Here is a 288,358-nt window from a genome sequence, read left to right on the forward strand (position 1 = left end):
TTTAAAGAGGAAAGTAGTGTCCTTTGAATCTACAGCAAAGCACTTGCACCATTTCAGCTTGTGTTGAACCTCCTCTGCAGGTGACATGGCCAGTCTGACCACATGGCTGCCACACACCATCATGCATCTCCAGCCTATGCACATGGCTTGGGTCCTCTGCATCCTCTCCATCACCTTGTAACAGAGCATCAGCAGCCTCATGGAGCAAAGGACTTTTCATGTCTCTTCACAACAGAAAAGGAATGGAGACCTCTATGCAAGTTGTTGAGATTAGATGTAAATTTTCATTCTGTTTCTATTCTGAGAAACAACAGCTGCATCACAGAGAAGCAAAGTTTTTGGAAGTTCATTTCATTGCCAAAGAGAAAAGGTGCTTGTCTTTACTTCCAGATACATATTCAGTGCAGAGTCAGAAAGTTAAGCTGCAGACCAAAATTCAAAGTGAAGATAATACTTTTATCTTTAACAGGCTTGCAGAGGAATTATTTCAGGAAGAACTGAAAATATATATGCCAACAAGAATAAATTTCAAGTTACTCACATAGCTGTGACTTCTGTGACTTGTAGGAGGAAATCATAAAAGCTCCTTTTCACTACCAAATTAACAGTGGACTACTTTTTTTTTATCAGTATGGTATCACAATTTCTCAAACTCCACTTTACAATGCATTTTCTTCCTTCAGAAAAATCCTCCAAAGGTTTTTTACAGGCAGTGTATTACTACCAGGCTTCAAAGCCTGATCTGTACTGATTCATGGGACTGTTTAATCTATGATCCACAACACCCTTTGGCAAGGAGTCCCACAACTCAACCACACATAATGCAGAGAGTCAAGTCCTTTAATTTATTTTACGCCTCAATTTTACCAGCTTAATTTGACCCTCATCTAAAAGGTTTTTACATTGCAAAACACTGTATGATGATTACCATATGGATGTTCTTAATACATTACTTCAGCCTTTGGTTATTCAAAATTCAGAATTATTATGTTTTCTTTATTACATTGTTAATATATTTATTAATAAAATACATAATAATATATTTGATGATTTATATATACGTACATATACACACATGTATTAAAACTTAATATGGTATGTGAAACACTATACGATGCTGCATACTAGGAGTGTGCAACACCAAGTTACAGAAACAGTCAAGAAACATTTGATTTGTCATGATTTCTTTGATCCAGTTTGGTGGATTGTGTGAGTTTTACCTTTTATTTTCATTAGGTTCACAGAAAAAAGCTCTTGAGAATCTAAAATTAGAATGATTGTAGCTTATCAGTTTCATTCATTAAATAACTGAAAGCATATGCTTTTAGAAGATTAAGTGAAAAAACGGAAACAATTCTTATCTACAGTTTAAAGCAATCTACTTCGAAGAAATGAATGATCTGCAGGTGACTACTAAGGCCGTGTGATATATTGATTTATTTTATCGACTTAGCAAGCAGCAGAGCAGACATGATACTTGTGACCAGATGAGAAGAAACTGAGTCTGCATAAGTGGGTCCGAGGTACCTCGCACCTCCGTCTTGCAGAAGGGGAGAGGAACAACCTGTCCCAGCTATTTACTGGGGAAGATTTTCATACCTGCGATTCTGTGTAAATCATTGAGGTGGTAAATGACGCCACGCAGCTAAATTCACGCGCTTTCAGGGGGGATGATGGAGACAAGCCCAGGCACAAGCCGGGGGATGTCCAGGCAGCCTGGCAGCTGCGCGCAGCCCCACGGCAGTCCGGGGCCAGCCCGGGCTCCCAGCCGGCGCAGCGGCGCTTCCCGGCACCGCGCCCGGACGCCGAGTGTCCGTGGCGTGCACATCCCCTGCCCGGGACAGCCCACGGGACAGCGGAGGGGAAGGAGGGTGAAGGGATGCCGGGGACAGGTGGAAGCGCAGCCAGAGGCGGGCGGGGACGGGAAAGTTGGGCGAAGAGAAGGAGGGCGGTCAGAGCACTCCGCTGCCTTTCCCCCTTTCCCGGCCGCTCCGCCCGGGGTTGCCGGCGGTGTTCCCCTCCCCGAGGCGGCGAGGGGCAATGTCCTTCCACCCGCCGCCGCCCCCGCCCCGGCCCTACCCCTCCTCCGCCCCCCTCGCACCGCCCCCCCCCCCCCCCCCCCCCCCGCCGGCGGAGGTGAGGCGAGGCGCAGCGCCGACTGCGGCGGCCGTACGGGAGGAGTGGGGTGGCGGGGACTGTGCGCTGCGGCCGGCTGCATCCACCGCCCAGCCCGGCGCTGGGGACAGCCATGGGGAGCAGCCGCCGCTCCAGCTGCCGCGGAGAAACTCCCCTCCGGATGTCGGCTGCGGGTGGCCTGGTCTGAGGAGGAGGAGGAGGGAGAGGAGGAAGGGCCGTAGCACCGGTGGACTGTGCAAGTTGCGCTCTGCCCTTCTTCTCCCCGGCCCGTCTCCCACCCGCGGAGCAGCATGCGGACTGGCCTCCGCGCTCCCTCAGATGTGCTCTGGCTGCCGCCGCCTTCAGTGCATCCTGCTGCTGGCAGCGCTCACCCGGGCGCTGGATGAGACGGGAGCAGGGAGATCGCTGCTGCGGTTCCGCCCGCTCCTTCATGCGGGCTTCTGCTCCGGCGGAGCTCGCACCGCCGCCGCGGAGGAGCCGGGCTGCCCTCCCACCCCGCGCCCGCCCGCCCGGGGGGCCCGCATGGCGTGCTACCTGGTCATCAGCTCCCGGCACCTCAGCAACGGGCACTACCGCGGCATCAAAGGCGTCTTCAGGGGACCGCTCTGCAAGAAGGGCGCTCGCTCGCCGGTAACTGCCACCTCCTCGCCCCCTCCCTCACTTGCCCCCCGCACGGTAGGAGCGGTGCGGGCGGATGCCCACGCTGGGGGCGGCCGGCGCGGCGCGGCTGCGGGGGGCGTGAGGCGTGGGGCGTGGGCTCCGGCTCGGTCCCGCTCTGCGGGGCCCCGGCGTGGGCGCTGCCTCGCCGGGCGGCTCAGAAAAGTTTCTCCGTCGGCGGCTGCCTGCGAGTGGCCGCGGGGACGGGGCTGGGGGCGGTGCTGGCGCTCGGTAGTGGGGCGGGGGGGCTACGGCTTCGGCTGGGGTTATCCGTGGACCGCGGCTCGGGCTCGTGCCCAGGGAGAGGTTAATTTCTGAAGCTTTGGTGAGAAGTTGGAGGCTAGTAGAGGGGAAGGCGCCGTATCGGCTCCAGGTGTCGCGTTTAGTACCTTGTCCGAGGTTTTTACGCGGAGGAGGAGGGAAGCGGTCGTCCTTGTGGACTCGTCTGCCAAAAAATGCACTTGCGAGTTTGTCTGAGGCGCGTTGTGAACTACCTGTCGAGACCGACATCTAGGTAGAACACGCGTGAAGTTTGGGGCGGTCCTGCGGAGACTGCAGACCCGTCGAGCTACCCTAGACCGTGTCCGTGAGTCGCTAAAGGCGTTTCGTAGGGGCGAACGGGAGTCCTGTGCTGCCGGGGGCAGCGGGGGCCGGGGAGGCCGCCGAGCGCGGGTGCCCAGGAGGCGACGATGCCCCGCCGCCTCTCCTCCGCCTCCCCGCCGTGGTTGTGTCATCGTAACCTCCTCCGTAATCGCCACCGAACTTTCCCTGTCACCGTGCCGGGTGTCAGTGTGTGACATACGGAGGGGTACGGACCTGCCACCCGCCGAGCCGGCCTTGCACGCGTACCAGGGACACCTTGAGCACACTGGTGGGATTCCCTGGGCTTCGGCAATGCCAGGTTGTGCCCTGCAACACGCCTGCACCCTAAATCCCTTACGGGAACTAAAGTCTGCTTTCCTCTTTCTTGACTTCCAGTGACGAAAAATGACAAATATTTCACTATGCTGCCAAAATCCCTTCTGTGTTGTTCACTAGCACTGTGATAGAGCACCTGCAAGTCCTTCCCTTGTACTGCTGTGTCTGTCGTGTGCAATATAACACAACTGCGCCACAGGTATCATCGATCGGTCATTGGCTGAGCTGCGCTTGTGTTCTTTGACCCATGGAGCTGATCCACTTTGCACTTTCATGTGTGGAATGCCTTGAAATGCAGGCAACATTTACTGAGATCTTTGTTCAAAATTAGGTCAAAAGGAAAAAAGTGGGAACAAGCTTGATTGTAAATATTTCTGATTTAATAGAACTTTAACAACTGATGTTCAAGTAGTATCAGAAGCCTGGGAAAATACTACTCTCTGAATATTATGTTCCAAATCCTTCACTCTCCAATTTCTTTCCCTTTTTAACTGCCTAGTGAGTTTGCACACCACTCCTTTCCATCTAAATACTTAATGAAATAAATTTGTCTGACTCCATTAACAAATCATCATTTTAAACACAGTTCCACTAACAAATAGTCATAGTTGTGCTACCAGGTGGGAGTAATTTTTGTTAATATGTAAGTAACAGAGAAGAAGACCAATGAAAATTGATATTCCTTATTCTTTAAAGGTGTATTTTTTTTAAAGGATTTTGTTTTAAATTGAACCATCTTAGTCTTAAGCCAACCATCTAGGGTTTAGTGGAAAAGGGAAAAAGCTATGAAGTTGAAAATTAATCTCAAGTCTCTTTCACTGTATAGAAATGCTCTTTCATGTGAGATTTCCAGAGTTTGAAAAAAGTAGCAAGGGCACTTCGTATTGCTTTTCACTAAGACAGAACATCTTGTTTCCTAAATCTGTATTACCAGGAGTTGCTGTTTTATATGTTTTGGGGCCATTTCTACAGAAAGAATTAAATTTTAGCAATCCTTAGCTTTCATTCTGAATTCTTAAGGGAATTTTTTTATTTCTCTACATATATTTATTTAAAAAAAAATCTTTGTTTTCTTTTGCCTTTTTTAGTGGCAACTCTTTGAAGCTAGTGAGGCTTTTGAGGTCATAGGCTAAGCCCTTTGGAGAGGGAGTGTTGGACAGCTCATGGGGGTAAAGGTGCATGATTAAGTTTTATTAATGCTGGGTAATTGCAGCTCTGTAATTTTTCATGTGTTTGATATTTTGAATTTACTATTGGTTTATAATAGGCTATTTTCATATTTTAATGCATAAGTTCAGATTTTAGGAGATCAATAAAGGATACTCAGTTGGCACAGAGGGTAATAGTTTGCAATTAAACACTGAAAGCAGTGAGTAATTTGTATGTGCCTACAATTTTTTAACTTTCCAGACTATATCCTTCTTCCTTATCAATGTGCATAAAGTTGGTAACAGGGAACAGCAAAAAACACCACTGGATACATTTTGCATTATGGATGTGGGAGTCATGCATATTGAGATTTAGTATTGACTGAGGTAGTAAAATTGGTTTTTTACTATGTTTTTTACATGAAAAATGCCCCACACAATGCAAACAAACTCTCCAACTATTGAGTTAAACTTGGGACCTCTTCTTATACTTATGAAGGAAGTCTTAGGCAAGTGGCATTTATTTGTATTCCCTGTGGTGTGCTTTTATTTAATCCCTCCTGATAATAACTTTGAAAGATACAAGTTAGGTCTTGCAGTCATTTTTAAAACGTTGAATTGGAAGCAGCCTTGAAGATTTGATTTCTCATTTGTACCATTAAACAATCTTCTGTTTGTACACTATGAGTGATCTTATGCATGAGACTACCTAGCCTTTAATGGATAACACGTACCTTTCTATATTTAAAGTGTTCTATATTAACAGACCATGAAATGTCAGTAGACTTAAGGCTATGCTTTAAGAAATGAGAACAGTGGTGAATATTTTAAATACCTTCATCAAATTTCATGGTTTTATGAACAAGGATTTTTTCAGTCTGGGTGTTTATGTAGTATTTATTTAGCATACTTTGCTATTATTGTACCAGAAACAATGTGGTCCTTCTTCCTGGTATGCAGAGAGACCTTTAGCTGTAGCAGTTTGTACAAGAACAAGATACGTAGAACTACAAGGATAACACACTTTGGGTATGTAATGAATTTGTCGTGATGTTGTCATAAAATCCTTTACAATTTTTACCTTACCTTTGCCCACTTTTACATACTGGAGAAGGGACTAGCCATGACTGTTGTGAAGTTAGTGGTGATGAATTCAGAAAGAGTGGAATTAGAAGCAGTCACCAGTGAATCCTTTATCAGTGGAGTCTGATGGAGTTACATGGGGAAGGAAATGCTGAGTTTGAACATGATGCCAACATTACTAAGGATAATGGACAGTAAGCCAATGAAGGAAGCTGCTTATTTTAAAGCACAGCTGATTCTGTGCTTTAAACTTTTATATTTTATCTGAAAAGTTATATTCAGGAGCATATTATGAGCAATTTTCTGTCTCTGAAAATTGCTGTTTAAGGAAATTCAGTATGATACAGAGATATTACTTACACTTCAGAGTGATGATATTGCCTACAGGATTTTTGAGTCATGAATAGATTACATTGATCAGTGTACTGATTTTACTTTTTGAAGTCATGATAGATAATGCTGTCATACTGGCCTACAGCCCAACCTGCTCAGAGGTTTTCTGCCATGCTTCACAAGCCTGGCAAAGCTGGCACTGAAAAGGACTTGCCTGCAAAACTTCTAATGAAACTTCCAGGATGCAGCAGAAAATGGTACTGGGAATTCAGCAGATGGCCCCCTTGCTTCTGAATCATTTCTAAGCCAAGGATGTTATTAGGGTACACTGTTCTTCCTGTGGCTTTTTAAGATAAGCTATAAACAAAGTCTAGTTTACTACTCAGTATTTAAAGATCCCTTTGAATTTTGAAGGAAATAGAAGGCTCAGAAGACCCAGTGCCTTAGCCAATTTCTGACTTGGCTAATTATTTTTCTTCCGTTGTTCCCTGCAGCTTCAGCTGAATGCAGTATTTTTCATGTACTTCTCTAAGCTGTTTTCAAATAAAGCTGTCAAGCAGCTGCTCCATTGCACTCTGTGCTTGCCTGAGTTCTTTGGGTTGTTGGGGGCAGGAAAGGCTTTTTTGTTACCCAGAGTTACCTTTAAAAAGCACAGCTCTCACCCCATGTCCAGAGGCTGCTCCAGCAGTTCTAATTAAGTACATTGCAGATACTTGAAAATAATGATGGTTTAGTTGATACTGAGCCATAAGCAAGCTGTTTTAGCACTAAAGCAAATATAACCAGGACTGAGTAGCACCTTGGCACTCTCTGAAGCAGACAACAACACAAGGCACTTGGAAACTTTGAAAACTTAAGTGAGCCTGAGGACTGAGTGACTGTAAATAAAAAACAGGAGGGACACGGCATGGGCAGCAGTTTCCGTCTGCCTGAGAGCAATGCTAGAAACACTGGCATAACCAAGTCTGCCACAAAGTGACAGTGTTGTGTTTGCCACCAACCAGTGGCAAACCTGTGCCAAGCACAGTTGTCAGAAAGCAATTTAAAGGCTAGACATGGTGCATGCGTACCGTGTGAAATATGGTTTAGGTGACAGCAGGTTAAAGGAGGAGCCACCATATACCTGGGTGATTACTGGAAAACCAAAAAGCTTGTGCATTTCTGACTGCAAGCAAGTCATCCTTTAGCACTGTGACTGCACTCTCAACAGCACTGAAAGCAGAGAGGAAGGGTATGCTGGAGTGTTACAAGGAAAATACATGAAAAGTAAAATTTAAGTTAGGAAATAGAGTATAAAGGGGGTGATAATAAACCAGCAAGTCTAATAAATAGTCCTACAGAAGGAAAGGGGAGAAAAACCCCAACTGCACTAAAAAAATTTTGTGGAAAGGAAAAAGGGGAGAAATCGTAAAGAAGATGGAAAATTGTACTTTCACTTTTCTGTGCCAAAAGTCTCTGGCAGCTGCCTCCAGCAAAATAGGCTGCCTGCCAGGGGGGATTCTGTGCACTCTTCTGAAGGCTTGGAGCTGGCTTACAGAGGTATCTGCCTTTCACAAACCAAGGGCAGGCACTCCTGCTAACTGTTTCTGATCTCATTGATTCCTGGCACTTTGTCTCTTAGAGTGGGCTGAGTGTGTTTCCTACCAGCCCTCCTGCCTCCACTGTGCTGGAGGATATGAGCATTCCTGCAGCCCACACTCCACCTTACAGTGACCTTATTTCCTGATTTCATGGTTCCTATTATGGTGCTTTTTGTGTAGTTCTGCAACATGTGAGAGGCAGAAAGAACTTTCAAAAAAGGGAATGTGCTTTTTGCCACATGTAGCCTTGCTGCTCATGCCTTGTATTAAACCTGGTTTTGTGGAATCTTATCACTTCTGAGCAATTTTAATTCTAATTCAGTGAGTGGGTAGCAATTTGTATATAGCATTGCAATTAAATTTAATAATCTTCAACCAATTTCTTCTGGGGCCATTTCCTTCATCCACAATTAGCAATAATGTTAAACAGGTGCTTTATGTCTGACAGCACCTCTCCAGTAGTCTAATATTTTTATTGGTCCCTCAATTGAGTTCGTAAACCCAGATCAATTTCTCTGTTATTTTGCATTTGACAATGCTTGTTTGTCCATTAGTTCCAGAATTATTGCCACTACATTCATTTACGTACTCACTTTCAGTTCACATGTATTTTACTCACCCAGAGTATAGCAGTTTAGTGGGTTTTCTTTTTTTTTTTTTTTTTTTTAATTCCGAGCTGTGTACAAATTTGAAAATGAATGTAGAGACCTGGTGATTGTGAAACAGGTGCTCCCTTGGATGGTGGTTTGAGCTGTTACCCAGGCTCTAAGCTTTAAAGGCTGTTTCTCTGCCTGTTCAGCCCCGTTTTCTGGACTCTTGCCCATGTGTGCTGTCCATGGTATGCACTTGCTTGGGTTTGCTGGGGAGGATGCTCCCATTCCTTCCTCTGTCTAAATGAATGCTTTGTTTTGACCACTTTACAATGTGGTCAATAATAAACTGAGCAACTTCATTTATGCAAATGCTTGCATGTGAGATTAGATTCCTTGAAAAGAAAACTGTGTTCCAAAAAAAAAAAAAAAAATTCATCATCTGAATCTACTTATTCCCTACCAACGCTTTGCAAAAGTCCCCTGTAAAAAGTACCTAAATGGAGAAGGAAAAGAAAGCTTTTAAAGGCTCGCCAGAATGTAGGTGTTTTTCCCTACTTCAGTTTTTCTAGTGGACTGTATAGCCTTTGGCTGCAAGGCTTGGGGCTTTTTAGTTTGGAGTTTTTTTTTTTTGGTTTGTTTTTTTTTTCTTGGTGGGTTTTTTTTGCACTTTTTTTGTTGTTGGTTTTTGTTTGTTTTGTTTGTTTGATTTGGTTGTGTGCGTTTGTTTGGTTTGGGTTGGGTTGGGGTTTTTTGTTGTTTGGTTTGGTTTGGTTTTGGGTTTGTTTTTTTTTTCCATTTAGCATGAAGAACCTTTTATAAGTCTTTCTGTTATGACACAACTGATCCCTTTAGAAGACTCAATCATTACCTGCAAATGTAATTTTACTCATTTGTCCTAGGGAAAATGTTGACTTTTCTGTGGAAAAATATAGACATTCAAAATGTTTTCATCTGCCTGCTGCAGTACTTTTATTTTAAAATGTCAATGTTCTACACTGTGAGAAGTCTAGTTTTACTGCTTTATGTGTCTATCCATGAAAAACAGTGTATTGCATTTGTTACAAAACAGAGCAGAAGCTGTAGACCCTCTTTTAGAGCTCAAGAGTTAGGATCTTACTATCTAAGTTTTGTACACCTACCATGGTAAAAAAATGGATTAGGAACAACTTACATAAAATATCAAATTAAATTTATTATAATATCAAGTTAATGTTAAAAAGAAGTACAGATGCATGCATGCACCTGAAGGAACCAGAGTTCCCAATGTAACATCCTGTACCATTAAAATCCAGTTTGACCCTCCCAAGAATTAAGCAGTGTTCACTGGAGAATTAGCCATTTTGTAATCTATGTGCATTCAGCAGTCTATGCCTATAAACATATCTGAATAGCAATAAGAAGATTCTTTAAAACTTTTCAGCATCCACACTGACAGTTTTGAGCACTGTATTTTGAAGATTTCAACCTGCTTTGCTCTTAGCCTTTGAACCTTCCAAACTCTGAATGAAGAGTACTAAAATGATTTGATTTATGTTGATAATCTGCACAGGTGATATGGCAATATTAGAGCCAGATATCTAAAGTTCAGTCCTGGATTTCTGTATTTTGTGTGGGCACACATCACTGCTTGTCTTGTACAATCAACTGCAGGGCTCAAGTATCAAGATTAGTCATGGGGTAGGTACACATACCTGAAGATGCTCTTCACTGTGCAGAATGTATTGTTCTGTGCCCAGTTAAAAGGCACTTTAAGGACATTTTTTTCTTTATGCTTTTTTTTTTTAATACTAGACTAAATTTATGTGCATACTAGATAAAATGTAAACATCATCAAAATTTTGTCCCAGTTTCATAGTTATGCATAATGATAATTGGCAAGCTGGTTCAAGTAAAGAAATAAAACTATTACTGGGAGATTGCATGCAGTTCTGAAACAATTCATACATTAATCAATTCTAGTTGATATCAATTTTTCAATTGATGTTTTCCTTGGAAAACATTCTAAAAAAGATTTAGTGCTTTTGTGTCAACAGATATATTCTATCAATATTCTGCTCAGACTGAACTGGAGAGCTGTATTTGGTGTCTTTGAGAACATTCTCAGTTGTAATCAGCTGTAAATCTGCAGCCCTCATTTCCAGCTTAGACTGCGACATGTGAGGAAGGCTTGGGAAACTAGATTAGAAAGTGTAAGAAGAGAGTTCCCTAAAATACACCCTTTGATAGCAAAATATTTGCTAGATTATATTTTTGGGGTTAAAATTATAAATGAAATCTGTATGAATACTATGATCAGAGGGTCTGCTAGAAATGCAAATTCTTATCATTATTAAGGTGTTCTGAATATTTTTTTCAAAGAAAAGTTTTCATATTCAGATATTGATAGCTCTAATTTTATTAGCTTTTGTGGGTTCCAGAAATAACCAATTCATCTAAACCAATCTTCATTTTTATGTGCTAATCATTACATTTTTAACTTTAAGTATGACTTCTGTGACGCGTGTAAGCTCTGACCACGGATTTTATTGGGAGATCTAAGAAGAAGCAGAATGTGTGTATTTATGCCACCCTTTGTTAGACACTGAAAAACTGAGTTATGATCTTGATGTATTGAGCCTGCCCTTGGGCCCTTGTCTTTGCAAGAAGCTTATGGTGATGCACTGCAGGTAGACTCTGCAGGATTGCTTGGTGAATGTTGTGGTCTAAATGCTGGCTAAAGTGAGTGGTCGGGAAAGGCTCTGCTTACTTCCAGCTGCTGCTCTGATGGCTCCTCTGTGCTGGGAGGGATTACGGTGTAGGAACATGATATCCAGGATTCCCACAACCCACATGGCCACAGGTCTGTGGCAAACAGCAGCTGAGGCATAGAGGTATCTCGATACGGGGAGTGGCTGCCTAATCTGATGGACACAGATCAGAAACTGTCACACAGCTATTGAGGACTAGTTCAGGAAAAGAAACTAAAAAACGTAATCGTGTAGGTCCTGGTAGGAAACAATCTCACAAGGTGATGTGCATGCAAGTAGTTTGTGTGTACCAAATAATAAATAAACATCCCATAAATGTCACTGAATACATACGCAGCTTCTCCAAGCTGCCTGAATGCTTAACTGCTGTCCTTACAAAGCCATGCTACTGCTCTTCCTGTATAGAAGTCCAAGGCTGCTTTGTTGCATACATCTACAGGATGGACACTGGCATTTTTTCCCTTCTGTAATGTTTCAATATACACTTACTTCACTTTAAAGAGAAGATAGCAAAACCCGTATGAAAAAATAGTTTAGTCAGACAAATGAAGAAAAATCAGGTTGGTACTACATAAAAATATTTCAATTTTCATTTGAATGATAAATACATCCTTGGCTATTAAATACAGAAAAGAGGCAATATAAGGAACAATGTTGGAGACACTGTTTATTCACAAATAAACATCACTTTTAAAAAGTTCTTTTTCTGGGAGTGAGTGATAAATTTTTGTGATGACTAATAACAGAAAAATCACAGATTTGTGTTCTTTGATGCAGATGTATTCATATCCTATAAACCAAAAATTACATTGAAATAAGTATTGAATATGTAAACTTACTGATTTTACACTTTGTTCATCTTCTGCTGAAGACCTATTTATAACCAGTGTATTCTATACCATGTGCAACAGGAGATTCTTATTGTGTATATATACTGCACAATAGACATGTTTTATTGCTTAGCATTATAATAAGCATCTTTTATAAGTTAAACTTAAAAAATACAGACCCAATATTGTGGTTATTTATCTCAAAAGTAAACTCTTCCTGAAAAATAAACAAAAAATGGCCTTCAAATTTATTCCCTAGAGGACATGTCTTATTTGAAAATGATAACACTTGGTGGATAAAGGTACGCCTTTCACTTTGGCTGCATTAATAAATCTGTGCACCGGGCTTTTTATTATATAAAGAAGATATGATGACCTGAAATAGAGGGTTGTATCCATATGCCATGTTATTGCTTTTAATGGGGACAGGATAATAGAGAAAATAAATTCATTGGGTTCTTTTTTTCTCTTGACAGCTATCTGCTGTTTATATTGTTATTTCTTCACCTTACAGAATCACTGAAGTTGCAGGTGATTGAATTTGATATCTATGGGTTGCGGAATCAGCCTTTAAATATTTATGTTGATTTGCATATATGACAGCTTTCATCAGTAAAGACCATTATTAATAGCAAGTTGGAAGAGGTTAGAAAATTCCTTTCCTTGAAAGGGATTTAAAGAAGTTTACAGAATGACTTAACAGAGCTTGCATAATCTTCATAGTCAAAACCAAAGGCAGAAAAATGTGCTTAAAATCTACAGCAAAAATGTTTGTCTCCATCGTGTATTCTTGAAGACTTGCTCTTTAAGCTATAGCAAATGAGGATTACTGATTATGTACACTTAGAAATATTCCAGTAGAAAACAGTTTTCAAGGCCTTTCCTTTTAAATCTGGAGTTCATCTATAAACTTCAGTAATAAGGAAAACTTCAGTTTTCCTCCACTGAAATACTGTTCCTTATCCCAAACATTTCCAAAACACGTCTTCTAGTAATATTTTTTCCTAATGTTCTGACTAGCACTGTTTGAAGAACAAAATTATGATTTAAAAAGTTCTTGAAATATGAAATTTAAAAAATATTTTAACTACTGTGATTTATTATTTTACCAGGCAGTACAATAACCTTCATTAAAAAAATAAAAAAAATAAAAAAAATCCCAAACTCAGCAACCCCAAACTATCCCAAACCATTCTACCAAGCATAGCAAAATAATCAGCATGTGAGATCACCATGAATTGATGAATCACTGACAGCCTTTCTTCCTATGTCTGCTCAAGTAAAGTTCAGATCTTGACCTTCTGCTTGCCTGGGAGCCATTATAGAAATCCTAATGAGCTTCCTGATGGTCTTTTAAGAGTAATAACTGATTAAGTAATTGTAGCACCTTATGCTGAAGTGTTTTAAATACTCAAAGACTTCTGAGCCTCTTCCTACAGAAAAAGGCATGCCTGCTCAAGTTCTATGATTCAAAAGAAATTGTTCCTTTTTATCATTGTAAGGTACTTCTCTATGTTTATTCTTCTAACCTCTGGCTAATAAGGATGGTGACTGCAGGCATTAGGCATTAGAAAGCCTTAAAAAGATTGATGCTTCTGATTACAGCATACTGTAGGATAAATTGTAGAGTTCAAGTCTCTCACAGAGTTAAAAAAGGTATGTGGTATCTGAAGAAACATAAAGGTGTCAATTTTCTACTTGATGGTACTAATATATTTTGATAAGATCTGCATATTAAGAACGAGCCCTCAAATACAGTGATTTAGTACTGCAATTGTACACTACTTCACAGTGAGGAGAACTAACAACAAAAATGTGAATCCTTGCCTCTGCTCTGAAGGACAGTGGACAAAGACTTGTAGGCATTACAGCTGGCAGGCATGGAGAGAATTTGGTTTTCAGAAGTGACTGGTGAGAGGAGCGGAAGGGGGACAGTAAATGTGAACAGGGAGGTTAATTGCAAAGTAAATGAGTTTGCTACAGAAAGCACTGAGGCTCAGATCCTCAAAGGCAGTGTGTATGCATTAGTAAACAAGACCAGGGACTGTGCCAGGCATTGGAGCTTAATCAGCTAAACAATGAAATTGTGAGTGTTGTTTCCAGTATGTTTGTGCTCTTCAACAAGTAGCACCGCCCCAAACATTTCTTGGAGAGAGTTTGGGAATGAGGATAGGACAGAAACATTAACATCTCTGCAGTTTCAGTTCCAGGAGAGTTTAACAGCACTGATGAGCTGCTCGGTGACAAGTAAAAGCCTCCTTTTTTTATCTGGCTTTGAAATCCTACCCATGTATGGAACTGCAAACCACCTGCAGGGCAAACCTCTCGGACATTGTTGTTCCCAAAACTGTAACTGCATTGAGAGAATGGTGGGTGTCATAAGTCAAAATTGTATTGGGAAGCATTTTGGAAAAAAACAGAATTGATGGCACCACTAGTGCTTGAGCCTATGTCTGGGCCCTGTTCAGTTACCAGAATAAGTGCAGCTTGGGTTCCAGCTCCATCAAGCTCTGCCAAAAATAGGACAGTATTGGTGTTGGGACTTCTGAAGATTGAAGGGTAGTGGCTGGATCTCCTGACAGCAGTCTGGTGGTTGGATCAGATGAAGTGGGTGGATTTCCTCACAAATCCCATTACAAATCTGTGTCGTGCTCCTGACAGGAGGATTACCAATAAATGTGATAACGCATATGCTGACTGGAGGAGCGAAAGTTCAGCTTTACCATTCAAACAGCAAACTTCAAAGACAAAGAGCAGATGAGAAACTATTGGTGAATCATAATGAGCTTCTTGGAGTACCTTCTGTAGTTTCTGCAAGAATTTTTAAAATTTGCAGGAAGCAGACATGCACAGCGGCTGTTCAGGGTAGAATTTTAGCTTGCGTAAATCAATCTGTTAAATTGATTGCATTTTCTAAGGCTGTTTTATGCCAGAAGGATTTGGTCCTCAGATTTTATTTAGATTTTGTTTAGCAAGTAATGTGGCTAAAGTTAGTGAATACTAGTTGCTAGGACCTCCAGGGTGGAAGTATCACTGTGATTCAGTCACAGAATTTCAATTAGAAGGAAAATTCAACTGTGCTCCAAATATAAAACCTTGTATATTTTTGCTGGACTCTATAAAATGGCTCTCTTTTCTGTATTACTGAAACACAAATGCTGGTTAAATACAAACCATACTGCTATAGCAAAGATATTCAAGCAGTTAACATATTTTTCTTTAGGGAGCACATCTTTGATTTGCACACCTCCCTGAGATAACACACACAGTTTGACTCAGAACTTGCTGCCACATTCCTTAGCCTCATAGCAGGTAGGTGTTCATTAAGAAGGACAATTATGAGTTATTCACTGTGGGATAGTGTTATACTAGATATTTTAGAGGCTCATCATAGTAACATTGGGGCCACTTAATTTTAGGATCCAGATTTCTGGTTGAAATAAACCAGATCTTAGTAAAATACACACAAAAAAATCACTTTTTATCTTTCCAGAAGAAAAAAAGCTCCTCAGAAATCAGTTGCAACTTTTGCTGGATTACAAATGTACAGCAGTGTATCTGTGATACGTGAATTAGTGATCAGACTTTATATCTCAATATTAGCTAATATTAATCCTAATCTAGTATTATCTTAATACCTTAATATTAAACTAATATCCAGTTCTCTGCTGTTACAATTTTTGTGTCTGAGTAAGTGACTAGGCTAGTTAACCAGTTAAGCTCAGCTGTTGGCCTAGTGAAGTGATTAGTTTCTTATGAATGACAAGTGTCATTTTCAGGTTTCATTTGAAATCTACTGCATTATCCTTTATTAATATAAAATGGATTTTCTGAATTTGTATGTTTAGCTGCCCTGTTAGGGGTTGCTGTTTGTTTATTTTCCTTTAATTACAGTGTTGCAATGCTGTTAATTTCCTCTAAGATAATATGTACCAGAAGCTTGCCAACAGTCATTACCTGTAAGGCTGTTTGAGGAGGAATCCTGACCTTTAATGGCTTCAGAGGGATCCTGTCCTCTGATAAAACAGGAGGGCTGGCATTTATTTCCACATAAGATGTGTTTCTTCACAGCACTAGAGAGTCACTGTGCTGATTCAGTCCTGCAGGTGAGTGCACAGGAGGGAATCTTTGGGAATCTGTGTGATTGCAGGTCACTGGGTGCTGGGAAGCTTTTGAGGTTGATGCTTTACTGGACAAAAGGGATTCACCTCTGGGAGGTCTTATTGCTGTCATGTTATTGATGGCACCAATCAGCCAGTGAGAGATCTAGTTGCCTTGGTCTACTACCTGAAGGTGGTAAATATTTCCATTGTGATTCTAAGTCCAGGAAAAATGACATCTGTGGGTATGCCAAAGGGCTTTGAAGACTGTTTCAGTTTCTCCAACTGGGTAGATTTATATGATGATTTTCTGCTGGCCCATCTCTTGGTACATCTTCTAGCAGAGTTACACATGAGCACTGTGGTACCAACAAGGCAGTGCTCTTTGTCCAAAAGTTCAGGAGGAAACCAGTGTGAGAATAATGAGGATGGAATGGTGAAGGGCTCGGTTGCTCCTCCTGCCAGAGATACACTTGGAGTTCATCATGGTTCAGCAGCCAGGGGTGATATGAAGAACTGCCTTGGACAGGTGAAAGGCAAAAAAAAAAAAAAGGGAAGCAAAATAAGAGGTAACATACTTTTTTTTCCCCATTGGTTTAGTTTTCATAATACTAGCAAGCTGGAGAAAAGGTATTCATCCATGGCCAAAGGTCTGCAACATGATAGCAGATCTAAAATAATTGACACAAAGAAGTAAAAGCTTCCAAAAGCAGAATTTTAGCAATTTTGAATGAGGATATTTTTGCTCTCCCTGTAGCTGGTTAATGAGTTAGTCCACAACTGCAGCTGGAAATCAAGTCAGCTCTTTCACTGTGAAATTTAGCCTTCTGGCACTGGTTTAATCCCACTCCTAAAGCAACTGAAACACAGATATAGATTATATAGGATTTTAGTTAATTTATGTGTACTTTGTGTGTATGTATATGTTACAGGCAATGTGATGGAAGTAGGGCTGGTTTTAGTATCCAGATGGGTGAACTGCCTTCCCTGCATGACTGTATTTCCAGTGTTTTTATTAGTGTGTGTAAACTATAAACTGTTGCTTTTTTTGTCACTGTGAGTGTGTTTATCACAAACTACATGTTGAAAAAATGCAGCTTTTGTCAGGGGAAAAAGAAGAGTTCGCCTCTTCAGGTATGGTGCTGAGAATGGTTTTGACTAAAGGAGGGAATGAATCAATATCTTTTCTAGTTGCGGGACCACACCTTTTCATGGCAGGTATGTCCCTAGGAAGTGTGGTTTTTAGGCAGGCATGTGCAATAATTTATGTCTGAGCCATTTGTTAATATTGGCAAAGTGTCACGGGTGCTCAAGTGCTGACAGCAGGCTGGGGACAAGACACAGCAGCAGGTCGCTGCTTCATCCCTGCACTGAGGGCTGGCATTTTACACAGCAAGGGGTCAGAAAGGTACATTATTTACCCTGTAACCTCTACAGGAGTGAATCTGTGCTTCTCTGAGCTCTTTCAAGGAGTTTTACTGAGTTTGACTTTCACGATTTTCAGCAAAAATCTCTTGAAAAAAATGTTTATAGAGAATCCTGGCTCCCATGCAATTACTCTGCCATATGCAATGGCACATCTTACTCATTCTGTGAACATTTTATGTTCCCAAGGGGATTTAAGAGTAAATACAATCACAAGTAAAAACTTAAAAATATCAAATTAATTTTGTGTTATATACACAGAGTGATGGATATTGTCAGATCAGGGCTTGATCCTGCATATGTTGAAGTTGAGAAGATTTCTTGGTGTTTTTTTTGGTTTATGATTGGCACATAAAGGTCTTGATTTTTTTTCTAGTTGTATAAAACCCCATGTTATTAAATAAATATAGGCATAGCATATTAACAAAAAAACAATGGCAAATGAGGAATGCTTCAAGTTCCTCCATAAAGAACACAATACAAAATTTGTCACAGCGTTTTTTATTTTCATGGAGAAAAAATACATTTGCAATCCTATAATTATGTTCTGAAACAAATTCAGTCAGATTACTTTCGGGTCATTATATTATCTGTGTTAGAAAGTGGTAATTGGGGATTACTGAGTTTCTATCAGGTTTGGCTTAACAGCAAACAAGGTTAACATAAGTGGTTGTATAGCTGAGTTAATTTTAAATGATCTTTTGGGCTGAGATATTAAGGCTGAAATGCCTTTAAAGGAAGCTAAATGGGGCTTGTGTTTTGAATGTGATCTGATGTATAATTAGATTTCTCCTACAGAAAGGTTAGAAGCTGTAATCCAATGTTCAGAATCAACAGCAGAACTGTGTCTTTTTAAATTTAGAAATGTATAAAACTTAATACAAGTTGATTTCACAGATTTGCATGCATGTAAATGTGAGGTTATTGGAAGGTACTGGATTTAAAACATGGAAAAGTTGGGAATATGCAAGATATTGTCAGTGATGTGAGTTTTTACTCTGGATAGTTGGGCTATTAAAGAGTGTGTGTTTTGGCAGTTGGCATTGTTAGCACACCAAACATTATCCATAGCAGTGCTTTTAAAGACTGCTGTGCCTTTGCTAATATTTTGTCATTTTTGAAAACTGAACAAGCTTAACACACTGCAGAGGTTGGTTAATTAATTTATTGAGAGTTTTTGGGACCAATAACTATTTATCTCTATCCTTAATAAAGAGATTTTTGTTACTACTTTTTTTTTTTTTTTTTTTCCTTTTTGTTCTCTCAAAAGAAGGAAATGATGGCAGTTTTAGCTCAAAATTTAGGCCATCTTCTTTTGGCCGATTGTTGAAATAGGGTTGCTATGTTTTCTCATGAAGAGAGAACAATGTCTTTTTCACATGTACTCTTCCCATGCTAAGTCAGCTTGAATTAAAGTTGCTGTTCTATGTTCTATGGCAGAAAGAGCTTTGAACCTAAATTTCATTTTAGCTTTTCTTACTGCAGTGTGAGGATAGGAGTAGGACATGTAGTGTTTACACAGAATACGAGAAATCTTGTGGACATTTGGCCACCTTCCTTTCCCTCTGTATTTATGCAGTAATATGGTAAAAATACATTCAGCAAGCATGGAAAAGGGAAAGTCAGAAGAAGGGGAAGGTTCCAGTGAATGCTGTATGAAGGAATTGTGTCCATATGTCTCCCTGGTTGGTCTTGGGAAGCTCCAATGTGCTTTGGTCTTCGTGCTTGCTGTGGGCTGGGTCAGTGCAGAGTGTATACCCACAGCCAGCGACTGACAGAGAAGGGCCAAGAGCAGAAGGTGAGGAAAGGAAGGCACAAGGAGGCAAAGATGACCGTGTCCCCTTCCCAAGAGCACCTGTGCAGACAGGACTGCACGATGCAGCAGCAGCAGTAGTTGGGAAGCTCTTCCATTAATCTTGAAGGGATGTAAGAAGCAAATGGAGGCAGCTGTTTGCTTCCTGTTAATGAACTGCTTGCAGAAAGTAAAGGGACATTGTGCGTGTAGGCACTTAACATGATCCAGTTTCTAAGACACAATATCTAAATACTTCTGATGTCTTTACAAGATATAAAAATAAAGTACATTTTCACTAAAGCTACAGAAGACGTGATCTAGTATTCTCCTGATAAAATACGATACTGTTACTGGAGAGGGAAGGAATGTGTGTGGGAAAATTAATGTTTAAATTAAAAATGTATATTACATTTCTATACATTCATTTAATGTTAATATTAACAAGACTAAAAATTTATCATATTAATATTATGAGAACAGTGTCAGTAATTTTTGCCTGTGTCCAGTGGTAGCTTATCTGTGCTTCACTTGACACATCTTGGCTCTGAAAATTTTAATGAGATTTCTTCCTTTTCCAGTCAGTGAAACACCTTGACTGGCTAAATGTCTAGCTGGTACTTCACTTCTGAAAAAAATAATAATACATCAACCTTAATGAAGGAGGAAATTCTGGCAGAACTTGGGTGTTAGTCACCTGTATTAAATTCAGGATAATCTAAAAATGGCAGGCCACTGATACTGTCATTTATTATTTGAAATAACTATATTGTGAGCAGTCAATCTTAAACCAACTGTTTTGAGTTTACAAGGTGAGGTGCAGTTCCAGGCTGGAACCTTTCAGGTCCCTCAGCCTGGGGCTGTCCTTGATCTCAGAAGTTGCAGTTGCAGGTGGGATTCACTTGTGCAGGTGCATTTAACAGGGAGTGTCTTTGAGCAGCTTGCTGGGTGAGATCATATGGAGGGGTAGCATGTGGTTGTTCCTGACCATATAGGAATCATTTTATGTTATTTAAAAAAAATCTGCTCCCTCTTAATCAGTGGACAAAAGATAAAGTAGTTAGATTACGTAGTGTTTGCATGAGAATAAGTGAATGGATTTATAAAATGTACCTTTTTTTTTTTTTTTTTTTTTTTTGTGATAGGCTATACTTTATTTCTTCACCAAAACAGTAAAAAAAGGGAGTAAGTATTAATGGGCATTACTACATGTAAATGGATTGTTCATATAATGCTACATGACACCTACTCTGGAAATGAAAGGACGGGGGTATATTTTCTAGCCTTATATCCTTAATTCTGTCATTTATAATGATAGGAAAGGTAATGAAAACTACTTCTTGTAGACAGCTCACAAAAATGATAAGTGAGAACAAATAGGTGACACATTGGAAAGAAGAATTCCTGGTAGTTAGAGATGACAGAGGAGGTCTTATGTGCACTATCTATTGTGGTTCTATGCCTGCCTCCTGGATAACTTTAGCAATTCAATTAACCAGTATGAGTCTGTGTTTCATCATCTATAAAAGGTAGATATACTTACCCACCTCACAGCATCTTTATAATTGATTTTTATAAAGTGCTTTGTGATTCTCAGATGAAAGGCTCTATACTAGTGTCAAGTATTATTATTGCTACTAGTAGTAGTAACAGTACTTGTCATTTATACTGCTCTTGCCTGTTCATGATGCTTTAAGTAATGCATTCCTGCAGTGCCTCTGTGAATTAGGTACATGTGTGCTTCTAGAGGTGAAGAAATTCAGCAATCATTATCTAGCTTTCCCATTTTCATAGTGTTCCTAAGATTTTGAAAAAAAAAAAAAAAAGGTGAAAAAATCCTAAAGTATAAACATCTGTGTGATGCTTAGTGCACTTGTGGGAAGCTGTAGATTAGGTTTGGGATTTGGTCAGTTAGAAGGACACAAAACACACTGCTCACAATTTCTGGCAAGTTTTTTAACCACTGAAGTCCATAAAAGCTTTCCTTCTCTTCCTGTGTTTCTGAATTCCAAAGCATAGTCATGTTTCAAAGGCAGGCTCGATGGAACTCTGAGCAACCTGGTCTGCTGAAAGGTGACCCTGTCCAAGGCAGAGGCATTGGGACTAGATGATCTTTAATGTTCCATCTGACCCAGACTGATCTGATTCTATGAGTCTATGTTTCTGTGTGTTTATCATGCTCCCACCAAGCCTGTGCTTCCAGACACTTTCAAGAAATGGTGCCTGGTTTGGCAAATGTGGGGAGCTCAGCCAAAGGGTCAGTGTTGGTTGACAGGGAGTCCCGGGCGTGTTCAGAACTCTTGGCAATGCTCTTAGATAATCCTGAAATTCAAACACATTTTTGCTATCTCCAGGCTTAAGATTGATCAGGAGATTTTGGACTGTCTTCTGATTGAAAGGCTTAAAATCCATTGAATTCTGTTTTAGATACCCAATACTTTGGGTGGAGGTTAGGATTTTTGTTTTGTTTTGTTTTAACTTCACTAAATCTGTCTTTTAGTAATCTTCTGAGATTTTAGATTTTTTTTTTCTAAATGTACACTTTTCTTTAATCTGTGATAACTTGGAAAACTGGATCAAATACCACAGTAAAAAAATACTTGCCCTTGGTTCCATTGCTGCCTTTGCTGTGGGCTCAACAGCTACAGATGTCATTGCATCTGGACGTGCTGTCTTCAAAAGCAGCTAATTTCTGAGATGGTAAATGGTCTTTGATTCACAGCAGCAATGGGCTTTGAGGCTCAGGCATTCTTCCCATGTTCAGCAGGTGTCTAAATGTCACTTACTGGAATTAAGATATATCTATTGCTGCACACAGGCAGAGATGATATGAATGTATGGTGTGGACTCAGGCAGCAAGCCACAGTTTTAATGCATTTCAGATATAACAGGTATAATCAAACATAAACTCTGTTCAATTTATGTGGATATAGCATGATTATACTGACACACCACACAGGGTGTGAGGTATTATGGTCTGTGCAGAGACTCTTTTAAGCAAAGAATCAGGATATGTGATCTGCTCTTGAAAAGCCTTTTCCTAAGGCTTCACAGGAGGAGAGCTGCAGTGTGATCATGGGCTACAGCTTATGGCTTTATCCCATGGTTGCCTCTGAGGACTGCACTGAACTGTCCCTTGCTATGGATGTCCTCCAGTGAGTTTCTACTTGAAACAGAATGAGGTATAAATAGTTTTCAATGCAAATAACTTTCAAGGTTTTGGGTTTTTTTGCAATCAAAAACTGAAATCAGATTTATCAAGAGAACTTGTTGGCTGCTGTGATCCAGGAGACCAGTTGCAGCTCAGGATCATGTATTTAGGATATACGTGATTTGGGGAGTGGGGAAAACTTGGCTTTGAAAACAAAAGTTCAATAGTTATTTATATGCAGACAGTCTCAATGAATCATTTATGTAGCACATTTGTAAATGAGAGCTAAATGGGACTCAGTGGTTTGTAATGAAAAGTAGATACCCAGAAACATCTCATTTTTTAAGTATTGCATTCCCAGGTCGTCTCTAATTAGAGCTTTGGAAATCTGGAAGTAAATATTTCTTCTTTGTGTCCTAAACAATAAAGGTTATCAATAGCAGCAGGCTGCTGAAGTCAGCGCATATGGCAAGAATGCTTTTCATGGAAACAGTAATGGGTAAAAACAGACTAAGTTTGAAATTCAGTGCAGGCACTGAATCTCACTGCCTGAGAGGTGAGCTGTTTAGAGACCTCTGTGTTGCTCATGATGGTGAAAAACTGGAAAATGACTAATCACGGAGCAGATTAAATGCACAATACTCAGGCTTGGGTTCTGTGTGTCTCTGAGACAGTCTTCTTGCTTTCTGCAGACTGGCAGGTACAGGGTTCTGCTACCTCACACAGCAGAAGCAAGGGTGCAAGAATTAATGAAGTATTACACATAGAAATCATCATATAGACAAAACCAGCAAGACTGACTTGTGCGCCACGTGGGCTCTGCATCTTCTTGCTTCCTTACTTCTGCTCACCAGTGGAGCAGCTCCATCCACTTCCACTGCCACAGGATTTCACTTTCTGCTTCAGAAAAGGGTGTTTCTGTAACAGGTGGTTGTCACCTACTCCCTATGCCTAGTTTTCAGGATGCTATCTTACTGTAGATTTTGAAAATAAGATTAGCCTTGAAAGCATTACCTGAATCAATAGCTTTACTGGCACAAATAAAAGTTAAATTATTACTTAGAAGCACATAGTCAATGCACCGAATCATTAGTTTTGATATAATCCTCATTTCTACTTACAGCATTTTCCATAATTTCTTTTTAAGGACTAATTATCTCCTACTTTTAAATCAGATATATGCAAATATGTTTTAAAACAAAGTCTGAAACATTTCTTTTGCAGATAGCTTAAAATTAACCAAGTTATAAACTTGCATACAAGTGTTATAATTTAAATGCAATTCCCCTTTCAAGCTTGTACAGTAAAGGATTTAAAATTCTCCCATATATATGGACATACAGTGTCAAAGTGTATCATTAAACTGCAGAAAATTGTATTTGATGCTTTCTTGATGCCACAAAATATGTTTTAAAACTTGTTTAATTGTCTTCAACCTCCTTTCAAGTTTAAACTTCTGAGGACAATTTGGTGCATTAGATCCCATTTGATGAAGTTAGGTGAAATGGAGCTGCATCAGGAGGTATTTCTATGGCTATATTCTATTGTGGGTTTTATATTTTTATTTTTTAATATGATTTCTCCTCCATATTACTTAAGGAAATTAAATTAAGACACATATATTTCTGAATAATTACTTTTTAAATGTACGCCATGAAGGAAATCTCATGCAGGCCATACTTTAATATACGTCAGTAGTCATCTGAATGTTGAATTTTACATTTTCTTTTTTAACTTGCATATGGTTTTAGGGCAGCCTTTCATTTGCTATATAATAAAAATAATTTGGCTTTTGCTTGTAATACAATTCCTCAGATCATCATTTTTCTATAGCCTAAGCAGCAGTGTATGTGCCTTAATATTGATGAAGTCTGAGTGATTCAGATGTGGTTGTGATGTTTTATATCTTTTCCCTTTCCATCAAGACTTGAAACAGGGACTCGCTCATCACTTAAAAGCATAATTGCTGAATATACAGAATGTTTAATGGTATGAATATGGAAAGTTTTTTGTGACAAATGGTCTAGATACCTAAACATGTAATATTTGGTAGTCATTGGGTTCTTAGAAATGAACTTACGGCTAGATAGAAAATACATGCCCATAATCTCATCTTGATTCTTCCACTTTTATAACCTTGTAGCTCAGTGGATGTCACAGCTGTTTTTCAATAATATTATGACTGTCTCTTAAGTTTGGAGAGTGTGGCTTGCACCCTTCTGGTATAATTTACATTACCTGCCCTTCAATCTGGTGTACTGGCACCTGTGTAGTATGTGAAAGAATATGGGGTGCTGCTGCTGTGCCATCGTAGTGGGCAGTTCTGCATTTTCATGCAGCTACTCTGTATATCCAAAACATTCTGACTGTGCTGGTTTGCCTAGGGTAGAGTTTGTTTTCTTCACAGTGGCTAATATGGGTTTGTGCCGAGAACAGTTGATAATTCAACTGTTTTAGTTATTGCTAAGTGGAGCTTGCACAGAGCCAAGGCCTTGTCTGTCTCTCACCCCACCCCACCAGTGAGTGGGCTGGGGGTTCATGGGAAGCTGGGAGGGGACAAAGCCAGGACAGCTGACCTCAACTGACCAAAGGGATATCCCATACCATATGGTGTCATGGTCAGCATATAAAGCTGGGGGAGGAAGAAGAAAGAGGACAACATTTGGAGTTAGAGCATTTGTCTTCCCAAGTCACCATTACATGTGATGGAGCCTTGTTTTCCTGGAGATGGCTGAGCACCTGCCTGCCCATGGGAAGAGTGAATTAATTCCTCATTTTGTTTTGCTTGTGTGTGTGGTTTTTGTTTTCCCTACTAACCTGATTTTATTTAAACCAAAGAGTTTTTTCCCTGTTACCCTTATAAGTCTCTCCCCTGTCCTGACATGGGGGAATGAACGAGTGGCTGTGTGGGGCTGAGCTGCTGGTTGGGGTTAAACCACGGCACTGTGAATAAACTTCTGAATGTGTGTGTGTCTCCTGTACACAGTCTGCAGCTCTTAGCCAGTACCAGGCAGGACAAGAGCAGTAGGGAGATTCTCTAAGGGATTCAGATTACTCTGGAGTTGGGAAAGGAGCCTCCTTCTGCCTGAGGACTGTACAAGCTGGGCACTGTACAATGTCCTTTTATGGATTCTTTGTAAGGTGTGATATAGCCGAAGAATATCCAAACTTTTAAGACAGAGTAACATACCAGGAATCTTTTCAAGTGATTCAGACAGAGAATTTTGCAGGGTAAAGGTAAGAGCTGCTTCTCACACCATTTACTGTTGGATTTACAACAGATACAACATAACCTTTTCATGTTTTCTAGATGCAAGCTTCCACTATTTACAAAAAAAAAAAAACAAACACTAGAAGCAATAAAGTCATGCTCATAATTAAAATCTGCTGTGTGTATTAAATATGTTTTGCAATTGAAAGAAACAGTTTCAGTTAAGTTTGTCATCATCTCATAGATGCTGGTAGCCTACATAAAATGGTATAGTAATTGCAGGTTTGTTCTTGTGGACAAATGCTTAGAACTCTAGATCATTGTGCATCACTAATTGGTCCCCTGATTAGAATACTGTTGGGAAGAAAATAAATGGTAATAAGGAGTAAAATAATCTTTCATCTATTAGGTAGTTCCTAATATTCACATATTTATTGCTATCTTTTATGTGATGGGGTAGAAAAATTTCCAAGCTGTTCTCTTGAATAATTTACATCTGCTTTAAATGTTTACATAGAGGAAATAAAAATGTTGAAGTTAGTTATTAGAATCCATATGCATAATACAAAAGAAATTTAATAGTAAAATGCACATAGATCTTTTTTTTCTTTTTTTCTTTTAATTCAACTCAAGGGATGCTTGTCTGACTTATTGAATATTGACTGATATGAAAAGCTGCTCCAATTTTAGGTCAGTATGACTTTTCTTTTAATTCTGTGACTCATGTCTAGTTGTAGAAAATCTGTCTCCAGTTACAGCTTGAGAACAGAGTTACTAATCAGTGCTTTGGAAGAACCTACTCTAAGACATGCTGGGAGTCATTAGCCATCAAACTGAGCTCCTGTCCTTCCTCTCCCCCAAGTTCAGTCTAAGCCAGACACCCAATCTGCCCCTTCCTAGTCTCCAATTCCTTTATGCCCACTGTAGGTCACTACACTCAATCCAGTCTAATTTGTCCAGACAGGCAATGGGTGGTGCCTGAGAAAGGTTGTGTTCCACCCTGGCTTGCTGAGGGAAGCAATTGTTTATTGTGAGTAGGATAGTGCCTAGAGAAAGAGGAGAACAGATGCAGACACTACTGAGTGGAGTGGGAGATGCTGTTTGCTTTAAACCCAAAGGGTAGGGGTTTTAGGGATGTGCAATCTCATAAGACAGAGCCATAAATTCTTCTAGGAGTCTTTTTAAGAAATGTGTTTTACAATGGAACAAACAAATAATCATGTTTTGCAGCACTGAAAAAAAAAAAAAGTGAGATAATTTTTCTGTGTCTTTGTGTTTTTCATGTCTGGTAAATCCCATGATCATTATGAAATGAAATACTTTTCCAGTTAGGTATGTTGTGATTTTTTCTTTTTGTATTTCTTTCAAGTGATTCTATTATGTACTTGTAGGCAGAGTTAAGCTTTTTGTTATTTTCCATCAAACCAAGAAATTGAAGTGGGATGAAACCAGAATAACATGAGTTTAGTTTATGTATTAAAATAAATAGGAAACATTTTTTGTCTATTAGGCTGATGGCAGGAGTAAAATTAAATTCAGCCATAGAGTGCAGAAGAGCAAGATTAAATCTGTGATGCAGTGTGGTTTGTGAGTGGAAAAGAATGATTCCTGCATATGTTTTACAACATCTGAGTGGAAACACTGCAGCTTGGGATAGGAAATACAATCAATGTGTAGCTGAAGCCAGGCATCTATTTACCTTAAATTAATCATTTTCCAAGTAGGCAGTTGATATCCTAGTGCTATGTGCCATCCTTTTTACACTCATGCAGCACACATTAAACCAAAGAGCTGTTACTGTAGGAGCTGAAATATATTGCAGAACACAGATTGTAAATGTTTAAAAATACACTAACACTTCTTTATGTTCAGTGGGCAATTAAACTGTATTAATATTTTTTCTTTTAATACTTACACTTATTAGACACTTGGAAACAGATATACTTACAAATTCTAACAGTTTTCACAAGAATAAAAATTAGTTTTATGATCTTTAAATAGAGAAGAAAAGCTATGGGTACATTTCAAGCTAGAATATTTTTTGGTTTGTGCTGTTTAGTTCAATGAAATTTAGTTTCGATTTTCTCTAACATGTAAACAAACAAAAATCTGAGTGTTATTTCTAGTGTTTGAATTTATCAGGAATGGATTGAATAAGAGGAGGACAATATTTTTTTCTGTTTCAGTTTGGATACATATAGTTTAATTTAAGAACAAAATAATTCAGTCAAAAGCAATCCTAAAAACAGAACTGCCTTTGAGGCACAGTTTCTCCAAAGCATTTAAATTTTAATTTCATTCTAGGACAGAGCCTGAGGTTTTGTTGGATTTGACCTCAAATGTCATAAGAGCAAATGAAATAAAATTATAATTTACTGTGTCCTACTGCAGATGTAGTAATTAGAAGAAACAAAAGGGAAGAGGAGACTCATTAAGCAAAAAGCAGGAAATTAAGGAGACATTTTCTCTTAAAGCATAATTTTCTTTCTCTTAAATACTGATGATATCTGACAGTAATTGCCTGCCAAGAAAAGTATTGTAAGTGGAATCTTATTTTTGTTGATTCTGAAATCATCACACCTTTTTTTAATCTTCCTCTTACAAGTTTTCTTTATTTCTGGTTTTGAATCAAAGCTACTTAGAAAAAAACTTATATTAGGATTTAGAAATCCTAAATGGCAATTTTTAGACATTGTTTTATCTTTTAATATTTTCAGCAGCTTTTTATCTGTGCCATGCAGTATGTATGCAGACAAATTCCCATTTTACAGGGAATTTTGCATTTGAACTATATAAGCTCTCAGAGGTATTCACTCTCTTCCTATCCTGACCAGTCTTCCGATATGCCACAGTGTAACAATTTTGAACGACTTGCCACCTCCAGATTTTTAACTTTCCATGGGAGATTTTGACTGGACATTTGCAAGCGCCTCTTTACTGAGAGGGTTTGTTAAACACTGGGACAGTCATCCTAGAAATCTGGTCCATGCCCCCAGCCTGTCAGTGTTTAAGGGGCATTTGGACAATACCCTTAGCAACATGCTTCAACTTGGTCAGCCCTTAAGTAGATGGTTGTTGCAGTTCTTTCCAAGTGAAGAATGTTCTATTCTATTCTATTCTATTCTATTCTATTCTATTCTCCAGAGTTTGGAAGTGAGTGGAGCTATAAGTGTAACTACTCTATCTGCAAAGGATTTGAAAATACAGGTTGTTTAGAGTTTGATGAAAAATCCAATTAAGTGAGGGGGTGAGTGTCTTTATTTTGACTTCTGGATTTTTACATATACAAGGATGTTGTTAAAAAAATGAATATGGATTAAAGGAGTAGACATTTCCATTTGTTAGAAGCATGTGCCAAGGAAACCACCCTTTGGAAGTGGAAAAATCCACAATGGAATTGTGTCATCCAGGTAACAAGGCAGGTCAGTTGTGACTGAATGTGCAAAGCCGCTTAAAATTCTGTCATTCTGTAGCTGGTCATTGTGGTATTTCATTTGCTTATGCTGGAGGCTGCTATCAGAGAAGGTAGCAAACTTGCAAAATGCAAGTTTTGCTCTCAGAAAAGGATCAAAATACACCCCTCATTGGGCTAGTCTGCTCTGGTTCTGGTGTCTATACAGAGACACCATATAGTTGACTGAGGCAGAGCAGAAAATGATGATGTACTCAAATTAGTATTACAATGGCCAAGTACACTTAAAAGGAGATTAAGACACAAGAGGTCTGATTTATGAAGATCTACTTGCTTAAAAGACAGCAATAATGAGAACCTGTTAACCAGACTTGAGACTTTTGAAAAGAGAGACTTAAATGGAAATGCTGACAGATTTAACTATAGCAGTCTTGAATGGACCTACCAAGACATACAGGGTGTCAGAAGTCTGCAAAGCATTATTACTCACAGTGATGCAAAGAAAAAAACTTTTAATATACAGCTCAAGGAAACTCCTTATCCATTTGTAGAAAGAAATTGCTTAGCTTTTCATGTGCTTAGAAGCAAACTTTGTTTTTGTGATGAAAACATGATTGAATGTGTTTTGCCTACCAATGATACTTTGAAAGAAAAGGTAGATATGTAGACATATTTTTTAGTAGTAAGAATACCCTTGGCTGTGAGTCTGTTTGCACTGTATATAATGAAAGATTTATACCTGTGTGTTCTTTGGTGCATACAAGACATAATACAGGACATAGAAGACTGCTGTATGTCAAAGCAAGACAAGGGTCTCCCAGACTGGGGAGCTTAGATAGTTCAGGTTAGAGTAACTGCATAGCCACAGTCAAGTCTTACATTTCCAGGGCAATTGCTTATAAAGTTTAGAATTCTTACACTAATTTAAGAATTTTTCCTTATGTCTGAAGTATAAGTGAAGGCCTGTTCTGTGAACAGGTGGAAATGAAAAGAAAGCTTAGACAAATTTACTTCACAAATTTTCATTTCAGCTGTAACATCCATTTGTAATTTTACACTCCAAGAGGAAGCAAGAAATGGTTTATTTTGAAAACACTGTATTTACTTTTTGTCCTCTGCTATGTACCTTTCAGACAAGCACAAGGCAAATACATCCACAGCCCAATTTTCAGAATCAGTGAGTACCGTAGATTTCTATGACAACATCTGGAGCTGTATGTCTTAAAATCTCTGAAAAATCAAGCCTTCAGACATTATTGCTTCATTTCCTCAGGCAAATCGTCTCAGAGTACCTCACAAAATGAATCAGAAGCGCAGAGTGCTGCAGTTCAATTTGTACTAACATTTATGTCTTTTGAATATCAGGATGGCTTTTTAAATGTTTCCTCATAAAACTAAGTCCACTGTCAACAGTATTCCTCACTCTGATTAGAGGAAGTACTTTACAGCTTAATAAAATCCTAAACTAAGCAGAGCTGCCAAAGTTTCAGAAGAAAATATGTGAAACCAGCCTTGCTTTTCTCAGAGCTATAGAAAAGTCATCGTGTGGCTAAATGTGTCTACTGAGTTTGTGAGGCAAGGTTTTGGTAGTCAGGGGGCTACTGGGGTGGCTTCTATGATATGCTGCCAGAAGCTTCCCCCATGTCCAACAAAGCCAATGCCAGCTGGCTCCAGACCAGGCCCACTGTTGGTCAGGTCCAAACCCATTGCGGTGGTGGAGGTGCCTTTGGTATAGCACTTGTAAAAAGTGGGGGGGAAATTGCTGCACAACAGAAACTGCAGCCAGATGAGAGAGGAGTGAGAATATGTGAGAAAAAAAATAACTCTTCAGACACCAAAGTCAGTGCAGAAGGAGGGGCAGAACATGTTCCAGGCTCCAGAGTAGGGATGCAGGCTGTGGTGCAGACCGTGGGGAGTCAGGCTGTGCCCTGCAGCCCTTGGAGGTCCATGGTGGAGCCAAGATCCACTTGCAGCCCATAATGGACTCCATGCCAGAGCAGGTGAAAGTCTGAAGGAGTTTGCCACCCCACAGGAAGCCCATGCTACAGCAGGTTTGCTGGCAGGGCTTGTGACTCTTTGGAAGGGACCCACGCTGGAGAAGTTAAAGAATAAGTGCAGCCTGTGGGAAGCACTCACAGAAGTTCAAGGAGGACTGCCTCTGATGGGAGAGACCCCACTTTGGAGGAGGGGAAGACTGGGGGGGGTCCTCCCCCTGAGGAGGAAGGAGCAGCTAAGATGCTTGTGGTGAACTGACCACAACCCCCATTTCCTGTCCTCCAGTGCCAATGGAGTGGAGGAGGTAGAGAATACTGGGAGTGAAATTGAGCCTGTGAAGAAAGGAGAGGTGGGGAAAGTTGTTTTTTAGATTTAGTTTTATTTCTCATTACCCTAGTCTGATTTCATTGTTAATAAATTCAGTTAATTTCTCCAAGTCAAGTCTGTTTTGCCTTTGACAGTAATTGGTGATCATCTCACCTTGTCCTTACCTTGACCCAGGAGGCTTTCATTATATTTTTTTCCCCTGTCCAATTAAGGAGAGGGAGTGTTAGAGTGGACTTGGTGGACACCAGCTGTCCAGCCACAGTTCACCCACCCAGCATGCAGGTGAACAGTATTCTGTCTTTTACGTTGATGTGCAAAACAGCATTTCATGGTAGGCATGCATGTTTTCATCTTTCACTGTCTGTGGACAAGAAAGGGTAGGTGAAGCTTCCTTTCATAAATTTTTGCAAGGCATTAGTGGAACACTTTACAGTATTAGAATTTCTGTTACTCCTTCTCATAATTTGATCCCTATGATATGCCATGGTGGGGTATTTTTTTGGTTGTTTTTTTTTTTTTTTTTGGTGGAGTGTTGCTCGTTTGTTTTGAAAAAAGAGTAAAGGGATTCTTAATAATAATAATAATAATAATAATAATAATAATAATAATAATAATAATAATAATAATTCTACCTGTGAAGTCTTCCTAAGCCACTGTTTTTTCAGGAGAACAAACGGTTTCGTCAGACAGTGTAAAATGCATCAGAAGGTGACAGGCTCTTCAATTGTCCTGAAGAATGAGAAGTTCGACTTTTGCATCCTGCTCAAGTCAGTGCCATCCATGCAGTGATACATATATAAGCCCTCTCTGCTTTTCCCCTCTGTTGAGGGGAAAAGTAGCAGAAGTCCCAAGATGTGTGTAATATATATTTTTCTGATATAGATTAGGGTGTGCTTATGCTCACTTTGTCCGTGACTGTACTGCACAGAAAACCTCTTCTAGAGTAGCACTGACATTCCCCTGTCTGATGGCTCAGATTTACTCAGAACAATATGTTAAATAATGGCTTTGGTGTGATTACTCCAAGTGTGGCTTTCATCCCAAGTATGTCAAAGCCTTTGGTACATAAACTTGAATGTCATGATGTAAAAATGCCCCTGTTCTGGAATGTTCCACAGGAATATTGTATTGTGTAGGTTAAAGCCAGTCTGCTGTTGTCTGAATGTCATCTGGAAAACAACTTTCTTCATTAGATGATCAGTGTAATAGCTGTTTGCATTCTCTCCCGTTCTTTTAAGTGAGCACTTTCTGCCATTGAAACTCTTTCACTTCTCATTCTCCAAATTCCCTTTTCTTCCATATGCTCCTGTCCAGAGCCCCTTTTGAGAATATTTCTAGTGCTGGTATGAGCACTGGCAGTGCTTCTGGTATGGTTTCTGTGCAGAATTTCAGGGTATCGAAGGCATTAGACCTAAAAGGTCTACAAGGAATCAGGGACAGTTTGGTGCTGTACAAATAATAATTTCAATGGTAACAGTCACTTCCTTCTGCTAAGTGTCTCTGTTGAACTATATATGATATAGTTGCTTGAGCCCATAACAAAACTCTTGTGATTTCACACCTTCAGTTTCTAATATACTTATTGTCAGCTTGAATCCAGAAATATATGAATGTGTTTTTGTATGTGATACCCGTATTGTTGTATATATAAACTTAGACTATGTATTTGCTAAGGGTAGAGAGGGCAGTGCTCTAGAGAAATAGAGTGGAGATGAATATGCAGCTCTTGTTTATATCACTGAGCATCATGCACCTGAAGATATGAGGCTGTGATGCTCTGTTTGTGGTGGAGAATGTGTAATGAATATAATGCAAATGTTGTGTGAAGGAAAAATTGTACAACAGCACAATGGTAAAACTTCTGTCCAACAGTAAGGAGCCACTGTACAGCAACTGAATAAACCAGACAGAATTGTTTACTGGTACATCAGTGCCTGAGCAATTACAAAACTAGCAGGGTTAGGAAAAGGAGGAGAAACACACATCTTTTGTGAGCGTCTCTGGCAAGATAAATACTGTACTACTATGATTTCTCTTGTCAAAAACGACAAAGATTCAGTCTAATTTACCAAAAATATCATGAAAGATCACATAAATTTAGGAGAATTAGAGTTGCTAAAGGTACTATTAATCAGTTTATTATGTTGGAAAAAAAACAGATAATATTTCTGGCTAGGGTCTTGGGGGGAGATCTGTCTGGAATGTCTGCTGCTGACAAACCTAAGACATAAAGATTTAGCCGGTGGGACAACTAGAAAAAACATCGTCTGGTCAATCAACTGAAGTCACCAGAGAATTACTTCTTGTATTAGGTCTCCAACAGATGGCAAGTGCTCCTTTCTTGTGACCTGTGGTTACATAGGTGAGTACGTGTATGACACTGAGTCCTTTAGGAGGCTCCAAGACTCTAGATACACATAAAAGAACATTTATTTGTTCATGCAAAGTCTAACATGACTGTGGCAAGCACATTTCTATGTCTCTTAGGATTTTTCGTAGAGGTGCACAGAGAGAAAGAAAGAGAAAACAATTCCTATTTCTGCTCCTTGTTTTTCTCATGTGGAATGTGTTTGGAGAATTGTTTACCTGGGGTGATTGCTTGATTGGATTCTGGTGGAGGATTGTTTGAGCCTGATGGCCAATCAAATCCACCTCTGTCTAGACTCTTGCGAGAAGGTCACAAGTTGGGAGTCAGTTAGATATGGTAGTTAGAACAAGTAGGTATGTAGTTTTAGTATCTTCTTTTTATATAGTATATTAATGTATTATAGCATAGTTATAATAAATAAATCATTCAGCCTTCTGAACTGGAGTTGGACATCATCATTTCTTCCCACTGGGTTTGTCTGCATTTTACACTACATGACAGGTTAAAAGAGGTGGATGCAGCTGTTTTTCCAGATGCAAACTGTGTTCTGTTATGAGTAATGAATTGTGGACTCTGTTTAGATTGCCTATCTATGGTAACACTGAATTATAAAGAAAAAATAATGAAGACTTGTTGCATTCCGGGTTGGGTCAGTTAGGGGTTCTGATAAATGTTAGTTAGCCGGTTCTGTGTACCCCTATTCCCCACCCCCCGCAATGGTTTGCTCCGGGTCACTTACCATTGGAGCATTCCCATGTCAGTCTTGTAGCCACCCTCTGTTCATTCCTGAAACTTCTGTGTCTGTTACCCCATCCCTGTATTCCTATTTGTCCCGGAACCCTGTATCCACCCCTGTTGTGTTCCCGTTGGCTGCCGTGGTCCACGTCACCCCCCTGTTGCCTGTCCCCATTGGGCGAGGGGGGCTTCCACCCCTGTCTGCCCACCCCCACGCTTCCTTTGTCTCGCCGCCATCTTGTCCACGCGGGCGCTAGGAGCGGACGCCGCCCTCCACCGCAGCGGCCACGCGGGAATAAAAGTTCTCCAGCCACGCAGGACAAGGTGTGCCTTCCTTTGTCCCTTTATCTCCTCTCAGCGTCCGCTACAGAGCGCGGCATCCCACGTGGAGGCTCAACCCCAGAGCTCCGCACACACGCGGCAGCCTCGGACTCCCAGACAAACCACCGAGCCTAGCCGAGCTCCCGAGCCGTTCAGACCGGGGCAAGAAGAACGCAATGCCACAAAGACTCATCCTACCTTTTGAAACTATGATTTTAAAATATAATTGCTTGTACTACTGGAGAGCCCCATTTGAGGCAAAAATATTAGCTTAGGGGATAGAGTCATAAAACTGAGATACCCACCTGTCAAGTCTCATGAGGTATAATGGTTAATGATAGTGCACATCAATGTGATTGTGATACCTTCAGGATCAATGGCTGCACAGGAAAATTTGGTCCTATAAAGTGGGCCTATGTCTGGATGAACCAATGATATTCCTCTGCCCAGATGGTCAAAAGCATTCCCTGATTTTTTTTTTTTTTTTCTTCCCTAAATTCTATTAATGGACTTGAAATGTATTCTACAAAATGACAGAATGGGGAAGATAGAAAGAGTGGCAGCATTCAAAGAAGAATATAGAAAGATTCTCTGGATATGCAGGAGGATTTTAGGAAGAGCAGCACTCAGCAGTGATTGAAGCTTGTCAAAGTATCAAGCAGAGCTTCTATCACTATATTAGTAATACTAATGAGGTCTAAATGAGGAAAATGTGAGCCTGTTGCTAAAAGGGTGGGAAAATTAGTGACAGCAGACAGAGATACAGCTGAGGTGCTCACTTCTGTGTTTGCCTCAGTGTTCACTGACTTGGCTCTAATGAAATCTAACCATTCCAGCTTTGATGACTGAAAGTTCAGGATGCAGCTGATGTGGAAGTTTTTGCTAATGTGAGGAAGCTCTTGCTTTCAGAAGATGGTATCTCACACTCTTTAATAGTGGTATGTTTGGTGGATTTTTGTTAAAAAGATGTTGGCAGATTATGGGAATATCTTAATGCTTCAGAGCTGGTGCAGCTGTCAAGGAAGTACTTGAAGAAAAAAGCTTTGATTGTTGAAATATACTGTGATGCACTAAACAGAGTATTGAACATTCAAAATACATTTAATTTGAATGTTTATTCTAATGCTGGCACAATGAAAGGGTCACAGCAACAGAGACAGCTGGGAGTTATCTCACTGCTGTGCGGTGTATGTCCAACCAGCCTGCAAAATACACTTCTTTCTGAAAACATTACCATTTTTCCAATTAACACTATTCTACTTCTTGCTCAGTCTAATGCCCTACCCTGTATTCATACATGTCTGCAGCAGACACGTATTTCTGTTACTCTTTATGCAGTATGCTAAGCCATGCAGTTGATGTTTAAGTTGAAGAAGTACTTCACTTATGCCATGTGGAGTGTCTTCCAGATGCCTAACTGAATCTAGCCTAAGGACCAAGAGTGTGGATTTCTCACAGGAACAGTTAACTCAGTTTAGAGACTTGTTACTCTCTTTCTTTATTGAGGGTGGCTGATTCAGCCCCAAGTTTTCCAATCACAATGACTGCCTTTGCAAATACACAGCAGAATAGACCCACGGGACCTGTGGGAATCAAATACAAATGAATCAGCTTCAACAAATGTGGCATTTAAAGAGAGGACTAAAATCTACTTCGTGCAAGTAGAGTGCTCTCAGAAAAGGTTGGGTTGAAAAGAGATCATTTACAGGAGAAAAAAACCCCAACATTTTCAAGTATAAGCAAAATACTGGAAAATAGTAATTAAAGTCAAAGCGTAAGGAAGAAACAGGAAAAAATGTTAAGAATATGTGGGAATCTAGAAGAAAGAACCTAGAAGAAAAAAAGATTTTGGAAGGTACAGGGCTGCTGTAGGAAGTCAAGACGTTCACCTCATACACATATGCACACCTTTTTCTCATTTGAACAGCTTGGTGAGCTTGGTGTTAAAAGTAATAACAGCAGCAAAGGAAAGTTTAATCTGTTCATATGGATAAGACTTTGAGGATCAATAGCTCAAAAAAATCCTCTGAAAGGTGAATGCAAATCTTTTACAAGATGGATCAAAATCTGGTTTAGAACTTGAAATCCTGAAATCTACTGTAAGACCCAAACAAACATGGCAAAACACAGGAAAAAAATACAGTATCTTTTTTTCTTTCTTTTTTTTTTTTTTTTTTTTCTGTAGTACGCTTTAAAATTTCCAATGTATTTTTTTTTTTTTTTTTTTTTTTAAATAAAGGGAGCCTACTTTTGTGATAGTTTTGTAGTTTGCATAAGAGTCATTAATAACTTATGCACCTTCCAGCCTAGCTTCTTTGTCTGACACCTATTCAGCTGTAACTATGAAAAATTACATGCACACAAAGGCTTTTCAGTCCCTGGAAGTACAGACTGAAGTTGAAACCATTAATTTTTCAGGAAATTTAAACTGACTACTTGGCCATTGCCAGATGTATTTTGTAAGGAAGGCTATTCTCATGAAACGTCTAGTCTTGTTTTTTCTGCTTTTAGAGTGCTTTTTAACACCTACATTTGTGGGCCTATGCTAAAAAAGAAAAAAATGATTTTTTTCCTCTCCAGAAAGCATTTAAACAAAATATCTTTTTCTGAATATGTCTCATTCTTTCTCTTGGTACTAACTGGCAGCAGAAGTTCCAAGGTCTGAACATTATTCTGAATCCATCTTGTCTTTAGGGTTGATCTAAACTATTACAGAAGATGAAATGGTAAAAAACCAACACTATCAGCACCAATAAAATCATTTGTGCCATTCCTTTTTTCTCTGGCAAAGAATTGAATGACAGCACAACCCAGTTGTTAAGGTCTTGAAAAGATCTGAAGCCTTGTTTTTGGTTTTAAAATAATTTTCCTTGAAATTAATTTTGGCTTTATATTGCTGGTCAAGAAAGCCTTAAATTTAGAATTCGAGGCTGCAAAGCAAAAATGTCTCTGAAAGGGCAAACACAGGGTCATTTCAAAACTTATTGATCATGAATAAGAAATACCTTAAGAAATAAACAAGGATATCCTTTCTCCTTACTTTAATATGATTTACAAAGGTCTCCAGAAAACCTTTTTATTGCTCTCTCAGTATATTAAAGAAATGCTTTTTCAAGTAACAAAGTTTTTGTCATTTGATTTCACTTTTTATCCAGTTTTTAAAGTTACTTTCTAGTTCATAGGTTTTTCCATTATGCAGTTAGTATTAGAATTAAAAAGATTATGACAAATATTAATTTTTCAGAATTACTTTTTGAAAATTTTTCCTATATTAACTGTTTTGTCAAAACCTTAGAAAAGGGATTAGTAAAAAGGGATTTAATGAACTTTGCACTGACTGTCTGTAAGACTTGCTTAGCAAATTACTTTGTGTGGCATAATTTTACTTATGTATTGATTTCAAAGTCTGTGAAGTTGAATGGACTTAAAATGAGTGCTGATCTTTTGTAGTACCCTGTTGAATAACATCATGCCATGTGGTCAGGCAGTTTGGTGTGGTAAGTACAGTTTGGTTCATAAGAGCCTATAAATAAAATACTGCAGTAATCTCAAAAATTAAGTAAGTGCTGAATAACAGAGATTGAATTAATGTGGGTTGAGAAAGTGTTGAAAAGCAATGCTCAAAAGTTTCTTCTTACTGTTGATCCTCATCATGTTCTTATGAAAGGGATATCACTTCTGTTTTTTATTTTAGGCGACCCCCTTCCATTCTGAGTTTTTGCTGACTGGATGAAATGTTACAACCATGTGTAAATAGTCAGAAGGAAAATAGTCCATTTAATGTTATAAATGGTAGCTTATATAGTCAAGACACTTCTGTTGTGGAAGTGTCTTTTCTTTTCCCCCCCTTTTTTTTGATAAAATATTCTGAATTTTATGGAGAACACATAAAATCTTTTAATTTAACCATAGGGTTTGACTTACAATCTTTCTCTAGTCTGTTGACCTTTCCCCCCAACCTTCATAACCGAGTCCTGTACTTTTTGTGTCAAGCTCTGCACATATTGGGTGGTGGCAGAGTCAGAGAGATGTGCCAGCTGAAGACAGCATAGCTGTGCTTTCCTTACTGTCCCTTGGAAAGGCTTCTCTCACAAGTTAAACCAGAAGAGCGGGCTGTGGGACTAATTGTGTTAAGCCAGCTCAACTACCATCTCAACTTCATCAGGAATAAAGCTACTGAAATGGTACAATGGTACTGCTCACTGTGTGCTGCTGAGATCTGAAAATGTGTGAGGAAAAACCTGTGGTCAAGGTTTCAAAAGTCAGGGAGAATTCTGATAAATGGCCTGCATTAGTTCACTGCAAAAATGAGCCACTGACCAAAGGAATCAGAATGGTCTTTGAACCAGAGAGAGTTTTAAATCAGATCAGCTTGGGATCAGTGAAATCTCAAAATTGTAACTTTCTCTGTGGTCCTCCCTCTAGAAGAGGAAGCAGAAAATCAGAAGTCCAGCCTCAGAAATATTTCTAAATTGCTAGCAAAGTTGGTGCTTTAGTCTTTCTACCCACAGCTGGGCCTCATCCTCACTGGGCTAGCCATGGCTGGAAACCACATCATCACCAGCTCTGCTGCCTTACTGGTTGGCAGGACCACAGCTTAAGAGAGTAAGAGAGGATGGCTTGCTCTTCAGTGCTTTCTGAAGACACAATATTTATATTTAATATTTGCTGACACAAATCTCTAAATATTACATAAGTACTTTAGATAGGGATCTTTAATATAGAAAGAAATCAAACTCCATTTCTAGAGGGGAACACTAAGACTGAAAAGGAAATGAACTCAAGTGTTTAGAATTAAGTATTTTGTCTGAGAGTTGTGGTTCTTCTTAGCATGAAGGAAGAAGAAATAGAATACCTGTTTAAACTTTTAGAATGTAAAGCTTAAACAGAAACCTGAATTAGTTGGAATAAACTTCATTTTAAAAATTATGAATAAATGTAAATACAGTGGAAGCTATAGTTCATGTAAAAAGTACTTGAAGTCTGCTGCATGCATAAAACCAATTTGTCAAAACATTCAATTTGTGAAAAATGTAATGTTTATGATTTTACTTGTCTGATGCCATTGTAATGTAATGAAATTACTTGAGAAATTTCAAAGCTGACATTTTGTTTCATATTTTCAGTGATGAAACAAAAATTTTCAGTAAGAATTTGTTTATATAAAAGGGCCTATGTTTATAAATTTGAATTGTATGAATTTCAAGAAGTCTGAGTGACAATTGTAGTAGTGTGATAGAGGAACTAGCATAACTTGATTTACTGCTTTTATGTTTTCTGCCTGTAGGAATACCTGCCCTGTCTGTGTAGTTCTCAATGTGGCTTTTAGTGACAAAATAAGTACTAAAATGAATGTGCCCCCCAGGACAGTGTTGTTCCCTGTGTTGTGTTGAAGGGCATTTCAAGGCACATCCACCTTTACATTTCAACTCTCTTTCGTGCACCTTTGAACATGACATCTCTGGCAGCATGTTAATTCCATTTGTAGCTTCTAAACTGCTTTCCCAAAGCCTTTTCCATGTGTGAGGCAGCATGCACGATGATCCTGTTAATAATTCTGTAAGTAGCATGGCATGTAGAGGCAGTACCAGTATGACCTTATCATGGGTTCTGTCTACTGGATATTATACAGACTTCACTGATTTAGCCACTAATTTGATTCCATTGCTAATGCTCATAGAAGAGTATCTATAGAAAGTAGGAATTGGGTGAAAGATAAGAATATCATGCATTTCTTGGCAGATTTAGGAAATATAGATGAATGGATTTTTAGGTACATCCTTTATTTTTTTTCCTTTAAGAGGCAAGAGTAAAAATGCATGTCCTTTGTCCTTTTTGTGCCAGTTATGCAAATGTACTTCAATTAGAAGTTTTTCTAGTAATCTAAAGAGTAAATAGAAACTTATATTTTTGACTTAGCTCTGTCAGCAAGGTTGTCCATGCTGTTATGTAAATTCAACACAGTTCACTAAGTGATTTTCCTGGTTTAATAACGTGAACTTATGCCATATTTTTACAGAAGCAAAAGGGAAGAATTGATATAAGAGGTCCAATATTAAGGGCTAAAATGAATGAGCTAAAAATATGCTTCTGGCAATGTGGAATAGTTTAGCTTATTTTGTTGCATAACAAGGGCTCTAATTTTTGGTGTTGCCAAAATATGCAAAATCTTAAGTTCTTAGTAGTGACTCAGAGTCATTGTACTAGCCAAAATCATTCATGTAAAACAAAACCCCTGTGAGTTCAAGGTACATTAGAAACTGGGAAAAGCATCTTAAAATACTGAAGTAGATTTTAAATAAACTGTTTTGTGTAGGAAAATTTTGTCAAAATTAAGTGCTTTCAGTGGAATCTCAAATGGTTATTGTTACGGGCTACTTTAGGGATGGTATTTGATATATCCAGTATGTTTTGCTTACTGTGATATATCTTTCTGCTCAGTTGTTTTTTTAAGAATCAATGGGTGTGGCATATCCTGTTACTCATACCTATGTTGAATTAAATTTAAATTTTTTGCATAATTTTTTGTATTTTTATATTATAAAATATTTATTTAAATTTATTTCTTTAACTTGCTCAGCACTTTCTGTCAGTACAATTTTTTGACAATTTTTAAACATACAGAAAGAAAAATATCTTTCACAGCTTTGGAAGTTAGTACTAAATAATGACAAAAATGCCCCCCAAACCTATAAATATTTCAGATATGTGTAGGTATTTTTTATAATTTTGTTAAACATTTAAGCTTCACATCTAATGCTGTTTACTGGCTGGGTGCATTTTCAGCTTGCATCAAGAAACACGGTCATATTGTGTGTATTATACCAGTTGTGCTACAGTTTTTGCCAAAACTAGGGGAACTGAATTTCTCATATAATGAAATGATCAGGTAATTTTATATTGAGATACTGACCCCAGTTGTATATAACAGGTATCATATATAGTCTATTTATGCTGAAAGAAGTCTCTGCCAGAATATTTTCCTTCAAATTATTAGTAAACGTTATTATGTTTGGGTTTCGTTTTCTTGTTTGTTTTTTTCATATCTGCTCTTATCCACCAAACTCATGATATGCAGATGCTATTCTTTTTAGAAGTACCAGCCTAAAATCTGATCTCTTGCTAACTTGAGTCAGCAGAACTGCAATAGTCATATGTTGCCATTCCTCAGAAGCAGATAGCAGGGTGTCATCATGTGTAGTTTATTACCTTGATAATAGGTGATAATAGGTAATAGGTTTTGAGTGCATGATAACACTGTATCATGCACTCAAAACTTGCATTAAAGCAAGGTTTTAAAAATATAGTGAGAGCATAATACTAAAGGATTTTCCTCTTCTAGCTTATTAATTATGCCACCAAGGCCATTTGGACTTCACATTTTAGCATGGACATAAAAGTAGTTTTCTCTGCAAAGCTTCTTAGATTTTTAACTGTGGTAACTCTTCTTCACATTAAAAAATCAAAATTTGTTGTTCAAATTCTGGATGATGCTTTCGTTGCTCCTTCCTCCCTGTTTCTTAGATATTATTCCTGACTTTGTTCCATTGCATTCTGAAGTTCACAGTGATATGATAAACAAAGCTGACAATAATTTAAAATATATGCGAGCATTAAACTGCTTTAGATTTGTTCTCAGTTTAGATCAGGTAAAACCTTTCTGTACCTTCTGCACAATTAGCCCTCATCCTTGGATACTGTGCTCATTGACATTGCTGATATTGAAACCTAATTGTTGTATTAATTTAGATCTGGAATTATTCTTTCTTCATAGAATCACAGAATTGACTAGGTTGGAAAAGACCTTTGAGATCATCCATCAGCCTATGACCTTGTCAGCTAGACCACAGCACCAAGGATGGTGTCGCCACTATCTTCCTGAGTAGCACATTCCAGTCACCCTTCCTATGAAGAAATTCCTCTTATTGTCCAACCTAAACCTCCCTGGCACAGCTTAAGGTTGTGTCCTCTTGTCCTATTGCAAGTTGCCTGGGAGAAAAGACCTACCCTCAGCTGGCTACAACTTTTTTTAAGGTTATTGTAGTCGTGGTAAGTTCTCCCCTGAGCCTTCTCTGCTCCAGGTTAAACATCCCCAGCTGCCTCAGCCGCTCCTCGTAGGACTTGTGTTCCAGACCCTTCACTTGTTGCCTTTCTCTGGACATGCTCCAGCACTCAAGGTGTGACACAGCACTCAAGGTGTGACCTCACCTGTGCTGAGTGCAGGGGAAGAATGACCTCCCTGCTCCTGCTGGCCACATTGTTGCTGATACAGGCTAGGATGCCCTTGGCCTTCTTGGCCATGTGGGCACACGGTGGCTCAGGTTCAGCCATCTGTCAGTCAGCACCCCCCAGGTCCCCTTCTGCCTGGCCACTCTGTCCCCAGACTGCAGTGCTGCAGGGGGTTGTTGCGGCCAAGTGCGGACTGCGGCTAATGGCAGGCTCCATCCCCCCATCCAGACCATCAATAGAGATATTAAACAGGACTGAGCCCAACACTGATCCTGGGGGGACATCACTGGCAACTAGCTGCCAACTGGATGTTGTACTGTCATGTCAATAAGCTACAATGCTATCTTACAGCATAATATTTCTCTCTTTCATAGGAAAAATATGTCTTTCATCAATGGCACCTTTCCAAAATGCTTTTTGTCCTTGACAGGATTACCCTAATATTTTTATTATGCTTACACTAGCTGCCTTGAGGTCTGTATCAGTAATTTGAACACTTCCATTTTGTTGCTTTTGCCTTTCAGCAGTTCACTCCCTTTAGGAACTAGCAAATCTACCTACTTTCCGACTGTGCTGGCTAGGCCAGCTCATTCCTTTCATTATCTATGTTGATTGCATATTTACTGTTCTCATCTACATTAATAGTTTCCTTCTCCTTATTGCACTTTCAAATTTTCCCTGGTAATCATTCTTCTACTGTCATATTCTTACATACTCATTTTCCTCTTTCTGTAAACTACAGCCGTGCACAGACCTTCATCTGCTTTTAGAGCTTCACATGTTTTCTTTTCTTCCCTCCACACTGAAAAACCAAGCTAATGCAAATAAGGCAGATCTCTTTCTAATTTTCCCCCTGTACTCCTTAATTTAAAACTCATCTCATTAACCCTACTATCATACATTTCATCTTGATTCAACCTTCTCTGTGGATTCACATCCATGGAGCAGATACCCATTCAATCAATATTTATTCTAATGTTTTCTGATCTATTACTATCATTTTTCTACATCACTAAATCTTGATCTTCATTATTTTGCTGTGCTTCTTCCTTCATTTGACAAAAATCACAAGAATTTAAATTAAAATTGCCCAGGATTCTCGATGAGAGGCATCATCTGTAGCCCCTTTAACAAGAGTTTTATGTTGTCAGCTTTGCTGATATGGTGGATAGTCAGTGGGTTCTTTTGACTCTCATGAGAATGTTTTTCAAATTCCCATCCTCCTCTCATGGCCTTGTTTGCTTAGACAACATTTCCTTCTTTCTTTCATGTACATTAGAATGAGAAAACCACTTCTTCCTCCTCATAAGAGCAGCACTAATCAAATTAGGCAGCCAGAAAACTGATTATTTTACTATATTTTTTAATCCAACGTCCCCATCTTTTCATAATACCATTCTTAACTTCCTGCAGCTCAGGGGCTCATTCTTGTTCCCACACACAGACCTTGACCTTTCCAGTCCTATTTCCAAGGCAGGGATTTGTGCAGGAGTCTGTAATAATATCTGTTGGGTAAAACTTAGAAGTTAATGTTTTCAGTTGTTCTTCAAGACAAGAAAAGGAAAGGAAGGCATTTTTATGAAGTTAATTCATTCTGCAAACCCAGCATGCTCCTGAAACCCCATGCTATGTTTATGTTATAGTCTTTACTAGGAGCCTCAGAAATCCTTTGTAGGGAATGGGTTATTTTCCAAAGAAAAAACTGAAGAGTTAAAAGGGATGTAAAATCCTCATCTTGATTAACTTTATGAAAAGCTTCATATGTCACTGCAACTGCAGTAGCAGCTGCTTGTTTAAGATATTTGAACTTAAATATTTTTCTATTTTATAGACCTTTTTTTTTATTAGATAAGTATTTGATTTATTGTTATTTTTATTTCTTGCATACTCAATAACTGAACAAACAGTAAACATGACTTTTGTACCTAAAAATCCAGTATGGTAAATTGCAGCGAGCCAAGACATTTTCTTTGGCATTTACCAAATATACAAATCATATTAGGTTTAGTGGGAGGCTTATATAGTTGTAAGAATCGTGGTAAAAACATGCTCATAGGAAATCTGGGATTGTTGTGTGAAATATTTTTAAACAAAATACAAACCCAAAGTTGTTTCCTTTATCAACCAAAAAAATAAAAAAATTAAAACAGAAAATTGTTTTGTGGTGAGGCAGACAGTGCAACAATGCAGAGAGGTTTGTATTTATACTCCAGCATTGGCATCAGTGAAATTCCCTCTCTGATGCTTTTTGTTACAGATGATGTTTAAGTGTATGATTGCATAAAAATTGTTCAGTTATTGTTGTTTTTTTCAGTTTTGACATAAAAGGAGTCATATCTTTTTATTTTTTACATTCTTTTAACTTGTTACATGTATTTGCATAAAACTTGTAGCTACAGCACCTAACAATTTCAAGACCCAGAAGGTGCCACATAGCATGTGCAGTATATGCCATTATTCATTATATTGGTGGTTGCAGAGTTTTCAGACTTTATATCTAGAAAAAAATCTAGCAATTGATGTCCCTTTTGAGGAACTGATTTAGAGGGGGAACCACAGCTAACGTAGTATGAGTGTGATGAAGAAAGATTTCAAAGTGGCTGGCCAAGTTAAGTGAAACAAACTACAGGAATAGGGTCCCCTGATTCCCAGTTGTCAGAAAAACTTTATTCCTCTAAGGTACAGAGAATTTCTGCCATTTCATGCTTGGAATATTGCTTTGGGCTTGTTCTTCTGAAGTGTAATCTTTTCTTTTTTCATTTTTATCTGGTTGACTAGGCAGAAAGCGCAAAAATCCAATTTTCAATGTATGAAAGTAATTCTGTGCAAGTTGGGAGTTATACCTGCTTCACTGGAGGAGTAAGGACAAAGTTTTTTATTTGTATCCTTGGGGAGAGTCAGTCACATAGAGGGTGTTTCTAGTCCTTGGTTAGGGTCCTGTTCCTATTCAGGCTCCACCGGTAATCCATGGAGAGGTTTGTCATTTGGGATGGAGGGAATGGCTGCCTCTGCCAGTGAGGCTGTGTCTCCCTTCAGTAATGCTTACACTTCTGAGCAGCCACATGCTGTGATGATGATTCTCAGATTTGGTGTCTGACTTAGTGACTGTCCCTAAGACACCCATATCTACTCTGGGGTGTGACAGGCTTGTGTTTTCTGCTGTATGCTTCAAAATTACTTTTGGGGTTAAGATAATTCTGCAAATGTGTCAGGATCCTGAGCTTAGGCTGTATTTAACTTAATATAAGGAAAGCAAGGAGAAGGAGCCAAAGAATGTCATTATATATACATAGAGGGCTTTTTTTTTTTTGATATGAACACCAAACAAACATACAGTAGAGACTCAATTGCTTTCTCATTTACTTATATTTATTTACGTACTCCACATTATCAGCAAATCAATATCTATAACGACTGGAAAGATGTTCTTACCCCACAAGAAGTGGTACCATCACTTATAGAAGGTGCCAGATCACAAAGCTGTGATATTCTATAACATGCTGGTGAGAAGACTGCTGGAATATACATGTGCAGTTCCTTATCACCTACAGGTATTATTAAGAGGGTGGTCAGACAGAACTTAAAAAGAGAAAAGCAAAACCTGCATATGCTGAAGACAACTGCATGAGGTTCAGTAAGGTGAAGTGTCCTGCCCCTGGATCAGAACAACCCTATACAGTGCTACTGGCTGGGGGAGGAGAGGCGTGAGAGCTGCTCAACAGAATGGGACTGGGAGTGCTGGTTGGAAGCAGCTGAACATGAACCAACAGTGTGCCCAGGTGGCCAAAAAGGCCAATGGAATCTTGGCCTGTATCAAGACTAGTGTGGCCAGGGCCAGCAGGACTAATAAAGTTATTGCCCTTCTGTGCTTGGCACTGGTGAGGCCGCGTTTCAAGTGGTGGATTTGGTTTTGGACCACTCACTTCAAATAGGACCTTGAGGGGTTGGAGCATGTCCAGAGAAGGGCGACTAAGCTGGTGAGGTCTAGGAAATATGTCCTATGAGGAGCAGATGAGTTAACTGGGGTTGTTTAATCTGGAAGAGGCTTAGGGAAGATCTGTAAAGGTTGTAGTGAGGTGGGGCTTGGTCTCTTCTGCCATATCTCAAAGTGAAAGAATGAGAGGAAGTTTGTTTTAAGTTTGTGAAAGGTTCAAATTAGATATTAGAAAAAATATTTCCAATGAAAGAGTGGTTAGACATCTCAGTGAGTTCTCCAGAGAAGTGGTAGAGTCACCATTTCTGGAAATGTTCAAGAGATATTGAGGTGTGACACTTGGGGATTTGGTTTAGGGGTCATTTTGGTGATGCTGGGTTTACTGTTTGACTCAATGATCTTGAAGATCTTTACCAACATTGATGAATTGTGATTTTATGATTCTGTATAATTTGTCTAAATAGTGAATAAAGGCACCTAGAGAAACAGGAATTATGTGAGTACTAAGAGGCAGCAAAAATGTGGTTAAATTATTTGCATTTGTTAGGATAGGATTGTCTCTGTACTTACTGCATGTAAAATGTGCCAAAAGGAATGTGACTTGATGTAATGGGATATAATTTAGTGAAGAGACAGTTTAGATCAATAACAAGACAACTACCTGACATGGAGATCTATACAATTGCGGAAGAGCTTTCGTAAAAAAAAATTTAAAAGCTCCATCCTTTAAGACATTTAAAATTATAGTGGGAAGCATCAGGGAAAAACTCTATTTTGACAGGCAATGTCTCTTTCTCCTACTTTCTTTCTAAACACCCACAAGTATTGCTGTAATACCTGGGTGCTTCAAGATGGACTAATGGGACTTTTGTCTGTAATTCATATAATTTTCTGATATGGTTAGGCTTTTGAATGGCCTGAGTACTTTTATGATATAGCCTACTGATAATGGTTTTTCTCCACTGAGATGATACTTCCTAAATTAACCCTATTTTGAAACTGTAACACTATATTTTCATAATTTTCTATCTGTATATTTTCTTGATAAAATTTTCAGTTCATATGTTTTTGGTTTTTTTTGCCAGATGTATTTTTGTAAGCATATCAGTTTTGCACTTACAAGCACTGTGAAAAGCAGTAAAAACAGTCATCTTCCTTTTTTCTTTTTCCTTTTTCTTTCTTTTTTTCCTTTTTATATGTAGGAGTCTAGTACATGTAAACTAGTAGTGTGTAAATATCAGCATAAGCTACTTTTTGATAGGAAGAGCTGAAATGTTCAGTCATGACTGTTAGGTTAATGGTTGGACTCGATGATTTTAAGGGTTTTTTTCAGCCTAAATGATACTGTGGTTTTATGGAGAAATATGAGGAGGGATAATTTTTGTTTATTTCCACTAGGTTTGAGGAAATTAATGAATTTATATCCAGAGTCTGGTATTTGTGTGTTTTCATGCAACAGGGACAAGTTGCCTTGCTTTTGAGGTAATTCTCATCTCCAGAAAACATGAAGAAAAACAGAAGCATACGTAAGGAGAATTTGAATGTAGAGGACTGAAAGCAATAAGGGAAAGCAATGGCAGCATGCAGTGAGGGGCTTGGGATACCAAATGTTCTGGGGAAATTCCTGCTTGAATTAATGATACCTGCACACAATCCAAAGTGCTGTTTAATTACAGGATGTCTTTAATAGAAATGAAAATATGTTAGTACTACAACTTCTACAAACACTGGAAACTTCCACAGTATCAGGTTTGAACTGAGGATGGGCCATTCCAGCTTACTACACAAGGGCTGTGTTTACCCCAGGGATGTCTCCACCACTCTAAGCTTCAGCAGTCAGGAGGGCCACCTGCCTCCCTGCCAGCACTCGGGTCTCACACCCTAGCAATCTGCTCACTCTCACACCACACTCACAGCCATCCTCTAGTTGTTTATGTACTCAGCAGCTTTTCCCTCCAGTTACTCTCACTCTTAGACCAGGTGGTTATTGCAGTAAATTGTTCCTCTGTCTCTCTTCCTTCTGTTCAGTCCGTGTCCAGCCCCTTCAGCCTCTGAAAAGGGTGACAGAGTTTTGTTCTCTTCTTCAAAAATACATGTTGCCACTTCTTGTTTCTTAAATCCTGCCCAGATGATCAGAATAATGCAAGAATTCTTTATATGGTACTGAATCATATATATCTATCTATATATATATCTATATATATCTATATATATCTAACTATATATATATATATATATATATAAAATATATATTATATATATTATAAATATATATATATATATATATACTTTTTCAAATATTAAGAAGATTAGATTTAGTTTGATAACCTTTATTAAAGCTCTGAAGAAAAGATGGAGTGGGCTCACCAATTCATGTACTGATTATAAAACACATACTTTAGAGAAATACAGGTTTGAAAAATTAAATTTATTCATTTTGCTTCCTGCCTTTGTTAAAAAATCTGGATTTTGCTGCTTGCTTCTTGGATTTTTTTTTTTTTGAGTTGCGGTTTTTCCCTGGTTGTTGTTTTTTCTTTGTTTTGTAGTTTTTCTTCTAGCATATACTTCATTACTTCATCTAGTTTACTGCTATCTCAAGAGTAAAAGGAGAATCTATCTGTAATTTCTGAGTCTTAACCTTGAGTCCTAATACTGTTCTGCCTGGTTTGTGCAGCATTATTTCAAACATTGTAATATTCTTGCTATGATTAGGTAATCAAAGAAACAGAGTGTACTTGACATACTGTTATTACTTTATGCAGTAACACTACCATATCTTCTGATTCACTACTTCTTCCTGTAGAATCCAATTCGCCTTTGCTTTTCCCTTTATTTCTTGTTCTCATCTAAATGTCCTAATATTTTCTTCTAGCTGTATGTATCTGTATCTTCCTCGATTTAAGATATATAATTTTCTATTGTTTTCTGTGTTTCTTTTCTTTGGCTTAGGTTTTGTGTTCTGTCCTCCTTTAAGCTCTCTGTTGTGGGTGCCTGGTAGCTTGCTTTGGATCTAAATGTGCTTCCATTTCAGTAATACAGTATTTTTTATTTTGATGCTAATGAAGTCTGCTGCAGATATTTTCTTCAAAATTGTTAATCTGGCCTCCCTGGTCTAAAGAGTTAATTCTGTCCTAGAACAGGATATTTAGAGAAAATCAGGATTTCCTAATTGTTATCTTGTTTAAATTTGGCACTATTAAGGCAGAATGTTGTTTATATACTATTAGTAAGTTGTGTTGGTTTTCAGCTGATAATAAATTATCGATTGAATTAGAAGCACAAATTGAAGAAAGGAGTTGAAACTTCATGACTCAATTGCAGGTCTGCAAATATTGATATTATACTTAGAAATTAAGACATTTCTAACTCATGATAATGCAAGTCAGGCCTTGGGTTTGCATATTTATTTCATAAGCTTCTATAAAAGCCATGTCAAGGAGTACTTTAACTGACAATTTTATATTAGATTAAAACCCAAGGATTTACTAAACCATGAAGAAAACCTGTTGTTTTCATCTGACTGTGAAATCTGCTGTGTTATAAGGCAAAGTCCTGTGGAAGGATGTACTGATAACTAGCAATGAACAAAGCTCTGATCAATTATTCCAGCTAAGATCTCCAGTAGACAGCTTTTGTATTAGACCTCTAAAAAGGAAGTGTGACATGGAAAGTACAGCTGAACATTTTTCTGCTTTCCTGTTTCTGTGGTACTTTCAAGGGACGGCAAAGGATGAGAAGTGAAAATTCTGTCATAAACCCTGTGTTTTTCCTCTCCTTTACATAGAAAAACCTTTGCAGCTTCATGGTGAGAACTGTTGAATGTAATTCAAACTATGTGTTTTTATTATTTTTCAATAATACAATGCAAAAGATTTTTAAAAATAAAACTGCCAGTACACTTGTAATGTTTCACTGTTTTATATCTACTTATGAAATTTAAACCTATCCAAATTTAATAATGAACAGATTTTTGTGTTGTTGCTGAAGAGTTTTTTTCTCTTGAATTGTTGCTTTTATAAAAAGCAGTTTTAGTATATCACCACTGTAACCAGGCATTACTAATATTGGTTGTAAAACTTTTCACAACATTGTGAGGGTTGGAGAAGATTATTGATTTTAAGAGTTTTGGGGACTGTTGTGCAAGCAAAAAATGTTTATTATACTTACTAAGGCTTTCAGAGGTATGGAAAATAATTTGTATCAACTCAGGCTAAATCACTGTCAGCTTTTTAAGTGTAAGGCACATGATTACTACATATGACTTTCTGTGCTGTTTTCAGTGGATGGCTAATTCAATCCCTAATACACTATCAAAACAGGTACTAATATCTTTAAGGGCACTGTCATTTATATAGATAATTAGTGGATAGCTGAGCCAGTACTGGCATAGGTTTTTTAAGAAAGAAACCAAAAATCCATGACCAAATTATAAAATGAATGGAGGAAAGGAGTATAACAGAGACAATATTTACATTTTAATAGAACATTTGATGATGTCTTTCTCAAAAGCTTATTCTGAAAAAGCTCATTTCAGGTTGCCAGCTGCATTTAAACATAGGTGTGTGGAAATACGTTGCTAGTTGCTAATGAATTGAAGGGAAGTAGCCAGATAAGTGTTGTGGAACCTTGTGTTGGGGTTTTTAACTTGCTCTCTGTATGACTCTTTGAAAAGTAGGAGAAGATGGTCTGGGAGCTGCTGAGAAAGCACAAGTGGGTGCCCTTCCCCATTCTGGAACTGTACAAGGGAGCCTATTCTGTGCTGCATGCAGGTGTTCCGGCAGATGCTGGGGTCTCCTGGCTGGCACAGAGCTGCTGCCTGCCTGACAAGCCAGGAGAGGAAAATGAAGGGAACCGGAGCGCTTCAAGTGTATGAAGGTGAGTGGCAGGCTGGAAGCATTAACCTTAGGCCAGGCTTTGGAGGAAAGACAGGTCAGTGGCAACCTGAGCATTGCATTTGGAGGCCAGGAAGCTCCCTCTGCAGGGAGCAGACTGTTGCTGGCAACAGTGGAAGGAGGATGATGAAGGTTCCTTGCCAATGGTTAGGCTCTGCTAGTGAGACAGAGAAGGAAGGAGTTCTCTTGAGTGCAGTCTGTAAATGGACCTGAGCTTAGCAGAACAATAAATAAGCTATGTCAGAAGCTTTATACATGGAAGATTAGCCTGGGGAAAAAACCCAATGTATTACCTGAATCTCTGTTCTTATAAAAAGTGAGTAAAAGTTGTATGTCACCAACCTAGCCCTCAGGGTATGGTTGGCAGTCTCATTGTTGCCTGTGGGGAGTGTCCAGCATGCAGGAATTGTTTCTTCTATATAATCAGATAGAGCAAGATGCCCTTGATGGCAGATCTTTAGCTTAATTGGCCTCTAACTAGGGAAATGAGGGATCAGAAGAAGAAACTAGGTATTAGAAAAATAATGGTAGTTGGATATGAATGTTTGATAACTAGTGCTGTAAAATCATAGAATAGAATCAAAGAATATGCTGAGTTGGAATACACCATCAGGATCATTGAATCCAACTCCTGTCCCTGCACAGGACCCATCAAGAGTCACACCTGAGAGTGTTGTCCAAACATTTCTTGAACTCTGCCAGGCTTGGTGCTGTGACTAATTCCCTGGGTTGCCTGCTCCAGTGCCCAACCACCCTTTGGGTGAAAAATCTTTTTCTGAAATCCAACCTAAACCTCCCCTGACACAAATTCAGGGTGTTGCCTCAAGTCTTATCAGTGGTCATGAGAACGAAGAGATCAGTACCTGCCCCTCCACTTTCCCTCATGAGGATGTTTGAAGACTGTAGTGGGGTCTCCTCTCAGTCTTCTCCAGGCTGGACAGCCCAAGTGACCTCAGCCACTCCTCACTCAGCTTCCCCTCAAGGCCCTTCACCACCTTTGTGGTCTTCCTCTGGATGCTCTCTAATAGCTTAGTGTCTTTCTTTTATTGCAGCACCCAAAACTGCACACAATATTCAAGGTGAGGCTGCCCCAGTGCACAGCAGAGTGGGACAATCCCCCCCCTTTGCCTGGTTGGTGACGCTGTGTGTGATGTCCCCCGCTCCTGGCTGCCAGGGCTGACTCACGTCCAACTTGCCATTGACAAGGATCCCTGGTGCTTTTCCATAGGGCTGCTTTCCAGCTTCTCGTTTGCAGTTACTTCAGTAATCCCTTCATATTTTCCCAGGTTGCTGCTATCTCACATTTAAGTCTGAATCAATCTGAGTTGATTACCAGCAAAGATCAAAGTAGGTGAAACATACTTCGAGACCTATTTAAGATCTATGTGAAGTATCCCAGGCCCTTCCCACAAAACTCCAGGTCAACATCAGGACCTATGAGGAGTAAAGGATAAATTCAGAGATTTAAAGCAGAGGTGCCATGCACAGGTGAATGAACAGCCTTTGCTGTGTCTTGTGATTTGGTCTGCAGTTGACAAATGACGGAAAGCAGAGAGGCCAATTCAGAGAGAATTTTTAAAGTCATATGAAAATGAAACAGATATCTTGCTTATATATATATATATATGCAGATATATATTGCTTATTCTTCTCTGAGTACCAGTAAAATCAAATGGGATAATAAATAAATAAATAAATAAATAAATAAATCTAATAAATTAAACAAGGACTTCTATGGGGACTCTTTCCAGTGCTGTAAGTAAGGACAATATCAATAACTTCCTTAGTGTTTTTTCCTGTGTTTTGTGCTATTCTGCTGAGGTTGGTATTAAAATGTAGACACTTGTTTGCAGCTGTTGTTGCACATTAACATTATAGATATCCTAACCATTTTCTGTACTTAATTTGGGTAAGGAGAAGAGTTTCATTTATTGTGTTGCAATTTTAGGAAAAGGCTTTAGTGTTGTCATTTTAGTATGCTTATGTTTTGGGATATGCACACACATGTGTAAAATTGATTAAATATGTTTTTAATTTTTTTAAAATGATTATTAGTTTCTCCATTTAAAAACTGTATTATATACATCTTTTGAGTCCTTAAACACCAGGTTTCTGCCAAAGGCCAGATTTTATGGTGGAGTTGTAATATGCTGAAATGAGAGAATATAATGCAAATGCATATGCATTCTTATCAGTTTAGCTAGAGGATACACACTTAATTAATTATGAACAAGCCATGTAAAAAATAAATAAGGTCACTGACTAAATGACATCTAATTTACCTAACTGAGCCCTGTTGCATATTGCTAGCTGAACTGGTCACTTGTTAAACTGGTCATATTATTCCTTGGATTGGGAATTGTACAGATCCCCTTGGCTTAGTGGTTCAAAAAATATATCTGGATGAGTTAGCTTGTGGAAAGCACATGCTTGATCAATATAGGTAGGGGAAATTAATCCTGATTTTCTAAATATGGTTGGTTGGAAGTTAGTGACAAAATTTGGACACTAACATTTATTTAGAATCTTTTTTTTTGAAGACTGGTCAAATATGTAATTTGAAAAAAAAATCTGTACTTTAAGTAGTAATTTCTACAAATTTCGTTCACTATCTTACAATATTTGTGTCTAAAATAATTTATGTAAAGCCCTGACTGTCTTTTACATGTAAATACCATATTGCAAGTGTCCACTTGCAAAACAAGGTGTACAAAACAGCAGGCAGCAGATCTGTGTAAGAATTTCTACTCTGCCCCCACTTTGAGACAGTCTAAGAGGAGTAATGACTGGGTGCATTTTCCTGAGATCTCTTTCCCAACAGAACACTCTTCCTCCAGTCTCCTTCTTTTCCTTCCCTCTGTCCTATCCTTCTCTTTCCTGACGCCCATTCCTCTACCCGCAGCATCCCAGGTGACAATAGAGATGGAAAACTCTGAACTATATTTCTTCTGGCCATGAAGTGTGGAAATGCACAGATCCTGGAAAGGGCAGGACAGTACACTTCTGCTTGCTGTCTTTCCCTTCAAGTACTGTCCACATTGAGCTTGCAGCACTAATTCCGTGAGGGAAGGGGCTAGCACTGCAGATGGGGCATTGACCTTTCTGCCCTGTAGGGGACAGACCACTCTAAACTAATATCTCTTATACCTGCTACTGCTGCATGCTAAGTGCATACAAGAGTATTTCCTAATAGCCAGACTGCCACAGGAGTCCTTCCACTAGAGGTGTGTATAATTGAGTCATATATCATGATGAAATTATGCAGGGGTGGTATTTGTTCATGGGAAGATGCAGTTTTTTTCCTTGAAAGACCCTACCTACTTACATCTCCGAGGATGTGTGGTAGGTGGGCGATGGGTAAAAAATCAACTGTGTACCATATTTTTCGTTACATGTTTTCACAATATCACATACCAATAGTCAGTGTTTCTCCTAGAGCTCTGGCTATGAAATCAGATTCTATTCTGAGAAGCACAACTTCCCTAGAAAATAAATAACCTTTGCTATTGTGGAAAATGAAGAATAGTAAGCTCTTTCATGGGAAGATAAGGGATAGTGTTGATTCTTATCTTTAAATTTCATGATTTTTAGGGCTATATTTTAGAGGCTGGGGGGACTTGATAATATTGTTGCACATGGGACTGGCAGTGTAGCAGTCCTTTGATTTTGGAGGGTCTCTTGAGGTCTGTAGAGAGATAATATTGTATTACTTCTGCAGAAGCTGTATGGGTTTTTAGCCCTGTGTCATAATCCATGTTGATATTTGAGGTTTAGTAATATATGTTGTTGTGTTGTTGTACAAGATTATTGGTAGCTATTCTGCGAAGCCCACTTTTCACCTGTCTAATGTGTTACTTCAATACAGTTACTTCAAATGTCACAAATGAACCTATATGCTGTTGTTCTGGGAATATTTGGCATGATATATTATTCAGGGGTTTATTAATTGCCTATCAACAATACAGCATAAATGAGAACTTCCTAAAATAGGAAGATTTTTCAAGAAAGCTAGACATTTGTCACTTGTGGTTTTAATTATGAGATTTCTTTTCCTGAGATTGTTGATCCATCGGCTAAATAGAAATAAGAAAGTTCACTATTCTTCTTTTTGACTACTTGAAATTTTTTATAGTGTTTTCCAGATGTATTGGTAAAAGAAAAACTACTTCTCAATAAAGAGGTAATGTGCTGGAATAAATGGTCTTATTAGTTTTAACAGTTCAGATGTCCCAGAAGAGCCTGCTTTTCTGTCTGCAATAACTGGCTGCTGATTATGAAGTGTAAACATCATATTTCCATACTCTGAAATAAAAATAGATGTTCAAGTTAACTTACTTTTACCTTGCTTTGCCTCAGAGATGAAACTCTGACCAGCAGTATGTTTAATGATGAAATTACCAGTACCAATGATAATATTAGGGGCAAATTAGGTATAAATCATCTATATAATTGCTAATTTGTTAGCTGTGCTAACAAATCTTAAATTTACTTTGACTGTCCTAAGAAGGAGGAGTAAATGGGAATAGGCTGGGAGGAAAGGTGCAGTGGAGTAGAGGTTTGCACTTAAACAAAATGTTTCAAATTGTAATAGTAGAGTCTTTAACCAGCCTAACACAGTCTCCACAAAATGTCTGCTGTGTGCCCTCAGCTTTTTAAGGCTGAATGTGACATGTTTGTAGTGTAACTTAAGTGTGCATCCCTTTTACAGCCTGTGTACAGATAGTGGTGGTGTCCTGCTCAGCTCTTGGTATAGTATTGCATTTCAATATCCTGCTTTGTGTAGCCTTACTATATGAGAATTCAAAGATATTCTGATAACTTTATTTGGACTTCCTATATTTCTTCCTCCAAGGTGGAAGGGAAATATATTTTTCTTGAAAGATCTTTGGAGTTTCATCTGGGGTATTTAAGAGTGGTTTCCAAAGCCAGTCACTTTCTTCCCCATTCTCTATAGATTTAAGTTTCCTGCCTATCCTAAACTCAGTTCATGCTGCTGGTTTCATATTTGTTGTCTGAAATTTTTATTTTCCTTACCCACTTGACCCTCCAAAACTCTTGTGAGTGATTTGTACCAGCATCATGGTTAGGTCTTGGGAAAGGTAGAGAAATTGGTTGTCCCTTGACAGTGCTGTTTGTGTTCAAAAGAGTAGCTGTTTTGCTGACACAAGCATTCTTATGAGTGAGTTGTCCCGTGCTATGGAACTCTTGTAAAGACTGATTGACCTCTTCAGTCTCTTGCCACTGCTGCTGCTGCTGCTGCTGAAGTAATTTTTATATTTCTACAAGACAGGTGACTGACTTCCACAGATTCTGCCCAGTTTCTGTGCTGCTGCTTCCTGGGCAAGGTTGTACAATCCCTAGAACAATGATTTTTGAAGGTTTGCACGCCTTTGTAGAAAACCAGAGCTGAAATCAAGATTGTATTGGACCTGGCCCTGAGCAGCACTGCCAGATGTCAGTGTTTTAATTTTCCCACCCAGGTATATAAAGCAAGTGAGCTGTATGTTTTGGAATGTTTCAACCTTATTTTTAAACTCTGGCCTACTGGTTATTTGGTTATGTATGGTTCATGTGCACTTTTGTAAACTTCTGAATCCCTTTGTTCCTGATTATTTTGTATATCAGCGAAAACATTCACCTGTGTGTGTGCCAAATCCTGCCAGATGAGCACTAAATGTACTTAAAGTAGTCTTGGATAAGCTTCAGTCATTAAGATTCTACCCCAGTACCTAATGATCATCTACATGATATATAAATCACAGTAAAAATAGGCCTGATATTTAAAAGGTCAGGCATACAAGCGTGCATGCAAAAATGTATGCGAATTTACTTTTGTAACTTTATGATATTTCGCTAAGGAATTCCTGTACCAATGATCAGTTTGATAAATTAATGGTTGGTTGACTGTAATCATGGTAATTGTGTATGCAGAGTAAATGTGTAAATATGTACACAGTTTCTGTCCGTGCATTTTCTGCCAAGCCTCAAGGAAACCAGACAGTTTTATTTCTCTCATATTCGATGTCTATTTCTGGTCTTGAAGCAGTTTCTCCTTTGCAAATCAAGACACTTATAAAGGAAGCTATAAAATTTTAAGGAGCATAAAATTCCTAATAGAATGATATGAAATAGAATTAGAACAATTGATTGAAAAAGCTATTTTCGTATGTTTTCTACTTCACCATTAACAGCATAACTTAATTTTTTCGTTAAAAAGGGACAAAGATTGTTATGCATCTTTAAACAGTGGAAAAGAGGTTCTGATTCTTACTTATTGTCAAGAGAATGTCTGACTACAGATTGGTGTGTAGGTTTCTCTGTACTAGCTTTCTTCTTTTGTAATAATGTAGGTAAGTGAATAAAACAAATTCTAAGAGATTAGCTAAATTTAATGTTCTGTAGTTTGTAATAGGATTATTTTTATTAAATATCATGATCAAGTAAAGTTGATTTCTCAGCAATGGCATTTCTATTATACTACAAGTGTTTCTTACTTTCCTCATTCCATGTTTCTTTTTCAGTTGGATAGCATGTACATCTTATGTAGATCATAAGAGATTTTTTAGAATAATATGGTCTGAACTCTAGACATTGTATGTGTTCCAGAGTGTATTTTGCAGAATGAATCAGATTTGCATATTTGCTCAAATATTGTTTCCAGTAGTTAGTGATCCTGTAGGAATACGTCTAGACTTCCTGAAGTATAGGAATTATTTGCATAATACATATATTTGAATATATTTGCATCTCATCAAAGCACATTGGGTCATGCTATCTGGCACAATTTTTCATGCAGTACATCTGTGTAAACTGAAGTCAGTAAAAAGAAATGGGGATAAAGTCCTTATTTTTTTTTCCTATGTCATAATTAAAAAAACCCAGTGTGATTAAAACTGGAGAGATTTTTTCAGTGCTAAGGAAATGCAAACAAGCAAAAATTACATAATTACCTAGATTGTTCTAAATATGAAGCAAGGCACTTTACCCATATCAAATGAAATTTTGAAGGTTTAGCCCTAAATAATTTTTGCAGAATGAAGAGTATTTTAGTTAAAAAGCTTGAGAGATATATATTTTGATTAAACACAAACTAAATTTTACCCAAATTTTTCCACAAGTGAATGAGATTAATATTGTTTACCTTGTTTATTGTTTACCTATTGTTTATATGTAAACTCATATTTACCTCTGTCATTTTTTGGCATTTCTTTCCCTCTTATAGTTACTGCATATAAACCAGACCAGAAAACCCTCATAAAATGCTTAATAAAGTTTTATAATCTGGAGTCTATTTTTTCACTTTTTTTGCCTAGCCAGGACGTGCCACTCTACATTAGTTGAATGTATCCTAACTTTTTAAAATTTTTACATAGCAAAAGTGATCAGATCTAATTTGACTCAATAAATATGTAAGTCAAATGTATGAGAAGCAGCAAAGGTCCACAGCCTAAAAAATGTCTTTTTTGTAGTGAAGGGACGTAAACTGGTACTCGAGGTGTGGCTTCACTGGTGCCAAGTACAGGGGGACAGTCACTGCCCTGGTCCTGCTGGCCTCACTATGTCTGATACAGGCCAGGATGCCACTGGCCTTTTTGGTCACCTGGGCACCCTCTGGCTCATGTTTAGCCACTGTCAACCAGCGCCTCCAGTTCCTTTTTAGCTGGGCCACTTTCCAGCTGCTCTTCCCAAGGTCTGCAGCACTGCATGGGGTTGTTGTGACCGAAGAGGAGGACTTGGCACTTTGCCTTGTTGAATCCCATATAACTGGCCTTGGTACATTGATCCACCCTGTCCAGATCCCTTTGCAAGGGAGGGTGGATCTACCCTCCAAAAGATCGACATTCTCACCCAACTTGGTGTGTCTCCAAACTGACTGAGGGTACACTGTCATTGAGGGTATCAAAGTCATTGATAATGATATTAAACAGGACTGGCCCCAGTACTGAGCCTTGGGGACCCCACTAGTGACCAGTCACCGACTGGATGTAGCACCATTCACTGCCACTCTCTGGGCTGGACATCCAGACACTTTGTAACCCATTGAAGAGTGCACCTGTCCAAGCCATGGGCTGCCAGCTTCACCAGGAAAATGGTGAGGGAAGCACTACTGAAGGCTTTACTGAGGTCCAGGCAGACACATCCACAGTTTCCCTTACCCACTAGGCAGGTTACCTGGTTATAAAAGGAGATTGGTTAGTGAAGCAGAACCTGTATTTTCTAAACCCATGCTGGCTAAACCTGGTCCCCTTGTTTTCAACCCCCTGAAAGTCCAAGGTAGAGGTTTTGTTGATCCCCTTTCTTACTTCACTGAAAACTGAAAATTGTCATTTTGTGCCGATTATGCCCAAGTCAGCCTCCCACCTCCACCTTTCCCACCAGCTCTTCTCTGTTCATAAACAGCAGGTCTAGCAGTCAACCACTCCAGGAAAGCTCCTTTGTCAGCTCTATGAGAGAGGTTTCATAGAATATGCTGAGTTGGAATACACCATCAGGATCATTGAGTCCAAATCCTGCACAGGATCCCCCAAGAATCACACCATATGCCTGAGAGTGTTGTCCAGACACTTTTTGAACACAGAAGTGCTGTGACCATTTCTCTGGGTTGTCTGTTCCACTGCTTAACCACCTTCTAGTTTTTCAAACCTTTTCCTGATACCCAAGCTACACCTCCCCTGACTCAGCTTCCTGACATTTCCTCAAGTCCCATCGCTGGTCAACAAGAGTGATGAAATCAGTGTCTGCCCCTCCTCTTTCCCCTCATGATGAAGTTGTAACTGCAGTGAGGTCTCTCCTCAGTCTCCTCCAGGCTGAATAGACCAAGTGACCTCAGCTGCTCCTCTTAAGGCTTCCCCTCAAGGCCCTTCACCATCTTCATAGCTGTCCTTTGGACACTCTCTAATAGCTTAATGTCTTTTTTATATTGCAGTGCCCAGAACTGCACACAAGACTCATGGTGATCCTCCACAAACTAATAAAAATTGCTTGCATCATTTGATATAATGTGGCAGTTTCCCTTTCTTCTTCATGTTCATATTTTTTGGTTGTGGAGCTAGAAACAATTGAAGCTGTTTTGAAAAATCAGGAGATAGGAGCAGATGGTGGGCATCACTGGGGAGGTTGACCAAATCACATAAAGCACAGAGTCTTGCCATTTGAAGTGAAGAAATAATAAGCATTTGAAAACAATTTAGTGTCTTAAATCCTGTGAAGTATGCTTAGGAATTTAACCTGAGTGAGCTGGTGAAGTTCTCAGATTTCTGTAACAGACGATGAAAAGGTTTGTATCATTTAAGTCAAGTTCCTTTGAGCTATCTGTATTTGCAGCTTTGATCAATAGAATTAAAACTGTTCTTCTGTAATAAAGGTAATTATGTATGCAGCTGTCTTGATTCACTCTGAACGATAAATCCCACTGGGCTGGGCCTCACAGATGGTCTTGTTGAGGGAAAACTGGATCTTCAGGAAGTACTGTGTGATCAGTCCACAGATGCCAATCTTTATGTGTAAATGTGCAAGAAAAGGAGAGAACACGGTTGTGTTAAATTAAGCAGGTGGTGAAGAAATCAGTTTTTGGATGCACTGATGATTGTGCTTATATGAATACATGATTCACTGAGTATATTTTATATATATATATATATATATATATATATATATATATAATTAGACACCATGAATAAAGTTGGCCTAGAATTTCAGCTTCCTTTTCTTCAGAGCTTATTAACTTTTGTCTTGTGACATTTTCAAATTTTCAGTATTCTTTCTGAAAATAATATTAGGCATTTAGCTGCTAAAGTTATCTTTAAATTTATTTTTAAATTTAAGGTGCTATAATTGTTTATTGGGTGTGAAAAATATTGCAATAATAAAGATTTTATTCATTGATTGATGTATTTAGGCATGCTCTTATGTGATAAACACATATCTCAAGGGCCTTTCTAGTTTTGCCCTGATCATCAAGTGGGTGAAACTCTATCTTACAACTTCTGAGCAGAAGATTGCCAAAGAAAGAAACTGGCTCTTTTTCAGATCCTGGTATTCACTCATGACTTAAAATTAATCCACTGCAATAATCAATTGCTTTATCAAGCTGCAAATCCTGTAATTACATACTCTAATCTAGATGCAGTTTCCCAGGATGCTTCTTCCTTTTTAATTTGTTGTTTGCTCTCTGTTCAAATATTCTTCTGTTTTGTTTGCTTTTGAAGCTTTTAACATTGTCTGCTTGCTGCACCTTGATTTGATTTTTCAAATTGGCTTTCATGAGCATATTTATCTCTAAGGCATATTTCCTCTTGCTACTCATTCATCCAGTCCTTGTTTACTTATATTGTATCTATTAAATTAATAAATAAATATATTAATATAGTCATCCATTCCTCATTGCCATTTCTGGATCTTTTATGCTGTGTTTGTCACCTGCTTGGTTCTCAGTAGTTTCACTGGTTGCAAACATAAATACTCAAGTGTATTTTCTCTCTTATCTGCAGACCATTGAGTGTGCATAACATTTTTCCCTGTGTCAGTTTATAAGTTACCTATCAAATATTTCAGTTAATTGGAAAGAAATCTAAAAAAGCAGTAGTCAACAATTAAACCATTCTGAACAAATTCATCAAAACCCCCTGGTATTATAATTAGAAATCTGTTAAAATTTCTTATTAATATGGAACATATGAAAGAACTGTTTTATCTTCATGAGGTAATAGCACAAACATTGGAGAATTATCCTTTTAGACTTAAGGAAAAGGATTTATCAGTTCATAAGCTGTGAAATCTAGGTGCTCTTTCTTCAATGTGAATGAAAAAGAAAAGCTATCAACTGTCAGGGCTCAGTTTACTTCTTTACTTTCAAGTTTTACTTCCATGTGAAAAAATTATGCTCTCAGTCCTTGGGTCTGTAAGCCAGCTATAAAGGGATAGAGCAACTCTTTTACCTTGTGTTTCCCTTCTCCAAGTCAAACTAGTTCAAAATGTCAGTGCCTCCAAAGTAAGCCAGTCTGTTCCTCATTCTTAAAAAGACATCCCATTCAAGGGATGATCAGTTCACCTGAATCCTTAAGATAAGAAGATGTTTCAGGAATCGAGATAAAGCATTTAAGATTTATATGAGAACCAGCCTTAACAAGTCCCAGAAAATCACCAATAATATTGGAAAATTATGTGCTCTTCATATATTTTCAATTACAACATTTTAATTCCAGATTATAGTAAGCAAACTGTTAAAGCTAATTTGTCCATATACTTTCTACTCAAGGCTAGATTGAATTATGATTGTTTCTGTATATGATTTTTTTTTGTTTCAATATTAGATTTTCCTGAGTATAAAATACCTGAGCCTGGGATAATTGGATTGTACTACTGCCACCCTTGAACAGCAAAAATTTCCTGACAGAAAACTGTATTCACATGGAGTTGGGAATGTTTGCATTACACATGTAATATACTAAGACTGCAAACAGAATGATACTGTATGGTACTTGTAGTGATTGGAAGATGTGAAGTATTTAAGTTCAATGAAGTTTTTATGGAATGTTAATTTTTAGGTCCGTCTGCACCTCAGCAAGGGAAAACTCTGAAGCAGCCTGTTGCACTGCTCAGATATCCTTTGCCCCATCAGATAATCACAAAATAACACCAGTATATGGTGACCATCTTTTTTTTGATTCATGGCTGCGTGTCTCTGAGCATCACCACTTTGTCAAAAGGGAGCTGGTGGAAGCAATGCAATCCCTGAGCCCAGCCCCCTGAGTGCCTGGGCGCTGTTCTTGTGCAGCAAGGGGGAGTGGTGCCCTGCCAAGCCCTGCCTTGATCACCTTTGGATCCCCACACCAAACACACACCTTGGTCAAACTGTTCACACAGTGCAGTAGAGAGAGTGGCTGGAAGAACATCTCTGTAGAAGAGGATGAATGAGGTTTTCCTTGGTGCTCTGTGGCTGTACTTAAAGCATCTGACTTGAACTGCTGTAGTGTGTCGGATCTATATACGGTCATTTTTTATAATCTAATTTACTTGGGGTCTAATGTCTTCACAAAGAGTCTCTTAGATGTCAGTTAATACAAATATGCAGTTATAACTGTGTTGCTACAATAATAGTGGCTCTGTTGGCATGAGCTGGTTTTAACTGTGTTTTTCAATACATTACTGCGACACTGTTCTTTTCTTCTTCCATGTCTCTTTTCATGACACTCGTAGGAAGTTTTGGAGCTTTTACCATGGTGCCAATTTTTGTTAAACTTGATCTGTGAGTTCAAATTCGTTGTTAAGAGACAAAAAATGATATTAGATATGACAGTGTAAGTTTGTCTCCTGTAGTAAACCAAACTAAAAATCTATATTGAAAATACATTCAGGCTGTAAAAAGATGTGCTCAGAGCAAGGACACAGTGGTACTAAGGTTGTTGGGGAGTCTGCAGAAAGAGATGAATTTTTTTCTTCAGTCATTCAAATCTGTCCTCTTAATGTAATAATAGGACAAAGGAAATTGGGTACCTTACCAAAAGCTTCTCAAAGAGATAATATCATATGAGCCATTTCAAATACAGTTCTGTGTCATTACTGTATCATATCTTTCCATAACCAAAATTCATAAATGTGTAGAAGATTCTAAATTATGACTATATTTTCCTGAAATTATTGCCTTTTCAATATCAATATTTTAATAAAAAGTCCCCTATTTTGGGAAGAAAATATATATGTTCAACAATATATGTGTTTGTGGCAATTTATTTTATTTATCGGTGTATAATTTCCATGAACCTGTCGTGGTTTGACATGGAAGTGAATTTTTTTCCAGGAAGTTGGGTCAAACCAATCAGTGGTCAGGTTTGGATATTGGCACCTGGAGTGACCACTGAAAGTATGGACACGCCTCTGAGAACACAGGGGGTTAAAAGCAAGAACTCCCAGGAGAACTGTCTCTTTTGGTTCCGGTCGTCAGAGAGTGCAGACGCTCCCCTGCCCAGCTACGGGCTGGGTGGGAGAGGGGAAGCCATGAGGCCTCGTCCAGGTAGGCCGAGGGGCTGAAGGTCTGGAACCGAGCCGGCTCCTGTGGACGGAAGGGTGGAGAGAAGCGGAGATGCCTTTGTCTCCCCCTCAGAGAGAAAGAGACAGAGAGCCTGACGGCACCTGGAGATTTGCCGGCAGAAGAGATGCAGAAATGGGGGGGATGATGCCCAGCGTGGGAGTCGAGAATGCTGAGCAGAGATTTCAGCCGTCCAGGGAGTCTGAACTTTTAACCCTTTCTGGGAAATGAGGGCTTTGTAAAATATTACTCCTCCTCGATTTGTAGTGGAAGAGAGACAGTCCAGGACCTGAGATGTTAGAAGAAGAAATACTTAGGTGGGAGGAGATGATGAAGTAGCTTTTGGCTGAACTTTTCTTGTTAGCCATGGACTGAACCAGATTCTCCTGCAATAGAGACTGCATTTTAGGGGGATGCAGTGGTGACCCAAGGAGACCTGCTTCAGCAACTAACAGCACAGGAATGGCAAGGACAGAGGAAAGCTGAGGAGGGAATGGTGATGCCCTCTGTCTTCAGAAAGAAGATCATCTCTGTTCCTGGACCCTTGGCCCCAGGGGAAAATGGGGGGGACTGTAGTCCCAAGATGAGAAGCTGAACTGTTGTATCTTTGGGTCCATGGCAAAGCATCCTTAAAGGAGCCCTATGAGCAGTCTGTCCATGCACGGTGGTGAGAGCACTGTGACATGGAAAGGAGAGTGTCACACTGGCAGATTTTCTCCAGGCGGTTGCCATGTGTGACAGGGAAACACAGGAGGTGGCAACTGTGTTTCCTGGGGGGTCTGTGGTGCAAGAGAGACTTCTCTCTCCCTTGATAGATTGAGTATTGATTATCTGAAGGGTGGTAATTTGATCAGGAATCCCGGGTGATGTTTCGTGGTAGGTGTTTTGGAAATTGGGAGGAGGAGGGGTGTTTTAAAAGGTCTTCATCCTGGATTTAGTCCGTGTGTCTTTTGTAGTAGTAGTTTAATAAAGTTTTTTTTTCCTTTGTTATTAAGCTTGGGCCTGCTCTGCTCTGTTCCTGATAACATCTCACAGCATTTATTTGGGAAGGTGTATTTTCATGGGGGCGCTGGCATTGTGCCAGTGTCAAACCATGACAGAACCTTTTAGCAAAACTCAAACCAGAAACTGCATATTCAGAGACCATGAACTTAGTTGCCTGTATTTAATAGATTGTTCTATTTTTTGCTTAATGTTAGGCAAAAATGGGGAAGCATAAAATGAAAAATACTGCTTTCTTTTCAGTTTTTGCCTTGCATGAGTTTCACCCCCTTTGAAGATGCCAAAATCTTCCCCTGGGAGGCTTGGAAAATAGAATGAGAAATGCTATTTATTAACTGCAGCCTTCTGTCTTTTACATATGGTGCAAAAAATAATAATTGCATTTATAACAGTTTTAGGAAAGACTTCAGCTAAAAATTAACCTGTTAGCTTCAGAATGGATTTTTCTGTTTCACTGTAAAACTGTAATTTACACTGAAATTGATTTTATTTTGACAGAGCACTTCTCCCAACATTAGACTGGATCCCCAGCATCACAAGCTCTTGGCTGAGAGAGTCAAGACTCCCACACAACTCCCATTGTCTTTGAGGTCATTGGTGTGTGTGAACTTAAATATGGGTAATTGTTTGCCATTCTAAGTTTAAATGATCTTTTAAAAATAGTCTACTTCTAAAATATTCCTGCATTTTGCGTTGCCTTTGATCAATGTTTCAGTGAGTCCAAAGACTGCAAAATACAAAATAGAGAAAGAAGATACTGGTATTCAGCTTTGCACCTGCAGTACAAAGTTCCACATATTGTATTTAGTCTTTGTTGCAAGTTTCTTTACTGTCATTGGAAGTTCATTTTCCTGGAGGAAGTTAAGGGAAATTAAATCTGTGGCCAAGAAAAAAGGTGATATGTTCTTTCAGAAGTTCTAGGATTGTTGAAGGACTTCTGGGGATGCTATGAAACACTCTCTACTGACTCCTTCATCCAAAGGTAGCTATGAAAGCCTCCAAAGAGGCTTTGATTTCTAGGAAAAGCTCAGTGAGCTCTAAGGAGCTCTGCCAGCTGCCCCTCCCCAGAGTGGGTTTGGGGCTCTGGCTCCAGGTGCCTTCTGAAGAGGGGGTTGGAGGATCCCTGCAGTGGTACTGGGGAGTGGCCAGTGTCAGAGCCAGGACTTGGCCACAGCTCCCAGCACCCCACACCCAGCTAAAGGCTGCAGGAGTTTGTACAGGGGACCCTGTGACTTCTGACAATGGAGGACAATTCCTGGCTGCCTGTGGATCTGTATCTACAGAGCATATTCAGTGCCCTGGCTGCAGATGAGGGGCTGGGAGCTGTACGGGATCAGGAGAAGGTGGCAATGGATAGCTGGGAATAATTCCCTGCTATGCAGGATGGAGGCCCAGGTTGTCTGGCTTGATCTGCTATCTAGAGAGTTTCCTGATTCTGTGGAACTCAAATCCAGGATGTGGAGAGACTTCAGAGGTTTGTCTGGTCTTAGGACTTTGGCACCACTCTCTGTCAGAAGAGATCTGCAGTATATAAATCATGACTACAGGGCTCTGGGGTGATTTTCAAGGGCATGGGGACATAGGAGGTCTCTACTTGATCCTTTTACTGAGGGGCAACAGCTTCAGGAAGTCTAGAAATCTAACAACTGGCTGCACAACTGCTGTTGAGGGTATATGACCATGGGACCATCTTTGAGGATCAAGGACTGCTAGGAAAAGAAGGAACTGATTATCTCAGGTCATGGTCACTGGGGGAGGCTTCTGAGAACTCAGAATGTAAATGACAGGCAACAAGGAGGATTTGGAGCCTACAACATAGTCAGCCTCACTTGACCTCTGGGAAGCTGATGGAGCTGATGGAAGCTGGAAACCATTTCCAAATATATGAAAAAGGAGAAGTGACTGGAAGTAGTGAGCATGGATTTATGAAGGGCAAATCAAGATTAACCAACATGATAAGACTTCTATGATGAGGTAATGGATGAGGGAAGAGTAGGGGATGTCTTTTATCTTCAGCTAGACTTTTATTATCCTCATAGACAAGCTGATGAAGTACAGACAAATGGATGGTGTTTCTAGATACTTATAGTTAGTTTGGGTAAATACAATCAAGTAGAAACACTGGGATACTTTGACAGTATTGAAACTCTATGTGTATAACCTGGATTTTCAGTGATCCTTCTGCAGGGTCTTGTAGGATTTTGTTATTTCTTTGCAGCAACCTATTCTCTAAGATATTCCCTGCCTCAGGATATGTCTGTGGGATATTGCTGAGTTTGGACCTCGTACAGGTCCAAGTATGGAGCAAATTTCTGCCTGTGTCTGAAGACACACATTTGATGACATGTGACAGCTTTGCCTACCTTATTTATGCTCTGCATCCTAAATTTATCTGATATGCTGACACTAGCTTTGATATTTCTGGCTGTATCTTAATAATTCATGACTAGAAGAGACATGCTTCATCTTAATGGTCAGCTATGGAAATAAGTATGCTTAACTGTCCCATCCTGATAAGAAGATACCAGGATTTATAGTTTTGAGGACATAGAAATCCTTAGGTTATCTGGAGACAACTCACAGCCATATTCCAAGAAATGCCTTTTGTTCAGCATATCAGAAATAAAAGATTGCATTACATTCTCTTTGCTGGAGATATGATGTTATTTTGGAAGTCTTTGAGGAAAATAGCAATTTTGCATTCTCTTCAAAGGTAAGGGAGTTTTCTGCTATTATTACTGTAATTTTACTGAATCTAGATTGACAATCACATTAGTCATACTTGAAACCCTTATGTTGTTGATATGATGAAATCAGCCATAGTATTTCAGCATAAAAGCTACTAATTCACACTCTAAACTCTGCCTTTATCTTCTTTTTCTGTTTGTTACCATTGAAAATTGAAAACTGCATTCTGAATCACAAAACTCATTTTCTTCTTAGCCTGGTTTTGCTCATTTAAATTAAGCCATTTTCAGCTGGGACAGGGAGCTCTACTTTTTGCTGCAGATTGGCAGAGGCCAATGAATTTAGTTTTCACAAAATATGGAACTTCCTTCCCACTTAGTTTGCCATGATCCTAGTTGCTGTTTCCTTACCTACATTTCTTCCTTCAGATTGTTACTGAAGGAATTTGTTGAATTCTTCAGAGGGAACATGGAGAGTCTCAGGTGGCCTCACTGAATTTCACTGATCTGCAAGATGGCCAGCACTTCCCCTCTCAGTTGGGCTGGAATATTGTGCTACCAGTTTTGATGGTGGTACCTGCAGGGGTTTGGGGTTTCAAAGGTTTATTTTTCCTCTGTTTTTATTTTTTTCTTTAATCATCTTGTTATTTGAAATCATAAAAGGCTTCATTGCCATATACTGCAATTTAAAATCTGTTATTTTACTTAACAGTAAGTCAAGACTTTTCCCAAAAGTATTCTGATGTAATGGTTGCTTTTGAGCCGATTTGAGTCCCTTGTCTCAAGTCATGTGTTCATGACATGTGTTCAAATCTTGATGCCTAAGAATGTATTGGATTTTTTCAGAACTATCAGAATGATGCCTTCCTATGGATTCTGTTACTTTAAGAGCCATAAATGGCTCTTTAGTAACAGAAAGAGCCATTTTTTTTAATGGCTCATTTTAATGTATTCATTAAATGTGCCAATTTTATTATTTGATTCGATGTATTTTTAATCTGGTGAACCACAGAAAGTTGTTTTGACAAAATAGGGAGGTTGCCTGCCTGTGTTCCAGGGTCCACATGCTAGTGATGTGGTAATGGTGTATAATTTAATCAGCAGCTGTCAAGTGTGCTACCCACTTGTGGATGTTATGATTTGCAGTGGGTTGTATTGTCAATAATATTAACATTGAGTTCCTGTTCTGAGTTTATTGTTGTGGAAGACACTGAAATCTGCCCTTTGTTGGTCTGCCTTTAAAACAAGCTTCCAATTCCTTTTGGTTGTCACTGTGCACCTGCAGCAGTCAGAAGATAGAAGAGATTGTTCAGTTTACTTTTCGCTGCTGGTGCCAGACTGGGCCACACAACAATTTACTGGCATTTGGATTGCTGTCAGCTCTCTGTGTGTGTATATGAGGAGATCCAGCTCCACTTTGCACTTTTGGTGAAACAGCAGGGCTTCTTTAACCCAAATCTGTGCTCTGCCTGTCTTCTGCCTCTGAGTAGGATTCCCCACTTAAGCCTGCTTTTAGGCTGGTCCCTTGCCAAAGCAAAAGGACTCAAATATGAGCTTGAACTGCTTGTCTGGTTCTAATCTTTTTAATTTAGTGCCCCTGTAAGCAAACCTCTAAATTGTGGGGGTGTCATATGGATAAGCAGTCAGAAAGTTTGATGTCCTAGCCAGGCTTTGAAGATTCCTTTGATCTCTTCAACATGCTCTTCATGCTTTTAGCATTCCCAAATCCCTCTACTGATTTTGGACCTCAGTTTTTTTCTTGTCTCTTTTTACAGACAGTTTCTTACTTTCATCCAAGAGCAATCAGCTTTGATTATGTGATCATAGAATTGCTTCCTTTGTTGGAGGCCAGATGTTCAGGGATCTCCTCCTTTTTCCTCTGGAGAAAACATGAGAGGGCAGATGTTCTGTAGTTAAAAAACATGGCACTTAACCTGAAGGTCTCCAGAAACCTTCAAAACCAGCATGCCTGCTGCCATGAGGGTGTGTAGCCTTTGGTCATACTTTATAGTCCCCTTTAATTGTATGGGTTTGGGGATTTTTAGAGTCCAAAACCCTAGTTTTGAAAAAACTGAAATTTATCACTCCAAGTCATAGTGGGGAATGTCTTACTGGGTGGATGATTAGACTAATTTTAGACTCTCTGTCCCTTGGGTATATTTAGAAATTATTTCAGGGCTGGACTCTGTGACTTACGGTATGGAAGACAGCAGCCAGAGGATCATTCGGTGGCCTTTATTAATCAGAATGTCAAGCTAAATTATCTGAGAACGCCTTCTGCATTTAAAATAAAAGAAGAGATTAACCTCTAGTAAAATGTAAGAACTTTATTTTAGACACATCTTAAACCATTCTGTTTCTTTCCATACTTTAATGCCACTGCAGTGAACAATGCTGGTGTAGTTTGAGAGAGCAAAATTTGACCTCCCATTTATCGCTTTATAACTCAATTGTAATTCAATTACCACCCTTTGTGTATGGTCTCTGTCATGTTTAATGCTTTAGAGCTGCATGTGTTAAATTGGTATTCTAGAAGTCATACAATTCTTGTTAGGTTTTTAAGCTAACCCCTTGCAGTAGAGCTCATTTTATATCAACAGGGCAGCAGATTTAATAAGAAGTTCTGACACTGACTAATACATTTTTTCTTTTTTCTTCCATAGTAATTTGATGGAAAAAACTACTGTAGCCTTTTAAAAAGTTGCTCAGCTTTAGCTGATTTTAAAGGTATGAGTAAACTGTCAAGTTTGGAACCAGAAGGGGGTAAAGAGTTTTCATATTTGACTTGCAAATCAGGAAGACTGAAGAGTGCTTTGAATAAATATCCAGAATATCTGTGCAACAAAGAAATGGATAGGCAAGATAAAAAATTAGTATGTACTCACAGCTGTGTCTAAATTTCATGGCTGGAAGCTGTAGAGAGCTGGGATTGTAGAGAAGTCTAATGTAGCTGGAGGAGAGTCACTGGAGCAGGCAGAGAAGGGTTGTAAGCCTGGTTCCCTACCCAGCACCCAGCACCTACAATTTTGCTTCATTTAGACAACTTCCTTTGAACTTCAGCAGTCTAGCAAGAGTCAAATGGCAAGAGTACAGGGTTACTGTAGGAGTGCAGTCCATTTAGAGGAAAAGCCTTCTGTAGAGCAGAGCACTACCTCTGAGTGAGGAAGTGAGAAGTGAGGCTAATGGTCCCACAGTGCTGAGTAATGATCTGCCAAATGTACATAGAATCACAGAATGGTTTTGCTTGGAAAGGATCTTAAAGATCATCTAGTTTCAACCCCCTCACCATGGGTAAGGATATGTCACTAGATCAGGATGCTCAAGGCCCCATCCAGCCTGTCTTTGAATGCTTCCAGGGATGGGGAATATATATATATATAGAACAGATATTATATTACAAAGTTTCGTAAAATGCCCACATTCATGTAAAGTTGTGGCTTGGGAGCAAGACGAAGTCTTACCTCTTGAGTCTTTCTGTGAGGATTTTCTTTTAACAGATAAGTTCAGTATTTAAAAAAAGACCCTAAATAGCAGGAGAACTTGTTAGCTGACTTAAGTGGTAACAACTTCCACTGGCTACCTACAGAGTCTTATTGTGTTTGGGGTGGAGTTATAACTCAAGATTACCTTTCTCTTTCTAATAGGTAGATAAGATATTGGATTAGTGGTATAGTGTTGATTTTCCTATGGCTACATCATAGATAAGTAGTTCTGAGAGCTTGTCAGAGCATTGTAACATGGGCATTGTGATCTGGAGAATCCACCAGCCTTATCTTTCCTCCAGATCATGTGTCCATCTTTTTGAGGATTCTAATGTTAGTGTCCAAAAAAATCAGTGACTTGATTCAGGTTAAAACTAAATTTTTTTTTTTTTTTTTTTTCTGACCAAGTCTAATTTTTTCTGGTCGTATCTAATTCTACTAAGATTCACTCCTTGATCACAGCACAGCTTCGTAATTGCTTGTGCCAGCACAAAAATGTGGAAGAACTGTGAGTGAGGATGTAGGATCCTTGCAGGGGTGTTGCAGGCCTTGGAACCTCCAGGCATCTTTCTCATATAAACCTCAAGCCACAAACACCTGGAATAAATGCTTTGCTGGACTGGCTTGTTCCTATATGGCCATAGACTTGTCCAGATTCCTCACAGAAAGGGGAATGCTTTTCCATCCTTTCACAGGAAGTCCCACAGAACCTTATTGTACAACCTCAAGTGAGGGAATTCACACTGCCCAGCTCTGAAGGCTCTGGAGATCACCTAGGTGTCTAGAGGAGCCTAAAAGCTATGATGTGTGGTGTTTCAAAGAACAATTCAAATTGAAGATAATATTGACAGATACCCACATTACAAACATGATAAAGCAAATGGTACCAAAATGATTGTTATTGTAGTGCTTCCATACATGAGAACAGAACTGAGACTATATTCAGCTTTAGTTTGGGTATTTTCTGACTGTGGGATTAAACTGTGTATGCAGCAGTGCGATACTCTACATCACTTGGTATGCTACAGTCTAATTCATTACTACAGAAAAATACCCAGGAGAAAGGATCAAATTAGTTTCTATTTTAATATCTATTTGCATTTTCCTGGAATGGAAATGAATACATGTAGATTCACTGCATTGATTGTAATAAGCTATTTTTCATTAGAACTTATGCTGTCAGGAAATTGGTGTTATTGATTCCTGAGTATTGTCTCCAACAGCAGGTAATATGGAATAGATTTAAAACAATAGGTTTTCAATTATTTATCCATGAAATCTAAAAAAAATTAAACATTATGATAATTTGTGTTATTAAAATCCTTTCATTTCTAATTTTCTATACAAGTATAGAATAGATATGAAAAAAAGTCAGTATGAAAGCTTTGTTCCAGATCTTTTGCTATTCAGCCATAGTGCAATAGTTCTTAAGCTGAATTATTGCATATAGCTTTTAGATAACTCTGGGATTTTATCAACAGTATCTGTTTATAGCTAAGCTTTTTATTGTGCCTTGAAATTCTGAGCACATGTAGGTCCTGTTGCAAATATAAGACTTCGTAACAACGCATCTGACATAAGAATTTCCATTCATATTATGGTTCTCATGGTCTAGGATGTGGCTGAAACAATAGTGTGAAACTCTTTTTAGAGATTAAGAAGTAGCTGGTTGTACTAGTGAGTGACAAGTCAACCAGCCACAGCAAAAAGCAAGTATCATTTCGGTTTGCAGTGGGATTTCTTATGTGGCTTGAGTGGATAGGAGATTCCCTGTGAAGCCATAAATTCTTGCATGTGAAAGTGTAACCATGATTAGAAATGCTCTTTTAAAAGGTAGCAATAGCATGTGTGTTTCAGACTGTGCTTTCTCTGATACATCAGCTTTTGGTATAAATTCTTCAGTATTTTAACACAGTGATTTGACAGGAATGCAGCTGTGATACACTGAAATGAAATGACTGAGAGGCCAAAACCTTGAAAATGAAGACATTATGTACACAAATGATTAAAACATTTTAAGGTAGACCTCCTGAAATAAAAATAATTGCTAAATAAAATGTTTCTTCACTGACTTAAATATATCTATTTAAAGAAGAATGATCTTAAGCCATATATCATCTTAGGACATACTGACTTGATTATTAACCAAGATATTGTAAAACTATAAATGTATAGAACACTTATTCTGGTTATAGACAGAAATTCTGTGAGTTTAAAGTTAAATTTCCCAATACTGAAATGAATACACTATTTGTGAATTATCAAAAGGAAATAAGTGGTGGCGAACATGGTAATTTGTAATATAATCAACCCTTCAAACCTGCGTATGCAAGAAAAATTAAACAGCTCCCCATTAAAAGGGAATAAGCAACTACTTACAATTAGCCATACTCACGATCTAGTTAAGAAAACCCTGTAGGCCCATGTTTACCTTTAATAGGTGTTTAGTTTCATAGTTATTTAGCAGAGAACATAAATGTTCTTCAAAGTGTGCCTGTGGATAGTATTTGTGGATATTTTTCTCTGTGCAGACTCAAAAATTCTTCTAGAATGCAACTTCTAGGGAATAATTGCCATGACTGGACCTTCAAAGATCATGCACTGATGGAGTTGGGAATTATGGGAGATACGGGTCACATAAGGAGCAAAATTAGACCTCTGAACTACAAGGAAGCAAGCGTTCAGCTCTTCAAGGAGAGGATCAATAGGATTCCCTGTGAGACTTCCTTCAGGGACAAGGAATCAGAACAGAGCTGGCAGATCTTTAAGGAAGTCTTCCATAGAGTATAAAGGAAGTCTTCCATAGAGTATAAGAGCTGGCAACCCCCAGGAATAAGAAATCAAGCAAGGAAGGCAAGAGATGGGCAAGGCTGAGTAGGGACCTGCTGGTCAAAGCAAAGGGAAAAGAGCAAATGCAAAGGCAGTTCAAGCTAGAATAGGTGGCCTGGGGAGAGTGTAGAAGAGAAGTTTGGTGAGGAAGGCCAAGGCAAAGCTGGAATTAATCCTGGCAAGGGACACAAAGAATAACAGGAAATACTTCTACAGATATGTTAACCAGAAAAGGAAGGTCAGAGAAGGTTTAGCTCCTGGTAATGGATGCTAGCAAACTGATAACAATGGATGAGAAGTCTGCCTCAGTCTTCATGGGCAAACTCTCTTCCCACACCTGTTAACTGGATGGGCAGCAGGATGGGGACTGGGGGAGCAAAGTTCCCCACACCGTAAGTAAAGATCAGGTTCGTGACCACCTGAACAATCTGAACAAACATGTCTATGGGAACCCATGAGATTCATCCCAAAGTCCTGAGAGAATTGGTTGATGGAGTTGCCAAGCCACTCTTCATGATACTTGAAAAGTCATGACAGTCAGGTGAAGTCCCAGGTGACTGGAAAAAGGGAAAAGTTGCCATCTTTAAAAAGGGTGGAAAGGAGGAACTACTAACTTGTCAACCTCACATTTATGCCTAGTAAAATCATGTAACAAATCCTCCCAGAAGCTATGTTCAGGCACATGGGACAAGGAGGTGATCCAAGACAGCAACTCTTGTGGTCCAAGACAGCACTGTGCAACTCTTGTGGGATCCCACCTGGAACACTTCATCCAGCTGTGGGATGCCCAGCACAGGAAGGACCTGGACCTGTTGGAGCCAGTCCATAGGAGGCCACCAAGATGGTCACAGGGATAAATCACCTCTCATATGAAAAAAGACTGAGAGCTTTGGGATTGTTCAGTCTGGAAAATAGAAAGCTATGGGGTGGTCTGATTGTGGCCTAGCAAGACCTGAAGGGAACTTACAAGAGAGAAGGAGGATATTACAAGAGGGAGTGACAGGATAAGGTGGAGTGGATTTAAACTGAAAGAGAATAGGTTTAAATTAGATATTAGGAAGAAATTCATTACAATGAGGGTGGTGAGGCACAGGATCAGAGGAGCTGGAACTAGATGATCTTTTAAATTTCCCTGCAACCCAAACCATTCTGATTCTATGATTAAAAATCAGCAGGTCCAACCACCCTTCCATGGGCAGGGACATCTTTCAGTTGACCAGGTTGCTCAGAGCCCCATCCTGTCCGGCCTTGAACATTACAGGAATTACTTCTCTGGGCAACCTGATCCAGTGTCTCATCACCTTCATTGTAAAGAATTTCTTCTCTGTGTCTAACATAAATTTACCCTCTTTCAGTTCAAAACCATTGCCCATTGTCACAGCTTTTTTTTTTTGCTTCTTTATTAAAAGGACTGCAGTCATGAAGGAGTGCACTAACTGTTCTTGCTTGCATGTGCTTTCCTTCTCTACAAGTTCCCCATATCTCAGGGGGATTCTCTTTTCCAAGTCTAGGCTAAAACACCTGTCTACTTTTGAGAGGGATTTTAAACCTTGTGGGATTCAATCACTGGGATCAAAGTTGGACAAATCTAACCTCAGTTACAAAGTGATCATGTTATTGTCATAAGCTATTCCCATTTGAATGGATAATCATTAATATTTAACAGACTTCCCTGATCCCAGCCCTTGAAGATATATGACACTGACATGTGACTGACATGTGCAATGAGGCACTAAGTGACACAATTTCTTTGTGAGAACAACTGGAATTCAGAAGGTGCATAAAGAAAGTGTTTCAAATTGTGATAGAAAGCTGAGACCTAGTGTTTCAGGGAAAAAAAAAATCTAATAGGAAGAAAACCCATAAAAAATAGGTCAAATGGAAAATGTTTTTTTTTGTTTGTTTGTTTGTTTGGTTTTTTTTGTTTGTTTGGGGTTTTTTTGGTTTTTTTTTTGTTTTTTTTTGTTTTTTTTTCAGTGTAACCACTAATGAGAAACTAAAAACTCAAAAGGAGTCATTAGATTTAGGACATATTAAATTCCAATTAAGACACCAATGTTGTGGCACATAGGATGAAACTATTTGGTTAAATGAAAACTAGGGAAAAAAACATATCCATGGACCAAAAGGGTTCATAAAAAGAATATGGAACAGCTATTTATTATTTGTGTCATGGTATTGCTAAATGCTCAGTTCTTGAGATAGTGATGAACACTGTATGAAATAATGAACAAAAATAGTTTAACGCCTCAGATATTTATATCTGGTGATTTCCAATGTGTCTCAGTCATCATTATTCCATGTGACTGATGCCTTACTGCACACCTTCTTTTTATCACAGTTCTCTGGTTGTTCAGCTACAGGTGGGAATATAGCAGTATCACATATAAGTACTCATATATATATTTGTATGTATGTACATGTGTAACAGAATATTTCTGGTGGCTGAAAGGGAAAAAACCTTTAAGCAGAAAGAAAATATGGAAAGTAAAGAAGAGCTACTGATCAGGTAGAGGAACCTGAAACACAGAATAAAGGTAAAGAGACAGTTAGCAATTAAAAGCATATACATTTTACTTGGAAGACACAAGTTTTGCTTGCTGTAGATGATAGTCTCTTGTGCTTCTGTTTGCCAATTTGTAAACTGGAAATATTTAGTGATAACTTTGGTACAGTCCTTTGAATATTACTTATTAAAAAGAAAAAAACATGTTTGTAATGCCTTGTTCATAAAAAACACTTCTCCAAGAGGAGAAATTGTCAGAGCACAGTGCATGTAGGAAGATGGCTAATGAGTTAGGTGGGTAAGAATATCAAAGGGCTAAGAAAAAGACATGGAGAACAAGATCATAAAACAGTCAAGAGAAAGGAGAAAATAAGAGAAAGAAAAGAAAATGAGATGAGAAAAACTGGGAAATAGATGATGCAGAAAAGGAGATTGAACACAGAAAACAAAGGAAGGAGTAGGGAAAGGTCAAAACACATCTTCTTAGCTGGTTTATTTCATTTAAACTATTTATCTTTTTTTCCAAGCTGCCTTCCTAGTCTGCTTTCAGGAACTGATTTACTGTAGAGTGTGGTACTTCCAACAGTTTTTCTATTCACTCTCCTAGCAGCGAATGCTCCTAAAAATTCTTCACCTCTAAAGATCCACTGCACTAAAGGCTAGGCTTTTCCTCTGGAATGTGCCATGAGATCAGGACTGAGTAAATCTGTAGAGAAGAGTGCTCACCCCTGTGGCCTGCTTGAGGCATGTTAGCTTGTAAAATTTGCATATAACACAGAAACTGCAAGAATTTAATGTTCTTGTGTAATAAGAATAGGGTTGTCAAGAAAAATAAAGCATTAGAATAAGTGAAAATTGTTTTGTTTTCTCCTGTGAAAATTTAAGGTCAGTCAAAAATATTTGCCATTAATAATAACTTCTTCACACTTCCATCAGTTCAAACTTCATGTTGGGTTGCACAGGATCTACCCTGTGGCATTTACACTCTGTTAAATATGTAGAAATGTCTACCCTCAGCCTCCCACTGTACTGTCATTTAGCCTTTATGAGGTTAGCAAATTCTGTCTTTCTTCATAAATTAATCCTACTGGCTCTGTAAGGGCTTCTGGATGCTTATTGTCAACAAATTTCTTGGAAAGGCATATTCAGTTCCTGCCTTGCGGCTTCATATTCTCTGCCTTAAAAGTTTTCTTAAAAGCTTTCCTTGGAGTGACATCACATTTTAGATTTAAATCTGAATCAATTTGATTCTGTTTGATCTGTGTATTGCATGGTTGCCTGTACATTGTCATGGTCCCCATTCCTCCCCTTTTGTCTTGTCTTTATGAAGTCTTTACATTTTTACTGTCATCAGAATGGCTTTTTCAAAGCTCTGCTCTTGAAAATGGGAATTTTTTTTTCAGTGTTACCTCTTATTTTCCCTGTCATATTTGGCCTCTCATCTTTAAATGTCTTTTTCCTGAATCCCATTTTTTGTTATTCAGCCACAAGGCCCTCAAGCCTTCCCTCTTTGTGTCACAGAGATATATTATCTCATTTATCATGCACCTCACACAAATATTGAAATTCCAGTAAATTGCAGTCCTGTATTTAATCTGCTGACTTTAATTTGTGCATGAAAGCCAGCTTAAAATGTGTCAGGCAATGTGTTTTCTGCTCTCAGTTTGTAGTTCATTAAGGATCTCCTTTGTTTAGATATGCTACTGCCACATTTTTTTCACTGGACACAAATGTCAAATTCATTTGTTTTTTCCTAATGAATTCTCAGTGTATTTTCATTGCAAATTTTTGAATTCCAGAGTTTTATGTATCTTAAACAGCCAGGCCAGCTGGTTAGAGAAAGTCTCTTAGAAAGGGTCCAGTTCTGCAAAGGAGCTGAGCATTATTAGGCTGTGCCTAGTAATGGTACTGGGATCTATGGCTCGCAGGACATGTGGACATAACAGGTTTCAAGATTTCTCATGAAAAATGCAGCCTGTCGAGTTTTGTAGAATGTTGGTATGAGCTTCTAAACCACTTTTGATCAGTTAGATCAAACATTCTACAAGGTATTTTACTCGGAATATTGTTAATAGTCAGAACGCAGTAGCTTGAGGCACAGCAGAAACCCTGAGCAAGCTCTGCTTGGATATCTGACATGTGAAGATGGGGGTAAAGAGAACCTATGAGAAGCACCAGGAGGCAAGAGAGGATGGTGAGCAACAAGAGAAACAGGAGCATGGGGAGGAAATCTCAACAGAAGAACAAAACGCATGCATAGCAAAAGGCAAACTAAACCATTGAGCTTTCATCAGGCAAAACACATCTGAGAAACACCTGATGAAAATAAGATACAGCTCTCTCACAGGCAAATATTTTTTAAACATAATATCTAGAATACCATGAAAACAGATAAACTATAAAGCCTATTAAAAAAAAAAAAAAAAAAGGCTTACCTTTTTTCCACAATAGTGGAGAGACAAGATACATGAGGAGGGAACACTTGGAAGCCCTTGCAAGTTTTGATTGCCAGCTAGACAGTCAGAGGGAAACAGTAGACAGGGGTTGCCTCTCTGGTATCTCTGACAGACACAGACCTGTCTCATATAAAGTTAACACACCCAAAATTTCATAAGGACCCTGCTGATTTAGGTGGATGGATGAAAGAACCTTTGTATATCTTTCCAAGATACACATTTTTTCTAAAGGCCAGATGTGAAAAAGGGTGCATGTTGCCACACATATTAAAAAAGTGATTGATATTCTTGTGAAATAGTATCTTGATGGCCAGTGAGAAATTTTGCAGTCACTTATCCATTGCCTTTTACAAAGGCTGCAGTAAATACCAGATTTTTCCCTTTGTTCACGTAGAAATTTAATTTTGCATTGGAAACTTACAATCATGCTATAGTTCTCTATTTGCAAATTTTTCAAACTGGGGGAAAAGAAACATGATCAGGAATTTGCATTTTTTAAGGTCACTTTTTCTGTTCCAGACCTGTAATTGTTCATCATTACTAATTACAGACTGTAAATTACATGGGTAACTGCCTATCTTATTCACAAAAACACATGTTCTGTTCAATTGAATTGCACATTTTTGGGACTGCAACCCCTAATCGATAAATGAATGTTAATTTTTCATGCTCAAAACTTCTTTCCCCTTTTGAGCTTTTGATTCTCCTTACAAAATATTCATGCTGTCTGTACTGAAGCTTTTACTTCAGTGTGAGACATCCTCTATTAACTCTGTAGAAGATTGAGAAGATACATTCCTTGACAGACCTTTACTTTAAATTCCTGTGTTTTGAGCTGTATGTAGGAACTGGAGAAATTATTTTCTAAAACTTGATCTAAATTGCAGCATTTTGAGATTTCTGAAGGCACTTCAGATCAATAAGATACAGGTTTTAGAAATCCATTTCAGAGCAACAAGATTACCCTGAAAATTTGCTTTAGGTTTCAAGCTATAGCTTTCCCTTTGATCTCTTCTAAGTATCTGAGACTCAGTGTACGGGGGAACACAGATGCTGCTTGAATATTTTTGAAGTTAAATATCTAGTGGATGAGGAAACGAACCAAGTTGTGGCACTGAAATTAACAGTGTAATGTACTTTTAAACAAACTGAGCTATTGAACTGCTTTTTTTGTTAAATTGGGCTAGTCTATAAAAAAATGAAACATCATACAATTTTCATCAGGGAGCAATGAGGGAAAAGGCACGTCTTTCCCTGGAAAGTAGCTGTTCATTATTTTGTCTCTTTGTGGTATGTTTATAAAATGTACTCTGGGCAAGTGCAAGTTCTCTTTGAGCTGACCTGAATTTGTGCAACTGCCAAGATAAATCTAATAATTACTGGCAGGAGCATTTATCTCAGTTTATTAGCTTGAGTTTGGAGTTGCACTACAGTGGTTGCATGGGATTGTTTTGGCTCACAAGAAATTCAGATAAAGTGGCTCTCTTGTTGGCCAATAACATCAGATACCTTGGTGGTGTATGTATACACCAAGAAATGTTTAAAATCTCTGTAATAACACATCCTACAGGAAAACCGAATGTATGGCATGTTTGAATGCTGTGTTTGCATGACTGAAATGCTAAATTTACATAATATGGTGAACATAACCTTAAGAGGGCATGTTCCTAAATGTAACCTTTCCTTTTCAAGAGCATTACATGGCCCTACAAGTAGCAGTTAGAGAGGGGCTATGGGTCACCTGATGTGACCCTTTTATGTACCTGCAGATATGGCTCACACAAAATGTATAGAACTACACTTTTTGAAAATTATTACTTCTTGATAACTTACAGGTTTGGTTACACTGCATTGATGACAGTTATGTCTCTCCAACATGTAAATACATCTAGATGTGTGCTTAAACACTGCCCAGCTTTTAGAAAACTAGGATACAGAGGATGTGGTTTAGATCAAAGTTTTGACTGCATTACAAAGAAAAGCATCACAATTCTTCAAATGACATACAACTTTTTTCTGGAATTTATTGCACAGATCTGCCATAATTAATTGGTTTGGGTAATAAATGTTAAAAAGAGATTGCTCTAATTGTACTAGTAATTACTGCTAACGTATTTATTAAATAAATTCAGTAACATTATGGTGATAAAAATTAAGAAAGATAATTATGATTGTTTTCATTCATGTGACCTAATTTGAGTTCTCTAATGCTGAGGTCTAGAGAATGATACAGTGAATCTCACAATTAAACGCACACAGAAATGGTGACAGAATTTTATCTGTTTTTATAATGCAATTTTTTCATTTTTGAAGCTCTGAATCCACCACCAGTGAGAAAATTAATATAAAATTTAGCATTCTGCCATTATTTGCTATGGCAAACAGCCACAGTTCCACATTTGTGTCTGTAATGCTGAAATGTCAGCTTAGATGCTTTTTCTTCTGCCCTATGCTCCTTGAATAATAAAAATATTGGTATTAATATACTGGTCTCACTAAAAGTGCCATATCTTTCACCTAACATGAGTCACTGACTTTTATACACTGGACATCATATAGCTCTAGAGATCAATTTATATGACAAATTAGCTGTCATTCAAGTAAAAATAAATCTTGCCAGAAATGCCTTCCATGCTCTTGTCCATGTTGACAAGTAATATGACAGAGATGACAGATATTGTGGGCTCCCATTAGATTTGGATGATGTAGTTGTATCTTATCTTTCAACTTTCTTCAGTAATTTTATCCTGTATTCAAATCAGGCTTTACTGTTTCCTCAATATCCACAGCTGCCTGGCTTCAGTCCCTGAAGTCCAAGAGTTACTGTCTGAAGTCAAGAATTACTGGCAACTCTAAGATAAATCCTAACCTTCATAGTAAAATTGCACTTGGCTTTACCCAAGGTATGGGAAGAGAAGCCCTGAGCTCCCATGGGTCAGATAGGCACTTTGTGTGGGAAAATTGCAGTAAGACAGTACTACTCTTAGTGAAAGAAATGTTGAGGTGTGGCTACAGCTGCCCCACAGCCTCTAGACTCTTCTCAGAGAACACAGCTTTGCTGGACATCCTTGTTTGGATTACATTTCTCTTTTCGTAGTGAATTTCACTCAACAATGTTAAATGGTGTCAGTGAGAACACTGGGAAAAATATGTCCTTTAATAGTCAAAAATCATTAGTCAGATATCAAGATACCCTCTCTGTCAGCATGGTACAGGAATCAGCAGAGAACAGACCTGTCTCTAGCAGTGGTAGACAATCTAATGTCAGAGGTTTCCATTATGATGATACAGTTGAAGCATGGCCAGAAATTTTTCAAACCTGGCTTTAATCCATCTGGTTCACCTGGATAGTAAAAGAAATGGCCAGGACTCAATTTGAAGACTAGCAGCTTATCTGAAGTGGTGCAAAACATCAATTAAAACTATTTATCTTTAGGAAAGATGAATAAAATATCAAATCTTGTAAGGAATAGGCCAGAAGAAGTAGTCAAAGTACTAGAACAAACAATGAAGTGGACGGTCTGCAAGTCTTTAAAATAGATTAATGCAGAAAGTCAGGATGGATTCATAAAAATAAATCATGTCAAGCTAACTTGAATTTTGCCTTTGATGAGATAATAAGCTTCATAGAAAAGAGGAATAAAGAGGACATAGCTCTTGACTTCACAGAGAGTTTGACATTACTCCACATCAGAAAAAAAGTGATGTGGTTAATGCTTTTGAAATTGTTAGACAGATGGCTGACTAACCACAATTGAAGAGTAATTATTAATGCAGTTCAGGCAAACTGCATTCAAGGATTGGTGTTTTATCTAGCATTAAACAGATAGAGATATTCACCATATCCACAAAAAAATGGCCGTAGAATGGGCTAGTACCTGCCAGAGATTGTATGTCACACGGTATGTCCAGTTTCAATCTGTCCAGCACCATGGTACTTGAGATGGCAGATTTTAGCAGAGATAGTGGCAGGCAGGTTGGTGGGACAGAACTGATTAATTATTAATGCTATTGCTAAGCAATCTTTTCTAAGTTGGAGGAGACTACAGCACACATTACTGCAGTTTTCCTAGCAGCAGTTTTAAATCAGTCTTCTGGTTTGCCTATCAACTCACTTCAGTCTGCTCTTCTGCCTTGTCCATTATCTCAGACCCATGAGTTCCCATGAGTTCTTCTTTTCTTGCTGGACCACTATTTATTGTACTTTATTCCTGATCTTTCAATAATGTACTATATTCTTCTGTCCTGTCTTTGTTTCCACTTGGTCCCCTCAGAGTTCTTCTGTCCCATGAATTCATGCCTCATGTGCTCACACCTTTCCAGCTGCCTTCCCTGCATCATCTGTGGTACTCCTGAACCTCCTGCAGGGGTTTGGTCCCCATGAAGCTCCAGCAAGCTTCCCAAGTCAGCTCCACCACCACACACTGCAATGCTTTGGGTTAGAGGACTAGATGCTCAGATGTGCTGTTCTGCTTGGTCAGCTGCATTATGTCTCATCTGAGGCTGGGCCATGGCTTGAAAAATGCTTTGTCCAATTAAAGCAATAGGAACATAAAAATGTGTTTGTTTGCTCTATTGGGTTATATTGCTGAGGATATCAAAGGATACAGAGCTGGTTTCCACAACTGATGCATGGGTCAGTGCCTTGCACTGTCCAGCAATGTTTCTTTTTCATTTCAGTGTGATCCCTTTAGATTGCGATCTCCACTGTTAGCTCTCATAAGCCTTTAGGGCCAGGACAACTATTCCTCTGGTACCCTATGTATTTTTCATTGTAAGTCAATTTGACTTTTTTTTCTCATATAACTTACTACTAGTCCACTGTCATTCATAAAACACCTCAGTCAATTAAAGGGTAGGAAATTTTAATCCTCATCCTTTCTCTAGACACTTTTCTCTAGAAAAACACATAATAATTTCAAACATCAAAGGTTGGTGTCATAAGCCTTTTCTTATTTCCTTCATCTCAGCTGAAAATTCATTAAAATTACTGAATATACAGAGAAATAATTTTGTACTTTTTTCCATACAGAGTCTTTTTTTGTGTTAATGCCCTCCCAAAGATCCAATTTATATGCTTAAGTACAGCATTTGATGAACAATTGATTCACATGAATTCTGAGATAAATAGTCAACAGCCTGAGTTGGAGAAAGACATTGGAGAATTCAAGTTCAGTAAAACTCAGTGTACCTTCACATGTATGCAGATATCAGAGATGTCTGCAGGAATGATGTGACACTCAGCAGATACACTAAACAGCTGCTCTGCAGACATGAAGGGGGCAAATAATTTTTACATGTGTCTGTGAACTGAACACATCAGAGATGAAAACATAATCTATACATTTAAGACGAGCCTGTAGGCACAATATCCTTCTGGTACAGGACCAGAACTTGTATTCTGGTAGTATGTCAGACATGGATTTTGTATTCCTGGTATCACATGAAAAAATATTTGTCTCTTGGATAAGATTTGAGAAGAATATTTTTTTAGATGTGTTAAAAATCAAAAGTCTTCCCATATTGTGTTAGAATATTGTCCTATAACCAACAACATGATGATATTTATATAATGAATTATTTAATGGTTTTTATTTCAATATTATTTCCAATACTCTGTATGTGTGTATTTTCATTGATTGGTGGAATTTCATTACGTTTTTTCCAAAAAAAAAGAAGCTCATTGTTGAATGTTGATTATTCTGCCTGCAATACCTTTGAGATTCTGCCCCCAAAAAAGATTTATGGAATTACATTAAACTGTAGAACTTGGTCTGTGCACTAGCTAGTTTAAACTATTTTAAACTGAATTTTGGGATTGAAAAGGGGCTAAAATTTCATATAGTATTATTGTGTTCATTTTTCCCCTTCACTTTTCCAGAATTCACAGGCCTCTTTTCTCTTGCCTGAAGCACACAACTTCCATCTGGTATTTACTGTATCATTCTGTTTTGCAGTATCCTTAAACAAGCATTTGATACAACTTACAATTTTTTTTATGTTTTGATGATAAAGTCTTTCCCAAATAAAGAAATCTTTTTAAGGGTAAATGCTTAATATTCCACCAGCTGTGCTGGCATCACTCAAGAAAAGCTTTTGTTGCCTGAACCAAATTTAACTATCTAGATGAAGTGCTAAAGTAAACAATTGCTTCCTGGGATATTGGTTGATTACCACTTTGAGAATTTGTCACTTGTCAAAGAAGCTTGATTGACAGACCTAATATTTCAATAGCACTTAAACATCACATGTCCAGAATTACACTATGCTCACATATAAAATTGCCATGCACGAAAGTATCAGTTTATGTTTTCACTTTGTATTTAAGATCATGTTGTTGATTTTTATTCAATTTCTCACTGCCTGTCTAGTAGCAAATAAAGAATGTGAATTTTAATGTAGTAAGAACTGTGTTTTAAATGTTATTTGAAAGTTTTATTCACCTCAAATTCATTTATTTAACTCAAATTCATTTATCAAAAAGTCTGGGAATGCTCAGACCTTTTAAATTGATTGAACTGTTATTCATGTGGTAGTTGAGCTTCACATTTTTTGCTCACAAGCAAGTAACAACTTAATGAACAACATTATTTTGTGATGAAAGAATAATGCCAGTTTTATGAAGAAAAATGAAGTTATTGTTCTATTAAATATTAAAATATTTATTAAAATAATCTGTAATTTCAAAGATACAAGATAAAAGTTTAAAAATTTGTTGAAACAGGATAAATAAGAATGTGGAAACTTAGATGAGGTTATTACTTAGATAATACAACCAATTTGATAATGTCTGTTTGTTAATCTCTTGGAGAAAGACTTAATATTAAAGTCTCTTTGCAAAATAGGCCATATATGACCATTTCTATTAAGAAGGTTCATAAAATTTTCACTTGTTATAGTTTATTTTAAACTGTTAGTCTTATGTATTTCTTTTTCCATATAAAAACTAAGTAAAGCATACTAAGAAAGAGACAGCAAAAATGTATGTGTTTCGTCTCAGAAAAAGGAGAGGTGGTCAGTGTCTGGCCTTTTTCTGTAATCTGGTTGTCCAGGTAGTGACAATTGTCAACATCCCTGTGAGCTACTTCTCTTTGTTTGAAATGAGAAGTGAAAGGAGCAGAACTTCTAATCCAGGTGCCACATCTAGGAGAACTTAGGGAGCAGTGAGGGATGAGGATGTGGAGGCTCCCTTTGACTCACCCACCAAACTGCAGTGGCACTGTCTGCAGCAGGAACAGGGCAGCCACCTGCAACTGCACAAATGGATTGCAGCCTTCGTCTTCTGGACCACACACAGGAACTGAGGACAGGGACATTTGAGGATGCTGGAAGGGAAGCGTGAGCAGAGAGAAGACAGATGGTGGAGAAGGTGGCTGAGGGACTTTCTCAAGAGAGGCATTGGTTTGCTGGCCACAGTCCGCAGCTAGTGGGACCAGAGCCAGCAGTTTAAACACCTTCTTACAGTGCCTCGTTCCAACACTCACCTGTCCTCTACATATTTCACCAGAGCCTCCCCTCCTGCCTGGACTTTCCCTCCTTGCTTCTTCTTCTGTTGTAGACAGGACAGAGTAAGGACCACTGGACTACTTGAGAAGCATGATTTTATTTCTATTTTATTACATTTCCCTGTTCTGGCTTAAAGAAAAACCTTCATGGCCATCACTGGCTATGATTTGAGCTTGTTCTTCTCTCTCAGTAGTAGAGCAATGGGAGAAACTTCCAAGGGAACATTTAATTTTTTTTTCCTTTTCACCTGTGCATACATTAATTTTATATTTTCATCTGATTTAGTTCCATGCTTCTTAATGCCAAACTACACTGCCTGACCTCTACTGAGAAGTTGATCTCTTCCTGGAATTATAAACTACACAACTACACTCTGTATCATCCTTTTTGCAACATTCAATTTTGCTTGGTGACTGGTGCTTTTCCATCTTAGTCCCAGTACCTGTACTGTCATTTTTTTATCACTTACTGTTTTTTTACAGAATGATGTATGTGGGTGATTTTGTTTTAATATCAAGTCAGAACACTGTTCAACCAACAAGTACCTTGCTTCCTTTTATTTGAAGAAGAGAAAGTTGCTGAATGCAGATGTATATGCTTGATAACATCTTTGCTGTCTGTACATACAGTTAGTTGGAAAAAATCTGCTGCCTATGCTATTGTAATTTTTTATTTCCCAGTAATTGCATTCCAGATGCATGTATTATGACCACAGCCGAAGCTGGAACCATTTCCATTAGTCTCTTTCTTAACTGTACATTATCTTAGCCTGGAGTAAATCAATTGCCTATAGGTTTCCCTAAAGCTGTGAAGAAATGGGACCTTCACTTCTGGCTTTTGAGTTCTGCACTACAGTTTGCAGCACAGACAAGAGAAGAACATTTAAATTATTAATATAGTCAAAGCTATGAATATAAGGATTTGGCAGCAAAAATATTTTTTAATATCTTAATCAGAACGGCGATGTGTGGTCCAGTTTCCGTATATTGGGAAAGAAGATGAAAATATATAATCTTACAATTTCATCTCTGTGAGTTTCTAATTCCACAAGTGCTGCCAGTCTTGATTTCCAAAAGCACCTCACATTCTGGCAATTTATTCTTTTGACAGAACACAGCCACTACTGGCAAAAAAGCACAGGAAGTGAGAACCTTATGTCATGAAGGTTTGAGAGCCAAGTCAAAACACACAAGGTCCAGTCTTGCTTAAGGCTACCTTCTCTCTGTGAAGATGAATCCTGTTTTCCAATAGGGGTTTAAGGGTCTAATCTAACATCTGCACAGCTATACACTATGTCTACATCAACAAGTAGTGAAAACAATGGGAGTGGATTAGTAGAGTAAAGCTACTGGTACTACAGACACAATATCCACACTCCAAAAATTTCTGGAATTTTAAAGGGAGAAAACCGTAGGCCTGGTCCAGTGGGCGTGTTCATCCACTGGAGGCTGGAGTACAATGCAGGCACTTCTTGAAGCCAGTGTCCTTCAAGTCCATGTGCTTTGAGACTATCACAGGAACTAAAGCTCATTCAGTGACCAGGAGATCTGTTTCAAAAGTGCATTCCTGAAAGGAATAAAAATTCTAATGCAGATGCACAGTATGAAATCTTCTACTAGGTCATGAACCTCGTAAAGTTTGAGGGCTAATGGCATCCTACTATTTGGGGTTGAAGATGTAGTCTATAATATAAAAGAAATTGAGAGTATACCTTAAATCATGCCACCTCTTGAGTTTCAAGATCATTTTAGAAGCTGTACAGTTCATAAGATGCACTTTGCATTGTGCTATATTTTAAGGCCTCATCCATTTCTCCATGGGTGATTTTTAAGCAGGAACAGTAATTATGTTAAAGTGCTAGAAGTATTTGAATCACACAGTAGACATTTTCATGTTTTTATGCAAATACAAATCACAGCCTATCTCTATAATTTAGAGAACCATTTTCTTTGCTAAAGTGGTTTGGAAATCTGTGACTCCTAATGATACATTTTTTCTGTAATTTGTGTTGAGTGTATATGGCATCTTCAGACTGAAGAAAGAAGGAAACACAACACTGAGGGCTACCTGAAAAGCTGCTCATTTGTGCATATATTCACATGAGAAGTGTGCCTACCCCCTCATCTCTGAAGGTGAAGGCATACAGCTCACTCCTCTCACACAGGAACTAACATCATTATGGCTCGAATATTGTCATGTTTGGAGTGCAAATGTGTTGTATTTACAGGTGATCTTTCACCAGCCATTCATACCAAGTAGATTTCATTTCCACAGTGATCTGTAAGAAACCACTTCCTGGCAGGGAAGTGGTAGTTCCTTGCGCGTCAGCCATTCTCACAGGCAGTATTTGGATTTTCTTTTATTCCTACTAAAGGGGTGAGAATGGTGGAAGGTCAGTCATCTAGTTCAGTTATGCTAAAGTCTTGAAAATGCACAATTTAAAGGCAGGAGCAAGGTTGAGAGGGCATAGGGTTTTTCAGACCTGTAAGGCACACAGATGGGATTTGTCAGTTCCCACATTTAGTAGCCACAGCAAGTGCTTGCTCCTGTGGCCCTGTGCTCAGTACTAGCTCAGATACTAGCTTGCATCCCTGTGCCAAAGACAAGTTGTGTAGGGTCCTGGAAGAAATGCTGGGGGACACATGTGTCAAGTATTGAAACCAGTTCTCCCTTGGACCCATTTCATCTAAAACATTTGGGATGAATCGTGGTGTTTTGGGAAGCTGGTAAGCCTGGGCTGTAGGGTCCACATTTGGTTCTGCACTGCACATGCTGATGATAAAGATGATCCTTTGAGCAGACATGTTAGTTTCATGGTAGATGTGTGAGACTTGCTAATGAATAGTCTTTGAGCCCATGTCAATTTTAAGATTTCTCTTCTGGCCAGTGCCAGCTTTAGATGAGTTTAGGAGGTGTTTCCCCCTACTCATCAGTGAATTGGTAGCATTGTGATCTATTTGCTCTTTCACTTCAGAGCATTTTTATCCCTGCTATGAAAAGTTTGAGTGAGGGAGGGCTTCTTATACCCTATTCCAGTTTCATATCCAATTACGGACATTTACACTTGGGGTGTAGGGTGAACTATGGTCCTTTATATTTCAGCCTTGTGGTCGTTGATGAAAATGCCTTCTACCTTACACTTGGGATTCCTGTCTTTTCTCACAGTGTTACCCAGTGCTGCTCTATGGATTCTGCCTTTTTCCATTTATAGCTAAAAATAATAATAATGTGAGTGTTTTCTGTCAAATATTAATGTTGCACAATTCCATCTAATAAGAGAAAATTTAGATATGGTTGAATGCTAACTTGATTGCTTTAGATATGCATATCCTTGAACCTCTGAAGTTGTGGAGTTTTACCACCCATGATCTTGAGGCTTGAAAGGATGTTGAGAATATTTTTCTTGCTGTTAGGAGAAGGTTTTCTGAAGGTTGTTAATTTTCAAGTTTTTTATGCCAGGTTACTTTTTGGAAGTCTTGTCTACACTGACCAGTCTGACTGCTTATTTCCAGTGCTGATCTGTTACATAATAAGACACATACAAGCTTGATAAGTTTTTCCAGCTTTAAAGTTTTATTTTCCAACCTGTGTCTTAGTCTTCTACATGATTGGTTGATTTCACATGTCTTGACCAGTATTTCCAGCCACTTCAGAAGTAGAATAATTGAAATTGGACTGAATAATTCTAATTCATACATGCCTTTGCTAAATAGACTTTTGGTTTATATCTGGTACAGTCTGAATAATATTTACTAATTTTTATGTTGTTTAGCTATGTTGAGTGGAATAAGGCTTGGTAGGATGTATGTACAAATATAACAGGCTTCTAAATTCTTAGGCTAAAATCTGTAAAACAGAGTAACCCACTTTGGTAGTAAAAGTGACTACTGAGAGAGCACCCAGTTCTTTTGCAATGTTATAGCCAGAAATTATTTTCAGCTTCTAAGGTGACCAAATAATGTTGGAAAACTCTTAAGAAAATTATTTTGGAATTTTCTCTTGTAGTCACATTATGCAGTGAAAAGGCAAGGGTCTTTTTTCTCTCTTCTGGAGAAATAATAATGATAATTGATGGCCCTTAATTATATCCCTTCATTCTGCAATGTAGCTTTTAAATTGAGAAAACAATCTTATTCTGGCTCATTTGATTTTCATTCTTTTCTGATTCAGTCCTGAAATAAATGAAAAGGACAGTGTAGTGAATAGGACTGTGTAGAGTGAATATAACTAGACCCTTTTTTTCACAGGTATTCTGATTTGGGTCTTGCAAAGTGTTTTCAAAATGTACACTTTTGCAAATTATTTCCACTTGAAAAGCCCAAGTATTTTGTAAACATATTTTCTAAATTAATTGCTTGAATTATATTAAGAAATAATTTACACTTTAAAAGTAGCTGCTGAATAATGTTGACATGCACCAGAAAGTATAAACATAAAAATGCTTGGTTTGGGTAGAGCAAAATATTTCCTTTGGATTGGTTATGTTTTAAAATTATCAGCTAATCAAAATGATATTCACTGGTCAACCAGAAACAACATTTTGTTATTTCCCTCTGTTATTCAAAGGGCTGTTCTTCAATTTCTGTTTAAAAAGCAGACCTGAGTGCCTTTGAACAAGACATATAATTTATTTTCATTACCTTTTTCTTTCTTTTTAAGAGGAAAATATCAAGAATCTGTAGCTGCCAAGAGTCTTGAACACAGTAATCTGTTAATTTTGTTAATATTTCCTAGTAAATGAAGCAATAGTATACAATACCCAAGAAATGCTTTACTCTGCACACTGCAATCTATGCTATCTAAGTGGGGTAAGGAAAACAATGAAATGTACTTGCTTATTTGGTTTCCAGTCAGATTACATTACTTCTAGGAGAAATGAAGTTGCAGACTGATATACAAAGAGAAGAAAGGTGGTAGAAATGCACAGGTACATTCTTTTACTGTCAGTGAAAGTGCTCCTACACTTTTCCTTCTAGAGCAGATTTTCAAGTGCTTTCTTTCATAGCCAATACAGGGCCTGATATTGTTCTTATTTGAACTACTTTTTATTAGATGAGATACAGATAATCCAGAAGATTGTATGCTGATGACTTCTGTTCACCCTTTGACATCCCTACACTGCCATTTCTTTTCTCCTTCCTTTCCCAGTACCAAGAAGAGGCACTGAAACCACCTGAGAAAGTAAGTAGTGGAAGTTGTGATCATGGTGAGAGAGTGAGAGGCTGCCACTCATCCTTGGTTATGTTTCAGACACTTCAGCACCATCCTCAAAATATGTCAGATTTTCTCTGGCTTTTGTAGAATATAAATATGCTTCCAAGGGCCTCTTTTGTTAATGTATTCAGAGAATACACATGACATAACCTCCTTGAAGAGGATTTTTCTTTTGCTTTTAGTTGTGTCAAGCAGTAAAATCAATGAGCCTTATTGCTGCCAAAATCAATGAATGCTGGCTCCTACTGCTTTTTAGGACCCTAATGTTGTTGCTGTTATTGCTGCCCTAGTGACTTCAGGAGCTCTCTACCAGCAGGTAGAGACTGCCCTTCCTGGCATCAAGGGCAGGAGAGCCATCCTAATTAGACCTGGAAGTTTATTCTGGAAAATATTCTGTTGATGTAAAATATATATAATTTTTTTTTTAGTTTCTCCATCTAGGTTTTTTTCCATTGGAAGAAGCATTATCTTTAAAGTTCTTCTGTCTTCCACCACCCTTGTTTTGCCCCACTTTTATTAAATAAAACAAAATTTATATTTTTGAGATTAAGGTTTTGTTTTCATGAAATCCCCTTTTTAACTTTTTCATTCTCAAGCTTTCTTTGCTACTGGAAAAAATAACAGAAATAAGACTTTCAAGACACTGTATTTTAATTGGCATTGAGTTCTCAGCACTGAGGAATTCTTATGAGTTGATTGCATAGCAAATGAGGGAGCTGAGTCCATTCCCTGTCCATCATAGGTAACTGTACAAGGATGTCTTGTCCAGAAGGGTTGCTGGGCATGTGCCAGCAGCACTATACTTGAAAGGAATGATGGTGATACCATCCTATAAACACATTGTCCAGTTTTTTAGGTCACTTTGATAAAGAGATGTAAAAAGAGAGCTCAGAGGTTCCATGAAGAAAAGGAAAATTATTTTGAGATTTATTTACTAAATAATTAAAAATGAATAGGAGAGGTTTTTTTCTTATTGTTGGGCTTCTGTGGAATTTGCTTTTGGTTTGCTTCAAAGTTACCATGATCCAACTTGAGCTACAGCAGCACTGTACAAACTGAACGGGGTTTAAAGCACTTTGAGTCTTGGGCCTTTCCCATGTGTACCATAAGAACATGAGATCTGGGTAAACAGCTGGATTATTTGGGCAGTGAGGACAGCAGAGCAGTTCCAGTCCTTCCGAGGCTGAGTGGTGACAGCAGGGAAGGGAATAAGGATTCTCTCCCCATTAGTCAGAAGGCAGAAGTCGTGAGATAAATTATGAGTGCAAGGAAAAAATGTGTACTTGCAATGTAAACTGCAGAGACTGTATCCTGGTGGGAAATATGAAAGCCATTATAATGCCAACTCCTGTACATAATACATAAATTAATGGATTAATTTAATTATTTATCTTTCAACATTTTCTCACCTGCCAGAATTGAAATGCTGGTAGTAGCTTTGATAAGCACAAAAAAACCCTATGCTATTCTTCCTTTATTAATGACTTTTAGTCACTGGAAAGTCTCAGACTATTAACATATACAGAGCTATCTTCATAAGAGGCAAGAAAAAAACAGATGGGATTGTTATACATTCATTGATTCAGTCCAAGGCTGATACACATTATCACATGAAATTGCTACTAATTCTTCTGAGCTCTTTGAGCTTTCTAGGAATGTTGCTACATTTTTTTTTCTTCACACTGTTTTTTGAAAATTGCCCAGTACCAGAAATAACCAATAGCTAAAGAAAAAAAAGTCCCAACAAAGGCCTTATAGTTCTGGTCATTTTTTGGAGGTTTTGGTTGCTGTGTTTCAGTTACCCATTCTCCCACTGCATAGCCCAAATCTCGGCCTCATTCGCTCCTCCAAGGGTTCCTAATGGGATAATTAGCTGGTGTAAAGACTCTGAACACAAACTAACTTGGGTGGGGAGCTGGAGCATGTGTGGTGACATTGTGTCGAACTGATAATGCTCTGTTGTCACTTCCCAGGTCTGCTCTGAACGTTTCAACCAGAGTTAAAATCTAAAGGGTATTTTTTTTGCAGGACCATGACTTTGCTAATATTCTATGCAGTATGCAATATCCTATAACTGTCTGGGACTGTATAAATAATAGAAGGAATTTGCATGCTGACCTGCAGTTGTCTGTTTAGAGCAGACAGTGAACTTGTTTGGCTGGTTAATATTCTAGTTCCCCTGCAATCAATCTGCACTGATATTTATGTGACCCAATAAAGTTTATTTTTCTTGGGTTTTAAATTATGTTGTTGCATCTCCCTTTATATGTCTAAAATGCAGTCTGGCTTGATTTCCATTTGGATCATAAAATGTGGATATCATGCCTTCACCTTGCCCTGTAGTAGCTTGCCTGTGTGGGCACAGAGGTTTTACTTGCTTGCCTTGGCACCTTGGACATGGTTAATCATTGAACACTTGCAATCTGTTGACCTCCATGTATCCCTTGTGTTGCTCTTTCTCAGGATGCTTTCAGTAATTTAAAGCTCAGATCCTATGTATGGAAATTAATATTTTGATATAAAAATGCTGCTGTTATAAACAAATACCTCAGCTACTATAAAACAAACAGATAAAAAAAATAAACATACTGAGTGAGTGGAAGCTGATAAAGTGCAAACACTGCCTTAGGCTCTCTCTGCACAGTGCAGGCTTAACCCACCCTTCAGATTTATCTGGTTTTTGTTGTTGTTTTTTTTTTTCTTTTTTTTTTTTCTATGAGATCACTAATGACATTCTCTGTTTCTAAAATTAATTTTTGGTCACTGATGATAAGCAGAGTAATCTTTCCCAAAACTTCTGGTAGTTTGGAAATGTAAGTGGAGGTGGTGGGATGTGAGCAGACCAGACCTGCTCCTGCTCCCAGAGAGGCAAACCACTGACTCTGCACCACCCGCAAGCTTACGAGCAGAGAAGAGGATCCCTTTTCAGACCTTGAACTTTTAATGGCTCTGGGAGGCGCTTGAGTAACTGTCTTCTTGTCTGTTAGATAAGATAAATGCTGTGTTTATCTCATTGAAATGTCATATTAGTTTATAATAAATATTTAAACATGCCAAGAATTCTGAAGAGTAGTTGGACAGATGTACTGTCTGTGGTGCAAAAAAACGTTTGTATTATACAAAAAAGCATCCTATTAAGTGTTTTAGAGGATGGCAACAGGTTGGAAATTGTTCCTCTCTGCCAGTCTGAGGCCTGTGTAATGCTCCTCTTGCACCTTCCCCCCAGCCTTCTCAGGGATGCCTGCAGCAGCCACACTGGGGCTGGGAATGGAAAGGTCCTGGGTTTGATCCAGCCTGAGACTTTTTGCCCTTATTCTCTTTGATCATAACTCAGTAGCAGTGGATTAAGTGACAGCACAGACCCTCTACAGCAGTGCAGTGGTGGGAACACACATCTGGGCTGGGCACTCCTTGGAGCTCCTGCCTCAGTGCAGCCAGCAGCTGCTGCCCTGTGTGCTGGGCAGAGCTGGCCACAGGCTGAGAGGCAGCTGCCCTGAAAACGTGTGAGACTGAGGAGCTAGTGACCCAGAGGTGGGATGGAAATGGGCATCCCACAGCACAAGGAAAGTGCATTTGTGTAAGGGACACGACAGGTTGGCAGTTTGTCACAATGCTTATGATATTTTCCAGGGTCCTCCCAGTTCCCTCTGTACTAGCCCCTATTGGTCCAACTGTGAAACTTCAGCAGAAAAACAATTACACTCTTTCTAGATCTTGCTCTCCCCCTTTCCAGGCATGTGTTGCAAACTGGAAATATAAAAGGTATGGTGGACTGTTTCTGTCTTAACTTCAAAAGAAACAGAATTTTCTAAAGCTATTTTGATCTGCTTGGGGCAACATCAGGACAATTTATTCACCCAGAGGTATGCCTCACACCTTCTCTCAGAGAATTTCTGCTTCCCTTATATTTTTAAACCCCCTTTTTAGCTGTAGAATGACTGAACTGTCATTTAAATCAGTGGAAAGTTCCCCAAGTAGTTCACTAGAGCAGGGTACAATCCTTAGCATCTATTCAAAGACCACAGAAATCACTGATGTAAATAGAAATCCTCTTACTTGCATTGGTGAGCTCCTAAACCCCCACTGGAGAGGAAGTACAGGACACTCAGATAATGTATATGTAACCTGTTAGGGAGGGAAAGCTTCTGCAGATTTTCCTCTTTTTCATGCAGACTCATTAATTTGCTAAACCAGATGAGCCTGGCAGATCAATTAATCTGTGTATTTTCCAGCTTGCCAAACATTAAATTACCAGAAAAGTAAATGGAAGCTCTCATTTACTTCTAGTGCTTAAAATCTCCTAACATGATCTAAAAGTGCTTCAAGCAAGAAACAAAAGGGAATAACCAAAGCCTACAACATCCTTGAGGTTCCATTCATCTCCCCATAAGGGAGCAGCCTTCCTCTTCTGGAGGAGCCCTGTGCACATGTATTAGAGTAATTTCCTCTGACAGTTCTCCTGATAGAGAGGAATATTCCTCCAGTTATTGTATCTCCAGAGGCATCCCTGCATAAAAAGCCTGTCTGCACTATTAGAGGAATCACGTTAATGGCTCTAAAATGTTTCAGTCAGAGAACTGAAAAATTTAGTGAGAGGTATAGAAGCATTTTGTTCTTGGGATATGTCCACATGTGAGCTATTGACTCACCCGTATTTAACTCCTCACAGCCTTTGACTTGAACTTTCACCTGACTCCCTCTCCTGTCATTTTCTTGGAATGAAAAATTTTAGCCTTTCACTTGACCTGTGTGGACTCATAAATTCTGGTTGCTCACACATGTAATCACAGAGCAAACAAAGCAGCTGGAAAAAAGCTCCTGCAGTAGGAAGCAAGATTTTTACAGTGCAGAGAGAAGACACCGTGCAACATCCTGCTCCCTTCCAGCCAACTTTGGTTTCTCTCACAAACACCCTTGCACATCTCACTCTATGTACTGTATTAGGTGTAGCTTGAAACAGGCCAGGATCTCCCAGTAACTTTATCAACATATCAGTATGTCCCAGTTTAGCCACCTCAGCTTGAAGTATTTTTGGGAGAGCTTCTGGGCATTCATTCATCTTGTGGGCCCTCTTCTAGACCGTACCCTAGATAAAAACCCAGGAGCATCACCCTTTAAGAAGATATTAGTGTGTGTGGTACCTCTTTATTGCTTAAATTGAAAGATGTCCTTTTATTCTGAATTAATTTTTCCTACCTAGTGAATTTTTATACATTCAGGAGTAAAAAAAACCCCAAAAATGTGAGTAAAGGATTCACAAAAATTCAGAAACAACCATTAGAAAAGCTGTTTGGGTTTTCTTCTGGTTGGAAGTTCAGCTGGATAGGCCTATTTCAATCACTCTTGTCTTCCAGACAAGGATCAGTTTAAAATTCAAGACTGCAATTGTGGTACCCCTATGACCACTGAACTTACTGGAAACCTATAGATAAAAAGAAATTCCAAGAAGTATTTGTCGCTATCTGCCTAATTTCTAAAGGTTTTTTATGATCCTTTTAACTGACAGTTTGAGACTTGTTATTTCTGCACTTACCAAAGTGATTATTTTTGAATTAACACTTCAGACAGATGCAAATGGAAAGGGTTGGTATATTCAGACCATAAAATAGTTCTTATCAAAAAATTAAAAATCAACATCCCTTTCTCTTTTGGAAAAAAAAAAAAAAAGCTGGCACTCTACATTCTTGTATTTTTGCTGTCCAAAGTAATAACTAAAATCACACCAAGCTTTGTGCATTGATTGTCATGAACTTGCTTGGCAAGGATGGAAACTTGGGATTCATATAAGAAGAATATTGCTTCTGGGTCCATAATTCATATTATGTGTTGATGTTTGTTCTGTGAAAGCAGAATTCTTGTGAATTCTGCAATTGTGGTCTGAAAAATTACAGCAGGACTGCCTTGACTGCCTAATGGTAGAGAAGTGAATAAGGAGATGGAGAAATTCAGTTTAGCATGCACCTTGCTCTTTTTCTGAATGAGGCTGCTGGTAAGGACAAGAACATTAATCTTTGGCTGTCACTGTCTAAAATATGCAGATATAGAAGCCTTAACTTACCATGGGCATTACTAGTTAATTAAGGGGATTCATTGATTTATTCTTGGCAAAGGACAGTTAGCCAATGTTCACTGCTAGGGAATTATTGAATTCAGATAAAGCATAGGACAGGTGAGAAGAAATACTTTTCTTCCCTGGAATAATGTTTCTGTCTGATTCTCAAAATAGCAATTATACATCCTTTAAATGATTAAATTATTATAATTACTAAATTGTTTTAATCTTTAAATAACTGCCTGTAATTTAATAGCAAAATATTAATTAAAATATTTAATAAACTATTTATCATTGTTCAACAAAATATTGCTGGGTTGGATGTAAGAAGTACAAAGACACGAGTCATCTTGCCTCAGGAATTATTTTGGAACCAATGCTTGACACCCATTTGACAGCTCACAATTAAGTGTATGCTTTCAAGTGATCAGCTGAAGCACGGGTGTCCAGATTGCATTGCAGCAACGCTTGTGCCTGGAACGCTAACCCTCATGATGCAAAGACTCAAAAATAGAACCAGTGCTATTTGTACTGCCTAGTTGGCTATGCATGAAATTGTACTGAATAAAAGGCTTGTGTAGAAATCTCTTTCATATTTTCATGGTAAATAATAAGCATGCATTAAGAACAAATTATATGTATCTGAACTTAATGGGTGAGTTGACCCAGGCTTTTACAAATGAATACTAACAGAAGGAAGCTGTAATATATATTAAACATTTAATTAACTTTTTGAGCAAGACTGTCAGTGCATGACAGAGTAGGAGCCCATGTAAGAAAAGCAAACAAACAAATAAGACCCAAGCCTGTATTTACAGGTACAAATCCAGAATGGGAAGTAAGAGACATTTCAGCAGCTATTTTTTCTGCAGAAAATCCTAAAACCTTCCTGCTGTAACAGCTGGTACTTACACATGGAATAAATCCAAATGGGATTGTCCTCCTTTGGCCTCTGTGGTTCGTTTTCTTTTTCACTAGCATTGGAGACTATGACTGAGATGGCCATAGGTTTACTATGGTGTGTCAGGAACAAAATTGAAGTGTCTGTCTTGGTGTCAGAGGATGGAGCCATAAGGTACCTGGTTGGGGTCTCTATGTGTATAAATGTACAACCAGAGTCAGCCTACATACAGGGGCCCAAAGTTTTGTAAACCTGCACTGACTGCTGATATGTAGCTGATATTTTCATCCTGTACAAGTTGATGTCACCTGTAAATGGCAGAAAACTGAAGTTCTATGTGTTTGCAATCCCTCTAAAACATTGTGAATATATCACATTATCACAGTAGGAAATGTATATCAAATACAACTCCAGCTGAAGCATTTGACCTTCTGTAAGACCAGCCAGTATCTCAGTGAAAGCAGATGAACACCAGGAAACTAGGATATTTTCCCGTGGCTTGGCTAATTCTTCATCGTACAAGTAGCCCATTGCACAGTTGACTATTTCAGTCTATGGCAATTCAGCCTAAGAAATTTATTTGTGAGCAGCACATTAAGATACCATTAACTAGTATATCTATGACTAGTGATGCTAGAGATCCTTGTGGTCTCTAATAGGGTGCTAATGAACAGTTCTTAGCCAGTTCATTACCAAATAGAATATTGTTTGTTATTCAAGAGAGTTTTTTTCACAGTCCATCCAATTGTTGGCTTAACTACCATTTTTAGAATTTGTTGATGCAATAGTGAAATAATACCACGGGTTTCTAAGGAATTTTGATTACGTGAGAGGCATGTGAGAGGCATGTGAGAGGCAGCCCAAAGACCAAATAGACTCATTACTCGGTATCAAAGCTGAGTTAATCCCCTGATGTTTAGCTGATGTACAGCTGGGAGTTGATCAGCTGGGGAACTGCAAACAAATGATAAATAGCACCTATTCCTAAGAGCTAAATTTCCTCTCTGTGTTGAATTTTGTGAGAAGAATTGCATTCTCCATTAGTAGCTGTCAATTCCAAACTGGCTCATTTTGTTACATTTGGGAGCTCTGATTTGTGTCTTGGGAGAACAGTTACGTTTTGTTGACTATTTCTGAGTGTATGGAGTTTTGGTATACAGTTTGATCTTTGAATATAGGGTAAACTTCCCATTAAGGGTGAGTGCAGTGTTTGTTGTTGCTGAGTATTCATTTCTGTGCAAAGAAATGCTGGTCTTTTGGGCTCAAACCCCGTCACTTTTTGGTTGTGATGACTGTTTTACTACTAATTCAACAATAAGCCAAGTATGTCTGCCTGGCCCCACTCCGTGTCCTGTAGAAAAGTTGTGGTGGTGTAGAGACAGGGAAGCAAGACTTTCCAGCCCCAGAGGTCCTTTGTCCTCTGAGGTCCCCTGGTACTTTGAGGACTTGCAGCTCTTGGGCTTCCAAACCTTTGCCTGCTAAGGGCTGAGGAGAGGCAAGTGTACTTGTCCCACTTTGCAAACACAAGCACACATCCATGTGCATGTAAATGGACACCACCTCTCTTTCCAGCTGCTGCACAATAACTGTACCACAGACAAATTGCTCAAACAGTCTGTTTTAACATCTGTATAAACTCTACCTATCCTTCTTTCTTGCACAAAGTGTAGTGACTTGTGTTAACTTTGTGATGTCTGGAGCTTGACCTAAATCTCAGGAAATGTTCACATTTACTGTTCACATACTCCAGACATAGCAGGTGCTGTAGTCACTGCGGGAAGCAACCTCCACCCCCAGGGCACCACTTTCTGCCAGAAATGTGGGTTTGGTTTTGACACATTTGTAAGCTGGGGCACTTGCTGGTTCCCTGTTCTCTTAACTCAGAAAAGGAAAAAAGGTTTTGCTTTCTGGCATTAAGTAGAACAAGTCAGAGATGGGATAACATTTCTCACTTTTTTCCTGGGGTAGGAAAAGGATCTGAAAATTTGCTGAAAATTCACTGAAAACAGTGCAATTCTCAACATCAGTAGCAAGTTTCTAGATACTCATATGGGAATTGGCCCTCAGCATTTTCCCATTAGCACATGAGTGTTTGGAGTGAGGCAGAGGGACAGATTCAGTGATTGCAATGAAAATGTTACTGTTGAAGGAGATCACAGCCTTACCACTTGAAATGTGAATTGCATCTTATCAGACTGGCAGAAAAAACAGCAAATAATAAGTTGCATCCTGTTTTGTTTAGCTGGCAGGCAGTAAGCAGTGGTCAGCCTGCTGCCTCATAGCAGACACTTTCTGTGGAATCTGCGGTTTGACTGCCTTTTATTACCACTGGCTTTTCTGCTGGTTTCATAAAATGTGATTTTAAGAGCTTGTGTGACCTCCTTTATTCATCTTGCAGTGCCTGCGTGTTTCAGGGACTTCACTATGTATATGTGATCTAACTTGATCAAATACAATGAACTGTAGATGGTGTGACACTTGTGAAGTGAGACGAAAGACAAACACTGAATGGAAAAAAGAAAGTAAATCAAGTCCCTGCTAAACTGACAAGGGAATACAGAAAAGGAAGAGAAGAAAAACAGTAGAAGGTTGCTTAAAGGACAAAACTTGCATTTATGATATGCTACAGAGGTCAAGAGGGCAATGATATTTTCACATGTGAAAATACACATAAAATTATAGTAGAAGAGCTTATTTATTTTAGAAAGTCTCAAGTTACATTGGCCAACACAGAGGTTGGAGGAAGATTTCTGTCAGCAAATATGACACTGCTGTCTGCATGCAGAAGTCAGCAGTGGGCTGTGGGAGAGACAGATCCTGCTGGGCTGTCTGTGCTGCTGGAAATGGTGAGGAGTAGAACCCAAAGCACCAAAATAAGCCCAGGGTTGTCCACCATTTGTCTTCACTGGGAATTATATCAACTTCTGCTGCTAAGTTCAATTGTATCAAGGCTGGATTTTTCACTTTTCAAATTAAATATTATCCATCTATAGGTATGCCAGATTCTGGCTTAAAAATGTTCCAAACAAGAAAAAACACAGGATGAATTAGAAGAGAAAGTGTAACAGCACCGAGGGAGAAAAAATAGGAAGTAATTGAGTTTTTCCTGTGTTTTGAAAGCTGTTTCTTTTTCCAGTTTAACCCAGTTAACCTATGATGAAATGCTTTTGGTTTTCTCCTTCACTGTGAATATAGAATCCAGTAATATTTCTCTTTCATATGAAAAACATGCGTTCAGATAAATTTCAGTGTGTCTTTGCCACATAACTTGCGACTTTCATGGGATACCCCTTAATTTGTGTCATCACGGATTTTTTTACAAAGCATTTGCTTAAAATGGTTATGTCAGAAACAATAGGAAAACTTCATTTAATTCCAGCCAAAATACAAACCCAAGCCAAGTAATATCAAATCCAGAACATTTTTACCTTCATGTGCTGAATTATTTAATGTAATGTAATTACACTGTGTGTTGGTCTCCCGTAATCTTTATGTGGTAGTAGGAAAACTTGTTATAAACAAAGAGGAATTTGATAATGACTATTATTCCAATTAGCATATTATAGAATCATAGAATAGTTTGGGTTGGAAGGGACCTTGAGAGGTGATCAAGTTACAACCCCCTGCAATGAGCAGGGACACCTTGAGCATCTTATTTCATGCTGATTTTTTTTTGTTTTACTTCTTGCAACTTATTCTATTGTGTGAAAGTTTGGCATCAAATGACAAAATTATAAAATTGATCAGGTGGAATTTTTCCTATTTGAAGACTATTTTCAGCTTCACTAATAAAATGCCCTAGCCAATAAGAGCTATGGTGTGGTGCAGTGAACAGTCTTGGGAAACAAGGGTTAATTTAGGATGTAGATGGTGTGGAAATCAGGTCAAATTAAAGAATCATCAGGAGAAAGCTATTGTTGTCACTGACAAGGTCCCATCCATGGAACAGAGTTTTTCATAGCACACTACCCCTGTCACCGCCAGCCACTTACAAATCATGGAAATAATGATGGATGGGACACCTTCAGAACAGCCTTCACAAGCTGGGCTTGATAAGCTTTACTCCAGAAAGGCAGGTGCCACGTGGCAGTCAGTAGAGCAGCAGCAGAAAAGGGTCTTCGGTGATCCCCAAGCCCCTGCCCTTCCTATAACTCAAGGTGTTCTTCCAGTTTTAGGTACTCACCCTGCACCCTCAGGCACTACACATGCTGCCACTTGTGCTGCTCTCTATATGTCTGATTCAGCCACTCAATCTGTTGGTTTGAAAGAGAGTTGTGTATTGTAAAATGCAGGCAAACCCAGTGGGAAGAAATTATGACGTCCAACTCCAGTTCAGAAGGCTGAATGGTTTCTTTATTATAACTATGCTATAATACATTAATATACTATATAAAGGAAGATACTAAAACTACAAACTACTAAAACTACAAACCTACTACCAAATCTAACTAACTCACAACTCGTGACCCTGTTCCTGAGAGTCCAGGCACAGGTGGATTTGATTGGCCATCAGGCTCAAGCAATCCTCACCAGAATCCAATCAAGCAATCACCCCAGGTAAACAATTCTCCAAGCACATTCCACATGAGAAAAACAAGGAGCAGAAATAGAAATTGTTTTCTCTTTTTTCTCTCTGTGCACCTCTATGAAAAATCCTGAGAGAGAAAGAAATGTGCTTGCCACAGTTGTGTATGCCCAATCTTAAAATTTCTGGGAGGATCTTTATTTTCCATTTCAATAAAGGAGTTAAAGTCAGAGTTACAACCTATAAGTGATGAAGATGTGATTCTCACAAGTGTTTCGTATTGTTTTATCCATAACTATGGAAAATCAATCTACATTTAATGTTTTCACAAACAGTGGTATAGATTTAGGCTAACCCTGAACATCTTTGAAAATCTCAGACATTTTCTGAGAGACAGCATGTTTACAGCTTATACCTAAGGTTAGATTCAAAAGTAACTATTAAGAAAATGAAACAAAACTGGCTTAACTTTTCCAAGTATTTGCAAACCCATTCATTACAGGGGTTGTGAAACCCTGTAAAGCAAAGTTACATAAAAACAAGTATCCTGATTTTAGGAAACTGGGTTTGAAGAATATTGCCTCACATCTGTGCACTAAAACACAAAAATGTTTGTTCCGGTAATATTTTGTATATTCCAAACCATCTTTGAAAAATATGACAATAAAATAATAAAAAAAAATAACTGTAGCCACTAGGTTAAATTCTACACAAAAAATAAAACTGGGCAGACTATCACTCAAATGGTGCAAAAATTCATGTCGAATTAATAGAGGGCATATCTTGAAGATTTTCTTTCACAGCTTGACGCTAATTTGCAGGTTAACAAACCATAACAGCTGGGCCCTTCTACAAAATGTGGCCCTTCTGCACCACATTTTGAACAAACCAAGTAGTTACAGAATGCCTGAGAGCTTGCGAGATACTGTGTGGTAAGTTTTCAGTTGTGTAGAAAGTGACTCCTAGATTTAAAATGCTAGTCTGTAGTGTTTTATATCTGTCACAAGGTATCAAATTTTGCCATATAAAAGGCACTCAAGTCCTTAACAAGTTTTACCCTCATTTTGACAAATGCTCTTCTTCTACCTGCTGCTATTTCTGTGTGAAGAGGAAGGTGACAAAATGCTTCAAGTTAGATGACAAAAATATCTTTCCTACTTTTCAGTAACCTCCATGCACCTGGTCTCCATGGTGCTGCAGGATGGGGAGGCCAAGAGGCAGGCAGTTCAGTTATCAGTCTCTTCAGCATGCCTCCCTGTGTGGAGACAGGGCAGGCAGAGGTTAAGCAGCAGCATTTCTGCTGCTAGACCAGCATCATTTCCACTAATGCTTTTGAGTGCAGGTACAACTGAAGAAAGGAATAATGAAAAAAAAACCCCAGCAAAACTGTAAAGGCCTTGCAAACTTCACTTGCAAAGACAGCAAAAGAATCTCTACAATGCGTTTTGCAAAACATTTATAAGAGCCAAATCTTAGAAAATTTCCTTTGTTTTTCACCCCTCTTTGTAGACTGACTGGAGGACAGAGAACAGGGGATTCCTGGGCTTTTTTCTCCTTTTAAACAAGCACATTGTCTGCACACTCTCATATCACACACTATGGTTTCTGCATTAAAGTTTTGTTTATTTTTCTGCTAAGGTTGGGGTTTTTTTCCCTCAAGGCCCTAATGGCCTGTTGTTAATCTAAAATGAAAACCCTAATATTTACCATCCTGGGGGAAACAGATAGGGCTTATATGGAAGTTACTGTTCCTCAGAGGTACTCGTGGCTGTGGATGGTGCTGAGTCTCCACCTCTGATGGAGCACAGCAGATGCATCAGTAGACAATGCAGCTCTGCCAGTGCTAGCTGCTGCTTTACTCCCCAAATCTAGAAAGTGGCTTGGTAAATCAACCATGACGCTTATAATTCAGTAGAGTCTGTGCTCCTCTCTGCTAAGCCACTACATCAGGCAGATTTAACTTGCTACTTGCTTTTTTTTTTTTTTTTTTTAAGAATGTCAGCTGTCTTTATTCTGTAAACTACATCTACAATATGAAGGACTCCCAACAGAAGCGGTTTCCTTTATTACATGGGTTATGCTACAAACTTATTCCTGTCTTCTCAAATTAAACAGAAGGATTGTATGGCAGTTTTGGGGAGAGTAGAAAAACAGAATTATATTTTGTGTGGGTGAATTTCCATGGAAGGCAGCTTACTTTGCTTTGGGCAGCATTTGGCAGCATGTCAGTGTCTGTATGGGGAACTTGGCATATATTACCTCTTTATTCACTGGATCTCATTTATAAAAGAAAAAGGCAAGTCCAAAAGCCAATTAAGTCAGACTGAAGTCACAGAGATTATTTAGATTATTTTAGAGAAGATTGTTATTACACATTCCAACTGGAATGTGTTTCAAACTCACATTCCAGTTTGGGTTGACATAATATTGTTATATGTTTTCACCATATGTTTATAATTTTAAACAGCTTGGGGGAAAACAAACAAAAACTATGTCTCCTGGTAGAGGGACCTATTGGCAATATAATTCTGGGCAGAAAATTCAGATGGTGAATTGTGCCTCTCAGAACTTCAATCAAACCTTTTCCATAAAGAATGAGCAAACAATTATTTTATTAACCTGAATTTAGTCAATGATCATGTCTTACTTTCTTAAAAAGAAGAATTCAAGAAACAAATTACCAGTTAAATTGCATTTTTTTTCTCTAATGACACACTTTCTTACTATGCTTTACATTTCTAGTAAGGTTCTTTTAATGTACCATTTTTTACATTCCACACTTTTTATGCAGTCCATAATGGAGAACTTACTTTAACTTAAAATCTTTGTGATATGCCTCACCTGCCCAAGGAGAACAAAGAAAAAAAATTGTATCAGTATTTAGAAATAGAAATACAATGACCAACCTTTTGGTCCTCAAATTCTAAATTATCACATGAGATTGCACAGTTTAGAAATTATTGTCCTGAGAAACATTGAGCTATTTCTCAGCTGCATCCCCTCTGTAGTCTTACCTGCAGATGGGATTCTTGGCCAGCTCATGTTATCCCATGTGTCACTGCCTCTAACTTGTGCAGATGCTGTGCCTGGTCCTCACAGAAGTCATAGTGCTATGCTACACCTGGAATCACCAGGCAGCTAAATTTCACCTCTTCATTACTTTAAGAAGCATTTCCAATTTGAAACTATTATGGTTTTGTTCTGATACTTTTAATGAAAAACTTGCTTGATTGAAATACACCTGTAATTTTTCATCAGCTCAGAATGATGAGGATAAGTTGCAGTGATCTACAGAACCCATTCTTATGAAGATGGTTCTTCCAAGGACACTGTTTGCATCCTTCTATGCTCACAAATGCACAAAAAATTAGAGCATTTTGTCATTTTTAATGTCACCTAAATCTTGTCTTGATACTAGAAAAAGTAATGGAAGTTGCTTCTTTGTGCACTATTCCACTTCCTGATGGATGTTTCCTACAGTGGGAAAACAGAGCTTTGAATGCAGTGATGGTGCAGTGGGATCTGAGGCAATGCGAACAGAAAAAAACCCTCTTGCAGGAGGGTTTCTACTAAGCTGAGATTAAATTTTCATTCAGAGAGAGTGGGTTTGCTATCAGTTTCTCAGCATCCCAATTTGAAATTATTCCCATTGCCTTAGCATCTATAAAATATGTTTGGAGAAAAACCACACAGAATTACGCTTTGTTAGGAAAGTAACAAAAGTCCAAGGCAGGAGTTTAAATGCTTTGTACAACTGGGTCCTTGCAGTAAATATATATATAATATATATACATATTATAGAGCTGGAATGCTGGTACCAGGCACTAAACACTAATTAGCTACAATTATGTACACCTATATTTGGAAAACATACAAATGTGAGATATATAAGATGGTCTGCCCTATTGACAGACTGTTTCAAATAATATTAGCTGCTCATATTAATGGAAATCAAATGTAATAATTAGTGATTCAGAGAAAATTGTGGGAAAAATCAGAGTTACTCAGAGCATTTGTAGGGAAATAATAAAGAACTAAGATGGACAAATTGCATTTGATGAGTGTCACACTTTTCAATACACCTTTGCTGGTCTAATAGCAATAAATGAGGCTCTGAGCTCAGAGAATGGTGCCAGGCACTCTTCTAATAACAGTAATTCCAAAATAGTAGGTGAGAATGAGCTTAGAAATAAAAATGGGGAATCAAAATAGTCTCAGTCTTGTTGAAAGAAGTCTTTAAATTTTTTTTTTAAATTTCTAACACAAATGTTCCCCAAACCAACCCTGAAGAATACAAGTTTTTGCTGTATAACTTACCATTCCAAAAATGTGACAAATTTATTACCAAACCAACTTATGGAGGACTGCAGACTTTGAATCAAATCTGACAGAAGATTTCAGGGTAATAAATCACTGAGGAAGGTGAGGATCACAGAGGTAGCACCCATGTGAGTAGCAAAGGGGTTTAAAAGCATTAGGAGCATTTGGTGGTCATCAGCAATGTTCTGGCTCTTGGGAATATTTGCGTCCAACTAGCTATTTGTCTATGTCCTGAGATTTAACAACAATTTTTTAGGAAGTAACTCCCACATGTGGGGGAATTTAACAGACAGGTTTTTCCAGTTTAAGAATTCCTAGCTGAAATATTTATGTTCTGCCATTGTACCACAACTAATTTATCAGGAACTTTTGCACAGGTAATAAAGAGATGGGGAGGACAGTAACATGTTTCACCTAGCAATTTGGTGAATAACTCATCTGCTTTTAGATACTGTGGATGACTATATTTCTTCCTTAGGTATCTACTAATTTGAATTGATGAGCATATAACATCTGTTCTACTAGTAAAGGCAAACTTTCATCTGGCTGAAAATATCTAGTATCATCACATATTTGAAACAGATAAAGGGTGAAAAGCTGAGGATGTGTGGAGTGGGAATGTGTAGCAGTTGCTGCTCTTCAGCTGCAGATGCAGCACAGGACTGCCCAGACTTTCTCTGTGGCAAGAAAACGAGGAGTTGTTATTTTGATCATCTCCTCTCCCTTTCTGCCCACTCCAGGCTTCTGAATTTCACATTTTGTTCTTTCAGCAAGCCCACAATTTCCCAGGGGGTATGGAGCATTGCTCCAGCTTCAGACTTCAGCCTCACCCAGGGTTACCCAGTTTCCCTTATGCTGCTCACTTGGGGAATGCTGCCGCTCCCAGTTTTGTGCCAGCTGGGGTAATGAGGTGCGTTCTGTGTGGAAAATTGTCAACAGAATCTGCACCAATACATATAGCTTATTCACTTTACAGGTTTTGCTTTTGCTGAGTACAGTATCCTCTCTCTGACTCTTCTTGGGTAAAATTGTGCAGGATTCTTTAAAAAATGTACTTCTTTTGTCCTTGTAAAAATCAACTCTTTAGGAAAGTAAGTACACCATCTTCAGAAGACACTTCCTCAATGCTTTGTTTCTCCAAATGTTTGAAAGCGATGATTTACAAAGTCATAGTGGAATGGCAAATGTAGATAAGGAAGCCAGCCTGCAGGCACTTGCCATCTGCATTTAACTGTAATATAAATGCCAATTAATGCAAATGATGACAATTTGTTAGATCTTAATACCTATCTGAATAATAACCCAAAAAAGTCAGATGGAACCGCATTAAAACTACTTTTTATGTAAGATATAATTCATTGCTTGCACAGAGGGACTTTCCTTCAACAGCCTGGCTGTCCTCTAGGTTAAGGTTCAGAGGGCTTTGCAACTGCATTGATAAGAGGTGGTTGTGAAGGAATAACAGGAGCTGCTATTCTCCTGAGAATAGAGTGAGGAAATCTCACAGGTGGAAGGTATTGGTGGGTGTTTTCCCACTTGTCCCTCTTTGCTGTCTCTCGGGATACAGCACACCTCCTGAAAATACATGGCTGGTGTCAAGAGGAGAATGGCTGTGCTGCCCCAGATTCGATTTTTGTAGCAGGAGGTCACAGTCTTTCTGGCTAGCTCTCTGCAATAACTTTACTCACAGCCTTCTCCCAGTGCTTTTCCATACAGAGAGCACTGCTGATCCAGTAGCCTGAGAATGATGCAGAGTATCTGGACTAGAGCTGCTGCAAACTCCCTCAGAAAAATATCTATACTATGTGTAATAGAAGTGCCTACACGGTTCAGCACTTCCTGAATGTCAGCAGGGGCTCTTCCAAATCAGAGCTACTGTCATCCAAAGGGAGCTGAGAGGGATCTGTCTCTGCAGCAGTGTGGCTGCTGCTGGGTATATTCCACTTTGGTCTAGTGGGAAATTTGAAAAAAATAGCAAATGAGAAATCTGGATACTGTTCTCTGTGCTCTCAAAGACATTTTCTGTGTAATCTAGAAACTCTGAGTATATGACTTTGTCTCAGATACACAGGAAGGACAAGTAATTTAGATTACTAGAAAGAAAAGTGAGTTTATTAAATTAATTTGTTTAGACCATATAGGTGTATTGTCACACCTAAGCTTCATTAAAAAAAAAACAACAAAAAACCAAAAAAACAACACAAAACCAAAAAACCAAAAAACCACAAACCAGATGTTTTTAACTTTTGGTTCATTTTTTGAGTATGAAGTTTTATTCATTCTTAGCTGGAAAATCCTCTCATTAAAAACTTGCTCTCTTCCAATCAGAAGTCTGAAGTCATGGGTATCTCCCATGTGTTCTCTAATCATGTCCATTTAAATTTTACATGCTAAAGTTGAGATCAAAGTCAGCCTGTGTAGCAACCAGTGGTTAATGAGCTCCTAGTACAGAGTAAGCAGGTAGGCACCTTATTTTCTTTTAACTACTAACAGTTGCTCTGTGTTGCTCATGTTTATTACACATGATGGAGCAGATTTGAAGCATTGGCAGTATTTTGTGCCTGTCCTGTAGCACTCCCTTCATGCTGTCAAATGTGGCATGAAACCAGGCCTCTAGATGTGGCTTTTGTTCTTCTCTCTGGCCTCGGGCAGCTGGGGCGCCTGGCTGGGCAGCTGGGGCGCCTGGCTAGGCGCCTCTCTCTTTCGGTGAGACCGGAGCTGCCGCGTGCCCGGGCGCCCTGGCGCTGAGCACACCGGAGTGGGTACACGGCTTTCGCAGCCGTACGCTGAGAGGAAGCAAAGGGAGAGAGAAGGCACACCTTGCCTGCGTGGCTGGAGAACGTTTATTTCCCGCGTGGCCGCTGCGGTGGCTGGACTGGCGGTTCCCAGGTCGCGCGCGAGGACAAAATGGCGATTGAACAATGGAAGCACTGGGTTATATGCGGGGCGGGTAGACAGGGGTGGAAGCCCCCCTCACCCAATGGGGACAGACGACAGGGGAGAGACTTGGATCACAGCAACCTATGGGAACGTAACAGAGGTGGGTACAGGGTTCCGGGACAAATAGGATTGTAAGGATGGGGTGACTGACACAGAACTTTCAGGAATAAAAAGGGGGTGGCTATAAGATGGACATGTAAGAGCTCCTATGGTAGACAGCTTGGGGCAGACCATTGTGAGGGGAAAATGTGGATACAGAGAACTGACTAACTAACATTTATTAAAATCCCTAACTGAACCAACCCAGCATACAACATCTAGTTTCAGATGGAAGAAGGAAAAGAAGCAGATGTACCTAAAAGAGGGGCTTACTTGTTCTTTTTTCTTGAGGACTGTGGTCACCTGTGTAGTGCATGTGCTGTCAAAATTGTTTCAGCTTATTAACTCAAAAAACATCAGAGCCTGTAGTTAAATGTGCCCATTTAGAGATGCAGGTTTAATTGCAACCTAAGTGCATCACAGAAGTGAATACAAATTGATGTTGCAGGAGGAGGCTGCAATAACAGCCACAGTTTGTCTCCTTACTTGGCAGCTGTTTGGGAGGTAGCTCCAGGGACAGCAGTGTATTGTCACCAGAGTGTGCTGTGCTGCTGTAACCCTTAGCCAGGTGGGCTTTGGTGACACGGTGCAGAACCAGATGCTACTGGTGTGTACTAGCGAGCAACCCCCTCTGTGCACGAACCTGGGAGAGCTCCCAAACTCTCTGCAGGATAAAAACAAATTCAATTGTTTTACCTGGAGTCTGAGGGAAGGATGGGCAAGATCAAAGAAAAAAACATTACCTTGAAGTTGTGCTTTCCTTGTAGATCTCTCTGACTTGCAGCTGAAGCTACTCCCGTCCTAGACCTGTAAGGAATCTCAGAAATGGGGAGCTGCATCTGTCTTTGCAATATTGAGAAGATAGAACTTGCTAAAACATGCAGGTGCTCTTGGGACCAGGGTACAGGGAAAACTGCTTTTTCTCACTCACACGCAGTGGCAGAAGAAACCTGGCATGCCTTTCTGAGTGGTGTGCTGGCCCTGGGGACCCCAGCCACCAAAGCAGCCCTCAGCCACACTGACTGTGGGGACACACACAGCCTTCATCCGCTGTCCTCTATGGTGTGAGCTGCCACCACAGCCCCAAGGCTGATTTTGAGAACAGTGACATGCTTCATGAAAAAAACAGCAGATTTAGGCATTTGCTTTACTTAGACATGGCAAAGACAATTAGCAATCGCTACCTTGCATTTAATCACTAAGGAGGTTAAAAATCCAGTACAATATGTTGGATTTTGCAAGAGATAAATAATACAATAAAGAATTCAACAGGTGTACAAAAAAAGGAACAGTGAGTCTCTATAGAACAATTTTAGATGCCAGTAGATATCATGCACTTGTGGTTATTTTCTCACTTTTTTTAGTAACTATTATGTTTTGGAGACAGCATGTATAACATGGCTTCCTATTGCCTCAACACGTTAATGAGATTTATTTTTTTTGCAAAATCTGCCTGCAAGATTAATACACTAATGACTGTGATTTGCATGCTTCTTTTTTGAAGTTTGTATTTGATACTAAACCTTGACACAAAAGCAAATATCGTCAGCATTATGCATTAATCAATATTTCACATATTTGCATTAAAGTAATCTGAATGTGAGTTAATAGCATTGTGATAGGCTTATTTATGAGAATATGTTTTTTAATTACAATAAACCTGTGTTTTATCTTAGGATGATGAGTGGAGATCATTTGCAGAAGTCCTACCACAGTTAAGAGTGCCTTTCTTTGTTCTGCATTTTCAGGGGAAAAACTGTGTGGTTTTTACCTCTCTTAGAGAATATAAGCAAAAAACAAAATGGTTTTCATTATAGTTTCATGCTCAGTCCATGAAAAACATTTGTGCTATGTTACCAACTCTTTATGAAGGGAATCTTGGACAAATGCTCTGAATATACTTTTCTGTTTTTCTATGCTACCTATATTTTTTAAATAGCACTATTGTCTTGGTCTGAAGATAAAAGCCCTTTTCTGCCACACAAACATAAGAACAGAGGTAGATTAACCTTTTCAATGGAAAATGGTAGGCTTTTTAATCTCGCAAACTGCACAAAGTAAGCCAATACCTGGAAGCTGTGGCCTGTGAAATTCAAACTTTAAATAAGTATTTTTAGCACTTTTAAAGAAGCAAGTACTGGTTCCTCAGAGAAGTGCTAGCTTTTTAACTGAAAATATTCTCCCAATACAAAGAAATGTAATTCCAGGTGTTGGACTGTGGGTAGGAAGTGCATAGGTGTTCTATGATCACAGCATTATGCCTACAGTTAAGTGAAGAGAGCAGATGACAAATTACTGTGGTTATTTCTTTTGCACTCAAATCTATTAATTTATCCTGTGTTCTCAAAATACCACAAAATTGTTGTGGTTGCTAGTTCTGCTCTCCATTATTCTTTCCTACGAGTTCTCTAAAGTTGTTAGTTGGTCTTTCTGTCTGAAATTTTCAGGATGCAGTGGACTAGACAGTATCCCCAGCAGAGTCAGCCTGGGGGTTTTTGTAAGGCAGCTGTTGTTCAGTACTCAGTGGTTCTTCTATTTGGTTTATGACTTTATGCTCCTGTTTTATATTCTATAGGAATAGGTCTACTGAAAGCTGAAGAATAGCTAGTTCTTTTTCTTCAAAGCAGTCTAAATGCCATTCTCTAGTGTGATCAGTGACAGTCTGAATGCCTGTGACTTGTTACATTAGGGTTACATTAAGGAACAGACAGTAAGGCAAGGGAGCTGATCGTGGCTACTTTGAGCTTGGAAAATAAAAACAAATCAGAATAAACAAGTGCTAGTTGAGCCACTGGGAAATTTACTATCTGGTTTGACATGCTTCTGTTCACTACACATCTCAGGGTCTAATGTTGTATGTGAGATAGTGTGTAGACTCCTAATTTTTTTCCCCATTCATGGACAATTTTATCATATGCATCATAACAAAAAAGTCTATGAATCACCAATAAATAACCCCGAATATAATCTAGGAATAAAGGATGCAGTAAAAGCTTAACATAGCTAAACTGGCATAACACCACTGTAGTATTTGTTGTTTTCATTACGTATCAAATTTGGTTGTTCTTGGGTTATTGCTGAGAATACCTGATTGCTCTTGAAAAGTTGAAGATTTCTGAATCTCCACATTGAGAAACAAAGTACACAGGCACAGGTTAAAAAGGTAAGGTTGATTACTCTGCAGTTGAATCTGGGTCTGATGATCTATTAGAATGGGCTACTTACATGTTTTAAGAAATTTCGGAAGGTATTTCAATGGATCAGGTCTTGGCTGTGTGTGGTTCCTTCTTATTCCATTATATTCCTCCCTGTTATTCTTTAATACAATATAGATTGCCAATAAATCACTGCATTTTCATTGCCTGGGATTTCATGTGTGTGGAAATGTCAGATTCATAAAGCACCATGCTAAACCTGCTTTCACAGATCAATCACAAAAGAGTTTCATTAAGCTCACAGCGTTAAGGGAAGGCAAATGATTAAGATCCAGAAATAATGAAAAACTAATTGGAAAATATTTGTATGAAAAGTGATTAAAAGTCACCAATGTTTCTTCAAAACACTCCAAATAGATTTTTAGAAATCTGAGAAGTCCATAATTTCTTTTTATTTTTAAAGCCTCATCTAGAAAGCATCTAGTTCTGTCTGCAGCAGCACTCTTTATTTGGCAGGGTAGCCTGGGATAGTTGTTGGCAGAACTGAAAAAGGAGTTCAGGAAGAAAGTAGTGTGGTGTTATCTAGATTGTCATGGCCTCTGAAGTAAAAATATTTCATTCTCCATTTGTACCACCCGCAAAGCGAAGGGTGCTACAGGGCGGTACGCAGCCCTGTGTAGCTCCCCAGCACTGAAAAATCACCATCAGAGACAAGGCTGTGCTTGGTCATCTGCCAAGCTGCCTGAGATTGTAGCCGGTATGTGGGAACAGCTCAGGTTACTGTTTCCTTTTTGCCAGCTCCTGTTAATTTTGTGGGAGCAGTGAGACCTCGCTGGTGCTGGCCTTTCTGTGAGCCCATGGGGCTGCAGATGACGTGTGGTGCTTTGTGGTATCTGATGTTAGAGTTGCTTTTCTCAGCTTTGCTGGGGGCTTTCCCCCACCTAGCATCCTCAAGGCATTTGGATGAGTACCAACACCTCCTTGTAAGCTGTATCCTAGGCAGAACTGTCTCAGGGACCACAGTAGATCTTGAAAACTGCTCCCATGCTGATCCAGTGAAGACTTCTCAGGAGGTGCTGCCCTTGGGCTGGGGAAATCATTACAGGAGTGAGAAAGTGCATACATAGTTCTGTGCCTGTGTGCACAGTCAGCTGCTCTCCATCCTGCTCTGGGTGAGTGTCTGAATTTGGCCCTGTAAAGGTCTCTTTCTATACAACATATTTAATTTAGACTAATGCATTGTGATAATTTTTGCATCTGTACAGGTAAAACCTGATAATATCAATTTGTAGTTAAAATGATGCAAGTTGTTCACTCTGCAGGACGTACCAGATGCCACAATCCTGTCTTTGGAAGAGGCAGACTCACTGATCTGGTGTTCTGGCTCTGTTACATCTGACTTACATGGTTCTATTTTACTGCACTGAAGGGGGTAGGTTAGGGTCAGATTGTTATCTACCATGTCATCTACCTTCACTTACACAAAAGTAAGCAGGCCCAAGAAATTTTCTGCTGATATTATTATTCTATATTTCAAGCCATTCCACTGTAAGCAGCTCTGAATGTAGCAGTGACCCCTTTACTACTTTCAAAATGAAAGATTTCCCAAGCTATAGGTTTTTTCTTTTTTTTTTTTTTTTTAAAGGTACAGAACTGAAATGAAATTCCCTAAGCACAGCCAGTGTCTTCTGTGCCCCTTTGCACTATTTTCCATTTGGGGCACAAAATAAAAAGTGTATCTTGGCTGTGTATAATTAATGTCATGGAACTGTGATCCTGGCATGACACAAGCTGTATCACTGAGAGCAGAAGGTAAGCAGAAATCATGATTGCTCAGCAATTTACACGGGAGGATGAAGGGGAAAGGCATTTTAAATTAAAGGTTCTAAGGCCTTGATGTTGCCCTGCCACATTTCATAAATCTTTTCTGAGCAATATCTCCTGTAAAAAGGACTTCACAGTCACTTAGGGAATACCAAACAGGTACCCATTTCAGGAGGAAACTGTTTTTTACATTTTGCTTTAAAATGCAATCCATGGAAAGAAGTGGCATCTTATAGAGTAGCACTTAATGTCTGCTGACTGCAAAGGAGAGTCCTGCTTCTCAAAGCCATTTATCTTCGAAGCAACACCTGTACCCTTCGATAAAAGGTTCTCCCTGCTGGGCTTGAGTGCCACAGCAGAGAGTTATCTGAAGATTGGTCCTGTGCCAGAAAGGTGGAAATGCCCCTTTCCTGTCTCAGCCCAGCTGTGAGCTCAGACCCCAGCACTCCATGCCCCTCACTCAGAACATGGGTGGCTCTTGGCTCTGCCTTTACAGGGAGTTCTGAAGCTCTGTGTGTCCTGTGAAGTCAGTTCCTCCATGCAAGCACCACAGCCTATCTCAGCCTTCCTTTAAAACAACTGGGGAGCAGATGAGTGTACTTCTAAGGTCTGAGGAACACAGCAGGGGTGGGAAATCCCAATGTATGAGGCATATTCAATACTGAGCTTGCATTTGGAGTATTTCAGGAGCAGCACTCTTTGACAGTGGGAAGTGCTTCTCTGTGGCATTCCTCACCCACCCAGCCCCCTGCCCCAAAGCCCCCTTCCCCTGCCCACCCCAATGCTTTCTTCATCTTCTATCTGGAGTGGACAGCAGGTAACCTTACATGTTACATATGTTCCTCTCAAAGACTTCAGTGGTGCAGGAGATCAGTCTTCCTGTGAACTGATTACATCAATTGACATGTACAGTAGTTAGTACATTGTTAGAGAAGGATAGATGAGCTGCCTTAATATATTCAGTAGCTGTTATGTCCCTTATAGTATTGCATCCAATGCAAAAATGCTTTTACCTCACATAGTCTGCTCCTGAGTACTAAAAACACTTGAGTGATACCACAAGTGACTCCCTTACAACAGTTATTTCCCAAAAATAATTCCTTATGCCTCCCTCATGACTGTCATTCGCTACAAAATCATTTCCACTATGATCTGTTCAGAGCCACTAATGCATTTTGTGACTAAAAGCAGCCACTGCTTAGCACTGAAATCCTGAAAAGATTGCAGAGGAAAAACAAACGGGAAAAAAAAGGCCACCATGTGTCCACAAGCAAAGACACAGTGAAGGGGTTGGAATTAGAGGGCAAACTTTCCCCTGAGCTGGCAGGGCTGGCAGCAGCTGTGAAGATGGTCACAGTGCAGGGGCCAGGGCCGCTGTGCCCTGATGGTCACAGCAGCCACAGCAGCCACTGCTCCTCAGGGACGTACATGGGAGTAGCAGTATCATGCCCAGAGAAGGAAGGGATACTGAGAGGTTTAATTCATACTTTCCTGATAAGCCTGGGTGGAAATGCCATGTGCCTAACCCTGTACAGCACAGCTGAGGGAGAGCACATCCCCGTGTATAGGTTAGTGCTGCCTCCAGCCATGCCCAGCCATTTCATTTCACCTTCCGACCCTGCTAGCTGAGCAGCTGGTGCAGCAGCTATGGCTCTTCAAATATGTTTTCAGACACAATGGAAAAATGATTCATTCTCACTTTATTTAATTGCAGATAAATAAGGTATTGGTTGAATAGTGGTCAATTTGCTCCGTGAATGTCTAATACTTTCTATTTGATTGAATCTCCATATTATTCACTACCCCCTATTTTTGCTCTCATCAGGCAGCTTTCAGCAATGGCTACCAATCTTTCTGCATTTCAGCAGCCTGCATAATAACAGTTTTAAGTAGAGTGATCTGTTGCTTGGATAATATACTAATTACGAGTGAAAATTAGGAAGCTTATTTGAGAAATGTGAAGACCATTAAAAAAATTAACCCCTAAATGAGAACTGGATTACACATAAAAAATACCCTTTCTTTAAAAGTCAGAATTTACAAAGACATAGGGACTGTGGAAGTTTGATACGAGAAGTGTGACTTTTACAAGCATATGATATCAGCAGGACTAATTGGGGATGACTGCTTGAGAATGCATTAATGCCTAGAAAAAAATGAAGGACAAAACTCCTAGTGCAGGGAATCCCAGGAAACCTTTATTTTTGCTGAAGTGCAAGGGACATTTTGAACCTACGTTGTCTCTAGTAATAACTTCAATGACAGCAGCTAAAAATAAGCATGATGCAAACACAATGGAATTCACCAGTGTGAGAAGGCATTTGACTGCAGCACGGTCCCTGTAAATTGGGATCCTGATCTGCTACCAAAATAACTCCCCTCTCTGGTTAGAAAGGCTGTCCCATACTGTAAAAGTCAAATAGATCCAGGGGGCCAGTCACTACCTCTTCCTGAATCTTAACAGGAATGGTCTTAGCAATAAAAGGTCTACAAGGCTATATAGTCAAATTTTAAGATCCTTCATTGAAGATATAGGCTTTGCCATCAGTATGAAGTTAAGATTTAAAAATAACCCTTTTTATTAAAAGTTGAAATTGAACATGATTTGGGGATAGTGCAAAAATGGAACAAGAAACATCTTGTGGGAAATACTGTCCAAAATCATAACGATCTAGCTGAGATAAAGTGACTGTGCCAACACATCATGTAGTTATGGTTTTTAACCTGTTACAACACTGTGGAAAAAGAAATTTTTAACAGAATCATAATGAAGCTGCTGTGAGGCAACAGAAGTTACTCCAAAACTTGCTTTTGAAGGACAAATCTGAATGAGGATACAGATTTGGCCACTCTAATTCCAGCTTCCTTCTCCCTGTTCAGTACTGGTTTTGCTGTTCTGTATCACTCTTCTGAAGCCTCTGCAGGCCCATTGGTGCTTCTCTTGGAGCTGTGTCACCTGGAGCTGGTTACATGAGTGCTTATGGCAGTGCAAGTCTAATGAGCAGGGCTCAAAAAGCTGTGTGGCCACAGCCAAAAAAGTATCCTTCCTGTGCATGCTTCTGGCTTTGGAAAGGAGCTCTGAAACCCCATCAGGGTGTACAGCAATCAGCCCGGTGCAGAGGTGAGGGCAAATATTCCTCATAGATACTGGAATGAAATGAAGGAAGTTGTTTTAAAAAATGTGACCTCTAGAGGAAGCAAAATAATTGTGAAGAATTTTATTCAGTGCCTGTGATTTCAAGAAGCTTCTGTGGAAAAGATAAAATGGATCTTAAAAATTTCTATAAAACATGTATAGGAAAATGGAATCTGTCTGCATGCACCTTATTAGTAATTAGGAGTAGGAGACTTGGTTAGATCTTTAGATCTATCACCATAAAAACATGGTAATGGTTGATTTTTAAAAGCTTTTCTTTTACCTTCAGTAAAATGGAGACAATAATGTTCCTGTCATCTCATATTTAGTTTGTTTTCTTTACTGTCTCAGCAGGAGAAGTATTTTTCTTGATTAATTTCTAGGAACACAAGAACAGAAGCCCTCAGCACTATCACTGTGTTCAAATAATTTATAAAAATAATAGATCAGATGCTTCCTAACGTGTACAAAGTGAGTTAGTATAGTCTAATGTGAAAAATAATAATGCTGAAAGGCAAGTCTGCAAAGAGTTGGCTGAATAATTAATACTTAAATTACATTTGATACATTTTGCTTTTCTCTCCGTTGACAGAAAGCCTATATAAGTTGACTATTTCTGCAGATTTGTTCTGTTATTCTATGATTCATTTGCTGTATAGATCTCTTTTGGAGTTCTGTCTGTATTGTTTAACTGTGATGGTTGTGTAAGACACATAGTGCTGTTTCTCATTCTTGATAGTGAAGCACTAATGTTAACAACCAGGACTCTGATACCAATGTTTATAGAAAACAAACATAAAATCCACTTTCTATAAATATTTGAGCATAAAAACTTAGTACTTGCTTTACATGAATATTGATAATAGTAAAGTATGGTGTTATGGGTTTTCCAAATGTTCATGCAAAGTTAAACAAGGTCAAAAGCAGATTGTTTGAAAATGTGACTGAACATTCATGCTGTTTTTCCTAGTTTCAAAGCTCTGACAAAATTCTAAGCTCTTCTGTTGTCAGCGAGATCTTTTTCTCCTTTCCTCACCTTAATGTATGGTTCTTTTATGTGAATGCTGGCATGGGTCTACAAATGGGTGACTCCACCTATTAGCATCGATGGTGTAAGGTGTGTGCTAAGGGCACCCAAAACACTACAGCATTAGTTTAGATCCCTCGGAGCTTACTTTAAGGAATGGCATGACATCCCTGATGGCAAACTTGCTGCCACATGTTCCCAGCACAAGCCTGCTGGCAGGTCAGCTTCCCAGTTGGAAGTGGACATGATCCCACAACCTTATTGGTATTTTAAGAAAACCACTGGAATACCAGCAGTGAGTCACTGGAAAACACATTATATCTGAGTTCACTCTGTCTATCAGAGGCCCAGGAAGCCCAGCTAAGCTGTTTTTCAAATACCTCCATAAAACCAAATTTTTCTAAGTCCCCAAATAGCAAAGAAATTTCAGGAATATAACACAATAAACAAGGAGAAAAATATGAAAGCAAAACAGTAAGTGTAGGCTGGGTATTCTCTGAGAACACCATGTGTTAATCATAGACTGCAGAGAGGAAAAGGGAACCTGGGAAAAACTCTGCGTAGTGACATTTGGAAATTGTAAATGGTACAGTGAGTACCAATAACCTTCATCATACTCAGAAACCTTAGAAACACTGTCTCTGAATTATGCTTGAGTAAACAAGAAAAAACTCTTTTCCTGTAAAATAGAGTGCTCTTCCCCCTTGGTACTCAGCTTCTGCATGAATAGGATGATGGTAGAGTAGAAGATGCCTTTTGTGAAAGTATTTTAGCTCCTGTGTTGCTGATATCGTGGACCAGCATGGTCCAGCTGGCAGCTTCAGGCCTCCACCTGATGTGCAGAGCTCTGCAAGTCTCCCTTCTCACCAGGGCACCTGGAGACCAGCACTTCAAAACAAACTTCTGGTTTAACAGCTGCCCGTGCTCCGAGTGCCCTCACCTGCAAATGGTGCTCAGAGCATGAGCTGGTGCCTTTGTGGCTGTGTGTGTGCGTGTGAGTGGTGCAGGGGACAGAGGAGCTTGGGACACACATGTTCACACGTGTCCCCCTGACATCACTAGGGCAGCTACCTCCCCTGTGTCAGTCTAGCCAAAATTGGAATCTAGAAGCAAAAGTTAGAGCACATTTGTTCACAAGCAGTATTTCCCCTCAGATACTTATCTTAAGGAGATAAAAAAGTCTTTCTAGATACTTAGAAAAATGAAATTAACTGGCACTTTTATGTTTTGACTTATGTTATTGGATCAGTGGTGTTTTTCAGAGATTGTGGAAACAGAAATAGAAGGTGGAGGAGCTAACATTTCAAGGATTCTTGTACACATAAGAAATCAAGAGTAAATACATTTTGTATGTATAAATCTACATATTTGTATGAAGATGTCTTTCTGATAGAAGTACGAGGACAGCAGCTGTATGGATCCTGTGCTGAAATTCAAAATACAGTTTCTGCTGGTGAAGAGCAGGTGCTTTATCCTGTCAAAACACCCACAGCTTTAGTATATATGAAATTATTGAAATTATTGTTCATATTCTGCTGTTAGGTTTTTTTTTTGTTTTGTTTTTGTTTTTGTTTTTTTTTGTGTGTGTGTGTGCAAAAGCAGTATGTATTTAAATTAGCATTTTATTTAATGAAATAATTCCCAGTTAATAATGACAGGGTTACCTGCTCCCTTCTCTAGTTATGGGAATTCTTCCACCTTCAAGATGGAAGCTTTTCTCATTGATATAAATACATCAACCTAATTATAAAAGCCTTAGATAAATGGGCAGAACAAATTAATTTAATTCTGCCCTGCCTTACAGTTGCAAGAACATTTCTGTTCAAATATCTTTGCATTTCAGGTCATATATCTCGTAGACTTTTAAAATAAATTCTGCTTATTACTAATTACATTCCCTCTCTCCATGCTATTGAATTCATTTTCCACTATGACACTGTTACAAATATTCCATTTTGTTGCTAGCATTGAACATCCTTAAGAAGCCATTGTCAGCATGTTTTTACAGTAACTTGTGGCTCATAACAAGATGTCTTATAGTCATTTTTGCCATGTTTAAATATCGAGTTGCTTTTAATTTGCCCTGTGTAAGGAACCACTGAATGTAAAGGAGAAGGTTAATGCAATAGGAAAAATAAATCAATTTAATGTTTCAACTAATAGCCTTAATAGTTGGCTAAATCTCATCAAAGTTTTCTGTTTGAGGCTAGGTTGATAGTGGGCCTAACATCAGGAAACAATTACTGGCTTGAAAGCAGCTCTTGTCTTTATGTCTTGTTTTAAGACACATCAAATGAAAAATAGAAGTAAGGGAGATGATGTTACAGTTCACAGTAAACTCCTAAGCATTTCAGTCAAGTTCAGTATGCTTCAATGGCTTGAGAGGTCAATAAAATGTAAGAGCTAGTACCTGCCCTTATTACACTGTTTTTTATTAATTACAGTTTATTGGAATGCATATGATTGTTTAGAGCAAGAATGCTGATGAATCTCTATGTGAGTGAATTTCTTTGTACTTGTTGGAGTGTTTTTCCTACAACCATAGCTGCCGGCTCATGTGTTCTTAAATAGAGACTCAAAGCAAGAACCTTGTCTAAAACGAGGTATAAAGATATCTCATTTTTGGCTTCATCAAGAAGTTTGCCAGTGCTTCCTCCTGATGAGCATGGTCACCACACCATGGATGCAGAGAATATTCATTATTTCAGAAATTAACAGATGAGTGTATAAGAGGTATTGATTTTAACCAGGGACTTGTGTCTCTTCAGACAGTCAGGTGACAGTCCAAGTTGCTAGTGCTAGGGGTTCTCTTTAATGATTTTTCAACTTGGTGTTAATTTTCTGCTAAAATGGGTTTTGGGATCTGAATAATGCATAAACAGGAGCAGAAACAGAGCTATTTCAGGATCCCCAAAACTGGCATGCTTTCCTTCCAATGATAAACATCTAGCTGTGTCTGTGAAGTTAGGCACATCAAAATGTCCTTGTGCTGTCTTAAATTATTCCTAAATTCAAACTAAAATAATACAAGAATTTTATTCAAAAGTTCAAAGCCTGGCCTCAGTTTGTTGATTATTTGTGTGCTGTATCGTATCACTTGCCATACTCTGTGTAGACAGCGAATATGTCTACTTGATGCAGATTTCAAAAAAGCATGACTAGAACTTTCCTTGATCCCAGTATTTGGATGGATAGTTTATACAGTGCTGTCCCTAGAACATATGCTTTTACTGGCATTAATGAGGACTGTGATGTTCTTGCAATAAATTTAACTGATGTGATTTGCCTGTACCATGGGCCCTGATGGGGTACAGTCATGACTGCTGAGAAAGCTGGTGGACACCTTGGTGAGGCCAGTCACAATGAGTGTCTGAGGACTGGGAGAAAGCAAAAGTCACCTCAGTCTTCAAAAAGGGGCAAAAAAAGGATAACTCATGGAACTACCATCCAGTCAGCCTCAACTCAATCCCTGGAAAAGTGATGGAGTGCCTCATTCTGGAGGCCATCTCTATCCGCAGGGGTGACAAGAAGGTGATCAGAAGTCAGGACAGTACCACTAACGGTAAATCATCCTTGACCAACCTGATCATTCTCTAAAATGAAACAACTACCTGGATGGATGAGGGAAGAGCAATGGATATTGTTTACCTCAACTTCAGCAAGGTTTTCAACACTGTCTCTCTCAACATCCTTTCATAGGAAAACTCATTGTCTCCCATAGACAAGCTCAGGAAGTGTAGACTGGGTGAGTTGATAGTGAGGTGGATTGAGAACTGGCTGAATGGCAGATCCCAGAGGATTGTAATAAGTGGCACAGAGTCTAGTTGGAGGCCTGTCACTGGTGGTGTCCCCCACGGTTCAATACCGGGCCCAGAATTGTTTAACTTGTTCATCAGTTACTTGGATGAAAAGGCAGATGCCTCCTCAGCAAGTTCGAGGAGTGGCTGATGCTCTGGAGTGCTGTGCAGCCCTTCAGAGGGACCTTGACAGGCTGGAGGGATTGGCAGAACAGAACCTTTTGAAATTCAGCAACAAATGCAGGGTCCTGTACGTGGGGAAGAATAACCCTCCACATCAGTACAGGCCAGGAACTGACTTGCCAGGAGGTAGCTCTGAGGATAAGGACCTGGGGGTCCTGGTGGACAGCAAGCTGTCCGTGAGCCAGCAGTACCCTTGTGGCCTTGCAGGCCAATGGAATCCTGAGGTGCATTAGGAAGAGAATTGCCAACAGGTCAAGGGAGGTGATCCTGCCCCTCTGCTCAGCCCTGGTGAGGCCACACCTGGAGTGCTGTGTCCAGTTTTGGGCTCATCAGTAAAAGAGAGACCTGAAGGTGCTGGAGTGGGTCCAGCAGAGGGGAAAAAAGATGATTAAGGGACAGGAGCATCTCTTACAAAGAAAGGCTGGGGGAACTGAGCCTGTTCAGCCTTGAGAAGAGACAGCTGAGAGGGGACTTCATCCATGCCTGTCAGTATCTGAAGGGAGGGGGTCAAGAGGATGGACCAGGCTCTTCTTAGTGGTTCCAAACAATGGGACAAGAGGCAATGGGGAGAAACTGATGCACAGGAAGTTTCACCTGAACATGAGGAAGTACTTCTTTACTGGACAGGTGACCGAGCATGGGAACAGATTGTCCAGAGAGGTTGTGGAGTCTCCCTCACTGGAGATATTAAAGAATCATCTGAACACAAGCCTGTGCCATGTGCTCTAGGATGATCCTGCTTGAGCAGGCAGGATGAACCAGATGATCCATTCTGTGATTCTGTGATTTGGGCAAAGCATTTGACACTGTCCTGAACATCCTTGTCTCTAAATTGGAGAAGGATGTATTTGATGGAAGGTGGATAAGGAATTCAAAGGGTTGCACTCAAGAGATCAATGATCAAGTGGAGACCAGTGATGAGTGTTTCCTCAGGGGTTAGTATTGGAACCAGTGCTGTTTAACATATTGGCAGCATGGACAGTGGGATCAAATGCACCCTCAGCAAGTTTGCCAATGACACCAAGCTGTGCAGTGCAGTTGACATGATTGAGGGAAGGGGTGCATCCAGAGGGAACTTGACAGGCTGAGAGATGGGTCTCTGGGAATCTCATGAAGTTCAACAAGGCCAAGTGCAAGGTGCCACACCTGGGTCTGGTCAATTCCAAATACAAGTACAGGCTGGGTGGAGAATGGACTGAGAGCAGCCTTGCAGAGAAGGGTTTCAGGGTGTTGGGTAAGAAGCTTGGCATGACCCAGCAATGTGAGCTTGCAACCCAGAAAACCAACTGTATCCTGGGCTGCATTCAAAGTAGCAAGGTGAGGGAGGGGAATCTGCTCTGCTCTGGTGAGACCCCACCTGGAGTGCTGCATCCGACTCTGGGGTCCCAACATAAGAACATGTTGGAGCAAGTCCAGAGGAGAGCTATAAAGATGTTCAGAAGGCTGGAACACCTCTGGAGTGAGGATGAGAGAGTTAGGGATGTTCAGCATGCTTAGAAGAGAAAGCTCTGGACCTTACTGCAACTTTTCAGTACTTGAAGGGTCCCCACAAGAATGATGGAGAGGGACTTTTTACCAGGGCCTTTAGGAATAGGACAAGGGGGAATATCTTTAAGCAGAAAGAGAGTAGATTTAGATTGACTATTAGGAAGAAATGTTTTACTGTGAGGGTGGTAAGATGCTGGAACAAGTTGCCCAGAGAAATTATGGGTGTCCCATCCCTGCAAGTGTTCAATGTCAGGTTAGATGGGACCCTAATAAACCTAGTCTAGTGGAAAGTGTCCCTGGTCATGGCAGGGCAGCTAGGAATAGAGAATTTTTAAGGTCCCTCCTAACCCAAACTATTCTATGATTCTATGTTTTAACTTGACATATATAAAGTATGGAACTTCCGGACAAGGACGTGTCACTTTTTTTAATTTGAAATGTTCCATAACTGATGTGATGAGCCACTGACTTTTTCTGAGATTTTGAAAAACATTTTATTCTTACTATGATAATCAAAATTGTAATCAGAGTAGCCTTAAAATCTAAGTCCAGACTATTCAGCCATTAATTAAGACCTTGAAAAAAGCTGGAGGGATACAAATGAGAAGAAGGAAAAAGTAGTATACCTGTCAATCTTGAAAGTGCAGACAGAAATATCATACTAAGTAGAAGAATCAAAATGAAAATGACACAGGACAAAGATAGAAGCTGACTTGGAACTGGTGACAAGTATAATGGAGTCCAACTGATGTTGATAAATTCTTCCAAAACCAGTAAAGTTTTATTTCAGCTCCCATAGGAAAAGGATAGCACCAAGATACCACTTTAAGAAATATCCTTTGAAAGTTTCTCTGGCATGAGTTAAGCAGCAGATCACATTGGATGATGAACCTACCTGACCTTAAAATCTCCAATATGTCCAAAAAATGTAGTTAAAAAAAAAATTGATGAAATATGTGTAAAACAGTATTACTACACAGTTTTACACATTTTTCTTCAATTTAATTTTTAACGGTCTCTATTTCACCTCTATAACTGTCTCCCTAGGAGCATGATTCCAACATTTAGATAATTAAAGTTCTCACCATTTGACCTTAGAAGTGCCTCAAATATGTAGTGGTCTGTAAGTCGGTACATCTGCACAGCACCGTGCATTACTGCCCTGAAAGCAGTCAGACTCACGTGGAAGTTGCATTGCATCTGAACTAAACATACTGCAGGTGTTTTATAGTTGGCTTCATCAGCCCTGTCTCAAGGATTTCTGCACCATCTGTACTACAGGTACTCATGAAATAAGATTTACCCATTACAGTTTTGGTACTGTAGATGTGTGTGACTAAATCAGAAAAAGTTTAGAAGTAGAAGAGAATTTAAATATTTCCACTTTGGTTTTTTTTTCTTTAGTTATTGCTTTTCTTGTGGTTGTTCATTACCATTATTCATGATTTACAACATCAAGGCCCATTTGTAAACTCTCAGCTTTAATTCTTACACCCAGATTTCAAGAAAAAGATTTGAGGGATGGAAACATTAAAAAATATATAAAAATGAAAACTGCTTTTCCATTCAGGACAGCTCAACAGTTGAGACCTATTTAAAATATTTTTATATAGTCACATACTTTCTGAGTTTGGATAAACAGAGAAATCTGGTGCATATTAACAATAACTTTGAAAGCTTAGTAATTATCACCAGAAATCATCATTAAGCTTCCAGATAAACAATGAAACATCACTTGGTTTCACAACACAATAGGAATAATTTATACTAATTATTCCTGTGATGAATTTTGCTCATTATTTTTTACTAGAAGAAAAGGAAACAGAAAAATCAATATTTCAGCTCCCTTTTTTTTTTTTTTTTTTAAATCTGGGAACACTAGTTATGTATTTTGCACAGTTATAAAGGGAACCAGAGGGCAGTCAAGGAGACTAAGAAATATTAAACTTGGAACAAATAGTGATTAACAATAAATGCAGCTGTCATCAGCATGCAAACAACTGCTGATTCAGAGGAAATTTCTGTCCATTACAGTTTTTCTTTAGAGACTCAGTTTTTCCTTTGCCTTAAAACAATCATCTTGACGTCTCTTTTGGATGGATTATCTAGATTAATTTCTGTGTACATTCATCATCCCTTCTTTCTTCCTTTGCACATATAATGTCTAACTGTAACCCTTGTTTCTTCCCACATTTGCTATTTAGCTTTGCATTTAGTTTTGCCTTTTTTGGTATCATCATTCAATCCCACCCTTGCTGATGTGAGATCTTTCCTTAGCTGTCTGAACATAGCTAGAAAAGCCAATGAGCAGTTTACACACAGAGCGCTTAAACTGGGGAATCACTTTTGTTGCGAACGCTGGTCAACCAGGTTTTCAACTTATACTGAAATTTGATTAACTGTGGTGCAAGAGAGGATGTCAGGATTGTGGTCAGCTGCTTTATGGTCTTTAGGGCGTCCATAAGGCTCAATTAAAACATCTACTCCATCTAGAATGCGTTGCAATTCATGAAAAAAAAAAGAATCAATGCCGTTGAAGACTAGAACTGATCAGATATTTTCTGCTGGAATGTTTTGCCCTCCGAAGATCCCGATCTATCAGGAAGAAATGTTCCTATGGAGTGTGGCACCTGGGGGAAGCCCAGCTTGGTCACCATTGGGCACCTCTCCCAACCTCAACCACCCTGATGCTGTCTAGAACCCCACTTTTGAGCACATGAGGCTCTGAAATTTTGACCCTGAGGTGAAATTACGGAAAGTCAAATAATAGGATTGCTTTTAGATTATTTTGCTTGTCAAAAGAAAGTTGACTTAAAGTAATGTATAGCACTCTGTAGTTTTTGCAGAAAACGTGCACACCAGAGAATGGTTTCATCTGTTCTTTTTTAGGGTACTTTTCTTCAGCAGAAAGGGATCATCCTTTGGGAATGACTGCTTCCTTCCATTTTTTAGAAAGCCTAAATTAGAGTTCAATATAAAACTTTTAGACATGACAGCTGGGACAGGAGAATTCTTCTCAAAATGACATTTAAAGTCACATATATGTTTATACTTACTATTACAGTTGGGTATTTGTATAGGTATATAAGCACATACAAAGATATACAAAGAGAGAGGAATTCAAATTATGCAAGAGATTTTGGTAATTGATTTTCCTTTTTTTTAAGGATATAGTTTTGAAATCTCAATTTCTTGCAAGTGACAGTTACAGTTTTCATAGAATTCTGTGTAAAACAAATATTTTGCTCTGGAATCTGAAGTCTGCTAACCACAGATGGGAATGAGGTAGCATTCTAAGAGAGTTTCAGGGAAAATAGAGCATGAAATTCAGAGTATTCCTGCTGTTTTGATAGAAAAACAAAACTGTTTTTTTCAATGTTGAAAAACAGTATTTTCAAGAGTCATACCTTGCTGATTATATTCAGATGCTTTTCATTGAAAGACTGCACATACATAGAATAAAAACATCTAAATGCAATGCATAATTTTCAGTCTCACAGTGTGGCTATGATATTAACAAGACAAGATGTACACTAATTTACCATTGCTAGTTGAGCTGTTTCAATGTGACAATGAGTAATTGACCACTGGGTTTGGAAAGAGATGTAAAGTGGCAGTGCAGTGTCTCCAGTGAGGTTATTATAAAACACTTACTTTCTTAGCTTCCAGTATAGACAACTCTGGACCATAATCCATCAATGAAATTGTTACCTAAATTAAATCCTGACTCACTTTAGAAATAAAATTTGGTTTATGATATTTAGAAGGCCCTTTTAGTGTGCTACCTAAATACCTCACAAACCTCACAGTAGCCTCACCGGAATATAAGTTGCAAACAGAAAGCTCCTGAGTGAGTTCCCACACTCATCAAAGAGTTCTGTGACAGAGTGGTGCTGAGCACTCAAGTCTACCTTCACACTAATGGTCTAACTACTAGCTCCTTTGTCTCTACTCCCAGTGGAACAGACATAGATGCATGCAACTTTATAAATTTATAAAGAAATTTGATATAGAAAAAGTGTAGGAGAGATAAAAGAATTGGTAAATTCAAAAGCTGAGGTTGTATCTAGGCTAAATATCTTTATGACAGGAAAGACAATAACTAGCTGTAAGCAGCTAAAGGACATTCTGCATTTTCAGATATGTATGCTGCTCCAGTTCCCATTCCCAAGGTTGTTTACTATTATGGCACCATGGCTTGTGACATCAAGTCATCTCATATAATGCTACTGACATTTCAGTGCATGTCAAATACATTTTAGGACTTGATGAAAGCATGAGATTTTTAAAAAACTTATGTCTCAATGTATTCCATTGCATTTCAAACATCGAGCAGGAGCAGCTTTGGAAATGTGTCTTTGCTACCTTTTAAGAAACAGAAGGCTGAATTCCATGGTTACACCCTGGCACCTGCAGAGTTTTCTCTGCAATTCTAAGCAAAACATTTTAAATCATTTATTGATAACTGGACCATTGTAAGCATTTGGTCCTATTACTGGAGCATACAGTATATTTAATTGTGTGACACTGGATGCAAATCTCTGCCTATTTGTGTGATTATAGCATGGTGAAAATATATGGCTAGATAGAAAAAAAGCATGTATATGTCTGGTACTATTGGTTTTGCACTTTTGTGCTTATTTACCTGGTTGTGCAATATATAATGATAAATCATGTACACATGACCCATAAATCCTTCTCCAGTTGTTTAAGTTACGAAGATCAGGTTAATTAAATTAAATTTTATTCTAAGTTACTATCACAGAATCTCTGAAGTAAAAATCTGTGTAAAAAATATGATTTTGATTTATCTGAAAACTGATATCTAAAGAGAATTGAGAACAAAAATGTTGTCTTTTGTTGTAACGACAACGGAAAATCTATGTTTTCAATTGTCTGAATCACATCCACTAGCAATACTCAGAAAAATGTACAGAATGCAGAGTAGCATTAGATCCCAAAGAACATGTGTTACATATTTTATTTCAGAACATCAGTTATACTTTTGAAGTAGGATATTGAAGTTACCAGCTTATCAGAAAATGATGCATAATTTAATCTTTTTGGAGAATTTTGTCTCAGGCTTCCTAGTTAGCTGTTCAATGACTAAATTTTTAGATAGGGGCCCTGAGTTTGGTGCCTGGTTTCAGTACAGTGCTTTAGAGACATAACTGCCAAATAATGAGATTTGCAAACTGTACTGAGCTACTTAAGCTAGCCAGCAGGAGCTGCTAGGAACAAAGGTGGGCTTAAGCTGTCCTCCAGTACTTACAACTTTAGTGCCAGTGGGACTCACAAAACTGAAACTCTACTGCATAGGGAGTTATTATTCATTTCTCATGAAATGTATCTGGAGAAGCCAATGGTGATCCTCCCCTAACCTTTTATCCAATAAGTCATGATTAAAGTACTCACCCAGGTTGCAGGAAATGCAGATTCAATTGTCTCCTCTACTTAATAGGATTCAACCCACTCCCCCACGTCCCAGAAGAACATCATAATGGCCACACTATAGGCTATTCTATGTAAAGGCTTTCTCAGTCCCATGAAAGCTGTTTCGTGCTGTCTGAAATAATTGAAACTAGTGCTTTTGTAGTTGTAGTGTTCTAAGAATAATAATGGAAGAAAACCTTGCTGGGGAAAGGTAATATCTCCTATAAGACTATCCAATGTAGCTGCAAGAAAAGGACAAGCTCAGGGTCATCTAAGACATTCCCCAGATCTTCAGTAGAAATTTAATTTCAAAGTAATACATTTAATGAAAAAGATGTAAGGCTAAAGAGAGAATTATTATGGCACTTGGAAATGCAGACTTTGTCCCTACTCAGATAAGTACTTAGTACCCATCACTTATTCAGAGAATGAGGACTTGGCATTTAGATAGCTGATTTAGATGGCTCCAGCTTCATTGTTGTTATATCCGTTCACTGTGTAAAAATTGATAAAAAAGGACATGCAGCTGGAAGCTGTAAACTATTACATTTTTTTCTAGCACAATTATTAAATACTCTTCATCCCTGTCAGCACATATAGCTTTATGTCCTGGTAGCTTGGGAAAGATGTCCTCATCAAAGGCAATATGTGAGGTTTGTCAAATGCGTATCAGTGAGTTACTTCAGATTGTCTCACCTTTATTTTATGGGGAACACTCTCTCTTGCATGAAATTTATCACACCAAGTGGCTTCTTCCAGCAGAAAACACCTGTTTTTCACCAGAGATGCTTGAACACTGTTTTCCATTCTGGGCTGGGTGCTCTAGGATCTGCTTTTCCAGGTACTCACCTCCATGGACCTGCAGGGCTCTGCTTGGGAAGCATTCAGACTGGGCACACATGAAGCCCACCAGTGTGTCTGCAAGGACTGTGGGTGATGCTCACAGCCCTGTCTCCCAGCTCGGCTGTTCTGATGTCAGTTCAAAGTGGCAGGTGTTACCTTAATCCTTCCTTTTTTCTCCATTATTATTTTTTACTGGAAAATTAAAAAAGCTCTCCTGTGAAGTCAGAGGCCATGTATGGTTTCCATGAGGGAGTAAGTCTGGAGGTATTAGCTGAAGTTTGGAGACTACATTTTTACTGTTTTTCAGAATTGTATGGAGAATGCCAGTTAAACAATATCCAGCAGCCAGGATAACATCCCAAGGTGTGCAAGTACAGCTGAACTGTTGTCCAGACTGCCAATCCCTCATACGCTGGTAACAACCTTGTCATTATTGCTAAAAAAAATAACATTTTACTCTCCTTTATCTTGAAAAAAATTGAGTACTGACAGCTGTAGCCCTTAAATTTTTGGGCAACTCATAAAATCAGAGCAAATTCAATAATTCTTTTGAAATAGATTTTCTCTAGGATTCTTTTTATACTTTAGCCTCACTTTTAACAGGTGAAATTTAGTTTTATTTGAATTATACAATTCCTTCCTCACCTGTCCTATTTTGCCTGTCATTGACAGAAACAGTTATACAAAAAAAAACCATGATGGGGTGAGTAGAATAAAATACAGATTAGGAAAAAGACTAAAAATACTAATTCACATTCTTGGTTAATTAGTACAAAAGTTTAGTTAAAAAATAACATATAGGGAATTTTTGGCTGGAAATTCTATGCTGTAGACCTTTAATAATACACAGAAAGCATAAAATACAAGTACATCAAAGCTTAAATCTAGTTTAAAAAATAGTTAGCCCTGTAGGTCTCAATTTTCTTGTTGCAATAATGTCTATTGCACAAATATTTTTCATTCATGGTAAGCATTAAAATCAGAATTAAAACTCCATGGATTAGTCAAAAATCCAGGTAATGTATGTTTATACAAAGTCCAAGGAAGCAAAGAATGCATTTCAGCTTGGCATTGTGGTGTCATTAACGAGGTGAAGATTTTGCACAGAGCCCTCTCGCTGCTGCTACCCAGCAGCTGTAAAGGAAGAACCTCTTGGTTGCCACTTCATGGTTTCTAGAGTTGGAAACACACTACTGGAAGTCTTGTCCCATTCACTCCTCAAAATAATGATACTTCATAAAAGGGTGTGATTTCCTGCTTACAGGGATGGCAGATGCAGAAATATTGCCACAGCTTGTGGAAGTAGATAGAGCTGAAACATGCACCAAAAATGGAGTTTTTCTGAGACAGCATCATCCAGCGCAGACAGGCAGCTGCCATCCACACAGCAAAGAGCCTTCTATGAGCTATAACCAAAACTTTTACAGGGAAATGAAGAAACTTTGCACTTGAAAATAGACTTTTGTTTGCATTTTTTAAAATTCTTATTTTGAAAAAAATTTCAAACGACTGTTGGAACTAATGGTCTTTAGAGTTCCCCAGAAGGATTTCTTTCATTTATTTCCTTTCTATATTCCTTCTATTGCATTCCTCTTGTGGATTTATATTTTAAAAAACCTAAAACACTGGATCCCCTGGATCTGTGTTTGCACCACTTCTGATTTTGTCCTAATGTCTTTAGGCACATAAATCAACTAATTACCTAAATCCAAGCAATTGCCAGACCTGTAGCAAATACAGAATTAAGAATCCTGATTAGCTGGTGAGGATGTTGGCTTTCCTTCTTTCTGGATATTCTTTAAGAGTGGATTATGTTTTAAAAAGAAACAAAGTCATGAGGAGGCTAAGCTTTAGAAAAACACATTTTCTGATCAATTACTCTTTTCCCAGGAGTGATATATGATAGATGTAATTTTTCTTGAACAGCAGAATCTAAATACCCTTAGCCTTGTTCTATGGCTTCCTCTCTAATTCCATTCAGAAAAGTGCTCTCTCTGAGTATAATTGGGACCCCTGATGTCACATTATATGCCAGAGAATTACAGCAAGAGCTAAACTTGTGATTTGTACTGTTCTGCATACAGACCGCATTATGCAGTGCTATTGTCAGACTAGGACAGCAAAACTTGGGGGTTTTGCCAATTATTTTCTTTCCCAATTAAGACTCTTGAGTGATCAGAGCTCTGCTGAATTAAATAAAAGGTTCCTGGTGGAAACAGCAACACAATCCGTGGAAAACAGTCCATTCTGCCTTTTTCATATCTGCAAAACCTCACAGCTCCATACATCACAGGATTTTGAATACTTACTTCAGGATGCCACTAAAATATTCTTCTTGATTCAGCCATGCCATCAGCAGTCTATGCTTCATGAGAAAAGTACATCCAATATTTCATGTATTTTGAGTGAGAACACCTGGGAAGAGCAGGAAACTTCTTTTATCTATGTTTTCACCAATGTTAACTGAAGTACAGAAAAGGTTAAAGATTCCCTATACAGCAAAAGCAGATATACAGATGCTCCAAACCCAGCCCTGAGCCAGGCACAGTCCCAGATCTGTACAGCTGCATTCCTGTGGCTGGGAGCCATCAGCAGGGCCCAGCTGAGAAGAGGATGTGTCTGGTAAAAGCTTGGTTTCCTGATGGCCAGACTGCAGCTGTGCCTTGGCCCTCAGGGATGAAATATGGACAGAAAAAGACCTGCACTGGCTGCCTTGGGCCAGCAGCATGCCAAGCATGCCAGTTTGGGATTTCCCAACCACCCATGCAGTCTATGGAGGAACTGGACCAACTCTAGCAAACCTTGTGCTTTGGAAGGTAGCAGTATACCCATCAGTGTTCATTGAAAGTCCGGGGAAAATTATTTTAGAACGTACTCAGCAACTTTACAAGCCCTGAGAGCTGTTGCAGCATGCATTTCTGAAATATTCTGTAGATGCCCTGATTCATTACATAAAGCTATAAAAAGCCAGTAACACCAGACATGTGTCAAAGCTTTTAGGCATTATACAGTTCAAATAGAAATGTTTAGTGCAGCTCATTAGTAGAGTTACCTGATATGAAAAAGGCAGTCCTGGGGTTTGTTCCTCAGTTTGCTTGCTTGTGATAGCTTGCAAAATTGTTGCTTAAGTAAGCAATTAACTCCTTGTGTTTCCCAAGATGTATTTCTAAAATTGAGGGTGTACCTGTAGGACAGTTAGTCTCCTCCTGCAGAGAGTTGAAACTCTCAAGTTTTCAAGTTACACTGGGCTTCAATGTTCTGCTTCTTCTTGTTTTTCCTTCCAAGATTTACATTATGTGGGGATATAACAGCTTTTCAGTGCAGTGGATGACAGGACCATTGTGTTGTGATGGGGTGTGTATGTGCGTGTAACCATAGCTACTACCATTTTTCAGGCCACTTATTTCTTTTACATCACTGCAGTCATACTTTTGGGTTTACATTATTTGGCTTCATTTTGTTCATTTCTGAACAGGAGCCTTTGCAATGGAAGTCTTCTGTGATACAGAGTTTTCCACTATCTCCTGTCTTCCTGACTTTGTGAAAAGGGGTGAGAGTTGAATTATTTACAATTTGACTGAACCTTTTAAAAGTTGATCACTTCTAGGCAAGTCTCCAAGCTCACATCTACTACTGACACTAAGAGCTGCTGTTCATGACACCCTTCAGGAAAAGCATCCTTCCTCGAGATAAAGCCCAGCAAAGCCACATTCACCCCTTTTATCACAGTGTGCAAGGGGAGCAGGTCCTGAGCCTAAGTCTGCCAGCATTAGTTAAATCTTTTCATTTACTTCAGTGTTATTGTTCAAGCCCTACAGCAAGTGGGTCTTTCCCACAGTTAAGCAGCAAGCAGGAGGGTCTGAGCTGTGGTAATGCAGAAGAGTACAGGGATACAGAGCAATGCTGTGAGGTCTGTCAGTACATTCAGAGGGAATGTCACTTGGGAGACCCTAGCTAAGAGTTAGAATTGGTCTCTTAAAACCTGTTTTTCTACCTTAGATATAAAAGACACTGTCACTTATCTTCACCAAAAAAAAAAAAAAAAAAAAAAAAAGCAAAACCAGTTCTTACAACTCAGTCAAGCAGCAAAGCTATCTAACCTCTGACAGAAAAATACTGAGAGCACTAAAGAAAATTCTGCTGGTTTAATGACTGACACTGTTTCCTTCAGATCATTTAAATCAGAATGAGACTTCATGTAAACATCAGAGCAAAGCAGTATAATCCTACAAAAAATCAGCAGAGCTCTTCCAACTGTGAATCTGGCCCCAAAGGCACACTTTGAAACTGATAACTAATTTTTTTCAGGCTGGCTATTAAGAACAATCCATGACAATGGCTAATGGAAGTAGCCAGTTCCAAAGTGTAGGGCTAATCTATTTCCTTCAAAAGAAATTGAGTTAATCAGTTATTACCATTAGCTGCCCTGCTTGGACACAACTTCTCCTGGAATGTGCTGTGTAGATTCATAAAGCCTACCCTGTAAAGTGCTAAATATATTGTAGAATAAATTTTCATTCTGCTTTTATAGAGGACTGCTTTTTACTTTATTTATACATATGTATGTTTTATTGATCCCACCTTTTGACAGGACAGATGCCAGTTACTGATAGCTAAAAAAACACCACTAAAATATTAGACCAGTATGAGGTGATAATATAGCTTATATTGCCTGGCTGTCATACCGGCTTCCAGGCCGGGGAGTTGGAAGGATTTGTTGAAGAATAATACTTCTAAATTTGCCATACTCATGAGTGCAATTAACTGAGAACAGACTTAAGGGAATAAGGAGTCTGCTGCTTCTGGCTAAGGAGTGATTAGTAACTGGCATAAAGCTTCACTGTTCGGGTAAATACAAGAGTGAGACATTAAAATGTTAGAAGCTCTCCTTATCACTACTTATGACTACTGACAACAGGCATGTTTGTGATATGACATGAAGCCAGAATTAACTTTACATTTAGAATTTTCTATTCTGCTCACACTTTATGAAGACAGTATTGCTGTCTGAGTGATTGGTTATCAGTGCAGCTTTTTGCTTTGATGCACTCTTCTCAAATCACATTTACTTTTCACACAGTCTGTTTTCTCACAGTTCATGCTATCCTTGTTAGTATTTTAATCAATGCTCAGAAGTGTAGAGGAAACTGCTGGTTAGTTAAAGCTAACATCCAAACATCCTGACCCTGGAGCCATGGTGAATTTGCTTCTGCTGTCCCTTGAGACCTGCTCTGACATTTGATTCCCCAGCTGTACCTCAGGCAGCAGCCCAGTTGCCTGGCCCTGATGGGCAGTGTCCCAATGTGGTTGGTATCCCACGTGCACACACACTCCCAGACCCCACCACATCACAGCCTCAGAGGCTGTTGAAGGCAGTCTGTGAAGCAGCTGTGGGGATGCAGGTGAAGGAGCTGACTGTGCCCTTACCTCATCTATAGACTGCTCTTTAGCAGTGGTGTGCACAGAGCCAAGCAATCTTCTAACTGTAGGTCTGTGTCTCTCTTCTGCCACAGCCAGAACAGCCCTTCATTTTATGCATAATATCAGGCCCAGAATGGTGTGCCACTGAAGATGCTATTTTATCTGATTTTTTTATTCATGCTATTGGGGAACCTTGTTCTAATCCCACTTTCCATAGGAATTCATCCCTAAATGTGTTTCTTTCAGCCATAATCCCCCCCTCTTTTATGTCTTAGTGAGTATCCCATAATTGGCTCTTCTTGCATTCCTTTCCCCCCCCCCCTCAAATATCTTTATCTCCCTCCTTCTCAGAACAAATTTTTGACTTTTCAGGCACTCGAGAATTCCCCCCTTCCCAGGGTATTTCTCAGTATTTTTACCACCATCGAATTTTCTTTCAACTTTCTCTTCCATTTCAGAAAATGTGTCTGATATTTTTTCTCCCAAAGTTTTCCCATCCAAGGCTGACTAGACTTTATGATCCAAGGGAAGAATAGTAAATGTTATGATATCAGAGGTGGATTGTAATATAAGTTTTGAGACAGATATATCTTGCAAGCCCACTCTGAGCTGATAGGAAAATAAACACATATGTGAATAAGTACCAAATTGCTCAGTTTCTTTAAGTGCAAGTGCAAAATGTTTCTGCCCAGATATATGGAAGAACTGTTGGGAGAAACCATGCCAAAATTAGTTCATGGCATGATAAATTACCATTTATGAAGATGCAGGAACACTAAGGCAGAAAAGGCAGGCCTGCTGAGCCTGTGATCACCATTGCAAGGTACAGCTGCCTTTGAATGTGGCTCTGTGCTCGCTGGTTCAGTGCAGAAAGAGTTACAGGAAACAGAGACAGATCACAGGTAACCTTTGCAGCCCTGCTGGCCCTGAGATTGTGCCAAATGCTTCCTTGCCAGGGACTGAACAACTCAGTGTCTGACTCTGTCCATTTCTGCTACCACACACACGTTTTCTAACTAGAAAGTAGCCAGGTAGAGCTTGTAGTGCTGAATGGGCAATTCATTTAGAGCATGACTAATCTATAGGTCTGTGCAAAAGCTTTGGAGAGCATAACTCCTTCAGAGCCCTGGTGGATTTGGACGCTTGCCAGCTGCATAAATAAATATGTCTTTATGATTGATTTAAGAGTGTATCTGCTTCTCAGTCTTTTCCCCTGCCACCCTTCTCAGACACAACAAGCAATTTCCTAAGCTGTCGGGCTGTGTTGGCTCTGTCCCGACTACCAGCTACTGCAAAGGGAGACAAATATTTACCCAGGTCAAACTGCCCCTCTACCTCAGAGACAAACAGAAACCTTTCAGGAGGTAGAAGTTTCCTTTGGTAAACTATGAGGAGGGGTCAGGTTGCTTTAATGACAGTGGCAAGTCACAAGTTTTAGTCTGCCATTCCCACCAGAGCATGGCCAAGGTGAGAGTAGGACAGCAGGGACAAGGTGGCCAAGACAAGAAATTGCAGAGCCAGGGCATTGTGACAGGTTTTCCTCTCATGAGAGGTGGTGGAAGCTCCAGGGGAAAAGGGCTCTGCAGAAAACAACCTCGGGAGCATTTGGTTTATAGTGTGAGAGCCACCACCTGTACAAACCATTCCTGAAATGTTTGTCAGTAGACTACTCAAGCTCAAGATATTTCTCAGTGGCAAACATCTTTTTGTTTCATAATTCATTAACTATTTAACTATTCTTGGTGCACTGCAGTTTGCTTAAAAAGGCATCAGTTTCAGAACACTACATGTATTAAATATCATCTTGTGTCATTAAATTGCCCCTATTCATACAAGTTGGAGAGCTAAAGAAAAGATTGAAATGCTACAGTTCTTTCCCTAGAAATCAACAGCCTGTATTATTTCCAATCAATTAATTCCATTGCTCTCTTATTAACAGAATCCAATTTGTTTTCTAATATTTCCTGTTTTTTTAAAGGGAAAAGTCCAGGGAACATTAAAATTATTGAAATTCCACTGAAATTAATAGAGCCATACCACATGTGACCCATAAAAGAACTGTCTGCTCCTTTCAGTTCCACAGAATGTCATCAAACATTAAACCTCTTGGGAATACCTGAATGATGACAAAATTTGAACTTTTGCATCTTCCTATATAAAAAAAGATAGTCACATGTAAGTCCAACCTAAATCAGTGGAATACAGGTGTCAAAGCATTATTTGCAACTAGGCTGAAGAGTCAGTTCCTGAAATTGTTCCTGGGTTGTTTTCCTCCTTTCTTATGACATTATTTTCTCAGAGTAGAGATTAAATAGAAAAACATACAAAAATTTAAGTATTTGTACAAACTAGGAATTCATTCTCATAACTGAAATTCCTCTTAATTGCTACTGGCTTTATGGGAGATGTAATAGGAAAGGATGTCTATATTAGTAGCTCTTGGGTCAGTGAATGTAGATGTAGTATATATTATTGCATTTGGATATACCCTGAGAGTATATATGTTTGTAAAGAAAGATATTAATATTTCAGTATCTCTCACAACTTGACCCTTTAGATCTATACCTGGGTAACTGAGAGCTTGTGTAATACCAAATAAAATCTCACTATAGATATTAAAAGGAAAAAAAATCTAAGTCAGCAAATGCCTTTTATATGGATTTTCTCTGTCAGAGAATCCTGCTGCAGCAGTGCAAAATGTGACAGCCTGCTCATCTGTGGCAGCTGCAGCAAAGGTAGTGACATCATGGATCTGCAAACTCAAACAGCCCCATAGGTACTTTTTACAGGGTTTGTTCCAACTGGTCTTTATGAAATGCTTGTCTCAGGTATGTGACATGGCTCTGTGTGTGGCAAACACCCTAAAATACCATAGTCAATATGCAGTAAAGGCACCCGGGACCTCAACACTATTTTCTCCACAAAAGCTCCATTATGAAAGGTTCAGTAGAACCCTGTGACTGAAGTGACAGAGTTAATCAACTCTGAGAGGTAATAACTCAGATGGGGTTACATTGGTGAAATTTCAGAAATTGCTACAGAATAGGAATAACAAGAGTTTTCATGCCACATCATTTCTAAGTTCCAAAGTCACTAATTTTCATACTCACCTATCATGTAGACTTTGCAGTCTCCCATTAGAATCAAAGCTCCTCACAATACCTGGAAAGAGCTGGATGACTGGAGAGGAGATTCTCAGAAGTGAGTTTAACTTACCAACAAAATATGCTTTCTAGAGGGATTTTATTTGTGTACTGGCCTCTTTAGGGTGGCAAGATTGTACCTGAGTGATATTCATGGGGTAAAGCCTCCTTCACCTAAGATAACTGTTCTGTCCTCTAACTTGAGTTAGTTGCCTAAATAATTTCTTTTTAAAAGAAACCTAAAAGAGCAGAAGACTTTTATCCAATGTAACTTGATTAGTACCTCTCCTTGAAGAAGAGTCATAGGATCAGGTCCTCCCTAGGTCTGATTTAGAGAATGGCTTTGACCCCAGATGTCTCATTCCCTTTGATCACTCTCACTCTGCTGCCTTTGCCTCTATTATTCGAGGATAGGCCTTACCTGTTCTACATTGCAAATGCAAAACTCAAAAATGAAGGAAACATTTGCACACTGTCTGAGGCTGGACTTTCTACTGTGTACCTCTTATTGGTTTGTGTCCATGTTTCTCATTTCCATGGATGTTCTGCTGAGGGTGTAAAGTGGGAGCAGGGTGTTTAATTTAGGGCTATTAATTACGATGCGTCAGAGTACTGAATTTTGAAAATAAGGTCCTTCATGAATCTTTGACTCTTTAACAGGCTCAGGGAACAAAGCTATTAAGTTCAGGCTTATTAGTGAGAAGCATGCAATTAACACTGATTTTGGTCTAACTACACAAATGTCAATAAAATCCCTCCACCTGTAGCTTGATGAGAATCTTCTCTTTCTGCCCTCACAAAAATTTGAATTAAGCTCTCCTTGCCTTTAAGACAGACAGCTCTGAAGCAGTCCATTTTGATAGCAGAGTTTGGAAAAGATTAAACTTACCTTCTGCTAAAGATCTGAAACATGATTTAGAAAAAAAGTAAATAAATTCTACCACTGCATGCAAATATCCTACGTAGAAGAAGACAATAGCTATGGTTACAGTAAGCAAATAATGTCTTAAGTTTTTAAATGAGAAAATTTTGCTGCCAAGCACCTATATTCATTTTGTATGTCTCCCTTCATTTGTTTTGACCACCAGCCATTTTCTAAGTATAACACAACACATGCAAAGCAGCACTAAATTACGGCTTTGTTATCAAATCCCAGTTCAGGTGACCAAACATGTACAGTAGTTTTCCAGTTAATCATCTACTGTAAAGGGAACACATAATTGCCTTTATGTCAGTCTGTATATGAGTGTCAGATTATTTTGAAGCAATGCTTTTCAGTTTCTCACATGCAGATTGCCAGGTCTACGGATTATTTCTAAATACTATATGGAGAACATAAGAAATAGACCTATTATCATTAGACTTATATTCTCTATTCAGCAGCCTATTTATTATAATATTCTTGGAAATGTATATAATTTTTTTTTGAAGGCCAGTGTCTAGTCACTTAATCCATGCACACTGTCAAATCTAAAAGACCTTATGTTGATTTGCCCAGAAGCCCTGAGAAACATAAACCAGACCTTTTGTCTGTGTTTGTACATATACAGAAGGTAGTGTCAGGAAACAGCCATAGGCACTGGATCACAATTATCTCTGCTATTAAATTTTAAAATTATTCCTGGAACACACTTGGGCCCAGGCCAGCTTGCATTTTCCCGTACAGTTCCTGAGCACATTTGGAGAGTTACTAAAAGGAGGAGACCACATTGTTTCTGTCTTGGAAAAGAAGCATTTGTTAATGTGGGTATGTGTGGATTCAAGCTAGCCAGTTTCAGGGACAGAGAGTGTTCCTACCGCACTGAAAGTCATAAACAGAGGTAGTCTTTTTGTAGTTGTCTCACTTTACTCCAATTTGAGTAAAGTATCCTTTTCCCATCCTCTCTTGTTTATGAGTGTTTGTGTGTATGATTGAACACCTTTCTGGTTTTTGCCCTGAGGTGCAACTCGCCAAATAGCAGCAAAGATTACAGTTAGGAAAGAGATGTAAATATCAGAGATGTTTTTAAGTTTCTACCCCCTTCAGCAAAAAGATCTTGCTAGTATGGGTCAAATTTTATATTTATATGCATATGTTATTTTGGTTCAGATTTTTGTTCTGAGGACACTCTTCCTATTTTTTTGGAATTGAGTAATAAATTTCAATTTATAAGCAGACATTTTTACAGTGCTTGCACTTTTGTCTATCTTCAGTATTCATGCAATTTATGCTCAGGTCTTAAAGATACCTGCATATTACCCCTCACTTCTGAGCTGTTTTTCCTTTATAAAACATCAAGAAAACACCAGCTTGTGTCTCTAATAAACAATACAATCCCCATATGAAAGATGCCACATTTAGCTAGAAAGACAAACCACTTTTTAAAATACTTTTAATACAACATTCAATTTGAAAATAACACACCAAATTTTGATAATCAAAGTTGCAAATCATAATTTGAAAAATTGCAGTGACAAGAAATTGTGGCTCCTGGAAGGCCACACAGGGAGACAAGAGGGAGCAAGAGTGGACATATAAGCAGAGAGAAGAGGGAAAGGAAGGGTAGAGGAAGGGAGTTCTTTGCCCTGCATAACAGGGTAGCTGTTTCTCCTAAGGTTTGTCACAGCATATGTCACAGTTGAGATGGCCACAATACACAGAATGTTGCCATACAATATCAGAAGGCTTTAAGCATTCACCCATACAGAGTAACACCACCCCTCATCAGAAGGCCTCAGGCATCTACCCAGACAGAATAATGCCACTTCAGAAGGCTGCAAGCATCAGCCCTTTTTGTTCTTTAGCCCACCCTTTCATACCCCTGATTGTTCATGCACTGCACCTGTGTGCCCTCTGTTCCCTTTGGAGACTGGTCAGTGCAGCTGCACTCCCTGTCTCATTACCTTCACTACTGCTCACCTGCTTTTCACTGCTGTAGCCCACTGGGGATGAGGCTCCACCGCAGCCCCATTCCCAATTACCATAAACTGTGTGCCTACAAAGGTTGTCCCTCAAGATTGCAGCTTGCACAAAGATCTCCTGCCATTTCCCTTCCTCACTTCAGGCTACAGATGTGCATAGTGATCAACTTAACAAGGAAAAAAGACTGTTTCGTTTCATATTTTTGATGGGGGTTTTCTTAAAGATTGACATCTATTATATTACATATGTTGTTTAGCAGTTAGCCAGGAATTGCTGGGTAGTTGAAATGCAAATATGTTCATGCCCAAACCAAACCATAATAGAGCACAGTTTGTGTGACTAAAGTTGTTACAATCTATACCACAGAATGGAGAGACATTAAATATCATTTGAACAAGATAAAATCAGTGTAATGAGTTAATAAAATTAATTTGGTGTGAAATTCAGTCCATGTAAAGGAGCTAAAATAAATCTCTGTTAGTGGTGTACAAGCAGTACATGGGACTTGTGTAGAGAGCAACCTTCATGCCTTGGCAGAAGTCAAAGTACTTAATAAAGGTCAGTATTATTCATTTTTATTTGTGTTACAAAAGATTACAAAGAGTGTTGAAATATGTGAAGACATTGTCCTGAGAGGTCCAACCAAGGAAACAACACCCTGAGCTATCAAGAGCAAACTATCAGTGAACAGTGAATCTGCAGCTTAAAAAATGTCAGTATGAACTGAACTATAGAATTCCACATGTAGGAAATGTGTAAAAACAAATAATAAGACCACAAATAATGCACAATTTGTTTTCTAAAAATGTTTACAGTTAATACTTCATCTGTTCTGTCAAAGAGAGCGTCCCCTGCAGTGTTACAAACCTGTGGTATATTTTATATTTTTAATTCTGGAGGGATGAAAAATAATTGTAAGATGTATACGTACAGAATAACAGGTGTAGTGGTTCTGGAAATACTTCTTTTTTTTTTTTTTTTTTTTTTTTTTTTTTTTTTTTTTTTTTTTTTAGCTGAAAGCACTATGTGTAGGTCCACAGGAAATAAACTCCAGATCTACTTGCAGGCCATTCTTAGCAGTTTGATTTTTTCATCAGGTTCTCTGGAAAATGCAGTCTTCTTCTAAACAGCTTATTGCACATCTAGAAAATTTTGGAGCTCTTTAGTTCAGAGTTTCTTCTGTTTATATAGTTGCACAGTGTTTCTGAAAGAAACATCTCAGCTTTGGTTGTGTTGTGGAAATTTCCATTCCGCAAACTCCTCCCTAAGAATTGGTAAACCAAGTCTTCCTTTGCATAGTAGTTTCTTTAATATATTTGTTATTAGAAATTCTAAACACAGTTCTTTTTCTAGACTAGTGGGCAAACATAATTATTGACTGCAAAAGGAAATTCAGATACATTGTATGATATAGTTGTTTTCCAGAGTAGTGACTTCAGGTAAACCAAAATTTTAAGGTGTAGATATAAAGAGTAACTCAGTAGAAGAGTAACTCAGTATCACCTGTTCATATTGAAAAAAAGATAGTAAACTCTGTAAATTCCTCAGAGGTGACTTCTTTCTTTTGCTGAAGTACACCAGATACTTGTTTAATTTTTGTAGCAAATTAATTTAATCTAGAGAAGAAAAGAGACTCCTGAGCTTTGGTTTATGTCTGTATATATCAATTACTGCATTTATCCTGTTATGCAAAGAATTTTGTGTGGAAAATCCATGTTATGTGCCTCAGTGATAACAGTAGAATCTTTGGTTTGTCAGTCTCAGGACATAAAGCAAAAAGCACATTTTGAAGAAAATCTCATTTTTTTTTAAAGTATAAAAGTTGGAAATACAGATCAGCTTAGCCCTTCTTCAGGAATCCTTCATGCTTACACAGATAATATTTTCAGAAGTGAACTATCAAGAAATAGGGCATGTTATGACACTTCCATTAGAAAAGCTTTTTGTGTCTTGCCAGAGTGAACACAATATGTGTTGATTGGTAACAAAGTACTCTGTCATAAATTGTTATTATTAATTATTTCTATAGTGCCATAGGTGTGTTTTGTACAGACAAATAAAATCTGACAGATCATAACCTCAAGGAGAATGCAATCTAAACTGCACATAACACAGTAAGGGATGGCAATAAACAAAGACAGCAGGTTGGGGAATGCAGAAGGTAAAACTTCCACAATTGTGAGACATGCATTTCATAAATGTTCCTCTTTCTTCTTTGCTGTCATTTAAAATGAGTGCATGAGACACAGGAAAATGTGTGAACAGTGTCTGGAATGGCAGCATATGGAAACCATTTGTGTCTGAGTTGTAGAATTCTGGAAGAAGATATTTGAGATTGTCTTTGTGGTAACAAAGGGGACGATTTCTGCCCTGGATGACCTGATCTCAGCGCAGTGCAGAGATGTGTTCTTCATGAGATCATGTGTTTGCAACACCTCCTACATCTTCCTGTCATATGCTTGGGAATTGCTTTGGTTCAGAGGGACAGGAAGAGACCATCTAAGCTCAAGAACAATCAAGAAAGCCTAGCATAGGTGCAGAGAGTCTGCAGGTTTCAGTAAGGAGCTCCTGGCTAAACTGAAACAAAGGAATATACAAAGTGGCAATAGGATCAGAGCAGTCAGAAGGAAGATAGAGACACTGTCTGAGCATGCAGGAATGGAGTTAGGAAAAGCCCACCTGGAACTGAATCTTGGCAGGGGTTGTCACAGACACGATCCAGCTACGCTGGAAGGAAAAGGAAGGCTAGGGAAAATAGAGGCTTTTGGTGGGTGGGCATGGGTCCTTGTGACAGAGGTCATGCAAAAGGATGAGGTCCTCAGTGTCCTCCTCTACCTCAGCACTGGTGAAGCTACACTGGAAGTACAGTGGCCAGTTCTGGATTCCTCAGTACAAAAGAGAGGTGGACATTTTGGAAAGAGTACAACAAAGAGACACAAAAATATTGAAGGGACTGGAGCATCTTTCTCAAGAGGAAAGGCTGAGAGGGTTGGAACTGGTCAGCCTGGAGAAGAAAAGGCTCAGAGGCAATCTGATCAATGTGTATAAATACTTGAAGAGATGGTGCAAAGATGATGAAGCCAGGGTCTTCTCAGCTTGTGCTCAGTGACAGATGGGCACAAACTCAAACACAGGAGGTTCTGTCTGAACATAAGGAAAATCTTTTTTGTGTGGGTAACTGAGTACTGGCACAGTGATGTCCATCCCTGGACATACTAAAAACCTGACTGAACAGTGCCCTGCGTGTCCTGCTCCAGCTGACCCTGTCCAGAGCAGAGCACTAAACTGGATGGGCTTCAGTGGGGTCTCCTGGCTTCAGCCCCTCTGTGATACACCAGGCAGTTACAATGTAGGTAAAATCACAGAATTTTGTTTCACACCACTTTCAGAATAGACACACCTGTGAAAAGGAAAAAAAAAAAACAAAACCAAAACAGCATAAGTATGATTACTGTTGTAATTATCCATAGAGATAAGATACTATACTATTTGCATAATTAATTTTATGTACAGATGCATCAAAGGCAATTTAGTGTGAAACATTTTATTAGGTTCTGTCAATAGCAATGAAGAGAGTTTTATTTCATTTCACTGTAGTTCAAAAATACTCCTAAGGGTGCTATTTCTAATTTCCTGTTTGGGAAACCAATCATGCTATTAGGAAAACAAAATCCTCTATTGTTTTTAGAGCAACAGTCAGTTTTTATAATGCTTATGTCTTGGGAGATATATGCAGACGTTGAAATGGAAGAGATAAGTCAAGTGACTTATAAATCTTCAGAATTAAATCCTGAAAACATGTTTAATGTGATGTTTGCTGTAACACATGGTTTACTGGTGTTTCTAACCTTGTGACACCCTTTTAGTTACATTCATAATTAATTTGATTTCAGCCATATTGCTAGGAGAATTTTATTTAGAAACTATCCAATGAAAATTGTGTTTTACTGGAAAATACAACAGCTTTTCTATCAGCATGGATACTGAAATAATACAAATGTAATTATTTTTCTAAATTAAATGCTAAGGTTGAGAGAGAGAATTACTAAGACATTATCAGGCTTGGTGTAATTGCCTAGGCCACAAAAAAAAATTGAATTGAACCCAATATTTCATCAAAGTGGAAAATTGTTTCTTCTGCACATTTTCTACTATGTAGATTAAATGAGTGCCCTAAAATAACACATTAACATTTGCATATAAGGTAAACAGGATATATATTATATGTATGATGTAGCAAATTTAACAGTGAGGCACACATATACTAGATATCTCTCTGATTAGATATTTAAATAATGTTTGTTTTTATTTCTAGTGCAGTTCTTGAGAGCTAAGTGCACTCAACTGAAGTTTATTTGCTGCTTGAGTCTCTCTAAACAGAATAATTTCTTAGAGAGTGTCTATGAGCTACTCATGCAAAAAGAAAACATTAGTTGGTGTCAGAAAATATTCCATGGTAGAATGTTATTTGTCTAAAGACTATGTTGGTGTTTATTCTGGGTGGTTTGTTTGTCTTTAGCTTGTGTTTTGTGTTTATTAGAAGATTTTGTCCTTATGACTGTTTTCCTTTAGAATCAGTTCAGAAAATAATCTTTCTCAGATAATTATGAAAGCTACTGATTAAGTTCAATATAATTTCATTCATAAAAGTTCCTTATTCTACAATGTCTCTTGAGTATCTTCTAAAAGCTGCTGAACTTTTATTGACCTCATGATTATCCAAGTTGTGTATACTTTTGATTATTTTTATACTAGCTTTAGGAAGTGTCCTTTTAAGGGGAGAGGAAATGTACAGTAATTATTTTCTTTCTCTCTTTTGCTTCCTTTATTTTTTTCTTCCATTCTTACTTTTTGGGACAGCAATAAAGCACATATTTAAGCATAAATATATGCCAGGGTCCTGTGGAATCCATTAGCTGTGTGTGTCTGAGTGCTTGTCTAAAGCACAATTAATTTAAAACAGATTAAAAAAACCCCACCCAAATCTGATCTTACAAAAGATATCCCACAAAATTATTGATAAATGATAAATATTTGCATCCTTAAAATGCACATACTACCAACTAATGATGAATTTGATGCTCATAGCTATCTAAGAGATCTGAACTTGTGGCACTGAATCATCTCAGAAATTAATCTTACACTTAAGGGCTCTGTTTTGCCCAAGTACTAAACAAAATCAATAAAATTACATAATATTTTACACAAAAATTCTGCCCATTTTTTCTTTTCTGCTTCTTGCATTGTTAATGTTTCGCATTTGGGAATAAATTTTATAAAGGAGAAGCTGCTTAAAAAAAAAGATTCTGCTTTGTGTTTCTGAAGACATATGAGATTGAATAATGAAAGGCATGATTGGAAGAAGTGAAAATGTTTTGTACTACTTTCAGTTTTATTATGAGCATGTTGCATACCTTGTGTAATAAAAAAACCTGTTGTGTCTGTGTTCCTATGACATTGATTAGGACTTTCACAGGAACCATCTGTTTTATCACAATCCTTAGCCACCAAGAAGAAAAAAACCTAGAGAATAAAGGAACTAAAAAAGATGTCAGAAATATTCCCAGTCTACACTGCTAAACAAAGATTAAGAAACACTCTTTCATGAGACTTGCAGTGTTCAAAGCTCTAATTTGACAGATGTGGAAGATTCCTAATGACAGCAGATAAAAACTGTTTCAAGAGGGCAATGACAAGACTAAAGACCAAAGAAAAGAGGGCAGGAAACAACAGTCTTAGGGTAAGTATCTTATGGCAGGACCCTGAGGATGCTAATAGAGAAAGTCTAAAGAGATGTTCAGCTGATGGATGTTGAAGGGTTTTGTCTGTTGGGAAAATTCAACAAAACAATCAAAATTATTTTTTCTGTTTCATATTCCAAAGCTGGAGCTCACAGATCCTAACTTCCAATCTTGCTCTCCAAACTCTCACATTATTTTTTTTGCTCTAGAGTCACATGGGTACAATAACATAGAAGAAAAAGTAGTAGAAATGGGAGTAATTGAGCAAAAGAGATGTGATCTCTCTCAGCTCATTTAGAAAAATGAATTATTTTAATTGCAAGTCTGACACATCTTTATAGAGTGCATGAAAATATAGGCCTAGGGATTTTTTTTAAGGTTGGCCTACAGAGGTTCATTCAAATCATTGCTGAACAGCTCGCTGAAGCTCTAATTGAAACATTTAATTTAGTACTCCATAAAAATATCTTGAAATACATTTTATCACAGTACCAGCAAATATTAAGTGTTACTTATTAAAAGGAGGGAAAAATTATCCTGTGAAAAATTGATTTTTGCTTCAGAGGTGCTAGAAGGAAGCTAATTAACAAAATGCACACTGCATACATGAAGTAAGTCAGTTTTGTTTGTACAGTGTGATTTTCAATGTGAAAGGACAGTGCATTTTGTCATTGTTTTATAATTCTCTTTTAAGCAGCATGTGGGAGGATCTGTAGCTATCTACATGTACATAATATTGTGCACTCTTTGCATAGCAGATATTAATTTAAAACTCAAACAAAGGAATCAAGGACAACTGTACCATAAATCAAGGGCACATTGAAGAAAACTGAGGGTATATAACATATCAATTTCTTTTTTTTTTCTTTTCTCTTTGTATGTGTGTAATAAAAAATGGCTTTTGAAGAAATTCTCAGTTATGTCTGACATTTCTGGTGATTAATGCTAGTGTTCACTAGGGCATACTAATAGGGAAAACAAGGAACAATTGAATGTCTTGAAGTAAAATGAGGGTCATTTTAAAGATATGCATAGAGGAGTCTTACACACTAATAAATGCAGCCTGTGTAACTCAAGGCTGATAAGAAGATGAAGAGCAACATCTGTGAAAGAGTGTGAAGAAGTTAAATCCTTCTCTTGCATGAAAATCTCTGGCTACTTTTCGTTTCCCCTATTACCACAAAAACTTTAGTTCTGTTCCTTCTCAAACTGCTCTGCAGTTTGCTACGAGCCCAAGAGAGAAATTTAAACAAGACTTTAGTTCTGCAAGTCTGGGGGAGTGTAGGGCTCTGCAAGCACTTCATGAAGGGAGTTCATAGCAAAGTCACCATTAAAGGTGCCAAGGTGATCTCCTGGAGATGGCCTAGGAACAATGAGTGCACCTTGTTCAGCAATTTACTACAGCAAAACGTTTTTTTGGCAGCATTGTCCTATGAAGTGGTGGTGGCTCAGTTGTTCTTGGGGAAAATATGTTTTCATTCTTTTTTCATTATAGCAAATTATTAATATTCCTTTAAATAGGTAACTAATGACTTTGAGGTATTTTCATTCTGCTGTTGCACTTATGAAGCTTTACTTAATCAAGTGTGAAGTTCCTGTGAATTTTAATGAATTAAAATAGTAATGTTTGACCAATTGATGACTCATTGCTAATGAAAAACAAGAAAGAAACCTTATCCCAAATTGCTTGCTAAAACTCATCGGCTTAAGCAGAAGGAAGCTGCAATTGCATATTTTATAAGTATTTCAAAACTGCTTGGGTTAAAATAAACCTGGTGAAAGTAAAAAAGAAGAAAATCCATTCCAAATTGGACATAACAAGAGAAATGTCAAATTCGCAGAAAATTTTAACTTAGGACCTTAGAATTGGTTTAGTATAAACTGTAACATATATTTATATGATCAGGAATACTCCTGAGACTTCAAAACTCATAATCTTGCTATTACTCTGCTTATATTTATCTCAGTTTTTTTGGTGAGAGCATTATTTATTCTCTGCTCTAATATAAGAAAAAAAAATAAGCAGAAAGAGCTGATTATGATCAAAAGACATAATTAATTTATGCATGAAAGACTAAAGCTTTAGAATGGCAGCTTTTCTATTATTTTTCAATAGTTTCTTTTAGACAAAATCAAAGAAGTGAACCTTAATATGAAAATTACTGGAACAAGTATAGAAGGTAGTATATTAGTTTAGTAAAGATGTTCCGTAGGCAGCAGAATCATGGAAGCATAGCTAGCTAGCTAGCTAGCTAGATAGCTAGATAGATAGATAGATAGCTATTGATAAATAGGGTCGAGACAAATGAAAATCTGAGGTTTACATCTTATGTTAAATACAAAACTGAAATATGTTACACTGTTGTAAGCAATCTAGTCTTGAAGAATGTGAATGTACTGAAATAGCTCCTAAAATTCAAATGGTAAGAGGAACCAGGAACACCACAACAGCACAAGGCAGGACAAGAAGTAGAAATTGTCAGACATCTAAAATCAGAGGGATGGGGCTATTTTTAACAAAATAAAAGATACTTTAGTCTTGGAGAAGTTTCAGAAAGGAAGAAAAGAAGAACTACAGCTTGCCCATGTCAGATCAAACCCTGACCCTGCTCACAGAATCACAGAATCACAGAATCACAGAATCACAGAATCACAGAATAATGTGGTTAGAAGAGACCTCTAAGATCATCAAGTCCAACCTATGCCTTAACACCTCAACTAGACTATAGCACCAAGTGCCATGTCCAGTCTTTTTTTTAAACACATCCAGAGATCGTGATTCCACCACCTCCCTGGGAAGACAATTCCAGTACGCGCTCAAGCATCTCAATATCCTTCCGGCTGTCAGCCAGCACCCCCAGGTCCCTTTCTGCCTGAACACTGTCCAGCCACGCTGTCCCCAGCCTGTAACGCTGTAGGGGATTTTTGTGGCCAAAATGTAGAACTTGGCACTTAGACTTATTAAACTTCATGCTGTTGGACTCTGCCCGTCCATCCAACAGATCTAAGTCTCTCTGCAGAGCCCTCCTTCCTTCCAATAGATCAACACAAGCTCCCAGCTTAGTGTCATCTCATATCATACCATCCATTTTTGTGATCAGCTCGTGTCAAGATAATAGATCAAGATAAAGGCATGAGTTTTAAGACCGCCTATTAGACATTCTTTCACTTTTTAAGGATTCCAGTATGAAAAGTCATATCTCTTTATAATAATGAAAATCTTTTACTGTACTCTAGAATGATAATATTCTTAAAATGAATGTAAATAAAAATAATGGAAAGAATTATCTACTGAAAATTGAAATATTAATAATTATTTTTCCAGTTGATGTCAAGATCCTAAAGTGATTCTATTTTTATAGAGAAATATTTACTTTGAAACAATTATAATAATTTAAAATTCTTAGTAAAATAATGAGCAATGTTAAATGATTTCAGCTTTTTCTTTTAAGTTCAGTAATAAAATTACAGGCAGAGGATACTACACAGGACCACAGACCATACCAAGTAAAAATATGTGCCTCAGGAAGTCAATATAACAACTCTGAAACAAATAATAAGATTGCTTAAATGTTTCCTGAAAGAGGAAATCTCATTGGTAGTATTCAAATACTGAATCAGAGAATCACAGAATCATTTAGGTTGGAGAAGTCTTTAAAGATCATCTGATCCAACCCTTAACCTTACACTTCCACATCCACCACTAAACCTTGTCCTTCAGTGCTGCACTTATACAACTTTTAAACACCTCCAGGGATGATGGCTCAGCCACTTCCCTGGGAAGACTGCACCAGTGCTTGACAACCCCTCAGTGAAGAGATTTTTCCTTATAACCAATTTAAGCCTTTCCTGCTGCAACTTGCGGGCATTTCCTGTCTTTTTGTCACTTGTTAGCTAGAGAAGAGACTGGTCCCCACCTGGCTACAGACTCCTCTCAGGTAGGTGTAGAGAGCAATAAGGTCCATCCAGAGACTCCTCGAGGCTGAACAACCCCAGCTCCATCAGCAGCTCCTCACCAGACTTGCATTGTCCATCTTCATTGCTCTTCTCTGGACACGCTTCAGCCCCTCAATGTCTTTCTTGTAGCGAGGAGCCCAAAGCTGAACATGACTCGAGGTGCAGCCTCACCAGTGCCCAGTGCAGGGGAACAATTGGTGCCCTGCTCCTGCTGGCCATCACTGCTGGTCATATGACAGAGCTCAGAGTATTGTACTAAGATGTGTCAAAATTATATTGGTGTCCACAGGTGAGGAAATATTTTTCTGAGTTACAATGCTGTTATCAAGCTCTTCAGCTGAAAATTTAAATCAAAATCATGTAAGTTGTTTTCAGTCTATGGTAAGTTGTTGGACCATTTGCAACAGTGTGGTAGGACACATGTAAAAATAAGACTTGTGGGAGTCTACATGGGGTCAACACTTTGGTTTTATTCCCTTGTTTTTTTTTTTATTAGAAGACAAATATATTTGTTTAAATATTTTGAATATTGTGACAATCTTTCAGAGGCTGCGGAGGGGAGGAAAGTGACAAACTTATTTGTTCATGTTTGTATCTAAGATGAGCTTAAATTACCACAAAATAAAATACAAGAGAAAAGTGTTCTAAAATGAGTAACCATTTGGAATAAGCTTGCTGAAAGAGATGCAATGAGCGATATTGGTGGGTTTTGTAATTACAGTAGAAAAAACATTTCAGGCATAGCTGCCCTTGTCTTTGAAAAACAGATGTGGACAAGATAAATTATTCTTTTCTGTTCTGGTACATGTCTTATTCCTTCTTTATAATACATCTAATATATTACAAAGTTCCAGTGTAATTTAAGTATATTAATGACCCTTCCCATGTCAGGCACAATATCCTCAACAATGTTACTAATTTTTTATTTTTCAGATAGTGCCTGAAAGTATTTCTGCTAACACTGATGCCAAAGCAATTTGTGAACAACTCAACCTTCTCAGAAAGCCAACATGTAAAAAAACTGTGTTCTGGTATTGCTTTCTATAACATCAATTTTAAATTAGGCCACCCAAAACCTGTGGGCAAAGAATAGGAAATTTATAAGATTCTGAAAAACTTTAATGTTTATTTTAAAAATATAGACAAAAAATTCAAGATATGAAAACATTATTTTGTTGTCATTCAGTCCTTAGATGCCATGTATCATCTTAAGACTTACAGTTTCATTGGTGCTAGAGCTGAATGACTTATCTACCAGTCTGTTAATCTTTTTTTAAATCTTTTTTTTATTTCTTTCTGAAAAATGCACATTTTTCTTTTGTCTTACAATTGGCAATTGAATGTGCTCCTACACAAATTAACAGCTCGAACTTCATATTTTCAAGTGCTTCTTAAAGAAAGGTATGCTTTGAATTTCCTCACTTTAAATTTTAGTTATTGGATATCATTGTGTTTGGGATAGAGTTTATAACTTTAAAAAGAGCTGAATTTTGTTCTGCCACTGCTGTTAGTTAATTTTTCCTCCAATTTTTTATTCTAAAGTATGTATTTTAGCATCAATATCTAACTTCCTTTTTCCCCACAATTTTATTAGGCATTAGGCCTTTATTAGTCCACACATTTAGAAGTCTTCTAGCACTGCCCTTCAGTTCAAATAGTTCTTACCTTCCCTTAAGGGTATAAAACAGAAAGAAGTCATAATAACTCTCATTTTCTTCCCTGTGGCAACTGAAATGGCAAACTTTAATTCTGTCATTCAGTGAGGTGCCTTGAGGCAAGTAGGGCCTGGCTTTGGGTCCAGGTGGGCTAACCATTGTACAGTCATATAAAATACTTGACTAGGTCAGCTGAAAATTTGAAAATTTTTTTCTGTTCCATTTTTATGTTGTCATATCCAAACTGATGACAAATATAATTTATGACTATTATTAAATTCTGGTCTTTTTCTTCCTCTAAACTGCTTTGTGTAGCATAGCAGCTTTTGTTTTTCATCCCCTTTCCAGCTTTCATATCCTCAGGATAGTCCAACTGTACCATTTGGATATATATTTCATATTATATGCACATGTGGTTTTTACCTGTAATATATGAATGATAAACTTCCAAATTTTCTTATCACTTGGTTACCTGTTGTGCTAAAACTTTCATTGAAAATATCTAACAAGGTCAGGTTTTCAACTGGTCCATCCTGTCCCAGTCTGGAGGGCATCAATTGGCCTGATGTTCCTGCCCAGTTCCTGCTGGGGCTCATTTCACTCCCAGAAACACCAGTCCCTGCCAGAGCCACCCTCCATCAGCTCTGAGCTCCTTTTGCTCACAGCTCTGCCTGAGTCCACATCCCAGCTCAGCCCAGTCCCAGCTCAGCTCCAATGCCTGGGGTAGGGGCTGCCCCCCACTGCGCTGCTCCTGTCTGGGCATGGGCCCAAGATGTGGGGTCCTGCTTTTTCCCTTCAGAAAAACCCTCATGGCTGCTGATCCCCATCACTCCTAGCCCATGAGCACCCTGAGATTTCCCTAACATCCTCTCTCCAGCCATGTGAATCCTTTCAGTATAACCATAATGACCAGCTTCCTTCCCACTCATGGCTGTTTTGGCTAAACATTTCTATAACCATCTACCATCTAACCGTCTATAACCATCTAAAGCTATGAGCTTTATAATGCAGATCAATTTGAAGTTTACCTTGTATAAAATAGTGTGCTGCCTTTCTCTCCTCTGGGAATAAACCCTAGTCACCAGTTTTACCTTGGCTGGCTGTGAACCAGAGAGGACGAGGAGCTGCTGCAAGCAAAGCTTCAGAGAGACATAAGGAGTAAAGCTTTTTATGCCAAAGAGCTGCCAATAACTTTTCCTGTCAACAAAACAAAAAGGCAACATTATGTTAGTCAGAAATATGCTCTTGATGCATTTAGCTTCTGAGTCTCTTTTGAAGCATGGTCCAAAATTGCTGAAGTGACTGGCATTTGACAGGCCATTGCTGAACCTTTTGTTATTTCTTGTCACCCTTCTCTTCTGTATTATATCACTGACTCTGATGGGAGCTGAGAAAGCTAACCTCCTTATTCTGAAATAAGACTTGATATCAGATATCCCGCAAGAATATTTCGGGTTAGTGCATTTTGGGAAATGGGCAGCAATTCTATGTGCACAACTTAAAAAATTAAAGATGAGATGTAAAAGTCAGTGTTGGAGTGTTTGCATGCTATAGTGGCTATTCCAGCCACTATATTCAGTGTTTCAAAAGTTGTTAAAATCATTATTAGAAAGTTCAGAGAACACAGTTCAGTAAGCATGGTCAAACTAAGTAAAAAAATTGCCTACGGAAGGCCAGCAAATTGGAGTTGGAATAATATGAACATGGTTTATGCCAGCTTAAAACTCAAGTCTTTCCTTGTATACCTAAAATAATTCATAGGCCATCAGAAAGTGTTAGGCGACATAATTTTATTGATAGCTTTCAAATGTGATATGACAGTCCTTGCAGTGCAAAGTACATGCCTTGAAATGTCCATGTATGCATGTAGGGGAGGATTTATGTAATCTGGATTTAGCCATCTACAAGTTTTCTTTAGGCATCTCTCCTGCCATGACTATAATGGTGAGAGAGCATTCGAGGGAGTGTTCTTACTAATCATATTGAAAATCAATCTTAGCACTCAAGGGAATGTTTTTTGTTAACTGTAAAGAGAGCACTAATAAATAATAGGCTGGGTATTTACACTTTTGTGGAGTAATATTAGGTCAAAAAAATCATGTATCTTGCTGAACATGAAGCTTATCCTCATTGCCTGTTATGTGCTGACCCTTTCATCAGTATCACAGTTTATGGGACTATGATGGTAACAACAGCACAAGTGTGTCTTATGGAAAGGAACATAAGGAATGGCTGAATTGCACAAAATGTATGGATAAAGATAATATATCAGCCATTAATAATTCATGACAGAAGTGAAATGGTGTGCAAAGCGTTTCATTTGCTTGAGAATGACTCATCTTTCAAAAAAATTGCATTGTAAGGGAGACAAATCACAACCCCAAACCTGAAAAGGTTCATCTATTACAGAATGTTATGGACCATATACGATGAACATGTTACTGTGTTTGGGACCTCAGTCATCTCAACCTCAACAGGCTGCTGCCCTATGTTGTTCAGCAAGGAACTTGAATGGACTGAATTATTTTTCATTGTGAAGTTGTGTGATAAAATTAAGCATATGTTCTGCATTGAGACTTTTAGACAGACAATATTTCTGACTCTCAAGAGAAGATAAAATAGCTCTTCTTGCCTGTATCTGTGTTAGTTTCTCTCTTGTATTTGGGACATGGCGGATGCATTTCAACATTGCCTTGCAGTGTGTTCTTGGCACGTCATGGGAAGCGACAAGCACTGTAGGAATATAAAAATTAAAGAATAGAAAAGGAAGGAAGTGCAGATCACACTTCAATTTCTTCAAGAAGAGTTGGGACTATGCTCACTCACATTTTTTCCTGTTCAATGTGAAGATGAAAACATTTACAAACATTATGGGCTTACTTCAGTCACCTAGCTAGATATTAAATGGATCTGAAGCCTTTAGATTTGCTTCTGCATCAACTGTGTGTGAACCTCGGACACCTGTTTCACTTTGAGTTGCAGTGAAACAGCAGGAAAAAAGTCTCTCAAGCAAAGTTGGACACTTTTAAAATTTGTGAAAGACAGGGTTTTAATTTCTCACCTTCTGTGTAAAAAATATGACACTTTACTTCAGAAGAAAAGACTCTGAGCAGTAGATGACAATTATTACTGCCAGGTGATTTGGCAGGAGGTAGCAAAGGTGCTCCAGATAAAAGATCTCATTCTGACATCCATGCAGTCCAGTCATCAACCAACAGTTTCATCTGCATGAGGGACTGCTGTCTGCAGGATCCTCACTGCTTGGAAGAAAACAGATTCTGCGGCATTCGGCAAACTTGTCTAGTGTGGGGAAATCACCCCAAAGCCTGATTGCTAGTGGTGTTCCCAACTCCTTTCCAAACAGGAGGTGGCTGAAAGTAAGAGGAAGTCCCTTTCACAGAAGTTTAACTCTATATTTCAACTTCTTGCATAAAGGTACATGTAGACCAGGTACAATCTGCTTGTTGTTAGTGATGATCACCCTACAGCACTTTACATGTAGATTGTTCTGTAGATTGCCTTGCTGAGCAGAATAAGAATGTTTGTCTTTGTATTTGAGATATGTTTGAAGTGCCCAAGAAGGGGAATTTGAGTGGACAATGATGCATGGATAAATATTTATTGATTCCGATTTTCAGTGTAAATTTATATCTTTCATTATATTTATAAACCATCAGTTAAATGTTGAACTTTTTCCTGTTATTGCATGTCTTTATATTTTTTCTGCTAGAGAAAGGGAAAATGTGTTGAAACACACAAAGAAAGAACACCCAGTAAATATAATGTGATAGTGTCTGAAGACATTTTGTGTTGCTTTGGCCTGAATTTGTCCTTAAGAGACCAGGTTTCTCAAAGAGTTCAGTTAGGACTGAGTAGGCATCTGACCTACAAAATGGCACACAAACTTAATCAGTAAGAAAAACCATAATCTATAAAAGCCCCTGTATAAATAGAAACTTTAATCCTTCTAAGGTAAAACAAAGACAGGGAGCCAACTGTCTGTCAAAAAAAAGAAAAAATCTGGCACAGTAAATCTGAAAAGATCTGTCACTGATAGTCAGATTTCTGGTAGGGGTAAAAAAGTCATGCAACTCTATATTAAAACAATAGAGTATATTTTGGTGCATGAAAACCGGTGTGATGAAAGGTCAAAAAATCCATCCATCCGTATTAGGTGATGGTTATTAAGAAAATTCCAGAAAAAAAGAAAAGAAAAAAAAAATTATGAATGAGATAATGGAGAAAACAAAATATAAACACCTAGGACTTTTCTAGACATGTTCAAATCAAATTGTGCTCCTTGTGAGACTGAACCCTTACTAGCGTCATTTGCAATAATTACCAATTCTTCAGGATTCATAGAATAAAATTTATAACTATGATCTGATCTTACTGCCTTTGCAATTGCGGCAAAAGACCAAATAACTTCCATCACTGAAAGACTAGAGCTATAAATCCTCTTTTCCCCCAGTTCTTAGATATTCCTGTTGTCCCGATGCTATTCAAACCGTTTCTTATAGGATTAGGAATGAGAAATTGCAGATGGAGTAGTGCAAAATATTCTGATATTAATAACTTTGGCACCGTTTGCAAGGCTGGTCCTACAAAATGGAAAATAATGTCAATATTTTGCAGCAACTAGGCATAGCTAGACTTTATTCATATCCATGTTATTCATATTCTCACATTACATCCCACACTTTAGTAAAATTACACATTATTTTTTAATCATCAGAGACCACTTTTCCTTGCCATTCTTTTCAAAGGAAGTGGGACACACTAGGGAAAGTTGACATACCTAGACAGGAGGAAGAGAAGCTGCAAAGTGTTTCATTCTACAAAAGAATTTCCAGAAGCTACTGGAACACACAGCTTTGATTCTGTCCTATCTACTTCCCTGTGTAGTGTATGGAAAACTGTGTAGTATTTGTCTGTGAACCATGTCACACAGCTGAGAGATGTGCTTCTCACCAGAACTGTGCTGTGTTTGTCTCCAGAGATTTGAAAGCTGATGAACAAGCTTCTCTAAGCAGTCTAAAAAGACTATGAACAGACCTCTCTAAAGCAGCTGTGAGAATAGACTCAAAGAGGGAAAAAACTTTCCAAAGGTCATGGCATTATATGGTGAAATCAGTGAGCCACAGAAAACAATTCCTATCCAAGAACAGAGCAAGCAGGTCACTTTAAACAACACAGGAAAGGAGAATTTGGAAGATAATGTATAGGAAAACAGGAAAAAATATAACTTTGCCTACTGACAGTATTAGACACAGATGATGTGATTAAAGTCAGAATAAAAGACAGAATTCCCTCAGGAATCTTACTTGAATTTATATCATTCCTTCATTCCCTTTGCTTCTTAGGTGAAGTGGGAGAAAATAATAATTAATAGAAATGCCAGATTTTTTTTCTTTTTGGTTGCTGGAAGATGATAAGGATTTAAAAAGCTTTCTTTTTGTTCATATGATGTAATAGTAAATATTTTATTAAATGTTTCAGCAAAAATAAATTTATTATTTCTAGTATCATGCAGATATTTTTCCCCATAATTCTGAACTGATAAATTACTATCCTGGATTTAAATACCGCATAAAGAAGCAGGATTCCATCACCTGTTTCAATGCAATACACAGTTCCTTTCATTAGTTCTTAAAATTGACAATATACAAGATAAATAAAGCATATGAACAATTGATTGACCTAAAATTTCATCTTGTGACTCACTGATAATCTGCAACATATTGATAGGATTTTGCGAGAAAATATTAGGGTTCTTACTTGTACTGGGTCTCAGAAACACAGTTGTTAATGCAGAAAATGTAGCATTCCTTAGGTAAAGCTGTTTGACCAAAAAAAATTCCCTGAGTGGTGTAAATGCCATTGCTATCTTCCCTCTAGTAAGCAAATTTGCATCAAATGAAAATATTTGCTTTTTCAGAAGCCTCTCACAGGAGCAACTATCAATCTTGCAATTGATGTAATTATGGATAATTCTGAATGTAGTCTATCAGCCCTCAAGAAACTTGGGTTCTTTGATAAGTACTGGGAGAACAAAGTATCCTGACATTTATTTAGAGAGTGCAGATGGGGATTGGGGTGATGTTTTGTTCATGATTACTCATGTTTCATCAGGGTAGATTGAAGTGGATGTAATTGAAATGTTATGGTGTCTCAATTTTCTCTCTTAGTTGCTACAGAATATTGCAAGCTATTTTGCTTGTTTCAGAAATGCAGAATTAGTAGAAGATTAATCAGTTTGGCCATTCATTCATCTATTTAAAGCTGTACTGCTGGAAAAATCTGGATGAATGATAAAATACTGCCATAATTTGTCTGAGGAAAGGACATACGTGTTTAAGCATGGAACTGCAACATAATTTTTCCCATTCTGAAAGTACTTAGAGCAATTTGGAAGCACCATAAAGTAAAGGCAGTTTGCTAAAGATAATGGAAACAACACAGATGATGGCCACATATTATAAATACATAAAAAAGAAAAGCATTTTTACTGTGACCTCTTCTTTGGTCTCATCTGCTAAAATTATTAGTGTTATTAATTGTATTAATTGGCTAACATTAATTGTAAAAGACTTTGTAATTAAATTTTTTATGTTTATAAACATAAAAATCTGCGCTGATTTATGGATGACACATTCCTTTTCCAAACAAAGGTGCAAATTGGTCTTTTGTGTTTAAGAATTTAATTTCCTCTTAAACTTTTTTAAGTTTTATTTTTTACTGTTAATTATTTTCAAGGTTAATAAACAGGAAATTAATTTGCCTACACAATTTGCAGAATCCAACATTGGTGGAATGTCCTGTCATGTGAAATATTGTGGCAAAGTGTAGATAAAATAATGTCAAGGAATGAAAAACAGAGCATTTCTGCATGTGTATGTTTCTAATATTTTATGTAAATTAAAGGCATTGATTAATACATTTGCAGTTGATTCCATTTGCAATTGCTTTCTTTCTTCAGTAAGACTCAGTTTTAAGGGCAATAATAACACAGAATCAGAATGCTGTAGTAAATTTTGTGTTATGGCTTCTAAAATTGTGTACATGATTCATTTGGAGATCTTACAATGTACTTGCACAAGCTAAATAAATAAAAATAAAGGCCTCCTATTAATAATGATTTTTTGACACTTGGCATAGTCTTTAGTGTTGCCTGAAAAAATAGACACACAGCTGTTAATTGACAAGAAAAGTAATAATCCTTTGATTACAGTAGCTAAAGGCTGTCCTTTAATGGATTTTACTTGTCACTTTTAATTCTTTTTAATCTTAGTCTGCATTTCATTAGAATGGCTTTATCATTCTGATGGCCCTCCTGTCGTTATTCTGATTGAGTTAATGGGTTGTCGTCATACCACAGAGCTCTGGTATAAAATATAATAGTGTTTTATTTATAGTCCTCAGGGACATTTTAAACATGATTGCTTTGCCAATCAGCTTTTCTGGTTTTACACAGTACATTATTGTAAATGGAGTGCTGTATTTTGCTTTCTCTTGCCTGGTAGGTACTCTGAACAAAGCTTCTGTCTTAATCTTCCATGACTTAATCTACCTATAAAATCCAACAGCCAGTTGGTGAGGGAGCCAGAAAAGGACTGTTATCATTTTCTGTCCTGCTCTTCAGCTGCGATTTTGGCTTTCTGTTTAAAAGCTACATGCCTGCACTGCAGTTTTCCTAACAGATGATACAGGTACTCGAATATTATTCAAAATTTACCTGCAGTCTCATAATACACCTATTTAAGAAGATTTATTGCTGTCTTGTGTTCTCAGCTACAACTGTACAGCTGCAGAATGTGTGATATTTAGGCCTTTATGTTTCATTTACTTCTCTTAGGAAAAACTAGTGTTCAAGGTACTGTATTTATTCTATGATATTTAGAAGTATGGATAAACTGCTAATAATTTTAAAGATATTACCATTTAATAATTGTGGAACATGGATTGGGGAGCTCATGATAACTTTTTAAATTATAAGCTATAAAACGTATGTTGGTTGCATATAGAATAACGTTTGCATGGACAAGAGTATCTTTCTTGTTTTTAGGTTGAGAGAAGCAATATCAGCAAATTATTGTAGAGAATCCATTAATAAATTATTGATGATTATAGTTGTGATACAAATCCACCTGTGACACCAAGCTATGCTGTTGCTATTGACCCATATAATACTGTGCTCCAGAACAGATGTCATAATTAAAATGGGCAACATTTTGTGATTTATCTTTGTGAAGTTAGTAGAGCATGGCTTATATGATAACCTTGCCAACAAGTTATAAAATAAGGAAAATATGTGGAAAATAGCTGCCTAGACTCATATACTTTTATGCCAATTTCTATGTAACCATTTCAATTTTCCCACCTCTGTAGAGACTTTCTAAAGTGGGGTGAAATTTTCCAAGAATATTAGTAGTTATATTTATTGTCAAAAAAACATGTTGATGAAGAATCAGACGTATGCTAGCAATATGTTGTATCAGTAGGTCAGGTTTTCAGGACAAGGAATAGAAATGTAGAGGATTTTTTAAAAACAGCTTTCTAGAAAGAAAAAATGTATATTATATTTGAGGTAGTCAGAGTTTGTAGTGTTAAATTGCACTTTCTCAGAGAGGAATTCTTATATATCTTGAGTTTCTCAAATATATTTCTAAATGTTGCATAAGTGCCATGTCTCAGTATGTATATATTCATATCTACATATTGATATATATTTTTTTTATGCTCACTGCTCTTGTAATTAACTGTTTGATCAGAGAGGGGGAATTAACCATTTATTATATTTTAATCAATTAAGTTTTTCTTTAAGGCACACTTTTCACACACTACATTATTTTCAGACTTTAAACATATAACAGATACAGGACTGTGACCTTTGTTCTTTTGCTTTCCAATGTGTTAAGTTGCAGATGTTACGAGCTTGGAAAATCATGTGCTGCTGCTGGTACTTTGCAAGTTTCAGATGCAACGATATTTAACTGTTCTAACCAGTGACAGAGTCTCCAGAAGAATCTGATTTTCCCTTGGAACCACCAGAGAACACCCTTGTGGCTGTCTAGTTTTTATCTAATTTCTATTATTATTTGCATTCTTATAGTGCCCAGAAACCTGAGCTAGGTAGGCATTTCATTCGAGTTCTCCTACACTGTTCCTGCATAACAATCCAGTACGAAATGTTTCCAGAACACTTCACAAATTATGTTCCATTGAGTGCAAGAGCAAGATATGAAGAGGTTTTTTACAGTAGCCAGCTGTCCACATTTAAAAAAAATTTCAAATATGAATATTTTCAAAACACTATGCTAGGCACCCTGGGTCTTTTCTTTGTTTTTCCCTTATTGGGTAACTGCAGCAGAGTGGATCACATCAGCATTAGGATATTGCACAGAAGCTCATTTAAGAGCACTCTGATGAATCAAGACTTTCTTCTGGTTCACAGGCATTCCTATTCTCTTCTAATTTTTAATGATTTCTAATATTGCACCAACTACCTAAGATATTTTCCAATGCCAATATGTCATCAGTTACATAGATTACTGCTTGACTTGGATGGAATTACCCTGTCCAGTTTTCTATACCTACTTGCTTCAGAATAGCTGTCTTTATAGCTTGCCTAGAAATTGGCACATAGATCTGTATGTATTTGCATTTCTTTCTCTCTGCTGTGAATTTGTATTCATGGATGTTGCCAGAGTAACTCAGTAAATTTCCTATTTTTCTAGTCTGAGTTAAATGATGGACAAGAGCAGATGATGATTTCATAAGGGAACTATTAAAATGCACTGGTCATAGAACTGTTTTCGTTTACCAGAAGCATACAAGGAAATAAAATGTCTCCCAGAAATGTTTTCCTGTAGATTTACTCCACTGAGCTGAATCAGTAGAAAAAAAAATTAATAAATTTAGAAGTGCTTTATGAAGGATCCACTTACTCTCAAGTGGTCTGCTGGACTAGCCTTAATCTATATCTAAAATGAGGGCTTGTTGACAGGAGTAGATGAGTGGTGAAATACAAAAGAGACAGGAAAGACAGAATAGACATTTAGGGGAAATTTGAGGCAAAAATTGACAGAAAACAGGGAGGAAGGGGAAAAAAAGAGAGACTAAATCAAAAATACTTAAAAGTGACATTAGAGAATGCATGCAAGTTGAAAATATCAGGATTTTGATTTTAGCTTAGATGGATGGTATTTAATGTCCTAACGTCCTAGCAATAGATGGGCTTGTCTTTTTTCATCTTTCTGCTTCAGCACTGCACTATGGGTTATAATTAAAGCTGGTCTAAGATAGCAACAAAACTGAATAAATAATTCATTGAAAACCAGCAACATTTTCAAAATAATGTATTCAATGAATAATATTCAACTAAAAATAGGTGCAATATACAGAGTATTCTGTGCAGACTCAGAGCTGGTCCTTGGCCGGCATTTTTTCATAACAGGTATGATGAAATTGATTTGTTTCTTTTTAGAGGAGAAAAACAAGAAAAAATATTTTTATTTGTAGCCTCACAAGATATGCTATATTAGTGCACTTTGCTGTTAAAATTTTAAAGTTCATTTCAGTATTCTAATGGGCAAAAATTAACTAATCCCTGCATAGAACTTAGTGGCAGCCTAGACATTGATGATAATGATATGATTATGGTAAGAAGATGAAAATAAAGATCATTCCAACCAGGTAAATGTATATTTGGTGCTTCAGAAAAGCTTTCGACACCCAAAGAAAATAAAAAAAAACTTGTAAATCCCAACAAAATGGTACGTGGAAAATTTTGAGTGCAAGTGATATGAAAATGGATTTGTCTAATAGATAGGAAACTGCATTTCCTTACTGAGCTATCTTTTTCTAAAAGTCCTTTGCAGCCCAGTGGCAGTAAAAAGGGCAACAATTGTCAATGAAAAACAATAGGGAGAAAATGGGAAAGACAGAACATAAAAATTAACAAATAACAAATAACAATGGGGGTATAAATTACAGAGTATTTAAAGGAAGATCAAAGAAGCAGAATAAAAAGCAGCCTGTTGACCTAAGGCCTATAAGCTTCGAAAAATACATTATAAATAAAATACCTTTTGTCAATGTTTTATACCATATAAGTATACAAAAATCACATTTTGAATATATTTTAAATTCATATATTAAAAATGATGTAAAGAAACCAAATATAATCAACACGTACTTGAGTAAAACTAATAAGTTGAGTATGAAGTTAGTGAAAGTGAGATAAGAAAGCCTATCTGGTTTTTTACCGACCATTAATATAAACACTAATATGTAATCTACAAAAAAAAGAAAAAAGTATTTTTTAAACCACCCCTACCCCACTCATCGTTAAAAGTCTTCAGTCTTGCTGAACCTGTGAAATATTTAAGTAAATATTGGGTGAGGAGGGATCCTCCAGAAAGCTGGAGGAATATTGAGACTATGTCAGAATTCAACAAGGCTGATAGGTTGTGCCAAAAAACCATAAGCCAACTTCACTTCTTAGCAAATTAATATAAAAGCCACTGTGCAAAGAATTTAATTTTCTCAGCTTTTCTTCTGTCTTTCTTTGGTTTCTTTCCAAGAGCAAACATCACTTTGTCTGGTTTATGCTATCGCTACAGATTAGCATTGCTTCTTTATGGTTGCCAGTGCAAAGGAAGAAGGAGTGGTGGAATATTTTTTTCTTGGTTCTCCTATCCATAGGATGTTTCTGCTTCATTTCTACAGCTCTGATTAGAGAAGACAAGGAATTTAACATAGTAGCTTGGTTAATTATTTTTTTAATCAAGATTTTTAGGGAAGCACATCAAAGTCAACCAAACACTTCTTAGCTAAAGGCAGATTTCTGCATGTGTGAACATAGAAAGCATACAAAGGAAAAAAAAATTATTTTATCTTGATAGTTTCCTCATTTTAATTCTAATAAAATGCCTTCTTTTTTTACTACATAGGTGTGGAAATTCACGTGGAGGTAGTTGTCAGTTCTGAATCCCCAGAGTAGTGAGGCTGAGATACATAAAGTCATGATTCATATTATATTCTGATAATTTAGGAGTGTTCAAAGTATAAACCCAAATGTTAGATATATTTAGAACTGTCCCTTTCCCACTGCTAAAAAGTTGGGTATGCTATAACTAGTTTTCCATTAAGGTTTAAAGTTTAATTACATTACAAAAATATGTAGTTTACTGCTACCTTAAATAAACTCATATGTTTGAAGATGTTATCAAAATAATCTTGTTGAAATGTAGGTTGCTGAAGGAGGAATTCTTGAAAGAATAGTGAATTTTATTGTCAATTAAGTTGAATACATTGTGGCTTTATCACACAAAAACATAGTTGCCATTCCATACAGAAGTCATCACCACCCTACTTGTCAGAACTTTCTGAAATAAAATCTATTAAAAACAGGAACACTGAAAGTAATTTAGGGAAAATACCTGTGTTTTGGCTCGTTCAAATTGCTTTTGTTAAAGCATTTGAAATAAATAGAACCTCTCAAAAGTTTCTTGTTCAACAACAATCATGTAATCTACATCTATTATAACACTGTGCCTTGTACTCGTTTGACAGCAGAACTAAGCAATCAATACACTCCTTTTCAGCAATCTCTGCTGAACCAATCTCATATGGTTAATAGCTGGGACAGATGCATTCTATAAGAATTTCACAAGTGTACCAAATGCATGTTGGCCTCTTACAGCTTTCTGTTAGCAAGAAAGTGCTTAAAGCAGTACTGCAATAATGTCTTCCTTAGCTCTTAGAATAATTTAAATGGAACAGCTAAAATCCGTATTTTAAATCTAAAAGAAACAGTGGTGTAGAGATGTAGTTTAAAATACATAAAAAGAAATTATTATATAAAACCAGCACTTTCAAAAATCTAAAATGTCAGTATATGCAGACTCTTAGCAGAGATACCCAAACAAATATAACTTTATGAAGGCCATAAAGAACACAAACATCCTTATTATACACAGCCTGTGCTTCTAAATGATATAGACTTTCTTTTACTAATCCATATATCTAGCTAACTGTATTTGTTCCTCTTTTGTAAATAATTTTCCTTGAAGTTTAATTGCCTTTTGTATTTATAATAATGTCTCATTAAATGTTCAAAAAAGTCAGATAATAGTTAAGTCTACATAATATATCTGCTCAGTGCCACAGCCATGTGAGGCAGAGAAACTAACCCAAGATGCCCTGAAGTTATTGTTAAACAAGTCTGTACATGATATGTAGGATTGAAGTATTTATCTCAGATTTAAGGTGTTTGATAAATTTCTTATTGTTTCTGATATCTGCATGTGAAGGCTGACATCACAGAATCATAAAACCATAAGATAATTCAGTCTGGAAGAGACCTCAGGAGGTCTCTGGTCCAATCTCCTGCTCAAGCAGGGTCAGATATGAGTTCAGACCAGGTTGTGGAGGTCTTGTCCATTCTGGTATTGAAAATATCAAAGATATAGAACATTCAACCTCTCTGGGCAGCCTGTGCCACTGTTTTATTCTTTTCATTGGAAGAAAGTTTTTCATTACCTTCAGCTTGAACTTCCTTCTTTCAGCTTGTGCCCACTGCCTTTCAGCCTCCCACCACACACTTCTGTAAGCAGCCAAATCCATCTTCTTGATGAGGCCTTTGTGAAGTACTGCTGTTAGGTACCTCCAGGGTGACTAAGCTAAGGTCCTTCACCTCTCCTTACAGGGAGAGAGATCGATCTTGACCATCCTGGATGCCCTCACCCAACAAGGAAATGTCGTGTAATTAGGTAGTGCAAATCTTTGGAATTGCCCTGGTAGTGTAACTTGCCACCTTGCTAAGGTACTTTAGCTTTATTACAGAAGGACATTTTGAGAATATTAACAGTTCTTCCTTACACTTCTAGTCCCTCTCCATTGGCTGATGGCTCTATTTGTGTTCTTATTTTTCACCTTAAAAATCTGAGAAAGAGAAGATTAGAACTGGTTTCAGTAATAACCGGAAAATAAATGAAGAGATCTTTGGTTCACATTTTGGGCGAAAGAAATCACTAGGGGTGTTATAAATGATGTAGATTTTTATGATGAGAGTAATGTATAAGTAATATTGAGTTGCTTAGTGTATTCTATCTACTAATCCATTTTCACAGGTGAATGGCATTTCATCAGTTATAAACTTAGTATTGGATAAACTCAAAATGTTTCATTTCAATGAAAAATAAAACTTTGCTAAGTATTTTAAGATTGAGCTGTACCTTATACTAAAATGATAATCAATTAAGATCATAGCTTCTAGTCTAAGAGAAAAATCAATTTCTTAATTTGATAGATGAGACAAAATAATCCTATTCATCTCACAAAAGGATGTACTTCAGTGGTCAATGTCTTCTTGAAGCATTCAGTGAAGATAGAAATAATTATCATATAATATTTCTGTTATGTCAAATTTGTGAAATTTACTCTTTGCATAGACCAAATTTATCTTCCCTTTGTTATCATGGAAAATATTATTTGCCTGAATGAACAGAAGATAGAATTTCTTCATCTGCCACAGGATCCAAATTTTTAAAGATCTTCCAGTTTAACTTTGATGTTTGCTGTTATCATTTTAGTTCTAAACATGTCAGAGGTAGTCTTTGCAAGACAAATAAGGAAGAATGGTAAGCTGGACTGAACTTCAGCTGAGTGCACTTGGACACAAGTTCAAGTCTAGAGAAAAACCCAGAAAGTCATTGAGTTTCTCAAATTCAAGGAACAAGTTTCCATAGCCATTATTCTTTCTTCACAAAATTTACCTAAGCTTTCTTAGTCAAGAACAGTCTACTCATCTGTGTTTACACCAGATTTTAATAAAGACTCTTGAGTACTGCTGGAATATAAATAATTAAATAACTAATAATTTTAATTATGCTGATAGTAGAGCTTTGAATGTACAGGGATGAGAACACTGATATTCAATTTACTGTCAATCTGATTAGTAATCATGCCTTCTGGAAAAAAACTGTAAAATGAAAAGTATAATCAATATCATTATTTTGGCAAAAGAATTTGTGATTTTTTTTCATAATTTCTGCCCTTTCTTGGGAAAAAAAACCTCCCAAAATACTTATATCTTTTAAAGTTGCATTTTATTTTGATATGGCAGCTGCATGCAGCATGAGCAATAGGTTTATGATGTCATTTACGTCTGGCACCACAAACTGGTGAAAAATATCTATTTTTATTTACTATTTGACTTGCACTTGAATGCATCATACAGGGCTTAGAACGAAAATATTTGCACATCTAATTTGATTTGGCAGTTGCAGACAGTACAGATTATGTAAGGAAATAGAAATTAGAGTATTGCCAGTTTGGTAAACACTTCTCATGAGAAGTTTCAAAAACCTAATAAATTAGTAATGTCAGAAACACAAAAGAGCTCTAAATCCAAAAACATGAAATTGAAACTTTAAGCTATGGCAATTGACAAACTACACTATGTAATAAATAACAGAATCAATGTGGCATTTTTCTCCTTTGAGAATTTCTACTGAGAAAAAATATCTGCAGTTATTGTCACGAATTAAATATTTATTTTAAACTGTGTACTGGAATTAGTCTTTTTTCAAATTTTCCTAAAACCACCAGGTATACTGAGCTATTGAAAATTGTTACAGTGGGTTTTAGTTGATTTCATAGAAGGTATTCATTCTGCTAGAGAACTTAATGCTTTGCTGACATATTGGAGTTACATTTTTGGCCACCTTGCTCAGTATTTTCTAAGCTTTCATGCACCTTTTTCTTAAATATGGAAATATTGATTAGAATTTTCAATAGAAAAAGGGCATTTACATGTAATTGCTGCAGATTATCCAAATGACAAGCTCATTATTGGTAGAAATAAATATTCCTGGAATTTTAGAGGTCACAAATAAGTTTGTCATTGCAACCATCTTCTGTTTGCTCTAAAGTGATAAGGGATGATCAAACAGCTTATTTTGAACAACTTCAACAACAACAACAAAAAAGCTATATTTCTCTCATTATTAATAATCTTCATATCATACAGGCCATTTAAAGGAATATCTTTACTATACAACCACTGTTTTATAGTATCTATCAATGTTTTGTTTACCATTTAATCAAAGAACTAGAACTCATATACTTATCTTCCAAATAATTTCTCATTCTTTCTGATTAATTTAAAAACAAATTAATTCACAGAAAGTTGAATTCTCTCATTCAGGATGGTGCTTATACACTCTGCTTGATATCCAGTCCAAAGGCATATTCTCCTGAACGATTTGGTCCTCCTTCCTGTGAACACATCTGTGAAGGTGCTGGCAATGTACCAGAATAAATGGGGATGTTCAGTGTGCTTTGTCTCAGTCTCGACCTACAAAGGCCATTAAGTTTCCAAATTATGTCTTTCAACCTGTTATCCATGAAGCCTTAAATTTTTATCCATTTTTTAAAATTTTCCAGCCCTGATATTCAACATTTATGGACCTCAAGGTGTGAACATAAATGTTGAGATGACCTATGTTTTACAACACAACCTTCCTGAAAGAGAGGTAGAAATTTTGGGAGTAAAAATTAAATTTGTTATCACAGAAGAAGAAGTAGATATAATTCCTTCCAGAAGATTAAAATTACATACTTGTTAGATTGCAAAACCAGTTGCAAGAGTATTAGGAATTTGAAGGTTTACTGAGCTCTAGGGATAAAATATAATTAAAAATCTCTGCCAGGATAAAAAAATAAAATAAACTGACTGAGGAAGGCAGGTTTGATAACCATCTATAAAACCTAGCCATGCAGTGGTAAACAAAAAGTCACAATTTCCCTATAGAGCATGGTAAACAAAAAGTCATATTTTCCCCACAGGCCACCCTCACAACTTGACATTCAGGAACAGTACTGAAATAGTGGCACAAAGTCTTACACATCTTCAGGGAAGAGACCAATCCAGATAAACAATCCCAGAAATGGGTAAGCTCATTTAACTTTAGTTATCTAAAATAAGGTGTCTTAATTTTTTCAACCCAGTCCCCAAGCATTAAGAATAGTTTATCTCATCTATTTTAGGACCCCTATTTCACAAGGACGCTCTTTCAGGGGAGAATTATTTCTCCATTTACTGTAAAGGCAGTCTAGAGGGAGTAGTCCAGTCTACGGCCAAATGTAATTTTGGATGGTTGAATCAGGGCAAGTAAATCTATCCATTAATTACAGTTCACTTATAGTAGAGCAGTATCTTGAATTGACTTTCACCATGGATCTGTAGGTGTGCCATTGAGACGTAGTTTCAGGACTCAGCAGTTTCCTATCAGATATACAGGTAGTAGGTAGACATTTGTAGGGATTCATATAGGGAAATGTCTGAAGTGGTGCAGAAGATGAACACCTCGTCTGGAGCAGTAAATTCTCATAACAGCCAAGGCTCGGGAAATGTGTGTATGTGTATCTCCATGTGTATCTGGATACGTACATTTGTGGACAGCCACCTTTGTCTGTCACTTATCATGAACAGTTGTAGATTCAGGAAATGGCATAAAAATGTTGAAAATTCCTGGTCTCCTCAGAGCATTTGTCTAGACAGAAAAGTCTGATCAGTGCTGAGGAAGAGAGTGCATCCTGCATGTAGAATTTGTGGCTGTTGCCCTGGGGAATTATGAGATTATCTTTATTGTTTTTATTACAGTAACATCTGGGACTACTAGGCTTGGAGCTGGAGCCATCTGTGGCAAGTAACATGCAAACAGCCAGAAGGTATCTGCCCTGCATTTATTATAATTTAAATTAAAATAAAAAGCACAGCATATATATATGTAGAGAGAGACAGACAGACAGAAAAAGGAAAACAGCTTTAAAAAAAGGGGGCAGGGAGAGGACAGTGAGGTATTATGGCATTGGTAGCCAAAATATCTATTTTTGCATTATAGCAAAGGAGAGGCTTCCTGAGGCAAGGATTCTGGATGCTCATAGGTAACCATCTCCCAACATATGTGAGATCCTGAAAGTAAGTGTGAAGGTATTTTGAAATCCAAGTAACTAAGAGATACACATTGATGAGTTCAGAATGTCACTTAAAGCAAGGAAGAATGAGGTCTCCTGAGGAATAATACCCAACACAAGCAAAAACTGTGCTGAGCTTTGACAGTAACAAGTATTTTATGAGGTTTGTTCAACTGGACAGATGCTATGTTCAAACACATTCAAACAAATGTGTTTATTGCCACAAACTTATAATTATTTCTTGTCTTTCAGTTACTGAAAGAGGAAATCTACCAAACCAATACCTTGAAAGCATTTCAGCTTGTTTGTGACTTGTATAATCACTAGTTAGTTACCATGCTCTGAAATTTGCTTTTGGGAAATAAAGAAATAGTTACATAATTGAAGGATGATTAACTGGGCCAACTCCAATAGCTTCATTATAAACCAAGAGTGAAAACATTAAAAGGTTTTTAAAACTTACTGAATATCTGTTCTGGTCTTCAGAGTTTCTTTATAGAAAGCTTGACAGTGTGCGAATCTATTTAATGGCCTTGAATTCGAAGCTGCTCCAAAACTGCTAGATTTTGTGCCATTTAATCAGTTATACCCTCAAGAACATCCTGCAACATAAATGACACAAGGTAATTCAAAGCTGTTAGATAAGGTGATCCGGGGCAGTAAAAGCTTGGGGCTGAATTTTCAAAACACACCTCCCCTGTGTGTTAGACAATTTTGACACACAAAGACATGCACATCTGAAAAAAGGGAATACAATAGAGGCCCTTCAGAAAATTACAGGCATTGCTCCTGCAGGGTGAGCTTCTCATTTTAAAACAGTAGATTAGCATGGAATGTCTAATATCAAATTGAATATAAGGAATTACCTGCTTTACTACCAATGGCTTTAGTACTACAGAGACAGACCATTATACTCTAATAAAATCATAAACAGAAGGCATTCTGTTGCCTTTCTTCCTTTTACTTTTCTCTGAATTCTTTAATTTTTTAGCCTTTATAAATGACAGAGAGAAAATAGAGGTATAAGATTAGATGTCTGTAAAACGCTAAAACAGAGTAAATATTTTTTTATTTCTTTGTTAAAATTCTTCTCTGATAAATTGTACAAGCAATGTACAATTGAACAATCATGTAAATTAAGCAGCAGTGGTTGAAATAGCACTGTCCATTTTGCAGATTGCCATTCTCTCAGTCTGAATTTCCATGGGTCTTTTAAGAGTACTGTGTGCTGCTGAAGTATGATGAAATATGATTTAATTGACATGACTTGATTAATAAAACTGAAATGTCAAGTTATTTAAGATTAATAAGTGACTTACCTTTCACTGGCATTATCAACAGTAGTTCAAACAGTGAAAGCACTGGAACTTGTTTTAGGTAGTGTTTGTCCTCATTTTAAAATGAAAAGCAAATTAAATTAATATTATCTTGTGCAGTGTAGTTATTTTTTACATCTGAGTGAGGAAGGAAGGTGAAATAAGGAATTCAACAAAGGTGATGAAGACATGCTTGGTTCTGGCATGAACAGAATATGTAACTTTACCTTAGTTTGCTGTATCTGAGGTTCTCGGAAAAAGCAGGTGAGGTCTGTGGACTTGCTGTTCATCATAAAGCAGAAAAAAATCTATCTTTTGAAGACCTGGTGTAGTTCACTGTATGGTCACAATAGCAAGCAGCTGTGTTAGTCAAGTGAAGGAACTTCTGCCTGCCAGCAGAGATGGAGCACCAAATGTGCTCCAGCCCATCCCAAGAGTGTCACTGTGGTTTGCATCTGCTAGAAGAGCCAAAATTACTGACTGGCAGAAGGGAATTGCTGCGTATAAAGGTCACATTCAGGACTGGATGTATTTCAAGAGGACACTGTACTTAGTGATGTGATCAGATTGTCCCTGCTTAGCTCTTTGTAGAGACTGTGGAGTCCAGAAGATCTGCACAGGGAGGCCTCCTTAGTGCCCTGCCATCATCTGGCTGTCGTGCTGCTGTGGGCTCTGGGTATACACTGTGAAGTGACAATGGCTCTGGTATTGAGGAGACAAGAAGTGGGCATGAAGAGTGGCATGGAAAATCAACTATTATTATTTTAAATTTACTTGTTCTTTTACCTTGTATTTATAGGTTTGATGTTAAGTCTCCAGAAGTAAAAAGAAGTCATGAAATGTAAGCCAAATAACAAAAGACTATAATGGACTAAAATCTCATCTTTTACTTCATTAAAAATGTTGAATTACACAAACAACAAATGCTGGCATAATCAATTTGATTATATGGTCATATAGGTCAATGTCTTATTTGCCATTTAGTATTGGTTTTTAATTTGACATCATTGTCTTCATAGACAATTCTTAAGCATTCATCTAATTATAAATAAACACACTGTGGCAAAAGTATACACTTCTGCATATTCTTTGTTATATTAGCATGGAAAATTGCTGGGTGGTGGATTGCTAAGGCAGCAAAAAAGATTGTTTCTATGGAAGCATTTTTTTGCTGCTAGTAGATACTTGAACAAGATTTGCCTCTGAAGTAACAGCAGGTATATGAATTACAAGATCTATATAATTTTCTGTACTGGGTACAGCAGTGACCTGAGTGGGCAAGTATTGAACTGGTAAAAACAAAAAGGATCAAAGAGCCAACATGTCCATATCATCACTAGGCTTCATCCATCTCTGAACACAGCCTTATGCCTTATATCTTTTACCTGACTGGAAAAAGATTTTGGGCTGCTGATGGTTTGACTTTGTACTTACACAGCATCAGCATGACATAGTACTACTGTGCAATGTTTTCACATGTAGGAACTTCCACGGTGCCATTTTGATTGTATTGATGTGTCTGATGTGTGCCTAGACCAGACTAGAAGTGCTAATGAAGAAGTGATATTTATTAATGACCATTTTCATAGTATTGACTCACCTGAGATTCCTTAAATCTCCAAGATTTAAGACATTGTTTACGTGCATATTAGCAGTGGAGTGCATATTAGTGCATATTAGCATTATGCTTTGTATTTTCCTGATGCGAGAGAAAAATGTTAAAATAGGTCTTACTTTTTGCAGCTCAAAAAATGTAGGGGACACAAAGCATGATAGGACCACTCTGAATGGGTGTGTTCACCCACTCTTTGTTCTTCTCCAGGAGCATTAAGAGCTGGTTCCTCTGGTACACTGGTAAATGCTGCATGGATCACTGTTTTAGGTCACAATTTGGCTTTGGAAATTATTTTATTCTTAAAGCTCTCATGCTTGGTCATTCATCGAAGTTCAGATATGTCCCTTGCAAGTTTGGTGAGCACTGTGAAACAGGCAGGAAAAAATGTGCTTTGGCAATGTACTTTTTAGAAGGCAAATATTACTGCATAGAAAAAGAAAGAAGATGGAGTTATGAAATGCTGTGTGTTTTGTGAACTGTATCACCCCAAACCCTGTCTAATCTCTGTGAGAAGTACTTCTGTGTCTCTGTATGTGCTAATTCAAGCACTTTCAGTATTTTCTAAGGTACTAGAGAAAGAAACAATAGCAATCACTGCATGTTATCATGTTTTTTATACTCAAACCATCAGAAATCATCTGGTGTGTAGAATGGGAAGTCTTATTTTGAAAAATATAGCAACAAGGAAGCATTCGGTTTATTGATCCTGTCTCTCCATTTTCCTTTCTCATTGGTCCCTCTTTCTCCACATCACAAGTAGTGAAGAAGATAAAGACAGTGTCAGAAACATTCATAGTAACTCAGAGACCAAATCCCATGCAAAAGAAGAGATATTGCCAATGGGTTTTTTGGTTTTTTTTTTTTTTTTTCAGTTGGAACCTTTTTATGTTCTGAAATGCAGATTTTTGATTGCAGTCTTTATACTAAAATCATCTTCATTTCAGCAAGTACATTCTATGAGTAAAAGAATCTTTTCCCAGGAAGACCATTGAGTTTTTTCTCTTCCTCTACTTCCCACCACTGTAATGTTCAACCCAGTGATGTAAGGGAGATAGTGAGAAAAGATAGGAACTGTGAGCAGTCTAGATATATCTCCTCACATGTTTTTATAGTTGAATCTACTTTGCTGGATTTATGAACCAGAAAGCAGAATGGGTTCTTTAAAGGTCTCTCCCTAGCTACATGCCAGTTTTGCAGTCTGCTGTTGGAAATAAACTTATACTTACACCAAGTTGTTTGCCCAGTTGCACTAAAGGAAGCTGAGAAAGTGTAAAAATTGGAACCTAACAATTAGGAAATGCTCTGAAGAAGAACTGTCCCAGTTGTGATGTAGAGGCAGAATATTTCTGTCTTGGAATCATCTGGAAGGAAAAATGAAACCTCATGAGAAAGGTAGAAAAAATGTTTGAAAATGCCATGATCACAAAAGATTAAATTACAAAGCATGATAATATTCAGAAGTTTAATATAATGACTGAGTCAGTAGCAGTCCATTTCTTTGGTCCTTTCAGTACATTTCAGTCACTCCCTTTTAAAAATTAGATTATTTGTTTTCTCTTCAAATTTAGCAAATCTCTAGCTATTTTATTATTGAATTACCCTCTGTTTACTAACTGTACTTTTTTCCCCAGGATGTGTCATTTACCCTTTTTTTTTGTTCCAAATAGAACTTTTTACACTGAAATTTTGTTCCTGCCGCTTGGTATTAATTTGTGGTGTTTTACATGATTTTTCTAATGTTTTACTAATATGTATATGTAGTATTTCTGAAGATATGAGACATTAGTAGGGTTCAGCAAATTAACACCACTAACGAATTATTAAAAGTTAAGTAGAACTCTTTTTGCCATAGACCACCAAAAAGCTCAAACAAAAGATCTGTCAGCATTTAAAGCCTTTTGAAGAACCAATTTTGGAAATGCTGAAGCCAGTGTTACTTCACTGCTTGGAAACCTGAATTCTGAATATATGCCCCTATTGAAGCATGGGATGAAGAAATCTTCAGCTTCTCAGACTGTTTTCAAATCCACATAACATAATATTTGGTTTTAGGCAGGACTTCTAGGAAGAATATGTTATTTTTCATTCAAAACACAGTTACATAAAGAACACTAGAGATAACATGTCTAGAATTAATCTCTACAGTATTAAATCTATCTATCCATCTATCTATCTATCTATCTATCTATCTATCTATCTATCTATCTTTCTTTCTTTCTTAACATTTTATATTTTCAAAAGTAGACTAGTCTTTTTGTGTTGTATGTCAGTCTTCATGAAAAAAGAGAAATCTTTTTAGAATGTATTTGAACAAAATATTACACACTGAGCTGGAACAGAATTAAAAAAAATCAAACTGTGGTGCTTCTTTCTTGCTATTGTAAAAGGAAATTTGACAATGAGGTTTTGAGCAGTCAAGGTGGCTAAGACTTTAGCAGTCCATGTAGACTTCTTACAGAGCAATGCATGTGAAATTGATTTTATCTAGACTATTGTACCTAGTAACTCAAAATTACCTGCCCAAAGCATAATCACTCTCTTCATTTCTGCACTGCTTGCAAGTATTCTTAGGGAAAAATTGCAGGTATGCTGTGTGATTATATAGCACACACTGAACTCTGGCATCCCTCAAACAGTCCAACAGACCTTCATGAAATATCAGCAAAACCTGTAATTTGTTGAAAGTCCATTTTCTTCTTTTAACCAAAATACCCCGAGGCTGGAATATAGCCACACATACAAATTTATCCTTACAGAGTAAAAATTCTTAAGAATCCCTTTTTATTATCATTTACTTTACTTTAATATTGATAGCACATTACAAGCACCTACCCCCTGTATAAACAGGAGGAGTTCTGGACTTTCTGGTGAAAAATAACTTGCAGAACCAGGTTTCCACATTATTTGAACACTGATGGGGTCACACTGGTCACTTTCTTTTTAATCTAATATAAAAGAGAATTACATGCGATGAACCAGCTGCAGAATAAGTGTCATCCCTCACCCATTGTTTGGTTGACACTTCCATTGTCCCTAGGAAAAATGACTGTCAAGGGACATCCCACCTGGGAAGAGCTTCTTGGTCTCTACTGATGTTAGAAAATTCAAAGTAATAAATTATCTAAAAATTAGGATTAAAAAAATAAAGAAATTGTTTTGTTGGGTTTTTTTCTCTATTCACTGGATAGTCAGAGAAGTTAAAAGGACAGTGCAAGAACAAGTTTTTTACTAACATGCTTTGCTAGGAATACAGGCACCTGCAACCTAACACAGAAGATGGTTTGAAGTTATTAAAGTTTGGGAAAAGGTCTCCAAATTCATGCCCTAATCTGATGGGCTTGACCTCTTTCCCTTGTCAGCTACAAGTGCCAGCAGAAAAGAAATGAAAAAGTTTCAGTTTTTCCCTTTGCTGGATCTACTTTCTAACCACTGGATCTACTTTCCCAAATTATATTAATCTCCAGACTGAAACATCTAGAAATGTCTGTTCCCTAGAAATGGGTTCTTGACAGGATTCAGTTCCTTGGTTTCCTCATCTGGTAACAATTTCCAATGCCCAAGGATATTCCATCTGCTTCCCAGGTAGCTTGTTGATTTCTCTTGGGGTTCTGATGGTCTGGGTGACCCCAAGAGATCGTAAAGAGTCTTTGCTTCCCTAGCCTGGCGCAGCCAAAGGAGCCTGGAATGCGCCCGATTGCATTTTCAAGGTTGTTTATTTCTTCTTATCTATACATTCTCTCTCTGACCGGCCAAGCTCTGGCTAGCAAGGAAGCCATGGGCATCTGCCCCGAGCCTTGGGCGGCTCCCACGTTATATACTCAAAACTACGTGTACCATGTTTACAGTTTCCATACCAATACCTAGGATCTATGTTGGACAGTGTGTCTCCACCTTAAACCAATAGAAAAGTGTCACTATCACAGTAAGACATAGAGGACAAGAAGAACAAGAAGAAGGTCAGGACATGTCCAAATCCCTCCATCTTGACCCCTGAACCCCTTATCTTAAAACCCCAAAATTCTATTTTTCTCCCTGTGTTAATTTCACTATCACACTACTCAAACCCTTGTGGCTTGTAATCCCTCATATAAAATTGACAGCTTTTTCCACAGGCTAAAATCAAAGCCACAGATGTTTTTGTCCTCATGCCAGGGTCTATGAGGCCCCTGCCAAGGTCTCGAGACAGTCAGGGCAGCCACAGGGATGTCCTGGACTCCAACAGTAGCTCTTCTAGAAGGATGTGAGTCTTGAGTGGAGTCCAGTGCATCAAACAACCCTGTATGGATGCACTGATACCACAGGAATCTCAAAAGGAACTCAAAATCTCCCACTAAGCCTTTGGCCATCACAGACCATGTAGTCTAGAGAGCAGCTCATGTTGCTCTGAAGTGGATCCTGAGTGCAGGACTTCTCACAATTCATGCTCTGCTGACAAGATGTTAGATGCACTCACCCTTGAGAGCATCTGAGGTAAAAGCTGCTGCACAGGTGGAAGAGAGGATCTAAAGCAGACTGATGCTCTGACAGAGCAGGACTAATGAACAGGTAGCAATGAACACTTGTGGGCAGCAGAACCAAACCCCAGCACTCGACTCTGTAACAGGAGAGTCTGGGCAGTGCACGTTTCAATACCTGTCCTTAGATGTCATAGCCATGCAGTTAATACCTTTCTAAAGACCTGCACTTATGACTACACAAGTTTGTTCTCAGTAGGACTATCTTGTTAAAGTCATCTTCTATTACTCAGCTGCAAGTAATGCTTTGGCAGTCCATGGGAGCAATCATTCTTACAGTGCTCTCTGCGTCACTGCTCTTAGGAAAACTTTTCTTGGAGCTGGTAATGAGAACACCCTCCAGGATAATGGAAACCTGAGTATGGAAATGTTCCATGGGTGTCAGAGGTCAGCATCTGTTTTCTAGCTTTTCTTGCCCTGGTATTGAATCTGTAGTTGGATCTTTTTGTGCCTAAACTGAGCAAGCTAATGGAACCATGCAAGCTTACTGCTGTGCAAATAGCAGGCAACTACAGACTGATAATGTACTGTAGCATGCTTCTCTGTGGCCTCAGAAAAATCTAAGGATACAATTCAAAGCTGATGATGGCATTTTATTGGTAGATTTTTTTATAAATAGGTTGGCATTCTAAATCAAGTCTGTGCTGTATCACCTACCCATGGTATGTGTGGTACATCATTATTTATATCAGAATTCACCCGGGCAAAACTACAGCTAGCGAGAATTCATTCCTACAACTAGGGTAAAAGTAGTCTTATACTACCAATCAAATGTCTACTACAGCACTGCTCCAAGCAAGAAAACATTACAGGGATGAATGGGAAACTTAATTTTTTTCTCATAGACTATAGGGTTTTTTTCATAGACTATAGGTTGATGTTATATATAGGGTATATGAGAAGGACGTGGACTTTTAGAGTCCAGGGGAGGGACACAGGGATGGTCAGAGCACTGGGCATTTCTGTGAAGACAATGAGGGAGTTGGGATTGTTCAGCTTGGAGAAGGCTCCAGGGACACCTTATAGCACCTTCCAGTACTTAAAGGGGGCTACAAGAATACATGTAATGTTAGGAGAGAGCCTAACCTCTAAATGGTTCTTTGTATTGAATCATATTGTAGTCAAAATCCACCCGAATCACCTCAAAATCCACCTGAATCACTTCAAAATCCACCTGGCAATACAAATTTCCTGACTGCCTCCAAGCCAGGTTGCCAGCTTTGGACTACAGGAAAACATTTGCCCATACCAAGACAAAGTGTTCTCCTGCATACAGACATCCTGTGCTGGGGAGATTAAACCCCGAGGAAAATCTTTTGAACATTTCTAAAAATAACATCTCGCTTCTTATTCTTCTCTGCCAAAACAAATTACTAGTATTTTCCCTATGGAAAGACTCCAATAGCATTGCTATTGGGAACTCTACTGTTCTGAATCTGAAAATCCAACCAATAAATCCAATAAAGAAAACCACACAGGAGCAAAAAAGCAGGTCTTATTCTAATACACTTCAGGCACATGGCCAGGCAACTTTCATGTAGTTACAGGGAGATGGACAAGATGACCTAGACTATATGTCTTTTTTTCTCTATCAAAAATTGCTATGGTTCTATAATTAAATCAAACAAAATTATGCTGTCTTCAGGCTGCAAGTGGTGCCAAATGTTATCAGTATGGAAAAGCAGGACATTTAAACCACTCAAGCAGGTGAAGTCAGTCACTGATATTATTTTCCTGAGTGCTGATAATAGCTGTTCAGCTAATCCGGTTCGTAGACTGCTTTGCCATGTTGTAATGATATTTGCGCCCCTGAAAGAGAGCCACACACTATTGAAATGATGCTTGATAATGTTTCTGTACCAGTTCCACTTCAATTGACCTGACTGCAGTGTTATCAAAATGTTCAGTTTATAGAACCTAAGCTATATTTGTGTCTCCTTGATGGAAAAGAAAAATCAGTCCCTATACACAGTGACCTTATTGTGTAAGTTAGAGATGACTCTTTTCTTGTGTGCAATAAGGGAAAAATTCACTTTGGGGGCTCACATTCTTTCCACTGCTATTTTAAAACTACAAGCTGTCCTTCACTTCTTCACAGAACAGCCCTAGTGTTTGACCCCATCTTCTTGATGACAGGCTGAATGCAGGGTGGACTATGGAGAAAGTTTTTTTAACATAACTCGGCAAGCTATTGTTCTTATTTTTAACATAAAGCCCTCAAATCTGGAAAGGTGGAGAGGAATGTAATAACCCAGCTGTCACCCAAGGACGAGATGTACAATACAATGTGTTTACAAATGCCCCACTGGTATGTAGCTAAGCCTTTGTGCTTTACTGAGTTCAGGTGAATCAGGGCCAAATGTAGTAGAGAGTCTGGTAGGAGAAGTTACAAAAGGGGATCATAAGCTGTTCGGACTACCATGGAGCCAGGTCTTGTCTACATGAACAATAATTCCAGTTAGTAGGAGTGGATCTGTGAATTGAAAGGGTTGGTTTTGAGATACCTACATCAACCTTGTTCAGACATTTTTCTTTGAACAAGATTTAGGATGCTCACTAGGAGCAGTGGTCCCCACTACGCATGTGGCTCAAAGGTGTTTGCAGGATAAGTTAGTCTGCACTTTTATGTTTCCATTGTGGTTGAGGCACATTTAACATGTATCCTGGGTAGTTCTTATGCTGCAGTTTTCCTTGAAAGAAAGCCAGCTGCTTTGTGAACCAAAGTTGCTTCGTGAACCAAGCCAACCTACAGGAAAAGGAGAAGGCTTTTGATTTTGCTTCAGGAGCTTGCTACTGCTCTGATCCAAAATACTAAGGCAGAGGTGGACACATTCCCTGAAGAACCCCTGCCTGGCACCTGGTTTTTTATTTTTAGCATAAATAAGTTTAAAAAGTAAATAAAATGCATAGCCTCAAATATAGATATTTTAAGTTTCTCAAGCCTGCACTGCAATTAATTTTGTTTTGCCTTCAGAATCTCAAATCTCTTGTATGAGGTGCCCTAGCTGAACTACAGATGGTGTTATACCAGAGCAATGATTACATTGTACTTAAACACAAGTTTCCAGAATCTGTTAAGAGCATGTGAGCAGCTTCTGTGATCCTAGATTCCAACCAACCCCAAATGTCCTCAACAACTCAAGGGACTAGAAGAAAGAAGCCTTATTTCAATGAAACCAAGTGAATGCAAACATGGAAGGCCCTGTTGTGCATGAGAATTTCAGAATTTCCTTCTGGTTCTTTAGCATGAGTTTGCAAACAAAGGGGAAAATAAGCTTAAACTCCACATAAAGCTGTGGTTAATTCAGACAAGGTCCAGCTTTTGCCTTTCCTCCAGTAACTTTGAATTTATTTTTTTTTTAAATCTGCACACTGACACTCCTTGTAAATGGAATTCAACCCAGTGCAGAACACTAGTCAAGCTCCTGAATTTTGCTCAAGGCGGGGCAGAGAATAGTAAGTAGGTTTTCTCTGCAGGGTTGCATTTATTCCAAAATTAGATGCCAGTGTCACATCATTACATTTCAGGGCAATACAACTAATTATCAAATACAGGATCTGAGCAGAAATTAAGTCACTTCAGAAAATGTCTTGGTGGGCAATTAGTGTTTCAAAAAATCCAGATTTTTTTTTGATATGTGATTTTTCTGGGCAGGAGTATAATTTCTGAATTAAATAATGCCTGAAATGGGCTGGGTTTGTGCCTGTTGTATGACTATCTTGTTTGCATTGTCACTTTAATTTTCCATTATTTTATTGTATGGTGACTACTTTTTTGTTTATTGAAAATATAAGCATGACATTAAATTCATTATCCTATTCTGCATGCAAGCATGTTTTACATTTGCAAATGCAGAAGTGGTAAGGAGAAGCAAATTCAGTAAGAGGGTTTATTATGCATGCATAACCAAGCAAGTGCTTGTTTTAGAACAGTACATCTTGAACAGTTGTGATAAGGACTGCCAGGACTTAACTATGACTTTTATGAGTAGAAATTATTAAGAAGTATCTACTGAAGAAAATCCTTTAGTTCATGGACCTCTGAGTGTTTTATCTGGAGTACCAGCCAAAATTGTTATATTTATTATTAGTTAATTTATTATGGGTTAATTATTATTAGTGAATTTATTATGAGTTAAAATCTGAAACGGAGAAACTAGGGACAAATGTATTATTAAAAGATTTATTTGCCATAAACTCTCATTCTTGTAAGTAGCCTCTCTTTAAAGGCATCTTTAGTAAAAATGAAACAAACTGAAAAGAAACATTTTTCAACATTAACCATAAAATCAAAAAGGATTTTTTGTATTTGAAATAATCTCAAATACTCATTCCCGTTACCTTTGCACGCTGCTGTAAATTTCAAGATATTGAAACTATACAAGAAATCATGGCACCATATATTTACTTGAAGTGATTTGTGAAAATACAGGTTATTAGGAGAGCCAAATTGGTAGTAGGGATAGTAGTAACACAATTTCTCCTTATAGCAGAGTATAATGTTGAAGCATTATTTAGATTTAGTGATGCCAAGTTCTTATCATTTATATACAATAATATCATATATAAATTTAAAATATTAATAACATAGTAAAAAAATCTAGCAATGTATTATTAACATTGATTTGGTATTATATAGAGCATATTTGCATCACTATTTTACTACTGTTGTAATAGTATAATAATATGATGTATGTGATATATATATTAGATGGAATTATAGAATAGTTTTGTAGTTATGTTATACATACTATACTACAGACACTAAATAGAAAAATGTTGAAGAATGTATATCAACATGCTGAGGTTTCCTTTCAGTTAGGTAATTAGAATGAAGATTTTCTTTCCATAATCTTCCATGACTATGTTTTCCCTTGGGTGCTTTGTCATTTGTTCCTTTATTTTCCAATCATCTTCTTTGACACATTTTTCCATGCTTTCTAGATATCTTCACTCACTAAAATTATTGAAGATGTAGTCATGCAGTTCACTGGGCTAAGGCTGGGGTGCTATTTCTGGCACAGCCACAAAGCTACAGGCAAATCTTATTCCTGTCATTCAGTGCTTGCTTTCACTTTCTCCACAGTGCTGGAAGTGTATAGTGTTGTACTGAACTCCTTTGTCCTCCTGGTGATTAGAAAAGGAACATGAATAAATGTAGTACCATGTTCCCAAATTGAACAGAAGATTCATCTTTTACTGGGCAAGACATGAAATTGAGGACAAATTTGCAAGGAACTGCTTAGCTATTTAACTTTAGGAAGGCATCCCAATCCCCGAGGAAGGATATATAAAGGGTCATTTCTTCTCTCTTGTTATTTCCAAATGGTATCTCATTCAACATCCTGGATTAACACTGGGCTCACAAGAGGCAGCTGTGATGGCTAATGCAGCCCTACAGGTTCCAGAAAGGTGCAGACAAGTCCAGTGCTGTAAAGCTGAGCATGATGAGGTCAAAGTCCAGGTGCTGTGCTCATTGTGAAAGTAAGTCAAGCTTCAGAATGATGTTTTGAATAATAAATATAAGTTTATGCAACCATAAGACAAATTGTCTTAAAGATGAAGCCAGAGGTGACCATATACATCACATATGGATATAGTTGTTATTTCTCTCTGTTAAACATATTAAGGCAAAACTTGTGAGAGTTATTCTTCTAGAACAGGATAAGTATTTTGAATATATGAAAATATCTTGTACTGAATTCATCTTGTACTGACATCACTAGAATAGAGGTCACAGAATAAGGCTAAGTGTCCAGCATTTAAGAGCTGTGTTCCTCTCAAATGGGTAAAAAGAATATTTTAAGGCCAGCAGTAACTGCTATTATGAAGTTTGAATCTCACTTGATCACACCTGTTATAATGCAAATGAAGTCCTGATTGCTTTTAAATTACTACAGACTTAACTTTTTGAATAAACTAGTCAAAGCCCTAATGAATCAAGTCAGAACTTCTGCTTCTAAACATTTCTTGTGGCATAGAACTTGTATTAAAAAGGGTGGAGACTACCTCTAAATACAGCCAATGAGACCTGACAAAAACATTATTTCCTGTACATTTCTACAGTGCACTGGTGTTATTCCCCATATGTGTGGGACACAGTTGTGAATACTTGCGCTAGTGAGAGCACATCCCGTCAGATAGCTGTTGATACTGGTGTGAGCCAGCTCAGAACAACCCAGCTACACAGCAATGCATCAAATCTCATAATAGCCAATTCTCTGTTGGGTCTTCCAGACAGTATACTGACAGCATAGCAAAAAGCTGTTCAGTAAGGAAAGTTAAGTGCCCTAGACCCAAATCACCAGCCATGGAAATGCACTAGAAGAGGTTGCTTTGAAACAAAATGTAAGCAGTGAAGTGTCAATAGGATGGATACAAAATAACAAGGTTAGAAACTGTGGCAATAGAAAGTTTGTGAGGAAGACAAGTAATTACAAGAAAAACACCATATAAAATAATTCTCCCAGGCTTATTGATATAATTGCTATGCCAAGTTGTTGGGTTTTTTTTCTGCCCATACACATTAATTCTTCATTAAACTTTTCATTCCTCTTCTAAGTACCAACTCAGTTGTAGTTACCCAATAATTTATTAATTGCCTTCAGATTGATTATGGGTACATGCATGACTTTACACAAATCACTGAGTGTGGTTCCCAGGCCCTCTTGTGCAATTCAGTGAATTCTCAATGTACAAGAGGACTGTGTTGCTGCAAGAACCACAGAGTCCTATAATATCTCGAGTTTGAAGGGGCCCAGGATGATCAAGCCTGACTCCCTGCTCTTTTCAGGACTATGAGAAAATAAACCCTATGACTGTGTCCAGATGAAAATTCTGTTCCCTTGCTTCTGTTTTCATACATACAGTTATGTAAACAAGTATCATTCCAGTGAAGACAGTGGCAAATCACTGAGATTATATTCATAGTTTTTGTTTGTTGCATTTTAGTTAAGAACAGACAGTTTACTACATAGGTTTCAAATACTGGAAGGAAATGTCTCATCATTAATTCATTGACTCATCTATTTTAATTAGATCAAGAGTTAGAGAGCTTGCACACTTGTATTCATATTCATTAAGGAAATGCACCATTACCTGATAAGACTGTGCGTTGTTTCATGACATAAATGATTGGACTAACAGGTTATAGAAATCAAAGTTAGGCACTATTATTCACTTATGTCACATTAAAATCATTAAATATTCAACACAGAATCACAGTTAAAAAATAAAGAATCCAGAAAGCCTGTAATGGACATAAATGCAATCATTTCTTTAAGACTCATTCTTTGGAAATGTGACACACAGTAAGGCAAGTAATTTAATGATTGTACTCTTGGAGCTGGGCACTCCCCATTTGTATTTATAATAGGAGATGGTGAAGCCAGAAATATTCTTTCAAGTTGAGAGATGTCAGCCTGGCTCATTTTTCTGAAATCAAGCACCTCTACATTGCTCTGTGTTCAGTAAATTCATGGGATTAATGGACACCCCAGGAGACCTCATTTTACAGCATCAAACAGCAATCAGCTGCTGAGTTGTTGTCTCAGGAAGGCTCAGGTCTCCACAGCAGCACTAGATGTGCTCATTACGTGTGGGTATCATATTCCCAACCAAGTACTTGCAACAGAATTAGCTCTATGTTATATAGTTTATTCATTTGAGGGAAGATGAGGATGGATCATCTTTTATTTGTTCAGCAAAGAATCTGTTTAAGACCTTTTGTTTCCCAGACATTGACATTTTATTTTAAATTGAATGTTGCATTATACAGCTCAGTTCCTAATACCAACATGATGAATTCAAGAGCACAGTAGATGTTTGCTATCAATTTTGTACCATATTACTATTTTACTCACAGAATACCACATCAGAAAAAAATAAGTAGTCTTTTAAACAGCTATTTTTCTCTTCCACACCTTGATTTGTTGTTGGTTTTTTTTTTGTTTTTTTTTTTTTTTTCAAATCTGTCTCTTCAAGAATGTGCTCACCCTCTCTCCTATTAATTTTAATAATCACAGTAAATCCCCCTGGATCTAAATGGTATCTTCGTTTTTGTTTTGTTTTCCCTTTTATTATGCTTGTTATAGCTGAATCTTAGAATCTCATTAGAATCATTTTCAAAGCTTCCATTGAGTCCAGCCTTGCTCGGCTGTGCTAGAGCCTGGGCTGGAGATGGAGGCAGCTACAGCTGTGTTTGTTCCAGCTTCTGGGAACGGACTTCACCAAGACATGAGGATAGGGTGGAGCATTTCAGGCTAACATTTTTTCATAGCCCTTCATGCCCTTTTGCAACGTGTCCTTAACCTGGGTGATAGCATAAAAGAGAAATTGGTAACTGGCACAAGCTGCAACAACGGATCGTGAGCATGGGGGTTTCTCCACAACCTCATGAAGGCCAGGAACTTGCTCTAAAGATATATTCTGGCTACATTTTTTTTTTTTTTTAATGAATAAGTAATCAAAATTATTGCAGACTTACAGCTGATTAATGAAGATCACTACCAATTATACAGTCCGGTAAATACAGAAACTGGCAGGAAGGACCAGGATTCTGTCTCCTTCTTGAGTTGTAACATGAAGGAAAGGAAGGACCAGAAAAAATAGAAGGCAAGAGAACAAAGATGCAAAGCCATGCAGGATCACCAGTAAATTGAACAGAATACCATGGGATGTAAAGTTTCTGTAGTGTACCCATGGAGTGGTTGTACACTGAACATAAAAACTCAAGAAAACCACTTGGCACTTGAATACAGTGACTCCTTCCAGGCAGGAAGGAGTCCTTATTTCCTGCATCAAAGCTGAAGAATATGGGAAGACAGAGAGTTTAACTTCAGAAATCGCCAAGTTGAGTGTCCAGTTGCATTTAAAAATCAACTAATTTTAATTGCCATGTATGCTGCAGGGTGCGTTTCAAGCCATAAGTACTTGGATAAAACAGAGGTAGAAAAGGTATTCCTCCCTTCCTCCCTTCCTTCCTTCCCCCCTTCCTCCCTTCCTCCCTTCCTCCCTTCCTCCCTTCCTCCCTTCCTCCCTTCCTCCCTCCCTCCCTCCCTCCTTCCCTCCCTCCTTCCCTCCTTCCCTCCTTCCCTCCTTCCCTCCTTCCTCCCTTCCTTCCTTCCTCCCTCCCTCCCTTCCTTCCTTCCTTCCGCAACTTCCGCAACTTCCGCAACTTCCGCAACTTCCGCAACTTCCTTCCGCAACTTCCTTCCGCAACTTCCTTCGCAACTTCCTTCCGCAACTTCCTTCCTTCCGCAACTTCCTTCCTTCCTTCCGCAACTTCCTTCCCTCCTTCCTTCCCTCCCTCCTTCCCTCCCTCCTTCCCTCCCTCCTTCCTTCCTTCCCTCCTTCCTTCCTTCCGCAACTTCCTTCCCTCCTTCCTTCCCTCCCTCCTTCCCTCCTTCCCTCCTTCCTCCCTCCCTCCCTCCCTCTTTTACTGTCACACTCTCCCATGTATCTCCCTCTCTCTGTCTCTCCCATGCATTTTTTCCAATCAGAATGCAGGTCAGCTCATGGAATTGTAGCTTGTATAAAACAGAAGAGTTAACAAAAGAAAGTATATAGAATCTTATAACTCACATGAATGCATTTGGGGAGCAGAGGAAGAAGGATATATGTCTGTGCAAATAAACTTTGTTTTTCCATTTGGACTTCATAGAACAATTTGGAATTCCTTCTTTTTCCCTTGGATAACCTCAGGTTCTGAGAAAAACGAAGCTTACATAAATCAGTGTTCTGGGCTTCTGTTAAAAAAAAAAAACAATAAAAAACAACAACAACAACAACAAAAAAAAAAAAAAAAAAAAAAAAAAACAAAAAAAAAAAAAAAAAAAAAACCAAAAAAAAAAAAACAAAAAAAAAACCCCACCAAAACCATGAAAAGGTAATGTGCAGAAATGCCCTGATTTCTGGTTAAAAACTTGCCATCAAATGCTACACAATGCAACAATGATGCAGTAGAGTGAAATAGATGAGTTTTAAGCAAAGGTGAATGGTATAAATATAAAGTGTATGATTAAGACTTAGCCTGTAAGACATTCTCTGAAGTATATTGCAAATGTACATAATATAAAAATTCAATTGACGAGTCTGGATTTATTAATAGTTTATTAACATTTTATCATAAAATTAAAAATTATTCTCTGTTGCTATGAGCAAAGAAACCCACTTATATTAGACATATTGCATCATTTAAAATATTGAAAAAGTCTACAGGAACTGGTTTTAATATTGCGGTATCTGCAAAGAAAAAGTCCAACAATGTTAAAAGAGAGAGACTTAAATGTTTAATGCTATTGTTATTAAAGACTATAAAATGCTATCTGGTATGATTAGCCTGTATTTTGTGAAAAAGGCATTTAATAAAAATGGTTCTAACAGCTATATATGAGTTGTGTGATAACTATTATTATGCTCATATCAAATGATGTATTTCCTACAAAATTTCCTACACAATTTCCTAAACAATGATCAAAATCACTGTTGCAAAGTGCTTTTAGCTATCTCAGATATGAAAGACACTACATATAAGTTTTATATATACATATATATGTGTGTGTGTATGTGTGTTTTATAGAAGAAGCCTTTAGGTCAAAATGTACTAAGATCCTAAAAAACGTCAAGTATATTTAATCTGAAAAGAGATGACAGACAAAGAAATACATCACATAAATCCATTAAATGCAGTGCTAGAACAAGCATTGTACTCTAAAAATCGCAAGTGGAAAAGTGAGAATAGTAAGACATAAATGGAGGACTAACTCTTCAGGTTAATTGATAATACCTCACTCATCTGAAAAGGAGTAAAATAAATGATCACTTGAAAGGAGGAGAGAGAAAGTAATATGAATCAGTGAACAAATTGAAGGAATTGACTTTGAATGGAAGACAGACAAAAAAGTCACAATCATATTCACTGAAGGACTCACATTTGTGCAGAAAAGCAAGACTATAAGGAAAAAGTGAATGATGGGTTTTTTCCTTCTTCTTCATAATAAGAACAGTTCTTCTTTCCAACCTAAAAAAACACATTTCTATTCTATCTACATTTTTCCACAGTCATATTGACATGTAAGGACAGTGAACCATATGTGCAGAGTAGTTGGAATTATAGTGAGATTCTCTATATTTTTTATCTTTTTAATCTTACCCAAAAAGCTGTTTTAAATTTTCTTTTAAATGCCAAGAATATAATCCTAAGTGTAAGAAACCCACATCTGTTTCCAGTTACCCCAGAAATTGTTTCAGCCTCTACCATCACAAGTTTTGACGGTTTTGATGCCCTTTGTGCTCTCAGGCTGTCCTTGAGTCATATTTCTTCCTCTTCTTAGGGTTGTTGCTCTAGTTACTGAATTGCAACATTTTTTGTTGTTCTTTAATGGCAGCATTTGTATTTTGAAATTGTTCTTTAATGACTTTTTGCTCGGAAACTCTTTCAAAACAATAAGTCAAATGCTAATGCTAGCATTAATATAGGGGATAGATTAACAAAGAGGCCCAGAGATAAAAAATCAAGCAGCAAGACATTAATCATTAAGCAGATTTAGTGTAACTTAAGATTTTCCCAAATCTTCAAATCAAATTTAGTCAACCAAATCACATCGTATATTCCCCCTCATATCATGCTTCATCTTAAAATGACACCTGCAACTTCAGTGTGAAAGTTGTCCTTCCATCTTTTCCACTGATGATGAGAAACTGTTGCTTTTCGTTCCTTTCTTCTCTCTCCGACTTGCTTGTTTTTGCCCGGTCCGCTTTCCCGGGGCGCTGGCCAGGCGCTTCTGGGAGCCGCCGGAGAGAGAGAGAGGCAACAAACATCTTTGTGGGTTTGTCTGATACGGACAGAGCTGTTTAGAGAGCAGGAGCAAGACCAGGATAAAGAGACTCAAGAGATTGGACTCTTGTTGTGCAGTCCAAAGTAGGTTGTATTTGCCCGATCACCGCACGTACAAGTGACCACGATCAGGGGTCCAGACAAAGGTTTTATAGGGGAAAATAAGAGATAAGGTGAAACCAATAGAACAATGCCCAGTGTGAATACATTATAGGTAAAATCCAATGGGAATAACTCCAGGGGGAAGGATGAATATACGTAAAAATACAGAATAGAAACTCCAGCTTTAGGTTTAGGAAACAGAAACTCCCATCTCAAATTCACAAAGCCCTTTTGCTCCGTTTGCGTAGCTGCACACTGCAACAAGAAACCTTATGGATTCCAGCCTAAATATATGAATCTTTTGAAATATTTTATATTTATATTGTATATAAATGATATTTACATTTATCATTTGGTCTTTATGCCTGAGTGTATTTCCCAGTCTGTAGGGAAATTGTTTATTTGCTGTATTCAATTTAATTTCTTTTTTAATCAGCATCTCAGTAGTTGCTTCATACATGGGAGCAGATCCTTTATCACCTTCTTTTACAACTGGGGGTTGTCCTCACTCAGGTGGAGGACCTTACTTTTGGCATTGTTGAATCTCATGAGGTTCACATGCATCTACTTGTTCAGAGCTTGTCCAGTTCTCTCTGGATGGCATCCCATCCCTTAGGCATGTCAACCCCACCACTCAGCTTCTTGTCACCTGCAAACTTTCTGTAAGTGCACTTGATCCCACTATGTCGTCTATGATGTTATTGAACAGCACCGGTCCCCGTATGGCCCTGTGGGGACACTTCTCATCACTGATCTCCATTTTACTCCTTTGTTTTCTCAAATTAAAGTTTCTTTACATTTATGTTATTCCCACTCTATTTTTAATATCCTCTTTAAGCTGGCTTTATTTTAGAACTCATATTTCTGCGCTGCATGCAATTCCAGGCAGCTTTTTCTCAGTTAAATAAATTATATTTTAATAATTATTCTATCATGTTTTAACCCCAGTTGAAAACTAATCTACTGTGAAGAAAGTTAACTCTATCCCAACCAAAACCAGTACATACTTCCTTTTAGATATATCCATTTGCAATATAAAGTTATGTAAATGCTCAAATTTGATTAATTGTAAATTTTCTAAAAATTAAATTGAATACATACAATTTTGTATGCAACTTACAGTCAGGTACCTAAGTACCTTTGCAGGTCAACTCTTGATCACATTTTCAGAATGTGATCTCAATTCCACCAGTTTCTGAAAATAAGGAGAAAAATGTTGAATCACATTGAGATGTTTGAAAAATGCCCTCTATATCCACAGAAGAGATTTTTAGCGGTTATATGCTCCACTTATAATGTTGAAAATAAGTATAGAAAAATCTCAAAGTTCAATTTCTTATTAAAGTTACCAGAAGTAACCATTTGTCTTAGAAAATAAAAGATTTTCTGAAGATCTGAATAGATCTGCTCATGTTCTTTAAATTCTTATGTCTATAAGGTTTGTTCCAATCAGCACTGATGATTTTGATAGTAAATAGGTTAGGAATTGGTTTACATGTCCTATTAGTCCCAGCAGGATTGGACTCTGAGAGGCCTGTAGGACCTGCTAAAAGCAGCAGTAAAAGTCCTACACTTCTCAGCATTCTAGTAGCAAATGGATGTGCATATGATTGAAAACATTGCAGTAATTGGCTGAGTGTGAAAAATATGAAGATGTATTTATTTGCAGAAGTTAGGTGTTGCCCTCTATGAGTCAGCTGAGAATGGCAGCATTTACTGCCTTTGAAGAAAAAATCCTTTGCAAAAGACAGCTCTGCAAATTCTCACTATAGATCCCACAGTGGCAGAAACTATGCACTGAGTTTTCAAGGTGGAGAATGGCAGAACATATGTGAGATAAATGAAAATATTCTGTACTGCCAGCTATTGCAGCTGAACAAATCACTTGCTTTTTATTCTATCTCCACAGCTAAACTTCCCTAAGAAAGTCTAGGTAAGTGAACAGTCTTCTCCAGGGAGAAAAACAAAAAAGAGAGCTTTCAGGGAAAAGTTCATTAATTTCAAACAACCTGATGTTCGGTTACATATCTTAATATCAGGACATTTTTGTGGTACTCAAGTTTCCCACTGCACACAAGTACTTTGATTACTTCCTGCATTCTATCACCTGCCTGCTGAGTTTTAGAGATCGTTTAAAATCTATCTCACTCTAGCTGCAGAAGAAAATATATAAGGACATTAAAATTATGTGCAAGCATCCCTAAAACTGGTGAATTTGGAAGATGTGGTGAATGAGCACTCAAAATGAAGGTTCTACGACTGCTGTTTCTACACATCTATGCGCAGGTCCTGATCATTCAGAGATGTTTTGTACCAGCCTGGCCAGTTCTATGTATTTCCCTCAAAAAATGTTATTTACAAGTGCTCACACTAATGAGACAATGAAAATATGAATTACAGATTGGATTTAGTTTGCCTAATTTAGGCATGTAACTTACTTTTAAATCCCTGATCCCTACCTACACTTCTGCTCAAAGATCTCTCGAGTACATCTATGTCTTTCTTGAATTGTGGGAAGAAAACTGTCTCAAAGGCAACATCTACATTTTGGTCTTCCCCAAAAAGAACATACACCCCAGGACAAACTGACCATATGTCCATTTTGCCTGACGTCTCCTCTGTCTGGTACTGTTACATGTAATTATTATATTTGTTTTTTATTTCAGTCTCTATGATGAATTGTAAGGGCTATGTTAAACCACTGCTGGAGTAGTTGTTTTGTGACATGATGTTGCATGTTTTCTTATGGCATGCAAATGTTGCTTTCTTTGACAAAATCTTTTGAGTTTTTGTAAGGCTGTACAGGGTATGAAGAGGTTTGTGGTGTCTCATCCTTTCTGCCTGTAGAGTGTGATCCCTGCACTGAATGTTATTTTGGAACTGCAATAGTTTTTATCTCAAAGGGAACTCTGAAATGAAAAAGTCCGGGAATGAACTATCACACATAGAGTGGGAATGATAGAGGGTCAGATTCTAGAAGCCAAGTTATTTGCTAGTGTAGATGTGCCAAATAGTATTTTACAGCTGACATTTCACCAATACTGAGTCAAGTGGAATAATTACCCTCAGCATCTTACTTATAACATCACTATTAACATGTCAGAATGTGATTTGCCTTGACTTTCTTTGTTGACTTTCGTTTGGTTTCTTTTCCACTCTAACTCTTGGACCTTTTTCCTTGCATTTGCATTTTTTTATGCAGCTATTCCTAATCTAGTATTGATGAAAGTGATTTCTCCCTCCAAAGTGCAGCACTTGACAAACGTCTTACTGAATTTTATCTTGCTGATTTAAGATCATATCTGAAGATTATTCCAGTAATTTTGAATCTTGATCCCGGTCCCTAAAGCATTTGTATGCGTTATTCTGTTAATTAGTATCATTCATAGATTTCATAGATAATCACAATTCATTTTGTCATCTAAATCACTAATGAAAATATGTTTAAAAGTCTTAGATGTAGACTGTAATCTGTAGCTAACTCATGTGCTTATATTCATCCTATTTCTCCTTTAACCTCTAGCCTGAGAACCCCCAAGAGGCATCTCTGTAGTTGCATAAGTATTTAAAACTTGTATTTATATCTAATCTGGTTCACAAAATTATATTTAAGTTACCAAACTGATTGCTTATGTTCCCAAAGAGGAAGCAGTCTGTCACTTACTGAGCTCTGCATTAATGTGAGTTAGCTGTTCTGTCACTAATTTTGCATTCCAATTTAGAAATAGGTAATCAAAAGTGGGCTAATGATGCTATATTTTTCTCATATTCTATTACAAGCACCATGCATTTACTCCACTATATTTATAGAAATCCATGGGTTTGTAGAAAATTGCCTCTGCAAGTTTTATTGTTATCAAGTGACCTACTTTTCACCTTAGTCCATTTGAACATAGCTGATATATTTACTATCAGTTACTGAGACAAGAAATGTGGTATTGTTTTGTCTAGATCAGCATCCTTTAATGGCCATGCAGTCTATTAAATATCTATTACAGACTCTAGATTTAATAAATGATTTCTAATTGACTAGATGTCAGTGGCAACATTCAAGAAAACTCAGTTACATGGGATTTTTTCATTGATTTTCCCCATATTAGAAAATGAAATGTCAGCTACCATTAATTGCGCTTTCACAATACGAAGCATACTGCAAAAGTATGTAGCTGCTAAGTGAAAGCACTTCTAGCCTAACATGCAAGAGAAGTATTTTTTTAAATTAATCCAATACCTAAACAATTATTACAGTTATGTGCCTCTCTGGGTCAAATTGATGTGAATGCAATTAAAATCTATAATATGGAAGCATTTTGCAGGCTTCTAGAAAAAATGCATTTAGAGACATATTCTGCAGTTGTTTGTCCTTATACACTTCACTGTCTGCATCCAGCACCACAGAAGTTAGTTAATCCACCATTTCTAGGAGCTCTCACCTACAAGGATGACATCACCCCTTACATGAGCTTGCACTTCGAGTCCATGACTCAAAGACAGAACAGCTAACTTAGATTGTCTTATAAGAATACACATGTCTACCCAGGCTATGTGCCATTACTAAGGAGGGTATGTGCGGCGTGGGTTTTTGCTCTCCCCGGCTGCACACAGCTCTTGGGAGCCTGGCTGTGGCGTAGCTTCCACGTGCTGCCGGGGTTTGCTGCCGCGGGTTCCCAGACAGCTGTGTCTCGGGCGTGTGGGCTGGCCAGCCTCTGTTACCGTGCACTAGGGACTCAGCAAAGAGGTAAGGAATTTGTCCATTTACTCCGTGCTTGGCAGGAACGGTTTATTGGTCACGTGGCGCGGTTCGATGGAAAGACGCGACCGCTCCCGGCACTCGCATGGGAGAAAATGGCGCCTGGGTGCCGGCGGGATAGGGTTTTATGGAGGGGCGGGGCGAGAGGATCCACGGCCTGCTGCCCAATAGGGGCGGCTGCCGCGGGGTTGACGCCAGCAACAGCGACCAACCAGAGAACCCCGCAGGGTCGGGCACCGAGCCTTGGGCTGAGCGGGATCGTGTGGCTTGGGGTGGCCAGCACGGGGTTTCCCGGGGCCAGACAGCAGGGTGGTTACAGGAGCGGCACAGGGGTAAGAATCCGGCAGCAGGCAACATGGGGGCAGAAACCGCGGGGGGGGAACAACGCGGGGGAAATGCGGGATTACAGAACTTATTTTAACATAAATTAAAAACCCTAATCTAAACCCAAACTCCGGGATGCAACAGGTATGATGCAGAATAAAGTTTATGAGACTGTGATATATATATCCCTTACCACTGAAGATTCAGAGTTCAAAATGTGTTGGTGCATCTTTGCTGCCAGCCGATATCTGCATTTGTGTGATCAGGCCTTCGTGATCACGTATGCTTTCTACAGGTGGAATTCCATAGATTTTCTTTCATGTGTTCACATTTATCAAGCTAGAATTGACTATTGGTCTGTACAATCCTAGTGAGATGATATTAGAAGTCTGGATGTGAAAATTTATTTGACTGTACAATTTACAGTAGTGCTAGAAGTTCTTATGTCTTTGTAGCGAAAGAAAAAATCCATGACCTTTCTAAAGTATGTGATGTGGCATTCAATTTCCCTGCATCTGATCGATAAGCAAGCAGGAAGTTCTATCTTTTGCCATGGTAGACAAGCATAATTAAGCAATAAGGAAATGGAGGTAGTTAGGATTATCTTAGGATGCACCTGGGAGCTGCCTTGTTGCTATTTTAAAACATCTTTATGTGAAGGGAACTGTATTAATTTCTGCTGAGAAAGATAAAGTTGGCAGTTTGGAATGCTCATGAGCAGCAGTTTCACTGTGCTTTGCAGGCAGTAGTGTGGTGCGTTCACCCCAAACAGCTAGGCTTCTCCTTCAGCAGAAGGAAAGATGGAGCAGGCTGTAAGCATTTAATTGACAGTTCAGAACAAGAAAAAAAAAAAAAATCACAAAAAACCCAAAACAACAACAGCAACAAAAAAAAAAAAAAAACAAAAACAAAAACAAAAACAAAAACACCACCAAAAAAAACCAACCCACAACCCCTCCTGCAAAGCAATTATGCTTTGGCTGGCTTCCAGTGAGTGCAAAACTTACATTTTTACCAGTTTAGAATAAAAATATGTTGTCTCCAACACTTGATTTTCAGGGAAGACATCTCTGCATAATTAATACTATTGCATCCACATTCTAATTTATGCATTTTAATTATATCAAAGGCCTGGTGAATAATTAATGCTAGCAAAACAATGGGTCTGAAGCATAAGCTGAAAAGTATCACTTTTTAATGGGCTCTGTAAATTTAAATAACTAATGAAAGCTATTTAACTATTTGATTGTGAGTATATTTCTCCCTGATACAATCAAGGATTAACGACCATAATTGAGCAGCCTCTCAAGTGGAAAAATGTTAGCTCAGGTTAGTTTTTTTTCTGAGTGTACTGTAGTATATTGACCCACCTGAGCTATATGCTTGCAGGAAAGAGATTTATTTGCATGTTTCCCCTCTGGGAGGAACTGGTATGCCATTGGTATCATCAATAGGATCTAAAATCAAAATTTTGGGTTTAGCATTCCCCTTTGACCTCCTGTCTTCAAGTAGGTCAGTTCATGAAAGTTTCATGGGGAGATTTAGAATTGAATCTAAAGAAACACAATACAGAATTTATTATCTTTGAGTTCAGCAATCTAAGAATTAAGGATGTAGGCCAGGTTAGTAATTTAGAGCCTTGAAGTGGTCGGAGAGAGATAGAACCTCTGGAGAATTTAATCTCATTCTAAAATGGGTTTTTGAAATAGATGGGATTAATAACCATTTGGCAGTGCCTAGCATTTTTCTCTTTCTTACAGAAGAAGCTTAGTATACTGTCTTACCCATACACCTAACTTCTAGACAGACAAGTTTAGAAGAAGTTAATCTCACCAGCAAAGGTAGCCTCTAAAACTATGGTTTAAAAAAGACCTGCTCACACCAATCTGAGGGTGTAAAGACCAGGGCAAAACAGAAGGGCTCACAGCACAGAGCTGTGCAAAGTTCAGTGAGTCACACTGATAACCAGCATCAGTTGCTTGGCCAAGTCTCAGATTTGAGTTGTCTCCCCCTCTGAAGGGCTCAAAATGTACATTCATATTAATCTGCCATACCCAAACACCAGCCTCCAGCCCGCTCTGCTCCCTGGGGCTGTGCAGGGCAGAATGATGTGCTAAGAGCAGGCTGTCCCAGATGTGCAGCGTGTCCTGGCTTTCATGCACTCTGAGTTTGTCACGCCAAGAGTGGTGAAAGCATGTGGACAGCAGACAACACTGACTGCAGAGCATGGAAAGCCTGGCAGCAGAAAGGGCTCATTTCTTTAGGAGAGTAAAACAGTACAGCAAATGATGAATTACTGCGATCCCTGGCAATATATTACATACACTCAAGAAATATCAGCTTGTCAATATGAATACAAAATGAATAGCTTCTACCAACTTTTTTGTTCTTGTTTTCCATATCAGAAGTTTGCACTTTAATGCAAAATGTTTGAGGAAGTGTCGTAAAAATAACAACAACAGTAAAATGAAGGACTTTTAAAAGAAATAAGATTGACAAAGGCTGATGCCAATTTTGCATATCAGGCCCTTTATTTAAGTGCATTAATTTGAGTTCAGTAACTTTTTGCTCCTATGTTTGAAATTTTCTCTTTTACCTAATATTACATGTTGAATTGAAGTATTTGACTCTCCATAGTACTCACTTGTGTCATTGGGGAGGTATGAAAGGCAACTATGTAGGAACGAATTGTGTTTTCCCTGTTTTCAGCTGTGTTTGCATGAGCCTGGACATGAGCTAGTGCTCTCCTCAGTGGTTGTGGCCTGTGTCAGGCAGGGGAGTGTTCCTTTCAGTTTGGTCAGGCTGGATGGTGTGTCCCTTCATGCAGATGTTGGGAAGGACAGGGAAGAACAGAAAAGGCTCTTGCAGAGGGGGCTCCGCTCCAGGGAAATCTCAGCCAGCCATAGCTGCCTGGCCCCAGTGAATATTTCATAGAAGTCAGAAAGCAGAACACAAAAGAAAATCTGCCATAATATCAGATTAAACCAGTTTATTTCTTGTGAGCAATAGTACCTGAAAGAGCAGATACTGGGGCAATCTGGGGCTGGTGTCAGAGTTAACAGGCTGACACTGGGGGTTTATTTGCTCTTCACAGCTTTCCTGCCCAGGGGCTAGGCAGTATCCTGATGGTATTCCTCTGCACCCCATTCCTCTCTACTTTCCTTACAGCAGAGCCTATAATGAGTAGTAAGAACAATTCCCCAAGAAACACAACTCTTTTATTGAATCCTGTTTAAGACCAAAACCTGTTTAGCATGTTTGGGATGGAGTCTGGTGTTCCAGTTGTCCAGTGCTTGCAATGTGCCTGATAAAAGAGATGCTGAAGCAGGAGTTCATGGTCTCGGGTGAAGTGCCTCCCTTTGCTTCTGCCTTTGCAGGACTATGCTGAGAAGGAGAGAGCTGCAGCTAAGGCCCTGGAGGATGTGAAGGCTAACTTCTACTGTGAACTGTGTGACAAGCAGTACCACAAACACCAGGAATTTGACAACCACATCAATTCTTATGACCATGCTCACAAGCAGGTAAACCTGATAAATGTCTTGCATGTTACAATGGTCTCTCTTCCCTCCTCATTGATTGTGGGAGGTTTCTAAATTCACCCAAGTAGAAGACAATTCATCATTTGATGCTTTCAACTTTAACATGCTACTTTCCATTAAAATAAAATGGAAAATACTCACTTTTATCACAATTTCTTTTAAGCTACTTTGACTGAAAGACCTTCAGCTGTAGCTTTAGATACATGCTTAATACTGATGTCTGGACTTAATTTGATAAATTTAAATGTGGAATAACTTAAAAACCACAGGCAGGGGGAAAGACCACTTCCTCAAATGACCAGGTCCATCTTTTGAACCTCCCAGTCACAGAAAAGCCTCTATTCTTCATGCTTCTATCAGAAGGCATATGACCATGCTGTTTCAAACTGGTTGTGCTGTTTCAAGGGCAAAAAAGAATTTTGTCTATTTTTTTTTAAAGCATCTGTTTCTGGAGTTAAAATCTATGTCTCATAATGTTTGTCAAGCAAAATGCATTTTTCCTTGCATACAGAACAATATAAAATAATCCCTTATGAAACATTGGATTCCTGGAAAAAGATAATAAATACTATTTTTTATCACATTTTGTATCGGTTTTATCATATTTGTATGTGGTAGGTATATTTTACCCATATGTGCCTATTAACTTTATTTCCTGTGTCCCAATTTTCCTCCAATTTTAGCAAAATACATATTTCAATTGGTAATATGAAAGGAAAATGCAATTAATTCATATAAACACTTCAGAATTTAAAGAAAATGGTTTGTGAAGTCCAGGAATGAATGTTTCTGAACCTCTGAAGCAAGAGATCACATCAGCTGACCTGGCATGCTAAGGACATGTTACTAGAATCTGAGGATGGATCTTTTTCTCCTCTATTTCTGCTAGCGCTTGCATTAAGTGCTCACGTATTGCGTGCATCCAAGTTGCCAGGGAATTAGTGTCTTCTGTGTGATCACACTTGTAGGTTCATGGGGATCAGGAGCTGCCTCAATAATATATGAAACCACTAGAAGTTGCAGGTATCTCTAAACAGAGTATTAGAAATAATAATGTTGAATAAAATGAGCAACGCTAAAGGCAAAGCGCCTCGCTCTCCCTGAAAGCAATCTTATTGTCTTCTGCAGTATCACAGAGGATGTAAATCACCCTGGAATTTTCTGTGTGCATCTATCACAGCACTTTATTAAAAAACTGCCTAAGGTCTGCCCACACATCAAATGCTGAACCATCCTGCTGAATTCAAGCACCACAGGCAGCTATCCATGGGTTATAATGGGACTCTTTGTCCCATCTCTCCAAACCAGAGTTATGCATTTATGTATTAAATCAAAAGCAATTCCCCTCATCACCATTCCATTAATTTTTTTTATAATAATACAAAACAAAATATTTTCCAGATCCTAAACCTGTGACTCTAATCCCTATAAATCCCCATTTGCTGCACAGAAGATTTTTTTCACCCTTCAGCTGTTTTTTTAAGTCATTAGAAATGCATCTGAACTCAAATGGAGCCATTTGTGCTCTTTCCTCTTCACACACTCCCCCTGCAAAAAGCAGTTTTTGCTAAATCAAACAGCCTGCTTCATGCACCAACTATGACTGCGTTGTTGGGTAGGGGAGGTTTTGGCAAGTTTCTGTTATAAAAGGGCTGGTTTAAGCAATAAAACTCTTCTTAATTTTCAGATAAATTTACTGCTTTAAAAGCTGCCAGACAGTGCTGGAAACCGTGAGTCTGCACAGAAATGCACGACACATACAGAATATCAACTGGCAGTGCAAGCTCACCTCATCCTGCCCTTTCAGATGTAGTTCAGAGGCTCAGTTAGTGCAGGATTAGCTACCTACCCTCCTGATGTGACAGGATAATTCAGTCTCTTCTCCCCTCTCACTTCTTACCTGGTCAGCCAAGTCTGGGAAAAGAATTAGTTTGCCTCTAGGAACAGTGTAAGTGTTTACTCTGACTTTTATAGTCAGTCACAGAAAAGCCTCTCTTCATGCTATTATCAGCGTAATCTGATAAAAAAAATAATCTGATAAAAAAAAAGTTAATTTATGGTTTCCTGTGGGTTTAATTAACTTCATTTCAAAGTGTTTATTCTGGGAGGGACATTAGCCACCACAAGAGCTTCTTCCTCTGAATGTATGTTTTCTGTTTCTCAGCAGTAATTTGAGAGTAGCTTTAGTAATCTGCATGGATATGTTCTAAACATCATTCTTCTAATGGAGAGTAAATTAAAATGAGACACTCTTTGCACCTCAGTAACAATACAGTGTAGTCCTCCCATGTGATTTCCCATTTAAATGCTACTACTTCACAATTTGTATTAAAGTGGAAATGAAGTTTAGAGAAGATAGAAAGGCAGAAAAGGGATATTGGACTGAGTGCTTAATCATAAGTCTTTTGTTTGCCTTCCAGAGGAAATAGATTTTATTGAGAATTGTGGCTTTAATTCCAAATATTATGGTTTCATAAAATTAATTCTGCGATCCATTTTCTTATAGATGGTTTCGACCAGTTGTTATAGCAGGAAGTGCTGAGTCCTGGACCTAGCAGTTGGCATAGCAGCCATTGCCCTCCCTGTCGTCAGAGGCTGCAAAATGTTATGATGGCAGTCTGGCCTTGTTTGCATAAATGGACTTTCTGTTGTCTTTCTGTGTTAGATTATTCTAAAGCAGTATACTCAGAGATACTTTCTCTCTCTCTGCTTGCTACATACCTCTAAATTTATAAGCAAAAAAATATGATGTATGTGTACATATATATGCATAAAATTTGGCAGACCATCAAAGATCAATGCCTATATCTTCATTATCTTATAACACTGTAATGACCCTGGAGAGTTATTATTTAACTATTTTTGAGTAACATTTTCCCACTATTAAACAATTCTTATTCCTTTGGTTGTCTTGTCCGCATTAGTCTCAACATCTTTCCTAACACACTAAAAGAATTTTTCACTGATATTACCTGCTATTGGAAATTAATTTCTTTCAGTGCACTGATGGATAAAGTGAACACAGAAAATCTGTCTGATTGGGAGTTTGCACTCCTGAGCTCTGTGTTGTTAAACCTGATACTGAACAAGGCCGGGGCAGGAGTGGGAGTGACTTTCCTGGGAGAACCTAATCTTTCATCACTGTACAGCCCTGTGCATACATCTCTCATTGGCCCACCACGTATCAGCTAACCCACTTGAAATCACAGCTTTTTCCCTTGGTGTTTTTTTCCTATGACTTTATAAAGTCAGGGGCAGCAGTCACAGGGAGTAGCCTATTTGATAAATCTGCAGTTTCTCTCCTCAAGCATCAAGGTGAAGGACGCTCGCTCTCGCTTGCTCGCTGTATTCTCTGCAATAAAAGTGAACTGCATCAGAACGGGGTACCTTGGCTCTGCCAAAGCTACCTGAACACCAAAAAGCACAGGGGTCCTGGTGAGAATTCATTTAAAAGTGATCAGGATATAGATAACCAAGATAGGCTGCCACCTGAAACCTGAAAAAGTTATATCTGTGGGAGAAGGTTAAGCTGAAAATAATATATAAGTGTAGTTCTTCTTAACCGTGTTGTGTACGTCTTTAAAATTAAGCTAAACTTGAGCAGAGATGTCTATTTGGTTGACATTATTAAAAGGAATCTTTTAATAACTCCAGGTCATGCACAGTGTTTATTCATTCAGTTAACATCAAAGTGGCTGGAGCTTTCAATTTTTTGTATAAATAATCCTTAGCAATGAGCAAGGCTTTTAGATGTCAACAAATGAGAAAATCACAAATTTGTACTGCAATATAATAATTGTGATGATGATGATGATGATGATAATAATAATAGATATAAGCAGCAAAGAAAAACAAGACTGTATTGCCATCTTGGGGTTTCTGATGACAAAGCAAGCCTTTAGTTTTGTTATCAAAATTTAACCATACAGTTAAATGCATCACATTCTTTCCTGTGATAAAAATACACAAACTAAAAAAACCTATAAAAGGAACCCTACAACACAAATTTTAGTGTCCTTGAAGCTGACAGTACTAAGTAAGCAAACAGAAGTTTCAGTCTACTCTAGTTTACATGCACATACCTGTATTTTAGTATTTACATCCATGCATACTAGCATTTGGTTATATTTTTGGCATGAGAGCCTAATTTAGTGTGTACAGCTGTTGGCACTTACTGTTAAGCCTTTATGGTGCTTGTGGATTTAAACTCTAATTCAGGCAGAGATTTAGCTCCTGTTAAACTTCAAAGCTAGCAAATATGCTTACATTTTAGCTAGCATTGCTGCTACCATCCAGAAAATGCACTGATAAGTTAACTCAGAGAAAGCTCCAGGAATGAGTGTAAATGCTGAGATCTTGTTAGTTCATCTTGAGGGTGTTTTTCCCAGGATCTCTATGCTTATTGGAGGAAAAGTAAGTCATGTCTTTTGGTGCCAAGGTAAACCTGTATTACCCAAACAATTTTCATTTGTAGAAAAGATAACTGGTTTGGCAATATCTGAGGAATTTCACCTTAGGATCTGGATTTGGGAAATTAGGCAAACATGTTAAGAAACCTTCTTGTGGACAAAGGAATGCATATTTATCTGTAAGAACACACTAATGACAGGAGTACACGAGCATGAAGGTTCCCTACTATGTGTGCTTGTGTAGTCTCTGCTTTTTTCCCTTGAAGCATAGGTGGGCCCACTGTTCCTCTGGTGCTCCCATGTGGACAGGGCCAAGGTCCTTCCATGTAGCCCCTGCTCCTGTACCTCTGCATCAGGACATCAGCCTGTAAAGAGCTGACCCTTTAAAAGCAGAACACTGGCCGTGACTTTGTGGGGCCAAGTTTTGCACATAGGGTCTGTACTCTGTGGCCTCCTCAGGAAACAACCTGAGTGGTAAAAGACCTCATAATTTCTTGCTTTCAGTTAGCAAGTGGTGCTGTCAGCAGTCACCAGGATTCTGCTCCTGTAACTCACAAAAAATCACCTTGGTTTGATGCTTGTCAAGAAATACATGCATACTTGTAACAAAACTTTCACATTCCTCACATCCCTAGTAAGACTGAAGAAAGGAAGTCAAACAAGAGAAACAGTAATATTATGTTAGATTCCCTCAAACAGCTGGTTTATTAGTGGACCTGAAGTGATGCAAGAATTTTTTATATGTCGTAATCACTGTCCTCTTTAACTACCAATGGATTTCTATGCTCCAATATGATTAATGGACTTCTATGCTCCAAAGCAACTATCACATACACAAATTGCTATATGTGTGCAATTTAGAGGGTTTCAAATTAGGCCCTGTCCTGAAAACTTTGAACTTTCTATGAGGTAGCCCTATAAGCAGCCCCCTCAAAAAATAAATTATTTAAATGCATAAAATGAAGGAAGCTCATATGTTTTGCAAGAGACAGGTGTTAGAGATGGAATTACATCAGAATATTGACATTATGATTCAATGCAGTCAACAGGTTCACAGATTTTTTTCTACAAAGTATTCTTTAAATTCAGTGAAATTCCTGCTTATTTCTAACTTTAGACAAATCTATTACCAGTTTATATTTTAACTATCTCTGCTATACAATTATTTAGAATGATCACCTCCTCCAGGATAACATTTGTCAGACACTTCTGCTTCTTTGCAATATTTTTTTTTCTCTTGAATTTGGGAGTATGGATGCTGTGGAATTCTCAGCTGTTTTATTTACTTGTTAATTTACAATAGAAATAAAAATTTTCTCTGCTCTATACTTTTAAGCACATCTTTCTCTTCCTTTGGAAACAGCATACTCTTGAGGTTTCTAGTCTAGTCTAGTTTCTTTTTATATGAAGACCAAAGTTAAAAGCAAAGAATTAATTTCTATGGTCTATCCTATTCCTATTTTTTTCTATGGTCTATCCTATTTCCTATTTTGAAAGACATTTCAATGTCTTTTTGCCTTAAAGACACACTTTTTTCTTGCTCATTGTAAAAGTAGTGATTTTCTTGTTGCTACTTATTCCTATGCCATTTATTACAGTCTCTAATTTCTGTTATAGCTTCATACTTTCTTAGCTGTTCACCATACACTGATTTCTCGATCTGTATTCTTGTTCATACTCCCAAAAAATTACTTACACTCTGACTGTAACTCTTCCTGAAGAGCAAGTTTTTGATAATTTCTTGCTGAATAGTTATGCTTTTCTCACACTGCCTTTTCCATAATTAAATTTAAAAATTTTTCTCACTCTTTCAGAATTTTTTCATGTGAATTAACCCCTTCCATTCATCATTCTTGTACCTAAACTAGTTTTGATTATAAAATAAATTACCCCAACCGTAGTGAATTGTTAGATACAGAACTGATTGTGATGCTTATAAATGAGGTTTACAAACACTTTGTGTTTTAAGAACAAGCTTTCCATTGCTCTTGGTTATTGGGCTGAAGTTTTGTTTATGGATCACAAGCTTTAGTAAATTAACAGTAAAAATACATAGTATTTGCAAAGTCAAGAATAAACAAGTGAGAAGGCTTCAGAATCAATACTGTTGGGACACCCTAAAGCAATACTTTTATGTATCTGCCCTTTAATGAAATCTTTAATCTGAGATTGCATGTTGTTTTCACTAAGGAAACGTCCCTGACTCAGTACTGAAGATGGACTGTACTTTAGAATTTAATCCCTTTTGTGCAAGGGAAGCAGCTGCTGCCTGCAAAAGAACTGATGCTGTAAAATGAGGGGGAAATAGAAGGAGAACAAGTGGGTTTGGGAAGCAATTATGGAAATAGGTGTGGACAGAAACTGCTAGAACAGCAAGGTATGGACGTGTCACTCAGAAATTAGAAGACAATGGAGAAGAAAGAGTTACAAGAGGAAGGACCTGGGTAAATAGTCGGTAAATGAGGAGAAATACCAGGATAAAGCACAGCAGGAAACTCTCAGTGTCAGTCACTTAGCACCGCCAATGCCTAAGTCATTGCATTTAGAGATGAGAAATTGAGTGAATAGGCCACATTTCATGACTCTAATTCTGTTAAAGGGAGTACCATGGATATTGTATTGGCACACAGCGTTGCATTGAAAATAATACAAAGGACTTACACAACATAAAAAATGCTAGATTCTGGAAAAAAAAAGCAAAGAATGGACCGTATAGTGCTGTTTTCATATGCATTTTCATATTTTACTACTGCTAGATAATATAAGACCAAAATTTTCTTGTCCTGAATGCTTCCTTCTGTTATTTAGACACAGAGAAATCCTGCCTTTCAAAAACATGTTTGCATCAGAGCTGCTGTGCTCCTGAGTACCTGCAATCCAGCAATTTTGAAATGCTGAAGTAGCAGTTCAGGGGAACAGACAATCAGGTTGCGTCACATCACAGAAACTAATGCAAATAAGGGTAACATAAAGCAAAATATCAGCATTTAAATAAAGGAATAGTGTACAACATAGCCACAAAAGCAGGACATATACAACATGATAATTCTGTGGTTTCACTGAACTAAGAACATTTATTTTCCCAGTTCAAAATTTTCTTAAAACTAATGCTTGCTTTATAATATCATGCAATATTTTCTTAAATGGTATGAGGGGAAGCTTGTATTTATAGGTCTGCTACACAGAGATGATTCAACTGCACACCAGAGCAAGTGCATGTACCAGAGTAGCTCCAGAGTAGCAGAAGCAGCATTATCAAATACCACTGAGCACACTCGGGTGATTAGGAGTGACTCGAGGCAACACATTCCAAAGAAATGTCACCAGAAACAATTCTTTATTTTAAACTTACCAGTCTGTGCAGATCAGTGAGCTTTATAAAGAACTGTTAAACCTGCTGCCCTAAGAAAGCTTTGCTGCTTTCTTATTGCTCAGTGATAAAGTAAATAAATTGGCAGTATTCATCCTTTTTAAATTGCATATTACTTAGAATAATGAGATTCTTTTTATCATTGTCTCTCCAAAAAAAAATTCTTGCAAATAATGAAGAGCTTATTTTAAATTTAATGTTCTTAATAAGCTAAAAATGCTAGATGCTATGGAATTACATTTGGTGTTCTTTAGAATGAATACTAATTAACATGTAAATTAGCAATTTAACCCTCTTTAAATTGGAAAAAATCCCATGGGACACCTAATTTCATAGTTGTTAATGATGGTCCAATGACTGTAGAATTTTTCTTAAGCATTTCATTATATAAGGAATTACAAAAGTGTACTATCTGGTTTTGGCATTTAAGACATAGCAATAACCAGAATGTCAGTTAGAGGAAGTGCTTTTCATTAATGCCTGTGTTATTGTTCTTTCTGTTCTTCTCAGATGGTACACTTTTTAATTACTAAAGTTTTAAAGCAATTTTCCTAGCAGGAAGTATAGTTGATGCAGTGTAATGGATGGTTTATTAAAATAAGCAAGGAATTGTAAGGATTATGTTTATAACAAAACCAAAAAAATTATGCCAAACCACAGAAAAACACAAAATTACCCCTCAAACCATCATTTTAGTTTTTAATTTTATACAATAAATCCTCACTCAGAGCATGAAGGAATACATTCTTCTTCAATTATATTTATTTACAATGGTGCAATTAACCTGGTGGAAACTCAGAATCTCTGGTTCAAACAATTTCCCACTGCTTCAAACTTTGCTCCTGTTTAAAATACAGACAAAGAAAAAGATCCCAAAACTAAATTAATTAAAGCATTCTGTTATTACTGTTTTAAGGTGGCAATGATAACGGAAACCAAAAACAAAAAATTGAAACAAAAGACTTTCTGAAACATTCCATTCAAATTTTAAAAAATTATTTTGACCAGGTCATAATTCTTTATCCTAGTGTATAAAAAGAGTTATCAAAATCAACATATTCCTCTTTGGTTTTGAGTTCTGAAATGCTAATACATGCAGAACATATAATATTACTTAATTAAATGAGCTAGGCATGTAGAATCTAAATATTTATGTTTAGATTATTATTATTCCCTGTTAACCTTTAGAGCAGCCAGACTGAAGTCATGCCTGTGCTATTTAATAAATAACATAATTTATGTTGGATGTTGTTGTCCTTTTAAATATCTCTGTATTCAGGGATACAGAATTTTTCCACTTTTTAAATACCAGATATCAAGACAGAAGAAGCAGAATAAACAGAATGTTTTCTATCTACTTCTATGCAAAATATCACCATTCACATGCAACGGTGTTCATGATGAAGAGCTGGGCAGGACTGACTGCAGATGTACATTCTATTTTCTGTGCCAGCTTCAGAGCACTGGCAAATGTTACATAATACTATGTAATAATAATTTGTAATGTAGTACTACAAATATTACATAATACACAATACATATTTTGCACAATTGGTTGGGTTTTTTGTGTTAAATCAGTAGATCTGGAATACCTGGTGTCATTTTAAGGTCAGGGTCTACGGTATCTACAAATAGTGAGGTGAGGTGAGAGAGGCAAAGCACTGCCAGATGCTATGACTGGCTTTGGTGACTGTGTGCTCACACAGTCTTCTTTTTAGTACTTGAAATCACATTTTTGGAATGACTTTTAGCATAAGGTATTATTTAACCAGATTAAGGAACCTGTTCCACAGGATCTGCCACATCTGTACGTATCTTACCTGAGGAAGCCCTGTGCCATAATCAGCTTTTTGGAAATACAGCAATTAGCTGTCTGTCACCAGAGGACACAAGGAAAAATGTCAGCTATGGTCACGATGAAGAGACTAATTTATTTCCTCTGACTCCAATAATTTATCATTCTCAAAAGGTGCCAGTGGATTGGAGGGTGAACGTGCCACCTCTCCAATGACACTGGACAAACCACCAGTACATCAAATTTCTCCTCCTCTATGAAGGAATGCAAAACAATAAGTTGTTTACAGAAAGTTGGGTGAGAAAGTTTTCTACAAGAATGTAAACTCAGAAGGCTTTAAAAAATCTTTAAAAATTAGGGCGACAGCTGTCATAGCAAAATGTTAAATGTTCGCAGAAAAAATTGCATTTCTCTTGGCCTTTGCATAACTTTTGAACTTGCTGATAACTTTCCCTCACCTGAAAAAATGATAATACTTTTAATCCCATTGACATACACAAAGTATATCTGGCACTATAAACATCTGTCTAGAATCTGTATCTATTATAGTTCTGTTCATTTTTAAATGCCTGTACCTTCCAAGCAGTAATTAATATGCAAGAATGTAGCTGCACAATTGATTCCTTTGGAGATTTAAGTGATACTTATCATCTAGGTTTGTGTTCAAGGCACCTTACAATGTGCTTTGTACATCTTTAAGGGGCATTCCTAGGAGAAAAAAAAAATTAAAGCAAAATAGAAACATATCTGTGCATCACCAAGACAGAAGTAAAAAGGGTGAGATTAGTCATTTATCATCCTTACTTAGTTAAATGAATTAATTAGCATTAATTAGTGTCTCTAAGGGAAAAATAAAGGAGGTAACCCAGACTGATTATCATTTCACATTTTTTACAATTTTATAATAATTAGGCTTTATCAGAAGTCATTTAAAAGAGGCAGGGTCTTCAAGCATCTTCTCACATTAAATTTCAATGGAATAAATACAGAAATGTAGGTGACATGCACTTGAATACCAAACAATTGTACTAATGCAGGTGATGGGATAGTAAAGAAATATATATTTCTTGAAAAAAAAATCAAACTAAAACCAAACCAAACCAAAAAAGCCTAAACTTTAATTTTTCAGGAAATGTTTTTAGAGTAGAATGGTTACCAAGGAATGTGATAAGATCAAAACTATATTTCATACAGAAGGTTTACATCATTTAGTTTCAAACAAATTGAAATGGTTCATAAAGATTGACATTGCTTCAGCAGTGTTACTTTAGTAAAATACATTTCAAAATTTCTTGTAAGATATGCAATAATACTTTCATAATATTAATTATAAGATAACCACACCTTTTGTTTATCATTCTTGAGATACAGAAATTATGAAAATTGCAACTTTTAGACATTACATTGCATTGCTGTTTAGATGCATTAATATCAGGACTTGATAATTTCATTTTTTATATAAATTTTCTGAATTTTATTCTCCCACTAAAACTAAAAAATAAAGAAATCCCAGATATCAAAGTTTTCTGCACAGCAGAAATTCTAGTCTTTTAACAAGTGTGTAAGTATACAGGAATTGACAGACACCCCCTGGAACTCTGTGACATACTTTATGCTTATAGTTAGCATTTCTTGGCTTGTTTTCAGCTCTTAGCATGTTGATGGATTCCAAGTACTGCTTCCTTCAAAAGAGACACCTAAATACTTAAGTTGAAAAGTCACATTCCATTGATGTGTGTTTACACTTTCCATTTAGGACCTGTGGTATTCAACAGAGTACTAAATCATTTCTGGCAGAAGAAAAACAGCGTATGGCTTGTGTTCTGAACCTGTCCTGGATCTCCCGTCTTAGCCCAGACTGGCTGAATATCAAATCATAATTAATTGAGAAACTAAAGGGTAAAGTAATACCATGTTGGAGGTAAACCATTGCAGTTTATTAAGGAACATAATCTCCCCAGTGGTCACAGCACCAAGTCTGAGAGTTCAAGAAGCATTTGGACAATGCTCTCAGGCACACAATGTGAGTCCTGTGCAGGGCCAGGAGCTGGACCCAATCATCCAGCTTAAAATATTCTGTGATTCTGTGATAGTTACCAATATATGCATACAAAAATATTGCCTAAACGGTACAATGTAATTCTCACCTTTCAAAAGGAATCCAGAATATTCAGATTAATCCCATCTTTACTTCAAAGAAACATTAATTCTTCTCATCAGCTCATAATGGCCATCTTTACCGAGTTCTGTGTTACTTTTATATAATTTGATTCTGACTTATACCAAACATTCAATTCATTGACATAATCTTGGCTCTCAATAACCTGTGCTGGATACTGATTTCCTTCCCATTTTGAAATTTAACACACCATAATGTCGGTTTTCTTGGTTAAAAAAAAAGGGAAAAAAATTGAGATTCTGGCTTTCAGTTTGAAAATTGGAACAGTACACATGTCAAACAACAAGTCATAGCCTAACACAACTAAACATGGAGTGCATCAGAAGTATACAGCAATTGTTATAGAATTTTTTTTTTTTTTATTTCAGGAAAATTAACAAAATTTTTTCTTACATAATTCTTTTTATTCTTGCAGAAGGTCTCTCTAAAAGATAAACCTACAATATGTGAAAAAACAATCAAGTTTTTTCTATCTGAATGTGCTGCCTCTGTGGGCCTCCCTTATGACAAGAATAGCACAAAAACACTTCATCCATATTATGGGTCTCTAAAAATAATAACATTAAAGCTGATCTTTAATCTATATCTTATTTTTAATCTATAATCTTTGTCTATATTAGCATTATGATGATCAACACAGACATACAGGAAATAAAAGAGAATTGTATATAGCAAATGCAAATAAAATATTTGCATATATCTGTATAAATAACAAACTATAACATAAACTTCTTTTAGGAACTTAGTTTCATAAAGGTGAATGAGCTTGTAAAATGGGCTGGGAGGAGAAAAATCAAACAGAAAGATGTGAGAAAGAACAAAGAAATTTCAAAGAGCACTTGGCAGATGGTTTAAAAACCCAAATCCCAGAACAGAAAAAGACCAAATAGGTTATAAACAGCTAATCTCATTTAGACGGAAAGTCAATTCTCTCTGTCTTAAATTTATAATAAAGGAGAGAAAGGAAAAATGGATGGTAAATACTATAAATCACAAGTGTAGAAACTGGAAAAGAAGTGATGGAGGAAATAAAAAGGGCAAAAGAAAAATCTGTAGTCATCAGAGATGAGGACAAGAAAGTTTCTGAAAATGTATGGAGAACATAAAGTATCTTCTGGTCCAAACTGAAATTATTTACTTTTTAGAAGTGACATAAAAAAGACTATTCAATACAGATTTTTGTTCTATACTTGGAACAAAGCCAAATGACTTAGCCACATCTGTGATGTTTAGGATGATTGTGAAGTACCACTCTATCAATACTTAAGAAGGACCTTAAACAACATGTTCTATAAATAAATATTTTTGTCTCAGCTGGTTTAGGCCATAAATTCTCCTAATATTTAACATTGATTTTTAATGAGTCTCAGAGCACTAGCAGAAAAAGCATCAAGCTAGATGATGCCATGATAGAATTTATAAAGAATAAATAAGAAAATCTGTCATTCTGACACTAGTGCCAGGGAAAATACTGGCACAGGGAAAATATTGATCCAGGTCCCTATAAAAGATCATAAAAGATGTGATTGGATGATTACAAAATTCCTTTGTGATCTTTTCTGATTGAGCAAAACTGCAAGGAGACCTCATGTATTAAAGCTCCCTTATTTGGAGCAGGCATTTTTTATTATAGAATTGCTGCTAGATTCCTGGTTACCTTTAACAATCCTACTCCAGAAGAGCTCAGTCAGCTTTGAGCAAATATAAGACAAAGAATATTTTGGTTTAGACTGATTAAAAAAAAAGAGAGCCACAATCTAAAATATTATTTATAGCTAGTTATTACATCCTAATAAAAAAGAAATTTTTTACTTCCTTCATATATTTGATGAGGCTTCTGCTCTAACTCCCTTCAGAATCCTTCACACACATTTAGCCAGTTTGTAACTTTTCATATAAGCAAGGTTACACTTATCTCAAGAACATACTAAAATACTTCTTTTTAGTGATGGACTTGCTCTTTTGCAGAACACTTGAGAGTCACCGTGGAGTGGTTGAGGCAACTTTCCTCTATGTAAACTATGACCATAGCACAATAATCTGGAAGAGGTTTATCCTGTATGCTCTGTTGTTGTTCCATCAGCATCATCATAGTTACCAAGAATCAACCTATTATACAGCCAAATCAAAATCAGGTTTAATTCAGGTGACTGACATTTTTTTTCAATGGGTGTACAAAGAGTTAAAGATGATAATTAAACATATATACCTGTAAATGTTGATTCAGTCTCCTCTCTGCTCTTTCTGAAATTCACTCCATCTCTCTATGCCTTCAATTATTTATTTGTAAAATGATATCATGGTAAAGATGAAATTTTTTAAGAAATCTGAGATCTGTCTTGAAAAGTGTTATTTAAAATCCATGTATGAACATTTCTACTGTCATTTTCCTTACTCTGAAAGTGTTCTGACCACATTGAAGAAAGTTTGAGGCCAGGTTTTGGACTCACCTGTCGAATTCTGGGATAGTTTAGACTCTCTTTGCATTAAAATTTAAGTGATTTTGTATTCTGCCTGCTACAGTTAAAACAAAGAAAAACAAAGTGGTGAGACAGGCTTTAAAAACATGTGGAAAGTCTTTAAATAATTTAAAAATAAGATTAAAATAAGTACTAAAATTTTTGAAAGGCACTAGTCTTGCACAGAATCTGTAATGCCAGGGGGGGTTTTTAGCTGCTTAAAGGAGAAGGAAAAAGAAATAAAATATATAAGATGATGGTTTTGATCTAAGAAGGGTCCAAACACCCTGGCAAGTGAGGTAATATATGAACTTGAAGGGAAGATACAGACCCTGCCCCAAGTTTTTTATCATTGTAATGTGTTGATTTTTCTGGATAAATTGCCCTGTATTCCAAAGTGACACTAAATACATCTAATCAAAGTACAGAGTGTGCAGCCAGCTTAGTGGAGCCTATGACAATATGTTTGCTGGAGCTGATAGAAAGATGAGTGGGCAATAGCTCAGGCTTCCACAGGAGTGTTGCTGGCACACAGTGCATGTTCTGTCCTCTTCCCTGTGGAAACAGCCTCCAAATGCATCTGTTTCAGCTTTATCTGGGGATTCTTATGAGAAACACAATTGGATCTTTGAAAATGGAAAGCATCCATAAATGGATACTTTCATCCAGCAATAGATAAAATCAGTTTAATTAGCAGGAATATTTGCAGGTCTGGTTAAGCAATAAGAGTTTCTCTGAAGACATGAAAAACAAGCCCTCCAAAGGGCCAGCTGTAATTTATCCTTCAGGTTAGATCCGTGATCAGCATCTCATTCACTGATAGATGGATTCTCTAGGACATGTCTGAGGACTGACTTTTCCTCCCTCCTGCTGTCATCTCATTCCCTAATCCAATCAGGCAAGGGTATTTTCTTTTTTGTCTTCTCATTCACTTCCACTACCAATATTAAATCTGTTACAGCTGGCTATAATAGAACATACTCTAACAAATAATTACTTGCACACACTTCAAAGAGATCTGTAGCTATTTATAGGTAAAACAAATGAAAATTTATCAGCTAGTTTCTGAGCTTCATCTCTTATATATTCTGTAATAATAATAATAATTCCTGTACATAATAGCTCTTCCAATTTATTTTTAGGATTTTACTTACCATAGTAAAGGCAAATTCCTTCATTGCTGTTTCCTCACTTTCACTTTGCAAGCTAGCACTGTAAGCTTTACATATGAAGTTTAATTATGTTCTCTAGTGACTATCATTCTCATTTGATGGTTTACAGTGGGAAATCATTTTACAAATAATGCATTTGGTTCCAATGTTAGGGTTACAGGCAAGAGAATAATTACTGAAATTAACATTCCTTTCTTCCTCAATTAACCCTTCTATGGTGAATTTGCTTAGAACATAATTAAGAAGCCTTTTTGCTGAGTGGGAATAAATCTTTAAAGCAAATCAGGTACTCAAACACATTAGTTCAAGGACTTCAGTTCAAAAAAGGCTCTCTAAATATAACAGAAGACATGCCTAATATGGTATATACATTTTTACCTGGGGCTGGAATGCATAAGGAGTAGTTTGGAGGGTGCATTGTGAATGATATTCCAGAACAAAAAAATTCTAAGTGTAATGGGAGAAAATAATGTAATGTATACTAAAATGACATTTTCTAGCTTAATAAATAGAAAATTACTTTTTTCTCAAAGATACCTTCTATTCACATCCATGTAGTTACACTACTTGAAGAAGAAGAGGATTTGCTACTCAGGATAGTTGTTAACAACAGTTCTTCTTCCCAGAATCTGAAGCAGTTAACACTGAAAACCCCTGTAAAATCTATATAATGGCAAAGCCCCTGGCAGAATACTCAGGAGAAGTTATACTGTCTCCCACTACCATATTCCTATGGTCCTCAGATTGAGACACTTGCCAGTTAAGAATGAGGCAAAACACTTGTTGAGTAGCTCAAATTTCTCCTCATTTGTTGTTACCCGTTACCACTCTCGTTTGCTTTCTTTATTTTGCAGTATGCTTTCTTTAACCTTCATTTTTTGGCTGACATTCCTGCTCTCCCTATTATTCTTTTCATCCTCTGCCAAGATCATCTCCAGCTGCACCTTGGCCTTCCTGACCGATCCTTACACAACTAAGCAGCATCGCTATACTCTTCCTAGGACACCTGTCCCGGCTTTCACTACCTTTCCATTTCCTTCTTGCCTCTCAATTTGACCAGCAGGTCTTGATTCAGCCATGCCATTCTCCTTTCCTCTTAGAGCAAAGGATTGGTGTAACTTCCTTAAAGATCTGCCGGCTTGGTTCTGCTCCCTTGTCCCAGAGGGCAGTCTCTCAGGTGGGCCTATTGACTAAACCCTTGACTGCTCTCACCACACTGCAGTGATGGCAATTTTCTCCTGACTTCCTAGCAGAGCAGTGGGATCTGGCTCCTCCAGTTTGCTGCCCACGCTGTGTGCATTGGTGTAAAGGCACCTTAGCTGGGAGGCCAGCTGTGTCTCCTTCATAAAAGAACATCCTGTAGAAATTAGGATATACACCTTTAATAACCTCTGTACACAATGAAAAGAGGTACTTTTACATTTCATTTTATCCCTCTTGTTTTAGACAGCGGCTTTAAAAATAGGTGATTGGGTCCCTAAAGTGCTCATTTCTTTCCAGTGGTTATGAAGAAAGGCATCTGAGGTTGATCTGAAGAATAGCAATCCAGGTAAACATTTACCTGCACAGGGAAAAATAGAAACCAGGATCATAACTCTGGATAGAAAGTAAACTCAGTACTGCAAATGCAGCCTGCAGTGAGTATTCAGGTGCTCATAGGTCAGTGCAAAGCAAGTACTGGCTCAAATAAAGTGACAATTTAAAAAAGAACAAAACACAACCCCCCAGACATTAAGAATGGGAAGAAATTGCTAAATTACAAGTATTTGACCACTGTTATTTGATGTTTAGCAAAAGTAGGTAGTGAAGTAGAAAAGTAGGTAGTTAACTCATTTAAATCTCCTGGTGATTCATATCAGAGTTCCAGGAGGAAAAGCATAGATTCAGCAGTTTTTGACTGAGTCTTAGACAGAACAGCCAATGGGACTCACAGCAGTCCTACAAGTAAATCTTTCCATGACAATGAACATCATTTTGTAGTCTTCTAATACTCTCTGTAGTGTTTATAAAAAAATGGATGGTTTACTTTTAGATATGGAAATGTCCACACACACATGTGTACAAAAAACGTAGAAAGAAGAGAAAATGAGTCTAAAAAAAGAAATATAACTGCATGACAACTATATTTGTAGCCAGTGAAGGACAGAACACAAGAAGCTATTAAATAAAACATATTTTATTATATATGCCTGTATTTAGATGCCCAGTTAAGTACCTAATTATGTGAAAAATGCAACTGCTGTTTAAAGCAATGTTAATTTTCAAGCACACCTACTGAGCTTGGGGTTGTCATTCAGATATCTGCTCAGTTGCATGCTCTTGTACCCCACCTGAAGAAAGTATCTGTGTGCTTGTCAGAAGTCTGGCACAGGTTATTAGTGAAGAAAACCAGGGCTTTGCAGGTTCAGCAGGCAGTCCCATGATCTACCCAACATAGCTGACGAATTTCATTATTACTCCTAACTAGAGCTCTGGCAGTGCAGCTGTGTTTTGTTTTGCTGAGGGGATGTGCAGGTAGAGCCCTTTCTCTTCTCAGACTGTAGAGCTTTTGATTTCTTGGATTTCAGCTCCAGTTGATGAGTTCTCTGCTATGCTTACCTACATTTCTTTTTCTTTTCTCTACTTCTCTGACACATGATGCATGCCATTAGAGAGCAAAAAATACTGCTGGGACTCCTATTCCTAGTGTTGGTCCATTTGCTTTTTTGATTAGCATCCTAACTGTCAAAGAAATGAAATGGCATTGCTTTGCAGTACTGTGCTCCATAGTTCTTGGTTTCACACTGTTCTTTGTTTCCTTGACAGGTAGAAACTGTTTCTGTTTTTCCTCATGAATGCTTTATGTGTGATGCTGAACAGCTCACAGTGACAGCTAAAACATAGCAAGGTGCCCTAAAGGGCATTTCTCAAATGTGTTTCTTTGCCCTTTCTTCACATTGGATGTGTTAATAAGGCTTAAGACTACCTATGTTTTTCTGTGGAGAATAGGATCTTTACAGCTTAAATATCTCTACACTCATGTAAATATTACCTAGGTGACAGAACATTCGGATTTGTTCTGGGAAGATTCTCTGATTTCTTTTTTCAGCTTTGGCTTTAATATATTATTTGAAAAGTTTTTTCTTGAACCAAAAGTAACATTGTCTTACATATTCATCCATTTGACTGCAAATTGCAGACAGTGAGGTTGAGGGAATGGAGTGCTACGTGGACTGGCCTGACAAGGGACAAATAAATAGTGAGAGAGGGCACATAAAGGGACAGGTAAGAGCTAAACACATAGGGAGCAAGCATTTATTTCCAAGAAGGTGAAGCCTAAGAGCTTTAAAGAAGACTTTGCAGCTGTCCTGTTTTAGAGTCTAGTTCCATGAAGTACTGGATGTTGGGGCAGATACAAACTTTACAGAGAAATATACAGATTTGACAGACTGTAGGTAATTCTGATGAAATGGTTAAGCTTTCATCAGGCACTGGGCAGCATGGTGATTCTTGCTGGTTGGTAGTGTACCAGTTCCCTGAGCAACTTCTTGGCTTTCTCATCCCTATCCAACAGACAGTGTCTCTGCAAAACCATCAGGATGGCTGAGAGCCAGAGACCCATCTTAAGCTCCCTGAGCAGATGATTTGTGGCCAGCCCAGCTCTCCCTGTCTCCAGATCAGTGCTCAAAAGCATATGTCTTGGGGTCCAAAAGGCTGAGAGCAAACAAAAACTTCTGCTCTTAGTCTCCCAGTACTTATTTTTCCTCTCACGGATGTTATGTGACTTTTTAAAAAAATCCCATACTTGAAGGACAGCTGATGGTGTGACATGTGAGAGATATTCACTACAGCTTTCCAGCACTCTTCACAGAAAGAAATCACAGACCTTGTATTGCCTGTTTCCACCAAGTGTTTTTCCATGCCTCTCTGTCATTTTATGTCATTGCCACTAACTGGATTCTTTCATCTTAGCTGGGCTAAAAAAGAACCTGTCATCTCTTTAGATGGTGGTTTTCACCCATTTGCTTTGTTGTAATCTATTGGCAAAAGCTAGACCTCTCTCCAGAAAGCAGTTCTCTCATGCATTTATAATTTTCTTGACCTCTACAAGTTGAGGACTCTTTGCCTTCAGCCCTGTTTTCTCAGAAGCAGGTGCATGTTGGCCAGTGTACAGCTCTGTGCCATGGCTAGACTGCTCCCCAAAGCAGAAAGCAGTATTTGCTTTTACAATGCTTGGCCAGCCTTCAATTTGTCCTACTGATGTATATTGATCTTTTGGCCCTACTATTGTGAGTAAAACAACAGCATGAGATGATGGCAGTGATTGGGATGTTGATCTTTAGGTGTTGGTGGACAGTCAAGTAGGCTTAGATGCTGAAAGACAAGCAGCAGTTTAAAAATGACTGAGATATCAAAACCTTTCTTCAAATCTACTTTGCAAAAACAGCTCCATGGGAAATTTAGCATTCAGTGGTGTTGATACAGTAGTTCTAAATTACACAGATGAGTGCAGCCACCTCTGGACTAAGGGGCAAACGAATGCAGCAGTTTCATTTCAGTTCTGGTCCTCAAAGCTTCCACTTTGGGCATCTGGCTAAATACACAAGAGCTCCCTCCCCACTTGCAAACATTTTTTCCCCAAACACTGGAGAAGTGGGGAAGGGGGAAGGCATTTCTTCCATTCCATGGAGTGTGGAAGCATGAATCTGAACTGGGGAGTTGTAAGGTTAGACGTGACTTGCTGGCTCCTAGAGAGCACAGTGAATTCAGAGACAACTTTTGCAGAGGATGCTGTTGACACTTTCTAGTTTACATCTTCTCCTTCGTTTTCATTATGTTATCGGTGGTGCAAAGTCAGGCAATAAAAAATATAATAAAGACAAAGAATTTTGCTCTCTCTAACAGCAATTACCTGATTTGTTGACGTGTGAGGTGATTTTAAAAAATTGTGAAAATAACTATAAAACAGTTTCCTGATCAAATATTTCAGACAGTGGTTCTCTCCTTTGAGAAAATAATACAGCCTTAAAAAGGTACAAAACCAACAGATAAGCCCCCACACATACAGATGTGTATACATGTTCAAGTGGAGAACTATAAAATATATTGCACATAGGAGCTCATAGTTATTCCAGTATATGCCTGTGGATTACATTTCAACAGGATAAATCAAATAGGAAAATGTTGAGCTCACTAAATGCATTCTAGTTTTGTGTCTGTATTTGTACACAACAGAACATTTTTGTATTCATCAGAAACCAAAAAAGCTGTCATTCATACAAAGACATCTATCAGATAAATAGCAGAAGGCAAATTATGCTGTTTTGTTAAGCAAAAATAACATTTTCAATCTCTTCTCACTATTATAGTATTTTAAGTATACTTTTATTCTCCATTTACATACCAACTTCATGAAAAGTGAATAAATTGAGTAAGAGGAACTGTATCTGTTGTGTACATCTCTAATCCCTTCTATTTATATTCTTTTCACCCAGAGATTGAAAGATTTAAAACAAAGGGAATTTGCTCGAAATGTGGCTTCAAAGTCATGGAAAGACGAGAAGAAACAGGAAAAAGCACTCAAGCGACTCCACCAGCTTGCAGAGTTACGGAAGCAGTCAGAATGGCAAGTTTTTAAAAGTTGTATGAGGTTTTAATGCCCTCTTTCCTCCCTTCCAGAAGAAATTAAAATATTTTTACTCCTACACAAGTAATGTAGAGAGATTGTGTGTACTGTAACCTGTTTTCAGCTGTCTTCAACTCCAAATGAACCTGTTCTGCAAACCATACATTGAAAACCTCTGACTTAATTACATGCTGTTTGAAAGTTTGTAGTTTTCTCTCCTGTAGATATTCTCACGTCTTCTTAATGGAGTGCTTTGAAGACACTTTTATAATATCACCATTTAACCTTATCCAAACTGATCTGAAGAGATTACTATGACTGTCTTAACATTTTATCATAAGTTAATGGGAGAGGATAAACCCTTTGTGAATATTTTTTACTACTTTTAAGGTACTGGGATTATTCTCCAGTTTCTCTGTAGGAAAATTTGAATGAAAAACAAATAGTTAACTGAATTAAGTTGGTCTAATACTGTTAGCTCTATTAATTAATATCAAGATAGAGGACAAATATTGCAGTAGTAAACCTTTAAATTTGAGAAATCTCCTTTGCCTAATGACACTGAATGTTTCAGTAGAATAGATTGCCATCAGACCAATTGTTTATATTAATCTATGACCACAATGAGTTAATCAGATAAATAAACTGTCATTGTTTTAAATTCATCTGAAGACTACTGTACCCTGGAAATAACAGCATTCAGAGTTTATTACAAACTCATTTTGGCCTATGTAATTGCTTTTGAGCAATCTGCTGAAATATAACAGTTTAGTGCTAATATATCACTTTTATGATTACCACTCCATTTTCATACAAATCTGCTGAAACAAATGTAACTGCCTGTGGGAAGCTTCCTTTATGCCCATGCACTTGAAGATGTAGCCTCAGATAGAGCAATAATATCAGTGATAATAGGAAAGCCAGAACGAATCTGTGAGGGAAAGAGCAGGTTTGCTTTCAGAAAGAGCCAGGAGTCCATAATATTTTGCATAGGGTGTGGAAGGAAAGAGCATGCTATTCCTCCCTATAATCACTGATAGGCTGAGGGGAGGCTGAGTGCTGGGATTTTGGTGGAGGGGTAGCATTCCCAATTGCTCAGGAAAGACAGAATGTCAGCCTTTGTAAGCAGAAGTCCACACACATACAATTGTTACCATCCCTGAGTACTGTCTCTCAGGTTCCAGCCCAGTTCCTTACAACAAGCTAATTCAATTTGACAACAAAATTATTGTTAATCTTGGGCACAGAAAAAATTTATTTTGCTATTCCAAGAAGACTTTGAAAAGGATTTATTTTTATGCCTTCTCCAAGAGATAATTATTCCTTATATACAAATATGGGTTAATTTGTATCTCTTGATGCTGAATTTCTGGCAAAGGCAAATATATTCTCTGAAATGCACACATTATGAGTTGACCCTACTCCAGGGAGTCTTTGAGTCTTTCCCATTGCTGAAGATCAATGTATTTTCATAGCATTTATAAAACATGATTGCCAATTATAGATAGCTTATATGCAGATCTAACAGTTTTAATTTATTTACATTTAATTAAAATATATTTTTATCAATCTCTTTATTTAATCTGCTTCTAAGTTTTTTTTATTGTTAGTGTACTGTGGTAGTGCACTGATAGCAAATGTAGATAATTAGTCTAATGAAATGTGTATGTAAAATGTATCTTGGAAAAACACTTTTATGGTGGCCATATATGTCACATCTTTAAAGGAAAATGGCTTCAGTCATTTCAGTTAATTATCTGTTTCAAGAAAGCAGTGGTTCACCATTTCCGTTAGGGCCCTAGAATAGGTAATTTTTCTTTAATTACAAGAAAACGAAATCATATTTAAAATCTGAGATATTTTGAAAAGGAGAATAATGTAATTAATGGAAGTAAGACACAGAAAATGTGGCAAAGTCAAATAATGGTTGATAATGAGACCAGTGAAGTTGTGATTTTCTTCCCCTCCAATGTTTGCTGACAGTTTTAGTATTAATATCTCTTTGAATATTTTGCAAAGTCATTTATTATGGAATAAAATAAGAATCTGCTCTTTAAAAAGTCGAACAAACACATTCTTCGCTAAGCAAGCAGAATGTTATGTTTCTCTTTCTCTTCCAGAGTTTGATTTTTGCAGATGCTCCAGGTGAAAGCATCTCTTTTTGAACATGGCACAATTTCCTTTGCAGAGGCCTTTCAGGAAACCAAGACTTACCACAGATTAGGTTCCCCGAAGTATAAATTCAGAGTTATACCAATATTTGTTCTGCTTGTACATGGGCATAACTGAAAAAGCACCTTCATGTGCTGACATTAAAACATGTAATTTTCCATGTGTAAAGACTGTCTTGCCCATACAGAAGTCCAAACTGATGATAAACTGCACATTTACCCTGTTGAAGCTTAGCTTTTCCTTGTAGAAAATTGAGTGACACCCTCCTTCACCAGACAGACATTGTCAAATGCAAGCTCTGTCATAACTTGGTTAATTAATACAGCTTTTTTTTTTTTTTTTTTTTTTTTTTTTTTTTTTTTTTTTCTTTATTTTTTTTACCTGAAAGCATCACTGGGAGTGGACCATTGCTTAAAGCCCCCCGATTAGTCCTGGAAAAGCAGCAATCACCAGATGGAATTTTCCTGTACAAGGGCAGCAAGTTCACAGCAAGTTCTCAGAGAACCATCACAAGTGAAGGACAAGGTTTCTCCAAAAGCATACTAGAGAAACAGCAACTTATTATAAGCAGGCACCACCCCACAACTGAAAGACACCATGCACTTGGAAATCACGTCTCACAGATGTCCCCATATAGCAACAATACCTCTCAAAGGGCAGGAGTGTCTTTTTCATTCTCTAAAAAGTTCCCTTTGAAGCTTGAGTCCTCAGCATCAGTCTTCAGTGAGAACTGTGAAGAAGGAAATGATTGTAGTGAGTTCCCCAACCATAAAAAAAAGCACACTACTGAGGGCTGTCATTCTGTCACACTTTTGGAGGAAGAAGGGAAAGCAAGTTTGGATAAAGAGTCACCTATTCCACAAGACCAAATGGATTTGGATAACAGTGCATCAAGTCACGTAGCTGCAAAACCTAAAATGCGAAAGGAAAATGATGAAAATAGTGACAGGGGATCAGGAGAAAAAAACAGAGCTAATCCTTCATTTTCTAAAGTCAAAATACTGCTTCCAAATTTGAATTTTTCGGCTTCCCTGAGAGAAACAGAGCAAGAGAGCAAACTGAATGAATCTGAACAATTCTTAGAAACTCCCATTTCATCTTCATGCCAAGCTAGCAATTTTTGTACACAGCTGAACACCTACAAGCACAGTAATGCCCACCTGCCTGACCAGCTATCTGAGCTCCCACGACAGCCAGCACCTGAGCTGACCTGTTTAAGCAACATTAATGACAGTCCTGGAGCGATAAAAAGAGAAAGATATTTGGAGATTACAGAAACCACAGATGGAAATGTGGAAACACTTGAAAAGGAGACCACGGTTAAAGAAGTTAAGCCCCAGGCATTGCCTTTCCTCCATGTAGTGAGCAAAGATGGCACCACTGCTCTGCAGTGGCCCACAGAATTACTTTTGTTTACAAAAACTGAGCCCTGTATTTCATATGGCTGTAATCCATTGTATTTTGACTTCAGAGTCTCTTTAAATCACAGAGAGGGTAAACAGCATGAAACAAACAAAGCAACCTGTAAAGAGCTCACTAAAAATAAGACTGCAGATGAATATGAACCCTCAGGTTTAATAAAACACAAGCAAATGTCAAATGAACAAGATAATCAGTTGTTGAAACCAAAGAAGATGAAAGGTTCCCTAAATCCAAGAAAGGCCAAGCAAAAAGCTGAGTCAGACACAGGGAAAGAAATGAATGAAACTGGTCAAAAATGCATTGCAGATTATTTGAATGAAAATATACCCAAAGTGCCTGCTTACCTTGATGTCTCACAAAAGGATTATGAGACAGAAAAATGTCTTTACACAACATCACTGAGGAGACCTTTAAAGCATCATTTCCATGGCTGTGAAAGAAAAACTCTGAACATTAGAAATGAAAGCATTTCCTTTTCTGCTTTTATGTCTAGGATTAAAAACTTTAACTCTGAAAAATGTCATTTAATTGATTCTGAAGAAAAAGATGAGAACAAAAATGACTCCAGTTCCCTTCAAGATGTGGTCAGCTGCAGCAGTGGCATAAGTGACAGTGGAAAAGACTCTAGTGGAAGTTTCTTTAGTTGTAAATCTAGTTCAAACAGCAGGTATTCAGATAATGAAGGATGTGGAAGTTACACAAGATGCTGGAGATTCCCATCTCCACAAAAGTCCTCATCTGGCAGACACTCCAGCTATTCTGACAGTTCAGTTAGCAGTACGAGTAGCTACATGAGCTACATGAGTCCCACATCAAACAATCACAGAAGAAATAATTTGCTTTGTTGTTTTAAAAGAAAAGGCAAGACAAATGAAAGGCACAAGTGTAAAGACAGAAAGCACAAGTGTATTTTCACTTCAGATGATACAGACGAGGATTATCTTTGTCATTGTAGAAGTCACGGAACTAGAAACTGTATTCAGAGTGGCACAATTAAATATCAAAGATGTTCAAGACATAAACTTTTACAAATCAGAGACAGGTCTAAACACAGCAGATGTAGACATCAGCATTTTGTCAAAGTGCTTAGTAGGAGTAGAAGCTGCCACAAATCCAAAAGTGGTTCCACCAGTGATTCAAGAAGCAGTGAAAGATCATCTAGCAGGAGAATATCAAGAGGCAGCAGTTCAGGATCCTTCTCAAACGAGGCTGACAACTGTGACAACAAAACAATAGAGGATGCTGAGAGAGGTTCTAACGCTGAACCAGGAAAAGCTGAAACTGCACATTCCAATGCTCTGAATATGAATAGTCAGTCTAAAAAATTTGCCACCTGCTCTTCCAAAAACCTGGCAAAAGACATATGTGGAAAAAGAAAGTCAATGACAGCCAAGTTACTTTTAGAAAGAGTGCAGTCTAAGAAAACCCAGGAACAAATGCATGATCCAGAGAGATTTTCAATCAGTAGTGGGATAGAATTACAGGATCACTCACGAAATCACTTTGCTCTTCAGTTTTCATCATCAGTAGATGACATTGCAATGTTACCTTTGCCAGACAAAGTGCTAAGCATAGGTAAAAATGACTTGAGACATAATGAAATCAGTTCATTGGAAAACAGTGTGAAGAAAAACACTGAAGCATCAGAGGTAACTAATGTTGCTCTTTCACCTGGAACTGATTATGATCATTGTGTTCTTAAAGACATAATTCAAATTGAAACAGGCTATCAGAGCCCAAGCATAAAAAGGAACACAGCAATAAAGGAACAAACCAATCTCTTCATTAATGAAGTGCAGCCCTTTATACAAAGCTGTGATCCAGTACCAAATGATTTCCCTGGTGCTTTTCCCTCTAATAGATATTCTGTTGCTAATTCAACAGAGACCAAAGAAGAACTACATGATGTAAACATGGACTTGAACCGGGCAGAAGGCAGTTCAGACTCTTTTTGTGACAATGCTATGCAGAAGTATGGTGATACACTAAATGACCTAGAAGTGTACAGTAAATCCACCTCCCCTCCTTTAACACAGCAGCCTATCACATTTACACCAGAAGAAGTAGACAAATACAGGTTGCTGCAGCTGCAAGCCCAGCAGCACATGCAGAAACAACTTCTGGCAAAACATCTGAAAGTTTTGCCTGCCCCAGGACCAGCTGCCTTCTCTGCAACACCAGCAGTTCCTGCCCTCCCTGTTCAGCAGCAGGCTACTGTCACCACCATCCACCACACGCTGCTGCAACGCTTTGCTGTCTCGGCATCTGCGCACCCCCACAGCAGCCATCTCTCCCTGGCACCCATCCACCCCTCTCAGGCACATTTTGCCCCCATATCACTTTCTCCATTAGTGCCAGCCCTTATTCCCACCCACCCTGCTTTGCTGACAGGACACCCACTGCATGTGGTTTCTGCTACTCCCCTCCACCCTTCCTCACTGACCTTCCCTGCACTGCCACATGCTGCATATATCCCAGCCTTATTTACACCACACCTGAACACAGCCACACCTTCTGCTATACACCCAAATCACTTAGTGCATCCCTTGTTCCAAGGACAAGAGCCCCATCATTATTCTTGTTCTTTCCAGACCCAACAGTTACCTACAGCAAAAGAAGTTTTCAGTGTTTCTAGCTACTTAAACTAGCCCAAATGATTTCATCATGGCTCCAAACCAAAATTAAAATAAAATGAAGCATGCAGCATTCAATTATGTCTGAGGAGAAATCTACTGTTTTGCTGAGAGCACAACAGTAAAGATTTTAAAGTCCACAATCTGGCTGACAGCATTTGAATGTTGATTTTATTCTTGTATCACTGAGGAAAAGCTGATTTAAAGCCTTTTGTGATACTATCACAAGAAGGATGGGTGGCCAGTGTCATTCTACAGAATGTTTTAGAAGAATAGCTTGAAGTGAAGTCTATGACTGTCAGTAGGAAAGGGACCACAGCACCCACACAAAATGGGATCAATATCGACACTGATGAGGGATTCAAAGTAGCACAATTTAAGATTGAGCAATCTTGACACACCTTAAAGATTTGATTTTCTGAGTTTGTATAAGCAACAGTGCCTGGTTTGGTTAAGGTATTTAGACTGAGGAAAAAAATAAGGTATCTGGAACCTGCAGACCCTGGGGCTGTTTCCTGGCCAAAGTAAACTGGAGAGGCTCAGAGGGAGGGGTGGTGAATTAACACTAGAAGATGAGACTCACAACAACATCTTGAAAATACTTTAGCGATTTCATCCCTGCATATGCTGCTTGGACAGTGTAAAGGGACTGCAGTCAGGCCACGGGTACATAACAAAGCACTCCCTTAGCATAGGGAGCTAGCTCTGTGTTGGCAGAAGCAGGCTGCCTCTTTTCTCTCTGAGCCAAGCATCCAAGAAGGCTTACTGAGAAGCCAAGTTCCTTGGCACTGCCTGTGCATCGCTGTGTCACAGGGCAATGTCAGGGTGAGCCGCACCAGCCCAGAGTTGTCAAGCAGCCAGTGCTGGCTTTGAACCTCAGAGGTCCTTGGCCAAAACTGCAACACCTTTTTCCCACCAAACAGAGCTCTGATGTGTGGAAGAGTCTGTCCCAAAGAATATGTAAATATTTTTCATCCCTTTCACAAACAACAGAAATAATTGGCTGGTCCTATAAAATCATGCAGATATTCATAAAGATCCAGAAGTAAAATTCTGATCAAAAACTGGCTCTACAGGTTGAGAGTCAGAGAAAAACTTGTTCAAGTACTCAGCATTTAAAAGTTTATTGAATCTAAACAAATATGTCAAGATTCTCGCATGGCTTCCCAAACTCTCAACAAGTAAATTGAAATTACAAATCCACAATGTTTGAATGCATGTATCCAACTTTCAGAGTAATTTGTGGCTGAAATTGTTTGTAATAACTGTGTATCTGGAAATAGGTGAAGGCTTCAGCTTCTCTTTGAATGCCATAGTTTGACATTTTTTATAATACTTCTAACTGAATACAGGATATTTAGCATGAAATTAGTTCATAATTATGGTTAGACTGCAGGCATGCTTCCCCCCAAAAAATTGGACCATGAAGTGTCCAACACACAGTACCTGTTTGTTTGGATTAAAAACATTTGAAATAATTTCAATTCATTTGCAATAAGGTAGTGCACAAAATGTATCTTTCAGAATCAATATAAAACACATTGGAAAACTTTTGGAGGAATTTTATTCCATTATATTCAGCAACCTGAAGAAGCTGAAAAGTTGTGTCTTTAAAATACAGCAGAACCAAATTTCTTAGTTTTAATCAAAATACATAGATCCATTGCAATAAAATGGAATTGGTTTAATTTATGTCTTTCTGGAGCTTCTTCAGCATAAATTGGTAATACGCCAAACTTTTCGAGTTACTTTACAAGTTGTGACTGCTAGTTTTGTATTTTCAAAGTAGCTTTATATATTTGATGGTTTAGCTATTGAAAAAAATTAATCAGGAAAAAAAATTATGAAGACTATGTAGAAGCAAAACATTTTGGTGTTGAAAAAGGTTGGTGTCACCAGCACCCTCACACATATTTTGGTTTGATTCCCAACTTATTTTTTTAGTCTCATTAACAAAACTGTTTCTTGCCATTTTAGTGTTACTTATCTGTATGTAAGTAGCATATAAGTTATTTTTTTCTCATTTAAATTGTAGAGTAATTCTTTAATTGAAATTATTGCTTCAGAATTAAGGAAGTCAAAAATTTTATTTGGGAAGAATGTAGAACTAAATGTTTCCAGAGTTTAACAATTCTTCCTTTCAATTTTGGCTGAAAATTTTCCCAAAATAAGGTCTGAATTTACATATATTTTCTGTACTTCCGATACTTTATTTTCTGAGAATCAAATATATTTCACTTACTCTGACTTAACACCTCTGAAAATTATTACTTGCCTGGATGGAGATCACTCACTCAGTGGACCACTTGGACACATTAGTCATAACTCTGTAGAAACATTCTGAATTGGACATCTAAAGTAGCAGGTCAAGCTGTGCCCCAGAAGGGGCTGACTGGGCTGCGTGGCCATCACCTGTAGTCCTGGGATAATACCCGCATAAAAGGTCCATTTCCAGCCCCACAAGCTTTTAAATTTATGGGCCCAGTTTCATCTCTGTTGAAGTAAACCCAACTGTTCTCATTGTGTATAAGAGTTCATTTGTATCCTAAGTAGATAACACCAAAAGAAAAATATGGAACTGAGGGAATGGTGGGCTAATCTCATCTTTAATGTATGTATACATATTTTGTATTTCCACTTCTACCAGACAATGTTAATACTGTAGAAATTTCTGTGGCAAGAAACCTGGCCAAATCAAACTTAACCATATCCTACTACATAGATCATTTATGGAAAATAGATGTATTTGTTTCCCTTAATGTATGCACCATACAACGGGACTCTAGAATGAAATGAAATCGTAGGATTTCCATGCATCATTGTACAAATCAACATGGTAGGGCAAATAAATTGGCAATGAAGATTAATTTTAATTCTTGGAACAATGGGAATTAGAATTTTGAGATGTTTTAACAGGGAGAAAAAAGAGAGATTAAGAACAGAAAGAGCACAACAGAAAAACAGTAATCACTGATTACCAAACAAAGGCAATGTCCAATACCATTCTTAGTGCACAGGAGGGATTTTCTTGGAGAAATGTAATAAAGCTATTGGCACAGCTAAAATTATATATTTTCTCTAATTGCTGCCATATTTTTTCATCACTAATGTACTTTAAATATGTATCATTATAATTATTAAAAGCATTGTTGAGCCTGATGTATGGAGCCGTGCTACAATTTTGATTTTATTTAAAGAGATTTTTAAAAGAGTTATAGTATCCTTATGACAGTGATATATACACACCGAGTTCATAATCTATTTTAGCTTGATTGTATATTCTTGATACATAATCCAAGGAAAGAGGTCACCCACACATTAAAATTCCAATTTAAAAAAAATCCTGAGTCACACCATGATAATTTTTTTTGTTCTTGTTTGGGACTTTTTTTTGTTTTTTGTATCTGATGCATTTCTGGAATATATTCAACATGGACATTTGTTGTGCAGATTTGCATAAAAATGCCATTTGATCAGATTGATTTTAAAAGTGTCAAGTTTATATTTAAAACTGGATAATACTCTGGCTAGTATAATATGTAAACTAGTAATTTTGTTTTGTATTCTCTGTATAAAGTGTTTTATATTATACAGTAGCTAAGTGAATTGCACTATTGTACATGCAATGGGACTTTTGTTTTAGCTTATTCAAAGAATCCCTGGGAATGTAGTTTAATGCAATAATATTTTTTTTCAATAAAAAGCTTACTGGTATAAAGAGTGTCAGTCATGTATTTTTAATGTAAAGCATACCAAAAGGCAGCAACCTAATAAAATGCAGAATGATGCAAACCTATTCTGTATTTTAATCTCCAGAACTGAAATACATTTAATTCATTCCTGTGGTTATAATCCTGAAATTTCGTAGAATGTTTCCTAAAGATTTTAGTATGTGTTACAAAAGTGGGTTGTTTAAATGCAGCTGAAAATAAATATTCCTTACAAAAATTATTCTATCTATGTGTTTTTTCCAAAGACTTTTAATGAATAAATATCCTCCCAAGTATTTTTATGCACTGATCAGTTTATTTAGAATTACACATACAACTCATCTGTCAGGTTCCCCAAATAATTGTATAGCAAGTCCTTTGGTAAAGAATCTAACAGTAGGATCTACAAATGTGTCATTTGTTCATTCTTCAATCATTCTTTAAATCTTCAAAGAGTTATGATTATTATCACTTTATCCCATGTTTTCCCTATTACCTTGTATTTTTCCAGTTTGTTTATTGCATCCTTTTCCATCTACCTTTCATTTATATTGTTTTCCAACACAAGGCTTTTGGTCATGCAGGTACTCAGCTTCACTGGTCCCAGAACTGCTCCTGTAGTATTTGTAAGGCTACTTATACCCATCAGTGGATAGTTTCATAAGTGCCATGTCTCCAGGTGAGCACAAAGACTGAAGGAAGGTCAAAACAAGTGTCTGCATGTCTGTCATAGATGAAACTCTATCTTTTGAGGTGAGATGTTACAGAGGTTATATTCTGTCCTATCTGCATAGCTGGAAATACCGTGGCCTATCTTTGGGACCAAACTAATCCACCATGCAGTGACGTGTCACGGCTCAGGCATTCTATAAAATCTTGAAACCACAGCAAATCCACAGAGACATAAGTGACACAGTGTATCTAATTTCATTCAATTGTGGTTTTCCTTCTAGATATTTCATAGTAAAAACAAAATTCATAATTAGACAAACATATAAAAAGTGTGTGTGTCTGAAGGAAATACCCTGCAAATTAATATCTATGATATTACTGTTAACTCTAGTAGGCTTCCAGTTGAGATCAGATCCCACCTGTTTGTTGCTGAGCAAATCTTGGTACAAGCAGGGGAAAAAATAAAAACAAAAACAGAAACAAAAACAAATCACCACCTTGCTTTGACTGGGATATAATATGTGAATAAATGAAGCTGTCCATACCTTACTATTCCTGGTAAAGCTAACTATAATGCCAGCAAAATCCTTCCTACACTATAGTGGGAAGTGTATAACCTTATTATGCAAAGTAAGCATCTTAATATGTATTTTATACAGAAATATAAAGAATCACTGTGAATGCAGCTCATTACCTTTCTCTTTCTAGACAGTAGGCACAATGTGTGCAGGAATAACAGGAATCTGCAACTCAGTGAACTGCGCTGCTGCTGTGCTGAGTTTAGGGCATCCTGTTGTGATGTGCTTGAATGTTTCTCTGCCCCTAGGCAGGGGGAATTAATGCATTAATATTTCAGGTTAAGAAAATACTCTCATTCATTCGGGACCACCAGGATGAGCTGTAAGTCAACATGTTGCTTGTCTACAGAGCATATGGTAATGTTAATATACTTTTTATTATTCTTCAATGAACACATTATTTTCTTTAATAGAAAACACAGAAGATGTCAAACTGCCAATTATAGAAATTATAGACAGAAGTAAATCTACAGTTACATTAATGGGCATTTACTTTAAACATGTACAGCTTAACAGAGACCAATCTGTTTTGTGAACGTTTAAAAGCACTCTTAGCTGAGATGTCAAGCATTAGATACACAACTGTCTTAAAAGAAGATGCAGTCCAAACTCATTTTTTATGACCTAGCTATGAAACCCTCAGAATAAAGATAAGATTGAAAAGCTTGTTAGACTTCCATCAAAGGTATAAGCAGTTCTGCTGCCTCGACTTAAGTGCCCATCTAAAACTTATATTATACAAAAAAAATCAATATTTCATTCTTGTGAACCAATAAAATTTTTAAACCAAATAAATTTGTCATTTGTAAATCAATAAATTAAATGCATTTATCAATTTAATATATAAAACTGTTTTGTGTACTCCAAGCTGTGTGTGAGTAAAATCAGCACCATTAATAAATAAGTCATCGAGAATGGAATGAGATAATTAGTTTCAGATAGCCATAAACCAACCATTCCTATGTAAAGCAATATGTTCTATACAAAAATAGTTTAATTATAATTTGCTTTCATCTTTTTTGCAAGTCATTTATGGGCTGTTTTCTGCTAGTCTCAGTGGAAAACCCTACCAAATTTATTAGAAATAGTTACATGTGTGTGTCTTGGGGACATGAGTGTGTCATCTTAAGGTTGCACAGTTGCATCTGATACTTGTAACCCTGACAGCTGAGAGGTGAAGCTGTGCAAACCTCAGGAACTTCAGCAAGGCCAAGTGAAGGTCATGCACCTGTGTTGAGGTAATTCCAAGCACAGAGACAGGCTGGGTGGAGAATGGATCTAGAGCACCTGTGGGGAGAAGGACTCAGGGGTGCTGGCAGGTGAGAGACTGGACATGACCCAGCAATGTGCACTGCAGCCCAGGAAGCCAAAGGTGTCCTGAGCTGCATCCAAAGCAGTGTGGGCAGCAGGGCAGGGGAGAGACTCTGCCCCTCTGCTCTTCTCTGCTCTGGTGAGGGAGACCCCACCTGGAACACGGCACCCAGCTCTGGAGTTCTCAGCAGAAGAACATGGACCTGTTCCAAAAGGCATAGAATTTTGCATGTAAATCAAAGATGTACAAATAGGTAACATCATTAATCAATTGCCACATATTTTCACAGGTGAAATACAGCAGAGTTCTTGAAACAGGAGAGTTTTTTCTTCTGTCCCTTGTGCTGAGAAAATATAAGTTGCTGAGTAAATGCTTGTCTTTCAGCTGCACACAGGTAAAATATTATGAATTGGAAATCCTATCTGCATGAGAGAAAGTCAAAACACTAGAAATGTTGCTTCTTGCTTGCACCAGGATTTCTCTGACAGTATTCTTGAGAGTGCACTCCATTTTCTAGTGAGTTTGCTTTCTCCAGAGGGGTGGAGAAGCTACTACAGGTTTGAAGGTGGAGATGCAGAGTCTGTACCACTTAAATGTTGACCCTGTCAATTTGGGTTCCAAATAAAGACATGTAGATCCAGGGGTAGATTACCAAATTTGATCCAAGGATAGATAACTAAGTTAACACTACCTGTTTAGTTGCTAGTTATCTACTGAGACAAGTTCCCATTTCTCATAGGACTGGATTCTTCCTGTCTTATCCTTAGCATGTGACCAATACCTGAAGTACCTAGGAGAGTTTTCAGGATTGTTTCTCTCACTCTCTCTCCCTGAGGCACTTGAGAAACCGGCTGCGGAAAAAAAACCACTGACAATAATATGAGGTGATCCTATTTAGTTTACTAGTAATGTCTTGAAAGATCTCTGTGACTTAAAGCACTTTATGCTTTTATTAATATCATCTATAATCACAGTACTGATGTCTATTGCTGACATAAGTTTAATCCCTAGGAATGAGCTTTCCCACCATGAGTCCCCCTCTATTAGTTCTGCTCTGTGACCACATATTTTCAAACACTACATTCCCTGATTTTATTTTTCTTAAATTATGTGCTAGATAAACAGTTGCTATATGATTTTTATTGGAAATTAAATGGGTCAGGGTGACATTTAATAATGAATCTTATTATAGATTTTGATCAGAGCTTATGAGTTCAAAATAACTTTGCCTTTCATTTCAGTGTTGCCAGCCTTCACTAACTGCTCACAAGAGAGATCCTGAGATGCTCAGGGCCAGTGAGGGTGCTGAAATGGCACAGCAGAAGTAAGGAAATGAGCACAAGGGCTGCCTACAAATAATAAAGATAAAAGAGTGCAGTCTGAAGAGCAATGTTAGATTTGTGACATCTGGAGAAAAGGGTATGTTAATTCCAAAGGGTGCAGAGAACCCCAAGGAAAGGTCAGACTCATGATGGATAAAGCTAAAGAGACTTGCAAGCTCAGACAAGACCTCAGAGAGGCAGCTATAATTACTGAAGCCAATAAAATTAAGACAAACATTTCCAGTAGTTTTTTTACTCATAGTAGGATGTAACTTTTTGTAAATTATTTTTTTTCCATGTCTGCTCCCAGTCAAGTCCTAGGAAAAACAGCATTGGATAAAGATGAAAAATTATGAATAACTACAAGCATTTCACAAACATTTCTAAGACTTGTTTAGCTACTAATGTGTCTTCAGTTCTTTTTTCAGAAATCATTCATCTGCATTTGGAAGCAGAGAAAGATATAGAATTTTGCTAACAATCTATTTTCAAAGTGCCACAGGGAGATTTAGCCACATAATTCCCATTATAGGCAATACATTTGAAAGACTTTGTGACCTGTAGGTTAGAATACATGGGTTAATGTGGAACCTCATTTTTTCCTAAAAGTTTTCCAGGAAATTTGCTTTAGAAGTTCACAGTAGATACAGGTATGACCAGTAGAATCAGACAGATTCAAACTGAGAAATTTCCTTGTCAGCTTGGAAAACTGAAAGCATTGCAGGAAAATTACAGCACAGGAAAACTGTATCTGTCAACTCTTGTTTGAAAAGTTTTAACTTTCTCTTGGAATTTCTCTGGTCTTCAAAAATCCAGGAATAAACTCACTATGTAGTACTGAATAGTTTTCAGGTCTAAGCATCAAGTACTCAGTACTTCTGGAGAAACTGAACACTGGCTCAGCCTTACGAGCCTTCGGGACACCCAAGCCATGTGCAAGCACTGAAATCCATAGTGACCTGCAAACTGCCCCAGTATCTTTGTCTGGTTCCTTCCATCTTCATAACTCAGTGCTTAGGGTTTCCCAGATCTGAAGCAAAGCCACTCTTGCCTCCTGCAGGTGTGATAGAGAAGTAGGAGTACCTCAGTACTCCCTTGACACTCTGTGTTAACTGATCTGCAATGAAAGCTCTCTGCATGGTGGAAATTACACACAATTAACTCATTACATTTAGCATGCAAGAATCTGCCCATCTAAATGGGACTGCATAAAGTTTAGCTGTCTACTCCTCCCTGTATTCCCCAAAAAGTGAAGAGCCCTTAACATGGGCTCATCCCACTTCCCTCGGGATCTCTAGAATCACCCTTGGTAGGTGCTTATCTCTCCTCACTGAGTTTAAGAGGTGGCTTGGCAACTTGAGCTACATTTTGGAGTCCAAAATAGGTCACTAGTGTAAGATACATATTGCTTTTTTTTGGACATCTGGAAATTTTTGAAACTGAAAACTGGAATTGTTAAAGCTAAGTCAGTTCATCATGATGGAGGTACTACTCCTGCCTAAAGCGTAGAAGAGGAAAGCAAGATGGAAATCATATCAAACCTTTATTTTCAGCTATTTATAGAGATATTGTCTAGAATTATTCACCAAAATATTTTCTGAAAAATATAAGATAACAATTATATTTTTAAGCAACTCATAACCAACTTATAAAATTAAAAAGGTTAAATTAAAATAGGTTATTTGCTTCATTTTTTTTTCAGGTGAAATGACAATTAAATTCATATATATTTGTACACAGTACCGTATTCATTTCTTGCTTTTAATTTTTCAATTTATACATTTTTCTTGTTTATTCACATGCAGGTAGAGATATTTGCTTCATCATCAGATTGGTTGGCTTTCAGTGCTATTGGTACTAAAAAGTCAGTCATTAATATTTTGTATGCCACATAAATATTCTCTATAGTATGCTTTTTTTCATCAGCTTTTTCTGCTAGAAATGAATGAGAGATGCAGCTATGGAACATTTTGAAAGGTTTTCTCAAAGAAATATGTGGGACTATCCTTGATGTCCAAAGAACCCAGAGTAACCAATGTAGCTAAAATGATAACCACAGAAAGAAAATGACAGGCCAAAAAAAGGAGTCTTCAAAGACTCTTCTTTTGAAAGCATGTAATTACTACAGCAAATAATATTCAGATCATGGTCTTTTACTCTCTGACAAACCATTAAAGCATCTACAAATCCTGGGCAAAGGACATGCCAGAGCATGATAGTCATAAATAGACATAAAGATGATGATGTATCATGGTCTTCTTTCAGGAATCTTTACGGCACAAATCTGGGGCCCAAGCAACACTGCAAATGATATTTTTCAACAGACATTGGTCAACTCTCTACTCTCCTTGATGTAGTTCAGACCACAGGGAATAAAGGGAAAGACAGACCTGCTGCAATGCCTAGACAGCTTCGCTGGGGAATGCATGCTTTTAGAAAATGTGAAGGCACGAGAAGTCCCCAGGGAAGAAGAAGTCCTGGAACCGAGTTTTCCGTGCAGTAGGGGAAGCTGAGGAAAGCTCCTAGGCTGTAGCTAATGAGAGGAATGTGCTAAGAGGGGCAGCTGCACTGCTCAGCTTGCATGGAAAAAGGATTTAAAGGCTGAGCCTGGCCCAGCTGAGAAAAACACAGCATGGAGATCACCAAGCAGCTTCTGAAAGCAAATTGCCCTTCAAAAGAAAGATGGCTCATGTTAACCCCCTTTAGTTAATGTGAGCTGCTGTGCTTAAACGAGCATGAAGACACAATCTAAGAGAAGGACAGCTCTCACATCCACATAAATCTCATGGTGGAGGAGGCATGTAATCAGGGCTGATTGCCATAATGTCTGTGCTTTATTGTAGATGCTGTTCTTTGTACACAGACTTTCTATTGCATTAATTCATTCAGGGCTGGAAATATTACTTTCAGAGCTAAACAACTAGATATTTTACCTTTAAACTGTGACATTGAAGTATATAAAAATCCATTTAAGCAACCTACAGAGATACTTATAAACTGAGTAGAGCTGTAGCAGATGGTACTCATGCCAAGGTGGAGAAGACCTTCATACACTACATGGGACTCATTATACCTGTCTTGGAAGAATAAAAACAGCAGTTGGATATGGCATTAACTACAGATATCTTCAAAGCTTAAGCTGCCAAGCCATTACAGTTAGTGTCTGAAGATTAAAATTTCTCAGGTAGCTTCCATTAAGAACCAACAATTCATTGGAATGTGCTCAGAGCATGTATTATACCACATGAAGGCATATGTTTTGAAATAAGTAAGCAGGGCAATTTCCAGGCTGCTAATGCGAAGACATTTCTAAAATAAGGTTCAAGCAATACGCATGCAACAGCAACAGAATCCACACAGAAAACTTCAACAATCATAAATGTCAATGTCCATGTATATGTCTGTATCTGTTTACAGACGTATTTCTGCATCAGCTGAAGTAGATTTCTGTCCTCACCCTGATCTCATAATTTGAATGACTCAACCCCAAGAGTGCATCCTCAGCCATCTAACTAAATCTACACTTGTCACACACTGAGAGAGAATTGACCTTTTAGCCATCTTAGGGATGCTGTTGTCCAAACATGATGGGGACAACTCATAAACTCTGGTATATGAGTGCTCTGCTACTCCTGGAATGTTCCAGACTCCCACACTGTGTCATTTGCATGGTGGCAGCTGGGCCTGCTGTTGCTGCTACTTTAGGTGTGCCGAACAAACTTAGTCAGAATTTAGTGATGTTTGAAATCTAAGACCAGATCCAAATTTTGCAGCTCTACTGCAGCGCTATTTTTGCCATCTTAATTCACTGTGACCAGTTTAAATCCCTGTCCGCCCTGCTGAGTCCCTCAGGAGATCATGTTTTCCACCTGAATAATTCTTTAACATAGACATCCACTGATTCCATCTCTCACTTTCTAGTGTAAATTGTCATAATGCAAAAATATACAGCATTTTAAATCTTTACTTAAAATATAAATTGCCAGCTTCTGTCACATTGAGGCCCTAAGGGTTTTTAGGATCAGACTGCTACTGCCAGAAATAGGATGCTGCAATTGAATCTGTTTTTATATTCTACACTATATCAAGCTTCCAAGTTGGGCATATTTACATGTACATTTGATGGCATCTAATGTATGCATACAGCTAAAATAAAATTTGCATGATGATAACTGATCACATGCAGGCTTTGATGAGTTCCTTTCCTTCTGCTAAGCTCCACGTATCTTATTGAATTTCTGCATCAGTTCACATCCTGGATCAGAGTGATGCACACATCATATATCTGTGGGTAAGTACAAATATACGCTTTTCTATGTCATCAACAATAAATCAACTATGTGCGATAGCTAAAATTATGCTGCTTTATATTAGTTGTCACATGAAAAGAATATTTTCCATTTTTTTTATACCATTTCCAATCTCAACTAAATACAGAGTAATCAAGTTCATCTGTATTGTGTCAGGGAGTAGAAGTGTTGTTTTAGACTGTGTGTTTGACGGTATTTGTGTAAGAGACAGCAGTATAGATTGGCAGGAAAAACTCACTGACCTAGTACTAATGCATTATAATGAATCTGCAGTTCACTGACATTAAACAATAAATACAAGAAACAATAGAATTAAGAATTCTTATTTAAAAGTGGAAAAACAAGCTTAACTTGTTCTCATAGTAATCTTAATAATTTTCTTTTTACTCTAGGTAATCATTGGAGGGGGTTGCCTACGTAGAGGCACTTTAAGTGAGCCCTGAACCTACTACTTAAAGCAGGGTAAAGGATCTTCCTTAGTTTCTGCAGAAGAATGAATAATTAAGTGGCACACTTCTGCTCAACAAACAAAACTGTAACGAATTTAAAGGAAATTATAGATTTTATCATCTTCTGCAAAGTCTTACAATGAGCATCTGAGTTTTGCTGGCATGCAGATTATTGATGGCCCAAACTTATTAAGCTTTCTGGTCGCTTTGTTCACAGAAGTAAATCAGCACAGCAGAAGGAATTAAAAATAGCACTAAAATAATTTTCTATTGTTTTACTGAAATGCTTTATGAATTCTTATATCTTATGGGCAGATGGAACAATTCTAAGGTCTTATTTTCCAAAGGTATCTCATTACTTTTTTTCTTATGAAAACTCCCTTCCTTTCACAACTAGTCAGAAAAGAAAGATTTTGCTGCGTGCTGTGAACTACTGAGGATGACTCCCAAGGAGCAAAAAAAGATAGAAATATAAATAAATACCTCACAATGGTAATGTCTTGATGGCGCTTCTGATATTTTTTCATCGTTCCAGGTGTCACATGTGAACCAAAATTTTACCCAAGGCACTTTAAACATTTTTTTAAACTTAACACATACAAATACACTGGAAGTTAAAATTAACAAAACATGAAGGGGGGGGGGGTGTGTGTGTGTAAGCAATTCTGTTTATGAAGAGGCTACTTAGTACAAGATATTTCATGAGCTGCTCAAAAATCATATTCTTCTTTGAGTATTTTCTCAAAAACAACTCACTCTTGCATCTGAAAATTTTCATTTTCTTCCCTCCAGGACATGGCTAAACTTGGACTTTTTATTTAATTTCCAGAAGATATACTGCTTCAGCAGGAACCTTCCTGCTCCAGTGATGATGACATGATGAACAATATACCTGAAAGCTGCTGACTGAAGCATGGATTCCTGAAACATGGAAATTAACCACTCAAATACAAGAAGGAGGCTGGAAAATAACTCTGCAGGTCAGAGAGAGCACTGAAACCACATGGCAGTAAAGAGTTTCTCTTACAGAAAAGGTTCCTCACTCGAATAGATACTATGTCTTCCCTTCCATTATTTCAGCTCTTAAATCTAATTTTATTCCATTCTGCTTAACTGTGTCCATCTCTTCTAACTATCCTAACAGTATCCTATCTCAACCTTCTGTCCCTTGTTATTTCTGATTCTATTACTCTGTGACATTCTGCTATATATATTCATTCCCTTTACGTCATAGTATGACTCCAGACACAAGGCCTCTCAAGGATTAGACTATTTGTCTTCTCTAGAGAGAAGGCTGTAGCAACTGAGCAAGTGACCAGGTATTGCAAAAACAGTGATGTGTATAAGCAGGAAGATCCCTGGCATGGCATTAAAAAGGTCATAGGAACCCACCTCAAGCAGAGATGCCTGTATACTCAGGAGTCCCTTTTCATTTCTTGCATCAGCAGCCAACCCAAGCACACTGCCTAGATTGGGACTTCTGGCTTACTCGTATCTGGACTCTTGACATGATAGATGAGAGGATAATCTTTCTGCATTCAGTTTACTCTGATCCTGTCTACCAGACTTTCTCCTGGAAAAAAAAAAAAAAAAACAAATCACTGAATGGAGTATGTACCTTTAAATAAAAGGATTAAAAGAGAAAGAGAATCAAAGACCTTATTTCTTGAAAAAAATATTTTTTTTTTCTTCTGCAGTCTCTTTCTTACCAATGGCACTTTGGATGAAATTATGGGTTATCTGTGTTTCCTTATTTAGCTAGTACAGAGTGCATTGAGCTGCTGTGTCACACTGGAATGTGCTGTACCTGTAGGATGGCCCCACATAATATGATTCAAGGTGGCATTTTTCTCTAGGCTCACAGCCACTGTTTCAGACAAGCATGCACTAATCACAGAATATTTAAGCTTTATGCACATGAAATGCAGCCTTGAAACTAGTGAGAAATAGTGAGAAAGCAGTGAGAAATACCTCTTTCTTTGAGACACTATGAGCATCTGTTTTCTTTGAATTTGGATGGTCAGTTTGAAGCTTTCTACATGTTGGTATGCATACAGTTTCCCAGTTTCCTAGAAAGTAGCCTTTTAAAGAACAAGATGCCATAGTCTGAATCCCCAGAATTCTTGCTAAAGATGCAATTTTTTGAGATAATGCCCTGATACACAGGCCAGAACTGTGGCTTTTTTTTCTTGGTATTATCAAAAAGGTTATACTTGCTACTATTCTCTGTTCAACATACAAACACATTCTGGTTTTTTTCTCTCTATTATTCTCCATGCAGGGAAATGAGTGCATCAAGTGAAGTCACCAGATTTAGTTTCTATCGCTTTCTGAGAGCAAAGACATGAATCTTCAAGACAGAAAAAAAAGAAAAAAAAAAAAAAAAAAAAAAAAAAAAGAGAACTGCAAACAGGAGGAAAGAAAGTAGCAGGTAAGTGAAGGATTACCATGTCTTTAGATGGAATATATTTCAGTGCACAACAATAAACCCACTGCTACTCATTAGTCCAGAGCCGTCAGCTGAAAGAAGTATATTTCGATTATGTACATTAGAGCAAATATTTATTTATTTTAAATTATAAATTCCCTGTCCAAACTCACAACTTGTTATATTAAAATGTCAAACATTATAACCTGAGGTCATACATCTCTTATGTCCATCATTGAACTTTACTCTTAGGAAGCCAGGGTTAGAAGTTCTCATCTGGCCTTCCTGTGGTGAATCATCCATAATGTTCTGCAGCTTTCTGGATTGTGCAAATATAGTGGGACACCAAGTCACATTCATATTCTGAGAGCAAACAATTTTATTGCTGCATACAGCACCAGGCAGAGACACCACCTTGGATCCAGAACAAATCTCTCTGTTCTCTGCATTTACACAAAATATGCTAAAAGGAGAGGCCTGGCAGAACTGAAACAAGTGTTTAAAATAGTTCTGAAGAAGTCAAGGTGCTTGGTTGAACCCTTGTGCCTTAGGTTAGCTGAACCATCTAACTCCTTTGGGCCAGCCCCCATTGCTGCTCCTAGTAAGGAGTTTAGATATAATCATTTGAGCTTAAAGAGACCAGACTATGGCCTGTCTCTGATGACAAAGGTCAATTTAACAGAATATGTGAGGGATGTGAATAGGTGATGTCATAGTTATTACTCTTCTGTTCACACATAGGTCACCTTGCCTGTCTAAACTTCGATGATCAAATCATAGTTACTTTCCTTGTTAATTTTTTTAAAATTATAACTCATTACAAAGTGGATGCATACACTGAACTTGGCTTGCCAGTCAATTAATTTGTCAGAGTTTTCCATTTGTTACTTATATGAGCAGCCGTCTCCTACAGAAATCAAATTTAAAAACTGAAGCAACACCAAAAAAAAAATTCATAGCCCTAACACAGGAAACAAAATTCTGTACTACCTCTTAATTAATATTTCTGTAATTGTTGTGCAAACTTATCTAACACAATAAATACAGTGGAAAATATAGTGGGACCAGAATCTGGCTTAGGAAAAAAGTAAGAGTGGAATTTCATGATCTAAAAAGAAAAAAAAAGTGCATTTCTGCAAAGTATCCCACCTGCCACTGAGCACTGCCATGGTTTCAGGGTCTGACCACCATGAGTCATTGACCCTTGGAACAACTGAAAGGCAGACAGCTAAGGAGCACAGGCAGATACTACACAGAAAAAATCATAGAATGATGTGGGTTGGAAGGGATCTTAAAGATCACCCAGTTCCAACCCTCCTGCCATTGGCAGGGATACCTTCCACTAAACCAAGTTCCTCAGAGACCCATCCAGCCTGGGCTTGAACACTTCCAGGGATGGGGCATCCGCAGCTTCTCTGGGAAATCTGTCCCACCCTCACAGTCAAGAATTTCTTCCTAATAACTAATATAAATCTGGCAAATTCTGACATCAAATTACATCATTTACTTCTGACATAATTTCTGTGTCTTAGTGATCCCCACAGAGGCTGAAAACTCAGGCACATTTCTATGCAATCCCTGCTCCCATCTCTTTTGCTAACCTCCTCCGGACTTCAAATTGTGTATGGGAGCTCCTTGAGGACCCATTCCTGTTGCATTTTGAGAAGATTATAAGTGCCCTGTTTGCATGCAGTTTGATGCAGTGTGTGGATTGTTTATAGCTATGACAAATATGAGAGACACGTGATTTTCTAGGGACAGTGGCTGCTCCCACCTCTAGTTAATTTGACTGAGAACTGCAAGAGTAGGTGGGAAAATAAGGGTCCAGTAAGTCCTTCTGCACTAAATAGAGGCTGGCTGCCTGCAAGGTTGATATCAAATAATTTATACACACAATACTTTACCTGGAAATGAACATAAGTGGCATATTTGCTACATGCTGTCGCCTTCTAGATTTGCAAGCTGTTGTTTCTGAAGCTGTCAGGTAGAACACATTTAATGTATAACTAAACCTCATTCATGCAGTTTTAGATCAGTTTCTGTGAATACTTTCTCTTTCCTACTGCACTGATGCTCAGTTCTCTGGGCTATAAAAGACTGGGCACTGTCATTTCAGTGCTCACTGACACCAGGGCAACAGAGCCAGCTCTCTCACTTCGGCACAAAACAGCCTTTCAAGGCTCAGGCATTATCTCTAGGACTCTCAAAAGCACACAGCATCAGAAGCCAGAATTAGCCAGATAGGAAGGAAGACACCTGACATCAAGTGGAAATGAAACAGGAAAATCTAATGACCATAGGTTCAGAAGCTCAGTGATTTAATGGTATTCTCCAAGTGCCCATCTTGTTACAGATGGGTAATTGCTGTTAGAACAACATGGCTAACACTTTATTTTTCCTACAGGAGATAATTACTTTGATTGAAAACACTGGCTGTCAGACAATGGAATACCAACTGCAACACCTGCAGACCAGGAATGGACAGCTGCATTTGTCTTGCAGCAGTGCTAATCAGGTTCCTGCAACTGCCAGATCTTTGACTGAGGTTGAGGTGACAGGTTGCCATCATGCTTTTGAGGTCTTTTTTCCTTTTTACTGATTGCTTTAGTCTCAGTTCTTCCCTCACTTTTTAAGACTCCAAAACACATTATTGGCAGTAACAGCAAATACAGAGAAGAGAAACTGACAGACAATCAACTGATACAAATTAATGTACTATTTTAGATGGCTGAGCTCTTTAAATATACGCAAGATGAAAAACAGTAACCCCAAATCTGATCAAATGTGAATTAGTATTTTATATTATCTGCAATGATTATGTGTAAATCCACAAAGGAAATTGCAGACTAGAGTAACCTAACATACTCAGGTTAGCATTTGTCAGCTACCCAGTGTCCATTCTCAGCTAAGATAGACATTTTAAATATGCACTTTTTTCTGGCTGAGTTCACTATATTTTTAAGCATTATAAAAGAACCAATAAATACTTTTTATAAACTGGGTGGAAATAATGAAAGAAAAAACCCACTTTCTTCTACAAATAACATGTGTTGTACTGAAGAACTTTGTAATATTAAAAAAAAAATGGATGAACATCAAGGGCAAAAATAACCTTACATTAGTGACAAGCTAAATTTGATGTCAATGGGCTTCATAGAGGCCATCCTCGAAATGAGCAGCAAGTTTTCTCTAAAGGCCTTGTGGAAGTATGGGCTTATTCACTGTACATAACTGTTTCCCTGGAATAGAAATCTCCAGTGAGGATTAGCTTTATCAACTGTAACTACAGCGATATAATCTTGTGTCACTTCCTTTTACACATAGCTGGAGTGCTGTTTAAATTCATGTAGTTTGGCCCTATAGTATAATGATGAATCATGCTTATAAATAAGAGTATGTGCTGGTATTGACTGAAATAGAGTTCATTTTCTTCCCAGTAGCTGGTATGGGGCTGTATTTTGATTTTGTGCTAGTAACAGAGGGATATTTTCATTATTGCTGAGCAGCACTTGTACTGAGTCAAGGCTCTTTCTGCTCCTCACCCCACCCCACCAGCAAGTGGACTGGGAGTACATGAGAAGCTGGGAAGGGACACAGCTGGTACAACTGAACCAGAGGATATTCCAGACCATATGTCATCACGCTCAGCATAGAACACAGCAGTGGGGATGTTAGGAGTGATGGTGTTTGTCTTCCCAAGTCACTGTTACATGTGATGGAGCTGTGCTTACCTGGGGATGGTTTAACAACTACCTGCCCATGTGAAGTGCTGAATTAATTAATTCCTTGTTTTGTTTTGCTTGCATGTGCAGCTTTTGCTTTCCCTATTAAACTGTCTTTGTCTCAACCCACAAGTTTTCTTACTTTTATTCTTGCAGTTCTTCTCCATCCCAACACGGGGTGGGGGTGAGCAATCAGCTGTGTAGGGCTGAGCTGCGGTCTGGGGTTAAACCATGAGAGCAAGAGAATTCATAAGGACAGGCAATCTGTACTTTGAGAACTTTATAGAAAGTCTCTTATCATAGACTCAGCAATCTGAATGATTTTTATTGTTTTTAAAAATACAGTATGCAGCAAGATTATTTGACAGGCAGTCAAATAATCATTTGTAAGGAAGTGAAGAGGAACCTTGAAGAGTCACTTAAGATTTGCTGCAGATAACAATAAAGCTATGAATTTATTAAAGTTAAATTGCATTTCTCAGCATCCTAGACATTGGAGAAAGACAGATATGACACTTGAAATGTGGTATAACCTGGTGGCAATTACATTATTGTAGGACAACCAGAAAAGTACATATTTATTATTTGCCCTGCACTCTACTATTCTGTCTTCTTTCTTACCCAGCTGCATCCAAAACTTTTAAGCCCTTGTAGAGTCAACAGTGAAGAGCAGGTATTTCTTCACTGTGAATCTAACACAGTAGTCATCCACTTCAGAGGGCTTAGATGTCTCATTCTCTTCTGAGATTCCTAAAAAACCTGATGACAGTTTTATGGAACAAATCTAAGGGAGGCAGCTGAGAAAGACCCCCTGCTTGATCTGCTGCTTGACAACAGAGTGGATTTTGTGAGTGGAGTGGAGATTGGCAGCTGTCTTGGCCACAGTGACCAAGAAGAAACCGAGTTAAAATCTCTGTTAACAGGGGGAAAAGTGCCAGCAAAACCTCAGCTCTGGATATGAGGAGAGCAGACTTCAGGTTTCTCAGGCAATTAGTAAGTAAAGTCCCCTGGGAACATGTTTTTGCAGATGCTGCAGTCCCTCAGTGCTGGTGACTTTTTAAACATCAGTTTCTAAGGGCACAGGAGCAGGCAATTCCCAAAAGTCAGAAGTCAAGCAAGCAAGACAGAAGACCAGCTTGGCTGAACAGGAGTCTTCTCTTGGAAATAAGGCAAAAAGGAAGGTATATGCCCAGTGAAAAACAGGGCCAGGTAGCATGGCAAGGATACAGAGATACTATAGAGAGGAAATTCAGGCAGCCAAATCTGGAGCTGAAGCTGGCCAAAACTGTGGGGGACAATAAAAAGTTTTTTTCAAATATATCAATGGCATCAGGCAGTGCAAAACTAGTATCAGCTCATTACAGAATGGTCTCCTCACAATCAGGGACATGGGCAAGGCAGAGGTTTAACATATTCTTTGCCTCTGTCATCAACACCAGATGGACTAAGGGGGGTCTCAGTACCCTGATTTGGAGAACCATGAGTGCAGGAATGATTAATTCCCAGTCAGCCTGGGGCTCCAGCTGGATCCCTACAAATCCATGGAGCCTGATGGTCTGAAGCCAACACAGCTTCATGACATGAAAGTCCTGCTTATCAAACCTGATTTCCTTTTATGACCAGATAACCCACCTAGCTGATCAAGAAAATAATTTGATGCAATCTTTTTGGATTTTAACAAAGCTTTTGATACTGTCTCTCCTAGTGTTCTTCTGGACAAAATGTCCATCTCACAGCTGGATAAAAACATCATGTGATGGGTGTGCAGCTGGCTCAGGGCTCAGGCACAAAGGGTTACAGTGAATGGGGTGACATCAGACTGATGACCTGTCACTAGTGGGGTTCTGCAGGGCTCCATCCTCAGCCCTCTGCTTTTCAACATCTTCATAAATTACTTGAATGCAGGACTGGAAGGGACACTAAGCAGGTTCTCAGATGATACAAAACTGGCAGGAGCTGTTGACTTCCTCAAAGCCAGGGAGGCCCTGCAGAGACACCTCAACAAGTCAGAGGGCTGGGTAAGCAATAACAATATGGAGTTCAACAAGGGAAAGTGCTGGATTCTGCACCTGGGATGGGGCAAACCTGGATGTACAGACAGACAGGGGAATGAGATGCTGGAAAGCAGCGCCACAGAAAGAGACCTGGGGGTCCTGACTGATGGAAAATTGGATATAAATCAACAGTACCCTGGCAGCCAGGAGGACCAGCTGTGTCCTGGGGGGCATCAGGCACAGCAGCACCAGCCAGGCAAGGGAGGGGATTGTCCTGCTCTGTTCTGCACTGGGGCAGCCTCACCTTGAGTGCTCGGGCAGTTCTGGGTGCTACAATATAAAATCGACTTTAAGCAATTAAAGATCGTCCAAAGGAGGGCTAAGAAGATGACACATTAGGAGTGGCTGAGGTCACTTGGTCTGTTCAGCCTGGAGGAGACTGAGAGGAGACCTCACTGCAGTCTAGAACTTCCTTGTGAGGGGAAGAGGAGAGGCAGGCACTGATTTCTTCTCTGTGGTGACCAGTGACAGGGCCTGAGGGAATGTGTCATGGAAGGTTTAGGCTGGAAATTAGGAAAAGATTCTTCACCCCGAGGATGGATGGGCACTGGAACAGGCTGCCCGGGGAAGTGGCCACAGCACCAGCCTGATGGGATGCAAGAAGTGTTAGGACAATATATGCTTGAACACATGGTGTGGCTCTTGGGGATGGTGCTGTGCAGGACTATGTGTTGGACTTGATGATCTGGGCGGGTCCCTTCCTGCTCAGCATATTCTGTGACTCTGTGAGATCTAATCCAGTATGAAGCAGAATCCTGTTGCATGACACTTGGAAGTGGAGCACGCTTTAACCTAAACTAGCCCTTGGGATTATGTTGCAAAGAAATAAAGATGGCCAAGTTTAATAATCCTTCCTCCTCCCAACAAACAATTTGAAAACCAATTCATAGAGCATATTACTGATGTATGACCCTTGGGATACTTTCCTTGTTCCTCATTTCTTCATCATTATATTCTTTTACAATTACAGCAGGAAGCTGCCGCTATTGCTCAACATCAGCTGTACAAGAAATGTAAAATTAGGACCATCCAGGGAGCAGAACAAGAAGGATTCAGACAGATATTTACGTATGTTTACTTAATAAAGGCATATTTTGGTGCACCCATGTGTATCCCAGTATACAGTAAGAATTTGTACAGCAAAGAAGGGCAGGATTTCATCCCTCTATTTTCAGGTAAGTCTCCAGAAGACTGTGTGGTAAATTGCCATTGGGAGAGGCCTCAAGGAGGTCAGGTGTAGTTGGGAAAGCAAGAAAGGGACACAGTTAATACAATTTCACCAAGGACATTGCTCACTTGGACATAGTCATTAGGCTTTCTTGTTGAAATGGCTCAAGAGGGGAAAGACAAAAAGAAGAAGAACAAAAAGCCTGCAATATTTCTATGAGGAAACACCAAAATACAGTGCGTATGTGTATGGAATGAGTTTCAAATCCTGGGCTGCTAATGAGGCCAAACCACCTAAATTGTTGACTATCAAAGCAGGTGTTTTTCTCTGAGTTAGGGGACACAGCTGAGGTGCTCTGACAGGGGTGACTGGTTTAATGTCCACACTGCTATTGGCTGACCACGTGCCTGCAGTGATGCTGAGCTGTGAGGATTTCTGAAGGAATTTTGAATGAGTTGGAGACGGGACCTCTGAGTTGCTTTTCATTATCTTCTACATAGGTAGGAAGGGTGAGTTCAGCTCACATATTCACCTCATGGCTCAGAAGTTCCCTAGTTACAAGACCTAGTTAAAAGACCTTCTAAGGATTTATAAACCAATAAAACACTGCCAACAAGGATATTTATGCTTTTGACCCAATCCTTAAATATTTCATCTTATGGACTCATGCTACAGCGTAAGCTTTCTTAGCCAATCACGTTATGACACACAAACGTACAGTACTTTACTCTAAAACTCTAAACTTTCCTCTACTTAGATTAATGTGTCTCTGCTTTAAACTATAAATCCACATTCTCACTTCTAGCACCAAAGTTTGGAAGCCTTTTCCAAGGTCTCAGATCAAATCCTGTATTTAATTCTAAGCTTTGGCTTACAGGCCCAAAGTTCTGAGAATTCCCTGCATATTGGGTTCCAACACTGAACCATAAGATGAATTGCTAACCAGCCATGCACTCCTCACCAGAGGCACAATTCAGGGGAATGAAGCTATTTCAGATGCTCAAGGGAAATCCTTCTGCTCTCAAGCTACTGTCCTGAGGACACAGAGCTGCAGTGCTGTATCTGACAGGATTCTTCTGGTGCCTTGGATGCAGACGTCCGAGACTTACCTAAGTCCTTGTTTTTCACTTGTGAGCTGTAGGAATGGTATTAACACAACCTATTAATATGAGTCTTCTTTTTCATGATAGATACTCCAGAAATTAATACTCTGGACTTCAAGACCCATTTGCTTCCTCAGGTTCAAGCACAAGTTTCCTAGACCATGCTTGAGACAAATGAGATGTAGAAGATGTCACAGACTCAGAAGCTGAACATGCCTTCAAAATTAAACTTTTGGGGGCTGTATCTTTGGGGACTGTGTCTCAGGCTGTGGGAGCTGAACAGATAAGGAAACCAGATGGTCTGGGCTTCCCTGCATGGGATTATTTTGCACAATGGTTGTCCCAGATCCCAGAAGCAAAGTAATTCAGAGGTTGTACTCTGAGAGGCCTGTAGGACCTGCTAAAAGTAAAAAAACTGCTGAGGTAGACACATACATGTTGTACGAGCCAGTCAGAGCTAGAAATTTGCCTAGTACACAAGAAGTGAAGTACAATTCTTCCCATTAGAATTTCTAAAATAAATCATTTCATGAAAATGCTTTGCCTTTTCTAGATCTCACTCTTCCTGTCACAATGTTCCATTTCTCTGTAAAAAGTCAAACAAGACCCAGTATAATACCCTGATCAGTAATCAGGAGAGAAAAGAAAATCATATTTCGACCTGCAAACTGTAGGATGAATGGCACAGCTATCTAAATTGTGACTCAAAATATGTAGGACAAAGTTACTTATGAGAAACTATTTTAATAATAGTATGTGTAAATACAGGTAATAATGGAACCCAAAACTAGATTTACAAGCTGTTAAACATTTCAGTATGTTTCTAAATTAACAACCAGTTTTGCATATAATCTCTTCCACTACAATATTTTGATTTATTTATGTAGTGGTTGATACCTAAGGATTTAAAAACAGTGATTTCAACATCACTTTATTTGGTTACATAAAGATATTTATTTTGGGCTTAGAACTAATTAGAAAACTACTTTTCTCCATAAAATTTAAGGTTTTTATGGAAAAGTGAAAGCATAAAAAGACTAAAGCTAATATAGCAAATATTTTGACTCAAAATGAAGCTGTGATTGTCTGGTCTTTCTCTTCTCTTCCATCAGCAAAGTTCTTCATTTCATATAGGTGATGATCATAGATACTTGGCCTTCCTCTCTCTAGAAGCTTCAGCAAAGGACTTATGCTTCTTAAGTGAGCATTCTTTTGGTTCTTCATACATCACTTCTTTATTAAACAAAGATTACACTGATCTGGGATACAATCAAGGAAAATGTTCACATAGTTTATGAGGCAGCCTTTGAAATTCATCAGATAATATATTTGAAAAATAGACCATCCTAAGATAAGACCAATATTAGTCAAATTCTGTTTGTTCCAAAGACAGCTGGGCAACAGAAAATATCAAATATTTTTCTGGGCTGGTATAAGTGTGCTATCTCACTTCAATTTACATATATTATCATTGGAAAGTGTAGAAGTTTTGGCATGGGGAATTTGAAATACCTGTCTTTTGAAACCAGCTTTTTGAAATCTACAAATTGAGACAACATCAGTGAACTTCTACTCTCTTGCCAGCAAACACGGAAATCTCCAGGAGGCCTGAAACTCTGAAGCATCTAAGACAAACATTTTGTTCAATATGTACATACAAAATGCCAATATGGAACATGCTTAAAATAAGGGTTTTTAACCACAGCACATTCAACTGATTGGTGCCCAGTAAAGTTCCTAGTCTTGTCTATATCACCTACCTTTTATTGTTGCCTAAAGACTTTTGTTTTTTATGTATTTTTCATATGTTTGTAGATCATTAATACATGCTTATACAGTTCCAGGTATTTTTCCTACCCTTTCTCTTAAATTTTAGAATTATAACCTAACTTTATAACATATTCCTGAAATACTTTTTAGACTTATTTTGTGGTAGAGGACCTAAAAGAAGAACATTTTGTTTTCTAATTAGAATCTGAGAAGACATAACAAGAAGTGGGGTAAAGAAGATTTGGACCAATTCCAGTGGGGCAGTACCCAGGGAAAAATTACTTTATCAACTACTCTTCTAATTGGACAATTAGATATGATAATTTGTTAAATATTAGATATGATAATTTGTTAAACTTATAAAAATTGTAGAAATTTGATACCATGTGTGCTCCCACCCCCTAACTATGGAGGCACCCAGAAGTTTCCAATAAAGAACTTTTTTATCTTACCATTTTAATACCATTGCAAGAGGTTTTGTCTTTTGATATCAGGCAACATTATTGCAAGTTCCCATGGCTTCTCAGGTTTCTCCCTGGTTATTTGTTCAGAGATTGTCTGAAAGAGCATAGTTTAAGGTTCTTCAGTGCTACATGCAGGTGTGCAGAGAAATTCTGTGACACTGAAAAGCCAGTGCAGACAACTCAGTGAGAGCAGCAGGTACAGAACTTTACTGGGCACCAATCAGTTGGATGTGCTGTGGTTAAAAACCTTTATTTTAAGTGTGTTCCATACTGGCATTTGGTATGTACACATTGAACAAAATGTTTGTCTTAGGTACAGAGTAAAGCCAAAATGACCTACCAGGTACGATTACTATCAGCAAAAACAGAGACAAATAATAGCTTTTCTGAAGCACATCATATATGCTGGGAAAGATTAGAACATATTTATCAAGACTCACAAACTGACTCCAAATGTTTTTTTGCTACATATTGAAGAAGCCAAAGTTCAGCCACTGATAGCACTGTCACTGAATCTGAAAATAATAATTTTTTGTTTAACAATGCTCATGATTAGATGGGATGTCACAAAGAGAAGTTTTGAAATTTTGAGTGCTATTTAAGATTATGTAGAAAAATGTGAAGTATTCAAGATAATTTTATTTTGCTTTCAGTGCTTTCCTCTGTTTAACTTTCTAGTTTCACATAAAAGACATGCTCTGGAGTAGAGCTCCAGAAGGATAGGAATAATGGTGAGTTTTGCTGTTTACAACTCCAGTGATATAGAATTTTACATTCACAGCAGTATGACAAGTGAAATGTTCTTTTTTTTTCTTTTTCTTTTTCCTTTTTTTTTTTTTTAATTGGATATTGGTAAAGTACAAGGGGAATAGACCACCTGGTGGCCAGACTCTCATGTTGACTCTAGAATGTGTTTCCTAGTACCATTGTCAGAGGTAGAGCACTTCTGAAGGTGGATCAAGGTGCAATCCAATTGACCTTTCCTTGCATTCTTAAGCCTAGGATAGATCTCATTCCTACGGTCTGTCCTGTTGCAGTGGGCAGGCAACAATTTTCTTGATTTTTGTGTTTTGTGAGAATGCAGTACATTATGATCATTTAGAGTATCCAGTGATGAAGGCAGTCAAATACAAACTAAAACTGCAAATATTCCCAAAAACCATAACTACCATCAAGCACAGTCCTAGACTTCAATCTACATTTTAAGAACCTTTATAATCTCTCCAAACAACAGTCTACTACATGCCAGAAGAGTTATTTAAAAGGGCTTCTCTACCTTGGATAGCAAAGTGACAAATGACTATCGATATGGAAAAAGGAGCGGTGGGTCAGTCAGGAATTCGAGACCACTAGTGTGAAAATGGCAAAAAAGAACAGCTGAAAAGTTTAGCTGGGAAACTAAAATTAATCTTTTAATTGCACAATAACTTGAAAGGTAACAAGGGGTGTTGTGGCACAGTGACAAGTATCAGCTGAGACTTTGTGAAAATAAACAATTACTTGTGCAATGTTGGAAGGGAAATCACAGACTTGAAGTCTTCTATGTGGGAAAAACAAAATTTCTTTCAGCTGAAAGACACCAAGAGAAACAATTGTGAGAAAATAATCAGACAAGACATAAAATTCTAATTATGACAAATCATGGCCACTTTTATAAGGTTCTTAAGGTGGGAGAGGGCAGAGCACTAAAAAAGTGCAGATATTCAAATCCAGTATTAAGTTTGAAAAGATATCTGGAGTTCACTGGCAGGAAGACATCCAGATGAACAGAAGGGATTTCTACTACCATTGGGAAATATTTAACCCAAGTATCATTAGCTCAAGTTTCTTTTTCATCGGCTCTCTCTGCACAAAGTGTCTGACAGTGCTTGCAGGAAATCATGCTCTGCCCAAACTTGAGTTGTCAGAGGAATGCCTCTGGATGGGACTGCACCACAGGACAGCTTCAAGCCTCCTCAACCCCTCCAGACTAAGAAAACAGCCCTTGAAGTAAAATAAATTCCATTCTCAAAGTTTTACAAAAAAATATAGCTACAAATGAGATTGTACTAATAGCACCTCATCAGACAGTTCTAATCAGCTATATAAAATAAAAAGCAACCATTCATTCACAATTTAAAAAATATGAGGCCAAGATTCCAATAAAAAGAAAAGTTGATAGTCAAATTGTAAACCTTGGAAAATATGATTATGCTACCTAAACAACAGTAAAAAATCTATAACTATTAAATCATAAACAATTCTTCTATAATTACAAATATTAGGAACAGCAAGAGACTGCATTAAGTGAAGAACTAAGAGAACAGGTATTCAACCCCTGCTGTTTCTGCAAACATTTTTAGTAGCTCAAGAAGCAGTGGAATGAGGCCAAAGGCAATGAATTTCTAGAAGATATTTACTGACTATAAACTAGCAAAGGAACAGGGAATTCTAGTTACATTGCAAGCTGTTAAAGTGGTTTTTTCTCCTTCTCTTTTCTCTCCCAAATGGCTGTTCAGTATGAAAAATGACTCTCTGTCAGCAGACACTCTTCACAACCCACCCTGATCTGCAGCCTTCATTGTTTTATTGAGACAAATGGGCAATAAGCCACTAAAGCATTTCACGTACACGGAGTTAAAAACGCAGAAAGAACGTTTTGCCATGTGGCAACAGAAACCAAAGAACAAATCTGGATCCACCCTGTAAAACCAATTAGCAATGAGCAGTCCACTCATTCACAGACTAAAAAAAATTTTGAGTTGATTTAGCCAGTGATTATTGTTACTATAAACACTAATTATTCCTACAACTGTCTAGTATAAGCACTATTTCTTGGCTGTATATGATAAACAGGGAATGGTGATCAACTTTTTTTAATGTTCTGCTTTCCTCTCATAGAGAAACAGGCATAAAAGCTTATTCTGTTCATTTAAACCTTATTAAATAAACATCCTGCAAATAATTTTTAAAGGTTTATTTTTTATTGAAAAATAAGACTTTCCCCAAACTAAAACATTTTACAATACTACATCAAGTGTTATAAAATGTTTAAATCAAAATAATGTGAAATGCAGTTTGTTCAAAGTTTTTTTCTGATTTTTCTCAATATTTTCTAATAAAAGAAGTCATGCACTGCCGATGATATTTTGTTTCCTTATAATAAAAACTTCAGTAACTCACATCTTATACCATTCCTGAATTAAAATTTGACAGAATGTCTTTCTATGACATTTAAACAGTTCAGTCTTCAAGTGATAACTAGTAACCAGTCTCCATCATAAGTCTCTAAAACACTCAGAACTCTGGGTTTAGTGATGTCTCAACAGATTCCCAAATCCTTTTCCAAGATAGGTGCTGACTTTCCAGTTTTTCCTTAATTTATTCTGTTCCTTTAACAAGGGTTAAACACAATGAATGCTTTGCTTAAATCCTTGCTGGCAGAGTAACTATGAAGCTGGGTACCCAGCTTCCAGCACAATGCAGTATCTCATTTATATGTGCTGAGCAGTCCTTCCCCAAGCTGCTGCAGGCAGCTGATGTGGATTCAGGTTTCCTGAGAGGCCAGTGAATCACGATCTTCTGCTTCTGCACACTGTGGCCTTAACACCAGGACACTGAACAAATACACACCCTTCTACTTTTGCTACCATTTTTGCAGCTCAAGCCTTCTTGACCACCATTTGTCGACACTTTAATTTTTTTGTTTCTTTGTCACCAGGCACCTTACCTTTTTAATTTTGTTATTCCTTTTGGCTATTTTTGAATGGTTTTTTTCCTTCTCTCCTCATAATCAGTTTAAAATTTCATGTCAGATTAAACTGTGGGAGGGTTTGCTTCAGAAGAGGAAAAAACAGGAAGTTTAATGGTCTAAGCCTATTTTTTCCCCTCAAATGAACAGAAAAAAACAATTATTAGCTAGCAGTATCCAAAAAATTGTGCTTCTGTGCTGATTCAGGCTCTCCACAGACAAAGAAAAAACCAATAATGTGCTAAACTACACAGAGTAGAGCAAACCCATAATCATTGAAGATTCATGGCTCCAGAAGCACCAAATCTTCCCAATTGAGCTAAATGGAGAATCTTCAATCAATGTCACTGGGGAGGTACATATTCTCTTTGCAGAACAGTAAATTCAAATGTAATAACCACAAAAACATGAGAAGGACTGAAACCGCATGTAGAGAAAGGTACCAAGTCTATTTTTCATCCTCCTTATTTCCCATCTTCCCATTAGGGACTTTCATTGAAGAGTATGTGTTCTGGATTGGAAAAAACTCCTTTTCACCTTGTGGAAAGATTGTGGAAGAACTTATTTGTATCAGTTTACTGTCAACACCTTCTTACCAGAGCCCTTCTTCCACTAGCTCATTTCCCCACAGACCGAACGTTTCCAGTCCCCTATTAACCACAGGAGGGAATGGCCATGAACAGTTGTGTCCGCATACGAGTTCACTAATGTGAGGCAGACAGAAATACATAAAAATGTATATCTTGCATAGGAAGAGAATCTTTTCATCCCTTTAAAAAGGTGGTCTGCTGAAATAAAGGTTTTCCCTTATTAAAACCTTTTACTTAAGAAGATTTGCTGTGTCACAAACAGTGAAGTAATACCAGAGTGCCATAGACAACCCAAATTATTCCTGCCCAGCTGAATCAGTGTGAAAATTAGACCGGCTAATCCTCAGAGGGAAAGAGGTGTCAGGATACTAAATGTGTTATGCTGAAGTCTCTAATGGCAGATTCACATCCTGTGCAGATGGCCACAGCCCCTTGCACATCTCCCCAGCACATCTTGCCCCTACTGCCCTTTCCTCTCTGGGTCCTGACTCTGAGCTCTGCACTGCTGAGCCAGCATTTCTCTTTGCACACGCCTCGTGCCACCATGCACTATCCAGCCTGTCCTTCCCTGGCATGAGTTTCCTCCCAGCTTCCATTTCCATTCCCCATACCTTCAGATTTCTTCTCTGAGTCCTCAGCCCTTCTCTCTTCCCCACATGTGAACATGGGGTTTGTATTTTTGGTACACCAGTGGCTATACAGCCTTTTTTTCAGATACCAGTTCATCATAGGTTGTAAGTACAGAAACAGAGTACATGATTCAACAAAGCATTCTAGTTCTGGCTGCTTTCCAGCATATAAAAATACTAATTTCCAGTAAATTATATACGCTTGTAGGAAAGGTACAACACCCTGTTGGGAATCCAACATGGCTTCTCTCTATATAATTTTTTCCCTGCCTGCAATAAATTGCATTATGTGAAAATATATAGAGCTCTCCAGTATTTTGATATAAATCTACCTGAAGAAAGTTAACACACATCTGAGAATATGTATACCAGCTGCATGTAGCCACAGAACTACTTCCACTTTGGGGTAAAAGAACAAAGTTAAAGAGATTATAACAGTGGTCGCTTGCTCCTTATAATTAAGAATGAGAAAATAAAATTACATGAGTAAAGAAACAGATCACAACTTTAATTATATGCTTCCAGATTTATTTGTGCTTACTTATTCTGTAAATGTATTTTGTACAAGAAATATGATACTCTGACAGATGAAAATGTTTGTGGGAGGGCCTCCAGAAGTGAGTTGGATGAAGTGAGTCGGGTTTTGCCAATTTTAGTGTATGCAGTTTCAGCCTTCATGTTTTGCTGACCTTTATTTTCATCAACTACTGCTAGTGATGTACAAACTTGCTTTACCTTTACTGCAATTCCATACAAGGAGTACATGAACAGTGACAAGCATTGTCAGAAATGTAAGCCCTGCAGAACAATTTCAGGTGTGGGAGTTTGCTAACATGAATGCTCTGCTAATAGAAGTCACTGCTTCTGTCTAGCTATAGTTTACATGTTTTCTGGTTTGTGTTTGATGGGGAATAAAGATATGAAATTTGCTAGCAACAACACCTGTTATTAACAGTAGTGTCTCTCTGGAAAGTGCTGGCAATTTTTCTATCAGCATTTTCTGACACAAGTATCCCTGTGAACGATTCTCCAGTACAGTCTGCAGTTATGCATACTATAGTTTCATTCTTGGAAACATTCTCTAATGTCAGAATTTTCCATAGCTTGATTGCAAAATTTACAGTGGCATTTTAGCCTAATTTGTTGAACCTCCTTGTCTGTAAAATTCTCTTAGATGAGGCAGTCCTTCACAGTTTTCAGGTCTCTTCTCTCCCCAATGACCATACAAACCTACCTTGCATTATTAAAAGTACAGTTACACCTGCTTAAGCCACAGCATCTATATCCACTGATTAAAGTTCCTTAGGAAAAAAGCCAGAGAAAGGACTTCTCAGCTGCAGGATGCCAAGCTGAACATGTTGATGAAGAAGATACAACCAGCAATTCTCAGTTCCTGCTCCTTTCAACATGAGAAAATGTGCTATAAGGTCCACAGGCATGGTTTTCCACTATTGTCTTGGGGAGCCATTGAAATTCCTTTCACCTCACTGGGAAAATGTGTGTCTGCAGCTAGTCTGTAATGCCCTGTGATTAAATTGTTTGTTCAGCCTCACTCTCTCTCTTCCTCTGCTTATATCTTAGAAACTGTTCTCAGACTGAGTCAGGAGCTCTCAATGCTCCATGTGCATGAAGTATTCCCTCTTGCCCATTTGTACACATATAAGCTCCCACAGTTAGCCAGGGGTCCTGCTCCCTGGATGGAGCTGCACTGGTTTCCATCACAGCTTCTGTACAGTATTGCATTTTGTCACATAGATATACCCTCAGTGCTGGTGAATGATTATTGTGATAAAAAGGAGAACATCCTTGTGGGAATTATTTCCTTGAAAGCATGAAATCATTCAATAATGCTTTGACAAGGCTCTATTGCAAACACTTCCCATCTCTCTCCTCATAAAATCAGTGGTAAAAGCAACCAAAATCATTCTGACAATATTTCTCTTTTCAGAAATAGCATTTCAAGCCTGACCAATCATCCTGTGTGCACTGGTCAGCTGCATGTGAAGATGTAGGAACTCATCTTGGCAGTGTGTGTTATCATCCCCTGCCTTGCTAATGGGCTTCCTACCACTTCTCCTGCTTGCTGGGTGGCCTCTGAGGCAGGTACTATGCCCACCCCAGAAACAGACTGAGAAGTTCAGGCCCGACCAGTGCTCTTCAGTTACCTCGGAGCCAAGTGGTCCCAAGCACCAGAGCAGCCCACCTGGCATCAGGACTTCCAGGTACTTCCAAACACAGGGTTTTCCCTGTCCAGAGAAGGAAAAGGTGGGATTTCCTACGTCTCCTTCAGCCAGCCTTGCAGTCTGGACTTTTACTGGGAATTTTCTCGTGCCTCCTAGTGGCAGGCTCTGACTTGGAGCAACCCAAACAGATTGAAGATCTGGTAGGAAGAGGAGATGCTGTATGTTCCTGAACTGTGTTATTCTCTTTTCTGAAAAACCTCAATTACTCTGGTTTGAAATGAGACAGTATCTCAAGTGCTTGAATATTCTAGCAGAAGGGAAGCTTGTTTCCCACCATTCTCTGTAAAAAGAGAGCATAATAGCAATTTGAGGTCTCACAGGTATGATGGGTTGACTGAAAAGTGTTTCAACAAAATTATTTTCAAGGGAAATACCTTTCCCTTTTCTTTCTGAATAATATTGGTGTTTTCTCTTGCAAAGTCAAATATCCAAAACATTTCTAGTTTTGCCTCTGGCTTATGAGATTTCCTGGATAATGTATTCATGGTTTTCCCCTTCCTGAGCTGGGCATCTTCTTCCATATCTTCCAAGATGTTGACTAAAAGTTTTAGTACCTGAGGGGTCTGGCAGGTGCTCTCCATGCAGGAAAACCTGGCACTGCTGGCACTTATTTACATGCCTCATGACATCAGCATTCATACTCTGACACTGCTATGCTGCGTAAGCACTTTTGGTGTCATGGTTGCTGCCATGGCACAAGGAGCTGTTGCCCCTATGAATCACAGGCAATCACACAAACCTTGTCCACGGGGGCTCACTAGGGTCCATTATTGCCATCAGACACCTTTGCTTTATTAGCTTCTCCTCAAAAAGGTTGATGCCAGATAGAAAATGTCAGGCTCATTGCGGGTTGCTGTGCACTTACCAGTGAATAAAAAGAGGAAGGTTATCCTGCCAGTCCAAGTGCTCCAGCCAGGCTGGACACTGCCATGTGCCCTGCTTGGCCCATGGCTAGAGATAGCAGGGAAGGAAGGCTGTGAGTGAGGCCATCTGTGTCTACCTCAGCAAAACTGCCAGGTGCCCAAGCACTTTGGTTACTTAAATGTCTGGTTTTGACTCCTCTAAAACACTTTAATCTTTACTCCCTTTACAAAGTCATATTTCTTTTCGACTGCAAGCAATGTCCTACATTTTGTCCTCCAGCCTTATAGCTGGCTTACCTTTCTAACCACCTCCAAATGCCAGATTGTCACCTTTTGCATTAACATTAATTATTCAGGAAAAAACAAGTAAAACCTTCCAGGATTTGGGGCATTTTTTCTTTTTTTCTTCCATCTGACCAAAGTGATAGAACTGCCTGTTTCTATGCACCCCCTAACTGAAATATGTTAGAAACCAGTCTTCCTCCTGGGATGAAGTCAAAATACGCAGAGTCTATAGTGAAGTATTATCTTCAAAGAGGACACCCATGTTTTCCAGGATAAGCTTTTTACTGTTACAGAGCACTGACAGAAAGCTGACAAGGAATGATACTAAAACCTTCAATGTCCACTCAGAATAAAAGTATTTTAAAGACATTTTCTTAGGAGTGCCCTGGCACTGATGGCTCAGAGAAATATTGTTAAAAGAACAGCTGAAACAGTTGTTGTTACAGTAAACATGAATTAAGTTTAATAGCCTTCTGCCCTCCATTTCAGGCCTCAAGTGCTCTCTAAAGGTCAATAAAATATCCCCTTTATTATAGCCTGTCAAATAATGCAGACAATGCAGGTGAAAGGTTGTCAAATAAATAAAGAGAAATGTTGTCCAAAGCAAATACACAGGAAGAAACCAAAGGCACGTGACCATGTGTGCTCCTGACAGGTTTTGTTTCCTAAGTATTGGGCAAAGCTGCAAAGCTGTTTCCTCCTGCCCTGGTGATGGAGTTATCATCTCAGATTCTTTCTCACAGCTACAAAGCACGCAGCTGGGCTCCACATCACAGTCACAGGCCAGTGGCAGCACCGCCTAGGCAACGCCTGTAGCTATCATGTTGGTACTTAAAGGAATCTGCGAGCTGCCCACCTATGGGTGGGGCAGCATCACAGGATGACTCAGGCAGGAAAGGGCTGGAAAAAAAAACCTCTAGTCCAACCTCCTGCTCAAAATCAAGGTTCCTCTGCAGGAGCTCCCTGCCTTTGAGGAAGTCAACAGCTCTCCACAGTTATGTCTTTTCAAAATTTGCTTAGTATCCCTTCAAGTCCTGCATCCAAGTCATTTATGAAGATGTTGAAGAGCCCAGGACCTAATCCATTAAAATTACAAGTTCTTTGTTTTATATGTATAAGATGTTCTTTCTTTTTTCATACGAATAAAATTATGATTTTAACCCCACTGTCTGTCATTCTCCTACTGTGCAACACTGTGAAGAACATCTGTTCATCTTCAGAATAACCTCTGTAAGTTTTAGATAACAGCTACTTGGTTTCTCATAATGCATCCTTTCCCCAGGCTAAGCAAACTTTGAACTCGCAGTCTCTCCTCACAGGCCAAATATTCCAACCCCCAGCCATCTTGGGTGCCCTTTGTTGAACTCCCAGGTTTGTTTCCCTGATATTGAAGGGCCCCACACTGGTCTCAGTAATTAAGATGTGGTCTTCTGAGCAGAAGGGCTGATCACTTCCTTGGACATAACACCTGTGCTGCTGTTTGGGTAGCCCCGGGTGCTGTTGCTCCCTGATACCGACAGGGTCATGGGGACCTGTGCAGCTCCTCCCTGCCACATCCTCCAAAATTGTATCTGCAGAGCTGCCCTTGCACAGTCAATCCACAGTATGTGACATGTGATGGGGATGGGAGGCATAATCCCAGCTGCTGGGCTTTCCATTTGTCCATGCTTTAGTGAATGAGGGTTCCACCAGGCCATCCCTCCAAGTGCTCCTCTTCCCCCCTACTCCAGGTTATTGATAAAGATGCTGAACAGGACAGGTCAGCCCTGTAGCTACATATAGCCCTGTAGTATTTTACTGCTACAGATTCTGCTTCATTCACAGAGGTTTTTACCAAGCTGATTTTCCATCAATTCAGACTGTAAAGCAGTTGTTTCAATTAAAAAATACCATGAGAGGCTCTTTTGGAAAAGAGTCTCTTTTAAGTCTCTTATTAAACTTATTCTAAACAACATTCACTGTTTCCCCCTCATCCACAATCCAGTCACTTTGTCATAAAAGGGTTGCTGCTTGGGCAAAGTCTACACTTGGCACATCTGTAATGACTGCTCCCAAATAAAACTGCCTTTGTGCACTCAGGAATGTGCTCCAAGAGGACACACTCCATGATGTTTCTAAGAATCAAAAGGAGGATGATAAATTTGGATTGGTCACAGGATTTTCTTTTTAAGATGAGAATAATATTTGCTGTTTTCAGGGTCTCCCCCCACTTATCATCACAACTGAAAAGAGCTGTGCAATGATACCAGATAGGGTTCCCAGGAGCCATGCCCAGGTTGGAGATGTGAGATGAATTTATGGAGCCCTTGCAGAAGCTGACAGGTGAAATCTCAGTCTCCACTTTCTGATGGGCTCTCAGTGCCACCAGTCCTTATGTTCCTGCAGGTTTTATGAAAGCAGTACAAAGTTTTGCTGCATTTGCCTCAGGAATGCTTTCCACAGAAGTTCTTTTTCAGAGATCACCCACATTGAACCTGAACCACATGAACAACAGGAGAGGAGTCATAATGAATTTAGAGGGGGCAAGAAGTGATGGAAACCACTGCAGGAGTCTCTGACTGCCTCCTGGAATGATTATGTGGAGAACACAGTGGTGTGGTACTTGAAGGGTCAGATGGTCACACCTGATTTATACACATGATTGATGGGCAAACATTGTTTGCTTGCAGAGAACAAATTTCACAAGTGCTCATCAGTGAGTGCTCGTCAAGGTGTGGTTATGATATTATCACACCCCAGTGCTATATCCCTGTGCTTTGGTTAAGGGATGATGGGAGAGGGAAGGGAAAGAAGTAACAGCACAGAGGAGACAGCAGGTTCCAAGCTTGTTTCTGGGAGGAGGTTTTGTCCCAGCAACTCTTGGCAAATTTCTCTCTCCAAGCTGTTCCACACAGAGTCTTTCTGGATCCCTCAGCTGAGCTTTCCTTCATCCAAACACTGCTAAACTTGTCAGTGCGTTGCTTGTAAGAAGCTGGGTAGATCTAATAAAAACACAAGCAAAGTAACTGACTAAATCCATCCACTTAGGCCTCACAGATACAGCTTTAGGGATTATTAAATTTGTTGTGTAAGCTAGCATTTGATACTACTATTTCACAAAGACTTGTACTTTTGTTTCAATTTGATGAACCAGAAACTACTTATTGGAAAATTATACCAAGAAGTTTTCATCAGACTGATTCTAGCAGGATTTCATTAGGAGCAGTAGAAAAAGAGAGTCCTATAAAGCAGAGCATGTTGTAAAATATGGTTTTAAATGGTTTTGAAGGAATTGATAGACTTTTTCCACAAAGGAAGTGGTAGAATGATAAATGAGTAAAAAAAATCAAATAGTCAGCAGTCTTCAGGGAAAAGAAGTAACAGTATAATGATTTCAACTGTACATAGAGTAATAAGTGTGCACTTGAAGTCGCTGGGGAAATTCTGCCTCTGCTTTATGACAGTATAGAATTTCTAAACATTCCCTTTCTTGTGAAAAGGCATTTCTTCTGAATTACTGCATGAGTGACTCCTGGGGTATGAGTAGAAGCCTCTATGATTCAGCAGAAATGTTCATGCAATATAAGAGTAAATACAACAGAAAGCTGACTTTCATCCAGCAGGGCTGCTTCGATTTCACCATAAACTGGAATTCTGTTCAATTAAAACTCCCTCCTTCTGCCTCTTCCACTAATATCATTGTCTGAGAGGGTGTTATCTGAGGACTTAGTGTCAAGGAATGATATTTTCAGAGTTTTGGATTATCACAGTGTGGGTTTTATGCCTGGAAACACAACCTCTATATAGTGCTAGGGTAGCTATACTGCATTGTCAGCTGAAGTGAGCTGTATGCTGATTTACACCTGCTGAGTCCTTCATTTGCCAAAATACTCATAGAACCATGCCTAGAAGCCCTACAGACTTTTTAAAATCTGATATAAACCAATTTCCAAAAAGTTACTCTTCCTGCTACAGTTCTTCGGGGTGTCACCAACATAGTTCCCTTTACGAAGGAAGAGATCATCCACAAGGTATATTTTTCCAAGGAGCACAGGCCTTTTCTCTGCTCAACCATATTGTACCATGCCAATGTTGGAAATGCTTTTCACTATTTTCTCTTCCCATAACATCACTGGACTCTGTCAAATAAAATCTATTGAAAAGTAATCAAATTTCATATGAAGGATGAAATGTAGAATCAAACTAAATAAGAAAGGTTGTACTTATTTAATTGCATTAGCAGGTAGTAGGACAGAAAATATTAGTTTCTAAATTAGCCAGGAGAGGAAAAGTTCTTGGAATTCTACCCTGGAAAACTCTTTAGAATTACCATTTTTTTTTAGGTATTCTGTCTGTATGTTGGAAAAACCAGATGAGGTTGCATAGCCAGAGCTGAAATTGACCTTCAAACAATTCTGTCAACAATTTGCAAAGCAGAGCCTCACAAATTTCTTTCCTGACTGGCTCTTTCTCTCTCTGCAGTGGGCATTTCAAGCCACATGCCCATATGAAACCAGGCAAAGCAGGATGCATACTAGGATGGTCATCAACTGAAACAAATGCACCTGCCAGAAATTCCTCTTAGTATTTTTCTACAGAAGAGAGCAAAGACAGTTTCTGTAATTTAAATTACTTGAAGCCAGTATGAGGTTGATGATTTTTCAGACTTCAACGAAGGTTAAACTGAATTGGGTGATACCCATTACTTGAGGAACATGATAACACAATTCTAAGAAATCCCTCATATAAAGATTTCTTCAACACAGTTAACACGAGCAGTTAACACTAAAACTTACATTCTGAATCATACAGGAAAATTTAAAGAAACTAGATTTCCATGGACAAACTGAGAAGGTCCTTTCATAGATTATTTTAATAGAAGAGTTTAAATCAAGAGAATTTAAAAGGCGGGCCTAGTCCGAAACCTGGGCTGTATGAATTAATCATCAAACAGAGCCTATAAAGAGTTTATCAGCAGATTTAGTAACTGGTCTTTCCAGTGTAAAATAACCCAGTTTGCCCAAGGCTGGCTTTTAAATTAGCTATTACCAAGCAGGAAAGAAATCTTAAAATTATTATTTTCTGAAATTTACACCCGTTAACTTCATGCTCAGTGACTGGTAAATAAAAGAGTAGGAATGATAAAGAAATACATAGAGAATAAAACTGAAAGCATCGTGTTACTGCAGTGTGCCCACATCTTAAATGTTGCATGAAGTTCTCGGCAAACCTCTTCAGTAAACGTAATAGGGGAGTTAAAAAAGGACAGAGAAAGGTAACAAAGACTATCAGATTTGTGGAATACATTCTACATTATATGAAAGTGTAAATATGAGGACTTTATGGTTTTAAAAAGTCAGTGAAGAGGATATGATGTAGCTTAATAGAATTAGGAATTCTAGGGAGAAGATCATTTATTGTTCCTCAGAGTACATGGAAGAAATGGAAATCAGCCCTTTCAAAATCATCAGGTGGCAAATTTAAAATAAGAACTACATTTTTCATATGAATCTATTTAAATTGGAAGCACATTGCTACTGACTTTCACAGAATTTCTCAGAGTCATAGCATAAATGGTTCAAAATACATAAATTTATAGAAGTTAAGGTCATTAGTAGCTTTTGAAAACAGTGTTCTAAATGCTATCTCAAGCTCAAGCAGGTCTTTAACTGCTGATTGCCTAAATACATTTTTAAAATATGTAAAGGTCACCTTATTATTATTGGAGTGCTCTGATCTGATAATGTGCTCTAAAAGTGTGCATTTTATTGATCTTCCCATTCCAAAGATACATATTAATCACTAGTCATGACAACACTGAGTTAGTTCTGAGCATACATAGGTACCTGGAGAACTTTAAATGTGAAAAATAGAGACAGTTCCTCAATAAAACAGTATCTTATTTATTAAGTCTCTTCATACACTCACTTGAAGCACCCTAGTGGCATATTAGGTATCACAGGTCCTTTTAATAGTGAGATTGAGGGAGCAGATTTTAGTACAAAAGAAATCTGCAAATTCTCCATGAGAAAAAAAAAAAAAACACAACAACAAAAACAACAACAACAACGAAAAACACCAAAACCTAAACAATTTACTCAAAAAGCACACAGAAAAGTTTTAGATATTTCCATTGAACAAACTATATACATAGTTTCACATTTTTTGTGCAGAGTTCATAGTTTCTTTACCAAAATGTTAAGTACAGTTAATTAACAGTTAAGACAGTCATTAATGCCAACTTTATAAGGGTTTTCTTTCCTCTATTTTCTGATGATGCCACCCCTGTAATGAACTTATAAAAGAGTATTTCTTGTGAAATTTTTTAAGTTTCTCCATTGATAGATTTTTCTTTCTTGAAGGAAATCCAGTCCTTAAAATCTTCACATGAAAAAAAAAAAAATATATCAAGCATCTCACTAATATAGTTCATATACTACCTCTGCAGTTGAAGCTGATATCTGTTTTTACAAAATGGAAGGACTCATTCTCCAGGCACATGATACAGCATCCTGAAATGTAATCACATGCTTACCTAGAAAATAAAAAAAAAAATATTGGAAGAACGTTTTATGTATTTTCTTAAAAGAAAACACAAAATCTTAGAGTCACAGCAACTCTTTGCTCAAGTAGGTTCAGCTAGAGCCAGTTGCCCAGTACTTCATGCAGATTTTGAATATCCCCAAGGATGACGACACTACTGCCTTTCTGGACAACATGTGCCAGTGCTTGATCACCCTCAGCAAAACAAGTTTTGTCTTATGCTTTAACCATTCTCCTTCTTTTCCATTTGTGACCACTTCTTCTTGTCCTGTCCTTGAATATCACTGAGAAGAGGATCTCTCTGCCTTCTGTACTCTCCTCTATCAGGTATCTATGCAAATGGTGAAGACAGCCCTGAGCCTTCCCCTCCCTGCTCTCTCACCCTCTCTTTCCACATCAGGTGCTGCAGTCCCTTGAAAATATTTGTGCCCCGTTGCTGATCTTGTCCCAGGGTGCCCAGGTCTTCCTGGCAGTAAGAAGCTCAGAGCTGGAGTTAGGAATCCAGGTGTCTTTCTCTAGTGCGCAATAGATGGGAACTATCACCTTCCTTTACTTCTAGTGATGCTTTTCCTGATGCAGTCCAGGAGGCTGTTGGCTTTCTTTGCTGCAACAGCAAATTCCTTGCTCATTTTCAATTTGGTGTCCAACAGCACCCCCGGGCCTCTTCTTCAAAGCTGCTTTTCAGCTGTCTGGCCCAAGACAGATGAAGGGACTGTATTTTCATTGAATCACAAGATAAAGTTGGCTAGAAAATGGAATTTCAAGAGAATGTGGAAAAATTTAAGGAGAAATAATAGTACAGAAGAGAGAAGGCAAGGAAAAAGGAAGGATAAAGTCCACACAATCTGGTTTTATTCTCCTTCTGAAATACAAAACACAAATTATTATTCTTCCTGGATGTTCATCCTTTTGATCTAAATGTGCATCTCATACTGTTAATTTCTTACCAACTTCTGCTTTATTCATTTATTTGTGGATGCTTTGTGTTCTCAAATCATGTTATTTCCTCTTACACTACATTTACCTGCAAGTTATTTTTTCCCTCCCAAGTTGCACACTGGGTTCTGTGATTTCTGTGATCATATCTAATACTTTTCCTTCCTCTGCTTTTTTTCACTCCCATTAATTCTAAACTGTTGTAGCACTGGTCTATGCCTCTCTGTCCCTTAATGTGATGCTCTGGCAATGGACATTCCATCTCTGATCCAGATTATTTGCTAAAAATCTTTTTCTTCTTTCCTTAAAAAATCAGGCAACTTTTGCTAGGAAAAAGTTATGTTGAAAAAATGTTATATGTCATGCTAAAAAAAGCTTATGGTTTAGTGTTTTCTTTCTGTAGGTAGGTGGGTGGGTGGGTAGCAAAGATTATAAACTTCTCCAAAATATTTGATGCTGTCACAGTCTCCTCCAACTGCACATGTCCTTTTGTACTTTAAGCTCCTCTTGTCCTCTCCTCAGTGTGTTTTTCTCAGGTTTGCCCTTTTCACCACTCAGTTCTGTGGGGTGAAGTCAGGGGAGAAGGAACTATTACAGATCTGTTTCTTTGCTTCAGACCTAACTCCTATGTTCACATGAGCTGTCTCTCCAAACCATCCAGTGCTGACAAGGAATCAGAATGTTTTCCTTTCCATGAAAACCTGGCAGGATCCAGGCACAGAACATCTTGAAGTCAAATTGTAGATCAAAATATCTGCTGATGAAAATAATAAATTCTGACTATTTCCAACAAAATTTACCACAAAACAGCTGAGTTTTGTTCCCCCTTTATTCCTGTACATAAATACAAGTATAATGTTTCCAATAGTATTGAAAAAAGATGGATTAATGAGCTTATAGCTTCATTGATGCAAATGCTCATCACCATGACTGAAAAAATCTCCATGAAAATGACCAGTCAGGGAACCAGCAATTTGAGACACAGGGTGGGAAATAATTTATCTGAAGTCACACAATAATCCTGTCAGAAGACAAAGGTATGGAGAAACTAACCTCTTAGTTCTTTCTTAACATAGAAAATAGCAAAATAAGCTCAGTCATAGAGACTTATCTGCAATGACATCTCATCCATATGAGTGGCATTCCTCTGTGGGAGATCCAGTTCTGTAGGAGAACAGTCCTGCAAATGCTTCTGCATTCAGAATATTGCAACTCATCCCACTTGAAAAATTATCAGTTGGGAGCTTCTTAAAACATGCACAGATACATATTATTTTTCCCTTACTCTGGTTTCTTAATTCCTTTTTTTTTTTCCTAATGTTAGTCAGACATAGGAAATACACTTACTGAAAATTTGGGAGATAGAATTGGGAGATAGAAATACAAGGTTAGATATAATTCAGAATACAATGAAATGTTTGAAATCTTTCACTTAAGATTATAGTGGTTTATAGCGAAATTGAGAAAAAAAAAAAGAGATGGTACTTAATGCACATTGTGCTATCTATGTGATGGTTCTTAGATTGCCATCTAACAAGTCAAGCTGATGAACTGGAAATAAGTTCATAATAGTAAATATTATATAGGTACTGGTTCTTGAAGGCAAAATAACCAGAGAGGTTGAAATATAATCTCCTGCAAAAGATTGTAGTTGGGCCAGGCATAGATAACTTTGAAATATATTTACAGTATTTCTTGGCTTATCAGGTTTTCTCTTACAAATATAAATTATACAGCATTTCAAACAATAGTGGAAAATCTTAGTCTGAAAAAAAAATGCCATTTGTAAGGGTGGTGAATCACATTTTGCTTTCACAATTTTTGGTAATCAATATTGATTGTGTAAAAATTAGGCTTTGAGAAACAGGAAAGGCAGAATGTTCATTATGGCTTAAATTTTAATTCTGAAATCTATGTTAAACTTAGAAATTATAAAATACTAAACTTCTGCCAGTAACTCCTATGCCTATCACTAGTGAGTATTGTTATCACTACCTTTCTAATCCTTACAGCAATATTGGTACTACAACATTTCATCTCTTAGCTTTTGAACAGTCCATGAGAAACGATTTAATGCACACAGGCACACACACTCACATTTGAAAAATCTGCAGACAACTGAGAAATCACCTGGAAATCCTGAACTGGAGTGAAGTGAGAGCTGCTCCTTGGACAGAGTCCAGCAGAGTTCTCATGGGGTCTGACCTGCTCTCATGTGGCTACAGCAATCTGCACCTGACCTTTACTTGAGAAACAAGCAAATAGAACCCATGTATGCCCTGCTAGTCCCCTCTTCCCTACACCACATTCAGTGCACCATGCCTTGAGCACAGCACTGTGCAGGTGGGAACGGACCACATTGTCCTGGTCATCCTTAGCAATGCCATCAGCACTATGGGGGTCCCAATTACAGCCAGTGAGGTTTGACGCTAAAATATATGGGTTTTTTTCAAACGCCAAAGAACTTTAGAAAATTTTATTATTTACTAAGCTCCTTCTTGCCTCTCAGAATTCTGAAGCTAAAATAATTTACAACACTGACATTTCACCATCCATAATTTTCCAGCCAATTTCCATTTGCCCTTTGCATTACATTTATGAATAGTTGTTGGATTAAGTTTGATTCTTGCCTACTTCACTAACTGCATGAGCAAAACTGTTGAGCTGTAATTTGACTCACTGTTAATTGCTGACATATGGCATATTGAATAAGGAGGGGAGGGAAAAGCACTCCTGGGGGGTAAGTGATTAGCAGTCTAAACATGAGCATTACTGACATTCCATGATTTTCTGACAGTTCCTTCTAAAATCCCGGATTTCAGAATGTGCAGATTCTCTTTATTTCAAAAGAAGGGAGCAAGAGACACTACAGTGAATTATTTCATAAGAAAGAAGTCAAAAAACTCATAAATCCTGCAAGTAAAGCAATCTGCCAGAGATGATCATGCATATTTAAAACTATTTACAAATGGGGCAAAGCATGAGCAGCTGCATCCAGTACTTTAAAGCTCTCAGATGGAGAACAGATCATTTACAAATGCCAACGAGCATTCCCTGGGAAACATGCTGTATATACACAGTGGACACCTGGAGGAGAAAATCCTCATTTACCACTCACACTTTCTCTAATGAGGAGATTATTTGGAAATGAGAAAATAGCATATCACCTACACTCTCATATCAAATAGGTTCTGTTTGAAACATCCACCCACTACTAGTCACATCAAGAGTGTAATAATGTGAAAAGCCAAAGAGCAATCCTTCTCTTAATCAAGAGAGTCAATAGCTAGAATATTTTAAGTGACTATTTGTTCATACATTGCTTATCCTTTTGGTGATACAGTTTAAACAGTAAAACACAGCAGAAGCCTTGCAAACTACTGCTGTATCTTGAGCAATTCAGTCTTTAAGAGCTGGGCTCTATCCATTCAGGAAGGATCAGATATACCTATTATTAGGCAAGGATGGGTGTTTTACTACTATAGTATGATATGTAACTGAGTAAGTAGAAAACAAAATGGATTCTTCTCTAACATAATGAAACTGTTCCAGAAATTAACAGTACTAAAACAACACCAGAAATTTATTTTAAATAACTTTATCCCCATTGTTAAGAGAAGGAAATTTCTTCACCTATATAATGGCTTCTAATCTAAATTCTACAGCCTTCAATTTTGATTCCTGCTACAGGAAATTGTCTCTACCCTGGGATATCACAACTCCTTACTGTGCTTTACTTTCCACAGTCTGAGGAAAAAAATTATCTCAGCACGTACAAGAAGAAGAAGTGCATCTACAGGTGTGAAGACTGGACATTCAGATCTACAGCTAGGCTCTACTAAATTTCATTAGCTTTAGTTCAAAAAGGGTGATAAGAATAAGCCAGGTGCTTACCCAAAATGAAGAACCCGGTTCTGCAGGTGCAATAGGCAATAAGCAGAACTCCTTGTCAGAAAGAGACCTCAGGGTCTCAGGGAAGAGAGGTATTAATATTTTGTTCATCTGCACATATAAAGGAAATGAAAAATAAAGAAAGGAACGGGCAAAATAGGGACAAACAGAGAAATATATGAAATCAATATAAAGCAGTCATGAAATGCTTCTTACACTTACAAAGTGGCAGGTTTTTGTCTTACATGAACATAGATAGCCTTCTGGGAACTCCACAGATTCTCCAAGAACGGGATTTTTAAAACCTGGGAGGAAAAAATATATTGCCAGACTTGTCCTATTCTATCAAAAATAAAATTGGCAAAAGAACCTGTCCCTACTAAAGTAAATTGCTTGGTGAGTTCCAATGCCATCACATGAACACAGGGACAGACACCAGGGTTATCTAAATGCGGGGGTCCTGCAGTCACTTGGCTGAAATCAGACCTTTAAGGAAGAGTATATTCTAGGTCAGTTTTTGGATGATTAATTCACCCTTAGCCCAGTTAATGAATGACCGAAGAGCACAAAAGAGCTTACAAAGGAAATGCAAAAACATACATACATACATACAATTATGCAATTCCTCAAAAATTCAGAGAAAAAAAATCACTTTTCACTGGAAGATTAAATCTGGAATTTGGGTTTAATTTGGAATTATTTCCTGGGTAAAAAAAAAAATTTCTAACAAAGGCATTTTTCAAATTTGCTATTTTCTTATAAACAATTAAGACCACTTAAAAGATTCCAAACACAAATTTATAGTACCTTGGTCTCATAAATACTGTCATTTAACTTTTTTTTTTGTTTTATAATCTCACTTGCATGAAAGAATCTGCACAGGATTGCAAATTGTTAGGGTTTATTGCATCTTGTCCCTAGCTACAACAGGATGTGGTGGTAGTGTTGTCAAGACAGCAGCAGTCACCTACTGGCCTTGTAGGTAACGCTGTGGTGCTGCTCAAGGGAGGTGTCACCAGTGAAGGTACCGAGAGCTTGAACAGGCGGCAAAGCCCCCAGCCCCTGGGAGAGCCAGATGAGCTAATTTCTGGGAAAACATCTAGGAAGCAATAATCTTGGAGATAAACTTTACATTTTTCAGGGCGTGGATACCCTTAATATGTTACTCAATTAAGAGGATTCAGCATCAGTAAGCCAGAATATAACCCTATTTCTGACTGGAATTCAACTGGAAAAGCCAAATTTACTCCTATCCATTTAACACAGCCTGAGTTGGATTTATTTTCCCTTTCAGCTGAAAAGCTACATCCAGTATATATAATGATATGACTACTCTGTCTTGAGCCTTCAGATGCAAAACATGAGTTTCTGCTCAATGGCGTTCCTACATATCCTCACATGGGAGAAAAGGGAGCTTCTGCATCTAACCCATTGTAAAGCTGAACCTGCCTCTTTCAACCAAAAGCATTTAGAATAAAATAGAAAGCAATACTGGGGAAGGGGGAGAAAGAAAAACAGTCAAATAAGTGTCCCAGATCTTTTAAATAAGCAGCTTAAAAGAAATAAATTGACTGAAAGGAGATAGTGCCAAGGGTTAACTCTGACAGCTCTGTGCCACCTACAGTCAAACTAAAACATGACTCCCAATCTTCTTGGATTGCAGTAAAGGACTCAGATGCTGGGCTTTGAAAGATATCTCTTTAGCAGCAGGATCTGACTCACTGACAGACTTGATGAACAATTTGGCTGACAACCTTGAAGCTGCCTCTGTGCAGCAGCACAGAGCTCAGGGCAGGCTTAGTTCCCTATAGACCAATCCCTAGGACAATAATTGTTCTTTCTGATGAAGCTAAAGCATCAAACTAATGTCCAGTGTGAGCATTTTTTTTTCAAAGAGTAAAAGTTATTCTTTTGTGAAAGCAATTTTTGCAAAACTAGACATGATTTTTTTCCAGTTTCCTCACATATGTGACATGTTGAGTTACACACAAAGTCAGTGATATAACATATCCAGCAGCCTTGACTATGAGGTAAATACTGCAAACTATTGTTCTTTAACATTATTTTGGTAACAATCTATAAATGATGGAAGTAATATTTGTGTCAGCTGCAAATTGCATGGAGAGCAACTTCAAGCAAATCCATTAATTTTTTACTTACTGCAAACAAGGAAGAATATGTATTATATCATGAAAGGTGTCCCCAAATAATACTTCAGGTCTAATTTACTTGGTTATTTTCTAACATCAAAGTGAATATCTAGTTTCATGAAGACAAAGTGTGCAGCTGATTTGACTTTACTAGAGGTGTGAGTTGGAAAATAGCAAAACATGTAATCAGCAAAAAGAACCCCTTGCAGTCTTTTCTGTTCTTTCACTATGATCAGAATTAAAATTATTCCTTACATTAAAAAAAAAACCAAACAGCAATTCTTTTACAATTTTCTTTACATAATGTAAGCAGAACACAAATGTAAGGAAAGTAAACTCCATTTTAAATATCTTGGTTCTCTTTCTTATGTCTCCCATGCTGCAAAGTTGCAGACTGACAGACTCTAAATATCATGCAAGATTAATTGCACAGCATTATAGCTGGCTAGAAGCTAATTGCCTAGTCTAAGCTGGGCAGTCAGTGTAGTTATCTCTGCTCCCCACAGAGTTATCAGTGAAAGACAGGTACATATCTGAGTGCCATTCATCTGTCTCTCCAGTGCTTAACCTGGAATGGTGTGTCTCCTTCTCAGTGGTGACTGTAGAGGAAGCCTGTGCTACTTAGGACAGACACCTGCACTTCATTTAGGCAGTTCTACTCAGATGAGAAGGCCACCAGCTTCCCTCCCACGTGGTAAGCTGACTGGATGGTTATCACGTGTGAAGTATTTGGAGTGCCTTAGGCTGGTTGATAAGTTGGTTTTGAAAATAGTAGGGAACTGCACTGCCTATTTCCAAAAGCAAAATAAAAAAAAAAAAATCTGCATGCAGTCGGGATAGAAAGGCAGTCCCACATGGGTTTGGGCAGGCATCAAGCCATTTCATAGTCTGATTTTAAAACCTGTAAGTTACTCAGGACTAGTTAGTGTACTCTTTCTTGCTGCAGTCTTTCCAAAAGGTTCAGCCAGTCACAGCCCCTCCAAACAGCCCAGTGAGCTGGGCTCCTACAGAAATCCTCAGATAGGGCTGGTAGCCCAAGCAGAGGCTTCAGAGTCCTGAGGACTGGTTGCTAACGACCGTGTAGGAGCAGGCTGAAGGCACTGTTTTTTTTGTTTGATTAATTTCCATTGTAGTTTGGGCTTAGGGTGGTTATCATCCTGTGAATTCCTTGGATAACCAAATTTTAGAGGGAAACTTCTGTGCAACTGAACTCGACTTTTACATTGGCTTAGTTTCTAAAGCAATGTGATCACCATCTGAAACAGGAGGGCATTCAACGATTCAACACACCTTGAATAAATGGGTTTTAGGGAAAAAGAAAAAAAAGTGAGGAGAGGACTCTGGAACAAAAACCAAAGGTGAAACAGCATTCTACAACAAAATTAAGAAAAAAAGAGGGCCTTAAGATCATGGCCAAAAGACACAGTGTGGGAAAAAACAAAAACAAAAACAAAAACAAAAACAAAAAAAAAAAAAAAAAAAAAAAAAAAAAAAAAAAAAACAAACAAACAAACAAACAAACAAAACCCAGGCAAGCAGGCACAGAGAATAAGGAGGAAAAAACAATTTCTTTACACCTTGCACCATGTCCTGGAAGAATCTTCTACTGGACAGACACACCTGGTTACAATCTGTGCATTAAGATAATTTGTTCTCTACCAGATAAAAAGCAGCAGGACAATAAGTAGTTATTCCTGGTCTTGAACAAGAATCAACAGGAGTTGTGGGAAATACCTCTAAGTACTTCTTCCAGCTTCACAAAATCGACAATAAAAACATAACCATAAAGTCTCAACTGTAGTACACCCCAGGTAATTAACAGCCTGAATAACGCAAATCAAACCAGTAACCAGAAGAAATTTCTGCAAAAGAGTAAAATGAAAATAGATCAGTTGGATAAGCAAATACAGATTTTGAAAATAGCCATCTACTTCAGAGAAAATAGCAGAGAAAATATTCTGTAGCAGATCTCCTGGACAGAGAATGTATTCAATGGCTTCAAGAACCTGCACTAGGAAAGACCATAAAACCTTGCTGCTTTGACAGGAAAACCTGCACAGTGGTTGGGAGCTGTCCAGACTGTCACAGCACGGGGGACTTGTAATATATTATGCAGCATCTATGGAAGACTTTAATTTTAAATAGGTCATGCCAAATATAAAAAGAAAAGCAAGGGCCTATGCAACTGAATTGTCACTGAACACAGTAATAATCACAGTACATTTCTGGACCTCTAGCTACTTCTTAATTGGATGAAACAGTCACTGTAAGTTATTTTGTATAAAAACTATACTGTTTTTTAATGCTTTAGTTTTTCTCAGTACTTACGAGAAGATTTGACTTTTAAAAGCCATCCCAAACTAAATGCTTCCATGTTTACATTTCAAAAAGAACACTGATTTTTATCCACCCTGTGCACTTACTTTTTCCACAAAAATATTTCTTCCCTGGGCAAAGCGCCCTTACCACTGTTCACCTGACACATGCTCTGCACCTTATGTGGAACTGGAAGGAAGTGTGCTTCCTTATGTGCTTCCTTCAAAAGGAAGCATTTAACTAGGAACTGAACAAAGCTACAAGTCAGTTTGGAAGGTATGATGAGGTGTTTTTAAAACACCAATAATTAAAACAGCTAACAGGGGATTTTTCCATCAGTCCTTCTGAATGTCCAATTTCAAGCTCTTTTCCCAGTCAGAAGAAAAAAAAATGCTGTGCTGCTGAAAATTAAATCCAAGACTGCCATGTTATTACTTGGCTCCAGAACCTTTTTAGAACAGCTAAATACGAGAAAACTCTTGATAACATCATGAGAGTTTGCAATACTGACAGTGAACCTGCAGCCCCTCGAATGTGGAGCTGGTCTTTGATAACTGGGAAAGAGAGATATCTCAAGCTTCTCTCTGTAAGAAAGAAATTATCAGCCTTGGACTCTTCAGAGTAGACACTTTGGCTTCTGAGGAGCCTTGCAGTGAGTCCAGTATGTTTTGGGTTGAGGAGGACTAAATGCCTCCTTAGGCAACAAGGATCCAGCAACTGAAGTTGTTTGTCCTGTCTTCCCTCATCATCTTGGTGCCATCAACCCCAGCCAACTTTACAGGGACAACTCAGAAGAATTCTTACTTCCAGGTTCAAATACTTTGTCACCTTATAACCATTTGTCTAAAGGCAAACTATATGTGTTGAGAATATGAGATGAGCTTGAGGAACAGAAAAGAGTTTGAAGAGTGTCCTTCCTGTTTTAAAGCTGTGGGTTTGGTCATGACATGAGACTGGGAGATGTGAGGCACATCCAGTACTGCAGAATTAACTCACTTTGTTTCTTTACATTTCCTGCCTACTCAGCGACTCTACAGAACTAACAGACAACCTGGTTAGTTTAGCTAGATAAAGAAGCTTAGGTTTCTTTATTCACATGGCAAATAGGTGTCAAACAACTCTAGTAGCCGGTGCAGAAGTTTGTTGCCAGACAGCTATTTTGTCAGTTTGCTTTTCTAGCTGGCAGGAACAGAACAAATTGGTAGGTGATACACTTTCTATCCAGACAGAGATGATTATGGTCATCCATCACTGCTCTGTAGACCAGTTCCCACCACATCTTCTGCTGTGCCAGCCGCAGAGAGAAATTATCTGACTGCTTTGTTGCAAGCAATAGATGCAGTGAAAGAAAGATGCTAGGTGGCAAAATGGTTTAATGCACAATGGCCATTAATGGAGTCGAGCCGACACTATGGCATTAGTAACAGGAGTGGCATCATGGGAACTCAGCAAAAGGGGAAGAACAAATCACTCTCCCCACTGACACAGCAATATGGGGAAGCATTTAAAAATGAAAATAAAATTCTCAGACCTCAAAGAACTGGGAGAAAAATCTCATTTGCCATACCTTCCAAAATAAATCTGATTCTTTATTGATAAAAGAACTGTATTCTTTTTCTAGTTAGAGGTACATCTTTATTTTCTATTCAGTTCAAAGCTATAGAATGTCTTCCCAGTCTCCAAATGGAAATTTTTATATCAAAAAATCTTTCACCTTTACTGCAGCAAGAAATACCAAGCACTGGACATGGCAGTTATCTTCACTTTGGAAAGGAGGCTTATTTTCTGCTATATCTGCCAATTACACATCCTCCAGATTAACAAAAAAAAAAAAAAAAAAAAAGGCAATTAAATAGAAATAGCAGCACCTTTGTCTATAGGTGACAAAATCACAGAATAATATGTGTTGAAAGGGACTCAAAGGATCATCAAGTCCAACTCCCAGCCCTGGACCATCCCCAAGAGTCACACCATGAGTATGGTCCAAGTGCTCCTTGAACTCTGTCAGGCTTGTTGCTGTGACCACTTCTCTGGGGAGCCTGATGTATGTACCTCCACATAACATTTATTGAATCACAAATTTAAGTTTTCTGCTCTTGGCCTCTTCAACCACTGAAATTTGATCTGAAAAGTCAATTGACTTACCAAGAAATTTTGTTTCCAAAACACAGCCTGTCAAAACATCTATGGCCCTGCAGTGGTAGGCCAGAGCAGGCAGTTCTAATTGCAATTCTTGTTTTATGTCAGCTCCTCATCCATACCCACCTGCAGATTAAGGTTCTAGTCTATGTGCCATTGCAGCAGCTATACTGGGCTGGGATTACAAAAGATCAAGGCTTCAAGATTTTTTTTTTTTAATTAAACTAAACTTTTCTGTTCTACTTTACTTTCTTTTCATTGCTATTAATGGAGTCAAGCTAACACTATGGCTCAGTAAAAAAAGCTTGTCTAGTCCAAGTTGATCACCTTGACTCAATGACTGGACATAGACTCACCCTAGCCCATCACTAGACACCCAAGGGAGGGTGGGATAAACTGGCTTCCTAAGCCCTTTTGCTCTTGGCCTAAACTCTTTTACTGTCAACCAAAGAAAAAACATAGAAGCTTAGATTGCACTACACATTTTAGTTCATTAAAAGAGCCATGTTACACTCTACCTGCTGTTTGCAATCTGCTTCAATCTTTTTTCAGTAGAGACTTTAAAACTGAGAGGATTGTTGAGGGAAGGGGGAGGAACAAAGCTAGAAAGGAAACAAAAATCATTGCTTGTTGCATCCTGGGTTTGGGTTCAGATTAGGGGTTCTGATCTTTGTTAGTTTGCCGGTTCTGTGTACCCTTGTGCATCCCCCATGTTTTCCCCCCTCCACCGTGGTCAGCCCCAGACTGCCTGCTATTAGAGTTTCCCCCTGTCACTCTTGTAACCACTCCCTGCCAACTCCTGAGGATTCCATACTCGTCACACCATTCCCACGGTCCCACTAGCCCCGAAGCCCCGCGTCCACCCCTGCCATGTTCCCATTGGTTGCCATAACCACATCATTGCCGTGGCACCTGCACCAACTGGGTGGGAGGGCCTTTCCCCTCCCCTATCCCTCCCCCTATATCCTTCTGCAGCTCCCCAGCCTCGCAGCCAGATTCGTCCAAGCGAGGCTGGAAGCGGGCTGCAGCTCCTCCATCGCGGCTCTCGCAGCCAATAAAGCATCCAGCCGCCACGTGGTCAGATTTGGACGAATTTCCTGCCTCTTTGTTTCTTCCCTCGCGCCGACGGCAACACGCAGCCAGCCCACCCCAGAGCACAGCAGCAGAAGCGCCCGGAAGTAGCGGCGGCGCCAACCCCGACGAGAAGCCGAGGCACCCAAGCCGGGCGCTCAGGAGCCGACTGGGGCCGGGAAAAGCAACACACAGCCACTATTGCTGATAAGGACTAAGTCTCAAGTCTGCTGGGGGACCAACTTGGAGAAATAAGAAAAACCCAACCTTCTCTGCTTCTACCCCTTCCAGTCTTCAATTATTCATTAACAGTCCTGAGTTAACTTATTGAAACATGTCTGTTGAGGAGGGAAACATATGGTAAGATAATTAAATATGCCTGGAGTTCACCAGAGGTGGTATGTGGAGTAAGAAGAAAACTCTAGTAAAGGATAGTCTCTGCTATATTATTTTTCATCTCAGAGTTACTCTGAACTGGCAAAATATTTATAGATACAGCCTTCTTTCTGTTTTGGTGAATCTGCACCAACTGTGTCAGCTGAGGATCTGACCCATGCTGAGTAATTTTCCTTAGGCAGTAAGGAAGACAAACTTACCATAATTACCTAATGTGCACCACTTTGTTATTTTGCATCAGACCCATTTAGCCTTCTATTTAATTTGCATTTCACATAAGAAACAGGGTGTGTTTGATGTTTTCTGATGCAACAACCAGGAACTTTGAGGAAACCACATTAAAAAAAAAAAAAATCATACAGTTACTTTACATGCATCCTTGTGCCTAGGCATGCCATTTCTTCTGCACTGCTTAATGTGTCATGGCTAAAGTATCATCTAGTATTAGGAAAACATGGATATAATTTTCATAGACTGTCAGCAATGTTTCCTACTTGGGTCTAGCCCTCATTCAGCAGCAGAACCAATCCCACCATTCATACCCCCGTAGGTTACTTGAAGTCAGACTTTTCAAGCATCTGCTCTTAGTCTAGAATCCCTTGACAGCAAAGGGACAGTGACACATCCAGTATTATCTAAAATGAGTGAAAATTAAGTTGCCCAGGTGCGTTTGCAACTGCCTTTTGAGTGCAGAGGGAACACATTAGCAGACAGTAGTCTTCAAGGCAACTGATGTAGGATGACAGACTCCAAGCATGGGGACATTAACAGACAAGCATTTCAAGGAATATGGCAGATGAGGATCAGTAATTTATTTGTGACATCTCTCCTTCTGCTGCTACATGCAAATCCCACAGCTTTTCCTCATAGTACCCTGTTGTATTGCTGGCAGGTGATATGCAGCATTCCCGTGGACTGCTGCCTCTGCAAGCAACAAAAGCCTTCAAAACTCAGCTGAGTATTTGAGTAAGAGCTACCTATCATTTTGTAATAATTTTCTCTTACTCTGACATAAACTGTGCTATCTTTTTTCAACTCTATTTCCACACTTCTTTCTTGTTTTCCTTGTGATCTTTTTGCAATGTTTGAACAGAACTGTAACTGCCTATCATATCACTGAAATTCAGCAGACCAAATGCTCTGCATAAATCCCAGTTGGTGAGTTTACCTAAGTAATAGATAACTGATTTATTTAACTTAAAATTATAGTTTGCATATTAATAAAAACAGCACTGTAATATGCAAAATCAGCCTCAAACACTTATACCACAAGCAGATGTATTTCATAGAGAAATTAAACTATTGAAATAAAAAAATTTTCTCAGACCCTGTCCTTTTTAGAAGGTGAAAGGAAGCCTTATTTCAAAGCAGACAGGGTTCATTATTTCAGTAGAGGACAAAGAATGTTTTTTAAAATATTAACGTAAGGAACAACAGTATTTCTGCTGCTTATGAACCTAAAAACTAGATGGCAGCAAGAGAGAGAAAGAAAGCTTTGAAAAATAAGTTTGATAATTTTGGCATCATCCTTTAAATTGCTGTTCTCATAACAAAGACTTAAACCATAATTTGGGAATGTTACAGTGTAGAATTAGAAAGAACTATTACTCACTCAATAAATTAAAGTCTCTTGAGTTCTCTACTGGCTCTGCTAAAACATTAATTTTAGTCATATATGGCTCTTTGCTTAAAAACTCCATGTTGAAAAGGCTGGTGCATTTTGAGAGGTTTAGATGAGAATATAATTTGGCTAGTAGAATGAACAGTAATGATATTGCAAATTTCTCTAGGACATGTAATTTGATAGGCTGGAGAGTTGGGAAGTGCAGGATCCAGCACCTGGGGAGGAATAACCACAAGTACCACAACAGGTTGGGGGCTGACCTGCTGGAGAATAACTCTGCTGAGAAGGAACTGACAGTATTGGAGGGTGCCAAGTTGATCATGAGCCAGCAGTATGTCCTTGTGGTCAGGAGAGCCAGTGGTGTCCTGGGCTCATCAGGAAGAGTGTGGCCAGCAAGTCGAGGGAGGTGAGGCCACACCCTGGAGTGCTTTGTCCAGTTCTGGACTCTGCAGTGAAAGGAAGACAAGGAACTATTGGAGAAGGTCCAGCAAAGGCCACAAAGGCCATGAGAGATCTGGAGCATCTCTCTTATGAGGAGAAACTCCTTATGAGAAGCTAGGTCTGTTTAGTCTGTAGGAGAGAGACTGAGAGAGAATCTCATCAGTGCATAGAAATACTTCAAAGGAAGCCATCAAGAAGGCGGTGCCAGTACATTTTCAGTGGAGCTTAGCAACAAGACAAGATACAATTGGGCACAAACCGAAACACAAGAATTTTCACCTCAACATGAGGAAGAACTTCCTTACATTGGGGGTGGCAGAGCACTGGTACAGGCTGCTCAGGGAGGTCATGGAGTGTCCCTCTGGAGACATTCAAACCTACATGGACACATTCCTTCATCATCTACTCCAGGGGACCCTGCCTTGGCAGGGAAGCTGGACTGGATGGTCTCCAGAGGTCCCTTATAACCCTAACAATTCTGGGATTCTGTGATATTTTTCCTGGTAAGTAAAATTACATGCACATATATAAGAAAATATTTCACTATATAAAAGATTCAGCAGAGGATTGTAGTTAGGTCTTCCAGAGTTATCATCTAGTATTCCAGTGGTCAAGAAACCAGACTTTCATTAATTTTTAAATCTATTAGCTAAACAGGTATTAAAAACTATTTCTGCAGATGATTTGGAATTAGGTCTTTTACTCCCCAAGGAATTCTGGAATTTCATAACACACAGGAAAAACTGAAAACAACTAAATGTCTGTGAAGAATTTGATTAATCAACAAAAGGTAATTTTGTTATAGATAATACCTGAATTTGATGTGGAGGCAACAGCCAAACCAGAGCTGCAAGTGTTCAAAGCGTAAAATTAGTCAGAAAGGCTGACCATCACCTCACAAGTGTAGACATCAGAATATTGATTATTACAAACTCTTTATTTGCTACCAAGATATCAAGTGCTCTACTGACTTATAGTGTCAGGGAAAGTTATAATTCCAGTCCATAACACTGAAAAGAGGAACAATTTTATTTTTTAATCTAACAGGAAAAAAAAAAAAAAAAAAAAAAAAGCAGAAAAAACCACAGTGGCTGGAGACTTAGGGAAACTACATTTGCATTGTCAATGAGGCATAAATTTGCAACATTGAAAGTAATTATAAGGGGCAATACAGCATGATTTACAGTGGGTTTGCTATATTAAATCACATTCTAAGCACTAGGCTTTTGTTAAAACAGGAATTGCTCAAGTGACATTCTATTCTGTAAAGGACTGAGCTAGAGGATTGTAGCCAGCTCTTTCTAATTTGTAATCTATTACTTCAGTGTTTAAGAAATTGAGTTATTAATTTTTTAATCAACTAGCTAAGAAAGTATTAGAAGTTATTTCTGTACATGACTCGGAATCAGTTCTTTCATTCCACAAGGAATTCTGAAATTTCATATTGTTCACTAAAAAAACTGGAGATAAATAAACATCTCAGAAGAATTCAAATAATTAATAAAACCTTTCATTTCAATATTGTCAAAGTATCTCAGATTTCAGCATTCTGTCTCAATTCACTTAAACTCTTATATTAAAATGTTAAAAAGACTCTATTATCTTTACTAAGTAAGTCAAATCAAATTGATATAAGTATTTCAACACTGTGAAGAGAAACATTAGATATTCCCATGCTCCCATCACAAAAAGTTCCATGAAATATTAGAATTCAAAAGAACTATTGTTCTGGAGAAAGCTGTTCTTCATCAATCTTGTCTGATGCAGTTAGTAAACAGTTTATTAAATTCTTGCCAAACTAATACTTTCCAAATCTAACCATTGTTACTGCAGTAAGAGCCACTAAGTCTAGGAAGAAATCACAACATCAACAGGACAACAGAAAAACAATAGACTGACCCATGACTAAAGTGAACTGAGTAATTCTAGTCTCCCTTAGTAATTTTCCCTATTTCTTCATTTTTTTCTTTTTCCACATTCTAATGTTTTTCTTTAATCTGTAATTTTGTCCTGTTTGCCATTTCTCTGTTCTCTAATTATGCACTAAGTCCTAATATATCTTACATATTTCTCTTACCTACCTGTCTTCCCCAAACACCTTTCTCATTCCTTCTTTTTCCAAATCTTGCTAGTCCCCTGCCTTCCCCCAGCCTTCCCCATTGTCATTCCAGCATTTCACTTAAATTCCTTCCTTTCCTACTGTCATCCCACAGGCTAAGATGGAATTCCATAGGTTTTCCCTCTTCCCTCTGTGCCAGCTGGTGTCTGTTTTGCTTCCCATTTTCTAGAAGAACCAATCTGACTCTCCTGCTGGGCAGCAGTACAGCAGCAAAGGAAGATCCACATAACACTGCTGGTCAGTGACTGGGATAAATACAGTGCTCCTGCAGCACAACAGCTTGAGCTGACCTGGTACACATTTATAAGCTGACAACCACCACAGAGCAAAGAGACAAATGGCCTGCTTTCAGGAGCACTAGACAATGGTTTTATCGGAGGGTTTTTGTTGGTTTGGATTATTTAATGTGCTGTTGAATGTGTGTGCTATCCTTGAATGTGTGTCCTGTGTAATTAACACCTATAGACCCTCCCACAAGAACTTGCAGGGCAATGTGAGAAGAGCAGCATCAGCTGAGAATATGCCAGATTGCTATGAGGAAGACAGTAAGGGAGTCAGAAATCATTCTAGAAGACACATTGGCATTGTCTCAGAAGTACCTAAAGAATGAGAGGCTCAGCAAAGCTTGAGATTGGAAGTGCAGAGAGCTCTTGGACAGTACAGGAAAGACTTGGCACTTGTCTTTTGGAGGAGGATTCTAAAATCCAGGTCAAACTGCATTACAGTGTTTTGGAGGACGCTGACCTGTGACACAGGAGACACAAACAGATGGAGGGAGCTGCAGCCCAAGTTCTTCTATTGAGAACAAAACCTGAGCTGTGGGATATGAGTGTTTCTGAGGTTGGCTGTACCTCCTAAGTGACCAGCAGGTTCTTAAGGTTTGTTGGTAACTTGCCCTAGAAGCAGAATGCTTGAAAGGAACTGATACTAGCCTTCAAAGGAGCACAACCAAAACCCAAATAGATGTTTAGTGATGGTCTGACATTACTGGTAGAGATTCATAAGCAGGTGATAGGTTTCACCAAAAAGAGCAAGAAAGAGCAGGAGCTGAACTGCTGCTCCTCCCTCAAAGGTGGGGAAGCAGGACCAGTGTAGGAGCAATTGCAGTTGCATCACTGTTAAAGGAAGCTAAGGGGATCAGGCAGCAGGTCAAACCAGAACACACTATTTGACTGCCTTATGCGTCTATGGATTCTGGTTCTAATCTGAAGCTTGGATAAAGCCTCTTATCAATAAAGCAGAGGAATAAGGTTAAACAAAGTATAAATAATGCCTTGGACTTTCCTGTCCTCTAATTAATTTCCTGAGCTTGCTCCTAGGAATTGGTACTCCATGGTCCCCAAAGACCTTAACAGAAGAAAAGAGAATAGATGAACGTTAAAACCAGAAGGCAAGACAATGGTTCCATGATATGAGCTCAGGCCATTGTCATGGGTTGACACTGTTGAGATGCCAGGCACTCACTCCAAAGCTGCTCACTCACTCCCCTCTGCAGCTGGAGAAAATGTAACAAAGGGTTTATGAGCTGAGATAAGGACCAGAAGAGATCACTTAACAAATACCATCAAGGCAAAACAGGGTCAATTTAGAGACATATGGCGAATTTATTACTAACAAAATCAGAGCAGGATAATGAGAAGTAAAACAAGCCCTTACAAACACCTTCCTGCCTTCTCAGGTCTACCCCCTACCCCAGCAGTGCAAGGGGACAGGGAATGGGGGTTATGGTCAGTTCATCACCCATGGCTTCTCCTGCTGCTCAAGGAGAGGAGTCATTCCCCTGCTGCACCGTGGGGTGGCACGGGAGGCAGTTCTCTGTGAACCTCTCCAACATGAGCTCATCTCACGAGCAGCAGCTCCCCCTCCCATGGGAACAGTCCTGCCCAGACTGCTGCAGTGTGGGTCACTCCTCCACGGGGTGCAGCCCTTCAAGGTCAGGCTGCTCCAGCCTGGGAGCAGGGCCCCTCTCCACGGGTCTCCCACAGGATCACAGCCTCCTCCCAGGCATCCACGTGCTCCGGCCTGGGGCTCCTCCACGGGCTGTGGTGGATCCCTGCATCCCCATGGCCCTCCATGGGCTGCAGGGGCACAGCTGCCTCACCATGGCCGGCACCACGGCCTGAGGGGAATCTCGGCTCCAGCACCTGGAGCACCTCCTGCCCCTCCTGCACTGGCCGTAGTTACAACTGTGCAACCACTTCTTGTTTATTTTCCTTCTTAAATCTGTCACAACCATTTCTAATTGGCCTGGCCTTGCCCAGTGGCACATCCATCTTTGGAGCCACCAGGAATTGGCTCTGCTGGACATGGTGAAGGAATCTGGCAGCTTCTCACAGAAGCCACCTCTGTGGCCACCCACTACCATAAACCAGGCCATGAAAAACTGCTAAAGCCATTAAATCCAGACTCCAAATTATTCCAGGTGTTCATGTCCTCCCCTTGCAGCTAGCAAAGAAAAGCTGCCTTAGGAAATCTCTTCATTATTAGATTGCAGCTGGAATGTAAAGTTATTGAGTAGTTTCAGATTTCAGAAAAAATTTAAAACACAACATATTTTTTAATGGAAGAATTTCTTCCACCTCCCACTTAGCCTCTCTGGAAGACAACTAATGTTACTTACAAAAAATTTCACTTCAAAGAAAATAATAATAAAAAAATATGGTCATGAGTCAGCATACCATTAATAATATCCTTTAAGCTTTCTCAAATGTTTTCTTTTGCTAGTAATACCATTTTTAATGCAATATATTCATATTTCAGCCAGAAATAAACACTGAGGACAGCTAATAAATTATGGTCTGGAAAAAAAAAACCCATTTATAAAATTATAGATATACTTTATAAGTGAAGGCAATAGATGCAAGTATGATACCATATTCTGTATTTTCTAGCTGATATTTATTGCTTTCCCACAGTTTAGGTAGCATCTTTTATTCAATTTAGTTTCTTTTCTTTAAATAGTTTAATTGTCTCTCATAGACCAGAT

The 288,358-nt window shown here is 38.2% G+C and overlaps 1 protein-coding gene across 1 annotated transcript; it reads left to right on the plus strand.

The window, feature by feature from the left end:
• The first annotated feature begins 2,454 nt into the window (after positions 1-2,454).
• Positions 2,455-228,380, plus strand: ZNF804B (zinc finger protein 804B). Its single transcript, XM_053986387.1, has 4 exons — positions 2,455-2,811; positions 200,988-201,131; positions 222,008-222,138; positions 224,699-228,380. The coding sequence occupies exons 1-4, from the start codon at positions 2,455-2,457 to the stop codon at positions 228,378-228,380; spliced, it is 4,314 nt and encodes a 1,437-aa protein (XP_053842362.1).
• The last annotated feature ends 59,978 nt before the right edge of the window (positions 228,381-288,358 follow it).

This window comes from Vidua macroura, chromosome 1 (assembly GCF_024509145.1).
Source record: "Vidua macroura isolate BioBank_ID:100142 chromosome 1, ASM2450914v1, whole genome shotgun sequence".
Lineage (NCBI taxonomy): Eukaryota > Metazoa > Chordata > Aves > Passeriformes > Viduidae > Vidua > Vidua macroura.

Coding starts and splice junctions, on each gene's coding strand:
- ZNF804B (XM_053986387.1), top strand. CDS start 2,455: ATGTGCTCTGGCTGCCGCCGCCTTCAGTGCATCCTGCTGCTGGCAGCG. Junction 2,812..200,987: donor CCTCACTTGCCCCCCGCACG/GTAGGAGCGGTG, acceptor CTGCCTTTGCAG/GACTATGCTGAGAAGGAGAG. Junction 222,139..224,698: donor TTACGGAAGCAGTCAGAATG/GCAAGTTTTTAA, acceptor TTTACCTGAAAG/CATCACTGGGAGTGGACCAT.